Genomic DNA, 288,358 nt, shown 5'->3' with positions numbered 1-288,358 from the left:
CAATAAAAGGTGTCATTTGTACCTGTTACCCCCAACCCCCTCCATTACATGTAAAAGGGCCAGCTGCGGCATGCGGGCCAACTGCCACCCCAGGACCTCTGAGAGACATGCAAAGACACCCCCCCAAAAGCGCTCCAGTGCTGTACATTGCCAAATCGTGTGTAAGAAAGTGCTATCCGCCTGGTCGCAGCGCAAACATATCGGTGATGAAATCATTCCCGCTTGCCATAGGCGCATCCTGGTGAAATACATACGATGAAGGTATTTAAATTGGACCAGCCGAAGTCGCATGGCAATGGCTGCCCCACGTGGGGATACCAGCGCCTCTACCCAGTCCTCCTCCTCTAGCACACCCACATCAGCCTTCCAGTCCCTCCTCAACTTCTGAAGTGTGGGGGAGCAGTGCCTCACTAAGGTTTGGTAAATGTGTGAGATCTTCCTATCTCCCAGCTCTCCCATGAAGAGTTTGGCATCTACAGGGCTGAAGTCGGGGATGTCTTCCACGCCACGCAAACTCGGGGTCAGCGCGTGTCTCAACTGTAAATATTGATGGAACTGCGTCAATTGCAATTGATATTCCTTCTGTAAGGTCTGGAAAGACTTCATAGTGTTTTCCGTCACCACATCACCCAGCGTGGAGATGCCAATGGCGTCCCACCCCTTGAGTCCTGACAGGGCAGCCAACTGGGGCAGCCGCCCGTTGTTCCACAGGGGGGTTTCTCGTGACAAGACCCCCCACCAACCCATGCGCCGCAGTGCCTGTTTCCAGATCATGAACACCACCTTCGTAGCCGGCGGCAGTGCGCCACGCAGCCTGGCCGAGTAAAGTATAGTGTGTAGCGTGTGGTGTCCCATCAGACAGATCTCCAGCCCATATGCTGGATCCCCCCTGTTCCCATACCACCAGTCATTGAGGACTAGCAGGTGCGAGGCCTGGTAGTATGAAAGAAGGTTGGGCGAAGCCAGTCCCCCAATGTATGTAGAGAGGAAGCATGTACGCACCGCCACCCGCACCCTCCCCCCCTCCCACAGGAACTGCCCCAGCACCGAGTTGACCATGCGAAACCAGCGAGCTGGAATTGGGAATGGATGGTTCTGTAACTGGTAGAGGGAAGCGCCACCATTTTAAAAATTGCCGATCTACCGAACAACGTCAGAGGCATGCGAGACCAGGACCTGATGTCTGCCAGTGTCCTATCCCACACAGGTACCACATTACGCTCCCAGGCCACAGCTGGGACATGTAATGATGTATAAATGACATCATAATGTGAGATGTAAAAGAATGTCAAGGATAAAGAATGTTGAAGGGACTTTCATGGGATATACCAGGAGAGATATGGAAGCTGATTTACAAGTTCCATTAAAGATATATTCATTAACTATATTTATTGTGTCTTATGGATTTCTTTACATTGGCGAGGAGGATGGGATAATTCTTTACAGGACATCTGACAATACCACCCCCAAGTACTTCAATCCTCCTGCAGCTAACTGTACCGTGGACGCCCAGGACCTCACCTTCATCTGTCCGTCTAGAACCCATAGTGTGGATTTGTGAGGGTTCATGTATAGGCCCGAAGTCTCCCCAAAAATCTGCATGATCTCCAGCAGCCGCGGACCTGTCTTGTCTAGGGCCGTTAGAAAGAAAAGAACATCATCCGCGTATAATGCTATTCTGTCGGACAGACCCGTGTCCCACTCAAACCCTTGGACTTGCGCATCTATGCGTACCCAGGCCGCCAACGGCTCCATGGCTAGAGCAAACAGGTAGGGCAACAGAGGGCACCCCTGTTGCGTACACTGCCGAATCTCAAAAACAGAGGAGACCGCCCCGAGACCCGGACCGCTGCCATGAGGCCAGTGTATAGCAATTTTATGTACGACAGGAAGCGCGGACCCAGGTTAAGCCTTGGCAACAGGGCGAATAAGTAGATCCAGCTCAGGGAGTCGAACGCCCTATCCATATCTGCCAGAAGCAACGCTGCCGGCTCCCCCATCTGTCGGATCGCCGCAGCCGCCACCTGCGCCCTTCTAATGTTGTGCCGTATAGCCCTCTGGGGCATAAAGCCCGCCTGGTCCAGATGTATCAGGGATGTTATATGTGGCAGTAGTCGATTAGCCAACGCCTTCGCCAAGACCTTGGCCTCGACGTTTAGAAGAGAGATGGGGCGGTAGGACGCATGACTCTCTGGAGGACGTCCAGGTTTCTGAAAGATCACTACTTCTGCGTGCCTCAAATCCGGAGGGAGCAACCCCTTCTCCCGTGCCTCCTCCAACACTGCTCTGTAGTGCCTGGCCAGCTGCAAATTATATCAGCAAAAAAATTCACTGGGGAACCCATTTGGGCCGGGAGCCTTCCCGACTCTCAACTCCCCCAGAGCCACACCCAGTTCCACCTCTGAGAGGAGAACGTCCAGCTGATCCCGTTGGTCATCCGACAGTCCCCTAGGCGGCAGGTCCTTAATAAATTTGTCTATCATATCAGCCTTCAGGCACTCTCGAGGGGCATACAGGTCGGAAAAGTACTCAGCAAAGCTCTCCGCAATAGCCAATGGGTCTGCAATCCGGCCTCCTGGCGGGTCCAGTAGAGCAGGCAAGGTCTGCGCATGCATGGTTCCCTGGCACAGTCGATGCAGCATTTTTCCCGACTTGCCCCCCATTGGCACACTCTGCTGTGTGTGGTGAGCCAGGCCTGACGTGCCTCTTCCATCAACACTCTTGTCGGGCCAGCAGCAACTGCCTCACTCCCAGTGCACTGCCCGACTCTCGGGTCTGTCGCTAAAGCTGCTCTATGTGGGCCTCGGCTCGGATCAGAGCCTCCCGCCGCTGCCTGCGGGCGGCTGCACACCATGAGATGTCTACTCCCTGTAGCGTGGGCTTCAGCGCCTCCCAGAGGGTGGCCGCACTAGACACTGTGCCCTCATTTTCAGTCAGGTATTGGGCAATGGATTCCCCCATGTGAGTCGTATATTCCGCATTTTGTAAATTCCACACAGCCAAACGCCAGTGGAAAGGTTGCCTATTTTTCCCAATGTCCAACTCCATGTAAATTGGGGAGTTGTCAGAGAGGCCTCGGGGCAATATCTCAGCCGCCAGCACTCTACCCACCCCGACTCTGGGTACAAACAGGTACTCCAGCCGGGAAAATGTCTTATGCACAGCCGAGAGATATGTGTATTCCCTGGCCATCCCGTGCGCCCGTCGCCACACATCCACCCAATCCATTCCTGTCACCAATGCATGTAGCTTCGTGGGTAAGCCTCCCCTGTCGCTCGCAGCAGAACCCGACCTATCTAGTGCTAGTTGCATAACGTCATTCCAGTCCCCACCCAGTACTGACATATCATCTGGCATCTCTGTCCCAAAGCAACCTCAATTTTTCTATTAGGGTCCACTGCAGCGGCGGCGGTGCTTACACACTGCTTAATATGATGGGAAAATCTCCAATCCTGCCCCAAATGATCACATACCGGCCCTGTAGGTCATACCACTGCTCAAAATGTGTGTACTGAACCCTCCTGTGTATCAAGATAGCCACTCCCATGGACCCCCTAGTAAAGTCTGAATGAAAGATCTGTTGGAAGCCAAGGCGCGCAAGCACGGGATGGGCGTAAAATCAGTTCCGCTCGCGGAATTTGCGGATTTTCGGCAAATTCGCAATCCGCAAACTCTCGCGAATTTGCCGAAAATTCGCAAATTCGCGCGAAGCGTATTTTTTTGCTTGGTCGCGCTTGACAAATACAATATTATACAGTTTTGCGGCGCACGGCGTTCACTTACCATCATTCAGCGTTTGAAGAGTTGCTTTTCTCCATGTTTGCGTGTGCTGCGCCATTTTGGATCTTGCTGCGGGATCCCGCTGCAGTTTGTTGACCGCGATTACTTCACGGCTTGCCACCTTGCACAGCGAGAGTTTGTCAACGCGAGTACGTCATAAAGGCCCGTGATCACGCATCGCGGGAGTAAACACTCGCGAACACGAAGATGCGGCGGGCAGCGACAATCTCGCAATTGCGAGATTGCAAAATTTGCAATTTTGCACAAGAAATCCACCAGCGGGCAGCATAAACCTTGAAAATGATGATTTTTATCAGAATAACTCCTCAGGTTGACATTTGCCTGCACTTTGTTTTGAAAGGAGTCCATTTTGGGGGGGTGGGAGGAAGGAAGTGCCCCACAGTCTCCAACTTCCTGTTCCTGTCCAGCAGGCTCCTCCCAGTGCTTTGTTCTAGTCCTGGTCACTTTTATTTGGATCTTGACCTGGAAGGATTACTTTTTGTGGATGCTGCTGGATATTTGGATTTGAGGCCTTTTTGACTTTCTTTGGATTACTTTTGGATTTGAAATTTCACAAGTAAGCTGATGTTGTTTGTTTGGGGCATTACAGTTGCTGCAACTACAGTTTTGGAACTTTTTCAGAACATTAAATAAAATATATTGTGGGTAGCCACAGTATCCAGTAGGACCAGGTTTAGTTATGGGTGCATGATGCAACTGTTTTGTTGAATTTCAACATCATTTAGGGCATGGATGGCATTGGATTGTGGTGATTTTTGTGTGTTTTTCGACTTTGTGGGGTGGTGTTGGGGCCTTTTGCCCAGGGGTACTCAGTGGTGCATGGACTGAGTCTTTCTGTGGGGTCTCTTTAATGTAAACATCATGGAGGACATGGATGGCATTGGATTGTGGTGATTTTTGTGTGTTTTTTGACTTTGTGGGGTGGTGTTGGGGCCTGTCCATGTGGGTGGGGGCCATTTTGAGGCCTGGTCCAGGCAGGGCCTGGCCATGTGGTTGGGGGCTAGGGGCCATTTTTAAGCCAGGCAGTGTGCTTTGTTGTGCCATAGGCCTGTACCCAGTCTGCCATGGTTTCATCCATTATGCCATGGGGTACTCAGTGGTGCATGGACCGAGTCTTTCTGTGGGGTGTCTTGAATTTCAACATGATTGAGGGCATGGATGGCATTGGATTGTGGTGATTTTTGTGTGTTTTTCGATTTTTTGGCTGCTGTTGGGCCTTTTGCCCAGGGGTACTCAGTGGTGCATGGACTGAGTCTGTCTGTGGGGTCTCTTTAATGTAAACATCATGTAGGGCATGGATGACTTTGGATTGTGGTGATTTTTGTGTGTTTTTTCGATTTTATGTGGTGTTGATGGGGCATGGCCATGTGGGTGGGGGCCATTTTGAGGACTGGTAGAGGCAGGGCCTGGCCATGTGGTGGGGGTCAAGGGGCCATTTTGAAGCCAGGCAGTGTGCTTTGTTGTGCCATAGGCCTGCACCAAGTCTGCCATGCTTTCATCCATTATGCCCAGGGGTACTCTGTCAGTGGTGCATTTTATTGGTCTTTCCATTTTGGGGGGTGGGTATAATAAAAAATGCTTACTTGCAAACTATTAATTGAAGCGCTACATATGCAACATTTATTTAACTGATGTTCCTCTGGCTTCGTTTGCTTTTAGGTGCAGAAAGACGAATCATCAGCCTCATCGTTCCTCATCAGTGCCAGGAAGAAGTCCTGCTGCGGTGTGTGCAGCACAACGTCACGTGTGGCCACAGACAACTCTGCAACTTGTGCAACTGCAGCCTGCTGTTCGGACATCTGAAGAAGATGGCCCCAAAAAAAGTTGCCCATAGCTCCTCTAGCAAGAAAGTTGCCTGTAAGGAGCAGAAGAAGCAAGTGGTGCCACTTACCAAGGAGACTGGTGTGACGACCGCCACATTTTTTTGGGAAAAAAAAGTACGCCTGCAGCAGCAGCGGGGTCTGCTGGGGACCAAGCTGGGAGCAGCACCTCCGCTCCATTGGGCTCAGTGCCACCACCCCCACGCCAACTTAGGTCCAAGCCCTTGAGTGCTGCAGAGGCAGCCAGTATAGTTGTTCAATCACCATCGACCAGTGATGTTGGCTCATCGCAAGAAAGTAGCAGCATCCCTCAATCAACACAGGTTGTAACTCATCTGACGAGTGTTCAACAACCACAGCAGCAACAACAACCACATGTGCAAGTACATGTGCAAGTACAAGCCCAAGTACTTGTGGAAGGAGAGGCGGTGCAAGGAGAGGCGCAAGCAGAGGTGCATGGATCGGCACAAGTGCCCACAATAGTTGTTCCTCCCGAAGTAGGGGCACATCAGGAAATCGACAATCAAGCCGAGGTATCATATGAGGAAGCCACTCCTCCTGATGATTTATTGTCTTCCAGATCCCTTGCAAGGAAAAGATCAAGGATGGTGTCTACATCTTCTTCAAGCCCCCTTCCTTCTGATGATATGGATGAAGATAGGGAACCAACTGGCCTGTCTGGGAGTGAGGCACACCATGATCTGACAAAGGTAGCTAAGCATAAAAGGAAGGTCCCCGAAAGTCTCAGAGTTATAGAGTGTGATGATGACGCTGAACAAGAAGTGGCGTATACTCCTGCTGAATGTGCTGATGAAGACTCTCACGACGACGACGCAGTCATCATAGATGTCACTCCAGCCTCAGCGGGCATGCAGCAAACAGACATTTTTACCCTATCCCGAAATGCTGCTGAGCGTGATGCTGGCGACGTGTCAATGGGACCACCACCAATGCAGTTAACTAGTACACCACCACCTACAGCTTCCATATTTTCTCGCCAGAAGGGACCTCCATCCACCTCGACCTCCATTTCCTCAATTAGTGGTGCTGTAAGTGCACAACGTACTAAATTTCGGCAACACACATCCTCCACTTCATCTGGCATTAGCAGCATTCCCAGTATCGCCTTCTCCGCCCCCCACAGACATTTGAAGTCCGCAGTTTGGGACTTCTTTAGTGTTAGCCCAACAAGGGAAAACATAGCCATTTGTACCATTTGTAAGGTTCGAGTTAGTCGTGGTAAGCTTGGTACCAACTATGGTACCGGAGGCCAGAGAGGTCATCTTGAGAGACAGCACACTGTCAAATGGCATGCGCACCTAAGGGAGATCAAGGCAGCCCGAATTGCAAGTCAACAAATTGTAACCGTTGATGTTTCATCTGCTGATGACGAGGAGGAAGAGGTGTCAAACATTTCTTCAAATACACCCAGTACCCTGTCAGCAGCACACCCCCTGGAAGATATATGAGCCAAACTAAGAGTGTGGGAGCGAGTGAGACACCAATGCGAAAAAGTTCATTATCACTGAGCGTAACTGGGTCGAAGAAGTCATCATCATCCCGTAAAATGGTCCAGCCCACCATTAGAAGCATGTTGTTTTCAGATGCGCCATTTGAATGCAACCACCCAACGGCGCGTCTGTATAACACTAAGCTGGCTAAAATGCTAGCGCTGGACCTTCTCCCTTTTTCTTTTGTGGAAGGGGTGGGTTTTCTTGAAATGGTGGCAACGCTCTGCCCTAAATGGAAGGTTCCTAGCCTGTTCTATTTTGCCAGAGTTGCGGTTCCAGCACTACATGAAGATGTGCTGGAGGTGATTGGGGCAGCTTTGCAGAAGAGTGCTGTTCACACTGTACATCTGACAACAGACATGTGGACCAGTTGCGCAGCCACTGATTACATGTGCATCACTGCACACTGGGTCTCTTTTTCAGGGATTAAATCAAAGCTAAATGCAGGTGTTGACATGGACAAAGTTTATAAAGCTGCTCGGAAACATGCAACAATAGCCATGTTTGCCATGGAGAAAACTCATACAGGAGAAAACATTTTGCATGAGTTTAACACAAAGGTCTTTAAATGGCTGTCCCCAAGAAAACGCATGATTGGTTATGTTTCCACGGATAATGGCGCCAATGTAGTTAAGGCCATGGATAAGGGTAACTATTTCAGAGTGCAGTGTTTGGCGCACTGTATAAACCTGGTTGTTAAAAAATTCTTGAGTGAAGAAAGTCCAGTCTCCGAGTTACTGACCACCTGCCGAAGAATGTGCACACATTTCAACCATTCTTTTAAGGCCCGGAAGCAGCTGAGGTGCCTGCAATATGAACGTAAAGTGCCAGTGAAAGCACTCATCCAGGAGGTGGCAACACGTTGGAACTCAACCTTCTACATGCTTGAGCGTCTGTATGAGCAGTATGCGGTAGTCGATCAGTATTTCTTTAAACTGGGTACACCTATGATAGACATGAGGATACAGGTGGAGCAATGGGAGCTAGTTAAAAGCCTGACAGACATGCTTCGTCCTTTTGAGGTCTTCACGCGTGCAGTCAGCAGGGAGGACTGTAATTTGGGAAAAGCTATTCCATTGTTGCGCATGATAGAGCACCAACTGAAGGCGGTGTCTTCTAGGTTTGAAAAAGATGGAAAGGAAGAAGCATTGGAGTTGGCGGAGAAGTTATTACAGCGCCTACTTCGCGATGAACGTCTTGAAAAGATCCAGACAGAACAGCATTACATTTCTGCTACTATTCTGGATCCACGGTACAAAACGGCAGTGGCAGGCAGAGTATTCTTTCCTTTTGATGACGAAGATGTTACAAAGTACAAACATTGTCTAGCTGTGTCAGCCACTTGGTTTGAAAGAGAACGGCAGGAAATTGAAGGAAAAGGCAGTACATCAGCAGGCCATCCGCAGTCAAATAAATCCACTTCTGCATCTGTGGCTGTGGCAGAAGTGAGTGATTTTCCCTCTCAGCCGTTAACGACACCAGCAACCGTATCATCTGCACCAGAGGCAACAGTAATATTGTGTGAAGAAGAGGATTGGCTAACTGAGCTTGGGTTTGCTTCTCAAATGGTCCCAGAAAAAGTAAGCAAAGTGGAGGAACCCTGGAGAACCTTGAGTCGATGGTGCAGGCCTATCTGAATGACTCAACAGAGGTCCATCTTTCTCATGACCCATTGGTGTATTGGCATGGGAAAACAGATGTGTGGCCAGAGATCACCAACTTGGCTATAAATTACTTGTCTTGCCCCCTCGCAAGCATGTCTTCTGAACGTGTTTTCAGTGCTGCTGGTGGCATTGTAACTTCCAAAAGGACCCGCCTCCCGCCCAAAAATGTGGAGAGGTTAACAATGATCAAGATGAATCAGGACTTCATACCACCAGATTACAAAATACAAGAATGCACGCAGGAAGAAGACGAGGAGGACACCAACTTAGATGAGGGAAGTTCTTCCCTGTTAACTGACCTACTCCCGTCTGAATTAGCAGAGTTTGAGGACGAGCTCTTCTTCCCTGACACCGAGCCCTGAAAATGAGTCAATGAATCACTAACTTTCTTTTTCGTCCTTATTCACTTTTATTCCTGTTTGTCTGTCTTTCTTTGTTTTGCAAAATCTATATAAAAAAACTTTAATCACCTAATCACAAAAACAAGCCCATCAGCAGAACTGTCTTCACTTATTTGCTTATTGATTTGAAGGTGCCGCAGTCTGCATTCCTCAGGTTCACAAGTTCACAAGAACATGCTCCTCTATCCTCCTCCTCCAGACTCCTATTTCCCTCAAAGCAGATGGCTGGATTACGCCCAATGAAGAAAGACTCTGCACTTGTGGGGGTGTTCTACTTCTTTGCGGTTGAGTTGACGGGTCTGGGGCATTGCTGTGAAGGTCTAATACCGGCTAAAAGTGGTTTGGAGAAAATCGGAGCAGAAAAAGTTTTTGCGCTTTTGATCACTTGCCTGTCTTTGGGGTGCTGTTTGGGGGGCTTTTAGGTTGTTGGGGGTGGGTTTTGGGGTCTGTGAGCACTGCTGGCACATTCTAATGTTGATTGCATTTGCTTTACATGAAATCCATGGTGGAAAAGGGGAGTTAGGGCCTGGCTGCAGAGCTCATTTGGACTGCATTCCAGGTAGGCCCACAGTTTCCTAAGTGTGGCTTTTCCCGGTTTTGCTTTTTGGCTTTTTGGGGGGGGTGAAACTTGTTTTTGCCCGGGTTTTCGGGTCTGGGGGCCTTGCTTGGAAGGTGTAATACCAGCTAAAAGTGGTTTGGAGAAAATCGGAGCAGAAAAAGTGTTTGCGCTTTTGATCACTTGCCTGTCTTTGGGGTGCTAATTGGGGGGCTTTTAGGTTGTTGGGGGTGGGTTTTGGGGTCTGTGAGCACTGCTGGCACATTCTAATGTTGATTGCATTTGTCTTACAGGAAATCCACTGTGAAAAAGGGGAGTTAGGGCCTAGCTGCAGATCGCATTTGGCCTGAATTCCAGGTAGGTCCAAAGTTTTCTAAGTGTGGCTTTTCCCGGGTTTTGCCCTTTGGCTTGTTGGGGGTGTTAAACTTGTTTTCGCCCGGGTTGACAGTTCTGGAGCTATTGCTGGGAAGGTCTAATACCCAAAAGAAAGTGTTTTGGAGACAATCCCTGGGGAACAAGTTTTTGCATTTTCTGAGATTTCGCTGACTCTACCGTTTTCGGGGGGCTGTTTGTGGGGGTTCCTGGTGTTTGTGGGGGGGGGGTTGCGAGTCTTGGAGCAATGCTGGGTATGGATACTTTTGCTTGCTTGCAAGTGGTTTGAATACAATCCATGGTGGGTAAGGGGGGATTTGGGCCTACTTTACTTTCAAAGTACGTTTGGTCACCATTTTCTACTAGGCCTCTGACAGGTAGCAGTATCGCACGTTTTTGAGATCTGATTGGGGGTCTTCTACATTTTTGCGACTGGGTTTAGTAAGGGTCTGGAAGCACTGCTGGGAAGGTCTAATTTTGTTCTAAAACACAGTTTACAGTACACCTAGCTTGAGGGGAAAGATCCGCTAAATTAATTCGCCCATACTTATTTATCCTTCAAAAGGAGACTCAGACAGAGTACGCACTTTCAAAAATATTGTACTGTCTATTAGGAAACTCAAAGTGTGACATTTTGCACTACACAGCATACATACCTTATATTTATTTGTCACTTGTGTTCTAATATCACTTCCTGTTTTTCCATTAATAATTACAGGCTGGGTTTCAGCCTGTGCAATGGGAAAAAAAGGATGAAGTCAGGCTTCACATTAGCGAGCCGCAATTCAGCATCCGCCAGGCAGGCAGTGGACAGGGTGTCTTCTGGTCACCAACATTGATGGACGGAGCGTCAGATGGAATGGAGGAGTCCCGCTATTAAGAGGAATGGTTGGATGCATGCAACTTACCAAATTCAACAGGACAACTACAACAACATACAGATACAGTATCCGTTGTTTTCTAATTATCTTTTAAGTAATGTTATTGCTGTGAACTTCTATGAGTGTGACTCTGCATTTCTTTGATCTCTGCTTCTAAATTCATCCCTACAGTCATTCTATAGGTTTTACTTCTGCTATTTTTTAAACCTAATTTAATGTAAGAAGTGTTTCTCTGAGTCCAGAGATAGGCAAGTGAAAACGCATAATTATTACTGCAGCCCTGTACTGTCGCATTCTTTCATTCACGGTTGTCGAAAGTACTACTTACTTTTCAGTAACCATGCATGCAGTAGTGCATGCACTTCCTTTATGTCACTTAAAAGATTTATGGATAGCGTTGTACCCAAAGATTTGTTTATCTTCAATTATTGTTTGTCCATGCTGTGCTTTTTTTTTCTTCTCTCAACAAAACTTTCCAAAAAAAACCCATTCCCATCCATTTTCCAAACCCTAACCCTCTTCCCCCGGGCTGTGTGGTTTTGATTGATGTGTGACTAAATGACAGCAATAATTCCACACACTTGCTGGGGAGGATAAGGTCATAGCAACAGGCTGGTGAAGGAATCCGAGATTATATTCTTACTCAGCTTGACACTGAGTCACTATTGGCAAATGAAAGCAGATTTTCATGTGCGCCATCAACTTGATTAGTCATCAAGAACATCCTCCTCCTAGACGTGGCAAATGATTACGCTGCTGTGTCCTTCACCTTCAGTACTATTTCTTGTAGTAGTAGCCAATGTCAAAGAAATTCAACGCAAGTACCAGTTATACTTTCAATACTTTGCCATTTGTTAGGCTACATTGTGGCACTGTTCTAGTGTACTGTCACCTGCTATATTCTCTATCGTACTGTTCTAATGCTACGGTAAGGACAAACAAGGTTTAATTTTCTTTTTTTTCAGATGCTGCAACTGCCACTGTGTAACACCACAAGTACCACCGCAATGATGACATTTCATCCACCCAGGATTGCCAACCTTAATCGCCATTTCTCGTGCAGCCAGCCCTGTGCCTAGCCCTATTTCCAAATAAAAATTACAGGTAAGATAAGCGTTTGGGGGGAGGTAGTATAATGGAGTATTAGGAGAGACGAGAGACTGACGGTCCTAGGACTATTGAATTCACTTACTCTGTGACAGGCACTTAGTTTTGAAAACATTTGGGCAATTACTAGTACTTACACAACTTGAATCAAGATGCCACTTAAGTTTCAGGAAAACAAACTTACTGTTAAACCCCCACCCATCAGCCTCAATAGCAGTAAAAACACGTATGCTAAGATAATGTTTAAAGTATATTTATATATCCCTAACATAAATAATCTCCCGCAAGACCCAACCCACCCCGCCCCAAACCCCAACGAATGTCCGTGAAAACTAAGTCCAAAAAAGTAGAAAACCCAACTCCTAATTCCCACCCCTCAGAAGTCTTTAAAAAAGGGGCAAGGGACAGTCTCCTCCTACTGCTGGCTTCTGTTGACTTTTCGGGCCATGTCGGCATGCTCCTTGCGGAGGGTCTCGAGCAGGGTTTTGGTGTTGAGGAGCTCCTGCTCGAGGTAGGACACCCTAAGTGAAAGGTGGTGCACGTGTGCCTTGCACCTGCTGTGGGGGGCAGCTGATTTCTTTGCTGCTTGATGGTGGCGGGTGGCTGCGGTACCCCGGCTCCGTACAGCTGAAGACCTGCTGCGCTGACTGGCTGACCCAGGGAGCGCGGAGGAGGATGCAGGTGTCGCCGTGGATGTTGTCGACGTACTCTGCGTGTCCCCCTCCTCCTGGGCCACCAGCCGCCGATATTCAGTGACAGTGGCCTCCAGCCTCCGTTGCTGTGCCCTTTTAGCCAGCTCCTTCCGTGTTGGTTTGGAAGAAGCATCTATATGAAGAAAGATAGACATAGTCTGTAACCAATGCTCTTTAAGATTAACACAAAATGATTCAGCAGAAAGTTGTGTCACAGTAGAACTAGCAACTTGCAAGCGCAGTACATAACTATTGTGGCCAGTATCTATCTAACCTCCCACTTCTTCATCCTAGCTCTAACATTAGTGGGAGTTTAAGGAATCAATTCTACGAGCACTATGGACTCACTCCATTAGAGTCGACTATGACAGTACACCAGTCTTATTCTTCTTCTTCTCTCTTATTTAGCAAAATTGGTACGTTAACTTCTGCAAGCCGGCATAATGCCAGCGCAGTCAACTTGCACCCGAGAAAAACAGACGCCCGCCATTGGAAGAGGTGTGGCGCCGCGGCCAGGGCGACTGACGCTGGAATCTGGGGATCACGGTTCGATCCCCGGCACCGGCGGGAGATTAGCCCAGCACCATGTGACTCTGGGCAATAGCTTGCTTAATCTTCCCGACGGCCCCCAGCGCCTAGAGACCCTTACGGGTGATTGTGCGCTTTACAAATGTGGATTATTTTATTGTGAGTGAGACTGACTTGCGTTACTGTACCAGTCCAGTACATGCAAGTGGTGATGCTCTTACTTTTCTATTACGGGTGGCACTGAGAATACTCTGTTACAAGGGCTAGTGCTTAATTAATTTAACTTTCACCCTACAGTGCCAATGAATACTAGAAAAGGAAAATGAAGAAGATAAATAATCTGATTATCTATCACTGCACATGGTATGTATTTGCTTACATATGGGATGACTTTAGGTGCTTTGCTTTTTATTGAGTCAACAGTGATACATCCACATATGAATGACCGAGTTCTTCTAAACTTATTAACAGAGGTAGTGAGTGGCCATCGTAATAGCCGGATATATGCTGTGCTTGCAATACAAACTACTGCTACTATTCATGGTAGTATTCGGACAAAATTACAACTTCTTTCCCTTGCCTTTCCTACACTGGGACGGACGTGCGGGTGCGGTGTTACATGCTCTTCAAAGTAACACTTAGTTCATCCAGTGACCGTCTACTCTCTCTAGATACACATATGCTATCTAAGAGTCAGATAGTACCATGATCCAAGCATCCATCCATTCAAACTATATGTCAATCATTCTTCTTCATGTCTCTCATCTGGACAAACCTTACGTTTTCTCACAGGAAAACAACCTTTTCATTTTATTTGGGAAACCGCAAGCCATACATCCGTGCTTGACTTGCATTTGAATTTCAACCAAAGCATATATTGCGCACACATACAGTTTCTGTTTCACCCACCCAGGCTGTTCTCCTTCCACCCATCCTTGCTCCATCTTCACCCAGCCATGCATCATATTCCTTCCCAGCCACCTCGGGCACCAATCAAACACGTATCATTCTTCTTTGTCAGTCATCATTACTTTTAACTTGCTCGTCCTTCCACACTTACTTACACCCTTCTTTCGCTTTTCGTTCATCCCATCCATCAAGTTCATCTCAGATCTGATTTGGATTCTCGAAAAAAAAATCACCGATGAGTTGAAGTAAATTTAGAGGAGGCTACTACCTGGTTGATAAAAACTTTGTTCTTAATTTGAAAGTCTGCTTAACAGTATAGTAACTTAACTGTAGAACATATATACTACACTCGTGCAGAGAGCACACTATGCAGTCTGCAATCTCAATAAGTAAGGAATATAAGAGCTTACCACTGCCACCCACTACCGTGGCAACCCGCACAGCAGTTTCGTCCGGCACTTGCACCGCCTCCTCCCCAGAAGTGTCCTCCTCCACCTCCACGCTGGGTCCAGCACCAGATGTTCCACCTACAAAGTACATTTAAGAATGTTAGATGTCATAGACATACACCACTCACTAGTATTTTGTCTAGGAATGAAGAAATGTGAATACAGATACCAATCTAATAATTTGTGACTGTCTACTCTAAAGTAAAAATGTCCCTTTTTCCAAAGAAGGGTGTTGTCTTGCTGCACTTTTTGGCACAACTGATGAATGCTTGCTTTTTAACACGCACCATTTTTCTCATAACAGACAGAAGCGTCACTTCTAAGAACAAATCATCATCACTAGGACAGAATGACCAACGATTCAGCACCAAAAATAAATTAAAGTTCAAACCAGGTGAGGGCTCGGCTCGCCCACAATAAATGTGTGAAATAAATCACTAAGCACTTTTCCATTTGTAATCAACCGTTTATGTTTTATGACAAGCTTGATTTTAATAAATATTTTTTACTTTTAATAAAGCTTTAAAACTTAAATAGACTCTGTGGTTTTTGGTCAAGAGTGAATGAGCAAAAGGTTTTGCAATTTGCAAGCATGAGTCCGTGCCTCTGACACTTCTGGACTCTGACTCCGTACTCTTGTCCTGCGTTGGATAATCATCATTGGGGATCAATCATCGATGAATTCGGGAGCTAAATGACTCTGCCACACTATCTAGTCAGTAAGGAGATTGGGGGTTCTTCAAAGTCTGATATCACTGAGGTATGTGGAAAGTCTACCTGCGCCTATTATAATTGATAAACAATGCACTATTTAGTGTCCATAGTTCTGTTTGTGCAGATTTGTCCTGCAACAGTAGTAGTATGGATTGTCCTCCTATCCAAACCAAAAGTAAAGTAGTATCTTATTCTTTCTTGGTGGTCATTCACCTTTTTATTGTTGGTAATTGTCAAAGCATAAACATTTAGAAGACTTGAAAAGACATTATGGACAATCCCAGAGGACTGCACTCAGTGCATAGAGCTATTGCTGACTAGAATGGGAGTTTCGTTTAACACCTTTTGCCAAATGTGCAATCTTAGTTAGCTACACAGACAGACTAATTAGAATAATCTAGTAATACCACAGGGAGTCATAGTAGAGGCAGGATAAGAATTTAGATGCAGTCTACAAGAAGAACAAAGGCGATTTAGAAAAAATCGAATGAGGAACGCTAGGAAAAATAGGTACTCTATATTAAAATTAAAACTTACCGGGGCCAGCAAAGGAGCCCTCCTCTGACCGATCCTGGCCTTGAACAGCAGCAGCAGCCGATAACCCCTCCTCCTCTGTCCTCTTGCCCCTGAGGGGAGCTGATGTACAACATGAAAGAAAGAAAAACCCGAAAACATGGATGATTGATGTCAACCAAATGAAACATTTCAAAAGAAAAATAACAAAATATTTTGGCGAAATAGCAAATAGACAACTATTCCACGGGATATATTGACCTATCTCATGTGGTCTACTACGATATTAGTATTGCTTGATTTGCGGACCGTCGACTTGGAAAGTTATGTAACTCACTAAACAAACTACTAAAAAGGTTCACCTAGGACTGGCAGGCAGCAGTCCGCAGCACGCGAAGTGACAGACAAACTCCATTGTGATTGCAGATCAGCGACAACACTAAAAAGTTTCCTACTACATTAACCAGTCATTAAAATACTCAAACTATCAATCCACCACCACTATTTCTTCTTATTGCCAGGTGTACAAAGGAAGGACTGGACTTGAGTCTGTAGGGGCAGATATACAAGCCCCTTGCGGCTCTTTTGCTCCATTGTTGCATGACTTTTGTGACGCAGCTGCAGAACAAAAGAGGCGCCATGGTGCGGCGTATATTAACAACGTCACGCATATGGGAGATGCATCACGTTGTAAAGCCCTGCGCCATCAGGGGGCGTTCCGGCGCAAGGGAGCGTTCCTGCGCAGGAACGCATCCTAAAAGTGGCTGAGGGAAATCTACAAGATTTCAATCAGTCACTTTTAGGACAATGATGCTTCACTCAAACCCTGCGCCTGCTTGAAGCAGACGTACGGCTTGACGCAGAATTGGGGAGATAGGGCACCCCAGAGCATTGCTGGAGCTGCGTCATCGTTGCGACGCAACTCCAGCAATGCGCCACCTTTACGGCACAGATGCGTAACGCTTCGGTGACGTTTTGGGCCCATTGTGATTAAAAATCTGACCCTTAGTGTCTAGCATTACGCAGTTCTTTAAACTACACACATACATAATTTCTCAGGCCAATGAAATTAACACAAAATCGAAAACAAATATGCATAGTAGCAACGCTACTGAGAAGGAGAGCAGTGCACCTGAAATGCACAGAAGATTTTGAAATATAATTTACCTACAATGTAATCGGCAGCATTATTGCTCTTGGTAAAAAACTAAAATTTGCAATATAATAACACACAGAGCAGGAGAAAACAAAGTAGTGATGAAATAGCTACTACTACTCACCAAGCCCGGGGATCTCGATGCCGAGCAGGTCAAGCAAGTCGCGTTCCCGGTCCAGGAGATCCGTCCAACGGTGGGTGGCCTGGTTTTAGGTGCGCCGGACCGGAGAGTGTTGATACATGGCCCGGCACACCTTCTCCCACCGCTTCCGGTGCTCCCGGAGCCCGTAGCCGCTAGCCATCTTGCCGCCTGCCATGATGGTCCTGGGGAGGCGGGGCTGGACATAAAACAATAGTGCGGCCACCTCCTCCGCGCTAAAGATCTCCCGTGGCATCACTAGCTCCCCCCTTAAACGCCCGCACGGGAGCCGGGCACGGGGTGCGGGACCCTTCCCCTTCTCGGGCTGCTTCCCGGCTCCCTTTACCATGGTCTGGGCAGAAAGGAAGGTAAATAATAAATAAGAAATAGAATAGGGAAGAAGAAAAGAAAAGAGTTTAAAAAAGTAGTTTAAAATTAACCAAAAGTAGCAGAAAACACAAAAATATAGAGCTAGAAAAATAGAGGGATAGATAATAAGTAAAACAGATCAAAAAAAACTTCAAACAAGCAAAGGATGGCAGAGATTGACAGAGGATACAAAAAGCATTCCCAGAACCATAGCAATGAATGAAAAACAAGATGGCCGCGCCCGTTCACGACCGCGTGGGTAAGTTCGCGCGAGATTTCCCTCGCGATCACACGCGAACTTGTACTAGCGAGCCGCACACTTTGCGAGATTACACATAGCGCCCGGAAGCGGAAATACGTCACGCAAACAAGATGGCCGCCCCCATGTACGACCGCTAGGGTAACCTCGCAACGTTGCGCTACAAGCGGCTTGCGAAAACGCAAAAAATCACGCAAACTAACAAGCCGCAAAAAAAACCAAATCGTATATTCGCACGAATTCGCGGCATTCCGAATTCGATCTTGCGCTAATTCGCGCCCCGCGAATCGTGCGAAATTGCAGAAAAACGATTTTTGTAAAACTGAAAGCACTTAGCAGGTGCAAAAGTTCAAGCTCATCATTAATGAGGAAGCACTTGCAGCTAAGGAAGCAGGTGCCAGCTCAAATTCAGTGACACATTCATCAGCCCCAAATTAATTCATGTCAGTTGAGGCAGGGCAGGTGTGCTTTTCCCCCCATAATCTACAGTGATGAACCAGAGGGTGGCAGTGGAGAAACAGAGGGTGGCAGTGGTGAAACAGAGGGTGCTGTGATGAACCAGACGTAGAAACAACATGGTCGTGACCGTTGCTACCCGACAAGTAAGTTCATGTTTGCGAACTGGTAAAAAACCTTTGCGAAATGGCAGAAACACTTGCAAACACAAAAAAAAATCCGCAAAATTCGCGAACCCGTAAATACGCAATTTTGCGGATTGCGAATTTGCAAAATTTGCCCATACTTGTACCCATTAGATGTGTTTCCTGCAATAGAAGGATATCCGCTTTGCATGCTGGAGTACTGCCCCCCGCTTGATCTTATCCAACATTCCTCGAACATTCCAGCTCACTATACGAAGACTGCTTTGCCGACCATGCCCCTCAACATTCATACTAGCCATTCGAGAGACTGTTGTCATGTAGTGCGGATGCTAAGTCTCGATGGTGTGAGTGCGAGCCCCATCGTGCCTGTGGTAAACAAATGACCTGGTGACCAAAACAACCCTTACCCAACCAACCCCCACCCCATACCTCAACCCCAACTCTGAAGTACCTATCGCGGAGGAGCTAGACTCAGGACCCCAACTGGAGGACCAGGCCCGCCCCAACTAATGAATCCCCAATTCACAGCCCAAGAACATGTAGTAGAGCTTCCGCCAATCCACCACCAGTGGAAGCACAAGCCCAGTTTATGGCAATCCAGCGAGTATCTCAAATGTTCCTTCATTCAGCTTCTGCTGCCTCCATCTTTCTGCAGGATCCGCTCTTCTGGGACCAGCCTCTCTCGGGAAGCCGCCTCCCCGATCTCGAGCACCTCCTCTTGGACCGCGACCGCCGCTCTCCACTTCCTTGCTGCCGACCGGGATCCCCCCGGGGCCTATTCCCCACCAGGGAGTCAGGATCTCTGCCTGCTAGAGATCGGGCCGTATCTGAACCGCCTCATCTGTCCATCGAAAGACCTCCTCCGGGCTATCAAAGAAATGGGTGCGTGACTGAAAGACCACCCGAAGACGCGGTGGAAACATAAGGGCATATGGAAGTTTAAGCTCCGGTAACCTCGCCTTCGTGGCCAGGAACGACTGGCGCTGCTGTCGGACCTGTCGTGTATAATCAGGAAAGATCAGGATACGGGCAATGTTGTACAGTAGTGGGTCTTTTGCCCGGGCCTGTTTCAGGATCATGTCCCTATCCATATAGATAAGTAATTTGGCAATAACTGGCCGCGGCCGGGCCCCCATCGGCGTTTTTTGCATGAGCGCTCGATGGGCTCGTTCTATCACGAATCATCCTGACAGCGACTCCGACGGCAGCCATCCCTTCAGCCACATCGTGAGGAAACGCTCCATATTGCCCTCCTCACAGCCCTCCAGAAATCCAACAAAGCGTAGGTTGTTGCGGCAAGCCCGGCCCTCCGCATCCTCTGCCCGAAGTACCAAGCCCTTCTGGACCGTTTCCATTGCCGCCACCTTCCTCTTGAGTTCCGTGCTGTCGTCTTCAACACCCGAAATGCGTGTCTCAGCCTCTGAGATGCAGGACACCGCATTCCGTAGGTCTTGGCGCAATAGCATGACGTATGCCCCAACTGCGCCAATCTTAGCGTCCATCATATCCCTGGCCTGGGTAATGGCGGCCATGAGGGCCGCGTTGTCCGGCATCGTGCCCAGCTGGTCCCCGGTCACTCCCAACCCTCCACTCAGACCAGTGAACTTGTCTATGGGTCCTTGTTTAGTCGTGCCATGACCACCCTTCTCCCTCATCATATCTCCTGGCCTGGCTGCGCAGTCCTCCAGGCAACCCGCACCAGAGGGTCAGCTCGGCACTCCCCCCGACCCACAGGCCCAGCCAGCCACCCGTCCCGCAGTATCGTCCGATCACAAGGAGGGGCCCAGTTGCGTGCCACAAGTTCCACAGGTTAGGGCGCCCGCTGTTGTAACCCCAGGGCCCGGACCTCACCGCTCGGCGGCCCTCACCTCCGTTCCAGCTACACCACCTACCGCCCCTCTCGCCAGCCGCCCGGACCTGCTCACTTCATCCGCCCCCACCGGGCTCCAGGCGCCGTCTTTCCGCATCGCGGCCAACGAGTCCGCCGGACTCCCGTCTTCTTCGTGGCCAGCCGCCGCCCGACTCTAGTCACTCCTCCTAGCAGCCAGCACACCCCGGGGGGCCACTCTAGCCCGCACACCTCCCGCAGGCCACCAACTCGGCCTGGCAGCCGCCGCAGGTCAGGCCAGTCGCGGTCTCTCTACCATGTTCTTCCCCGCCGCCTCGCTGCCTCAGGCCTCCGCCGGATCCCTGCTCCATGACAGTCCCGACTGACAAGAGGGAGACCACCAGTTAGGGGGGCAGCCACCGCTCTCAGCTCAGCAGGTCAGTTACTCGTGGGGCACTAGAGTGCCAGGATAAATGCAGGATATTGTGTGGGCTGGACGGAGCCAGCTCAGAGCACGTCCGCCATGTTCGGCTTCTAAGCCACGCCTCCCATGTATTCCGTATTTGTTTCATCTTTTGTTTGAGAGTGACTTGTCTGGACTTTCCTATGACGTGAACCATATATTGAAAACAGGTGTACATCTGCAAAATGGTTCGGCAAAGGAATTTATGGATAAAGTACAGCAGAAAGATAATGTTTTGGAATCTCAGCTAATTAATCTCATGGCATGTCAGCGTGGTACTAATGAGTATTGGTACCGTCGTCATGGAGAACTTAAATGGTTCCTTACTCTAAGCTGTGCTGAATATTTTTGGGATAATTTACTTCAATTTCTTCATGAGGCAAATCCAAGTATACTACATATTGAATACAAGACACCTGGAGAATTGTGCTCTTTGGATACAGTTAATGTATGCAGGTATTTCAATCATAGATTTAAAGCTATGATGTCTTTTATCACCAATAAAAAAATCCTCCTCTTGGAGAGGTTCTGGATTTCTTTTGGAGAAAGGAGTATCAAGCGAGAGGTGCTCCTCACATACATATGCTAATATGGATCAAAGATGCTCCCAAATTTGGAACAGACTCAGATGATACTGTGTTGTCTTTTATTGAAGAATATGCTACATGTGATATACCCAAAAGTACAGAAGATAACGACTTAAGACAACAAGTCTTACGATTCCAAAACCATAGTTGTGGGAAATACTGTCGTCGAAAGTACAAATCTAAGGACAAATTCTATACCAAATGTCGTTTTGTATTTTCACGTCCTGTAATATCGAAAGGAAGAGTGAACAGTTTTATGTCATCTTTGCGACATACTATTACAAGAAAGTCTCCTATAAATACCTACAACTTAACAAGAAATGAAGACTCAAAATACATAAATGACTACAACCCAGTCATTTTGTCAATGTGGAATGCTAATACGTTGCGGACAATTCCATTGCTGTTGCTCAATATGTAACATCCTACATAACAAAATCAGAAAAGACCAAATTGAAAGAAATGTGGGAAGAGATTTCCCACGAGAAGAGTCTAAGTATGAAATTATACTAACATTTTGAAGATGTTATCTCATCGAGAAATTGGAGCATATGAATGCTCGGATCGCTTATCATCTGCAAGTCTATACTCCAAATCTAGGAGAATCATTTGGGCGAGTCTAGGTCTTGCTGCAAGACGAAATTGAGTACTTAAATCTGTAAAAGAAATTGAATATTTAGCTGAAAAAGAACCAGAAAGTACAGATATTGTGTAAACTAATATGTTGGATACATATTATCCAAATAGAAGTCATCATCTTGAGAACATTAGTCTTTATGAAGTGCTGCAAAACTATATTTTTAAAAGAAATATTACAGAAAACATCAATAATGGTATATATGCCGTGATTGGTTCTGAAGGATGTTTGGTAAAACAAAGAAAAGGACATTTGATTAATCATAAACTGAGTTGTGAAACTCCTGACAAAAGGGAATTTTACTATTTAACTTTTCAAGCTGTGGCATTCAGAAGTGGAATTACTTGGAGATGTTGAGAGCTATGAAGTTCCTTCAACGCAAGTAAAGATACTGTAGAATGTCTTGTTTTTGCTAATTATGTGAAAATGTTGAACAACGAAATTGAGCAAGAAGCTACAATTGCAGCTGAGATTGCTAGAGACAGTTCTCAAGACAGTCAAACATCTGCTCCGTTGAGTCAGGATCCACTAGGAGGACCAATTGTTCAAAATGAAGGAGCAACTGCTATGGAAGAAGTGGAAACAGCAATGTATCAAGCTCAAGAAGATGTAACAAACTTAGGAAACTTGGAAGAACAACTAAATGTTGAGCAAAAACAAATATATTTGCAAGTGAGAGAACAAGTTGACCATGGATTACTTCATGAAAAGAAAGAGTGCTCTTGCTCATCATTTCAACCTATCTGAATGTACGTCAGTGGACAAGCTGGAACAGGAAAATGTTTTTTAATTAAAGTAATTATAACTTATCTAGAGAAAAGAACTGAGTCGCATTTGTCTCGTATTGTCACTGCTCCAACTGGGATGGCAGCACACAATATTAAAGGAATTACATTACATTGTTTATTAATGCTACCAGTAGAGCATGAAAACAAATTGGAATACCACAAGCTATCTGGAGAAGCTTGTTTTGAAGTTTCAAGAGTCTTGAAGAAAGTGAAACTTCTCATTATTGATGGGGTAAGCATGGTATCAAACTTAATGCTTGTCTTTGTGCATTTAAGAATGCAGCAAATTCTTAAAACAGAGTATGACGTATTATTTGGAGGAAAGCACGTCATAGTTTTTGGAGATCTACTACAACTTACTCCTGTAAAAGGACAATCAGTGTTTAAAACACTGGCGCATGAAGATACCAGAAAGTGTTTGGGGAGCATTGGAAATGTTAACATTTGGTCATTTTTTGAATGTAAGGAACTTATTACAAATATGCGACAGGCAAATGATGCTGATTATGGAAGTATTCGTCAAGATATAAGAATTGGAAAAGTGACTGAACATGGCAAAGAAGCTTTACAGAGACGATTACTTTCCAATTTGTTTGCAAATTAAAATGTTGTTCCTGAGAAAATATATATGAGAATTGCAGAAAACAAATCTGTAATCTGCTTAATGCCAACTCTGCGTGAATGTTCTATATTCAATGAAGAAATTTTAAAGTTGGAAAATGAAGCAATTATTAAATTGGAAGCTGTTGATAAAATAGAACATGAACAAATCACTATTATTTTGAGCGAAAAGTTTAAGAGGAAATTGGATTCTTTAGAGAAATTGATAAGTAAAACTGCTGGTTTAGAAAATAATTTATATGCATGTGTAAACTGCAGGGTAATTTTACGACGTCATTTGAATGTGGAAGAAGGTTTAGTAAATGGAGCAGTGGGTAAACTTGTTGATTTCGTTAATTATGTAAATAGGGATGGTATTGAATTGTTAAAAATCAAATTTGATGAAATTGAAGAAGTACTACAGTTTAGTCGTTGTTCAGCTCGGTTTTTGCTTGTAAAAGATTTGTATGTTCGCCCATCATATTCCTGGGACGATAGGAGGTCAAAGCGAGGCTCGCTCTCCTCTTCCACTCTCATCTGTCACCAAGAAAATGCTCATTTTGGACCTCTCAAAGTGAGTTTGGGGACGTTTCATGTGGACACCCTTAAGGGGTTTCTCAGGGTCTGGAGATCTACCAGGTAAGTGGACGTCCCGTTTGCTCTTTCACCATGTAAGAGCGTGTCTAGCAATATTGGAGAGCTGCAGGCTCTACAGGGTCAATGACCCACACATGCTGGCCAGGTTAAGACTCCACCAGAGTGACTGTCTGGCCATACTTGAGCTTAATATCTTCTTGGCTAGCCACAAGGTCACTTTTTTCCCTTTTCCAGAATGGGTGCACCTGGTTGCAGAGGGCCAGCATGTAGCTGACCACATTCTGGGGAGGTTTCCTGGGAGATTTCTCCCATGCCTCCCTCACAATGCTCAGAGGTCCTCTAACAGGGTTGCCATAGAGGAGTTCAAAGGGGATATACCCTACTCCTTTCTGTGGAACATACCGTAGGCAAAAAAAAAGGTGTGGTATCGTTTTCTTTGGGTATCTTGTGATGAAGTATGCTCATGAGATGCCATCACAAGATTGAAATGTGGAATTTGGAATGTGGTAAAGGGAATGTTCTGAGAGCTTGGATGGCAGTCGGGATGAGAACGCAGAGTGGGCTGGGGTGTTAATAAGTTGCTCTTCTTAACTCGAAACTCAATGCCTGTTATGTTTTAATACCCAACGTTACACTTGTGATTACAGATGGTGAACAGTAATTAAAAAGGAGAAGCACACATCCCCTCAACAGATTATAAAACTTCTTACCATATTACTGATGAATCTGGTGATGCCCTAAATTAATAAGAGGTGTGGAGTTCTTGGGACATAGTGCACGGGAGCCCCAGGGCAAGGAGGAGATGTGTGGTCGGGTCATGATTGACTGTGTTGCGTGAAAACGCAACTCCGTTTCAAATTTTAGACGTTTTGTGAAGAGCGCACCTCATCTAATTAGAGCAGAGTGAGAGTGTGTGTGACCTGTGCCCAGCCTTCTTTGAAGACTCAAAGTAACAAGCCCAACTGCCCTTGGAAACTAGCCGTAAAAGTTATTGGGGGCCAGTACGAAATCAAGCAAGTCGAACTTGAGAATTTGTGGGAAGGAAGAATTCCAACCTCCTATAAAAATTAAATAAATGTAGTTGGAGGCCATTTTCAATTAGAATCCCAGTATTTGAATACCTTGACATTAAGGAGGTGACATGTACTTTATGTTTTGAGTTTGGGAATCTAGTACATCTGTACTAGAGATAAAAAAAGATGACAGGCACACCTTGTTTTTCATATTCCTGATGTCAGCCTGTCAATTTGTCTTTCAGGATAGGCACACCGTGCATTGTGAATACCTGCCTGCCCTTGGTCAAATCGGTGACAGGAACATGTCATTTTTTTTTAAAGAATATACAACTGCAAATAAGCCTGCAGTATCAGTGATAGGCATACCTCGCTCGAAGAAGTTTGCCTGTCATTTATGGAATTTATTGAACTGTGATGGGCACAGCTTAGTCTATGCAAAAATATTTTCTCAGTGATAGGTGCACCTCAGTTGTGAAAATTGCCTGTCATGTGCTAAGTTTCATTAAACGGTGATGGGCACATCTTGATTTATGGATACACATTGTTGGTGTAATTTTGGTAAGACTGAAAACATACTGATGGGAGCATCAAAACAAGTAAGGAATTCAGTGAGGAAACACATTTGTTTGTGTCTCATTTTTTTCTCCACACATCATTAATAATTTATATTGCTACGTTGATTATTTGGCTAATATTGTAATGGTAATTGTTTCCTCAATAGCTTATAGGGGTTAAATATTTTGAATATTATTGTTTTAGTAGGTCAAGATCTAGAACGTTACACCTCCACAGTTATTTTTGAATAGTCCAGGAGAACCTGCAGTGAAATAGAGCAAGTGGAAAAAACATTTAGGATCTTATGCAAGTGGGTGTGGCACTAATTTAAGTACAGAACACAGTCAGTCAAAATATTTTTTTTTCGGCCAGCATAGGCCATAAAAGTAGATAAAACACACAATAAATAGATACTAAAGCAGATCGATACAGAATATTAAAAAAGACTGAGCAATAACTCATAAAGCTACGTCAAACAATCAGAAGGTGGGTTAATCAGAAAGCACAAACACTAAATTGTAGGCAGGTCTGTAGGGTGCAAAAATAGTACAGCACATATACATATATAAGGACCACTAATGTCATACAGTAAAACTTTCTAAAACATCTTGGTGCTCAAAGCCCATGAATATCATCAAAGGGCAGAAACGAAAAGTAGCACACTTATGCTTTGGTCAGTTTTGTCCTTTTTCTCAAAGCACCTGTTAAAAAAACTGGCAATTCCCAAGCAATTCAGAGGCGAAGACAGTATTTGCAATTATATCAGGGCTGGCTTCACTTGTGCAAAATTACAGTGGCTTAACAGTGGAAGAATATATTTTTTCGCAGGTTACTGTAAAAGTGACAAAAAAAGATAAAATGTACAAGATCTTGTTCTGAGAAATGATCACAAGAACAAGGTTTTAAAGTACCTGGCTTAGAGAAACCCCCAGGGACAGATAAACACCAGTGAATAAAATTAAACCTAAATCTGGTAAAAAGAAAGCGATGATGTGTATTCAGCCGCGGACCGTGGAGGGAGTTACGGTGGGTCAGGGAGGCGGGGAGGGGGAGGGGCAGGGTGGAGGGACTTAAAAACTGGCATATGGATAATTGCAGGTAAGTACACAATTTAAATATTAAAATGAATTTCGTAGAGCGCACTGCATTGCAAAATGCGATGCTGTGCGCGCTACGAATTTTTTTTTATTAATTAAATTGTGTACTTACCTGCAATTATCCATATGCCAGTTTTTAAGTCCCTCCACCCTGCCCCTCCCCTCCCAGCCTCCCTGCCCCACCGTAACACTCTCCACGGGCCGCGACTGTGTGTATTATTCATAAACATCCAATAAAGCTGTCATAATGTCCCTGGACTCAATATTAAATATTACCTTTTTGTGGTTTTAGTGAGTTCCCTGTTTTCCCTTTCTGCCATCCTCCTGGCCAAGAATAGTGATTTTAGCTCACTGGGGTGCATCAGCCTGTAATGTGTAAACAGCTCAGAACGTCCTAGGATCTTTAACTGTTCTAAGACGTAACCCAACTATGGAATATCAAGGGCCCCATCAAGCTTCATACAGTCCACTAGGACAAATTGATTCAAAGTAGGAGTGGAGTTGGACCACATTTTCTATTATTGCTTTACTGGCGCCATAGCAGTAGGATCAGAAATGTAACCCTGCCCAAGTTCCTCATGAACCATAAACGACAAGGGGGTACAGCTAGGAGTCTGTGGAGGAATTTGTTCTCAAAGTCTTGAAGTTCACTAACATCTTTACAGCTCCAGACATCACTGCCATATGTGACCATGGGTATACATTTATCATTATAAACCTTCATTAGAGCGGGTAATGGTTTGACACCCAATCTCCTAGGAAAATTCACAGTGGCTCCTGCTATACTGGCCCAGACATTTTTTTGAGTGTTCTCTAAGCCACCCAAGACCCCCTTTCATCAAACAGAATGCCTAAATAAGGGAATGTGGAGCCTTTGGTCAGTTCTCCCCCTACAAAAAGCGCACATTTGGAGAGCTTTGTATTGCCTGTCGGAATTATATGTGACATTGATAAATTATTAGGAAGTTCAAGTGAAACCATAACATCTGTGGATGTATTCAACAGACTTTGTCCCCCACAGCTGTTCTGTCAAGTAATACTGTGTAGTCTGCGTATAGCAGAGCTGGGATAGGTTTAGGACCTGATCTGCAGATATCTTTACACGCAATCATTAGTTATTCTTGCATTGCTTTTAAGGTGAGGGGAAGGAAGTGTTGCAGAACCTATTGGAGTTTAGCCATGAAGAGGAGCATAATCTGAACGAGTATGAGATTTGAATACTGAAACTTGACAGACATTATCTTCCAAGCACAAGCACCATAAAAGAGAGCTATCATTTCAGTTTGAGAGCACAGGGAGAAGAGAAAACAGTGATGCAATGCGTCACCAGTCTGAGATACCCTTTGTCTTCATGCAAATTTGGAGAAACAATAGAAGAAAGAATAAGGGACCGATTTTTGTTAACGTGTAGTAATGACATGTAGCTCAAAGATGAACCACCTCTTGATGAAGTAATTCATTTTGCAAAAAGAGCAGAACACTTGGTGAAATATGTGAAAGAGTTGAGAGCGGTAAAGAAAATAGAACAAAAGATAAAATAAGATAAGGAATTATGTGAGTGTAATGTAATAGAGAAAGGTAGAAAGCAAAGAGAAGGCAGGAACATTTTTGGGAGAGCGCTTCAGATGTGACAGGACTGGTCACAAGGCAAATCCCAGCTCCTGTCTAATGTTTACAAAGAGCAAAGAGAGGCACACAACAAATAGCTTATAATATGCGCAATTGACGAATCTATCAGGGTCTTCAATGTGTTGAATTCTTCTTTATTGATAACACAAATTCTCAGATACACACAGCCTCAGCCAATGCGTTTCACCCAAACGGGCTTCCTCAGGGCTGTGAAAGTAACAATAGATAGATACATTTATAATATACACAACATTTAAGACACATAAACGAATGACATAGTAAAGACAACAATAAAAAGATACAAAAACATCCTGTACATGTTGTCTTATACACCTCATAAGAGTTACAAATAAGCCATGATATTGACAAGATTAAATCTGGCATTCACTCGTGTATATTATTGCAATTGCCATGAAGACACCTACACTTAGAACCACTCCATGCAATGGACAACCAAGAAGAGAGGAAAGAAAGATGACATTATGTGAGAGAAAAAAGAAAAGTAATTAAAACAAAATTTAAAAAGTGCTCAAAAACAAATCTAGTGATATAGTTGGACAACAATAAAAAATACAAAATTAAAAGAAAAGAAACTTGTGCTGGGAAGTAAAGCCAAAAACAGTCAGGACCGACCTAGACTGATTGTATACAACAAGTCTAAGAAGAAACCACCCATGTGTTCTTCCGTGTGTGTTATAAAAAGGTTTACAAATAAACCTTTACCTAAATATCAAACACCTTGCTTCTCAATCGAAAGTTTGGCATCCAATCTCAAATCTCCAATAGCACTTTACTGTTGCTACGGCAGGAACCAAAGCTACAATCAAAAAGAAACCTTTACACCGAAGGAGCAGTCACAAAAGAAACCTTATATCTAGAGAGCAGCTATCTTGAAAGGAAAAGAAATATGATCCATGATTTATACCCACGGGATAGCGTACCTCATTAAATTATTTTGTCAATGATCCGCGATTTGTTAGAAGTACCACTGCGTCACACGACCAAAGGGGCTTTCACCAATATGCACTGCAAAAAGGATTAAAACACATGCATCGCATCAGAAAACGCATGTAGAATGCTTGTCTCGCTTCTAACATATTAAATTGCTCAAGTCAGGCATCCCACAGTGAAGCGTTCCTAAAATTTGGATTCAGACTTAAAAACAGTGCACCCATGGCACGAATACTAAGTTTTACTTGGCTACCACATTCATCTTCATCTGCGTTATAATGCGCCCACATACTGTATCTAACAGAAACCGAAGCGTTATTCACCGGAAAAGCACCAACAGTAATTAGAATTCATATCTAAACTGTGTCACACCCCAGAACCTTATATACGGTGTTCTGGCATTCTGAGCAAAATATCATTTGCCCTTGACCCAAACAGGGTTGTAAGAATATAATATTCGCTTTGAGTTTTTTTCAAAAAGAACATATAATATGCACTATTTATTCAGTGTCCGTTGTTCCGTTGCCGACCGGCCCAACACCGCAGGAGTGAAGAACGTCCCAATCCTCTACCCTCACCGTGACCCCCAACACCCGCAATCAAAACGGATGGTGGAGAACACGACACCGGGAGAAGGTGGGTAACAAAACAAGGGAACCCAAGGTGTTGGGGAACACAACTCGTCTCCTCTGGCTTCTTGGCAGCTGACAGCTTGACACAGACGAGACCGCTAAAATGAAAGAAGGAGACAAGATTAAACACACCCCTACTACTATTACCAGTGCCAAGTACACACACGAACCACCGACCTCCGCGCTTACCCCAGATAACAAACGGGAGTGGCTTGATACGAAACAGGAATTCTTCCACTGCAATCGTATTGGTTGTTTCTTGCGTAACCCCAGACCAACCACGCCCCCTCGGGAAACACCGAGAATGACAAAGGGGGTGGAATTCACAATTCTTAGGACAAAAAAGGACAGGGGAAAAATGGTATCAAAGGGAATACGAAAGACACCCAAAAAAAACCTGGAATCTAAAAAGAACACGAAGGTAGCACAAAAACGGCCGTTATTCAGCTCCTTCGTGAAACCACCCAAACACAGCGTATAACAAGATGGTTTGGATACAAAAAAGGGATAATAACGGGACGTTAAAACTCAAAGGAAACGCAGCCGCGAATCCCAGAACGTCACCGAAGATCAAAAACATGTCCCCAATAAAGGGTTCTGAAATGCCCAAGGGAATAGGAAAACAAGAGAGCAGGGGAAAAAGGGGATCAAAACCCAGCACTAGAAAAGACCGCTGGAACGGAGCTCAAAGGAAGGGAAACAAGGTAGAACCACAGGAACAGGAAACACACGGCAGGGGACCAATAAAGAAACCAAGCACCTGTTTCCTGTTGGCAGCCCCCTTTTAAAGCGAGCTCTAGGGAGCGTTCATAAATTCTCATATGCACTTGGCACTTTTAAGAAAAAACGCTAACGGGGAACTAGACAGAAGGAACCAGGCCCCCTTGAACCCCAACATCCATACCCCACAGTTACGTTATTCTTGTCCCACGGAAGCACGCATATAGAGTCATGCGACTTAGCATTGTGGCATTTGTCTGAGCATTATCATCACATCATAAAAACTGTCTACAACAAGAATGGACAATCCATATAATATACTCCAAAATAACCGTAGCCACCCAGCCGCGTTATTCACGTTCTTAACGCTGTATATTGTGTGAACGTTATTCTGTATAAAACCCAAATTTAAATTTTCTAACGAAAACCCACTCATTCTCCTTACCCAAGATTTAGGCCATCTTCGCCTCACAGATGAGAACACGGTCCGATTGTCATGTAAGTTGGGCCCTTCACAACCCACATATCCACGCAAATGTATTTAACACTAAAGATTCCATTATATATAGACACATTATATCTGTCATGACATATTCAGGAATACCTGCAGTTGGAAAACCTTTAAATCCAATACTCCTAAAGTGATTTACTTTTGACTCGGTTTTCTACTATAGAGGAATTCTTGCAGTTGGAAAACCTTTAAAAACAATGCTCCTAATGTGATTTTCTTTTAAATCGGTTTCTGCTATAGAATAATGACATAGCATTGTTAATTAAAATGCATCTTAATAACACACTTCAAATTCTTCACGTGTATGGAAAGAAATGACATGTATATTATGCTACAAACCTATCTATTTAGGAGGTCATTCACCTCCCAGTGAATGAATCTGTTTTCACATTGATAATTCATAAACAGGTATGGTACATTTGATACCATGCCATTTTACATTTACCGCATCTCAATATACTGAAAGGAAGTCAATATCAGTCAGTATATGAATTTAGTTATTTTTTCAATAAAACTTCTCTTTACTGAGTCTGGAGTTAAGTCTGAAACGTTTTGCGGACTAAGTAACATTTTGGAGGAAGAAGAAACTGGACAAATATTTTTAATATATTATCCTGACCACAGCAAAAGTGTATCTTTTCAACATTTACATATCCGTTGTTTTTTGACAAAGAAAACGCACAATAGGTTTTGCAACCATGTCCCTTGAAATAACCATATCCTGACTATCCCTCATGGAAACTACAGTTTGAGGGAAATTTTTTTACCCTGTGCACGAACCGGTAGATATCTTGTTTTTCCACTTATTTTTCAACACACATCATGAAATCTGGGATGAACAGAAATGCAATGTGTTTGCATAACTACAAATAGATGTCATAGTTTTCCAGACTTTGCCCCATTGCTACTCATTTTGGAGCACAGCATAGACCCTAACTGTACTGTCACAACACCGTTAACCATTACAGCAAAAAATGTAATTCATTATCACAGTTAAGGCCAGTAGATACCGCTCGCAATTTACAAATCCAATGCACCTTCTCCTGTCTCACACCCAGCTCCCTATCCCCCGCTCTTCTGTCTTGCGACACATAGTCAATGGCATGGAACTTGAAATTAGCCTTTTGGATGTTGGAACTGCAGGAATGAGAACAGATTGCATTAGATTGGTCATTGTTCACACAGGCACGTCAATGCTCCTGAAAGCAAACACGTAGTTCTTACAGTACTTCCTACGTATATTTTTGAACAGTTGCAAATGATGACATAAATGACAATAGGTAGAATGACAATTTATGACATGTTTGATATCATGAACAATTCTGTTGTTATAGGAGAATCTGTCTGTTTTATTTAAACCAAGGTGACAGATATTACAATTGCCGTAAGTAAAGAAACCTTTAGGACGGTTGACCCACGTGCCTTGACCATGTGGTCTAACTGCAGTGTAGCTGGGACACAAAACCTCCCTCAGTGTCTTCGACCTCTTGTATGTAATGGAGGGTTTGTCCTGTACCAGCGAACCTACTCCTGGCATGCCTTTTAAGTTCTTCCAATGTCGATGTAAGATTTTATAGAGATCCTGGTTTAGACCTGAGTGGGTAGTAATAAATGTCAATCGTTCTTTCTGGGTCTTTTTCTTGATAGTTCTCAGTGTGCCCTCTCTTTTGACTTTTTGAATACGTTTAAAAGCCTAATTCAGGTCATAAGGTTTGTACCCACGCTTTTTCAAACGTCGTAGGGACCCCACAGCCTGCTCTTCAAATAACACATTGTCACTGCAGTTCCTGCATATTCTGATAAGTTCACTGTATGGTATGGTGCTTTTAGTGCTTTGAGAATGGGCACTATCATAGTGCAGTGCTGTTAGTCACAGTGTCTTTTCTGAAGATCGTGCTGTGCAATTTATGGTCTACAGTTGACAGTTCTAGATCCAAAAGTTTAATTTTGGTCCTAGACATATTTATTGTTAGTCTCACATTGTTGTCATTGAGTTACTGAAAATAATCAAAAAGATCTTTTTCAGTTCCAGTCCAAATTAGAATCACATCATCGATGTAACGTCCCCAAAAATTGACATAGTTTGTCCACTTTGCTGCACTATGGGATCAAGCATGGAATTTTTTGAACCATCCTATGAATAAATTGCCATAGGATGGTGCTAATTTTGATCCCATCGCCGTACCCTGTTGTTGCTGGTACCAATCTTGATTGAACAGAAAGAAATTATTGGACAGAATTAGGTTAATCATCTCAAGAATCATTGCATTATGTTCAAGAATTGAGGCATTTCTGGAGAATAAAAAAATATCTATGGCTCTTATTACATATTCTTTCCTAATGCACATATATAGGGACTCTACATCCATAGTTACCAAACACATAGAATCGTCCCACTGTAGGTCCTCACATTTATTCAAAATGTCCTTAGTATCTTTAATATAGGACGGCAAATTGACCACCAACGGTTTAAAAGATGTGTCAACAAATTCGGACAAGTGCTCATCAAAAAGCCATTGGCCGAAATTATCGGGCGTCAAGGTGGAAACGTGGCTTTCTTGTGGATTTTGGGTAAAAGGTACAAACAGGGAAACCTGGGATGTAAAACCTTCAGAAACTGATAATCTGTTTCTGTCAGTAACCCAATTTCCTTGAAATTGGATAGACGCTCATTAAGTAAGGACATTGCATCCGGACAAGGATTTACCATTAGTTTTTTATTACATTCTTTGTTATGAAGTTGTCTATGTGCCTCATTTTCGTAATCAATATGATTCATGAGCACAACATTTCCACCCTTGTCAGACTCTCGGATGACAAGGAAAGGGTCATCTCTTTGTAAGATTCTCTACATTGTAAACATTTTTTTTTACAGATAGTTTATCTCACTCGTGTTGGAGGCCCAAGTACCCGCGACAGACAAGGGCCCACAACGTATTATGGCGACATCAAAATTGCCTTTCCTAAAACGTCCTGGTTTTGAAAGGGGGGTCACCTGGGCTTTTGGCCCCGTGCTCGGCTGCCATCTATAGAAACCTACCAAACCGACACATTTCTGAAAACTAGACACCAGGGGGATTCCAGGGAGGTATGGCTTGCGTTGATTCCCCAACGTTTCCTTACCCAGAATCCCCTACAAACCTCAAATTTAGCTGAAAGAATCACTTTTTTCACACATTTTTGTGTGGGAAAGTTGTGGCATCACCAGGCTGACAAAAATGTCCTACCACCGAGCGTTCCCCCGGGTCTCCTGATCAAATGGTGCCTCACTTGCCTGGGAGGCTGAAGTATCCGTGACAGGCAAGGGCCCACATCATAGTGAGGCGACATCAAAATTGCCTATCTCAAAATGACCTGGTTTTCAAAGGGGGGGTCCCCTGTGTTTCTGGCCCAATGCTCGGCGGCCAGCTAGGGAAACCTACCAAACCCACATATTTCTGAAAACTAGATACCAAGGGAGGTATGGCTTGCATCGATCCCTCAACTTTTCCTTACCCAGAATCCCCTGCAAACCTCAAATTCAACAGAAAAAAAATCACTTTTTTCACACATTTTTGTGTGGAAAAGTTGTATCATCACCGGGCTAACACAAATGTCCTACCACCCAGTATTCCCCCGGGTGTCCCGATAAAAACGGCGCCTCACCCGGCTGGAACAGCCATCTGTTCCTCAAGCACACACACATACTGGTTGGATTTGGCACGAGGGCGAGTGATGGTTCAGTATAGACAATTTTATTAACAAGAGATTTCACAAAAATGATATGCCCTGTTAATAATTAAACAGACAAAAATTAAACCAGCGACTTGCAGCTCGTGAGCTGTAATGCGACTGCAAGGCACCAACCGCTTTACAGGCTATTCACACATGGTTCATACGTGATACACACAAGACCATTCACACCACCAGGCACAAAACCAACACATTACAACACTCACAAAAAGGGACAAGGTACACCCTGCTTGAGAAAGACAGAAAAAACAAATATTTCTGCACAACCACCTATTCTTCAAGCACACAGACATACTTGTTGGATTTGTCACGAGGGTTTGTGATGGTTCAGTATATACAGTTGTATTAACCAGAGATTTCACAAAAATGAAATGCACTGTTAATAATTGAAAGGACGAGAAACGGAACCATTGACTCACAGCTCTCGAGCTGTAAATCCACGACAAGGCACCAACCGCTTTACAGGCCATTCACACACCTTTCATACGCGTGACACATACAAAACCATTCACACCGCCAGCCGTGGGCTCAGCACATTACAACACTCACACCAGAAGAGAGCGCCATTCAAAGGCCCATCACTTTCACACGCCCACATTCCTGACGCAGCAACCACATCAGCTCAAGGATTGTGTGGGGTGGTGTATGGCTATCAATGTGTGTAGTGACCAGGAGCAAGTCACTACTCACACACCGCCAGCCGAGCGCAAGTCCACGCACACTGCCAGCCAAGCACGAGTCCAAGCACACCACTAGCCAAGCGCCAGTCCACGCACGAAGCCAGCCAAGCGCCATTCCACGCACACCACTAGCCAAGCACCAGTCCACGCACACCGCCAGCCAAGCATCAGTCCACGCACACCGCCAGACAAGCGCCAGCCATTGCACACCACCAGCCAAGCGCCAGTCCACGCACACCACCAGCCAAGCGCCAGTCCACGCACAACGCCAACCAAGCGCCAGTCCACGCGCAACGCCAGCCAAGCGCCAGTCCACGCACATCGCCAGCCAAGCACCAGCCTACACACACCGCCATCACATTTAGGATTTTTTTATACAAAAAAGAAAACACAAACAAATTGCAAATAGATACAAATCTACTAACACAAAATCTGAAACTAAATACATTGCATTAATGCCAACCTTGAAACATAACAAAAATGTTTAAACAATACAGACCAGGCAATTCACTTTACCACTCATGGATGCTCCCAATAATTCTTTTGCGTGTGGTACGTTCTAAAACATGCAGGCACACACAGCTCAGGGTCAAAAGGTCACTCGGGGCAGTACATACAAGTCTCCATCTGCGTACCTCCTAGCCAACAGATTCTACATCTACTAGTGGGAAAGTCTTTTGAGGGTGTGGGAGGAATGTGATCAGGAAAGTGGTAATCTTTCATTCGAGCCACATCCTCCACCACTCCAACTCTAGGAACACTTGTCTGTTCCACAACAACAAGGCTGCCAATCACAGACTGATGAAACTGAATAAAAGTCAACTTGACGCAGGAGAGCACTCCTTGAACACAACAAAAGCATTGAAAGTTGCTAAATTGAAGAGATGGATGGGCAATTTCTTATATCAAACGTAAGCCTCACGAATAGCAGTGTAAGGTTCCAACCTCTGATCTACTCCTTCAACATAACCCATGTGCTTATTGTAGTTTAAAATGCACACAGGTTTGCACACTTCAGCAATCTGACCCCAAAGAAGCACAGGTGAAGTACTCTCATCATGGATGGTAGTCAGCATGTTCACATCCCTCCTGTTCAAAAATTTCACAGCTAGTAGTTCATCACTACACAAGGAACTGCACTGTCCCCTCTGAAGTTTTTTGCAAACAAGCTCTTTTGGATAACCTTTACTGTTAGAGCGGATTGTGCCACAATCAAAAGCACAGCATTGTAGAAGTTATCAAGGTACAAATGATGACCTCTGCTAAACAGTCCTCTAGCAAGATCCCACACAATTTTCTCTGAAACTGCAAAAGAGGATGGATAAACAGGGGGGTCACTAGTGGAATCCCTACCGGTCTACACACAGAAATTAAAAACATATCCTGTCCTACTCTCAGACAACATATTCAGCTGAATTCCATAGCGTGCCCTCTTGCTAGGAATGTACTGCTTAAACACCAAATGGCCCTTGAACAGGACTAAGACTCATCAATATATATTTATTTCCCTGGAGTATAGATCTTTGAAAATCGATCTACAAAGTGATCAAGAACAGGCCGATTCTTAAAAATACGGTCACAGTCTGGGTGATCTCGTGGCAACGCCAAAGCATTATCAACAAAATGCAGCATCCGAAGCAAAAGTAAATACCGATCACAAGTCATAACTGCAGGAAATATGGCCATTGCCATGAAGGGACTGGTAGACCAATATGAAGCCATGGACGGCTTCATTATCAAACCCATCAATAAAGTCAAACCCAAAAACTTCTTCATCTCTTCTAGATTTGTGGGAGTCCACCGGGTAGCTCTAGAGTGGGGCCTAAGTCTGGCACTGTTGTCCCTCAAAAACTGTTCAGCATACAGATTAGTTTGCTCAACAATCTCACCCAAAAATACATCATCCATAAACAACTGAAAAAACTGTATAGGCAAAATATCTTCACAATCCACTCTACACCCTGCATCACCACTAAAGGCAGGAAACACCAGCTGCACCATGTTTGGATCAACCCAGGGTCCTGCACTTCCAGTAGGAAGCTTAGCAGCCTCAGGCTAAAATCCAGATGCCTCTTGCACCATCCGGAAACAGCATTATCCGCCTCTAAAACAGACACTTCATCCGCACTGAGAGTAGCTTCATCTGCACTGAGAGTACCTTCATCATCCGATAATTCCATGTGGTGAAAAAACTCACTGCCTGAATCTTCCCCTCCCTCCTCTCCCTCAGATGCACTGTCAGCCTCATAATCATGGTCAGAGGAAGATTCAAGAAGCATACCAACCATCTGCTGAGCAGTCATTCTACGGCTAGCCATCAAGCTTACTAATAAAGGTAACTTGTCAAACAAGTCAACAACAAGAAACCCTTTGTAAAAAAAGAAATAAACAAAATGTAGCTTTATCACAAAGACCTATACACTCCACACAATAGCACACACTTGACAGAAGCAGTTAGACTCACCACCACCTACTCTGCACTGACACTAAAAAAGAAAAAGAAAAAAAATACTCATAAGACAATGCAAAACACATCGCAAAGAATTTCATGCTCTGAACACTAAAAATATGCTGCCATTATGACACCACTTACAACAAAATTCATTCATGCATGACAATAATACTCATTTGGAGTAAACACAATAAAAATTTTCTTCTTACCAAATAAATGCCATTACGCAAAACTGTAGAACAACCACTGCCAAAACCGTAAACAGGAATCAAAAGCTTTACACTAGAATATACAGGAGAAAATAAACCATTACAATCACATATTCAAATAATGCACCAGTCCACATACAATCCACCAGCTAAGCTAAGGGGTAGGTGGGCCTAAGAGTATAACTAACATATTCACCCCTGTAAAAGGGGAGCAACCCCTGCCCTTGAGGCCATTCCACAATTCAAAAATTTAAAACCCCTGTTGTCTAGTGGCGTCTGCCCCCCTTGGGGCAGATGGGCCTAAAAAACATACTGCTGATCTGCCACCCAAAGAGGACAGAAATGGCCACAATCATCCTCCCAGGAAGGAAAGGGACCACTACCCAAAGAGTCACTTTCCTCACAAAAATTCCTGGTGGCCTAGTGGGCCCTAGATAAAAAAAACAGGTGAGATCTGCCCCCAGCCATGGGGGCAGACAGCCAAAAAAATAGCTCCCGAAGGGGTGTGACCCTTGCCCAAGGGGCCACTCCCCACAAATTATTCACTGGTGGTCCAATGGGCCACATTAAAAAAAAATGGCAAAATCTGCCCCACAGAGGGGCAGACAAAGCCAAAAAACATTGCACCCTTAAGGGGAGTGACCCTTGCCAAGGGGCCACTCCCCCCAAACAAATCCCTGGTGGTCTAGTGGGCCAAATATGGGGAGAGACAGCCCCAAGGGAGAGCGACCCTTGCCCAAAGGGTCACTCCCCCCAAAAAAAACCCTGGTGGCCTAGTAGGCACAAGATTAAATAAAAGGGCAAGATCTGCCCCCCCATGGGGGCAGACAGCCATAGACATACCCCCAAAGGGAATGACCCTTGCCCAAGGGGCCACTCCCCACACAAAACGGACTCTTGGTCCAATGTGCCATTTAAAAAAATAAATGCTAAAATCTGCCCCCCAGGGGGGCAGACAAAGTTATTTAATGCTCCCTGCATGCAGTATTGCCCTTTAAATTAAAAAATATAATAAAATCCCTGGCGCTAGTGGGCATTCCTGCTGCACGATCGTGCAGCAGGAATGCACAAAAGAGGAATTGGGGGAAAGGAAAACCCATTCCTTTCCCCCGATGCCTCTTTTGGGTAAATCCCCCCCTGCCCAGCCACAAAACTTACCTGGTTGTTCCCCGACACACTGGAAGCAAATGGCTTCCTGCACACCCGGGAACAAAGGGAAACCTCCAATGACGTCAGCGCGCCTCGCGTGCTGGTGCCACTGATAACACGGAAGAGGGGTGCGGGGGGAGGCAGGGGAAGGGCTTCCCCTGCCTTCCCTGGTACAAACCCGATGATCAGCGTCCCATGGGGGGAGCACCAGTGCTTCCCCATTGGGTGGGCGGCCTGGAGCCGTCATGAGCACACGCCCGCTGTGCATCATACCGGCTCCAGGACGTCATGAGCACAGAAGGGGTTAAAGAAAAATGCAGTACTTGTAATTGCAAGGATAAGACGCATACCTTTGAGCATTCAAGATTGTGTTGACAAAGAATTTAATAAATTGGTGAAGATGTGGGTAGTTGAAACAGTTGAAGCCACAGAATGTTTTCAGCCCATTGTCGTTGTGTAGACATCCAGTGGGGCTAGAAAAATATGTGTCAGCTTATAAACGTTGAATTGTGAGGTGGTTGTGGACAAGTTTCTCTTAATAGGGGCTACTTATTTTACAACACTTGATCTGACCTCTGCGTACCATCAGAAAGATCTAGGTAGTGTTTAGCAAGAGTTGACAGCCATTATAACACCATTTGGTGCCTTTATGTTTAAGAGAATGCCTTTTTTGGCTTTTTTCTGAAGTATCTGTATTTCAAAGAGTGATAGTAAAAGTGTTGCAGGGTGTAGGCCCTGGTGTGCTGTTACCAGGATGATTTGTTAATAGTTGGAGTAAACAGAGAGGAGTATGATGTGAGTGCTCATATGGTGTTAGGCAGATGCATGGAAGCAGGACCTACCTTAAAAAAAGGTCAATGCAAATTTGACATCACAGAGGTGGATTATCTTAGACACTACATATCTAACAGAGGAGTATCACCAAAAAAGGAGTTAGTAGACACTATTAGTTATCTTATTCGATCAATTAGTGATCATTCACATAAAACATACACAACATACTTCCATAAAAATATATTATACACTGATATAAAATAGTCATCCTAAATACATAATACTTATAAAAATAAACATAGTATTAAAACTTCATACTCATCAATACAAAATATCTATAAAAACAACCTCATTTAGCCCTGGGGCAAATTGGCTTTGACCTAATTCATCAACTTGTATTGAACTCAATTTATAGTATCTATAACATTTCAAAAGAACACTCATGTTGTTACCATACTACACAATAGTGGATAGGATTTTGTTCCTAATAGGCCAGCCATAAAGCAAGTATTGTGTTGATGTAAAAACTAGCCATTTAGTGATTTCAGATCTGAACACTCGCAGAGCTCTGCTGGTCGTTTGAATGATAAGGGTCCCCATGCCAGGTTTATCCACCTTTTTCTAATCTGCGCATTAAGAGGGCAAAAGAACATAAAATTATCAGCAGATTCAGAAATAAGGCTACACACAGGACACAATTGGGTTACGGTAGCATGCTTCCATTTCTTTTTGCTAAGGGTCAAAGGCAAAGTCCCAAACCTAAATTGCAAATAAAGTGTGCATGCATTAGGAGGTTCGATCTCATCCATAAAGATCTAAAACTGGAAAGAAGTTTTGCAATCTAAAAATCTATCAGTTAATGTGCCAGGTACTACTGAATTAAAACAAGAAACCAGAATATAATTCCAGAATCTTGCTTTTAAGAGAGGTATTACTACTTTCTACATGGATTTGGAATCCTCCCACATGTCCCCAAACCCCAGTCTGACCTGCTACTGCCTGACCTACCTGAACCACACAACTCATCCTACTGCTTTATCAAGGATTTATACTTCACCTTCTGCTTTCTTTGACTGGAATCTGAGTTTTGCTGGTCCATAATCTTACCCAGAACACCAAGTCCTTCAATGCAGCAATGTCATCGATGCTTTTTAGCCACAAATCTAGGCGAACCGGCACCTGTGACGTATTTATTGGAAGATTTAAAAATTATCTTATAAACTTGTTTCTACTAGCTCTAGGCTCTTCATCTGCTCCATGCCCCACAGCTCAGCGCCATAGAGGGCAGCACATAACCCTCTAGCCAGATGGATTTCAACTGCAGGAAAAATGGGCGGAAAGTGGATTGGTTATGGTTTTTGACAACTACAGCATCTACATGCTGAAGTGCAAGATTGCTCTTTTGTATCCGGCAGACCATGTCAGATTGCTAGTCAATCTAACCCCCATATAATCAAATACCCTAACCTGCTAGATGATATTTGAGCCCAGCCTCCACTTCCCATTAAACGATCTGTGGGGATTAAAAGCCATGAATTTTGTATTTGAGCAATTAATCTCGAGGTCAAAATCACAAGCTATTGCAAACCTATTTCAGATATTCTGCATGCCAGTTGGAGTTTTTTAAATCAACAGCGTATCATCCCCAAAATGCAGAGAGGGAATTCATCTACCCGCCAATTTGGGGGGAACACCTCCACAATCAAACAATAAATTGATTAGCCCATTCATATATAAAGTAAACAGGGTTAGACCCAAAATGCAACATTGGCAGACTCCTTTTGAAACACTTAGTTTTCTAGTTAGGTCACCACCTTTGCTCAATCGGACTTGTGCAAAGTTAACTTAATGCAACCAAACTATGAGTTGTAATAAACCACTGGGCATCCCAAGATCCCTCAGGGCAACCCATAAATTATTTTGGTTGATGGTGTCAAAGGCAGCTTTATGATCCACAAACACAACATAGAGGTGTCCATTCCTAATAATAAGTTCCTTCCATGTAAGCAATAGGAATTGGCACACCTGATCCAGAGTGCTTGTGTATGCACTGAAACCTGCTTGCAGGTGTGCAGTATATTATTTTTCTCAATCCAGTTCTGAAGATGAGTCAAGATTAATTTACAGAAGACTTTCTGAGCAATATCTATAAGGCTAACTGGCCTGTAATTTAAGAGGTCTCCTTTAGATTGGGATAACTTCAGCGCCCTTCCATGTACCTGGGCCGTCCTCCCCATGAGTAATAGCATTAAAGACTAAATGGAATATAAAACCCCATATATTAGGCACAGGTTCATATAAATCATCAGGTATCTGGTCCAACCCTGGCGCTTTACCTTTTTCTAGGCTGCCAATTGTGGTCACAGTCTCTTTCTAATTGACTCATTTCCTTACCTCTGTCACAATTGGATATTGTAGCCCACCCTTAGTAGTATCATTGTCCATCTCACTCCCTCCCCTGAGTATACTTCCCAAAGATGTTCTTCCCAGACATGTGGTTGGATACAAACAATCCTCTTCTTTAACTGTGTATGCTACTCCTTTAGTGAGTAGATATCAGAATAACTGCAAATCTTTCGTTCTAGACGCCTCTATGAGGGTATGCCATTTCTCTTCCTTCCAAATTTTCTTGGCCTTTTGTATTTCATTGTAAAGTCTTCTTCTGTCTGCTATGGTCATAGATACTATTTTCAATCTGAAGGCACTGTGTTGTCAGGAGGAGTTTCCTTTTTGGGAGTGTTGGAATACTACAGCAAAGTTTATCAAGGGATATGCTGAAAAATCTGTGTCGTTAAGGAAACTGCTGGTTAAAAATTTGGAATTTTTGTAATCTGAAGCATGTTCAGAAGAGTTTTTTATCTCATAAGAAGTAGTTGAAAAATGCACCTGATCTGAAGACTTTAATTCCATGGAATGAAACGGTTGCTATTGCAATTGCAAGTTCCAAGGGCTTGGGAGCTATCTTGGTACAGAACATGGTAGGAAAGTAGAATGTAGTTACTTGTGCTTCTTGCATTCTAAGAGGTGGTGAGATCAACTATTCCATTATTGAGAGGGAAGCACTGCTAATTTAATGGGCCTTAAAATAATTCAGAAATTCAGTGTGGGGTATGCCATTTAAAGTACAGATAGATCATAAACCCCTGAAAGAAGTGTTTATGAAGAACGGTTTATAACAAATCTCAAGGATCAGCAGATGAGTGGTTTCAATATAGGACTATGGTTTCACTGTGGAGCATGTTCCAGATATAAAAAAACAGCCCACTGATTGTTTGTCATGGTTAATGGAATCATTTGATGGGGATTCTGGGTGTGAAAATGAACAGGAGAGTGATCTTAAAGAAGATGTGAGTGTATGAGAAAGTACCAATAGCAAAATAATGGAATTAGAATGGGAGGCAGTGCTGTTGAATGATGAAACTTTACAAAAGCTTTTGAGGGAGTGTGCAAGTTGAAAAGTAGCTGGAATACCCTGGAGAAGGGGTTAGGTTGATGAGACATGAACCGGGAGTAGACAATGACATTTACTAAGTGAATCAGGTGTAATCAATCTCGGAACGAGATTGATTCCACCTGATTCACTTCGTAATAGAGTGATCTCCCTGCCCCATGAAGGACACTTGGGTCTAATTAAAAACTTATTTGGTGTGGAATGCAATCTCAGTGATAAGATTCTTAAAACTGATAACATACCAATGGTCATTCTAGAACTGCCAGAACATGGTTTGGACGAAACATCCATCAACATAGTGCATTCCCTAAGAGGGGAACAACGCACACCATATTTCATTGTTTTACTTGATGTGCATTCCAGGTAGGTGGAGGTAAAGTGTGTGAATGACATCACTTCGTCAAGTATTTTTAAATTCCTGAATGAGGTATTTAAAAGTGAAATTTTCTACAATTCAATTCTTTCCGACAATGGTCCTCAGTTTTGCTCTTGTGAACTTTTGTATTGGATATTGGGGTGATGCCTAAAAAAAGCTCAGTTTATCATCCTGAAGCCAATGGTACCATAGAGGGAGAATAAACAAAACTCTGAAGGAGAGTGTTCAATTGGCAAAAGCAAATGAGTTAGATTGGAGAGACACATTGCAGGACTTATTTACAACATATACAGAATGACTTCTCACTCGGTAAGGTAAGGTAAAGTTTATTGGTTAGTTAATTAAAACCTTAATAATTTTACTATTTGTGAGAACAGTAATTACAAAACAGATCTTTAAAATCATTCATCAGGTCAGCGTATCAGCAATAAGATATAATACAAATTTAAAGTCTGCCGTTAACATTAAGAACTCTTTAAAAACCAGTGAAAAAGGTGCTAGAACATATGCACTCCTGTTTTGTACTAGATGGACTGACATAAACAGGTCCCAGAATGCTTGTTTCCGGTCCAGGGAAGACTTGGATTGGCAGTTCGGGCTGGACTGTTCCCCTGAGGCACAGGGTCAAGACTTATTTGCATATAGCTGTGTCTGAACTGTGGGGGCGAATTGAGCTAAACATCGATGATGGATTCCACCCAGATCTGTGACTGGGGGTGAGTGTCTGAAAAGTTTCAGCGCTCCATCCATCATCTCCTTGTGTTTGCTTTAAACCAGAAAAGAACAGGTGCCAAAGTAGCTTCATTTCCGGCAAATAGTTTGTTGTAATTAAAGTTTGAAGGCTCTATGTCCGGGCTGGTCATGACCACTTGCTGCCTGCTTTAAGTTCCGACCTCAAGCTTTCTGAGAGTGGACCCTCTTATTTCAGCATTGACTTTACTGCCTGGTCGTGGATGTGGAGAAACATAATCTGTTTGCAATTTATCTGAGGGTCGGTTGGATCTACCTCTTTGATAATAGCTATCCAACAAGTTTGTGTTCTTCTGTCTCGAAATGCTTTTCTTAATAAAGTGACTTGTGCTGAATGTAGTTTCTTGCAGATGCATATCAGGTGGATAAGATCTTCTTTTGGGCATCCACACAGGTGACACATTTTTGATTCAATGTTTTTACACCAAGGGGCGTCTGCCAGTGAGGGATATTTTCCAAGGCGCAATGCCATTAGCTGTTTTTTTAAATGGACTGAAAATGTTAAGTCTAAGTAAGATGCCGGTTTGAGGACTTTGTTGTTGTTAAGTACTGCCCAAGAGTGGGATCTCTGGCTAAAAGCACCTTTGTCTAGTACAAAAGATTGAAATTTTGTGGCTTTGTTAATTGTTGACTTAAACATTGAAAAGGACAGGTTCCTATTTCAGAGATCTAAAGTGCAAATTCAATTTAGTGTGTTGTGCAAATAGCGTGTGCATGGTGATTTAGACTCTTTCTCTAATTCTAGCCACAAAGGCTCGTTTAGTCTTGCGTCCACCCAATTTTGTTTTATGCAATTCCAAACTTTTATTGATGAATATAATCTGAAAAATGCCTCATTCAGTAAGCCAAATTCCAGACACAGTGGTGCTGGAGACATCATTTGCATTTCGGCCACTGACCCTACCATACATGATCTGGTTAATGCATTAACCGCTATGTAGGATTACAGGTTCTGAGGCAGGAAAACCTGATGCTTAAGAGCAAATTGCAGAAACACAGGGGATCACTGGGGGCATCCGTCTGGGGCAATTCCTAAAACCCAGAACCCTGTTTTACAATCAGCTACCTTTCAATATGACAGAACTCAATCGACTGGTAGTAACACACTGATGAATCTCACTGTGGTGACCCCAAACGCTGTTACCTTGGCTTCCCCTAGAAAGATTCAATGCAGAAAACAACAAATATACTATTTTTATGAATCCATGCATCTACAGTTTTTGAGAAGGCCGCTGCTTTCCTAGATGATACTACTAAAGTGGCTTTTGCCATTTGTTATTTGGTTGATCTCACAGCTAACTGGTACATACCCTTGGTGGAAAATGATGGCCTGCTTCTATATAGCTTTCCTGCCTTCAAAGAAAAAATGAGGCAGATCTTTAGTAAACATACTGTTATGCAGGCAAACAACACTGAACTCTTAAACCTCAGGCAAGGGAAATATGATCTATTAATGTGTATAAACAATTTCAATAGATTAGTGGTCAAAACTGTTTAGACCCATAGAAGAAACTTCCTTGTTTTATTGGGGCTTAGCAATGAACTGTAGGACATTCTATCCCAAATAGTAGATCCCCCAGAAGATTGAGTAGACTTCATTGATTCGGTGGTTAAAATGGATTATCCTCTGAATGAATCCCGGGGAGAAAAAGTTAGATCTGATGCCCTCTGGATTTATGTATTCAAAGGGGATAAGAAAGAGGAAACTAAGACAACTAACACCCCAGAACCCATGCAGATTGTGAGAATCAGAGGGCCACTGACTAAGGAAGAAAAAGATAAGTGGCATACCTTGAATCTTTGTCTGTATTGTGGTACAGGGGAAATTATGCTTGGGAATGCCCCTCCAAATCAAAGATATCTAACTCTAGCACATCTGTTGCCCTCATCAACTTTGAGGGTTATTCTTTGGAGAATGGAAATGGTTGATGAGTGCACAGGAGTAGCGCAGTGAGTATGAGAAATGGAAATCCTTATATTTCTACTTCTACCAAAGCACCGGCCCCTCAATATTTTACTATAACAGCAATCATGGTCATATCAAGCACCAATCAGAAGGTACATCCGGTTTTGCTGGATTCGGGGGCAACAGGTAACTTTTTGGACACTAAACTGGCTAAGGCCCTAGGTATCCCTTGTCTCAGGTAAAAGTAACCCGAACCAGTCAGAGTGGTGGATGGATCAGAGCTGTCCTCTGGGCTGATCACATTGTACACTTAACCTCTGCCACTGATTTGTGATAATGGCCATTCTGGGGAAATCACTTTTCATCTTATCGATGCCCCAGCCTTTGTGTTATTTTGTGGTTGCCAATGTTGCAATTACACAATCGAGGATTGATTGGGTATGGCATAAAATCACTCTGGACTCTAAAGACTGCTTACAGCATTACTATTGAGAAGCTGTGAAGTGAGCTTCTTGTTTCATATGTTCTTCTTGTGTTATGTTAGAAAATCTAAAAATCCAGCCACTGAGTTGCCACCACACTGCAGTTTTGACTGTAGAATCGACCTATTACCAGGGGGAACCCTTCTGTGTAGAAGGATTTATGCACTTTCTGAACCTGAAACACTGCACCTGAGAGAATACCTGGATGGAATGTTAGCTTGTAGATTTATCAGACATTCCACCTCTCCTCTTTTCTTTGTGCCAAAAAGGAGGGGATCACCGCTTGCGCATTGATTATAGGGCTCTAAACAAAGTAACAATAAAAAACAAATACACCTTACCACTTATACCTGTACTACTGGATCAAAATAAGGGATGCCACTGTCTTTACTAAACTGGACTTTGCAGACCATGCCAGCTCATTCGTTTCCATGGGGAGATGAGTGGAAGATGGCATTCCACACCAAGTTTAGGTTTTCTGAATATTGTGTGATGCCATTCGTTCTGTATAATACCCCTGCAGCATTTCAGTTTTTCATTACCAAGGTTCTTTTTGATTTTCTGGGCCTTTTTGTAATCCTCTATATAGACAATATTCTGGTATTCTCTAGGAATCCTCACAAAAATGAAGTACATTTTAAAGAGTTGTTGCATAGGTTGCGACAAAATAGTTTATTAGAGAAACTTGGGAAATGCATTTTTCACGTCCCACAGGTAGCCTCTCTGGGTTTCAATATAGCCTCTACAGGTATTTGACTGGATGTAAAGAAGACTGAGGCAAGATTGGCATGGCCTATTCATTCTTGTGTAAAGGAAGTGCAATCGCTATTGGGGTTTGCCAATTTTTACAGGCGCTTCATCACACATATTATGAACATCATAACACCTATCACAAAATTGCTTAAGAAAAGAGCTCCCTTTGTTTGGTCTCTTGAGGCTAAGGATACATTTGACCTGTTAAAAACCTGATTCACTACTGTCCCTGTTCTGATTCACCCTGATCCGGCATCACTGTATTTTGTCGAAGCTGATGCCTCTCAATATGCTGTGAGGGGGTGTTTATCGCAAAAAGATGCCCCTACAGATCAGATGCATCTTTTTGCTATTTTTCCAAGAAACTCTTGCTGGTGGAACAAATTATACTAGCTATTGGCAATTAAGAAGGCATTTCAGAAGTGGAGACACTATCTTTGGGGAGCTAGCCATTCCTATACTCCAACCATAAGAACTTGGAGTTATTTTGGTCTGCATAAGTTCTTGCACTGCAGCAGATGTGTTGGGTATAATTTTTTTATAAATTTGATGTTGTCATCACCTACAAACCTGCGGGGTACAAGCTAAAGCAGATGCTCTTTCTTGAATGTGCCTTCCCCTACCACACAAGAGGATTACCCAAGAATGCATATCCATGATACCTCAGGATAAAGTGCTCGGTTACTATTCATCTGAGGTATTCCTTGTTGAGGTCAGGAAAAAATTGGAAAAGACAGATCTAGACATTTGGTTGTCCAATTCCTTTTGTTCAGTGGAAGAATGTTTGTTTTATCATCAGGAGAAGCTGTCATCTCTTCTGAGATTAGGTATCAGGTATTGCAATAGGTTAATTCCTCCTCTTTGGTTAGTCACCCTGGTATTATACAGACCAGAGACTTATGCAGTATATGGTTTTGGTGGGAAATGCTGACTCTTGATGTGCACAATTATGTTGAATCTTGACCGATTTGCACTGTACATAAAGCTCCTCATACCCCATCTGCAGGTTTTTTACAACCCCCTATCCATGGTACGCCGTTAGCATGGGTTATGTTACAGATCTTCCCAAAGACAGTGGTCAAACTGCCAACTTTGCAGTAGTTGATTTATTCTTGAAATTGCCTCATTATGTTCCTCTTCCTAAAGTCCTGATCGCAAAAGAACGAGTGGTTACATTTATTCAACATGTCATTCGACCTCCTGGTATTCCCTTAGTCCTCATCTCACATGATTCAATTTCCACACCCTTCCATCCTCCATTTTCACAACATTTTCAAATACGTTGAAGACCATGCATTTTTAAGGTCCCACTGGTGCTTTTATTTTAACACAATTTCCTACTTTAACCACTACATTTGTTTACTCCCTTGCGATCATCTTACTGCAGTTTTCTCTTATTTTGTTTGTCAGTTTCTCTATGTCATGGTCCCACTCACTTATAAGCCTGGATTTGCCGAAATGCTGTGAAAATGGAGGATGGAAAGGTGAGAAATTTGAATTGTGTTGTGATTAAACTTAAGACAGTCAGGGTAGGAGAGGATCCTGTTTCAAACAAAATAGATTTGAATATACAAACAAGAAGATTTATAACAAGAAGGTGTCATGAGTATTTAATAATTTATATTGATGATTCACTTTAGTTAAGTAGCTGTTTATTAATGAATCACTTTACTTCTGTAGATGCGTTTATGGTTTGGTCTGTAGTATATGTAGACACTTAGGCATAAGTCTTCAAGTTGTTAACCAAGATTACTATGCAATGTTATTACTTCCTTTTTTTAGGCATGTTATTCTATCAATGTTGTGAATAGAGGGAGATGTGTGGTATCGTCTTCTTTGGGCGTCTTGTGATGAAGTGTGCTCATAAGATGGCATCACAAGGTTGGAATACTCATACTCATACTGATACTCACACAGACATTCAGTCTCCAGTACAGCCACTTACAGACACTCACTTACCTATGAAGATATGTAAACAGCTAATCACTCACCATACAGCCACTCACACACCCACTCCCTCACCCATATAGCCACTATCACAGCCATTCAGTCACACATGCAGCCATGTCACCACCTACTCACATACCTATGCAGCCCCTTACACGGCCACTCACTCACCCATACAACCACACCCACACCCACTTACTCTCCAAGAGTCACTCACACAGCCACTCATTGACCCATACAGAGATTCACATACCTACTAACACATTCATACACCCTCTCAAACACCCATAAAGCCATTCAGACATCCATTCACACACTGATGCAGTCACACAGCCACTCAGATGAGACATGTTAGAAATAGTATGAATAATTACTAGTACCAAAAGAATAGTACTTTAAGTTATGTTGTAGCTTAGTATATATCTTTAAGTCTCAGAAATATTTTCAAAACTCTTACACTCATGGGATGATGTAATTTGAGATGTCATCAGTGATGTCACTGTCCATGTCACGAGTGATGTAATATGTGAGGTTATAAGGAATGCATTACAGGAGTCAGCATGGGCGGATTTTGCGGATCCACGATTCGCGGATTTAGCGGATCCACGGATCGTGGATCCGCAAAATCCGCCTATTTAGCGGATTCAGCGGATTTGCGGATTGGGGGCGGGGCTCCCTCGAGTGTGTGGGCGGGGCCAAACGGACGGGGCTTCCACGCGAGCGCACATGCCTCTTGTGTGTCCGGGGATATTTGGGAAGAAGGCACATCTGCCCAGCCTCCCAACGCTCACGATTTTTTTTGGGCTGGTGAATGAGTCACTACATTTGCGCTTCAACTAGTTCCAGCGACCAAGTGTGTGTTACTATGCAATCGCGCCGAAGTGCGCAGGGGTCCCTTTAGTGAAATGTCCATCATAGTGGGTAAATGGCGGGAAGACGGTGCACACCTCGAGTGTGTGGGCGGGGCCAAACGGACGGGGCGTCCATGCGGGCATGCCTCTTGTGTGTATAAAAGGGCAGAGACCGATCAGCAGATTAGTTTTTGGGCTGATCAATGAGTCACTGAATTAAAGCTTCAACTAGGGCACATGCTTTATTGATATCTGCAAGTGTTTCCTGTTGAGGTTTATTTTTTTGTGCCAGGACCGTCGTGCCCGAATGAACCCTGCCCTTCATATTTACTCAAGAAGACACCACCGGTGAAATAATTTACGATGGCGCCGGCAAGCTGCCAGCGCCATCCTGCAATAGTTACTTAATTAGCTTCAACAGGAAGCTCTAACTGTTAAAATAAAGCAGGCGCTCGAGCCCCTGCTGTATCTTATCTATTAGAGCTTCCTGTCGAAGCTAATTAAGTAACCATTTGAGGATGGCGCTGGCAGCTTGCCGGCGCCATCGTAAATTATGCAGGCTTGAACTTTTGACCGCAAAATCCGCTCCGATCGCGGATTGCGGATTCTCGGTAAATCCGCGAGAGTTCGCGGATCGCGGATTTACCGAAAATCCGCAAAATCCGCGATCGGAGCGGATTTTGCGCTCATGCTTAGTTATAGTTAGCTCAGGTAACTATAACTGCTGAATTTCACTGGTTTTGAACGAGTGAAATATTAGCCTAAATATAATGGCCCTATAACGTTTTGAATAAATTTCTAAGGATTTGTTTATTCTATTCTCTAACTATAACATCCCTGTAACCTTTGTTTTTTTCAGTTTTTTTTAACATTTTTTAAAATTGTTATTTCCTAACTATTATGTCCCTGTAACCTTTGGTTTGTTCCCCGGTGAATTTCTACAATTTTTTTAATATGTATTCCTATCTGCAATCTGTCACCTTTGCGAGTGGGTGTATGAGTGGCCATATAACTCAGTGAGTGGTTGTGTGAGAGGCTCAGTGAGTGGGTCTGTAAGTGTCGGTTCAGAGAAGTGTCTTTTTCTGATTTTGTGTAAACCTGTTCCGTATTTTTAGATATATTACCCGAAATGTGCTCAAATATGATTGGCTGCTAACACTTCGGAACCAGGAAGTGTTGGCAGCCATCTTGGGACTTGGCTTCAGATGACCCCACAAAGCCAAAAAAGCATTTTTTGTTTAATTTTTGGTGGGATCCATGATGGATCTGCTTCTTCCTCCCAAAATAATTCAGCAATAGGCCCCTGGCTGGGTCAGGTCCATGAGGTATTTTGAAAATAAAGGAGGGGACATACAGGCCTTCCTTCCTGGGATGTATTCATGACCTGGAGACCACCACCACCCTGGGACTTATGCATTGTTATTGGGGGCCTCTCGGACCCCCTGGGCCCCATTGACCACCACCTCACAGGGCCATCATCAATTTGTAATGGGGGCCTCGGTGCCTACCTGGGTCCGGGACAACCACCTGCCTGGGTCCAACTTATTTTCTGAAAAATAGGAGGTGGGCCACTTGGCTCCCCTTTCTGGGCCTGCCACCTCCCCAGGGTAGGCTCTACAAACAATAAAGGAGGGGGTGTTCTGCCTCCCCTACTGGAGCCATAGATGGCCCTTGGAAATTGCCACCCCCCAGGGCCATTTCCTGCTATATCCCTGGGATCCCACCCCGGGATATAGCTGCTTGCTGTGGTTTGGTGTTCAAGTTCAAGTTCAAGTTCCAAAATTTGTATAGCGCACTACTCACCCAGAGGGTCTCAAGGCGCTTGGGGGAGGGGGGTGTATTTATTTATCGAATATCCAAGTTTTTAGTAGCTTCCTGAAGGAGAGGTGGTTCTGTGTAAGGCGGAGGTGGGTGGGGAGAGAATTCAAGGTTTTGGCCGCTAAGTATGAGAAGGATCTTCCCCCCATGGTGGATCTGTGGATGCGCGGAATTGCGGCGAGGGCTTGAATGGACGATCGTAGTTGTCGGGAGGGGGTGTAGAAGGATAGACGCGTGTTGAGGCATTCGGGTCCTAGGTCGTAGAGGGCTTTGTGTGCGTGGGTGAGGAGACGGAACGTTATTCTCCTGTTGATAGGGAGCCAATGGAGGTCTTTCAGGTGGCCGGAGATGTGAGCTTGTCGGGGGATGTCCAAAATGAGTCTGGCTGAGGCGTTTTGGATGCGTTGGAGTTTTTGGTTGTGGTTCCGGCGTAGAGGGTGTTTCCGTAATCCAGTCGGCTTGTTACCAGTGCATGGGTGACCATCTTTCTTGTTTCGGTGGGGATCCAACGGAAGATTTTTTTGAGCATTCGTAGGATGTTGAAGCAAGATGAAGAGACGGCGTTTACTTGTCTAGCCATCGAGAGGGAGGAGTCCAGGATGAAGCCCAGGTTACGTGCATGGTCCGTAGGTATGGGTACGGTTCCAAGGGCCCGGGGGCCACCATGAGTCGTCCCAAGCAGAGGGGGATGGCCCTAGGATGAGGACTTCTGTTTTGTCCGAGTTTAGTTTTAAACGGCTGTTCTTCATCCATTCGGCTACTTCTTTCATTCCTTCGTGTAAGTTGGTTTTGGCGGTGTTTGGGTCTTTGGTGAGGGAGAGGATCAGCTGGGTGTCATCTGCGTATGAGATGATGTTGAGGTTGTGTTGGCGTGCGATGGAGGCGAGGGGACTCATGTACACTTTGAAGAGGGTGGGACTGAGTGATGATCCTTGTGGTACGCCGCAGATGACTTCGGTGGCCTCTGATTTGAAAGGGGGGAGGCGGACTCTCTGTGTTCTTCCGGTGAGGAACGAGATGATCCAGTCCAATGCTTTTCCTTGTATTCCGACGTAACTGAGGCATTGTATGAGGCTGCTATGACAGACTGTGTCGAAGGCTGCGGAGAGGTCAAGTAAGATGAGAGCGACTGTTTCTCCACTGTCCAGTAGTGTTCGGATGTCATCTGTTGCAGCGATGAGGGCGGTTTCGGTGCTGTGTTTGGCTCGGAAGCCGGACTGTGAGGGGTCAAGGGATTTGTTGGATTCGAGGAAGGCGGCGAGCTGATTGTTGACGGCTTTCTCGATGACTTTGGCAGGGAATGGGAGGAGCGAGATGGGGCGGTAGTTCTTAAGTTCGGTTGGGTCTGCCGTGGGTTTCTTCAGAAGGGTGCTGAGTTCGGCATGTTTCCAGTTTTCCGGAAAGGTAGCGGAGTTGAGGGAACAGTTAATGACATCGCGGAGATGGGGTGCGATGATAGAGTCTGCTTTGTTGAAGATGTGGTGGGGACAAGGGTCGGTTGGTGATCCTGAGTGGATGGAGTTCATCAGGCGGATGTGTCTTCGGTGGTGATTGGGTTCCAGGCGCAAAGGTTGTTAGAGTGCAGTTTTGGTTCGGAGGTGGGTGTAGTGGGCTGTTGGTTCGGAGGTGGGTGTAGTGGGCTGTTCTTCGGACTGGTTTACAAAGCTGTTATGTATTTCGGCGATTTTGTTGTGGAAGAACAAGGCTAGAGAGTCGCAGAGGTCTTGGGAGGGAGTGATGTCGTTAGTGCCGGCGGAAGGGTTAGTGAATTCTTTGACTATGTTGAATAGTTCCTTGCTGTTTTGGGTATTGTTGTCAAGTCGATCCTTGAATGCTGATTTCTTGGTGGATCGGATCAGTTGATGGTGTTTGCGGGTGGCGTTCTTGAAGGTGGCTAGGTTGTCAGTGGTTGGGTTTTTTCTCCAGGTTTTCTCGAGAGTACGACAGAGCTTCTTGGATTTTTTTAGGTCATCGTTGACCCAGGGGGCTTTTTTGCTGCCTTGCTTGATTAGATGGTTTTTCAAGGGTGCTAGTTCGTCGGCGCTGTGGGTGATCCATTGTGTGAGGTTGGTGGCTGCTTGGTTAGGGTCCGATGAATTGGCAGGGGGGTTTTGGTGAAGCGATGTGAAGAGCTGGTCGGTGGTGATTTTGTTCCAGTTTCTTCGGGAAATGGGCTGAGGGGGGCTGTGGGTCGTGGACTTTTTGTAGTTGAAGTGAACGCAGCTGTGGTCCGTCCAATGGAGGGCTGTGGTGTGATCGAAGGAGATGTGCTTGTTGGAGGTGAGATAGGGTCAAGAGTGTGTCCGGCAAAGTGGGTGGGGGTGTCAACGAGTTGTTTGAGTCCGAGGTTGGCCAGGTTGTCCAGGAGGGTGGTGGTGTTGCTGTCATTTTTCTTTTCCAGGTGAAAGTTGAAGTCTCCCAGTAGAATGTAGTTCTCGGATGGGAGGGCATGTGGGCTGATGAAGTCAGCGATGTCTTCGCTGAATTGTGTGCGGGGTCCTGGGGGTCTGTAGATGAGGGTGCCTCTGAGTGTGGTTTTGGGGTCGGTGTGGATCTGGAAGTGAAGGTGTTCGGCGGTAGCGAGGTTATCGTCGGAACTGGTCGTGATGCGGATGGTGTTCTTATGGACAATGGCGATGCCACCTCCTGTTTGGTTGGTGCGGTCTTTTCGGATGATCTTGTAGCCGTCCGGGATGGCTATGGCGATGTCGGGGGCTGATGAGGCGTTCATCCATGTTTCTGTAAGGAAGGCGACGTCCGGTGATGTAGTGTCGAGTAGGTTCCAGAGTTCGATGGAGTGTCTGTGGACTGAGCCGGTGTTGAGCAGGAAGCACTTTAGTTGGTTAGTGTCGGAGCTCTGTTTGGAGTTTGTGGATTCGGTGTGGGTCCTGATGCAGTCGAACTTGCAGGTGTGGCAGGTGAAGGGTCCATGTGTGTGTCCTGGGGCGGCTTGGTAGCAGTTTGGTGGGCAGCCGGGGTTAAGGGCTTAGAGGGTTACAGCGTCGTAGGTAATGCGGGTGGGATGGGCTTTGCGGGGAGCAGGGGGCATGGCGCTGGGCGCGGTCCAGGCGCGGACGGGCGTAGACGGGCTTACCTTTGGCGCACCTTTGTCGCGCATGAGGCGCTTCCGCTGCTCGCGGAGGCATCTGTCATATGTGGATAGTGGAAGGGGAGGGGCGAGGGAGGAGCAGCTGGGAGGCGGGAGCGGGATGGAGATCCGGGCAGGGAGTCACAACAACAACAACAACAAAATGGCTGCAAGCCAAAAGCGAAACAGGATTGGGGCACAATCAGCGTAAACGCGATGCAAATGGCAGTGGCACCGGCACAATCAGGCACAAATCAATTCCACAGGCAGCGCAGCACAATTGAAAATATAGTCAAAGCGCACTTTGGCAATCCAGCGCTACGACACAAAAATGATGATCAAATCAATAAACAATCAGGCAATCTAGCGCTACGATACCGTTGCGATAATCAATCAGGCAATAGCAGATGTGGGAGCGAGGTGAGGCAGCAGATAGCAGTGTGTCGGTATAGCGCTACGATACCAGGTGGCAGGCAGAGCGGGGAGCAGCGTGAGGAGCGACCGCTTCTGTTGGGGACAGGACGGTCACCCGGTGGGGGCTTTTCTGCTCCCACCAAGTCGCTTGCTGAAAGAAGAGCAAAGTTTTTTTCAGACACAGGGAGCTTCATGTTTAGCAGATCCCTATGTTTGAAAGCAATGCCAGCTCCTGCAGGAGGCGGGGAGCAGGCAGGGACTGCGGGGCATTCATGCTCAAACCCATAGTCCAAGTGCTGGCACCCAGAACATATAGGAGGCCCTGGGGTATGGGGACAAATTCAGCCTGGAGAGGGGTCCGCGCAGCACCTCTTCCATCTTTAAAAGTAGACTCTGAGGGCAGGGGTGCCAGGGGCTGTGATTGGTCAGTGGAGGAGGCCGTGCAGCCCCGTCCCATAGTACCACTTAAAAAAAGGGTGGGCCCTGGGGATAGAGTCCTGGGGGCAAATCAGACCTAATAAAACAATTGTATTTTTTAAAGGGCAGCTCGGAAGATGTAAATGTAAATGTAAATGTACAGGAATTTATATAGCGCAAATCACCGAGCGGTTTCTAAGCGCTTGCTTAGGGAACCCGTCCTGGTATTCCCCTGAGAGATAACCCCGGCAGGGTATCCGCAAGGTGAAAGCCAGGCATCCCGCCGCGAGGGGCCGTTGTGGAGATTAAGCAAGCTATTGCCCAGAGTCGCAGAGTTTGAACCCATGAATCAAGTAGGCACCGGAGAGAGAATTGTCGAGTCCATGGACATTTTAGGACTCAAGACCCCGCCGAGCCGGGAATTGAACCCTAGTCCCGGGCTGACCTCTGCTTCCAGGTCTGCCTCCTCTAACCAGTGAGCCACACTTCTCCACCATGTGTCGCCAGGGACCCCGCACCCCACTACTCTGCATGCTACTCTTGGGAACCAACCACTCCTCCTGTTACCTCCAGTAAGTCCCATACAGAGGCCATCGGAGGCCCGCACCTTTCTCCACCACTCTGCAAGCACACCTCCTTGCGCCCTACTGGTTGGGTGACAAAGACCCCTTGGATGCTCAGGGTTCTTGGGTTCTAGGAACCCCTCCTATTACCTCCAGTAAGTCCTACACAGCGGGATTGCTGAGAGGTCATCGGAAGCCCTGCCCCTTTCCCTACCACTCTGAAAACGCGCCTCCTGGTGCACTACTGGTTGGGGGTGAAGTCCCCTTGGATGCCCAGGGTTTTTGGGGGCCAAGAACCCCTCCTGTTACCTCCAGTATGTCCTACTAAGTAGGAGTGCTGTGAGTTGGTTGGAGGCCCTACCCCTTTCTCTTCCACTCTGCGAAGGTGAGTACCAGTTAAAAAGCCATTGAAATTCACTTAAAAAAATATTACAGGGCCGTTATAGTTAGGAAATAGAATTTAAAAAATCTTATGTTTACTTTAAAAACAAAGGTTACAGGGACATTATAGTTAGGCTCAGATTTGACTCATACAAAACCAGGGAAATTCAGCAGTTATGGTTACCTGACCTAGCTATAACCTACGCCCCACAATGCACTGCTTATGACCTCACATTTCACATCACTCATGACATGGTCAGTGGCTTAACTGATGGTATCATGGATAACATCTCAAATGCCATCACTGATAACATCACTGATGAAACATCCACAGAACCACTCACATACCCACTCACACCCCCATACAGTCTCTCATACACCCACTCACACTTCCACACAACTACTCACATAGCCCTTCAGAGACCCATACAACTACTCACACAATCACTTACTTATCCATAGAGCCACTCGCTCATCCACTCACGCACTCATACAGCCACTCATGCCACTGCTCACCCACCCATACAGCTACTCCCATAACCACTCACTCACCCATATAGCCACTGACCCATACAGTTTCTCAAATGCCCATGTATTCACTCATACGACTATTCACATACCCTCTCACATACCCACTCACTCACCCATACAGCCTCTCAACATAGACACTCACTCACCTTACAGTTTCTCTAATGCCCACATATTCACTCATACAACCACTCACATACCCAATAACACACCCGCACAACCACTTACATACTCATTCACACTTCCATAAAACCACTCACACACCTGCTCACTCACCCATATAGCCACTCACACAGACACTCTCTCTCATACAGCCACTCACATACCAACTCACTTAACCAAGCACTGGCTCAAAGCCACTTACTCAGCCATGCAGCCACTTACATACCCATTCATTCCCTCAAACAGTCACTCACACAGCCACTCTGTCCCCTGTAGAGACACTGACACACCCACTCACCCATGCATACAGCCACTCACACAGTCACTCACTCCCCCATACAGTCACACTCATAGTTACCGCCCCATAGAACAAACCACACATCCACTCACACCCAAAACAATCACTCATATACCCACACAACTACTCACAGACCCACTCACACATCCATACAGCCACTCACACACAGATACACACAGTCACACAGCCATTCACATAATACAGGTAATCAGTAGTATCACTCCTTAGTAGTACACAAAGTATAGTAATTTAACTTTCTAGTAGCATGGTATATAACTTTAAGTCTCAGAAACATTTACAAGATAGTAACACTGACTGGATCATGTCATCAGTGATGTTATCAGTGATGTCATCAATAATGTCCATTACCATGTCATGAGTGATGTCATATGTGAAGTCATAACAGTATATTGTGGGGTGTAAGTTATAGCTAGCTCAGGTAAATATAACTGCTGAATTTATCTCATTTTGTATGAGTCAAATCTGAGCCTAACTATAACGTCCCTGTAACCTTTGCTTTTTTTCAGTGAATATATATATATATATATATATATATATTACCTACTGGCGATAGCCAGTAGGTATATATAGTTAGGATTTTTTTCCTATGGGATTTTTGAAAATTCTATGTCTAATAACTTTGGCGTTTGAGGACAGAATTGGCTGAAAGTTTCAGGAAAATGGAACATTTTGTTTCTAAGCAGCCCCTGAAAATTTGGGGGGGTTTCGTCAAGGGGGGGCCGAGAAAAAAGGGGGGTCCCAAAACGTGTGTTTCCCATGCAATTTCCATAGGGCGGTTGGCCTCACTTTTAGCCTGAACGGCTGAATGGATTTACACCAAACTTGGCAAAATTGTAGGGACTGGTAGCCCGATGTGCCTTTGCTATGTCTCAAGATATAGGCTCCAGTGGTTTTTACGAAAATTAACTTTGAAAAATATATATTGGGCTACATTGGGCTATATATATGTTGGAGCCCAAATGTAGCCCAATGTAGCCCAATGTAGCCCAATGTAGCCCAATGTAGCCCAAAGATGGCCACCAGAGACAAAAAAAACAAATGTAGCCCAAATATCAGCCAGATGTAGCCCAACTATAGCCCAATGACAGAATGTCCCAGAGTGTTCTAAAGAACAACTAGAGTGCTAACAGTCCTACTTATTACAAAGGTATGGCACACCTGAAGCCATCTTGATTGGAATAAAGTGGTAACTCTTAAAACATTTAATTTAAAAAGGAACCACATGAGGGGGTTCATTTTGCCATAGAAAGTATGATTAGCGAATATATGACGAAATCCCGCATGTACTATTAGGCCGCAAATTAAAATAACGAAAACTTTTAGAACGAATATGCCTTTAGCATACACTAAACAACTAAACTACCCTAAACCCTAAAACACTACCCCCAGCATGACCCTACACTACACAAACAGTACAACACTACCCTAAACCCTAAAACACTACCCCCAGCATGACCCTACACTACACAAACACTACAACACTACCCTAAACCCTAAAACACTACCCCCAGCATGACCCTACACTACGCAAACACTACAACACTACCCAAAACCCTAAAACACTACACCCCAGCATGACCCTACACTACGCAAACACTACAACACTACCCTAAACCCTAAAACACTACCCCCAGCATGACCCTACACTACGCAAACACTACAACACAACCCTAAACCCTAAAACACTACCCCCAGCATGACCCTACACTACGCAAACACTACAACACTACCCTAAACCCTAAAACACTACCCCCAGCATGACCCTACACTACGCAAACACTACAACACTACCGTAAACCCTAAAACACTACCCCCAGCATGACCCTACACTACGCAAACACTACAACACTACCCAAAACCCTAAAACACTACACCCCAGCATGACCCTACACTACGCAAACACTACAACACTACCCTAAACCCTAAAACACTACCCCCAGCATGACCCTACACTACGCAAACACTACAACACTACCCAAAACCCTAAAACACTACACCCCAGCATGACCCTACACTACGCAAACACTACAACACTACCCTAAACCCTAAAACACTACCCCCAGCATGACCCTACACTACGCAAACACTACAACACTACCCTAAACCCTAAAACACTACCCCCAGCATGACCCTACACTACGCAAACACTACAACACTACCCAAAACCCTAAAACACTACCCCCAGCATGACCCTACACTACGCAAACACTACAACACTACCCTAAACCCTAAAACACTACCCCCAGCATGACCCTACACTACGCAAACACTACAACACTACCCAAAACCCTAAAACACTACCCCCCAGCATGACCCTACACTACGCAAACACTACAACACTACCCAAAACCCTAAAACACTACCCCCAGCATGACCCTACACTACGCAAACACTACAACACTACCCAAAACCCTAAAACACTACCCCCAGCATGACCCTACACTACGCAAACACTACAACACTACCCAAAACCCTAAAACACTACCCCCAGCATGACCCTACACTACGCAAACACTACAACACTACCCAAAACCCTAAAACACTACACCCCAGCATGACCCTACACTACGCAAACACTACAACACTACCCAAAACCCTAAAACACTACCCCCAGCATGACCCTACACTACGCAAACACTACAACACTACCCAAAACCCTAAAACACTACCCCCAGCATGACCCTACACTACGCAAACACTACAACACTACCCTAAACCCTAAAACACTACACCCCAGCATGACCCTACACTACGCAAACACTACAACACTACCCAAAACCCTAAAACACTACCCCCAGCATGACCCTACACTACGCAAACACTACAACACTATCCTAAACCCTAAAACACTACGCCCAGCATGACCCTACACTACGCAAACACTACAACACTACCCTAAACCCTAAAACACTAGCCCCAGCATGACCCTACACTACGCAAACACTACAACACAACCCTAAACCCTAAAACACTACCCCCAGCATGACCCTACACTACGCAAACACTACAACACTACCCTAAACCCTAAAACACTACCCCCAGCATGACCCTACACTACGCAAACACTACAACACAACCCTAAACCCTAAAACACTACCCCCAGCATGACCCTACACTAAACAACCACCACAACTCTACACTACACTAACACAACACTACACTACACAACACTACACTACACTACACAATCACTAACCCACGAAAAAATTAACACAAACCCACTTACCTCTCTCGTCATCGTGGTTTTCACAACGCAAATGCATTTACCATACATGCCTTTAAAACGTAATTCTTTGTAAAGGCATGCGCGATAAATGCACATGCGTTTTGAAAAAATGCGGGATAATGGTATGCGAGGTCAATGACCTTGCGGGATAATGGTATGCGGACTGAAAGTCTGCGGGATAAAAAATGCGGGAAAATGGCTGCAAACCATGATTAGCAGCAGACTTCCCTGGTGAGCACTAGCTTTACTACAGTGATCTAATGAGCAACTAGAGTGCTAACATTCAGAATGTATGGCAAATGTGTGACACATCTGAATGCCTTCTTGGTAGAACCAAAGTAAACAAGCATTGAAAATGCAATAGATCTCGCCCTCGTTTAAGTTAAAGCCATTCTGTTTGTAATGAGGTGGCTTTTTAGCTTTGCTTTTATTAGTGTTTTTAAAACTTTCATGTAAATAACATGCATATGTATGCATATATGTATATGTATGCATGCATTTATATTTATATAGATATGCAGATTATATATGTTTATATATGTATATTACCTACTGGCGATAGCCAGTGGGTATATATAGTTAGGATTTTTTCTCTATGGGATTTCTGAAAATTCTATGTCTAATAACTTTGGCGTTTGTGGACGGAATTGGCTGAAATTTTCTGGAAAATTGCACATTTTGTTTCTGAGCAGCCCCTGAAAATTTGGGGGGGGGTTTCATCAAGGGGGGCCGAGAAAAAAGGGGGGTCCCAAAACGCGTTTTTCCCATTCATTTTTCCATAGGGCGGTTGGACTCACTTTTAGCTCGAACGGCTGAATAGATTTACATGAAACTTGGCAAAATTGTAGATATGGTTTGCCCGACGTGCCTTTGCTATGTCTCAATATATGTGCTCCAGTGGATTTTGAGAAATTAACGTTTAAAAAAATATATATATCTGTGACAGCGCTCCGGTTAGCGCCCCGGTTCGCGTACCTGACGCGTAACGGAACTTCGCGAAGCGAAGCTGATTGGCTCTCCGGTGTCTGTCAACATTCTAAACAGTCCGGAGCGGCCGCCATCTTGTCTCTCGGTACGATCGAGAGACAAGATGTGGTGAAAAACGAAGGTAGACCACTCCTGACCCCCTAGGATTGATGAGGGGGATATTAAAGTGCCCCGCGGGGCAAAAAATAAAAAAAATTTGCGATTTTACGCCGTAGAGGCGCGTCCCGGTACGCGAACCGGGCAGCTCACCGGGCCGCTCACCGGGCAGCTAACCGGGCAGCTAACCGGCAGCGTAGCTGTCAACATTGTAAACAGTCCGGAGCGGCCGCCATCTTGTCTCTCGGTAGGTTCGAGAGACAAGATGTGGTGAAAAAAGAAGGGGGAAATGAAGGAAAGGGGGCAAGGTAAACCCCTCCTGACCCCCTAGGATTGATAAAGGGGATATTAAAGTCCCCCGCGATTTTTCGCGGTAGAGGCGCTTCCCGGTACGCGAACCGGGCAGCTAACCGGCAGCGTAACGGGAGTCCGTCATCTTGTGTTTTTGGAGCGTCCGGTTCGCATACCGGGTAGCGTCCCGGTAAGCGTAACAAGGGGAAAACCAAGAGAAACAGTAAAAAAAAAATTAAGGGAATAGATTTCCAGCAAACTTGGCAAAATTGTAGGGACGGTTTGTTTGATGTGCCTTTGCAAGGCCTCAAGATATGTGCACGTGTGGATTTTGTCTAATTAAGGTTAAAAAATATATATATATCTGTAAGCGTGCTCCGGCACGCTTACGTTACGGGTTTTGTTTGCGCTGCAGAGCCGATACGTCACGGTTATGCGACGCGCCATGAGGCGTCTCACGTGGCTACGTGATACGTCACGTAATAAAGAATATATTTTACAGCTATACATATTAGCTTTTAAAAAAACAATGAAATTCACTGAAAAAACCATAGGTTATAGACCATATATAGTTAGGAATTTGCATTTACAAAACCTTGAAAATTCGCTGAAAAAACCATAGGTTAGAGACCATATATAGTTAGCTGGACATTTTATTGACATAAAACCAATGAAATTCCATATATAGTTAGTTGCACTAACTATATATCGCGCACCCGCAATCCACTGCTGATGATGTCACATATTACATCATTCATGACATGGTCAGTGACATCACTGATGACATCACTGATGACATCTCAAATGACATCACTGATGACATCACTGATGACATCTCAAATGACATCACTGATGACATCATGACACACCAATACCAGTTACTACATACGCACTCACTGATTCCTACGTCTACACACACATTCACTCATTCACCCATACAATCACTCATACATACAGTCACTCATTATTACAACACTATCATATGCACTTATACACCTATGCAGACACTCACACACTGCCACTCATCCATGGAGTTACTCACACACCTAGTCAGTCCTGTAAAGAATCAATCACACTTCCATTTCCTCATCTATACAGTTAAACACAGAACACCATACTTCAGTGACATCACTGATGACATCACTGATGACATCTCAAATGACATCACTGATGACATCATGACACACCAATACCAGTTACTACATACGCACTCACTGATTCCTACGTCTACACACACATTCACTCATTCACCCATACAATCACTCATACATACAGTCACTCATTATTACAACACTATCATATGCACTCATACACCTAGTCAGTCCTGTGAAGAATCAATCACACTTCGATTTCCTCATCTATACAGTTAAACACAGAACACCATACTTTTCACACATATACTAACACATACTTACTCTCTTATACAATCACTGATACAAGTACACATTGATATGCACAGAGTCACACACCTCCCAGCCAGCCACACACACACTCAGTCTTCCATACATCCACTCATTCTTCAATATGTAAAACATATTTAAACTTTACAAAAACACACAGACACTAGATGATGTCATCAGTGATGTCATTTGAGATGTCATCAGTGATGTCATCAGTGATGTCATTTGAGATGTCATGAGTGATGTCATTAGTGATGTCACTGACCATGTCATGAATGATGTAATATGTGACATCATCAGCAGTGGATTGCGGGTGCGCGATATATAGTTAGTGCAACTAACTATATATGGAATTTCATTGGTTTTATGTCAATAAAATGTCCAGCTAACTATATATGGTCTCTAACCTATGGTTTTTTCAATTAATTTTCAAGGTTTTGTAAATGCAAATTCCTAACTATATATGGTCTATAACCTATGGTTTTTTCAGTGAATATATATATATATATATATATATACATATATATATACATATATATATATATACACACACATATGTACATATATGTGTGTGTGTGTTTTTATTGAGTCTAGACACAAAAATGCAGATTCAAAGGATTAGCTACAGTTGCATGTTTAATTGAGCATTGCCAAAATATGTATCATTTAAATCCCGTCCATACATATTTTTATCTTACTGATAAATAAACATTCTAAGAAATGAATTATGTCCCATAAAGTTATGCCAGGAAACGCACAAATAAATAAATAAATGCAATTCACTGTGCTTCTTCGAAAAGAGAAAAATGCTCTGAAGTCCCTTTTCAGTCTGTAAACTGTACATGACACCCATTAATATTTAAAAAAGAGTCATTTTGACCCGAAGTTTGCAATGGAAATCCACAGAGGTTGCTCATTTGGATTAAGCGTGGCTGAGGTGATCCCTGACAGCAAAGTGTATTGAGAGTTTCTGGGGATTAAAGAATGTCAAAGGTCCTTGAGATTTGGTCACATAAAGAAGTCTGAAAAGCGACCTTTCTTCTCTGTGAAAAGCTGATCAAATATTTCTCTCAGGGAAAGGACTTGTCTCTGGGTGAAGACAGACCTCAGCGACTTCATTACACTAAAACCTGAAGCAATTTAACAATCTGCTTGAAGCAATTTACCCATATGCTTTAATTTAACTTGCTTTTAAGTGGAGCCCGAGGGAAATCGTGCTGCTAGACTTTTTCATCAGGCACTGAAGGTACTAATGGGCTGCTGTGAAATTTGTCTTGGTGAAAGAGTTTTATACTTAATGATCAGTGCACACTTATTGATAGCTCTGAACACCCCTCTGTGCTCACTTTTAAAATAACAGAAGTAGAATACATTTGGGTGGATGAGCAATTTTCCATTAAGATTCTTATTGTAAAGTAGTTCACTGAATTATGTTAATGTCTAGGTTCGTGTCTCAGCGTGAGCTCAACATCCTGTGACCCTGGGTAAATCAATTCATCTTCCAGTGCCTAAAATATTAAATGTGACCCTGTGTAATGCTGGGATTACTTACAGGTAATCTTCTTTACTGCGAGTCGTAGTCTTTGTCACAGTCCTTACAAATGAAGCTGCTGCTTCCACCGTAGACCATCCCAAGAAAAAAAAAAACATTTCCATCTCTTTATTTATTTGTTTCCAGGGTCAAACCACACCTTCTCCGTTTTCATGGATATAAATAGGACCTACCCCAACAACATCTTGTTATCCCACACAAACTTAGATCTAGACGGTTCAGTTTACCTATTTTAAGGGGCAAAGCCTTTTTACAGGCTAGTCCTGCTTTGATATATTTACAGATGCTGACTAATGTCTGGGACATTTCAATATAGCTAGTTTTCTGACTGCAGCGGTCAGAATAAAGAAAAAGAGAAGGATTGCTATGAACTAGAATATTTTTAATTATTTATAGTGAATTTTAATCAATTACAATATGAATTGTCCCTTTGTAAATTGATGATCTAGATGCATTTTTATGTACCTTGCTGGTGTTTGTGCTATTGTAGTATTTAATGTGTTTTCATGTAGTTTGCTTTTATGCTTTTAATTAACCGAATAAAGTGAATTTGAATGACTGACTGTATAAGTGTAAGACCAATTAGGGAGGGAGGGACGGATGGAACATAGAACTGTGATGAGGAAGACTACCACTCAGAGTGATAAAGATTACTGGTAAATCAGACCCCCCAGGATATAGCGGCATGGATTGGCAAATTTAGCGGCACAAAAATGAAAATTTAGCGGCACAAAAATGGAAATTTAGCGGCATTTAGCGGCATTTTATTTTGTGGTTTTTGCAACACCAAACACAGATATCTTACTGTTTGAGTTATTTGACAACATGGAGCTATGTACGTTGTCAGTCTGTGCTCCTCTTACACCTACCTCCTCCCCAAGAAGCCTTAAACTGCTGTACCTGAGCTGCCACTGAGACCCAGATGTTTAAGGGTACTTGGCCCAGTTGCTCAAACCCCATAACAGGCTGGGCCCAGCGACATTGGGAGTTAAAGCCCTCAGCCACTATGGTTGTTCCAAATAAATCTTTCTTGCCCTGTAAAAACACCATGCACAAACTTCTAAGGGGAAACTCCTGTAACAGGCAGGTGTCACTCACACCTGGTTATAAACGTGGCACCCTCAGTACCCTCTTCACAACACCTCTGGAACTGATGAAGGCAAAAGAAGGACCGCGCCTGCTGGTAAACCTATCTTGGGAAATCCCATGGGCTGGGACTGACCCCCACTTGTACCTAAGACAGAAGTTATTTTCTATAAATAACTACTAGTATTTCATTTCACCACAAATAGCCACACTTATGTAATACGCAAAGTGTGTAAGCCAGCTCCTCTTTGCCAAGTATGCCAATGTCAAAGAACGTATGCATAACTAATTAGAGATTGCATTTTCCACTCTTCGGAGCGGTTTATAATCACTTTTAGAACTGTTCCCCCATTACTGGACCGTAGGAAGAAATCACGCGCTGTCAGTGCTCTGACAAAGGCATTGCCGGAGAAACAAAATAAATCATAGAAGCCAGCTGTTGCCACAGTGCTGAAAGAAACAATTCAATTCACTCATTGCGCTTTCCCAAGCAGACACCGCTCCCTCGCGAGCCAGACGTGGCTGGCTGATGCTGTAAACAGTTTACTTAAGTCCCGGTCAAACCCCAGCGCACCGAGCCTTACAGCCTGGCCGGGGGCCGGTCGGCCACATCTCCACTGCCCCCCTCCCACCCGGGCAGCGCTCTTCCCTATGTGTGCGGCGGGCCCCCACCAGCGTGGAGGACGGACTTACCTGTGTTCTGAGGAAGAGTCTTCGTGTGGGCCGCTGCCGCTTCGTGCTCTCTCCCCCTCTTACTGCTGTGGTGCTGGTCTCGCTCGGCCGCCGTCCTCGACCTCCTGGCTCCTTCTCTTCTCTCGCCTGGGTCAATCCTGGGGGGAATGGGAAAATGGGTGCCTCGCGCTCCTTCTTTTAAGGCGGAAACGGGCGGAAAGACGCAATCGGGCGGAAACGGCAAATTTCGCGGGCTTTTTTGCAAATATCGCGGCATTTCCCGAGATCGGCCGATTTCGCGATTTTTTTGCAAATCACGAAATCGCGATAAGCTGGAGGGTCTGGTAAATAATCTGAGCAATACCTCATCATCTGTCTCCCTCATCCCAGTCCTCGCTAATGAGATGTACCTAAGTTATCTTCACTTCAAAAGTTTAACAATACCAGAGGAAGACTCCGAAACATAATTTTGCAACACCCAATGATTGAAATGTATTACCAGTTAACCAAACACTGAAGATAGAACCAATTGCTGTGGACTTAGTACTACCTAATTGAAGTTGATAATGAGAAACAAAAGGGTGTGGGAAACCCCAAGTGGCAATATTACATGTGTTTTTAAGAGACACTCCTTTGTTTGCTGCTCAGGAAGATGACATTTCTCTTGTAGAGTGTCCCTTAATCGTATTCTGAAAATGGTAATGATTCAAATCATCAAAACTGCCTGCGTAACCCACCTGCTTAGAGTAGATGAATTCTGCCTCAAACTTTAGATAGGTGTGCCATAGGTTATAAATAAAAATTGTGCTTTCTGATAGTCTGAAGAATAACCTTTGTACATGAACAATGGCCTATGAACATCTAGAGATGAAGCAAAATCTCCTCCTCTGAAGAAGGAGTAGGAAAAAAACAGGCAAAGCAATCTCTTCATCTAAGCGAAGTTCACAAACTTTTGTCCTCTCCGTGCGAAGTTCCCAAAAACTCTGCAAAGTGATGCAGAGTGGAGTTTTTTTTTCTCAAGAGGCTCGCCAGCAGTAAGCTGGTCAGGGCTTGCAAGGAAAAATGACGCGGTAGACCTCCTCCTGGTGAGATTTCTCATCGCGGGCAGTCGTGACAAGTCACGACCGCTTGTGTTGAGAAATTTGCCATTGGCGTTCAGGAAGTTGCCTCATGAGTAGAATGTATCCTCGAGTGGCAGAAAGCAGCGCTGCCCTCTGGTGCGATGCATAGTTCCGTTCACACTGATTTAATAGTGTGGGACAAAATCCTGATACAAAAAATCAGTGAGGGCAACACGACTTAACAGACTCCACAGCTGGTGGAACTCCTCAGAGTGTAGCAGAGATTTTCTGGCACTTCACTGAGTTCCAAAAATAAAACTCAGCAAACTGTGCCCAGGCTTACTTGAAAGGTCTGCATTAAACTTAAGCATTCAATGTCTTGAATTACAGAATGAGTCTGTAATCTCCAGATGGCTTCTTGACAATGATAATAATTGAATAATACCCCTTCTTCCTCTCTTCCTATGCAGAAGGGATTGTTGCACTTGTGTCCACCTAATCCTGAATATCCTGAAGGAATGCAGTCTTCTCCTGTGGATTGCCCAGTACTGGAGTTTCTATAAATATAATTCTTCTGAAAAATCCTGAAATTCTGTTTCGTAACCTCACATTATAATTGTATATTCACCAAGATAGTTCTTCACAATGAGGTGCAACAAGAGGAGGCTAGAACCACACAGTAACACACATCACAAAATCATTTTTTTATATGGATTTCATCCTTTATTCCTGTCTTGTACATACAGACAGGAACACAGATACAGCTAAGGACACAACCAACCCGTTTGTCCTAATACATAAGGATTTCCTCAGGGCTGCCATAAAAACATAAATTTACACTTTAGACACACATTTAACATATGACAAATTGAAAATACAAGCTACAAATATACAGATAACAAAATCATAAGCATACACATTTAACAACTCTACCTTTTAAAAATACATCTAAATTCCATGTTTATCCATGTATCAAAGTCACCATTGCCATTGTGGAATATAACTCCACTTGAGAAAAAAAGTGATACTGTGGTTTACATTTCATTCAAAAAGCTCTATTATATGTTCCTGTTACCTTCATGGTACGAGTTTCCGATTGAGTACATTAGTATCCATCGTAGGTCCTCCTCTTTAGTAAAAGCCATTCCATATTAAACAAAATTATTATAATTAATATTAAAACCGTACCAAGTTTAATATGCAAACTCGTTACATTGTTATCATTCATGTTTCTCCAAAATGATCACCTAAATAACAAAGGCCTTTAAAAAAAATGATATATCCCAATACTCTTATAATCAAGGAGATTCTATCAAAAAAAGTGAAAAAGTGAAATATTTTTAATTTTTAGGATACTATTTCTCTAGTGAACGTGCCAATACTCACCCTAATTAGATCAGGAGAGTTTTACAGCTTACCAGAATATCTTGGTCTTTATGACCCATCAGTGTTGAGACTCCATTGTGCTTCCCACAAAGTCCCCAAAGTCAAAAGGGGGCGTTTCTTGTAAAAAATGGAAGAACCATATATTTTAGTATGGGATTATCATTGCCTCAATAGTGTCCATTCTAAACCTAACCTACCTAAATCGATTCTGCAGAATGGTATTCCGTTCTCGCCTAGTGTTGCATAAGGCTACTTGCATTACAGAGATCTACCCACCCTGTAACACATACTCCAGAGTGCATGTAAGAGTCTCTCCCCAAGTCCTTCTTATTTCAAACCATAAACTTCATTACTCCTTTCTATTTTTTCTGTGGTTCAGCAAACGAGTCGGATTTCCCTGTAGGGCATGAATAGAGAACAGCCTACCCTCTAATTTCAAACTCTGCTCATTAGGATCTTCATCAACAAATGTATTAATGTTGACCCAAATAGCCATCTATTTGCCAAATAAGACCCACATGGAAGAGCATTCACAAATAGTTTTACATATTTATTCCCCGAGCTCAAACAACAAGTTCCAATACTGCATAATATCGAGACAAATGTGACCTGAACGTTCCACATCTCATTAAGTACTGAACGTCCTGATGGCACTGTGTTATTAAAACATATTGTCACTGATGCACCTATGTCAGTAGTCCAAGAGATGCACTGGTAAACAATGTGATTGACCACACACAAAAAAGACGGCTAACGGTGACAATGGAGCTCCGCCATCAGTTTTCTGTCCCCTGCTCATTTCCTAACTAAGTCCTCCAGGTGAGGCCCAAACAACTTAGCTTCTGTGAAAGGTAAATGGCTTAGAAGTGCCCTATGGGTGCATCAGCCCCTCAGGAATGCATCCAGATGCATCGTCTTGCAGATATAGCTGAGACTGAAGTCAAAACGCAGGTACTAAGAAGATCAAAGGAAATGTCTTAGAGAAGTCCAACATGTTGTTCCATAGATAACAGGCTCTCATTGCAATCAGAATTCTCCTGAACCTCCACTGCCAGGGCCGGAATGTCTTTTAATAAAGACTGGACCTAGGCATAGGCTGCATCTTTGAGAGAAAAGTTGGATGCTGCATTGAATCTTTTAATTGCTGGGTCTACTTTTTGTAAACAACATTAGAGGAGGATTCTTCTTCTGAAATTATGGATAGCTGATAAACCAAACCTGCCAGGAGACAGTCCACTTTAACTGAGAATGGATATCTGTTCTAAAAATAATCTAGAAAGTACCACTTGGACAAGAATCTAGGAAAAATAGACTTTTCAATGTCCTTCCACTCCTTATTAAGTACCTTCATAATAGCAGGATGGATAGGTAAAGGCTCAGGTTCTCTACATTGATATTGGGAAATAAAATCTTTTTCCTCTGCTAAAGAAGTTTCCGGGAACCCCACATTTTGTTGGATGTGAGCTAACAGATCCATTCAGAACCCTGAATGTAACATTGTCTCTCCTCTGTATCATCCTGCCCTTGGTTCCTCCCCTGGGTCTGACAGCTTGGGCTGTTGAGCATGAACATCTTGTCCATTTAAGGCAGCAGCCACTTCCTTATTTATCATGTGTTGTAGCTTAAGTGGAGAAGAACAGGGATGAATGCTAGCATCTTCTTGCTCTACAAGCTCCATCTTTTTTAGTATGTTTTCGTTCCGAGAACGCTTTCCGCCCTTGTTCCTTCATGGATGCAGGAACAGAGAATGGTTACTGAAGGAATAGCCCACCACTGCCCAATTTATTATGTGTTGGAGCTCAAGTGAAGAAGGACAGGGACAATTGCTAGCATCTTTCTGCTCTACAAGCTCCACCTTCTTCAGTATGTTTTCATTTAGAGAGTGCTATCTGCCCTTGTTCCTCCATGGTTACTGGAACAGAAAATGGTCACTAAAGGAATAGCACACCATTAAATAGTGTCAAAACTCGCCAGAGGCAAATCTTACCAGATTTGGATCTTTTAAACGGTATACACCCGTTACGACGCAACTTTTACTCCGCACTACCATTACAACGCGGGCATTACAACGCATGACATTACAACGCATTGCGCTGGGGGGCGCTCTAGGATAAGAGGTAAGTTTAATTTACTATCCAACACCTTCCCTAGGGTCCACGGGGACTGGAGTTAGAATAGTAAATTATACTTACCACTATCCAGCACCCCAAAGCGCTATGCGTTGTAACGGTATTCGTTGTAAATACCGCGTTGTAATGGTATGCGGAGTAAAAGTATGCGTTGTAACGTCATACATCCCTTTTAAACACTCCGCCCCACTCTTTCATTTTTTTCTTTTTTTTTGCTGAGAGACAAGCTTGACCTTCTCCCTGAATACGGAGGTTTGTCTTTAAAGAAAGTTCAATAAACCAGTGGAAGCACTCACTAGACCATATTGCATCTTGATCAGGCTTAAAGCATCACCAAAACAGAAAAAAGATACATGAAATGTAACATTGGAATATATCAATGACACATTCCTGGATCAATCCCTTAGGGTTAATGAGTCCAGTAGATACCTGTTTCATACAAAGGTTCCGAGTTTGTACTGAGTGCTGCATACAGGACCCAACACCCTACTACCTAATGATTGTCACACGGGTCGTAGCCCAACTGGGTTAAAACCAAATTGCAACAGTAGGACAGCAAAGGAGCACGCCAATGCAGTTACAGTACAGATTAACACTCCCTTGCAAGAATAAAAGTCCAATAGAGTATGAGTCGTCTTTATGGGTTTATTTCAGAATTCTTCAGTGATCCATAAGTATAAAGAGCAAAAAGGTTGTACATTTCCAGTTTCTAATGAAATTCTATGTAATGTCCACGTGTTTCATCTAGAGCAGACTTTTTCAAGGTGTCTAATCCTCCATAAGTAGTATCTAGAATAAAAAGTGTGTGGACAGTCGATGACAAGAACCCAGTCACAAGCAGGAAAAAAAACATTGAACCTGTGTATTTCAATAATATGTATATTTTTTCACAGGGGTACGAGGCGTGAGGTAGAATGCTGATCTCCAATGTCTTGGCAGTCTTGACATTTGAGATCAGCTTGAGATCAGATGTGAACCTCACACCTTGTAAAGGCTCATTTGTCAGTTTACTGTTTTGCACACTTTACTGACCATGCTAGGGCGAACTTGCACCCCTGTGAAAAATATAAATACAAACAGGATGTCCCAGCTAATTATCAGATAATCTGCTGGAAGGAAGCTGCAGACTCTAAGGATGCCAAAGTCTTGTGGAAAGCAGTATTCTCATGTACCGAGTCAGGGGTACACTATCTGAGCTTAGTCATCTTTGAATGAGATAGGAGAGTGTGTATTATGCAGTTTGCCTCACCAAGCAGAATAGGGGGTGAGACTGGTGTACCAAATAGGGCATTTTCTTCTGCTGGACTCAGTCATTTACATTAAAAGAGGTCCTTGCAGCAGTGACAGTACAGACTTTCAGGAACGTACCAGGTTCTCTACAGATGAAGTTAACTTCTTCCATACTGGGACGCTGCCCCGTGCAGAAATCAAACTGCAGGGTTAGCACTGAGGGTAGCCTTGTTTCCTAGCAGCCAATCAGGCACTGTGTTCTGCAAGCATGGATTGTGTGCAGTATGGAAGGCCAGGCAATTTATCTGACAGTTTCAGTACTGTCCAAGTTGAACCCGTCCCCCAAAACTCAAGAAACCCCAAAATTCAGATTTCCAAAAATGTACTTCTGGTGATTCTGCTTTGGGATCGATCTTGTATTAAAAAGGTATTTATAAATCAGAAATACTCTAAGTTTTAAATGAACAACAAATCATCAAAGACAAGGACAGCACCCCCAGTAAGAAAGAGTAGTCATCTCTGAAATAAATTGGGCATAGTTTTTAGTAGAACAGGAAAGTCCTCTGGCTCACCCCAAAGCCAAGGCGTTCTTATACACAATTCTTGCACATTAAATAAGAGAAAGCACAGTTTCATTGTGACATAGGAAGTAGCAAATATTGGACAAATGAGAAGAAACCTTGTCACTCAAATGCTTACAATACTAACCCACTTTTAAGAAAAGTCTAGCAGCTTCTGTGCATGTCGCCAGTGGCAGTGCCTCCATACGAGCGGAGGAGCATCCCCCCCACACACTGCTGCTCAAAAGCATGAAAAATAAAATGGTAATGAACATGTTTTTATTACCATTTTACTTTTCCAGCTTTCTGTGGAATGGAGTGAGGGGCGGGACCTGTGCATGATTGTTGCCACTTGATTGACAGCAATGAGGAGTGGCCCATTCAGTGTGAATTGCACATGTAGGTTTGGCTGGCTAACATGCTACATTCCTGCCTGGTTCCTGCTCTGACCTGTATTGGACTGTAATTATCTTTCTACATTTATTGTGTGTCCGGTTCTTGCTTCTTCTGCCTTTTTGACCCATTTGTCTCCCTCCGGTCTCCCGGGCCCTTCCCTTTCCTTGTGCCCGCTCTCCCGCCCATTTTTCCTCCTCCCAGCTGAGCATCCCTCCCCTCCCCTACAAAAGTAGACTGCGGAGGAGGAGCGCTCGTGAGACCTGACCTCGGTCACAGTCCCGCTCTCCCCCGACAGCTCCTGCGAGCCGCTGCTGCCACAAGTCCCCTGCCTCATGGGTTCAAGGCTGCTGTAAGCGACTGCCATATTTATGCCAGGTTCCTGCTCTGACCTGTATTGGACTGTAATTATCTTTCTACATTTATCTTTATACATTTATAGCGACCCCTGACCCCTGACCCTGCTTGCAGGACAGGTCGCTCTCCTGCTGCCGCACAGCTCCACCAGTGCGTCTCTGAATCTCCCCTCGCTGCCACTGTTCCTGCGAGTTCGATCCTAACTGCTGTGCCCCTCTGGTTTGAGCCGCGCTATCTCTCTGCTTTGTTATTTGTGTATTTTGTGTTCCTCATTCTACCCTGATTACATTTCATCTGTGCTGCCTTTTTTTTGTATTTGCCAACCCTGGGTCCTGCCCTTCTCCCCCCCCCCCGTTTTTCTTCTGTATCCTGCTCCCGCCGCTGCTCCCCTGCGGCCACGCCCCCTTGCCACCCCGCTCCTGCCTCCCAGCTGCTCCTCCCTCCCTCCCCGCCTTAAATGGTGGCCGCGCCACTGGCACACCAGAGGCGCACCACAGGCAAGCCTGTCTGCGCCCGCCCGCACCTGGACCGCACCCATCACCAGAACCCCTGGCCCACGCACCCATCTCGATGCCAGGTTCCGATACGATGCCAACACCCTCCGTGCTCTCAACACCAGCAGAGACCACCGCTGCTTCCAGGCCACCCTGAAACGCACCCATGGACCCTTCTCCTGCCACACCTGCAATTTCACCTGCAACGGAACCTCCAAACCCCCAAAGACCGGACCCAACCACCTTCGCTGCATACTCCTCAACACCCGCTCCGCACGCAAACATGCCATAGAGCTCTGGGACCTACTCGACACCTTCACTCCAGACTTTGCCTTCCTGACCGCGACCTGGTGGAACGACTCCTCAGCACCCGACATCACCATAGCCATCCCGGACGGCTACAAGATCACCCGCAGGGATTGCGCAAACAGAATCGGAGGAGGAATAGTCATTGTCCACAAGTCCACCCTGAAGGTCACCACCCACGCAGATGACACGCTTAATTTAACACCGCCGAACACCTGCACTTCCGGATCCACACCGACCCCACCACCATCCTCAGAGGAACACTCATCTATGGACCACCAGGACCCCGAGCACAATTCAGCGACTCCGTCGCCGACCTTGCCAGCACCCACGCACTCGCCTCCACATACTACAACAACGATGCATACTCCGCCACCCTGATTGACAACTTCGCCAACCTCGGCCTCAGACAACTCGTCACCGCACCCACCCATGCCGCTGGCCACACACTGGACCCCATCTTCTCCACAGGCATCCATGTTGCCTTCCACCACACCACCGAACTCCATTGGACCGACCACCTCTACATCTATTTCACCTTCAACAAACCAACCACGCACCACCGCACCCAACAGCTGCCTCGCCGCTGCTGGAGCAAAGTCACTGAAGACCAGCTGATCACCACCCTTTCCCAGAACCCACCCACCGACCCCACCAACCCAGACGACGTAGCCCACAACCTCGGACAGTGGATCAACGACTGCGCTAACACCCTCGCCCCACTCAAGATACCGTCCAACAACCACGCCAGCAAGAGAGCCACCTGGTTCACCGACGAGCTGAAGACTTCCAAACGCGCCTTCCAGAAACTGGAGAAGATATGGCTCCACGAACGCACTTCGGACAACCACGCAGCCCACATGGACGCTACTCACAGACATCACCACCTCATCAGAATAGCGAAGAGATACTCCTTCAAAGACCGCCTGGATAACAACTCACACGACAGCAAAGAGCTCTTCAGCATCGTAAAAGAACTCTCCGAACCCAGCGCGAACGCCAATGACATACCGCCCTCACAAAAACTGTGCGACTCACTAGCCATCTTCTTCCACCGCAACATCGCTGACATCCATAACAGCTTCAACAACATGACCGCCCCGACTACGCGAGACCCCACCCCCCCCTGTAAACACCACCAGCGCCAACCGCCTGACCTCCTGGTCCAACGTCAACGACAACTAGACACGCAAGGTCATGAACTCCATCCACTCATGATCACCGTTAGACCTGTGTCCACACCATGTATTCAACAAAGCAGACTGTAGTAGGCTGGTCCCATATGTTGAGCTAACATAAGTAGACGCTGTAGACCAAACCAGGTACATGTAGATGATGTTTATTAGTTCTTCAGATGTAGATATGAATAGCCCCACCAGGAGCAGCCTCCTAGCTGCTCAACCCATCCTTAACTCACAACTCTCATGCATCCAACATTCCACTCACACTAAGATTCTAACCAGAACACTCACACTGGCTGAGCAGCTAGATGAAGAGGAGTACAAGAACATATATGCAACCTGAGGATACTACATTAACGCTGCCATCGCACCCCAACTACGGAAGGTCATCAACATCTCCTTCAAAACAGCGACATTCCCGGAAAGCTGGAAACACGCCGAAATCAACGCCATCTTCAAGAAGCCCAGGGCAGACCCTAAGGACCTCAAGAACTTCCGGCCCATCTCCCTGCTCCCGTTCCCGGTGAAGGTCATCGAGAAAATCATCAACATACAACTGGCCCACCACCTGGAAGACAACAACATCTTGAACCCGTCCCAGTCCGGGTTCAGACGAAACCACAGCACCGAGACAGCCCTCATCGCCGCCACAGATGACATCAGGCGCCAACTAGACAATGGTGAAACATCAGCCCTCATCCTCCTGGACCTGTCAGCCGCCTTCGACACAGTCTGCCATCGCACTCTAAAGACACGCCTCCTAGAATCCAGAATCCAGGAGAAGGCCCTTGACTGGACCACAGCCTTTGACACAGTCTGCCATCGCACTCTTTATGACACGCCTCCTAGAAGCCGGAATCCAGGAGAAGGCCCTTGACTGGACCACATTCTTCCTCCCTGGCAGAACCCAGAGCGTCCGCCTCCCGCCCGCCCTTCCAATCCAAGACCACCGACATCATCTGCGGCGTCCCCCAGGGCTCATCCCTCAGCCCGACGCTGTTCAACATCTACATAGCCCCCCTTGCACAAGTGGCCCACCAACATGACCTCAACATCATCTCCTACGTTGACGACACCCAGCTCATCCTCTCCCTCACCAAGGACCCGCACACCACCAAAACCAACCTCCACGAGGGAATGAAGGCTGTCGCCGACTGGATGCAGAACAGCCGCCTGAAGCTGAACTCGGACAAGATGGAGGTACTCATCCTCGGACCCACCCCCTCAGCCTGGGATGACTCCTGGTGGCCGACCACACTGGGAACAGCACCAACACCCACCAACCATGCACGCACCTAGTGTGTCCTCCCTCTCCATGTCTAAACAGGTCAACGCCGTCTCCTCCTCCTGCTACAATACCCTCCGCATGCTCTACAGGATCTACAAGTGGATCCCGACTGAAACCAGAAGAACGGTGACACAGGCCCACGTCAGCAGCAGACTGGAGTACGGCAACGCACTCTATGCAGGAATCCCAGCCAAACATCTACGACGACTACAACGCATCCAAAACGCCTCCGCCCGACTGATCGTCAACGTCCCTCGCCGCAGCGACATCACACCCCACCTGAGAGACCTGCACTGGCTCCCTGTCGAGAAAAGGATCACCTTCAAGCTCCTCACCCACGCAAACAAAGCACTCCACAACTCCGGACCAGCCTACCTGAACAGCAGACTCAACTTCTACACCCCGACCCGCCAGCTCCGCTCGGCCAGCCTCGCCCTCGCCGATGTCTCCGCATCCAACGAACAACCTCCGGTGGAAGATCCTTCTCCTACCTCGCCGCCAAGACCTGGAACACCCTCCCTACCCACCTACGTTAGACCCAGGACCTGCTCGCCTTCAGAAGACTCCTCAAGACCTGGCTCTTCGTGCAGTAGCGGCACCCCCTCCCCTCAGCGCCTTGAGACCCTCACGGGTAAATAGCAAGCTTTACAAATGTTCTGATTGATTGTGTGTGTTTGTGAGCTTGTCTGTGTGCTACACAGTTCAAATGTCACCAACCGCCGCTGGCTGTCACTACCCTAAGTCAAGCACAATATTATGAAAGGTTGCAAGCAATAGGCCGTGAAAAACATGAGCTGTCCTAGGCCAGAAACGGAATTACAGATAGAGAACCCTGAAAATAAGTAACATTAATACCACAAGGATGTTCAGTGTCAAAAAATGCTCCTAAGAAAAATATTCTATGACATTCGTATTTTCGCTCTTGAAAAAAGATGCACAGGGGTAAGAGATGAGAGGGGGACTGAGCAGGAGTGAATGAGCACTATCAAAATAGCTTCCATGTTTACTAATATGGCGTCTCGTGAAAATGTGGCAGAACTAGATTACACTTATAATTCTGGATATCATATTAAACTTGTTTCAACTGGGATATTATTATTTCGACAATTGCGTCTCCGATCCATCATAAAAACCATTAGTATTCAATATAAATTGTCACCCAAATTAAAAATAAAACAAATTGCCAAAAGGGGGGTGAGGCAACTACTCTCACTAAAGTTTTTATTAGCTGAAATGGACTGGGCATTCACAAATGGGTTGTATTACTACATATTAATCCAATTAAGCAGAATAATGATACCTGTCTAATTAATCAGCATATTTACACCTGTATAAAGGAGATGTTTTATTTTAAAGGGGTGCCCTAGGCACAGCCTGGAGTCTGAGGCTCTCATATATCTTGGCAAAGCAAGGCCACCTTCTACCCAGAAGCCCTTAAGCAATCCAATGTCACGAGAGGTCACGCGGTCCTCGGATTACCTAGTTCAATGGTTTAACACAATTTAGCTGATCTCACACCTGACCCGGGCAAGCTAATAGCTAATGGTGCTAAAAGTAAAAAAAAGTAAATAAATGTATTAACTAAATAATTGTAGAATATAATAGGATTTTATTGCTATATGCACGTGGGAAAATTAAGCTGTAATAACTATGCACTATTCAAGTGGTTGATAACAATTTGGGCTTTAAAGGTTACAGTATGTATTTCTTAAGGATGTCCAGTAATAAACTGGACAACGGCTTCCATGGAAAATGGCTTTTTTGATTCGCTGATTACCGTTGGTGCTCTGTGAATAGTTTCTTGCCAACAATGCCCTTTACCCTCCCCAATGCCCCCCATAATTTAGGGAAGAAATGCCGAGTGAGACGTAAATAGATGGCTCTTGAAAGAACAATTATTTTAGATTTTTTTATATTTATATTTCTTGTTTATTTAGTTTTTTGGTTTTTCTGTAACCAAAATACAGGATCAAATGGCTACTTATTAAACGAGAAATAAATCGTTAAAAAATGTGCATGCTTGTGCTCCAAAACACAAAGAAGGCTGAAACTTTTCGATATGCTTTTCTATTAACTGCGACACATTGGCCTATTTTTGCTCATCGCTGAAAACAAGTTTAAGCAATTTGTCATGCACAGCTGAAAAAGAGGGAAACTAAAAGCTATAAATAACAAACTGCTGCTTTCAGGAATCATTCCACTCCAGTTGTTCCTGAATTACTTCTTGAGAAGTACTGGGTTTCTAACTTTCAACAGTTACATCGCCTTGGCTGACACCTTTGCTTTTCTGCTGTGCGACAGCTCTCTCAAATATTCAGTGTTGTGCTTTGCCTTTGGGGACCTTTGCATGGCTGATGTCCAAAACGAATGACGATTGGTCACCCATAAGTTTACCATTTTTTTTTGTGTGGAAAATATGAGTAAAAACCCCAATAGAGAATTCATGGTGATTTTTTCAGTCTCCTATGATGTTATATTGATGACTACTTCATCATGGTCATCTTGTTCTTCCTCAAATCTTGCTGTCCATGATGGGTCTCCTCTATTTTCTTCATTAAGGCTTCTGTCTGATTACCAATGGCAGCCATTGAGTTCACTTGCTGAAGTACAAGAAAAGGATTTCTGTTTTAATACGCTTTGGGCACAAAATTAAAAACATACACAAAGACAGGGTATTTTAAAAATGGCAGCGGACCATTCTTTGAAGTCGGAGACCGGTGTTGTGTAATATCAGGTATGCCCTTGGGATCGTGTATCCCCTCCACTTCGGCCGTCTTCGGAAAATGAACTCAGCCCGGGCAGGATCAGACAGAAGCAGTCGATCTCTGCTCGGGCTGAGTGCAGGGATACACGATATAATGGGACACCAGACCGAGCACACGCTATAAATTACTTGACGTTTCGTTTTCTAATGCTGGCGCCACAGCTGCACAAGAGACAGGAAGCAAATAAAAGTAGTTCAAAGAATGAGAGCTTAAATAAATGAAAACTAAATGCAGAGACGGTTGTTATTATATCACAAATCGCAACTGGCACAAAGAAGGAGAGGTGAAATAAATACACGCACGGAGTAGGAGTGAAAGAATTTTCTTTTTTATGTGTTAGGCAAATTCCATCTAGTTCAAAGAAGGAAAGGTGAAATCAGTGACAATTATATTTATGCACGACGCATGCCGCGGAGAAGAGTTGGCCTAACGGCTAGGGCGCTCGATCTCGGACCTGGGGATCTGGGTTCGAGTCTCGATAACGACGCCTATATGTGTGTCTACTTAAAATGAAATGCATTCAGGTACTGGAAGTGAAAGAATTGCATTTTTTTTATTATTCAGGCAAATCGCAAGTAGTACACAGAAGGAAACGTGAAATAAATGAAAATGAAACATATACACGAAGTCGGAGTGAAAGAATGGAATTTTTATTTTCAAAGAGATGGAATGACGTAAATTAAAACATGGGGAGAGAGAAGGACAGAGAAGGGAATATAGCTTGCAAGGTTTTATATTGCTATGTGTGACATTCATATAATTTCAGTGTAATTATGAGTGATATTTCAACAACAATGAGTTACACTTTTTGGAACGCAAAGTCAAGTAATTAAGATGATGGAAGCATATAAATATAAAAAATGACACCCATTTAACGAAAGAGAAACGTAAATTAAAACATGGGGAGAGAGAAGGACAGAGATGGGAATATAGCTTGCAAGGTTTTATATTGCTATGTGTGACATTCATATAATTTCAGTGTAATTATGAGTGATATTTCAACAACAATGAGTTACACTTTTTGGAACGCAAAGTCAAGTAATAAAGATGATGGAAGCATATAAATATCAAAAATGACACCCATTTCACGAAAGAGAAACTCTAAGAAGATCCTAAAATTACTGCAAGTCACCACCAGTTATGGAAGAGCATTAACCTAGAACTCGCAAACCGCCCCAGAAAGACCAGGGCAATGGTAAGGCTCATGACAGTGAGGCACAGCCTTTACAGCCAGCCAGAAAGCTGTTGATTTCAAAGACAGTAATCAATCCGAATAAAAATGATAACTGAGGAGTTTAGCTGAGTGGTGTCAGCCCCAGTTGGCACACCACTACCTGCCCCACCCGCAGCACCAGATCACACCAGCAGGCTACAGCTGTCACGGACCTACTAAAAACAACAGGCTCTGAAGTGACAAAGCTGCTGGCCATGCTGAAAGTTGGACCAGCATCATTACCACTGCCCCTGATTACAATAGTATCAAGTTGTCGATGCTAGGGGCGGAATCACTTCACTAGGCATGCGCCAACAGACTGAGGCCCTAGGGAGGTGGCATCTATACTGGTGACTGCTTCTTAGGACTCACCTTCCAGCTTGCTTATGTGTAGGCCGCACTCCCCTGCGGCAGCCTAGTATGCACGGGGTGTACCCAGGCAGTCCTTTGTGGAAGGGAAGTATGGAAGCAGGGATGCTGGGTGGAGGGGGGTGAGTGTATGGGTTTCTCTGGTGTTTTTGGAGGGCGTGGGGTAAAGATTCCAGTTGCAGGCAAGTGTCTCACATAGGGTCCCTTACGTTCTGTGGCGCTGCAGATCACTGCCGTTTATATGCTGTGAAGCGCCGGTGGGGCATCAAGCCATTTGCGGGGTTAGGTGCTAAGTGCAGACCCTTTCATCCCTGTGGCTCCCATTACCTGCTGAGTGCGTGAGTACTTGCGCTCCTTGCCTGCACTGTGAGAATTCAAGACCAAACAGACCGGGGAAGCTAGTACTGGCCCACATGGAGCAAGATTAAGTATCAAGGTGGGGGCACGGGTTCCATTACCTGCTGCTGGTGTAGGTTCACCCTTTCCCTCCTGGGTGCTGCTGTCTGCAGAGTTGGCTGCAGCCGTGCTCCTCCAGGTGTTGAGTTGACGACTCCTTGCCTGCTGCGCCACAGCATGCATTCTGAGGTGAGGCTGCCTGGCTGCAGCTAAGTGCTGCCTGTAAGAGACCACCAATCCCGTGGCTGTCTAGACTGGGACGGGACCAGCCATGTGTCACAAGCCTGCCACATTAGTCAGTGACTGCCTCATATCCCCCTCGCACCAAGCTGGTCCGCCAATGTATAAAGAGAGCATGTCTCTTGATAGAAGCTATTGGCCATAATTTTAACACGGACTGTGAGGTGCCATCACGTGATGAGTCTCACAGTGAGTCACACAGTTAACCTGAATGGATTACCGGAGTCGAGGGGAAGTGTATAAACTTTATTACATTGTAGCCTCTGCTCTCGCCTGCCTAAGCAAGCCTAGTCACGAGCTGAGCCAGCCGCCCAAAGCCGACACGAGCAGCGCGGACCACGAGCTGCAACCTGGATTTCAGTTTCTAAAAGAGAACTAATAGCACTCTGGCTTAATCCTGATGCGCTACAAATGCATGACTTTCAATTTCAGTGCGGTGATGCGGAGAACCACACTGAAATGTGTTAGTCCAACATCTGATGCATGGTACTTGGCAGAGCAGAGGGAAACAATGGCAGAGATTAAAAAACCGAAAAGGGAAGGTGTTGCTAAGATGGCAGAGTGAGTGGACGTGTCCGCCCCCGCCGGTCCCACAGCATTGAATATTGAACACCTGGACACGGACTTACCAGTGGAGGTTCAGGGACCTGCCCAGAGGACGAGGCGGAGAGCACAGGGTCGCATTCCCCACCCGCGACAAGCCTTCCCGAGAGTTCCCTGAGCTGCCCACAGCTCCGGCGAAGAGTCGGCCATACTGCTGCGCCTGCTAGGGCGCATCGGAGCTGGAAAACGGCGGTACGGCCCTGACGGCGGACGGCACAAGATTCACCCTGCCCCTTGTACTGCTGGGGGACCTGTGAGCCGGACCTAGCGGGGCACCAGGGCTTAGTGCAGCGCTGCGAAGGCGCCCGATCCTGACTCCAGAAGAGGCGGCGCTGTTCTACGTGATACCGCCAGCTGGCTGAGATTGCCGCCCGGGCCTGCGGCGGTGGCTGGCGCCATCAGGGACTTCGTGAAGCCAGCAAGTGTCCCGTTGAGGGCCCGCTCTGTTTTCCTGTGCCCGCGGGGAGCCCCGCCTCTTTGTCCCCCTGCTGGCAGTTGGCTTGCAGCCTACGTGAGGCCTACCTGTGGTCTGCTGCGTGACAAAGTGCTCCTGCGTTCTGAGGAGGCCTCTACCCTTGGCAGTGACAGGCCTACCATGCACATCACAGGGGGTGTCCGTGGTTTTTGCGGTGAGGGTCGCCGGCTGGGCCCCCGAGTGTTTGACTGACCCCCTGCTGATTTCTTGGGGACTGGCCTGTGGAGGGCCCGTGTGGAACAGTAGAGGGACATTATTCCACAGCATCGCAGCACAACAGAATTTCAGCCTGGGCCGCCCGGTTGATAATCCTCTTTCTCAAGCGTTTCACTAGGGGTTGGAGAGGAGCTGGCTGGCTGATATCATCGCAGGAGGTGTGAGCAATCAATGGCGGCTGTGGTGACAGGGGGATGGCTGGGCCTTCTTGCTGCTACTACTGGCATCAGGCGCTGTTGCCTATATTGCCCGCTGGTTGCGGTTCCAGCAATGGCTGCCGCTAAAGGTAGAAAGAACAGGTCGGTGCGGGATCTCCTACTGAAAGCTGCGGGAGACGCATCGGGCTCTGGCTCAGCATCGACAGAGGGCAGTCCAGACAGCGCCGTCACCCGGGAGTTTCTGGAGTCTCTCTTTGCCTCTCAGAGGGAGGACATCCTCGCCGTCAAGACAGATTTGCAGGCGGCTCTCCGGGAGGTCAGGCGCGATGTGGGTGCGGTTGGGAGAGCACGTTGCTGCCTTGGAAGACTCCACGGCGGCGAGGGATGAGGAGATCACAATGCTTCAACAAGAAGTCCTGAGACTGCGGGAACAACATCTAGACCTCCAAACGCACACAGAGGATTTGGAAAACAGATCTCGGAGGAACAATGTTCGCATCCAGGCGGTCCCTACGGGGGCGGAGGACGGGGACCTCGTGGGTTATGTGCAGGATCTCTTCTGCAAGATTTTGGGCTCTTCATCGGATTCCACCATTAAGATAGATCGATGCCATCGGGTTGGCCCCCCCGCCAGTCCAATCGTCCCCCTGCGGACATCCTGATATGCGTCCATAACTATATAGTGAAGGAGGAGATTCTCAGAGCGGCACATTCCATACAACCTCTCCATTTCAGGGATCATACTCCACAGCTCTTCCAGGACTTAACTGCTAGCACACTCCAGAAAAGAAAAGATTTTCACCCAATAACAATTCATCTCCGCTCACAGAACATTTCTTGTGCCTGGGGCCATCCTTTTTGCCTCATTTTCCATCTAGACGGGAAGCTCATACAGGTCTCTTCCATTTCTGAAGCTTGCAGAGTGTTGAAGTTGTCTACCGACGAGTTGCCCTCTCCTCCAGATGCTGCAGTTCAGGGTTCACAGAGATCTCGAAAGCACAGTCCTCAGAACGCATGGACCACTGACCGCCTTTGCCCTGACCCAGACACCATCTTTCAGGAACGTTCTGCTGTTCTTCAATCTCTGATGGGCACCTGGGGGGATTTGTTGGATGACAATGACTGAGGGTGATGTGTCTGGGGTTTCTACCACTTTTGTGGGCCTGGTGGGGGCGGACGGGAGGTTTTGTTCACCTGGTGCAGATGACCCTTACTTCCTTGGCAGTCTCCTCTGAATATTGCCCAACCTTCACGTTGGACCATGTGCTGTTTTGGTGGTCTGCAGTTTGTTCTTTTTGTTGTTCTGGGGGTGGGTGGGTCCTTCCTATGGTGAGCTTTTTAGTCATGTATGCTGAGATAAGTTTTACCTGCCTACACATATACCCTTTGTCCTTGTAGTACTCCACTCCTTACTGGGTCTCTGGGACCTTCACTATAGCGTCTAACGGTCCTTTCCCTACTGATGACAGTTCAGATTGTTAGTTATAATGTCAAGGGCTTTAATAATCCCACTCAAAGGAATGCTGTGCTATCTTTACTTGAGATCATGCGGGGAGATGTGTGCCTACTCTAAGAAACGCACCTCCTCCACAGTGACACACCTCGCATGCAACACAGGGCGTTCCCGGTACTATTGTGGTCCTCGGGGAAACGGAAAACAGGAGAGGTGGCCATCTTGCTTTCCACGCATTTTAGAGGCTGGGTTGTGGGTACAGTCGCAGAAATTCTGGAGCAATTACTCGCAGAACGACTCTGTATAGGGTCCACCACTATCACAATAACCTCCCTCTATTCTCCCAATGTTCACCTAGAGGAATTCCTGCTTAATGCTTTGGCCGAAGTATTGCACACACCTGACTCTCTGGTGGTGAGAGGAGAGGACCTGAATTTGGTTATGGATGCACAGGTAGATCGCTCTTGCTCACGCACAAGTGGCGCAGGCGCTCTTTCGGGGGTGGGGAGGGCTTGGCTGGATGATTGCGGGCTTAGAGATGCTTTGCAGTGTTTGCACCCTGATGAAAGGGACTATACTTTCGACTCCGCGGCTCATAAGACATATGCCCGATTGGATCATTTCCGTGTCACTCGTGCTGCATGGAACTGCATTCAGGCCTCCTATATAGAAGCCTGATCTCTGTCGGACCACCCTCATATCATCCTCACACTAAGCCTTCCGCACACACAATCGCCCTCCCCTCATTGGCGGCTACGGGACTCTCTCCTGAGGTCCCTGTCAGTGGTGGAGAGCCTCCGTAGTACCCTGACAGATTACCTGAAGCTCAATGACAATGGCTCCACTCCCCAAGCTTCTGTTTGAGAGGTGTTTAAGCTAGTTGCGTGGGGGTCTCTTATCTCTAGGGCGGCCTACGATAATAAAATCAGGCGTGAGAAGCGTCAAGAACTTGAAGGCCGGGTGAGCGAACACGAAGTCATTCACTAGCACACGGGTGCCCCTTGTATCTGGCGCCTGTTGGAGAAGGGGCGGCGACAGCTGAAGCGCTTGGATCTGGATAGAGCCGAATATGCAGTACTACGACTGAAGCATAAGTATTATGTTTGTTCTAATAGGGTCGGCCGCATGCTGGCACACTGTCTTCATTGCCAACACCAGACCCAGGCAGTGAAAGTGATCCGAGAAGCCCAGGGGTCAGAGGCGACAGATGATCTTGCTATAGCCACAGCCTTCTGGGCATTTTATGCGGGGCTATATTCTGCCAAGACCTCAGGCCTTCTAGATCCTCTAGAGTACGTATGAGGTGCAGCAGTAACCCCCCTCCCAGGGCAGGAAGCGGAAGGACTGGAGACCCCCATTCGAATCGAAGAGGTCATATACGCCATATCTCGGTTGAAACCTCTGAAAGCACCTGGCCCGGATGGTTTTAGTGCCCTGTTTTATAAAACATTTTGTACGGAACACGCACCAGTGCTCACCCGACTGTTCAACTCATTCTTGGACACAGGCACTCTTACGCCCTCTAAGCTGCAGGACACGATTTCTGTCATTCCCAAATCAGGGACAGACCCAGTGCTTTGCAGTTCCTACCGCCCCATCTCCCTGCTAAATTTGGACTCTAAACTGTTCTCAAGCATCTTAGCCCATAGGCTCAACCCTCTTATGGGCAGCTTAATAGACCCGGATCAGTCGGGTTTCATCCTGGGGAGACAGTGCAGGGATAACACGCAGAGGATCTGCCACTTAATTGATAAGCCTTCGACTGAGTGCATTGGCCGTACCTATTTGCCACGTTAGAGTGCTTTGGCACAGGACCGAAATTTCGTAAGTGGGTGGCTAGTATCTATAATGCCCATTCAGCCCAAGTCTGGGTCAAAGGCGTACTTTCCAAAAGCATTAGGGTGGAGAGAGGCACCAGACAGGGCTGTCCGCTCTCCCCATTGCTTTATGTTTTATATATGGAGCCCTTTGCCCAGCGGCTTCGGGACCATCCACAGGCACAGGGGATTCCATTCGGTGTGGATCGTCACCTTATCAGCCTCTACGATGATGATGTTATCTTTTCACTGGCACACCCACAAACCTCTATGCCGACCGTAGTGACAGCTCTGCAGGCCTTCAGCCAGGTCTCTGGTTTTAAAATAAATTTACAAAAATTGCAGATACTGAATCTCACTGTGGGGCCCTCTACAGTGGCGGATCTGAAGGTCCACTTTGATTTTGACTGGGTGACGGGGGTCATTACCTACCTCGGACTGACTCTGCACACTAGCTTGGTTAGGACAGCGGAAGCAAATTACGCCTTCTTACTCTCTCGCATTAGGAAAGACCTCGCCCACAGGAAACGGCTACCCCTGTCTTGGCTCGGCAGACTGGCTACGATAAAAATGAATGTTCTACCCCGGGCTCTCTATTTATTGCAGACCCTTCCCCTGCTGCCCTTGTTGACTGCGCTCACACGAATCCAGACAGAGATTGAGCACTTTATCTGTGGTCCTATGTCACCCAGGCTGCAGAAAACCTTACTATGACGTCCTAAGAAGGAAGGGGGGTTGGCCTTTCCTAATCTCATTCATTATTACCAAGCCTCGATTTTGTGTTACCTGGTGGAGTGGAACCGTCCCATGACGGAGAAACACTGGGTATTTATGGATCAGTCAGTAGCTGGTAGGCATATTTGGAGGGAGTGTTGGTTACCTAGGTCAGTGCAGGCATGGGGTCTTTACTCCTCACCAGTTACTCGCCCTACCATGTTAGCATGGGACAAGGTGCCTCGACGAGCCAATCTCACCACTTTCCCCTCCCCCATGTCTCCCATCTTTTTGAATACTGATTTCCCTCCTGGCATGGACAGAGGTGCAGGCTCTCGCTGGGTGGAGGGAGGTTGTAAGTGAGTGTGGCAGTTGTTTGATTTGGATGGCCATATCCCTTTTAAGGTACTCTGTGAGGACTATAACTTAACAGACTCAGACGATTTCCTCCATGCCCAAATGTGCCACTGGACATCGGGCCCCCTGGTGCAGCCCTTGGTCAGTAGGCCGATGCTTCTAGGATGTTCACAGGCTTATTTCAGAGTTCTATGCCTTTCTCTCGCCTTAGTCGAAGGGGACCCGTTCTGTGGGACAGAAGCGGTGGGAGATAGAGATTGGCCGTACCTTCACAGACAAGGAGTGGGAGAACATCTTCTACAGATCACATCATTTTGCACACTCAATGGGGCACACAGAGACTGCATATAAAATAGTTTCCTATTGGTATTATACCCCGGCTTGACTGGCTAAGTGGAACTCCCAGAATGATGGCCTCTGCTGGCGTGGCTGTGGAAGTCCCAGGACCCTCCTTCACCTGCTATGGAATTGCCCCAAACTAACACGATATTGGGACACAATCCTCGATGAGATTGATAGAGCCTTTGACACTACTATTCCGAGGTTTTCCGCTTACACTATACTAGGACTTCCCAAGGCCTTGACCTTCCCCTTGCATTCACTTATAGGCAAGCAGATTACCCTGGCCTTGAATGCTGCACACCGGGTTATCCTGGCGGCCCGGAAGACTGACAGGATCCCAGACCGTTCCCAGTGGCTGCTCCAGTTATGGTCCCTACTAGGTACGGAGCGTTTATCCATGGCTTTACTAGGATAGAATACTCTAAGATTTGGGCTCCTTTCATAGCGATTTTGTCTTTTGAATTAATTTCGGAAACTAACTTGTCCTGCCTATTTACGTCTCCTGAAATTTATTCCCGAGGGGACCGCTGCGGAGCAGGGCGACCGCCCCTAACATATCCGCCCTTTTCTCAAGGGGACTGTTCTTCTTCTTAAAGGCACGCATGTGTAGGTTTTAGGTAGCGGGTGGCTAACCAGGGGGGAGGAAGAGTGGGGTGGGGGACTAGGTTTAGATGTTTCAAATTTTGATGTTTTCTTTTTCTCCTTTTTCCTTTTTCCCTTTTGTTGTTCTTATCCCTTAAAGGTAGGCATACTTGCTCTGCATGCGCAACGGAGTGTTAGATTGGTGCTTTTACTTAAGCAGGTGTGGTGCCCTGGGCTGGGCATTGTTTTTATCTTTACACTGTTAAGCTTGCAAATTCTTTCAGGTTGTCTTACGCGGCCGGCCCAAGTTGGGTCGTAGGTGACATGCTGTGTTACATAAATGCATAATTGTTGGTTGGACCATGTACTATGCCCTCTACTACATGTTTGTTAATTTGCCGGCCCACAGGGTTGTAGGCGCTAACGCACTGTATTCTGTTTGCCGTGTGTACTGCCAATAAAAACGATTTCATTAAAAAAAAAAACTAAAAGGGTAAAACACATCAATATGGAAAGAATATTAAAGTGTGAGGGTGTTGGACTTGGCCCTGCTTGCAGGGTCATCCAGGAACTTTTTGCCTTCCTCCTAGTTTTTTAACCTAATATAGAATTGGTGGTTCGAAATGAGACACAATAAATATGTATGTTTTGTGGTTGCACTAGAAATAATACATGCTGCGCAATGGTGTCCAGAGGTTTAACTTCACCATGGAAGAAAATGTCACTTTTAAAATGGACGCCATTGTTGTGTGCTTTGTGCCGCCTGCCTGAGGAGGACTGGCGGTCTAGTGTTCGGAGTGACAGGGTGACCTAAACCTCCCCCACAGTGACAGTTGGGACTGGAACTGCCAGGAGCCTTCTAGAAGGTTCTAGCCCTGTCTGGTAGGTGGGGTGAGGGGGGTATATATAGGGGGGCTGTGCCTCCATGTGCTCAGACTGAGCATGGACTTGATCGAGAGGGGACACTCTGCCAGGAGGTACCGCCGCAAGGGCCTGTTTGCTGGCCCCTGAGCCCATATGTACCCTTCTGCTGTCCACAGGGCCAGTGAGAGCCTTTTCTGGAGTGAAGACTGCTATGTGAGGAGGAGTGCCTCTTTATGGGAGATGACTGCTTCTAGGAGCTGCTGTCCTGTACTGATGAGTGCCCACTGACTGCTGATCTGGCCCAGCATTGCCTGCCTCTGCTCCAGCCCTAGCATCTTGTGAGTGCTGCAACTGTGCCTTGGAGGTGAGGAGCGTGGGCACTACTTTACTTTATGGGACCTAGCACCGGGGGAGCGCCACAGCTTTACCCCAGCATGGATTGTGCTCTGCCTGCTGCCTAGTGCCTGGGAAGCGCTTTGTCTTCGCTGCCCAGGAGGTGCGGAGCGCCTGCCACCTGCAGCGCTGTGCTGCCAGAGCGCTATGTGATCCTGGGAGGACACTAGCGCCGCCAGATCGCTATATTTCATTATCCTAAGGAAGAAGGTGCGGGGGACCTGTAGCGTGTGCTGCCAGGGAAAGCTGCTTGTTTAAGAAATACAGCGGGAGCCTACCCCGCTGCTGTGTGACCCCCAAGGGGACCCCCGGCGTGGGGATCCCCCCTGTGCAGGAGAAATGCGGGTGCCTACCCCGCGTTTGTGCCGTATTATAAGTGCTGCCTGGTGGAGCTGCATGTCTAAAAGCACAACGGGAGCCTACCCAAAAAACATACAACTGACACTGTAAGTACAACAACAGTGACAGCCCTGGCATTCGAACAGGCAGTACTGAAGGAAATTCAAACAATCGACTCTCAGAACATCAAAGGCTAACAGAACTTGAAGAAAGGTGAGATGAAGGCACTCATGGACCTGAAAGAGAATACTACACTTGTCATTAAACCAGCTGACAAAGGTGGCACAATCATTATCATGGATAAAACATGGATCACGAAGAATGCATCAGATTGCTATCAGATGAAAACAGCTATGAAATCCACCGGATTTACCCTACTCCAAGACTTGTGAACAAAATCAGAACCTTGGTGGATGAGGGCCTGATGAATGATTGGATAACCAAACATGAGGCTGGGTTTCTGGTGGGTGATTATCCCTGCACCCTCAGATTCTATACCGTCCCCAATATCCACAAAAATCAGGATGCCCCCACCAGGGAGACCTATAGTGTTGGGAATATGTTCAGTTCTTGAACCTCTTTCACAATTCTGCGATTGGTGTTTGAGACCTATCGTACAGTCGTCTACATCTTGCCTAAGACACTAAAGATGTCCGGTGCCTACTTAGAGACCTCGAGATCACCCCAGCTGAAGATCTTTTCATTACCATGGACATCGAGGCATTATACACCAGCATACCTCACAGACACACATTGAGCGTGGTAGAACACATTCTCCTGGAAAGAGACTGGGAGTTCATGACGCTCAGACATTTCATCATGGAGTGGGCAGAATTGGCTCTCATGGAAAACTTCTTCGAATATGAAGACACAATATACCATCAGATCAGAGGCACTTCCATGGGAAGCTCTTTTGCTCAGAGTATGGCGTGCCTCTATGAACACCAATTCAAAGTGAACCACATCTTTCATCAAGGCAACTCGTTTGCAGCACAATTGAAAGTATGGAGATGATATATTGTCATTTGGCACGGCAACCAAGATGAAGCTGAGGACTTTATTAGATGGATCAATACTAGAGATGAACATCTGAAATTCACACATGCAGTCAGCATGGAGAGAGCTGTTTTTTTGGACCTAGCTATAAGCATGACAGTGGAATGGCTCCAGACTAAAGTTCACAACAAGAGCACACACAAAAACAGCGTACTACTTTTTGAGAGCTTCCACCCCAGATCACTGGGGCAAAATTTGCCAGTAGGTCAATTACTCAGGATCCGGAGGAATTGCTCTCGTATGGAAACCTATGAGGAACAGGCTGAGACTGACCCTGGATTAGCTTTCTTTGGTACCCACTGTTTCCATTGGAGAATGTTTGAAGGGGAGGGAGGACTACAAAGCACTTTAAGGTAAATTACACAATGCTTCTTACATTTTCCAGGAACTCCGCACTATAGCTTAGAGAAATATGGCATCATGTGCTTTAATAGTTACAGCTCTGAAATGACGTACAGGATCACTTCTCTACATGCCTCTCACAAGCAAGCGAGGCACAGAGGGCACTCAGTCTAAATCTCTCAAGTAACATTTCTATTTGTCTTTTGTGCTTCCAGTCACTGGTCTTCCAGGTGTAAACATAAGACCACATTGGCACGTGACTTCCAATCACCGTCTGTGAAAAAGGTAGGAAACCTAAACTGCAATAATGCTCGCTTGAGCAGAATCATGCCAAATACACAAAGAAACGTGTAGCGGTCAAGATAGCTGTCTGTTTGAAACATGCAGTTTAAAGTTCAAATGCATCCAGGCTTAAAGTTGAAGCTTGATGTACCACACAGATGAATAGATAAAACACTGCATGCCGCGCTGATCAAGAGGGAAAGAGCAAATGAGATGCTCGTTGCGATGGACAACCAGGAGGAAACGTGATAGCCAATCCGAAGGAACAATTAGTGAAATCGCCAGGGCTTGAACCAAATACCCAAAGAAGGGACAATTACAAGCAATGCATTAATAAAAAGGCAGCATTTTTGATAGGAACAAAAAGGAACGAATGGCAATCGATGGCCTTGGTTAAAGCCCATATTGTAGATACATCATGCTTCGCAGGGCAGCACATGCATGCTGACTCTAGGCTTTACCTAAAAAGGAGATATGACACAGCCGTAACCCTTTTTTTTAATTGCTGGCGGGGTAGGAGGGAAAATTGGGGATACAAGGAGGGAGGGATGAATGGGTGTCGGGGGCAACATGGACAGTGGAGGGGTTTGGGAATTAAAGCACTTTTTTATTTTTTCAGTCTGGAGGTACAGCTCTGCCAAGTATCATGCATCAGTGGTTAGACCAATGCAGTTTAGCATGGAAGTCCTCATCACCACACTAAAATGCTTAATCATGCATTTATAGCACCTCCTAACACAGCGGCATTGCTAGGCATAAGAAACTGCGAATAGGAGCAGACCATTGCAAAAGTGCAAGCAGCCGGCTTCCTGCTGGCAGTGCTGTGCAAACTGTGCTGCCAGTGAGCCTGCATTATACAGTGCCGCCTTCAAGGTTGAGTTTCTTCACTAACAATAATGAACACAAATTGTCATCACTAGGAATAATGCAGTCTCAGGTTCAGACTGCAGTACACAGTGAATCAGAGCCTCTGGTACTCAGCCACGTGACATGCCATGGCTAAGTCTGTTAAACTGACTGACAATTACCAGTGGCGGCTCCTCATTTATTTATTTATTTATTTAATGACATTTATAAAGCGCATACAATTACCCGTGGGCGTCTCGGCGCTGTCAGCAAAAATGTCTCTCCCTGAACAGGTGATCCGGAGCTTGATTTACTGGTTAAATAACCATGTCTTCAGTTTTTTCCTAAACTGAAGGAGTGAGGGGCTTGTTTTTAAGTAGTACTCATGGGAGTGCTTTGCAGCGATGCAATGCAGCGCTCGCAATGAAAATCGTTTTATTAATTTATTTATTAACAGAACTCCGTTCAGCCTTAAGCTGGAGTTTACTACCCCACCCTTCCCCTCCCACACCTCGCCCACCACCCTGCAGCACTTCCATGAGGAGCCGCCACTGATAATTACATTCTCCCTGGAGAGTAGTAATAACACTGAGACTAATCAGCTGTGCACTGCCCCTTGCTCAGACTGAGGCTGAGAGTGATGATGCATCCAGAGGGTGGCAACTTGCCCTGTTGTATTTTGAAAACTGATGCTTCCTGCACGCCACCGTCAGTGACAGTTAATTCAATTCCACAAAGTGAGTGATTGGATGATTGGCCAGTGACTCGGCAAATGATGGGCAAAAGTATGTTTTTACGTTGCTACATGTTGTGTGCTCCTCTGCAGGCATAGAGTGAGTGGGGCTGTTGGCACCTCTCAGACCACGCATCTCTACAGACCCCCAGCCTCATTAACAGTGCTTTGTTTGTACTACCTTGTGTGCTAGTGTGTCAGCACACTGAAGACTGGCACCAAAATGTATTTTTCAAAATCCTCCTGCCACTCCCCAGGAAGGCATTGCTGCGAGTGGACGGGGCCCATGAGGCCCACCTAGTGACACGATAAACAACAAATCGCTCATGTCACACATGCTGCTCTCAATAGGCATCCGTGTTTGGGAAGGCACAGGATGGCAATCTGTTTGTGTCCAATCATGGCAGAGACATGTGCCACGCTGTAATGATTCAAAAAGCTGGGGCGGCTGTCAAGTGTGGCAGACTGTCGATGCTCAGGGAGTTTTTCCCCATCTACACCGATGAGAGAGAGCACAAGGACTCCACTTACTCTTACTCCACATCGTCACAATCAGCACTGAGCAGCAGAACACGACAACACACTAGGTAGCAGCATCTCTGTACTAGTTGAGTATCAAAAAGCAGACAGTGTGAGTCCAAACACAGGAGCAGCTATAACATGAGAGTCAGCATTTCTCCGTAGGATGTATATTACCCCCTCAAGACTCCACAGGATACACCCTGCCAGATCACACCATTGTACCACATGTAGCGCTCCAAATGCAGACTTCGCTCATCTCGCTTGGACCTGTCCGAACATACATTCATACTGGGTAGCTATACACAAGATGCTGAGCGACATGATTAAGGTTCCAATGACCCCCCTAGCCTGAGATCGCCCTGCTGGTTTCTGTTAACCAGTTCCCACAGGAAACTCGTAGGTTTGTGGCCAGTAGCTTACTCCTGGCCAAGAGGAAAGTAGCCATACATTGGGGGGATAAAACAGCACCCTCTGTGAAAGCATGGCTGAGGAGCATGGCATCCTGCACCACAAACAGTGACATATACGCAACAACACTCCTCCCCACCTCCAGGCCCAAGGATATTTGGGGCCCTTTCAGGGATTATCTACTGGACCAGCAGCGAGACACCCTACGCAGCAGGAACAGGGCATAGACCCTACTGGAGTGGGCTGAATTGTCTCAAGATATGTGTCGTTACACGCTTCTAGGAGCTGTACTTTCTCCTTGTCACTACAGTTGTTGCGCGCCCACTGCATGCTGGGGTAAGCCACCGGGATGGTTCGGTGTTGGAGACTGTTGGGGTCAGAGTGAGGTTGGACTCTCGGGGATCCGCTTTAAGTCATGTATGATTATAATGCGTCACGGACTGAGCCACCTGTGATGTATGTTTTTGCTCCCTGTGCATGTTAAATAACTGACTTTGTCCCAGTGTACTGTTCTTCTTATACCTAAATGTAAAATAAAGTGTTAAAAAACAAAACCTGACAGTCAGCACGCAGAAGGCCAGCAGTGGGAGTTGGTAAGTTTCAGGCAGGGCAACCATTAAGAGAAACACAAAGTGATCTGTCTGTCACTGTGCCGTTTGGGGTGATCATGTTTGTATGTCATATTGTGGTTCTCTAAAACAATGAGAAAAGGAGATTTAAAATCTAGTTTCTAAGTTGTGATAAAACATGTGTTTATATAGCTAAATTACATTATGGCCCAACAATTGTGCACTTTTCAGAGACGGCAATGCCATTATTTGTCCATAGTGTGGCAAGGGTAAGAGCTGCCCTGGTAAGTAGTGGCTAGTCCAGGAGTTTCTCACATTTTTATAGTGGAGGACGGTTGTGATAGTAACCTTCCATTTGTGGTACTTAGCAGCTGTTTCAAGATTGTTTTAGAGCTTTTCATTACTCAAAAGACTGTCATTTCACTTTCCTTGCACTTCAGTGCTTGGTTTTAGTCAAGAGAAAGTGTCACTCGAAGTGTCACATATTTGGTCATTGAATGTCATTCATACGTACGTTTAAACATTGAAATGTCACACATAAGCAGCACATAAGCAGCTATGGAGGCAACTTGGGTGTGTGGATGAGTAAGGGGGGCAACACAGACAATGGATGATAGAAGGGAGGGGCTCAGAGCAGGCAAATTGACAACGCATGGTGGGAGAGTGGGTAGAAGCAAACACTGACAGCATCAGGGACAACAACAAGTGGGAGGGTGGGTGGGTGGTATAAGGTACAGATCAATATGGGCAACAACAGAGAAGGGTGAGTGGGGAAAGCAACAACACAAGAAAAACAGAAGGAGTGAGGGTGGGTGGGATTGCAAGCAACAACACAAGGAACAATAGAAGAAGGTAGTGTAGGTAGAGGCAAGCGACAACAAAGGCAACAACTGAAGGAGGGAAGGTGTTGAAAGCAACTACACAGGCAACAATGGACGAAAGGAGAATTGGTGGGGAAAGCAACAATAACTGTTGCAACAACGGAAGACAGGAATGAGGATGGAGGTGGATGTTGCAAGCTGCAACAAGGACAACAATGGAAGGAGGGAGGGTGCAGGGCACGCAACAACAAGTGCAACAATGGAAGTAGGGTGGGCCGGTAGAAGCAATCAATAATGCGGATAACAATGGAAGGAGGGAGGGTGGGAGCAAGCAAGCAACAGCACTGGCAACAATGGAAGGAAGGAAGGAAGGAAGGAGAGTGGGTAGACGAAGCTACAACATGGGCAACAACGGCAGATGGGAAGGTGGGTGTAACAGGCAAAAACACAGGCAAAAACAAAAGGAAGTTGGATAGGTAGGGCAAGCAACAACATGGACAACACTGGAAGGAGGGAGTGTGGGTACGCAACATGGATGAGTGAGGAACCCTAAGCGGGAGAAGTACATGAGGGAGCCAGCTGACCAAGACGCACTCTAGTATAGGGCTTAAACACATAGAAAAAGTAAGGATAAAAATCATGATCAGTGGAAGGATAAAAGTAGTGTGTCCATGACCGAGTGGAAGGACAAACACGCAAAAACAAAGGAAGCCTACTGAATCTTGCCAATAAAAAGCAAACAAAAGAGAGTCACAATAAAGCCAACGAATGGTAAGCAATGAGTGGGCTCTAAGCCCACTCTTGGAAAACAAAAGATCTCAAATTCACAGCGCTTGCTCTGCCTAGGCGAGAGCTCCGAAGCAAATGTATACAATTCTGTATGTTTTCTTTTGACATATAAACCGGAAACAGCATGTATGTGAATGAATCATTTAAAAGTGTTTATTTTTTTAATACTTAATAAAGGAAATGGAGGCATGATTTTTACTGATGTGGATTTACTATTTAACACAAATTTGTTTCCACCTACTAGCTCTTGGCTGTTCCAAAATAGCAAATGTTAGCAAATTATATTTTTTTCTAGTGTAACCCGATTATCAAGTATCTGTATGTCATGTAAGATTGCAGTCTTCACTTTTTAATTACACCATGTTGCATTCTGGGACTGGAAATGGTTCTCTTTTAGGTTTGACAGTACAGGTGAAAAATGATAGCAAGTAAACTGATAATGTGGCTAAATGAAAAGGACATTGAATATGCTTTGTGGGCATCAACAGTGCATTAGTCAACAACTTGAAGAGAATCAGTACTTTCCAGGCCCCTGCAGTGCAAACCTCAGTCAAACAAAAAATAGCTACAGGTACAATAGTACACCTGTGCACTGTTACAAGCACAGGTGTACTAGATGACTTCCTAAGGAGCCAAGAGAAGTGCATACGAATTTGAGGGAAACATTTCAAAATAAAAACAAAATCAATGAGAAAAAAATCATTAGTTTAGATCTCTTGTTGGTTTTTGATGTTGAATGCATTGTCTATTCGGTTTGCTTTTGGTGCCGTGTTATTTAATGGAGGCAAGCCTGGTTGCCACTGGTTATAGCACACACTTGCCTTGCACTATAGCATTGAGTATTTGACATTTTGCAAAAATTCAAAATTAGTAGATAACACAACGTGGCCATATAAGGTAAGTTAGCAGTGTGCCAAAAAATGGCCCATACTGGCTGTATTTAGTAGCACCTACCTACCCAGTGTTAACACTTACTGGCATAGAATATGACAAGCTATTCACTTGTTGGCTAATTTAGCAGAGTATTTATCTGTCACGTCACACCCTTCGTAGTAACTTCCACTCTGCTTTATAAGAATACCAAATATTATGGATTACACATTGCTATAGTATCTTTTATCTCCTATTATTCAATGGTTACCTTTTAGCCATTGACCATTTGAAATTAGTTTTTTTTATTTTATTTGGCATGGTCTATCAGCAGGTCTATCTACATTTGGTATTTTTAATGAACCCTCCATTCAGTTCTTGTGGAGGATACCTGTACGCTGCTGTAATATTTTGTTTAAAAAGTAAACGCTTATGCTTCCCCATACAAGTCCATACATACTGTTCTTAATATCTTCACAAATTTTGGGAAATACTTGGGGTATGCCATTAACTGGGGTAAGTCTGTGCTGTTCGTGTTCTATGGGCAGTAGATGGTTTCATATACCTGGGAATCTTTGTTACATCAGATCCGGCCCTCTTTTACAGCCATAATTTGGCAACCCCACTGGCCAGACTGCGAGCAGACGTTAAACATTGGAGGTCTCTGCCCCTGTCTTTGGTGGGCCTTGCTGCCCTTTTTAAAATGTTGGCACTCCCGTGATTTTTATATATCCTCCAAAACTGCCCACACCGAATTCCAGATGCATACTTTGTAGCGGTTGAGGGGGAGGTACATACACTGTTATGGGATGGTAAGGCCCCTAGAATAGTACTTCAAAAACTAACAAAAGGATGGTACGACGGGGGGATAGCGTTGCCTGATCTCAGGCTATACTACTACGCCCTGGACAGATACCAGATGGATTGCTCTGGCTATCTGGGCGCCCTGTATTCCCGCACCAAGAGACAGAGATTTGTTGGTCCAATACAACACACAGTACAAATTTGGCATTTGGCAAACTCACAACTGGGATGGGCTGGCGTTCTCACCAAGGCAACACCTTTGTGGTACACTCAGAAACTAGGCATGCTATTCTATCAACCAGGGTTTGATATGTGGGATATGATCGGCATCTCAGCAGTGAAGGACTTGGTTAAGAAGGGGGCAATACTCTAATTTGAAGACCTCCGAAAGAGTTACCAGATGGCTCCGGGGGAGGTATTTAGGTACCTACAAATAAGGCATGCCTTACAGGCGGCCTTCCCAAACTGCAAGGACATACCAAACTCGTGCCCACTAGAAGATCGCTCACTTGATGGCCCTCTGCAGTCTAAAGCAATATCCTTGACGTACAAAAAATGTAGTAATAATTTACCGGATAGATTTAGCGATCTCAAAGAGCAGTGGGAGAGAGACCTGGGGCTGATCGAAGAAGAAGATTGGCGGGAGGCTCTTATGTCACCTAGGGAGGCAGCCATCACGCTCAGATTAAGACTGATACAACTCAGGATCCTCCATAGGTCATATATGATGGGAAAAACTCTAGCAAAAATAGGGGCAAGGCAGGATGATTTATGCTTGAAGGGCTGCAAGCAGCCGGCTACCTTCTATCACATGATATGGGAGTGCCCCCTGATACGCAGTCTCTGGGATAGAGCCACAAACCATATGCAGTCGGCATTGGTAAAGACGATGGACCTGATGTCCCGCCTGGGCCTGCTAAACATATGGGCGGACTCGGACCTGACTGAAATTGAACAACAACTGGTGACGCTGGGTACACGTTGGTTAAAAGAGAACTGGCAAAGGGATGGGGTGGCGCGGCACCGCCTGCTGTATCGGTATGGCTGAAAGAATTGGGTAGGTGTATGATTGCGAAGAAGGACGTGTTTGTACCCAGAGGGTGCCCGAAGAAATGGGATAAAAATGTTTGAAATGGAACATTTACAGGGGAGAGATCTGTGTATCACCCATGGTGGACCTGGAAATGCGTAGAAATGTGGACAGAGGCGTAACTATTTGAAATATCTCTTTTTTCAACCTCTGTAACTTGCATGCTGATGTATGTAATTTGCTAATCACATGTGTCACTGTTGTATAATTGTAGGTCGCCAACCTTTATCAATAAAAACAACAACAAAAAAAGTAAACGCTTATCTTGATAAGCTTTGAAACAGTTTTATGTTGACTACTGTATTTTTCTGCCAAGTCACACACTTTTTTGTGTTTTCCAACATCTTCTTCTACAGGGACACCAAATATTATGGCTCATTTATTTCTTTTGCTTCTATCCCCTACATTTCAAGGCTTACCTTTTAGTTATTAATGAAGTGAAATGGATTTTTATTTAATAGGAGATTACAGTATCTTTTAGCACTTTTGATACCATTCCAGAAGCTTTTAACTTCTGGTTTCATTAGGGATTACAAAATATAATGGCTCATATGGCCTATAATATTTGGTATCCCCTGTTTCTTGGGTTAAACCGTACTAGGATTTGACATGGTCTTGTCTTGAAGTGCTTTTCTGACACATCACACCCTTGTTTATAATTTGCACTGTCTCTTTCAACAGGGATACTGAACATTATGAAACATGCACTTGTAATTGCATAATAAAAGCTTCCACTTTCTGTTCCTTTGGGGGATATCAAATATAATGGGTAATAAGGGCTGTAATCTTTGCTATTCCATATGCTATTAGAGTTAAAGCTTACTAGGACAACATTTGACATGTCCTAAAGTTGGCAGGGTGAACAGAGTGTTTTCAGCCATATCGTAGCATTTTTTGTGTATTTCAGAGTCTCTTTCTATATGGACACCGAATATCACAGCTCATGTTTTGCTATAATATGTGGTATCTCCTACTTTCCAAGGTTTACCTTTCAGCAATTAACAAGTTGTAATGGCCTCTTATTTGATTGAATATTACAGTGAATGTTAGTACTTTTGAATGCATTTCACACGTTTTCACATCAAATTCATTTTGGGGATACCAAATATAAACACCCGTACAGACAATAATATTTAGTATCCCGTATGTTTTGGGGGATAAAAAATTCTGGGCTTCATTTGGACATGGTCTTATGTTGGCTTGGTGAACACAGTGTTTCTCTGCAAAACTTGCACACTTCCTTCAGTTTTCTAACATTTCTTAGTAAGGAGACACCAAATATTATGGCTCATTCATTGCAAAAATGCGTAGCGGGCATTTATTGCTTGGTCGCAGTTCTCAACGTCAAGTTGGTGACCGCGAGCGAGCAAAATCATCATTCTGGCCAAACTTTTTCCTTGTTCGCGATCAGCAACATCAAGTTGCCGATCGCAAGCATGGAAAATAAACCTCCCGGTGAGATTCTCAATGTGGGGAGGTCAGGTTTCTCATTACGAGTGGTCGCGTATGCTCGCGACCGCTCGCGATGAGAAACTACAAGTCCGTGTTGAGAAAACTGCAGCTCGAGTACAAATCTACTCGAGCGGCAGAAAACGACCGCTTGCACTGTGCGAAATGCCGTTGGCAATGATTGTACAGTGTGGACAAGCATCCGGCACTGTGTAATCAGTACGAACAGCATTTTGCACAGTGCACTAAGCAGTTCACGTAGCTTGCGTAGTGCAAAGTGCACTTCGCTTAGCTACACGTAGGTCTACTACGCGAACTACGCCCAGGGTTACACTTGAAGTTGACTTTTATATGATAGCAGACTGTGGTATCTTTTCACTTTTTTACATCATTCCACAAGATTTTACATCCCGTTCCCTTTGGAGATACCATTTATAATGGCCTACACCAGCTATAATATCTAGTATCCCCTGTGTTTCTTGGGTTAGAACTTGCCAGGTATTTCTTGCACAGTATTTCTATGCCAAATAGTACCCTTCCTTTTGCTTTCCAAAATTGTTTACAATGGGGATACCAAACATTATGGCTCACACATTTCTGCAATACCTCGTATCCCCTACCTTTCATGTGTTACCCATTAACCATTGGAGACTTGAAGATGCCTTTTATTTGAAAGCAAACTACAGCATTTTTTCAGATTTTAAAATCTATCCTCAAGATTTTACGTCTGGTTCGCTTAGGGGATACCAAATATAATGGCTTATACCGGCTATTATATCTGGTATCGCCTGTGTTTCTGGCGTTAGAACTTACCAGTTTTCAATTTGACATGGTCTTATGTTAAATGGATGAGCCCAATATTTTTAACGCAAAGAGCACCCTTCCTTTTGCTTTCCAACATTGTTACAAAGGGGATGCCAACTATTATGACTCACGCATTGCTGTAATATTTTGTATCCCCTACGTTTCATTGGTTACCCTTTAATAATTGACCACTTAAAGTTGTCTTTTCCTTGATAAGAGACTACAGTATCTTTTCACATTTTGTATGTTATTCCACAAGATTGTGCGTCAGGTTCTCTATGGGGATACCATATATAATGGCCTATACTGGCTATAATATTTCCCCAGTGTTTCTGGTGTTAGAACTTACCAGTATTCAATTTGACATGGTCTTATGTGCTATGGGGGAGCACATTATTTCTAAGCCAAATAGCACCATTCCTTTTGCTTTCCAACATCTTTTAAAAATGGGGATACCAAATATTATGGCTCAGGCATTGCTGTAATATCTTGTATCTCCTGCGTTTCATTTGTTACCCATTAGCCATTGACCACTTGAAGTTGCCTTTTATATGATAGTAGACTATACTATCTTTTCACATTTTTGTACATCATTCCACAAGATTTTACATCCGGTTCCCTTTGGGGATGCCATATGTAATGGCCTATACTAGCTATAATATCTAGTATCCCCAATGTTTCTTGGGTTAGAACTTGCCAGGATTCTATTTGGCATGGTCTTATGTTAGATGGGTGAGCACAGTATTTCTATGCCAAATAGTACCCTTCCTTTTATTTGATAAGAGACTGCAGTATCTTTTCACATTTTGTACATTATTCCGCAAGATTGTACGTTAGGTTGTCAATGAGGACACCATACATAATGGCCTATACTGGCTATAATATTTGGTATCCCCTGTGTTTCTGGGGTTAGAAATTACCAGTATTCAATTTGACATTGTCTTATGTGCTACAGGTGAGCACAGTATTTCTATGCCAAATAGCACCATTCCTTTTGCTTTCCAACATCGTGTACAGTGGGGATACCAAATATTATGACTTAGGCATTGCTGTAGTAACTTGTATCCCCTAAGTTTCAATGGTTACCCTTTAGCCATTGACAATTTAAAGTTGTCTTTTCTTTGATAAGAGACTACAGTATCTTTTCACATTTTGTACACCATTCCACAAGAGTTTACATCTGGTTCCATTTGGGGATACCATATATAATAGGCTATACCAGCTATAATATCTAGTATCCCCTATGTTTCTTGGGTTAGAACTTTCCAGGATTCGATATGGCATGGTCTTATGTTAAATGGGTGAGCACAGTATTTCTATGACAAATACCACCCTTCCTTTTGCTTTCCAACATCTTTTACAATGGGGATACCATATATAATGGCCTATACCGGCTATAATATTTGGTATCCCCTGTGTGTCTAGGGTTGGAACATACCAGTATTCAATTTGACATTGTCTTATGTGCTATGGGTGAGCACAGTATTTGTATGCCAAATAGCACCATTCCTTTTGCTTTCTGACATCTTTTACAATGGGGATATCAAATATTATGGCTCACGCATTGCTGTAATTTCTTGTATCCCCTGCATTTCATTTGTTACCCATTAGCCATTGACCACTTGAAGTTGCCATTTACATGATAGCAGACTACAGTATATTTTCAAACTTTTTACATAATTCCACAATAGTGTACGTCTGGTTCTCTTAGGGGATACCATATATAATGGCCTATAGCTGCTATAATATTTGGTATCTCATGTGTTTCTTGTGTTAGAACTTACCAGGATTAGGTTTGGTATGGTCTTATGTTAGACGGGTGAGCCCAGTATATGTATGCCAAATAGCACCCTTCCTTTTGCTTTCCAATGTCGTTTTCAATGGGGATACCAAATATGGCTCACACATTGCTGTAATATCTAGTATCCCTACGTTTAATGGGTTACCCTTTAGCCATTGACCACTTGAAGTTGCCTTTTATTTGATAGCTGACTACAGTATCTGTAGCAGACGATAGTATAATTTCAAATTTTTTACAACGTTCTACAAGATTTTACGACCGGTTACCTTAGGGGATACCAAATATATTGGCTTATACCGGTTATTATATCTGGTATCCCCTGTGTTTCTGGGGTCAGAGATTAGCAGTATTCAAATTGACATGATCTTACGTTGGATGGCTGAGCCCAGTATTTCTATGGGAAATAGCACCCTTCCTTTTGCTTTCCAATGTCCTTTTCAAAGGGGATACCAAATATTATGGCTCACGCATTGCTGCAATATGTTGTGTCTCCTACGTTTCATGGGTTACCTTTTAGCCATTGACCACTTGAACGTTTCTTTTCGTTGATAGCTGATTATAGTATCTTTTCACATTTTTAACATCATTCCACAAGATTTTACATCCTGTTCCCTTTGTGGATACCATATATAACGGCCTATACCAGCTGTAATATCTGGTATCCCCTGTGTTTCTTGGGTTAGAACTTGCCAGGTTTCGATTTAGCATGGTCTTATGTTAGATGGGTGAGCACAGTATTTCTATGCCAAACAGTACCCTTCCTTTTGGTTTCCAACTTTGTTTACAATGGTGATACCAAATATTATGGCTTACGCATTGCTACAATACCTCGTATCCCCTACTTTCATGCGTTACCCATTAACCAATGGAGACTTGAAGTTGCATTTTATTTGAAAGCAGACTACAGCATCTTTTCAGATTTTTTAAATCTTTCTGCAAGATTTTACGTCCAGTTCGCTTAGGGGATACCAAATATAATGGCCTATACCGGCTATTATATCTGGTATCCCTGGTATTTCTGGGGTTAGAACTTACCAGTATTCAATTTGACATGGTCCTATGTTGGATGGAGGAGCCCAGCATTTCTATGGCAAAGGGCACCATTCCTTTTGCTCTCCAACATTGTTTACAAACGGGATACCAAATATTATGGCTCACGCATTGCTGTAATATCCTGTATCCCCTATGTTTGATTGGTTCCCTTTAGCCATTGACCACTTAAAGTTGTCTTTTCTTTGATAAGAGACTAAAGTATCTTTTCACATTTTTTACATTAATCCACAAGATTGCACGTCAGGTTCTCTATGGGGATACCATATATAATGGCCTTTAATGGCTTTAATATTTGGTATCCCTTGTGTTTCTGGGGTTAGAACTTGCCAGTATTCAATTTGACATGGTCTTATGTGCTATGGGTGAGCACAGTATTTCTAGTGGAGAAGTGTGGCTCAAGGGTTAGAGCGGCAGACCCTGATGCAGAATTCTGGCCTGGGACCAGGGTTCAATTCCCGCCTCAGCGGGTCTTGGGCTCAATTTACTTGGACCTGATAATTCTCGCCTCGGTGCCTATTCTAATCATGAGTCCCACTCTGCAACTCTGGGCAATAGCTTGCTTAATCTCCACAATGGCCCCAACAACGCTAGGATGCCTGGCTTCACCTTGGGGGTGCCCAGGAGTGGACACTTCACAGGGAAAGGCCAGGAAGGGTTCCTCAGCGGTATTTGTACAAGCGCCGAGAGACCTCCGGGTAGTCGTGCGCCATACAAGTACATTTACATTTATGCCAAATAGCACCATTCCTTTTGCTTTCCAACATATTTTACAATGGGGACACCAAATATAATGGCTCAGACATTGCTGTAATATCTTGCAACCCCTGCTTTTCTTTTGTTAGCCATTAGCCATTGACCACTTGAAATTGCCTTTTATATGATAGCAGACGATAGTATAATTTCACATTTTTTACATCTTTCTAAAAGATTTTACAACCGGTTACCTTAGGGGATACCAAATATATTGGCTTATACCGGTTCTTATATCTGGTATCCCCTGTGTTTCTGGGGTTAGAGATTAGCAGTATTCAAATTGACATGATCTTATGTTGGATGGCTGAGCCCAGTATTTCTATGGGAAATAGCACCTTTCCTTTTGCTTTCCAATGTCCTTTTCAATGAGGATACCAAATATTATGGCTCACGCATTGCTGCAATATGTTGTGTCTCCTACGTTTCATGGGTTACCTTTTAGCCATTGACCACTTGAACTTTTCTTTTCTTTGATAGCTGATTATAGTATCTTTTCACATTTTTAACATCATTCCACAAGATTTTACATCCTGTTCCCCTTGGGGATACCATATATAATGGCCTATACCAGCTATAATATCTGGTATCCCCTGTGTTTTTTGGGTTAGAACTTGCCAGGATTCGATTTAGCATGGTCTTATGTTAGATGGGTGAGCATAGTATTTCTATGCCAAACCGTACCCTTCCTTTTGGTTTCCAACATTGTTTACAAATGGGACCTAGTTCGCTCAGGGGATACCAAATATAATGGCATATACCGGCTATTATATCTGGTATCCCTAGTGTTTCTGGGGTTAGAACTTACCAGTATTCAATTTGACATGGTCTTATGTTGGATGGATGAGCCCAGTATTTCTATGGCAAAGGGCACCATTCCTTTTGCTCTCCGACATTGTTTACAAAGGGGATACCAAATATGATGGCTCACTCATTGCTGTAATATCTCGTATCCCCTACGTTTCATTGGTTCCATTTAGCCATTGACCATTTAAAGTTGTCTTTTCTTTGATAAGAGACTATGGTATCTTTTCAAATTTTTTACATTATTCCACAAGATTGTACGTCAGATTCTCTATGGGGATACCATATATAATGGCCTTTACCGTCTATAATATTTGGTATCCCTTATGTTTCTGGGGTTAGAACTTGCCAGTATTCAATTTGACATGGTCTTATGTGCTATGGGTGAGCACAGTATTTCTATGCAAAATATCACCATTCCTCTTGCTTTCCAACATCTTTTACAATAGGGATACCAAATATTATGGCTCAGGCATTGCTGTACTATCTTGCATCCCCTGCGTTTCTTTTGTTAGCCATTAGCCATTGACCACTTGAAATTGCCTTTGATATGAAAGCAGACTACAGCATCTTTTAACATTTTTTTACATCTTTCCACAAGATTTTACATCTGGTTCCCTTTGGGAATACCATATATAATGGCTTATTCCAGGTATATTATCTCGTATCCACTATGTTTCTTGGGTTAGAACTTGCCAGGATTCGATTTGGCATGATCTTATGTTAGATGGTTGAGCACAGTATTTCTTTGCCAAATAGTACCCTTCCTTTTGCTTTCCAACATCATTTACAATGAGTATACGAAATATTATGGCTCACGCATTGCCGCAATATCTTGTATCCCCAACCTTTCAAGGATTACCCATTAACCGTTAGAAACTTGAAGTTGCCTTTTATTTGAAAGCAGACTACAGCATCTTTTCAGATTTTTGACATCTTTCCACAAGATTTTACATCCGGTTCCCTTAGGGAATACCAAATATAATGGACTTTACCGGCTACAATATTTGGTATCTCCAGTGTTTCTCAGGTTAGAAGTTACCAGGATTCATTTTGACATCACCTTATGTTGCATGAGGGAGCTCAATATTTCTATACCAAATATCACTCTTTCGTTTGCTTTCCAACATCATTTACTATGGGGATACCAAATATTATGGTTCACGTATAGCTGTAATATCTCGTATCCCCTACGTCTCATGAGCTACCCTTTAGACATTCACCATTTCATTTGTTAGCAGACTACATTAGCTATTCAAATTTTTTACATTATTCCACAAGACTTTATAACCGGTACACTTAGGGGATACCAAATACAATGGCCATTTCCGCCTATAATATTTGGTATCCCCTGTGTTTCTCGGGTTAGAATGTACCAGGATACAATTTTACATGGTCTTATTTTGGACAGGTTAGGACAATATTTCTATGCCAAATAGTACCCTTCCTTTTGTTTTCCAACATTGGTTACTATGGGGATCCCCAATATTATGACTCACATATTGCTGTAATATCTCGTATCCCCTACGTTTCATGGGCTACCCTTTAGACATTAACCAGTTGAAGTAGCATTATATTTGTTAGCAGACTACATTAGCTTTTCACATTTTGTACATCATTCCACAAGATATTGCATCCGGTACCCTTAGGGGGATACCAAATATAAAAGCCAATACAGCCTACAATATTTGGTATTCCCAGTGTTTCTCGGGTTAGAAGTTACCAGGATTCAATTTTACATCGCCTTATTTTGGATGGGAGAGCACAGTATTTCTATACCAAATATCACCATTTCTTTTGCTTTCCAACCTCAATTACTGTGGGGATACCACATATTATGGTTCACATATTGCTGTAGTATCTTGTATCCCTTATGCTTCATGGGTTACACTTTAGCCATTGACTTGTTGAAATTGCCTTTTATTTATTAGCAGACTACATTAGCTTTTCACATTTTTTACATTATTCCACAATACTTTATAACCGGTTCACTTAGGGGATACCAAATACAATGGCCTTCTTGCCTATAATATGTAGTATCCCCTGTGTTTCTCGGGTTAGAATGTACCAGGATACAATTTGACATGGTCTTATGTTGGATGGGTGAGCACAATATTTCTATGCCAAATAGCACACTTCCTTTTGCTTTCCAACATTGGTTACTATGGGGGATACCCAATATTATGGCAAATGTATTGCTGTAATATCTCATATCCCCTACATTTCATGGGCTACCATTAAGCCATTGACCAGTTGAGGTTGCCATTTATTTGATAACAGACTTTGACCATTTTATACATCATTCCACAACATTTTACATCTGGTTCCTTTGGGGATACCATACATTATTGGCTATACCTGCTATAATATTTGGTTTTCCCTGTGTTTCCCGAGTTAGAACTTATCAGGATTCAATTTGACATGGTCTTACGTTGGATTGGTGAGCACAGTATTTCTATGCCTAATAGCACCCTTCCTTTAACTTTCCAACATCGGGTACTATAGGGATACCAAATATTATGGCTCACGTATTGCAGTAATATCTCGTATCCCCTACGTTTCATGGCCTACCCTTCAGCCTTTGACCAGTTGAAGTATCCATTTATTTGACAGTAGACTACAGCAGCTATTACCATTTTATACATCATTCCACAACAATTTACATTAGGATTCCTTAGAAGATTCCACATGTAATGGACTATACCGGCTATAATATTTGGTATCCCCTGTGTTTCTTGTGTTAGAACTTACCAGGATTCATTTTGACATGGCCTTATGTTGGGTGGGTAAGCAAAGTATTTCTGTGCCAAATAGCATCCTTCCTTCTAGTGCAAACATTGGTTACTATGGGGATACCAAATATTATGGCTCACAGATTGCTGTACTATCTCGTATCCCCTACATTTCATGGGCTACCATTCAGTCACTGACCAGTTGAGGCTGACATTTATGTGATAGCAGAATACAGTCGCTTTTAACATTTTATACATCATTCCACAAGATTTTACAACCAGTTACTTCAGGGGATACCCTATATAATGGGCTATACCAGCTATAATACTTTGTATCCAATGTGTTTCTCGGGTTAGAACTTACCAGGATTCAATTTGACATGGTCTTATGTTGGGTGGATGAGCACAGTATTTCTATGCCAAATAGCACCCATCTTTTTGCTTTCCAACATCAGTTACTATGGGGATACCAAATATTATGGCTCATGCATTGCTGTAATATCTCGTATCCCCTGCATTTCATGGGCTTCCGTTCAGCCATCGGCGGCTGACATTTATTTGATAGCAGACCACAGTAGCTCTTACCATTTTATACATCATTCCACAAGATTTTACATCCGGTTCTTTAAGAGGATACCATACATTATTGGCTATACTACCAGCTATAATATTTGGTATCCCTTGTGTTTCCCGAGTTAGAACTTACCAGGATTCAATTTGACATAGTCTTATGTTGACTTGGTGAGCACAGTATTTCTATGCCTAATAGCACCCTTCCTTTAACTTTCCAACATTGGTTACTATGGGGATACCAACTATTATGGCTCACATATTCCTGTAATACCTTGTATCCCCTTCAGTTCTTGGGCTACGGTCCAGCCATTGACCAGTTGAGGTTGACATTTATTTGGGTGCACAGTCTAAATATCGAATTTTTTATATCGACCTACAGAAATATCAAGTTTTTAATATCGAAGGTACAGAATATCGACCCTAAGGTAATAATATCGATATCAAATATATCGATGTTACTAATGTCGATGTTACTAATATCGATTTTTGTACTTATGTATTTTATTATGTATTTAATATGTATGTGTTATATGTTTTTTGTTAAGTATTTTACTTGTTTTAAATTATATGTGTACTATTTTTATATATTAATAATGTTATTTTAAAGCAAATTTTATGTTTTAGTACCGGAGTGGGTAGTGGGTTTATAGGGGAATAGGGTGGGAAGTAATTTATTAATAAAAAATGAATTATTAATTTTTAGGAGTTATTAATTAATTTTAATAAATTTATGGATGTAAGTTCTGTAGCGGGTAGTGGGTTTATAGGGGAATTGGGTGGGAAGTATTTTAATTGTAATTAAGTAATGATTTATTTTTATTTTTTGGTATTCATAATTAAATTATTTTCAATTAATTAATAATTGGCATTTACATTTTTTAATTGTTAATTAACTTTTATAATTGGTAATTAATGTTTGTAACTGGTAATTAATGTTGTTATTTGGTAATTAATGTTTGTAATTGGTAATTAATGTTTGTAATAGGTAATTCATTTTTTAATTGGTAATTAGTTTTTTAATTTATAATTATTGTTTTTATTTGGAAATTATTTTTTATTAATTGGTAATTAATGTGTTATACCAAGTATATTTTGGTATAAAAATAATTTTATTGTTTACTTTTTTTAAATTGCTAATCCATTTTTATTCATTAAAATGTTTTTTAAGAAAAATCTTTTTTTTTTAAATATTACTTTTTTGGTAACTAATATTTATTAATTAATATTTATTGGTATTTATTGTTAATTTATTGTTAATTAATTATTCAATTGTAATTATGTTTTTATAATTAATAATGGGTATTTGTAAATTATGTTGAGTTGTTTAAAAATGTAATTATTATTTATTTTAAATACAAAAATTATTTATAAGTATGTTATATTTAATTTCTATGCTATCCAATGCTTTCCCTACTGTTGCTCTCACTGGAGTGGGAATAGTAATTTTACCCCTACGCTATCCAACGCTTTCCCTACTGTTTCACTCAGTGGAGTGGGAATAGTAATTTTTACCTACCCGCTATCCAATGCTTTCCCTACTGTTGCACTCACTGGAGTGGGAATAGTAATTTTTACCCCTACGCTATCCAACGCTTTCCCTACTGTTTCACTCTCTGGAGTTGGAATAGTGATTTTTACCCACCCGCTATCCAACGCTTTCCCTACTGTTGCACTCACTGGAGTGGGAATAGTAATTTTTACCCATTCGTTATCCAACGCTTTCCCTACTGTTGCACTCCCTGGAGTGGGAAAATTAATTTTTACCCACCCGCTATCCAACGCTTTCCCTACTGTTGCACTCTCTGGAGTGGAAATAGTAATTTTTACCTCTACGCTATTCAACGCTTTCTCTACTGTTGCACTGTCTGGACTGGGAATAGTAATTTATACTCCTACGCTATCCAACGTTTTCCCTACTGTTTCACTCTCTGGAGTTGGAATAGTAATCTTTACCCACCCGCTATCCAACGCTTTCCCTACTGTTGCACTCACTGGAGTTGGAATAGTAATCTTTACCCACCCGCTATCCAACGCTTTCCCTACTGTTGCACTCACTGGAGTGGGAATAGTAATTTTTACCCCTACGCTATCCAATGCTTTCTCTACTGTTGCACTCACTGGAGTGGGAATAGTAATTTTTACCCACCCGCTATCCAACGCTTTCCCTATTGTTGCACTCTCTGGAGTGGGAATAGTATTTTTTTACCCTTACGCTATCCAACGCTTTCTCTACTGTTGCACTCTCTGAAGTCGGAATAGTAATTTTTACCCCTACGCTATCCAACGTTTTTCCTACTGTTGCACTCTCTGGAGTGGGAATACTAATTTTTACCCTTACGCTATTTAACGCTTTCCCTACTTTTGAATTTTCTGGAGTGGGAATAGTAATTTTATGTTCTACGCCATCCAATGTTTTCATTACTGTAGTTTTGTTTGGACTTTAAATAGTAGTTTTATTTATTTATGTATTTAATTTTTTTTGTACTTATTTAGATAATATTGTATTTAATTAACTTTAAAAATATTGAAAGTATATTTAATTTTTAAAATGTATTGAATATAATTATGTATTGTTATTTATGTTTTATTTGATGTGTGTAGATGTATCTGTAATTTATAGTATTTTTTTAAAAATGTATAAGTAATTAAAATAATTATTAAAAATTATTAAGTAAGTATACATTATATATTGTATGCATATGTTTTATTATTAAATATGTATTATGTAATAATTGTAAACATTATTAAATATATTTAAATATTTTATTTTATTTTTAAGTACTATTTACTTTATTTTACTTTTTTATGGAAAAAAAATATATTTTTAATTACGATATTTTTAACATCGATATTTTTATTTCGATATTTTTGTACTTACAATGTTGTAGATAGGATGTCGATATCCTTGCCTTCAATATTCCAGCGTCGATATTTCTGTAGGTCGATATTCTGTCCGTCGATATTCTTTCAGTGATCCATTTATTTAATAGCAGACTACATTAGCTTTTAACATTTTATACATCAATCCACAAGATTTTACAACCTGTTCATTTAGGGGATACCAATTATAATGGGCTATATCAGCTACAATATTTGGTATCCCCTGTGTTTCTCGGGTTAGAACTTACCAGGATTCAATTAGACATGGTCTTATGTTGGGTGGGTGAGAACAGTATTTCTATGGCAAATACCACCCTTCCTTTTGCTTTCCAACATTGGTTACAATGGGGATACCAAATATGGCTCACGCACTGCTGTAATATATCGTATCCACTACATTTTATGGGCTTCCGTTCAGCCATTGACCAGTTGAAGCTAAAAGTTATTTGATACAGACTAAAGTAGCTTTTACCATTTTATACATCATTTCACAAGATTTTACAACTGGTTCTTTTAGAGGATACCATACATTATTGGCGACACCAGCTATAATATTTGGTATCCCCTATGTTTCTCAGGTGAGAACTTATCAAGATTCAATTTAACAAGGTCTTATGTTGGATTGGTGAGCACAGTATTTATATGCCTAATAGCACCCTTTCTTTAACTTTCCAACATCGGTTACTATAGGGATACCAAATATTATGGCTCACACATTGCTGTAATAGCTCGTATCCCCTACGTTTCATGGGCTAACCTTGAGACGTTCAACAGTTGAAGTTGCCTTTTATTTGTTAGCACACTACAGCATCTATTTACATATTATACATCATTCCACAACATTCCACATCCGGTTCCTTTAAGGGATACCATAGATAATGGGCTATATCATCTATATTATTTGGTATCCCCTGTGTTTCTCGGGTTAGAACTTACCAAGATTCAGTTTGGCATGGTCTTATGTTGGTTGGATAAGCACAGTATTTCTATGCCAAATAGCACCCTTCCTTTTGCTTTCCAACATTGTGGACTATGGGGATACCAAATATTATGGCTCACGCATTGCTGTAATATCTCGTATCCCCTGCATTTCATGGGCTTCCATTCAGCCATTGGCCAGTTGAGGCTGACATTTATTTGATAGCAGACTACAGTAGCTCTTACCATTTTATACATCATTCCACAAGATTTTACATCCGGTTCTTTAAGAGGATACCATACATTATTGGCTATACCAGCTATAATAGTTGGCATCCAATGTGTTTCTCGGGTTAGAACTCACCAGGATTCAGCTTGACATGGTCTTATGCTGGATGAATGAGCAGAGTATTTCTATGCCAAATAGTACCCTTCCTTTTGCTTTCCACCATCAGTTACTATGGGGATACCAAATATTATGACACACGCATTGCTGTAATATATCGTATCCCCTTCATATCTTGGACTACCGTTCGGCCATTGACCAGTTCAGGTTGAAATTTATTTGATAGCAGACTACAGTCGCTTTTAACATTTTATACATCATTCCACAAGACTTTACAACCGGTTCCTTTAGAGGATACCATACTTTATTGGCTATACCAGCTATAATATTTGGTATCCCCTGTGTTTCCCGAGTTAGAACTTATCAAGATTCAATTTGACATGGTCTTATGTTGGATTTGTGAGCACAGTATTTCTATGCCTAATAGCACCCTTCTTTTAACTTTCCAACATCGGTTACTATGGGGATACCAAATATTATGGCTCACACATTTCTGTAATACCTCGTATCCCCCCACGTTTCATGGACTACCCTTGAGACATTCATCAGTTGAAGTTGGCTTTTATTTGTTAGCACACTACAGTATCTTTTCACAACCTTTACATCATTCTACAACATTCCTAATCTGGTTCCTTTATGGGATACCATATATATTGGGCTATATCATCTATAATATTTGCTATCCCCTGTGTTTCTCGAGTTAGAACTTACCAGGAATCAGTTTGACATGGTCTTGTGTTAGGTGGGTGTGCACAGTATTTCTATGCCAAATAGCACCCTTTCTTTTGCTTTCCAACATTGGTTACTATGGGGATACCAAATATTATGGCTCACGCATTGCTGTAATATCTCGTATCCCCTACATTTCATGGGCTACCATTAAGCCATTGACCAGTTGAGGTTGCCATTTATTTGATAACAGACTTTGACCATTTTATACATCATTCCACAACATTTTACATCTGGTTCCTTTACGGGATGCCATACATTATTGGCTATACCTGCTATATTATTTAGTATCCCCTGAGTTTCCCGAGTCAGAACTTATCAGGATTCAATTTGACATGGTCTTATGTTGGATTGGTGAGCACAGTGTTTCTATGCCTCATAGCACCCTTCCTTTAACTTTCCAACATCGGTTACTGTGGGGATACCAAATATTATGGCTCACACATTGCTGTAATACTTCGTATTCATGGGCTACCCTTGAGATATTCAGCAGTTGACGTTGCCTTATATTTGTTTGCAGACTACAGTATCTTTTCACATCTTATACATCATTCCACCACATTTTACACCTGGGGGCATATTATCAAGACAGGCGATAAAATTATCACTGCTTTAGCGGCAGGAAACTGCTGCTAAAGTGGCGATAATGGCCTTGAAAATATGCCCTTGTGAATTCCCATAGCAGCCCAGGTTCTGGTGTTAACCTGGGCTGTTATGGAATTCACAAGGACATATTATCAAGGCCATTAGCGCCGCTTTAGCGGCAGGAAACGGCGATGATTTTATCGCCTTTCTTGATAATATACCCCTGGTTCCTTTATGAGATACCAAAATATAATGGGCTATACTAACTATAATATTTGGTATCCCCTGTGTCTCTCTAGTTTGAACTCACTAGGATTCAATTTGACATGGGCTTATTTTGGATGGGTGAGCACAATATTTCCATGCCAAATAGCACCCTTTATTTTGCTTACCAACATTCTTTATAATGTGGATACCAGATATTTTTGCTCACACATTGATGTAATATCTCATATCCCCTAAGTTTCATGGGTTACCCTTTAGCCACTGACCCCTTTAAGTTGCCTTTTATTTGATAGCAGACTACAACAGCTTTTTACATTGTTTACATGATTCCACTAGATTTGACATCTGGTTCCCTTAGGGGATACCAAATATAATGGGCTTTACCGTCTATAATATTTGGTATCCCTTTGTGTTTCTGGGGTTAGAATTTACCAGTTTTCAATTTGACATGGTCTTATGTTGGATGGATGAGCACAGTATTTCTATGGCAAATAGCACCCTTTCATTTGCTTTCCAACACCGTTTACAATGGGGATACCAAAAAAATGGATCACGCATTGTTGTGATATCTCGTATACCCTACGTTTCATGGGTTACCCTTTAGCCATTGACCACTTCAAATTGTCTTTCATTTGATAGCAGACTGCAGTATCTTTTCACATTTTTTACATCATTCCACAAGGTTTTATGTCGGGTTCCTTTAGGGAATAGGGAATACCAAATATATATCCGCTAGCCTATGCCGGCTATAATATTTGGTATCCAAGTGTTTCTTGGATTAGATCTTACTAGGATTCAATGTGATATGGTCTTGTGTTGGCTGCGTGAGCACAGTATTGCTCTGCCAAATGGCACCCATCCGTGAGTCTTCCAACACCGTTTACAACTTTTCAAGGGTTACCTTTTAGCCATTGATCAACTAGAAATGCCTTTTGGTTTGATACCAGATTGCAGTTTCTTTTCACATTTTTGATGTCATCACGCAAACTTTCACATCCGGTTTCTTTGGGGAATACCAGATTTAATGGCCCATACGGACTATAATATTTTGTATCAATATTTTGTGTCAAGGTTTATAAATTACCAGGATTCAATTGGACATTGTCTTATGTTGGCTTAGTGAGCATAGTACTTGTCTGCCAACTGGCACCCTTTCTTGAGTTTTCTAACATCTCCTACCATAGGGATACCAAATATTACAGCTTTTGCATTGGTTGTAATATCTCAAAACCCCTTCTTTTCATGGGTTACCCTTTAGCAATTGACCACCTAAAGATGCCACCAACTTTTTTTTACATTCAGTTCCTATGAGGGGGCCTGGCAGACACCACGTGCTGCCCCAGCATTACACTGAGCTTACCCGCGGCCCAAACCTGGTAGCGAATCAGGGGCGGTGGCACACTGTCTAGAACCTACTTGTGCATCCACTTGGGGTTGATACCAATGTGGGTATGATGGTGAAGCCAAAATCTGCTAAGAACCCCACCTCAGTCATTGGGGATACAGGGGGCACTCCACCCCTCCTGATAATGGGGCCGGAACTCTGGGCCACTCTCTACAGTCACTCTTTACAGTTTTAAAAGATATTGCAGGCAATTCTGGACACACAAGCCACGCTGCAGTTAAAGATCAAGGCAGTCGCCTTGGATGTGAACCTGCTCTGTACGGACCACAGGAAACTGGTGGAATATGTGTATGATGATGAATCCACATTAACTATGATTTTACCCACATTGCAAGAACTACAAACCCAGCTGAAGGACATGAGGGTGGAGGTGACCTCTTCACATCAGAGGATGCAGATTGGGGCTCGTGGAATAATACTGTCCACTTCTTGGGATTTCTGGCATGCTGGGGGGTGGGTCTGAGTACAGAACTCTTCCTCAATCAGTGGCCAATGACCACAGTGCTGACAGGCAATGTACCCAAATTCTTCTCTGTGGAGAAAGCACATTATCTACCTGGAAGGGCACTGCCAACAGGGGCCCATACGAGTCAAGTAATTGCAAAACATCTTAATGATAGAGAGAGTGACTTTATTCTGAAGTTGTTTTGGATGAAAGGTCGCTGGCACTTTGAGGGCAGAATTTACTGTGGACATGCAGCATCTTCGCAAGTCGCACACTGTGGTCAAGCACCTCCTTCAGGAGCTATGTCTTAACTATGCTCTTCTCTATCTTGCTAAACTTAAGGTGATGGATGATGAGTGAGCCCATTCTTTCTTGACTCCTGGAGACGCATGAGCCTGGTTACATGCCAAGGGAATAGCGAAGCCCACATCAAAGAACTGGAACACTGGTAAATAGATGACATTGCAACTGAGGCGCAGGAGGAGCGGGGGACCCAGAGCCGCCTCTTCATGGCACAGGCGGCCAGGGTGCAAGCACGGGCAAGTGGTGCAGAAATATGGTCAGAACTCTTTTGAGGAGTTACGGTCAGACCGTGCCTCTCACAGTAGGATACTAATGGCTCCATGGTGTTATGAACCCCAATGTACCCCAATATAGGCCTAGATAGTTACACAACCTTTTACCTACATCTGTCCTACCATTGTTCTACATAACAGGTCTGGCACTGACCATTTACCTGGACTCATGTGGTTTTCTCCGACAACTAGCCTCATGTATTATGCAGGAAGATTCTCAGCATCACAGCAGGATTATCATCCTCTTCATAATACCTCTGTATAAGGGCCCTCTCTGTCATCATCTTCGCCCAACAGGCCCATGGTATACTTCTAGGAAGAACCCCTGAGGGTACCTTTCAGGTATATAAGTGCTACATCTTCACTGGGTAAACCAGAGAGACCGACTTCCATTCTGAAATGCTAAAGCAAGACGCTGAGGTCCCTGCAAGCAGGACACTGCAGCACGCAGTTGTCTCACAGATCTCTTGCAGGATGGCCATCTCAAGACCAAGACGGGGTCCTTCGTGCTCCCACATCAGGTAATGGTGTTGGCTCTATCCAAATGGGGATTCTTGGCTATTAACCAACATACATGCTAGGTACACTTAGGTACATCTAGTTAGGGTTTGCTTCTTAGGAGTATGCCTTTTTACTGTTATGTATCTATATGCCTGCATATTGTCATTGTTTAAGCACTATGGTAGAATTATACCTTTTCTTTACTCTACTGGTGCTCATAATCGTATATATTTGTTTTGGTCTCATGGTTGTTGCAGCAGACATATTTTATACTAGAATGATGTTGGTTCAATAAATACTTATTGAAAACGTCCCCACCGTTTATTCTGTGTATCTCTCTGAGGCAAAGTAAGCACAAGTGACTGAGCGAAAAGTACTGTACAGTTTTTATGATCACTGAGGGGTCAGGGTTGTCATGTTGAATAGTTGCCAGAAACTATTCGCTCCTTGGTAAGAGGGGCTCGTAGTGGCCCTGTGAGCTAGGTGGTCCACAAACTAACATAACCTTTGGGGTGCCTGGAATCAGTCTGGACACCAATCCCTTAGTTTATGTTATCTAAACATGCAGCTCCTATATAGATTTGTAGGAACTACACAACAATGGCCTCTGCTTGGGAGTAGTCCCAGGGGCAGGTGTTGTCGCCATGACTGGCAGATAATTTGCTATGAAGGGTGGGGGTTTGGTCTTTGCTGTGTGAGAAGTGGTGTGGACTGCTCACCAGTACCTACTGGAGACACCTTAGAACCTCACGAGAGAGGATTGGATGCCCAGATCATTGGAGACGACCCTTGTGTCCGTGAGCCCTGATCTCTCTAAACAGGACATGTATTTTATTACATATTTCTCTTTGGTTGTTGTTCATTTGTTGGATGGTTAATGCTAGTCACTCAGCGGAGTCTTTGTCGGAGGGGTTACACATCTTGTGTTTTCTTTTGATGCACAGATTACGTATTCTACATATAATTCTGTGGCATGCCCTGTACTGCACTGTTCTCTTTATCGTTGATCAAACGTTTGCGGGGGCCTTCACACTGGAGTTTTGGGGAAATGGGAATTGTGGAATATGATGCATCACTCCTTACCACCATACTTAATGGGCACACCTACAGGCCACACTACCCCACACTATAACTTGCTGACCTGAAATATGAAGGGCATGGTCACTACCACAAGAAGTACTGGGTCAATACATTCAGTTGATACTAAATTATATGAGGCGGCCTCCCCATCTCATCTATTGTCTGAATGAGATTGAGGATGTTACCGCTATCTGTTCGCAGGGCTGGTTTGTTTAAAAGTAGTCATTAATGTTTCAACATCTTCCCTGTCCTGAACCGTCAGTTTCTCATAGAGATCTGCATCCCTGGGTGCGGAGTGTGGCCTGAGTCTTGTATTGAAGACTGAGTAGGCTGCCAGTCTGCTAGGCCGTAGGAGCTTTTTGTTTTGACCCTCTCTCTTCCTTGCTTTCTGCTGTTTTGGTGGTTCATCCTTGTTTTATTGGGTCCTGTCTAAATCTGGTGAGCCTGCTGTTAGAATCGGAGGTCTCTGGTTGGCACAGGTATGCACTTGTGACAAACAGGGACCCTCTCCTCTAGTCAGGGCAAGGGACTTACTCCTAAAAATAACCCCTGCTCACCCTCTAGGTAGTGTGGCGCGAGCAGACAAGGCTAAACTTCAGGGCGTTAGTAGTTAAGCATTTATGACCACATACAGTAATATAGCAATACACCACAAATGGACACCAGTCGAGTGTTTGTAAAAATAAGTAGACTTTATATAAATATATCTCTATGCAGGCTTAATACAAGACCGTTATAACGTTTTCAAGATGAGCCACAAGATTGTTTCAGGCAAGCGTTCTTAAAGATAGTTGCGTAGTTCTTTGGGTTGTGCACGCGGCGCACTCTTGGTCTGACTCCTTGCACTGGGCTCACAAAGTCAAATGCTACTGTTTGGTCGTTGCGGACCTTGGGGTCCGGAGTGTGCGCACAGGGGGCACGAACTGGGGCACAGTACCTTTTGAGGAGCGGAGTCCGGTTTGCAGGCGGTGTTCACCCGGGTAGGCACCTCTAGTGGCTGTCGGCTCCTCCTGAGGGCGGAGCCGGCTCGGGCTGCGTCTTGGTATGCGGCGGATAGTGTGCGGACCTCTGGGAGCGGGGCAAGCGATGCGGGATGTGGCCGGTGTTCACGGCGTACGATCCGTACCTTCGCTGCGGGTGCTGTGGTGAGATGCGGGCAGGCACTGCATGAGGCCACCAGTACACAACGTACGGTAGGCTCGGGGTGTGCGGCGCGGCCCTCAGAAATCCGGAGTGCAGAGCGGGGCTGCCAGGTATGCTTTGTACGGGCCGTCCGGAGCTTCAGGTAGCATGTCTGGTGCGATTCCAGCGGGAGGGGCGAGATGAGCTCAGTGCGATGCGACCAGAGAGGGCGAGGTGTGCAAGTGCGGGCGGCCCAGCGGGACATACGGTGAGCGACTCGAACTCGAGCGGGGCTCACACACGGCGGGGGTGGCCAGGCACAAAAGCGTCTCAGCCCAAGGAAGGGACGGGGTGCACTGGGGATCACGACTCCGGCGGGGAAAAGCAAAAGGTCCACAGCAGACAGCAAAGGCAGGAGGAGAGCCCAATGGTCCTGGGGCTCAGTTCAGGGGGCAAGCTGCTTCCAAGCCCTTGGAGATAGTTTAAAAAAATGCACAAGTAGATTTCAAGGTGTCTTTCTCAGTCCTTCTCCTCTCCTTCTTGCAGCAAGGCACCCACCACAGGCCAATCTCTCAGGTCAGAGACAGTAGTCCTCCATGCAGCTTTCCCAGGTCCTTCTCTTCAGGCAGAGGTTTTCTTGGCGTAAACAGGATCTAATTTCTTAGGAGCAGGGCTCCTCTTTTTATACACCATTTCTTTTGTTCTTGCAGGCCAGAGGGGCCTTTGCCTAATCCAGTCCAGTTCCTGAGCACTTTGTTTTGGGCGGCTCTGGCTTTTCTTTCAGTGAGCAGGGCAGGAACATCAGATGCTCCGCAGGAGCCAGCATTGTGGTGACAAGTACAGTCCAGGAGTACTTTGTTGACAGTCTTCCCCTCTCTCTTCACAAGGTGCGGGGCAGAGACATCAGACACTCCCCAGGGGGCGGAGCCAGTATTCAGGTGGTAGAGCACAGCCCTATTCAGAGTCAAGGGGCACTCCCCCCACCCATCCTGGTGTAATCCCTCTATTCACCACCTGTCATCCCCAGCCCTGTCACTCACAGAAACCAGACAGCAAATACACATCCTTGCAGAGGCGGGCTGAAATGGTTAGGCAAGCAAATACTAACTTTCTAAAAGTAGTATTTGCAAACACAGGATATTAAAATAAACTTTACTAAAAGAAGTATTTTATTATTCTGAGTTCAGGCATACTAAACTTGACTTTCTACCGTGCTCTCTGAGTCCGCTGGGATTATAGTGTGTAATAATTCCAGCAGCCCATTCTGGCCTATGAGAACAGGTAGTCTTACAATAGTAAAAAACTAAAATGGCTGTAATTCACTATTAGGACATGCCACACACATCAGGGCTTGTCCTACCTTATGCTTACAATGCACCCTGCCCTTAGGCCTACCATAGGGGTGACTAATATGAAGTTAAGGGAAGGTTTAGGGACTGGCAAGTGGGTGCACTTGCCCAGTCAGCATGACAGTACCAGACTGCACGCAGGTTCTGCAATGGCAGACCTTAGACACATTTTATAAGGCTGCTTCTGTGGGTGGCACAACCAGTGCTGCAGGCCCACTAGCAGTATTTGCATTCACAAGCCCTGGCACTCCTGGGGCTCTTTACTGGGGTCTGACAGTAAACTAAATAAGCCAATCATAGAAACCAATCACATATACACTTTTCATAGGGAGAGCATATGCACTTTAGCACTGGTCGGCAGTGGTAAAGTGCCCAGAGTCATTAAACATATAATAATAATAATAACTCACATTTGTAAAGCGCACAATCACCCTGAAGGGTCTCTAGGCGCTGGGGGCCGTCGGGAAGATTAAGCAAGCTATTGCCCAGAGTCACATGGTGCTGGGCTAACCTGCCGCCGGTGCCGGGGATCAAACTCTGATCCCCAGATTCCAGAGTCAGTCGTCCTAGCCGCAGTGCCACACCTCTTCCAGAGGTCAGAGAGAATATTGGAGGAAGACAAAAAGTTCAGGGATGACCCTGCAGAAAGGGCCAAGTCCAACACCTGCCATTGGTGAATGTGCCACCCCAGTGTTGGATCCAGCAGTCCCAAAGCCTTCATTGTTGCAGCCAGAAAGGTAGCCACACTTCAGCCCTTCTGACTCTACTGGAAGTGGTGCCTCTGAGGGGCCTGCCTTAGTGTTCAGGGGTCCTATGCTCGTTTGGGGCCTGTTTATATTCACGTGTTTGAGGTCAAACAGTAGATTCGACATTGTCACCGGAAGTGTTGAGAGCTTGTCTAAGACAGGGCAGCACCCGCACCTCTGCCCTATTCCCTGCGTGTCAGCTTGTGCTCTCTTTTACAATTTTTGGTTCGCAATTTTCTCATCAATGCCTCACACATAAATTGCTAGAGTGTTCAGGAGGCTAATTTGTATGTCCATTTTGTTTGCTTGAAAACGGAGTACTTCTTGTGAGCCGAGCAGAATCCTTAACATGGTTGACCATAAGGCCCCTTGTGAGTTCTTGCTTCCTTTTGGGTTTGGGCTGGAGTTTGTTTGTCCTCATTGTCAGTACCAACTTAATTGTTGACTGTTTCCTGAGGGCTCAGCACAGTCGGTGGGGGGATAGTCGCAGCCACAGCATGACCAGGTGGAGTTGAACAGTTGTTATGGGATCCCATTCTCAGTCCTGAGCGTTTGACATTTCCTTTCTTCCTCTATGGCCTTACCTTACCTTAGCTCACACATCACCAGCCACGCCAGAGCTCAACAATCTCTGCCAGCCTAGTTTCCTTCTTCCTTGGAGCTTCTCTAGACCTTGACTTGCACCGCTCTCCATGTGGGATTTGCCACCTTCTCCACTTGCAGCCCTGTTGTCTTGCAGGCTCAGTATCTCCAATGGGTACTATGCTGACCTTCAAGGCAGACACAGGCCTGCGAGCTATGCGGGAGGTCCTGGTAGTTCTGGCACTAAGCTCCCCTTCTTGGGAACTGGCTGCAGCAAAGTATGTGTCTCTGTCTGACATTGCGCCTCCGTGCTGCAAGGAGCGACAAGCACCCCACCAGCTGGCATGGTGGTTAATGTTCAGTGGTAACGCAGGGGGACAAAAGCACCAGAATGGTAAGTGCTGTTGGAGTGAAGCAGTGTTATTTGGCAGGTATACTGATCACTGGCATTAGCAACCATCAAATACTGTGGAAATACTGTGGAAACTCATGTGCTCCCCCAGTGATGTGGAAGTCAAGAGCTGCGAGGGACTTGTGCCAGCGGGCCGCAGTCTGGGGGCCATAGCTCCAGAGGCCTTTGTGGACTGGGAGCCCCGGGTTGACCACCTGTGAGCCGCATATGTCTCTTGTGCTGCCGTTTGCTTCTCGTGGCACCGTTCTCCTTAACCTCACCTCAGCTGCTATGAACAACGTAAGCTTCACACTCAAACTGCGCCCCCCAAGGTCCTGCCTCTGCTTCCTGCATCCTGTGTTAGACTCTGCACTGCTAAGCATGCGCTCTTGATTCTGTTGTGTAATGTCAGTGGTGCAATATGACTGATTCTGGGGCGACGGAGAGCGAGGCCTCCTCTTGCTCATGGCTGCCGCCCAGCGCTGGTGCTCGAATCTAAGACAACGCTGTGAGTACCTCAGAAGGAAAGCAGACGGCCTACTCACCGGGTCCCAGGTCTAGCGGCAGCCAAAGTGCTGACCTCAGGAACGGCTATGCGGGGTGCAGGAATACCCGGTTGCCTGACCTTAAGATGTTGGCCCCGGGGACAGCAACGAAGAGCCACAGACGACACACTTCATTTTTTCTACATGGCCGAAATGGATTCGAGACTGCTGGGCCTGATTATATAGTGCAGCACAGGACAACGAATTGAGAGGCGATGAGAAGCGTCCCTACCTATTGCGAGGACCAAGCAAGGTATTTTGTGTCAAAGCTGCTTGGGAGAATGGTAGCCATGATCATGCTCCACTGTTAGATTGCTACTATATGGATCTGGAGACACTGCTATACTGCAACTTAGAGTTAGAGTTGGTCCATTGTGACTTCAGCACTAAGGCAGACAGTACCAAAATGGCCGACGAACTGAAGCTGGACCATTAGCATTTTTATATCCCGCTGTTACCCTGCCTTCCACCTACTTTTAACCAACGTTGCCTCAAGACTTGTCCTCATTCTTATTGAGGCTAATTTATCCTTAAGAGTAGAGTAGGAGGGATTTAGGAGGTGCCCCAGGACATAAACCAAACTTTGACCTAACCGTAAACCTATCCCCCGTCAGCACTTTGACCTTGTTGATCTTTCCGCCGACAGCTGAGACCTAGCCTTCTTGCTGAGGCCCGGTGGAGCTCCTACATAGCTAAAGAGGTGATGGGTTGTGGACTTCCCCTTCAGCCGTCAGCTACCCAGCTGGTCCTTGGTCAAACCTTCCTTCATCTCTCTGTCGTACCTCCCGCCTTCCCCTTCTCCCTACCACCCATTCATCCTGTCTTCTATGATTTTTAAATATTGTTCTGTGGGCTGTTGACTTCCCCCTCAGCCTTCACCTACCCAGTCGGACCTTGGGCAGATTTTTCCCTCCGTCTCTCTGTCGTATCTCCCCCCAACCCCGTTACCCACCCCCTTACCCTCTAGGCTCCTTTGACATCTTCCTCAAATATATTTATATGTTTCCTCTAACTGATGTTATTTTGGAACAATGTGGAATTCATGCAAAGCTTTCTGATACCTTCGGGTCTAATCTGTTTTTATACCTGAACGCTGAGACCTGAGCAACATGGCTGATGCCCGTTGGAGATGCTAGACAGCTAAAAAGGAGATTGGCCCTGGTATCCCCCTCGACCGTCACCTACCCAGCCGGACTTTGGACACAGTTCCTCCTCATCTCCCAGCTTTTTGCTCCTTCCTCCTTTCCCTCCCTCCCACGAACTCTCACAACATTGATTTTATACTGTACTTTGCTATGCTCTTGTAACTGATGCAACTTGTAACGTAACTCTGTCTTTAATTTACTGTACATTGAAAGTCTTGAGTCTAACTCTTGAGTCTAACGTAGTTCTCTTTTCGCCCGTCTGCCTTTACTCCCTCCTCCCTCAGGTTCCCTCCCGCCACCTATCCTTTTACTCATACTCCTGTCCCCCTTTCCCTTTCTGCCTCTTTATGATTTGTCATTCACTTTTAATTTACGTGTAAAATGTTTAAAATTAATATTCTTGTAACTCGCTGTTGTTCCTTATGTAAAGCGCTCTGATACCTATGGGTCTAGCCAGCGTTATATAAAACTCAATAAATACAAAAAACCAAGGGGGGGGGGGGGGGGGCGCTAGAGGGCGCACAGCGGAATGGCTGCTTCCTAAGGCAGCTCCGCCGGGCAGGTTTATGATTGGCGAGAATCAACGGCTACAGTGTACTTGCGAGATCACGGAACGCATGTAAAGTGATCGGAAATTGGCGTGAGCAGTTTAGGCATGGTTGCGGACATGTTTGGGCCCTTTTGCGAACAATAATTGGGTTTGTCTGAAACGGAGCGAAACAACCCCAGAGCAACCTAAGATGGCGGCGCCCTGCGGCTGATACGATCGGACACCGGAGAACCCTCTCGACTGCTTCCAATCTACAAAGATGCGGTAGGAGGACACAAGGGTGCCACTGGCGACGAATGGAGACTGATATGAACACAGGGGCTGTAAATAAGGGCTGATAAATGCTTATAAACAAGTGCCGCGGGCGCTCGTGAAAAACCGGAGCTTTGGCTGGGACTGAATTAAAATGGCGACACTTCGGGAATCGCTAACATGGGCACACAACCTTGCCTATACCCGGACACTGAATATAACACTCTAAAGCCGGGTGTCTGGAACTATGACTGGTCTAAAGGCGTTTGGTACACCGACGTATAACGGCGACCCCAGTGTTTGCATTTGACGAGAACGTTTAAATGGCACCGTTCGGAGACCTAAAATGGCGGCGCCCCGAGCTCTGCTTCAAAATGTGCGGGATATCTAGAGGCGGGTGTCCTTGACCTACGTATCAACGGTAAACAATGATGTTGAGTGCTGGTGATCACAGGAAGACCTATTCACCGTAGCACACAGTGATGCATGCTGAGGTCCATTGAAGGCGAGCAGCTGGCTTACTTTCACGCGCGGGGTGCAACGTGTAGAGCAGACTGATATTTGCAGTGCGGAGCGACATGGACACTGACGATACAAAGGAGTCCCATGGCACTACTTTACACGGGGCGTGGGATACTGCAGGTTGCGGCTGGGAGCTGTGAATGCGGGATCTAACCACATACCACGAGGCAAGAGGGGCTACCCCACCGGCACGCAAAGGACTGGCGGCCACCGCTTCTGCCCGCACACGAGCTTCTGAGCCTACAACTGCGATGGGCAAACCGGATAAGGTACAGACCAAAATTACCTTTGAAGGTCCAAAAAAAGCTGCGAAAGGAGCCACAGTTCAATCAGAAGCTGACATGGGAGACGATGCTACGTCGCCCACCGGGCTGGAGCAAGTTCTCAAGGATATACAAAAAAGTCTAAGGATGTGCATGGCAAATTGGACACTATCACATTAAGGGTGGATAACATGGCAGCGAAGCTGGATAAGCACGGCGAACGCCTGGTGGAGGCAGAGGCGCGCCTGTCATCGGTGGAAGATGAATCACATACCACCACTAAGCGATGTTCTGATATGGAGAAACTGCTCGAGGTCATTACATCTAAGTCTGAGGATATGGAAGCACGATACAGAAGAAAAAACGTTCGCATAGCAGGAGTAGCAGAGACCACCAACACTGGTAAAATGGAGACCTACATAGAAGATCTAATCAAGAACATATTCGGACCGGAGCACTTTTCCTCGGTATTTATCGTCGAGCGTGCACACCGCTCACTCGCCCCCAGACCAAAACTAGGGGCGCCACCGCGTCCTATTGTCGCCAGACTGTTAAATTACCGTGACAGGGATCTTATTCTGAAGATGGCGAGAGAAAAGACAACTATCGAATATCAGGGCAACAAATTAGAATTCTACCCAGACTTCACAATGAACGTGCAACTGGCCCGTAAAGAATTTGCACCCATGAAACTGCGTGAGTTGGGACTGGAGTATGAAATGTTGTACCCTGCTCGATTGAAGATCTCGAAGGACGGCAAGGCGACCATCTGCCATACACTGAAGCAAGCGCAAGAGTTCATTAAACGTCTCAACCAGCAACGACGGGACCAGAGACGTGCTGAACAACACCAAGACTCGGACTGAAATATATCTGACTGGACTCCAGAAATATACAGCAACATCGAGAGGTGATGGTGCAATTGCGACCTGCATGGGTAATGACACTACACACAATGTACTGAGCTGTGTTGCCTGAGAATCTAGCGGAAACGCTAGAGGGTGTGCTTCACCTACTGAAAAGGTAACTGGGTTGAGCTGTGTGAACGGTAATGTGGCATGGGACACATCTGAAAGTCGCAAATATAGAGGGACTATGTGCAATGCGGCCCCAAGTGTGGACAACCGTCCCTGAACTCATGCTCAACCATGGAAGCGATGAGATAATTGGTGGCATGGTGAGAGGTTGCATAGCAGACAAAAATACCTAGACTACACTACTCTCCCTGCTGATATGGACCTATTTTGGGTTGTACCAGAGATTGGGCACGTTGCTATAGATCAGTAGTGAGAAGTGCGTAAGGTAATATTGGTAACCGGACACTGTGTAACCCATGACCAGACTGCTGTAATAGCCATGTTTATGGATTTTATTAGCCAAAATGCAGGTACAACAGGATGTAATTGATAACCTGGCCACATCCACCCATGTTGGATGCTGATGTGTGACCTAGATAGACCCCCCAACAGGGTGTTCCCCTACCAAAGTTACGACTTATTTTTTTTGTTTAGGTTATGTCTTTGGCATGATTGGGTTGCCAAAGTGGGAGGGGGTGGATGGGAAGTTATGAGGGAATTGCTAATAATACACTGCATTGGAGAAGCACTGCCGAACTCCATAGGTGTTATCGCGAATTCACTGCAATCTCGTCATTCTCTGAGCTAACAAGGGGTCCTAAAGGGTGCACTAAGGGGCAAGGACATATCAAGTTATGCACGAAATGACCAGCAGGACACAATCAGATAAACTAACATTTATGACATGGAATGTACGGGGCCTTAAGAACCCGAAGAAAATCCGTCCAGTACTAGCCTATTTCACTAGACTGCATGTGGTTAGAGCATTCGTACAAGAAACACATATAGATCCTCACACATCGAATCGTATAAGCCTACGATGGGCGGAATCTGTCCATGGCGCTGCTTACTCCTCATACTCAGGTGGGGTACTCATACTAATTCGAAAAGGGCTGCAATTTACAGTAGATCAGGTTAAAACAGATAAAGCGGGGCGGTATGTGATGGTTGCGGGATCCTTGAGGGGGCAGAGACTTAATCTACTTAACATTTATGCCCCAAACACAGATGACCCTGAATTCTTTCATTCTCTCTGGCAAATCATAGCTGAATTCCCAGACGTACCGCTGATATGGGGCAGTGACTTTAATGTTGCACTTAACGAGCAGGTTGATAGATCCACAACCTCAACAGAACCACACAAACGTGCACTGACACAACTACGCAACATCATGCAAGAAAACTGCCTACATGACCTCTGGAGACTGAGACACCCCACACATACTGCCGCGGCATATGGTAGTTGGTCTAGAATAGATTATTGGTTGGACTCTGTGGAGGTGTCATTATGGGTAGAAGAGGTGTCACATCAGCCTCGTACCCTCTCTGACCATAACCCGGTGCTGCTCAAGATCAAGCTCCCACATTATGTACCCCCTCCATTTAGTTGGAGATTCAACAGTAGAGCGTTACTATATCCGTTGTACTCAGAAACTCTGAGGAAAGCTATAGTAGAATTCTTCGAAATAAATGCACCTACCACAGACGACCCTGGACTCCTCTGGGATGCGTTTAAAGCTACTATTAGGGGAGTCTGTATAAGCACTCAAGTGGGTATTCTACGAGACTTGCGTCAGCAACTAGAGTGCCGTGAGGGTAAAATTCGTGAGCTTGAAAAGGAATTCACCCAAACGCAAAACCCCACGCTTTTAGGGAAAATTAGAGCTGAAATATCGGAATATCAAAAAAGTGCGGATGGCGAACTGAAATATGTCTCTAAGCGCCAGATAGCGAGGAGCTATGGTGAGGGAGGTAGGCCAGGGGCACTATTAGCGGCCAAAATATGTTCCAAGAGACCACCACTGGTGATTCAAGTGGTGTGTGATGATGAGGGTGCCCCGCAAAGTACTCCGCAGGGTATCTTAAAGGCATTTTGCAAACCTATGGGGCTTTGTGTGCGAAAGAGACCACAGCCACAGCTACCGAGATAGATCAATATTGTGACGATGTAGCGCTTGCCTGGCTCTCAGACGCACAGAGAGCTTTTCTCTCATTACCCGTTACGGTTGAGGAGGTAACTGAGGTTATGAGGGCACTCCCTAATGGTAAGGCCCCCGGACCGGACGGGTACACTGGGGAATTTTATAAAAACGTATGCAGATTTGCTTGCCCCCCACATAGTAGCTATGCTTGGAGATGCGCATGAAAAAAGGATGTTGCCACAAACATTGCGAGAAGCGATGATTCTGGCCCTTCTAAAGCCGGATAAGGATCTGGAAAACTGTGAATCTTATAGGCCCTTGTCATTGATGAATGTGGATACCAAAATACTATCATCACTCTTGGCTAACAGGCTTAAATATCTAATGACAAAGTTGGTTCTACCTGATCAATCGGGTTTCATACCCACACACTCTACATCCCATAACGCCAGAACTTTGTTTGCTTTGGCACATTACCTGACGCCCCAGACCAAAGCAGCTGCAGTAGTGTTGGATGCTGCTAAAGCTTTTGACACCGTAGCTTGGACATATCTGCACACAATACTGCGAAGAATGGGGTTCCCGACGCTGTTCCTGCAATGGATCAAGTTACTGTACACGGCTTCTACAGCGCATATACGGGTTAGTGGTTACATATCAGAGATAATCCCCATTGCTCATGGCACGCGACAAGGGTGCCCATTGTCCCCCTTGCTCTTTGCCAATGCTCTAGAGCCTCTGGCCTGTAAACTAAGACAGGGACACCATTACTCGGCGTTACAATTTCCACAACGGCCCCTTCACATATCGTTATATGCTGATGATATGTTGTTATATGTCCGAGACCCAGAAGTAAATTTAAATCCCCTGCTGAGGGAATATGTTAAATTTGGGAGGCAGTCGTGGCTAAGGATTAATTGGAATAAATCAGCGACACTACCTTTAACAGACAGTACACATAGCTTCCCCACCGACTTCCCACTAGAGTGGCAGACGGACCCTGAACGCTACTTAGGGGTCTGGTTTCATAGAGACCCTGAAGTGGTCATTCGTACAAACTACGGCAGAGTGGTCTCGGCGCTGGAGGACAAGATAGAACGATGGATCCAGCTTCCCTTGTCACTCGCCGACAGGCTGGCTATTGTTAAAATGGTAGTCCTGCCCAAACTGCTATATCTCTTCAACAACATTCCTATTACGCCACCAGCAGCAGTATTTCGCAGACTAAACACAATGACATTAAAACTCATTTGGGCGGGCAAATCGGCTCGGATCGACCTACAATCACTAACACTACCGTATTCGAAGGGTGGGTTTAAGGCACCTGACTTATATCTGTATTATCTATGTGCTCAAGCCCAATATGCGCATTATTGGTACCATAAGGTCCCATATCTTCCACATGTGGCAATAGAAGAGGGTGACGCGTTACCAGTCCCACTGGATGCAATTATAACTCACAAAAGGGCTCCACTGCACAAACAAGATATAAACACAATCGATACTATGAATTAAGCATGGAGGCGGATAGGCCAAAAAACTAATAAACTGCCACTTTACTCTCCAGAACTGCCACTTCACTTCCATCTAGACATCTCCGTAACACAAGAGAAGGTGGGAATGGAACTACTTCAACGTGTGGGCATTGCCAAATTGGGTGATTTAGTTCAAGAAGGGGTGTTCAAGACACTAGAAGATTTCAATTATGTGCAAAATCAAACACCACTGTTTAAATTTACATATTTCAGATTGCAGAGGGCAATAAAGTCACTATATCCGACATACCCTGCTGAACCTCAGGTGCTACTTACCTTGCAGTTGCTCCTCACATCGCCTGCATCCAAACCACTTGGTTTCTAGATTATATACAACACTACAGGCTGAGATAGGGACAACGACAGATAAAGCATTGCAGAAGTGGAACAAATGTCTAACTGACCCACTAACAAAGGAGGAATGGTCTACAGCCGGCACAATAACGGGTTTACTGACACCAAATTGTAACTTGAGACTGATTCACGTAAAATATTTACATCAAACCTATCATACTCCAGCTCGATTGCACAGATTCGGGCTTCGTCAGGACTCTCGGTGCCAACGATGTGGGTCTGAGGCAGCAGATTTTATCCATCTTGCATGGTATTGTAAAGGGGTAGCAGACTTCTGGGCGAAGGTGGTGTGTATGTTGGGAGACATGGTGGACTCTCCCATAGATTGCGCAATACTGGCATGTTTATTGGGAATATTGCCGGGAGTTCATGCGCTGAAATGTAAGTTTTGTGTAATAGCTCTGCTCATGGCTAAACGCAGGGTCTCGATTGGGTGGAGCAGTAAACAGAGTCCTGAGGTAAAATGTTGGATCCACGACCTGATATATTGCAAAGATACCCTGCTGACACACGAAGAAGAACAGCCTATACGATCACGCTCAAGAAACTATTGGAGTTTCTTAATCGAATACCTAAATGACCCTGATGTACAACTGTAATGTACCCTGATTGTAGTAATGCATATATTTTTTGGTTTACAAATGTATATAATATGTTGGTCTAGGAGTGCTGTAATGCAGTGACTTTATGAGATGGTACACCACTCTGACGTGGCGCAATTTGTTATGTATCACTTTTTGAAATGCCAATAAAAAAAATACAAAAAAAACAAAATAAATTGCTTTGATGTTATTTTTAAACATAGCTGACAAGTGTCTCAAGGTCATGTATAAAAACGCCAGGCCAATTCTGTCATTTTAGTCAGCAGCACTTTGAATGCTATTATTATGAGACCTTAATGAAAATGTAAAAAGGAAAACTACATGGCCCGATGGTCTGAAAAGCCAAGAATGGCTGATAGTATCATATGTCATAGTGCTGCTTGGCAGGCTTGTGAAATGCAAAAAGGAAAATTACATCCTGACTGACTTTTTCTTGCAGGGCATCAACAGCCAAGTAGATGAGAGGACAGAGTTAGCCTTTCAAAGGCAAATATAAGCTACTAACTGCAAATGGGTTAACATTAACACTCATTGGAAATGAACATGCTAACAAAGGATGCTATTTAACAGAACAGTGCAGCAGTAGAAGTAGCTGGACACATTTGGAAAGAAAAAACAATATGCTGGACCGTTCTTCCGGAGGTTAATTTCACGTGATTTAGATGGGGCATCTGCATCTCCACATTGATTGATGTAATCTGCCTTGAACAGGAGCGCCACTTGCTGCACGTGTGGCATGACTATGTTTGCGCTGATGACACACCAGTGTTATACCCTCAGCAGGGGTCACAGGTCACCATGGACGAGTGTGAGGCTGGTGGTCATTGGGACGCCTCTGTTCTTCCTGTCCGAGCACTGTCATTGTGCATAAGGCTCAGCCCATGCAGCCTACAAGTTCAGTAGTAAAATCAGCACCAATTTAAAATAATGATTTTAGTTTTGTACTGCTCTGCTGTGCTGTCAATCATTAGGTGCCTGTGTGCCAGCTTGCTTCCTATGCATTCAACACCAACAGACCAGTCATCGCATTCACCAGGTGCTGCACAGACATGCACTTGGGCTCAGCCTTGATTTGCTGAGTGAATGTTATGATCGATGGTGACACTCGTTAGGGACGATGAAAAGTGTCAACGACGGTAAGTCACTTGTGCCTTCTGGGAAGGCTGAGGCAGCACACATTGGTGTCACATGTTATAGTGCTTGAGGACTGTCAGCAGGAATACCTGTACTTTCCTTGTTCCTGCACTGGCCCAGCCTATGTAAGTGACACCAGCAGTCATCACATGACCACCATGAATGGATGACTGTTGGTAGCACAGTTCCAGCTCTATAAACCAGTCTGACAGCAAGGAATTGTGCATGGAAAAAAGCAGGTTCCACACTCGTTGGCCAATCAAGCAAAGTACTGAATTACTGAGTCTGAGCCCCACTGCAAGTAAGACAAATAAGACATATATCATTTTATTTAGGTATGCAAACGAAACTAAAGGGCAGATGTGTTTATGCATTTAATAGTTTTACAAAGCTCTTAGGTGTTGCCCTATGACTACTTTAGAACACTATGAAAGTAAAGAACGTGAAAGGAATAGAATTATATGGTGATGAAAAGGAATTGGACCACCTGGTTATGGTACCCATTAGGAGACCCGTAAATGGTCATCCTAGAAAAAGGTCTTGACGGACATTTTTGTCTGGTTTTTAGCAGGTGCTAAGGTGGTTTCTGAACTGAAGGCACTTTAGCAGGTTTCTCATAAAAAGGGTCCAGGTTGTTCCTAAAGTGAGCCCTCACGCACATCTAGCACCTTCCTCATTTGTCAGTGATCTGGGCTTTTGATCTGTGCAGCACTGTCCGATCATGAGGTTTTCATAGGTTGCTAAGGTGAGGCCAGATGCTTGATGGTATGATAAAGAGTGATTACTTTCATGTGAGTGCGGATGAGTGACTGCATGGATGAAAGCATAGAGGTACTTTCTTTAGTAAGCCAGACTAATTGACTTGCACAATGCCTTCTCATAGTGCAGACACCACGATACAAGGTTTAGTAGTTCCAACTTGATTCTAATTCAATATTTGTTTATTATACACAAGTTTCTTTTGCAGGTGCATTAGCCGACCATATCGGATTGCAACAGGTAGCACTTCCTTTGAATATCTAGTTTCACATAATGCATCCAACTCCTTGGCTTTGCACATGCCCAAGGAGGTCCAGGTTCACACCAGCTCCCACCATTCTGAAATATGAGAAAGCTTTGTGCTGCATGCAAGGGTTTTCTCATTAATTCCTCCCGCATATTGTAAATAGCTGGGCTTTGCTGCCATGTGGCCCTCTTCTATGGCCCACATGTGGAGGGGCACTTAAAGTGTAAGTGAAAAAGTTTGGGATGAATTTACCCTGGGATATTTTGGCGCTTTGCCTGTTTTTTTAAAACAGGATTTATTGAGGTTTTATGCATTAAGACCATACAGCATTTTCAGATTGTCCCCGAATGCATGCTGCTCGCTTTATGTCCTATGTGTCAATGCAGATAGAATAGAATAGTGCATCACCCTTCTGCAAGTCAGTTGCACTCCCGGTAATCTCAGTGTTCAGTGCCCAGCCGTTTTGGTGACAGGTGTCATATCGTCGCCACCTAGCAGCACATTTCCTCAGGGCACCAGCCGTTTAATCCTCAAGCATGATAGACATAGACTCCTTGCCCTTCAATAGATCAAGTAACCGAACATCCACCTCTCTCTCCCCCCCCCTCAACATACTCACACCCGAACGACCATCATTGATCAGTCGGAACCAACATCTTTCAGGAGGAATTTTAGGAAAGTATTTTAAGGTGGGAATCAAAAATTACACATAAAAAATCTAAATAAATTGCTCCAGTACAACATATAAAGCCCTTATTTACAACTTCCAATATATGTCAACAGATGTAAGTAACCCGTCACAGTATTACATTGTTCATAAGCGTCTGAGTCAGTGGTCACACAATGTAATGATCAGGCATTATACTGTTCTTAAACTTAGTAATCATTGTTGTAATCCCCCCAATACATAGACATAGTACATATTCAGCAGACTTAAAATCTCATATTCATACTATAGTCATTCATTCATTCAATCCCCCAGGAATTAGCGTAATTCGAGGTCAGAGTTCATGCCGTGTTCTACTGCCTGAAGCTTCAAAATCCAGAGAGCCTCTCTCCATCTGAGTTGTAACTCATGATTGCCACCTCTCCGGTCTGGATTCACCTGTTCTATGCCACAGAATTCAATTGTTTTGTTTCCCGTTTGTGATCGGCAATCATTGACATGTGATGCAGTTGTATACCGTGTATCCTTCTATTTAATTGCCCTCAAATGTTCATATATTCGTTCTTTCAGTGACCTGATCGTGCTGCCTATATAAAAGCTTCCACATATGCATTTTATCATGCAGCACCCACATTTATGAAATCCCACACATCTCTGTTCCAACCAGTTTGGTTGTCTCATGCTTTGTTTTGGGTAACTCGGACTGATCAATGTTTTAATGTTTTTGCCTCGTCTGTATATAATTAGGGGCTGTTTAGCAATATACTTATTCAGTGTTTTGTCACTGGTAAGTATATTCCAATGGGTTTGCATACTCTTCCTAAGTGTGATAGCTGCTTCATTGTAATTAGTTACAAGTCTCACATGGGACTGAGCCTTAGGATCACGTGCTTTATCTTTAAGGGTATCACTTCTTGCCATACTCTCTACCTTGCGTTCTGCTTTTCTGATTATCTCAGATTTATAACCTCTGGTTATAAATTTCTGCCTCATGTTGTCTTTGCAGACAATGAAATCCTCATCTTTGCTGCAATTTCTCCTTGCCAAAGTCAATTCACCATAAGGTATGGAGTTGATCTGGTGCCTAGGGTGCGAGCTGGAAGCATGCAGTAACGCGTTGCATGAGGTTGGTTTGCGGTACAGGTTACTCTGTATCCTTTTGTCCCCAATAAAGAGGTTCAGGTCCAAAAATTCTATGTGTGTGGTACTCCAATTGTGTGTGAAATGTATACCAATATCATTATTATTCAATCGTTCACAAAATTGGGTAAGGTCTGCCATACTTCCAGACCAAATCAGTATACAGTCATCTATATAACAACCCCAAAATATAATGGATTCATTCCAAGGTGTACCCCTAGGGCCCCAGATCCACTCCTCCTCAAACCATCCCATAAAGAGATTGGCATACGAAGGAGAGAATCTGGAGCCCATGGCCACTCCCTGTTTCTGCCTGTACCACTTTGCATCAAAGAGAAACACATTCTTTTCTAGAATAAGTTCAATCATTCTGATTATCATTTCAGCATGCGCCCAGTGACTCTCCGGTCTTTTACTCAGGAATTTCGTCACAGCTTTGATACCCAGCTCAGTCCTAATGTTGGTGTAAAGGGAGGTCACATCCAAAGTGGCCAATATCATGCCCTCCTCCCATGACACATCAGATAAGATACTCAAAATATGTTTCGTGTCTCTGATGTATGCCGGTAAATTTTGAACCATCGGTTGTAGGATTGTGTCCACATATTGTGACAATTTCTCTGTTGGCCCCCCAATGCTTGAGATTATAGGTCTACCTGGTGGTGTCTCTAGGTTCTTATGAATTTTGGGTAAGGTGTATATGCAAGGGAATCTTGGTTTATCAATTTTGAGATAGAAGTATTCATTTTGGTTTATTAGGCCACTATTCAACCATTCTCTCAGGTGCGTGTTGTTTAGAGTGGTGAGTGGTTCCATTGGGTTGTCTGATAACTTATCATAGTTTGTCGTATCCTCAAGTTGTGATAGTATTTCCATATTATAGTCCTTATTGTTCATGTCTACAATATTCCCCCCTTTGTCCGCCTCCCTTATGATAATATTGTCAAGTGTACTTAAATCTTTCAAGGCCCTTCGTTCATTCCTAGATGGATTATCCAAAAGTCTCTGGTGATGTTTGTTCTCATGTCTAAGGTGTTAATACATATCCTCGGTCACCAATTTATGGAATACATCTACATTATTGCCACTTGATAATATTGGAGTCCATCTAGATTTGTTCCTCAAACTACTGGAAATACTAGTGTCTATAGCTATATCATGTTCCCACAATAATTCATTAATAGACATATGGTCACAATCATCATCTGCAATAGATAACAATAGTTCTGCATCTCTAATGTCTTGAATAGTTATAACATAATGAGACATTTCACTGATGGTAGTGGTCATGCTTTTATTCGGTTTGGGGTTGCTTTCAAAAAACTTCTTTAGTTTTAAATTCCTCGTAAATTTGAACAAATCAACCATAGTATTGTACATATCCCCTTCTCCCTGGGACAAAAACCCATTCCTTTTTCTAGTACCAAGATCATGTCCGTGGTCAAAATCTGGTCACTCAAATTGATAACCTCTACTCCCTTGATCTGATTTAGTTCTGACTCGGTTTCTTCCAGGATCTTAACCTCATCCCTTGTTTGTCCTGGTCCTTTACCCTTTCCTCTATTTCCTCTCCTTGTTTTTTTACAGTATTTATTTTTGGTCTTGGCTGCACCCTGTTCCCCCGTTTTATCCTTTTCACCTCTCTTCAAAAAACAATATCATGGTTACTGCCACTAGAGGCTCCTTCCATCTCACTCTCATTTGGTATGGTTTCCACAGATGTCGAGATAGAGCTCACAGATGACATATTCGTGGCCGCTAGTTTATCATTCTTGTTGTCCCTCTCTACCAAATGGTCATATTTTTTCGCAAATGTGAAGATACGGCCATGTGAATAATCAATCTCATCTCTTTTGAGCTTGCGGGCTTTCTTTTGCTTAATATCTTCCTGGTGTTTATTGAGAACTTCCTTGAGTATCTCGTAGTTCTTATCATTTGCCTCCTTAAGGTCTAGCTCCTTAATCTCCAGCTCTATCTGTGCTATATCAGTCTGTAATTTCTTGACTTTTCTATTAGAAGTGACATTAAGTTGTTTGAGTTAGAGGTCAATTCCTTTTCCCATGATAATAGTAGATAGTAGGTAGTATTTGAGAGCGAATCCCCCTATATATTTTCTTTAGCCTTATATATTGTTCCAAAGTAGCTCCATCCCACCATTTAGAGTTTTCAGCCATTCTTAATTTTTTCAATCTCTGGAATTTCTCCCGCAATCCCTCTTTTTTCTTATTAATGTTACCACTAGCTAAGGAGGTTGTCACTGTCTCCCCTCTCGCTAGACTCTCAAAGAGCTCTGCTGCTTCCTTCCCTTGGTCCATCGTTAGGTATTAGTAGGAAGTTTATATGACCGTTCTAGCTGCCACCCAGGTGCGACTAAATTGAAGTGAAAAGGTTTGGGATGAATTTACCCTGGGATATATTGGCGCTTTGCCTGTTACGGTCAGTATTATGATTGCAAAATATTCCTAGTTAGTGGGTGCTTAGGAGTGAGGCAGTCATCCAATACCCCCTTAAAGTGTGACAGGAGCAGGGCTTTCCCAGAGAAACTTAAGACAGAGAGTGAAAATCGGAAAAAACGAGTTTATCTTTGCAAGAGACGAGAAAGGCCCTTATTGCAAGTTCATGGCTAAATGCCAATACATTCACAAGAAACTCTGTGAGCACAACACCTAGAGCCACTAAAATACTTGATAAAAACAGGAAGCTATCTTTTCCAACTCTTTTCATACTAATCATCTAAATCATTTCCATATGATACATTTAATATGCATCTCATTTGGTTTTGTGTGGAACAGCTCATTTTCAGGAGAACAGGAACCTGCATGTCTCCATCCATTTCAAAACTTTAAATGAGACTCATACTGTTTAGATTGTTGTATTTGCTCTTATTTACCAGAACATGACAGTTCAGGGTGCAATTTAGTATCTTATATCTGAACTTTGAAAGATACATGGCAGCAATTAAGTCTGTACATGAGGCATACATGCAACCAGACACGTACTCACATTGCATGCCCACACAAATGAAAACGTGAGCACAGCAAACTGCCGTGGAAGATAAGGGCACACACACATAAACTCGAACAAACAAAACAAAAGCATACAGGTGCCCAAACACATGCACATCCACATAATGCATTCCCTCACAAATGCAACCACAAACAGGCACACATGCAAACACACAGAAATGTGCCATGAAAAACAAAGGTACACGCACTGAAGCTTACAGAAACAAGCAAAGGCAGGTATTTGCAGCCCTGCCAGGTGCCACGCAGTACGCGTGATCCTAAGGCATTTGAAGGCAAGTGCTGACATCACCGCATTAAAAATAATCATAACGCATTATAGCGCTTCCTCAGTGTCCAGCAGGAGCACTGCAATATATTAATTCACAGTGTCTGTCTGAGCAAAGTTGGCAGCCCTTGTTTGCGGTGCTCACAGCTTGGGAAAAGACTCAACTGCGCTCCGCTCTGGATACATTTTACTTGGTCCCAACATTCTGATTCACGTGACCCAACTTCATGAGATTGACTGTAAGGTTCTGTCCAATGATTGTGCAGCCGAAAGGCGGGCTGCAGAGGGCAAGATGGCAGAACTGGCCTGAGGAGTTCGAGGTGCTCACTGTTATTTGCTCAGCCCTCTTTCCTTCAGGTTGGATGACTGTTCTGACTGCGAGCAGTGACGCAGCACCAGCCGAGCCCGCACAACAAATAACTGTGCAGCAGGGACTGTGGTTCAGTGTGGCCCTTGAGGTAATCAGTGTCAGGGAGAGTTCTGTTTACATTTCACGTTTAACTAAATATTGTATTACCTTGAATGCGGACAGCAGCTTTCACAATTCCACACATGACCTGGGCTCCAGTCTGGCACTTAAATCGACATTACCTTTACACAAAATATTTATTACCGCCCATTCCCCAAAGCTTTAATAAATGACACTAAATTATAGAAAAGAGTACTGACAAAATCAGTCGAGGGGAGGTGAGGCGCGAGAGTGTAAATATGGGAAGGAGGCAAGTGATCTTTAGTTCCTACACTGTTTATTATTTTATTTACCCCAACAAACACGACTGAAGGAACTATGAATTATGTCACTATTACACGTAAGGTTGGCATTTAACCAACGGGAAGGTTCTTGTTTAGGTTATCGAGGGCTGTATTGTGATAACTTTACACCAGTGCAAAAACAACACAGTGTAGGAGAGTAGGATCTGCTTACTATGGTTAGCCCCACTTTTTACTGTTGTTTCACTGTTTTTTTTACTTCAGTCTGGCTGGGGCCCTGCTAACCAGGACCCAGCCTAGCTGCTTCCTCTCTAAAATGATTACATGTACATTAGGTACACTCTAGATTGGTTACATTGTTACCCTTGTAAGTCCCCAGTATATGGTACCTTGGATACCAAGGGCATAGGTACCCCAGATGTCACCAGGGGCTGATGCATTTGTTAAGCCACCCCTAGGAAGCCTTCCAAAATGGCACCACAGGTCTGCTACTACAGCCTGGGTAAGGTGGTGCATGCACCCCTTACTAAGATATAGGTTACCTATATCTACCTTTAATCACTGACACATATAAACCTATAAGTCACTCCTATCGCAGGCCTTATCATTCCTGAAGGCAGGGTGCTTGGTTTTGTGTGAGAGGGTGCCCATGCATGAGCAGGACCCATCTGCAGCTTTCGGCATCTATTCTCTGAGGCTGTTCTGTGATGCAGCCAGACCATATACTCTTAGTGCATTATAACCTCGCGGTTAATGCTAACTTTGGAATGGCTGCATGGAAACATGTTGTGTTTGGTGTCAAACACTTTGGAATCCTACCCCCGCCAGTCCTGACGGCGGGGGTAGAATTCCACCCTTCTAGAGGGAGAAGACATGTACACACTTACCTAACCGTTAATAGTTTAACAGATCCCCAGCATCACAAGATGTCTGACCGCCTGCTGCTGGACGAATGTCTGGCAGGGGAGGCCTGGACAATAGATTTCCTGTCACAGGGAGGTGTAACAACCTCCCAGACAGGCTTTAGTGTATTGGGGCTGGGTAGGTGCCTTCATAGAATGCTTTTCTGACATTGCTGGGGGCACACTTGGTGTCCTTGTGCATACCCCAGTTCAAACCAGTTGCAGGGGCACTCAGCCCCTGCTCTGGCATGAAACTGGATAAAGGGAGAGGGGTGTAACCACCCCCCTCCCTGGAACCTCCCATAGGTGGATACCTAGAGTATGCCCAACCCCCCTAACTTAGCTTAAATATGGGATCCCAGTCCTTACGACTTCAGATTACACCTGGACGAAACTCTGCAACATATATCCTGGAACTTCGACATTCTACATTGACTAGAAGACAGAAGAATCTCCCTTGGGGTCAAGGAGCAACTCCCCTGTTCAAACAGGCACCAAAGAAGCATCTTGCCTGTCTGCATTTCCAAGGCTCCCACTGGATCCGATGGATTTGGGACTCAGGACACGGATTTCCAGACTTCTCCAGGCCAACATAAGATCCCAGCAAAGCTGAGACCCGCTGCCCTCACGAGTGACGTGGGACTGGAACTCTTGGACACGTCATATTTGCAAGTGCATCGACTTCCCGAGCTTCCAGAATCTGCGCATTGGGCTGCTTGTAGTCCATGCCCCGAGCACCTTTTGCACCAAAGATTGTGGGCCTACACTCCACGAGTGTTCCGTGAGCCTGCTTCTAGCATTTCCGCTCGAGGGCCCCTCGCAGTCCCTGGTCTGTCGACTGGTGGGTCCCCACGAATTTAACTCTCCTGTTTTTTTGGCTTCCCTGGTTGCACCAGACGTGCCCTGACTCCCCGACATCGGTGGGCATCTGTTCATCGCCTTCCTGGTCACTGGCTAGTGACCCAAATGATGTCCCCTCTGCTTTCAGGTTCTTCAGATCTCCGATCCACCCTTGGATCCACCCGGACACTTTCCACTTGGTCGCCTGCAGCATTCTTCAGCAGCTTGCCATTGAAATCGACGATGAAACACGACACGAAAAGTCACCTATGCACCCGGCTTCCCTGGGTGAGGTAACTTGAGTACTCCGGTGCTCCCGTGGGTGTTGACTCTAGAACCTCCTAGTTCTAAAGGGGTTTTCTCCAAGTCCTCTTCTAAGTGTCCTTAATCTGTAATTTTCCAATCGCGACTTTCCGTCCTAGACTTTATTGATGATTCGTGGCTGTGTTTAAACACTGCGCACGTACCCCGTGGGTCCCCTGTGTCACTACCCTGGGTGGTTCATGGTGGCCCCAGCGGTTCTAAAGGCGCTAGACCTTGTATCTATGTCAGTCGTGGTTCTTATACCACCGTCTAAATATATGGTTTGGTATGCCCCTAGGTCTCAACGTATATTGTGCTAATTTACTGTGTACAAAATAAGTTTACTGAATGTACTTTTACCTCTACCCTCATAAAGTGACTAGGGTGATGTGTTTAGAATAAATACATATATTTTATATATATACCTGGTGTGGTCCTCCTTTCATTTGGTCATTCATGAGATTATAGACTGGTAAAACAAGCTGCTTTACATTACTTCAAGACTTAGCCTGAAGGCTGCTCTCCACAGCTACCGTTAGGATAGATTTCTATATAGGTTGTCTTTAAACCTACCATCAATAAGGGTTATTTGGACTGGTGCAAGGTGCCCACTAGAATAGTGGACAGCATATGCAAATGAGGGACCCCCAAACACACCCAGGCATGCTGTAACAAGGAGCTTCAACAGCAAACTTACTGTGCTATAGAAAGCGTGCCTGTGTCTGACTGTGTCAGGAACTTAAATAGATGGTGAACTGGAGCGCAGCGAAGCCTGATGAAACAATAATCAACAGCACTTCCAAGTTGTCTATTGCAGCTTATCGTCGTTGTTTTATTCAAGGTGCGCTTCCCTTGTGATTACTGCATGCAGGGTAGTTGGCCTCCTAGGAGGCGGGCACAAGGTTTTATATTCTTAGCTTGCCCGTTTCTGGCAGACTTCCGTTAGACAAGTCGACTATGAGGTAGGAGGCGGGTTTTAGGTTTCATTTTGGAGTCAACACGTGTATTGCGTCCCACCCACACTCTCAACATTCACCTATCCAGACCTTCTCATGTTGGCTCAAGGGGGTACACTTAACTGCCCCTCGCAGGTTTATGAACATTATGATTCATCTGCTCATTTGTTGGAGGCTCTGGGGGCGCACTACAAGTCATGCCGAAAGTCATGCTGGGGTCTAGTTCCTGAAATTTGTGCATTCGAGCATGTAAGAAAAAAATTTAGCGTATTCAACCATCATTCATTCGTATTCTGTCCCGCCTGGATATGACCCTGAGCATTTGAAATCGCAGTACATATATTACGAAACATCAGAGGCCTCCTGGAAAAATCGAGTTGTAATCTGTGCACAAGCAGGAGTCATCTTCATACAACAGCAAATGGTGAATAATTATGCATGGGGCATTGTTTCATTTTTCTTTTTTGTTGTGTTTTCAAAGAAAGGGTGCATTTAAACATTTGTGTCTGACACACTAACAAAGTCTTTTCATCGTTTATATTTTGAATTGAGATTGTGAGGGTTCTGCACCATCAGGTTTAATGTCATCATTTATTGATAATTTAGGCAGCAATCACTGTATTTTGGGCTTTCTACAATTCTGATTATCACTTTTCCTTTGCATTGTGCTTGGTCTAATTTTCATGTAGTAAACATGGTGAATGGGCATAGTATAACTGAAGAGAGTCACATATTTCTTAAAATCCTTGGCTCAGCCTGCAGTCACATGTTTCTGGATTAACTCCACCGCATGTTTAAAATTATTGTTTCCACCCTTGTTGTTTATGGCGAGTTTGCTGACTATCACTTTGCTTGGAGGATAACTTTGTTTGTATTAGGGATGGTATAACGGTTGGCTAAATTGCAGACATTGTCCTGAATATGCTTATTTCCACACTGGCTCTTCTCTCTACACATATCGTAAATCGAGCATTTGCTTATGTTTGGCTTACTTTCAGTTTTTATGAATGCTTTTAGTCAGGCCACCACTCAGCAAGGGCGCATTGATTGGCAGATTAGCTTGACGTCACTTTTTGCAACCCCCACCTCCGTTAGTGCAGTTTACTTCAATTACTTCTTCGAGTTTGTTGGTGCTCAAATGGGTGTAATTTCAGATATTTATATGTTTCCCTGTATGTTTAATTGTTTGAATTTTGCTTGCGAAAAAGTGTCACACATATTCGTTGAAATGTCACTCATAATTTCACTGAAATTATTAAAATGTCACACATTTATCGTACTTCCTAAAATAACTCTTTATCTGGGATCGTAATACCTTAGCCAGCAGTTGGACTTTGCCTAGAAAAGAATTGTATTATGAGCTAATTTCAGCACCGTGAATTATTTTCTCTTCTGTCTCCAAGACGTAAGGGATTTATGGCTGTGTAAGAATCACCCGTCTGCAATGCGTGCATTTCTATCAGAAGCTCTGCTCGGCGCGCTGCTGGTTCTGCCTGCTTTATCCGAATTTCTTCTCTCTTGGGGTGGGCGGGGCTACTGGGGGCTCGTCCGAGCTCTCCAATCGGCAGGACGTCCGGAATCTGCCGAAGCGAAGGGGATACACGATCCCGAGGGGATACCTGATATTACACAACACCGGAAACAGGGAGTGTTATTGATGAGACGTGGGTCAGACGGATATATTGTCTGACATAAATATTGTGCCCTAAATATCATTTAGAACAATGTTGACCCATTGGGTGTATATTTTCGATTATTAACGCCAAAAGGGCAATGTTTTTATAGACAATGGGCCCGATTCACAGAACTAACAAGACAAAATCCTAAACTTACTACCATTTTGGTATTCACAGAAGGCACGTACTCCTTTTGGTATTCACATAAGGCACTAACAGCCTGATTCATCAAGGGGCCGTTTTGCGAGCCCCTAATAGCGAATCATAGCGATTCGCTATTGAGGACTCGCAAAACGGTATTCATGTAGGAATTGCTAAATAAATAGCGATTCCTACACATTCCTTATTTGCGAGTAGCAAATTGCTACTCGCAAATAAGGAATAACTCCCCATTCATTCCTATGGGCCAAAAGGCCCATAGGAATGAATGGGGAGTATCCCTTATTTGCGAGTAGCAATTTGCTACTCGCAAATAAGATAGCGATTTTAAGGGTGCCAGGGGTGTCCAAAGGACACCCTGTAGCACCCCTTAAATACACATTTGAACAGGTGTTGCGCACACACATGTCCAAAGGACATGTGTGTGTGTAACATGCAAAAGAAAAAAATGCACTTAAGTGCTTTTTACACTATTTTCGCAATTTACCACCAAGTCAGACTTGGTGGTAAATTGCGACCAAATATTGCAATTTCGCAATTTCTAATTGGTTGATGAATTGCATTTAAGGAATCTCTATTAGAGATTCCTTAAATCCAATTCCTCGCAAATATGCGAATTCTTAAATAGCGATTTTTGCATTTGGGATGATGAATCCCAAATGCAAAAATTGCACTCGCAAAAGGCAAGATTCTGAGAATCTTGCCCTTTGCGAGTGCAATTTAGCTTGATGAATCAGGCTGTAACACATTTTGGTATTCACAGAAGGCACTTACTCATCAATGAGTAAGTGCCTTCTGTGAATACCAAAAAGAGTAAGAATACTAAAATGAGTAAATGGTAGTAAGTTTAGGATTTTGTCTTAAGTTAGTTCTGTGAACCGGGCCCAATGTTTAGGACAAAATATTATTTTTCAGACAATATTATGACAACAGTATTCTGGCATGACATCTGTCAGAGATGCCTATTTTGGGCCTGTTCCGAGTACATGGTACGCCGAATTTTCTTTACACCATTTTAGTGGAAATGCACACTGTAAACACCAAGCAGTGGTGTAACAAAGACCCCCACAGCCCCATCAGTGCGCAGAGGGGCCTGAGCTCCAAGGGGCCTCCCCAGCACAGTACCCTGGCCCAAAAGCTCCTGAGTGAGTCCGAAGGGGGGCCCATCTATGTACTTAGCAGGGGGGCCCCCTCAAGTTTCGTTACGCCACTGACACCAAGCTGAGCCTTAGTATCTCCTAATGTACATTCAAGGTCTTTTTATTATTTAAACGTCAGCAATGACGTTATGGTACATGCAGCAAAGCTTGGGAAAGGAACATCTAGCACGCCTGAGAGCAGTATTCAACATGCTTCTTGACAGTAGGCTGACGCCACACAAAGAAAAATCTGAATTCCTAAAGCATGACATTTGTTTTTTCAGATACCGATTCCCTTCACAGGGAGTGACACTTGACCAGGAAAAAGTCAGAGACATAGGGTCCACCCCCCAGCCCTAACATCCGTGATTGGAGTCCAGAGTTTCTTGGGAATAGTCACATAATGTGGGTGCTTCATTCAGAACTTGACCATCCTGTCAAAATCAGTAAGGAACTGCACAAAATCCTCTGTACCATGATTCTGGGGGGCCCGAACAAGATCAAGCATTTAGAGACACAAAGAAAGCATTAGCAGAGGAAACCATGCTAAAGTACTTTGAACCAAGGAGAGACTCCAAGCTGTCTGTGGACACCAAGCCAACAGGGCTAGGAACAGTCCTTTCGCATAAGCATGCCCCCGGGAAAACGATCTCTGGTGGCATATGCAAACTGAGAACTCTCCTCAATGGAACAGAGGTACTCGCAAATTGAGAAGGTGGCAATCCGATTTCGGAACCTATGTTTCTGACCTCATCGGATACATTTCCAACCAACCGATTACGATGCAGGGAAACCATTCGGGGTGTCTGAATGCCGATCGGAACTGAATCGGACAGCCTGAGTCGTTCAGAGCTGAATCGTACAGCTCTATGGACATGGTTTCTGACCAAGCGATTACGATGACCGATTCTGACAGCCGTTCCAAATCGGTTTGCCTGACATGAAACAACTGTCGGCATCTGACTTTGGGGGCCCATGGCAGGCCCTCCTTCACTTGTAGGCCTCTGGTTGACGTCTATGGGGGTTTCCAAAGGAACCTTCTTTCCGAACAATGACTATGAGGTGCCCACCACAGGGTGCAAGGATTTCTGCAATCACCCCTTTTTTTCAATGGGAGTCTGTGTTCTCGTTCGGAACACAGGCTCCCATTGAAATCAATGGGAGTCTGACCGAACGATGTTGGGAAGCAAAATATTGGTGACTCATGGTCTGATCTATGTAATACACACTGAGAATAAACTCCATTCAATGGGTAAGAGTGGTCAGAACACTGGAAACTTGTTGCACTAAACACCGCTGGATCACACCATGAAAGCCTCGAGCAAACAGGTACGCAGAACGTTTCTTGAGGACTTTGGCAAAAGTGATCTGCCTATACTAATCATCAGAGACAAGTGTGGAAGGGGCCATCTACTCCTTCCTGTGAGATTCCTGAGTGACTCCCTATTTAACCACTGCAGTGGGTCCCAGCCGGCTCAGCTTAGGCCATGTTGTAATCGACATCATCCCACACCACTCAAGGTGGAACAGCCAATATGTTTTTACCCTATAGGTCTCATCAGAATGCATCAGCCAATTAGTACTGGCATGCAAAGCACCATCTTCTAGACATTGTCGATACTACCCAGGTGCAAAATTCAGACTGCCTTTTGAGACAGGTCCATGGACCATCACCTGAGTCAAAGCCACTATGGTAACTGCCACAAGAGGATTAGAGGTGGTTACCAGGAATGTGTATTTCTTCAAATGGTTCAGGAACCCAGTTGCTAACAAATCTCTCTCAGCAGAAGCGCCCAGTCTGGCACACAGGGAAATAATGATGAAGGTTTCCACACTGAAATAGTGAAGATCATGGAGAGATTCTTTCACACGAAGACCAGGGCCCAGACTTGTGCCCTGGGAAAGATTGAGTCTGAGCCATATCAAGGCGACAGAGAAAACACCACACACCATCCTCATCCCAGCGAGACTGATAGGCAAGATACCTGCTAGGATCAAACCCAACACCATCACAGCGGTTCAACAAGTTTGTGCTAGACTAGAGGCACATCTGTCCAGTTCAGATGACAAAGAAGGACACTCTATCAGTGTTTTGTGTGTTCCCATGCTTTTTCTTTTTCTGTTTTCTCTGTATTGCTTTTCTGCGTTTTGATTCCTCTTAGTTTGGGAGGAATGTAATGTTGCGAAATGATCATGCCACAACAAGGTAGATCAAAGGGGAGTTCAGACACCTCCACCTGTGTGGGGCAGCCAGAAGGGATGGCCCTGCACCACATGGGAAATAGCTTACTGGCTGTGAGGCCTGTGAGCACAATCTGGTATGCGTGTGTCAGTGTGCATTTCTTTAGCCTGAGCCACAGCAGCTCTGCAGACATCACAACAGTCCAAATGCATTTAAAGCTGGGGGGTGATAAATACATCACAATCATGATTAAAAGCAAAACAAATGCCGTGAGGTAGGGTTGCTATCTACAGACAACTGCTATACTAGAAACACCTAGAGATGATGTGGAATCCCTTCTGTAAAGGCAAGGGAAGGAATGTGGCCAAATGTTCTCTGAACATAGAAATGTACTGCATTTGCTTTGTCAAACAAATACATATGAGTAAACAGCACGATAATATGCATTCCCAGCTAACAGCTGCTCACATAAAGCAATGCAAGATTTATTGTTATGCTGCCCTTGAGTACTCCCAATTAATTTTTATAAACCAACAGTTGTTCAGTATAAAGGCCATTTTTCTTTCATTTATAAAAAACATTAAGGCACAAATTAAAAGTCTTTTAGAGCCACATTCACATGTGGAAAAATAGACCCCTTTCTATTTGCCTTCTTTCCATTCTTTCTAAGTATAATGGGCTTTGTACCAATATATTGTGTATTTGTTATACATAGCGTCCCTAGGTAGCCTCTTATTTTTTAACACCAGATTCTAAACATGATAATTCATTGCTATGGCATAGCAACAGTTGCTTCACATTGTGGTTATGTCATAAATGCCTTCCAGGGTAGACTGCCGCAGCTGTCTGAAAGCCTGTCAGGGCAGCCCTTTTTAGATAGAATGCAAGGAAGGCGGTGGGGGTGTCTAAGGATGGCAAGCACCACATTTTTTCCACGTTTAGGTCAGGGAGGAAAAGCTCAGTGTTGGTCCATGCAGGTAAACACGGTGGGGCAGTGGCGCAGGTTCAAAGTGACAGAATAGGGAAAATAGAATTAATAAATAAACCCCTTACCTCAGGCTTGCTGCATCACAGAATGCAAGTCAAGTGGTTTTATTTATTTATTTATTTTATTTTCCCTATTCCATCGTTTAGCACTTCCACCCCCTCACCCCTGCCCTGCCCCACTGCCCTTACCTGCACGAGCGACGACTAGAAAAGCCATGCTATATATGGCTCTCTCATTACTCCTCTTCCCCTAATAGCAATTAAAAGCAGGGGTTGATGACTTTGGGACCCATTTATAAAATAATAGATGGGTAAAAAATGAATTACTGGCTTGTTTTTCACCTTGGGGATGTGAGGGACGTCATAAGCAGATCGAGCTTTGCTGTCATTGTCTTTTTGATGTCAATCAGAACCTCTCTGCAAAAAGCATCCCCATAATTCAATGTTACACATCTAAAGTTTCATATGTTAGGTATGGCTCACAATAGGAGGGGAAACAGCCTTTGCAATGATGCCTTTATCACACAAAGCCTTTAGCAGTCATCTTTTGCCACGCATGCCTTTAAAACCCAGATGCCTTTACCATGCACATCTTTTTTACCACCCATGGGAAGTATTGGTAAGGTAAATGTGTGTGCATATATATATCATAATAATTTATGCGTCACTCTATGCCTGAAAGGGTTTTGTTTTGATATATATATATATATATTCCCAAGAAAAGCCTCCGCGCTTTAAAGATGCACTCCACAGGGGCTATGACGGCCCAATTAATCACAATCCCTGACGCGTTTCAGTGCCTACGGCACCTTAATCATAGGGCAGGCAGGAAGGAAAACCAGAAATGAACCATCCCATATTTTACCATCACGCATGTGCTTTCCAGTAAGCAGCATGCTGGGAGTGATAGTTCCGATTTTTCCCCTCTGGTAGGGTCCGTTTTCCGCCGAAAATTTCATTGCCAATGTTCATTTAATTGTTTTTGTAGCCCTCTAGTGGGCCTCGGGTCCGTACCACCAATCCTTAATTTTCAAAATCCCCTGCGCTGGAACAATCTGTGATGATTCACAGCTACACAGACCTTCCTCCGGTGTTCTCGGCGGTGCAAACTTCCACGGCCGGAGCCGCCGTGTGTTAACATTCCCAAGAAAAGCCTCCGCGCTTTAAAGATGCACTCCACAGGGGCTGGGTTCACAGAACTTTTTGATGCAAGAAACGGTTATGACGGCCAGATTAAGCAGCATGCTGGGAGTGATAGTTCCGATTTTTCCCCTCTGGTGTGGTCCGTTTTCCGCCGAAAATGTCATTGCCAATGTTCATTTAATTCATCATCACAGCTTGTTTCTTGCATTAAAAAGTTCTGTGATCCAGAGGATTTTGAGTAATTTAGGTTCAAAAAAATATATATATTTATAGCCGCGCCCCGGTACGCGCACCGGGGAGCGCTCCCGGCGCGCACCGCGAGTTCGCGCGCGGAAAGCTGATTGGCTCTCAGATGTCTGTCAACATTCGAAACAGTCCGGAGCGGCCGCCATCTTGTGTCTCGGTAGGATCGAGACACAAGAGGTGGCAAAAACAAAGGGGGAAATAACCAAAAGGGGGTTTGATGTGGGGGCCATAAAAGGGTCCCGCGGGTCAAATTTTTTTTTGATTTTCGCGGGGGGAGCGCCCGGTACGCGCACCGGGGAGCGTACCAGGGAGCGTACTTTGGTGAAAAATAGTGAAAATATTAGTGTAAAATAATCATTTTGAGTGATCAGAGGTAGGGTAGCTCTGAAAAGAGCTTTTGGGTTCTGTGGCTGATTTAGGTACCTACAAGTACGTCCCACACACACCGACACGCACACAACCCCACACCCACACTCTCCCCACACACACCTCACACACCCACACCTCCACCCACACCCAAACACCCCACACCCCCACACCGACACCTTACACATCCACACCCACATCCACACACCCCACACTCACACACACACCTCCCCCCACACACACACACACCTCACAGACACACCCTACACATCCCACACACACACCTCCCACCCCCCACACACACACACATCTCACAGACACACCCACACATACCACACATACACACACATCCTATACACATACCCCCCACACCCACACACCCCCCACACACACCTCACACACCCACACCTCCACCTCCACCCAAACACCCCACACACCCACACCCACACACACCTTACACCCCCACACCCCCACCCACACCCACACACCCCACACACCTACACACACCTACACACCTCACCCCCCCACACACACACACACACACCTCACAGACACACCCCACACATCCCCCACACACACACCCCCCACACATGGGGAAAAGTCAGTGAAACAGTAAAATAATAATTTAAAGTGCTTAGAGGTAGGGTAGCTCTGAATAGAGTTGTTGTGTTGTGTGGGTGATTTAAGTACCAACATGTAGGTATCAATGCAGAGTCTTAAATTCAATGTACACCTTTTTTTCTGTAGATATCTTGCATGTTGTTACAGAAGTTATTGTGGTATATGGAATCCATACCATAGTCTGTCAGGAAAGCAGAAACAGATCTTTTAAGTACTCCTTGAGAAGACCTAGGGGATCATGGGTAGTCTACCCTGCTCCCTTATGATGTTTTAAAATTGCACAGTATACTGTAAGTTTCACTTTATACTATAATATAAACATAATCATTTTGGTAGTACTTCATGAATTAGATATAAAAATGAATAATGTCTCAAACAATTTTTAATTATTAAATAAAAATGTATTGGTTAGAATTTTCATAGTTCAATAAAACTTCCAGCATTAGATCATCTGGAATCTCCTCAAAAATGCATGTTTCAATATCTTGTAAACATTAAATAAATTGTTGATCCAAAGACTGATCCATAAAATCTTCTTCAACAAAATCTTAATTAAGAATCTCCTCATATGTAATCTCGAAAGAAACATTGATGTTTTCTTGCTCGCCTTCCATTTTTTTGCTGTAAATTGCATAAAAAATAACTATATCAGTAGAGTTAGGGCACTGTTGGGTTTAAGTTCAGACAGGTAGTTCTGTTTTTTTAACAGTGAAGTTAACTTTGGGCAGTGTATGGTATCAGGCAGGAAGTAGAAATATAAAAAAGTGCCTGTGAAGAAGCGTAAGTAAATTCATAATTATAGCAGAGAAGCCTAAGTCAATCCATAAATATAACAGAGGAGCCTATCTCTATCTATAACTATAGCAGAGGGACAGTAAATAACTATCAGAAAACGTTTTTACAAATTAACTTAAAGTGCCCCTTACAAATTAACAACTTACTTTACAGAGAGGTGAAGAAGAAAAAATGCGAAAATCATTTCAAGATGTACCTCAGGTAGTTGTAGTCAAAATGGCCGTGTTTCCCTCTCGTTTTTCATTTATATTCATGTACATAACCAATCAAATGTCAGGAAAAAAAAGTAGAAAATGAAAGTAACATTTTAATTGGTTGTAAATTCTAACACTTCATATGTGTTTTTGTCATGTAATTTACCTCAGGATATTTAGACAGGGCTACAGCCCAAATGGCTCAATGGAATTCCACCAAATTTGGGAAAATGGTAGGGACTCATATGTAGTAGGGCCTATTCTATATTTGGTGAAAGTCTCTCCAGTGTTTTTTATGTAAATTGACTTTAAAAAATTTTTTGGAGCGCTTACCGGTGCGCGCCCCGGTACGCGTACCGGCAGCGCTACGGGAGTACTCCATCTTGTGTTTCGGAAGAATTGAGACACAAGATGGAGGACAAACAACATTGGGAATGGGTAAAAGGGGGCACGGTACACACTCCCTGACCCCCTAGGTTTTCTGAGGGGGGCTTAGGAGGCCCATATAGGCCCAAAAAAACCATTTTTTTAAAAAAAATTCGCGGGGGAGTGCCCGGTACGCGCACCGGGGAGCGTACCGGGGAACGTACATTGGTGAAAAACAGTGAAAAAAGTGAGAGAAAAATAATCATTTTGAGTGATCAGAGGTAGGGTAGCTCTGAAAAGAGCTTTTGGGTTCTGTGGCTGATTTAGGTACCTACAAGTAGGTTCCAATGTACAGTCTTATATTCAGGAGGAATATTCTATTCCCCTCATCTGAGAAGTGCACACCATCTCCTCTGTAGATATCTTGCATGTTGTAACACAAGTTATTGTTGTATATTGAACCCATTCCATAGGCTCTCATGAAAGCAGAAACAGATTTATTCACATGTTTCCTTGCTTTCTCAAATTGTGGACAAAATTGGTTGGACCACTTCCATTTCTGTCTTTGGCATATATTGGAATATACCAAGGCAGTTTGAGGAAAAAGTGCCATCAATTGCTTAAATGTGTCCTTTAAAAGCATTTCCAGACCTACCCCAGTCAAAGTGCCTAAGTCATTTCCACCACAGTGCAGAATTATGAGGTTAGGGTGTGGCAGATGCAAAAAGGTTTTCACCAATGGTATCAATTGATGACATCTCAATCCTCTTTGGCCAATCCATTTTATGTCTACATTTGATAAGTCAAGGTTGTGAAAATTTCTGGTAGCTGCATACCTTTGAGCCCAGTCGATATAGCTATGTCCAATAATCCAGACAGAATACATGGTGAGAGGAGGTTCTGGTGCAGTCAGATGAAGTGTAGGAATAAAATGGCAGTTGGAACAGTAGGAGTTTGCAAAAAAAAACTGTGGAGTTTCAGTGCTCTTGAATCATAAGCAATGATTGGTGGATTCAGAAAGTTGAAAACTGAAAGTTAGGGTGCATGGTTCTGTTCTGTGAAAGAAGTAATTTGAATGGTTAAGAAAAAGTCATTTAAAGAAACATTGCACCTCATAAGCTAGGGTATTGAGATGTCAAACATCCTTGCTGATTTCATTTGCAACATTGTAGAATACACTTTTAACCCTGAGAGCTCAGTGAGGAGGGAGTTGCTATGGTAACAGGTAGAAAGGGCTGAGGGGGGGAAGGGTGTTGGTTTGAAAATAGAGAGGGAAGAGTTTTAATTGGTTAACAAAAAGGGATATGTGTGTAGAATTAGAGGTTTTCTGTGCCATTAATGGTTGCAGTGCCTGGAGAACATACCTTTTGCTCTGCTAAAGAAATATTGGTGTGTGTATCTGACACTGTTCTCAATCTCCCAAAGCATTTGTAAAGGTGAGTTATGATTCATTCAATATAGAAAGAGAGTTCAGATTAAGAAGCACATTGAGTTTCTTTGCTGTTGGTTTGTGTGATGCTTTTTGAAAATGCATGGTTTCAATATTTGCAAGATAGACGATTTGTATTTTGTGAAATAGTGAGGTTTCAGTAGTGAAGTTGAATGGTTGTACATAGGACCTGCGCTCTGTATCTAAAATGTTAATTGAAAAACGATTTTAGTGGAAATCAATGAGTTTCAGTAGTGAAAATGAATGCTTGTAAATAGGATCTGTGCTCTGTTCCTAAAATGTTAATTGAAAAACGATTTTAGGGCAAATCAATGGGTTTCAGTAGTGAAAATGAATGCTTGTACATAGGACTTGTGTTCTGTTCCTAAAATGGTAATTGAAAAACGATTTTAGTGCAAATCAATGGGTTTCAGTAGTGAAAATGAATGCTTGTACATAGGATCTGTGCTCTGTTCCTAAAATGTTAATTGAAAAATGATTTTAGTGCAAATCAATGGGTTTCAGTAGTGAAAATGAATGCTTGTACATAGGACCTGTGCTCTGTTCCTAAAATGTTAATTGAAAAACGATGTTAGTGCAAATCAATGGCTTTTACATTTTTAAGAAGGAATAAATAGTGTGTGCATAATTACATAAAAATGTTTGAATCTTTTACAAACATGTCACCTGTGTTACCTCAGATTGGGAAGTAGACTGAGTTTCTTTGCTGTTGGTTTGTGTCATTTTTTGGGTAATGCTTGGTAGGAATGTTTGCAAGAGAGAGGAAATGTATTTTGTAAAATAGTGAGTTTTCAGTACTGAAATGGAATGCTTGTACATAGGATCTGCACTCTGTTTGTAAAATGTTATTCAAAAAACGATTTTGGGGCAAAGCAATTGGTTTTAGATTTTTGAGAAGGAATAAATAGTGTGTGCATGATTACATAAACATATTTGAACCTTTCTCAATCATGTCACCTGTGTTACCTCAGATTAGGAAGCAGACTGAGTTTCTTTGCTGTTGGTTTGTTTCATTTTTTGGGTAATGCTTGGTAGGAATGTTTGCAAGAGATAGGAAATGTATTTTGTAAAATAGAGACTTTTCAGTACTGAAATGGAATGCTTGTACATAGGACCTGCACTGTGTTTCTAAAATGTTATTGAAAAATCGATTTTGGGGCAAATCAATGGCTTTTACATTTTTGAGAAGGAATAAATAGTGTGTGCATGATTACATAAAACAATTTGAACCTTTCACAATCATGTCACCTGTGTTACCTCAGATTAGGAAACACACTGAGGGCCTTATTTATGAAAACAGCGATGCGTCATTTTTCACTGCGCACTCCTTGTGACACCAATTATGCGTTATATTTAATGTATGACGCATCATGTTGCAAGGACTTACAGATAAGTCAGTATTTCTGATGTATCTGTAAGCGCAAAAGTGACGAATTGCTGGAGTGTGTCACAAAAGTGACCCAACTCCAGCAATGCAAGCTTTCACATGGGGAAAGCCCCATGTGAAAGCGTTTGCCTCAGTCTTATGCCTGCTGTGAGGCAGGCCCAAGATTTTGACGTAATAGTGTCCTAAAAGTGACGCAGTGAAATCTCATAGATTTCACTGTGTCACTATTACGAAGCTTTTTGCGGGGGAATGCCCCCTCTGTGTGCATTACACCTGACAGAGGTATAATGTGACGCAGAGGTTTAAAAAGTGACGCATCTACCTACATGCGTCCCTTTTTAAATATGGCGTAACAAGGCACATGTTTTATGCCGCTTATGCGTCACAAAAAGTGACGCATCAGCAGTGCAAAACTGATGCAGGGCCTCATAAATGAGGCTCATCTTTTTTTGCACACTACTCCAGTTTAGTCCTGTCCACTGCACTCTTGGACACAGGCGTCAATTTGACCCTTTCACAATGATGTTACCTGTGTTAACTCAGTGTAGGAAGGGCATTGAGTTTGTTTGCATAGATGAATTGTATTTTGTAAAATAGTGAGGTTTCAGTAGTGACATGGAAGGCTTGTACATAGGACCTGTGCTGTGTTTCTTAAATGTGAAGTCAAAAACGATTTTGGGGAAAATGAATGTCTTTTACATTTTTGAGATGGAATAAATAGTGTTTTCATGCTGAAAGAAATAAATTTGACCTTTTCAGAATGATGTTACCTGTGTTAACTCAGTGTAGGAAGCACATTGAGTTTCTTTGCATAGAGGAATTGTATTTTGTAAAATTGTGAAGTTTTAGTAGTGACATGGAATGCTTGTACATAGGACCTGTGCTGTGTTTCAACCTTTCACAATAATGTCACCTGTGTTACCTCAGATTAGGAAGTAGATTGTGCAGATGAGGTGAGGCATGTCCAGAGGGACAGAGGAGGTGAGGTCTGTGTTCAAGACTGTAGTGGGAGAGAGGCCTTTCCTAGGGAGCATAGGTGGTGAGGCCTGTGTCTAAGAGTGCAGTGGACTAGACTTCATAAAGCCTATCCCCTACTGCACTCTTAGACACAGGTCTCACCTTCTGTGTACCTGTGGACAGACCTGTCTTCCACTACTCTCTTCAATACAGGTCTCACCTCTTCTGCACCCCTGGAGAATCCTCACCTGATCTGTAACCCTGAATAGACCGTTTGCTTTTTGTCATTGCTTTGTTGTTTGGTAATAGTGGTCTATAATGTGCTATTTTTTTCTTTAACACAGTTTGAAATCAAGATTTCAAGAGTAAGGAAAGATGCCCTCAAGGCAAAGGAGAAGAAAAGATGATAAGCGCAAAAAAAAAAACAGCAACGGAATTACAGCACTCTTCCACAACAAATACTTCAAAAAACAGGAAAAAAGCTCCTGGTAAGAGAACTAAGTCTTTCTTACGGAACATATGTAGATCAAAAAAAAATGTTGGACAACATGTAGAAAAAGAGAATGAGAGAGTAAATTTGAAAAGGATGGAGAGGCCCTCAAAAAATCTTACTACTGGAGCAGGAGAGAATAATATGTATAGGAATAGAAGGCAGAATTAGTTTAGAGACATTCGTAAATGAATGTTTCGCAATAGGGTGGTTTTAAATTTGTTAAAAAACATTAGGAAAGGTAAACAGAGAGCTGCTTTTTATAAGAAAAAGAAAAGTGTAGAGAAGATTGTTGATCAGGCTTTTGAAGTTAAGAAAAAAAAAATTATTTTAATAATCAATAGAATTAGGACACTTAACAAGACAATTGATGTTTTCAAATCAAACAGTAGATGGAAAAGAGTAATTAATCGGACTAATTTTTGTAAAGTTTTTTCAGGAGAATGGATGCACAGTTCAAGTTGTGAGCCATTTTTAATGAGGAGAGTTACTTCCAGGAGAATGATTTAGTGCATGCAGTTGACACCAGTGGTCGAGCATATGAGGTGAAAGACGGTTGTCCGATTGAAAAAGAGAAACTTGTGCCTAGAGAACCAGATGAGGTGTTAACTGATGAAGTTTTAGGGAGACGTAGTAAGGGTCCAGTGTACACTTGGAAGTGTAGTCGTATTTGTAGTGTGCGACAGGAATCAATTGATTTGTTTTGTAATTTCTTACGTACATATAGTAAGAAAAGTCTAAAGCAGAAAATGAAGTTGTTGCAAGACTTAGATCCTTGCAGAGTGAGAGAAAACACAGGTTTGCAAGGGCATTCACTGGCTTGTCTTTCTAGAAAAGTCTGTCAGAGTGTTTTTCATCATTTTAGGATGTTAGCAGTGCATCATACCAAAATGAGGAAATTAGTGAGAATGTTGTATTATGCAAAAAGTCCAGCACTTAAGCTTAAACAATTAAACAGTGCTCTTTTGCATGGGACTGAATTAGTTGTGAAAAAGATTTGTGAAGAAATTGAGATTTGTTGTTTTGGTGAAAAAGAGGACAGTGTGGAAATTGACACAGAAATTCAAGGGAATGTGGAAGACAATGTACAGATTTCAAGTACAGAAAAGTTTGACCAGGAAATTACCAGGTTTAAGGTGAAATCAAGTGAAAGGCTGAATTTCACTTGTGTGTGTTGTCGACGAAGTCATTATAAGCATCAAATTAGATTAGTTGATTTATACGTAAAAAGTGAAAAGATAAATAATTATGAGTGGAAGGATTTTGCAACTTATTTGTGGGTGGAGAATTGTTTTGATTTGAGTTCTGATCAGCGTATTTGTAAATATTGTTATGATAAATTAAATCAAAACAGAATGCCTGCTAGAGCTGTTCATAATAATCTGGAGTTGGTAGACATTCCCCGTGAATTGATGGATTTAAATACATATGAGTCTATTTTGATTCAATGTGTCCATCCTTTTCAGGCTATTGTTCGCATGGAGCCTAAGTTAGGGAAATTGCCTCCTACAGATTTGCAGAGAGGATTAAAGGGAAGAGTTGTTTATTTGCCTCTAGATTTCAAAACAAATATTGATACAATTGGTATAGAAAAAGTAGAAGAGGAACCTTTAGTTATTCTAGTTAATGGGGTTCCGACAAAGAGTAAGAAAATCTGGCAAGATTTAGTGGATGTTAGGAAAGTCAAAAAGGCAACGTTGTATTTAGTGAAAAACAATGAGTATTACAAACATGCATGTGTTGCAGCAGAGGAAACAGCTGCAGATGAAGACAGTGATTGTTCAGCCGGCAAATTGAAAAAGTTGATGTGTCTAGAAGTGAAGAAATATATGAACATTATACGGTTCATCCTTTGCAAGTAATGGGGAATGCAATTGAATTGTTTCAAATGAAAGCAGCAAAAGGAAGTCCCATTAGTGTATGGGAAGAAAGTTTGGAAGCTCATTGTTTTCCACAGCTATTTGCAACAGGTCGAGGTGGACGATATGACAATCGACCACTTCAAATTCCTGCATCTGAATATCGAACTGTAAGATTATATGCTGAAGATCCAAGGTTTCGTCAATGCATTCCCTATTTGTTTTATCTACTGTATGAAAGTGACTTGTCTGGGCTTTCTTATGCAGTAAACCATATACTGAAAAGTGGAGCACATCTGCAAAATGTTTTGGCGAGGGACTTTATGGAGAAAGTGAATCTGCAAGATAATATTTTGGAATCTCATCTAATCAATCTCATGGCATGTCAGCGTGGTACAAACGAGTATTGGTACCGTCGTCATGGGGAATTGAAATGTATGCTAAGAAACTTAGGAACTCCTACATGGTTCCTCACTCTTAGCTGTGCCGAGTATGCATGGGACGACTTACTTCAATTTCTACGAGCGGCAAATGCAAATATACAAAATATAGAATTCAAAACACCTGGAGAACTGTGTTCTTTGGATCCAGTGAATGTATGCAGATATTTTAATCATAGATTTCAAGCTATGATGTCTTTTATTACCAACAAAAAAAATCCTCCCCTTGGAGAGGTTTTGGATTTCTTCTGGAGAAAGGAGTATCAAGCGAGAGGTGCTCCTCACATACATATGTTGTTGTGGATTAAAGATGCACCCAAATTTGGAACAAATTCGGATAAGACAGTGATGAGGTTCATTGAAGAGTATTCAACATGTGCTGTTCCGAAAACTACTGAAAAAAACAGTTTAAGGGAACAAGTTTTACGCTTTCAATCCCATCATTGTGGAAAGTACTGTTGTCGAAAATTCAGAAACTAGGACAAGTTCTACACAAAATGTCGTTTCGGCTTTCCACGACCAGTGATTTCTAAAGGAAGAGTAAATAATTTGATGTCTTTTCTGCGACATACTGTGACGAGGAAATCACCAAAAAATACATACAATTTAAAAAGAAACGAAGAGTCCAAGTACATCAACAACTACAACCCAGTGATTTTGTCCATGTGGAATTCTAACATGGATATTCAGTTCGTTGCTGACAACTCTATTGCTGTGGCACGTTTTACATCACAAAAAAAGAAAAGACAGAACCGAAGGAAATGTGGGAGGACATTTCACATGAAAAGAGTCTAAGCAAGAAATCATACAGTTACAGTCTGAAGATGTTGTCGCATCGAGAAATTGGAGCATATGAATGTTCTGATCGATTGTCATCAGCAAGTCTCTATGCCAAATCTAGAACCATCATTTGGGTGAGTCTAGGTCTTGCTGCAACACGAAACCAAGTTTTGAAATCTGTACAAGAAATAGAGTATTTGGCGGAGAAAGAACCAGAAAGTACAGATATTTTGAAGACAAACATGTTGGATACATACTATCCAAATAGAAGTCCTTACCTTGAGAACGCTTGTCTCTATGAAGTTCTGCAAAACTATATTTATAAGAGAACCATCAGAGAAGATATCAACAATGGAATATATGCTATAATTGGGTGTGAAGGATGTCTAGTGAAGCAGAGAAAAGGCCATTTGATTAATCATCGAAAAATGAGTTGCGAAAATCCAGAGAAATGGGAATTTTACTATTTAGCTCTTTTGCAACTCTTTAAGCCATGGCGTACAGAAGAGGAACTACTTAGAGATTTTCTCTGTTACGAAGATTCTTTTAATGCAACCAAGGATACCATAGAATGTCCTGTTTTTCCAAATTATCTGCAAATGTTGAACAAAGAAATAGAGCAAGAAGCCACAATTGCTGTAGAGATTGCTAGAGACAGTTCTCAAGACAGTCAGAGTTCTACTTCATTGAGTCAGGATCCACAAGGAGGACCAATTATCCAAAATGAAGCTGCCACTGCCATGGATGAGGTGGAAAGAGCTATGGAACAAGCTCAAGATGATGTAGTTAACTTAGAAGATTTGGTGAAACAACTAAATCTTGAGCAGAAGCAAATATATGACGAAGTCACAGAACAGATTGAACATGGATTCACTCATGAGAAAAAAGAGTGCTCATGTACATCATTTAAACCTGTCCAACTGTACGTGAGTGGAGAAGCGGGAACTGGAAAAAGTTTTCTGATTAAAGCAATTGCAACTCATCTGCGGAAAAGGACTGAATCACAGCTATCTTGTGTTGTTACCGCTCCAACTGGGCTGGCAGCATATAATATTAAAGGGATTACTATACATCGTTTACTGATGCTGCCAGTGGAGCATGATAACAAATTGCAATACCACAAGCTATCTGGAGATGCGTGTTCCGAAGTTTCGAGAGTCCTGAAGAAAATGAAACTTCTTATCATTGATGAAGTAAGCATGGTGTCAAATGTAATGCTTGCTTTTGTGCATTTGAGAATGCAAGAAATTCTTAGAACAGACTATGATGTCTTATTTGGAGGAAAACATATTATTGTTTTTGGAGATCTACTGCAGTTAACTCCAGTGAAAGGACAACCTGTGTTCAAAATGCTCACGCATGAAGATACCAGGAAGTGCCTAGGAAGCATTGGAAACGTTAATATATGGTTAAACTTCGAATATGCAGAACTGCTTCAAAATATGCGGCAGGTAAAGGATGAAGATTATAAAAATATTCTACAAGATGTAAGGATCGGAAAAGTAAGTCAGCATGGGAAAGAAGCTTTACATGGACGATTAATTTCAAATTTGTTCCCAAATGAAAACATTCTTCCAGAGAATATTTTTAAGAAAATTAACGAGAAGAAATCTGGCATATGTTTGATGCCAACTCTATAAGAATGTTCCATGTTCAACAACAAAATGTTAAAGTTAGAAAATGAAGAGATAGTCAAACTGGAAGCTATAGATATAATAGAGCATATGGGAGCAACAATTATTTTGTCTGAAAATTTGAAATCAAAATTGGATTCATTAGAGAAGACTATATCCAAAACTGCTGGTTTTGAAAAGACTCTGAATGTGTGTTTAAATTGTCGTATCATTTTGAGAAGGAATTTAAATGTTGAAAGAGGTCTGGTAAATGGAGCAATGGGTCATGTTGTTGGTTTTGTGAATTACAAAAATAGAGATGGAATTGAAATTTTAAAAATTAAATTTGATGGCATTGACGAAATAGAACAAATTTGTCGTTGTTCAGCTAGATTTTTGCTTGTGAAAGACTTATATGTTCGCAGAAAAGAGTTTCCTGTTTGATTGGCATATGCAGTGACAATCCATAAATCTCAAGGTTTAAGTGTAGATAGCGCTTTGGTGAACATTGGAAGTGCTGTGTTTAAAGAGGGTATGGCATATGTGGCATTATCACGAGTCAGAACTTTATCAGGATTGTACTTGATTGAGTGTGATGAAACAAAGATTTGTGCAGATCTAGATTGTGTTAAAGAATAGAATAGGTTAAGAAGAGAGTATGCTCCACATTTGCCTCAATATCCTCTGTTTGAAAAACGTGTGGTAGGCCGAAAAACAAGAAATGAGAATAATTGCAGTGCGGTAGTAGCAAAAAGACAAAAAGTAGATGAAACTGTAATTGTAAGCAGAAAAAAAAGGATTCTGTTGAAGATGTTGTTGGATTTCAGTTTGAAAACAGTTCTGGTGTCAACTGCTATGCTAATGTAGTGGTTAATGTTGTTTTTTTTCTTCAAACTTTACAAGAACAGATTGCTGAAAATCGGGATGAAACACTCTGCTGTTTATTGAATTCTGTGTTTGAGAAATGTAGCTGTGATAGAGCAAAAATAGAAAGTGTTTCAGAAATTCGAAAAGTTCTGGTCAAAATCAATTTTCACAGAATATTCAGCAGGATTGTCAGGAATTTTTAATGTATATGTTTGATGTATTGGAAGATGAAGGTGTAGATATAAAAAATTCTTATCAATGGCAGCATGACTGCGACAACTGTAGTTTATCAAGTAGTACTAGAATAGACCCTGAAAGATTTATATATTTGAGTTTACCAGACTGCAAATCAGTGCCTTTTAATAATCTAGTTAAAGCAGCGGATCACAATATGGTGTGTACCCAATGTAAGTCTGCAATGCTGTCCACATTATTTATACAAAATTATGGTCAATATGTCATTTTAATGTTCCAACGATGTAGACCTGATGGAAGTAAATTGTCAACTTCTATTAAAAATTTCGTGGCTTCTCAGTTATCAATATCAGGAAGAACCTTTGCAACTGTAGCTATTATTTATCATGACGGTCCTTCTACAACATCAGGGCATTACACATGCTATTAAAAAAGTTGTAAAGGTTGGACCCACTGTAATGACACTCATTTGACTTTCAAACAACGTTTGCCTTTTGACTTAAAAAATTCATACCTGGTGTTTTTGGAACCAAAATTTAAGTAAAGGTAATTGGCCTATGAAGACGGGAGCAGCTAATAAAGGTTAGTTTGCTGTTTAAAATTATATTCTGAGTAAAAGTGATCAAGATAATATAAAAAATTGACTTGTCATATAGGTACTGTAAGTGGATCTCATAGTAAGTGATATCAGTAACATACAAAATGATGAACATGAGTAAGTCAGAGATTAAATTACGTATACTTAAATATTGTGAAAATGTTGTTTGAGCCTTTCTTTAAGAACGTCGGAAAAACGGTAATTTTAGAGCTTGTTTTAATTAATTTGAAAATATACTAATACATCTGACACTATTTGGCCTTAAGGAATGGTGAAGGAATGAGCAAACAGTTATGACTGAACAGAAGGAGTATATGAAAATAATGAAAATATTTCAGATGTTCTTCGAGGTTTTCTTCTAGAAAGTCGATGAAATGGAATGTTTAGAGAACAGCAGAGTACTTTCCAACGAGAAAAGGACCTTCATGATATACTATTTGGCCTAAAGGAAAAGTAAGTGAATCAAAGAGTAGTGTACATTTGTCATTTGTCAGTATCTAAGTTTTGTTTTTAAACACAATCTTTTAGATTGTGGTTTTTTTTCCCTCTGTCATATGACGAGTATTTTGAATTCACTGTTTTAAGTGAAATTCAATATATTCTGAGAACAGCAAAAATAAACTATGTAACATGTTGTACAAGTTATTTTATAGTTTCTATTCTGTAATTTAAATTGTATTCCCATTGTCTCACACTCACTTTCCTTTTTCCTCTCTCTTTCAGCTCTCTTTACTCACTCACACTGCCTTTCTCTCACTCTGTTTCACACCCATTCGTTTACTCCACTTCTTTCACAACCCCTCCTTCTCATTTCAACTGTCTGCATCCCCTCTCTCCCTTGCATAACTTTTCAGCTTTCAGTCTCTCTGCTTTACTTCCCTTTTCCATATTTTCCTCCTTTGCTCTTTTAGTAATTCCTCTTTACTCACTCAGCAGTATTATCGCACTCTATCACTATAAATCACCCCCTCTCCCTCGCTTATCTTTGTTTGCTCCTTTCTTTTGACCTCTTCTCTCTATTTTTCGTTCACTACCTCTATGTCCTCAGTGCCTCACTCTGCTTGTGTTATGTTCGTTAGTGTTTATCTACCTTCTATCATTTCTTTTACAACAACTTCACTGCTCCTCTCTCATCGTTCTTCATCCCATTTCGTTTACTCTGGTTCCATTACTATCCCTCATTTCCTTTCTTTCAATGTCCTTCTCTTTACTTTCATCACCAATTTATTTTCTCTCAGTACCCCTGTTTTAGTCGTCTTCTCCTCTCTTTCCTTTTTTTGTTCCCTTACTCATTTCCTTTGCTCAATCATTGTACTCCACCTCACTCAGTTTTTCTCTTAGTGTGTCTATCTACTAACTTCCTCACTCCATTTCCCTCAATCGTTGTATATTATCCTCTCTCCCTTCATCCTTTCACTCTATGACTGTTCTTCACTTACTCTTAGTTATCTTCTATTCCTCATTCTTCTAAATGCATCCTTAATTAGATTCTTTTCCGTCTCAGTCATTATCTTTTTACTTACTACTGTTTCCTGATTTAGTTTTGCTAACTCACATTGTTTTAGTATCTTTCTTACCTTCAGTTCATTTCTCTGTTCTTCTCTTCCTCTCTGTCAGTGAATATATATGCCTTACTCTTAGTAATTTGCTCTCCTTCTATTTCTTTTTCTCTCTGTTTGTCCTTCTACCTTACTTTATTTCCCTTTCTGTGTCCTTCACTCTTACTTTATTTCTAAATAGAGTGTTATGATTTTTAACCTCTTCATTTGTATCTTTTAATTTAATATACATATTTTACTAATTATAACTTATTTTTTCTTCTCTCTTTCACAGATACAAAGTGTAGTAAAAAAATGTAATTACAGTTACATTTATTATATGGTAAGTGTGACTAAAAGAATTTAGTTTGTCATCACCCTTTGCTTTAACCTCACTAATATTTTCTCAAACAACTTCACTCCTGTTTCTTTACTCTGCTTCCCTTACTTATTCTTATTCTCCATGTTTACTCCCCTTTCCCTATTTGCCCTCTCATATTCAACTTCTTTCAGTCCCCATTCTTTACTTCACTTACCCTCTGTTCCCTTCCTTTGCTTCTTCAGTCATTCTCTTTTTGTTAATTATTTACTTCACTCCTACACACACACCTCATCCCCCTCCCAACACATACACACACCTCTGACATACACCCCACACACACACCACACACACACCTCATACACACACCCCCACACACACACTCCTCACAAACACACACACACACATTCCATACACACACATATATCCCACACACATACCCCCCACACCCACACACCCCTCACACATATCTCACACACCCTCACCTCTACCCACACCGAAACACCCCACACACCAACACCCACAGCCACACCTTACACACCCACACCCCGACCTACACCCACTGACTCCTTATAAGTCACACACACTGCATTACTTACCTTTCTTTGCTGTTTCACTCAGACCCATTCAGCCACTGTTTCCTTTACTCTCTCTGTCCTTTCTCTTTGTCACTCCCCATCTCTTATCCCAATTCAATTTTTCACCCTCTTTCACCCCTCTTTACTTACACTCACTGCTCTTTTCTCACCCTCCCTCACCGTTGTTCATTTATCCCGGTTCCGTCACTACCCTTCATTCCCCATTTTTTACTGTCCTTTCTTTTTCTTTCAACACCCACTCACATTCTCCCACTATCTCTACTTTAGTCTTCTTCCTCTCTCTTCCCTTCTTTTGCTCCCTTATTCATTTTACTTTCCTCACTTTCACCCTGTTACACCTTCTCTGTTTTTTACTATGTAATAAACAATCCCTCTGTGTTTCTCCCTCTAGCTCTCTTTCTCTTAACATTACTCTCTTTGTGTTCTTCCCTCATGCTAACTCCATTAATTTTTTTTTATTTTTTTTTGGGTGCGCGCCCCGGTGCGCGTACCCTGAGGAAAAAAAATTGACAGAGATTCTTTAAAAATATAGGTTTATTTTTATAAATTAAAGGTAGTTCTAAAAAGAACAGTTTTTTTTCTTCTTTTTGTTGTTTTATATATTTTTTATGTTTTTTTGAACATTTTGTACTTTTTTTGGCTTTTCTGAACAGTTTTATATTTTTTTTGTATTTTTTATGGGGAGAAACAAAAAAAAGGGAATTGAAAATGGCTCAACTGGAGCAAAAAACAACAAAACGGAAAAAATAGGGTTTTTTGGGGCAATTGTGGTTGTCACCAGCAAGGACGATGAGCTTTATGCTCTTTTCACCATAGGACATGAGTTTACCACAATGAATACATGTAATTCGGAAATCCTCAAATCGTGGTTGAATGCAAGGCATCGTCTCCGTTGTCTCTGGTCCCGATGGAGTGGGTTGCTTTCTTTTGGAGGTGGTCCTTGAAGATTGGGGGAAGTTACTGGCCAGTTCCCTGAACTCTGCAGCAGAATAGTTGTTTGGATGCTTGCTGGTCATGTGTCTAATCATGATATTATTAACAAAAGAATATTTCTTGTTAGGGTTCCCCCTTGAAAGTTCCATGCCACAGATTAGGCAAGTCACCTTGGCCGCATTGACTTTTTTCTTGCCCTCTGGGATAGAAAAAAACTCCCATACAATGTGTGGCCTTGGCTGGTATGGGGTATTGTCTTCATGCAGCCATCTTCTCCCCTCCTCCTCTTCCTCTTCCTCCTCCTCCTCTTCTTGACCACCAATGTAATGTTGTGGGGGTCCTGTTGGTGGTGGTGGTGGTGGTGCAGATGCTCCAGCTGCTGCTGCTACTGTAGCCATTTTAAAATACAAAATATTTCTCTTAGTTGTTCAAACAGGTCTTCCTCAGTCAAAGGACAAAGTCAGAATAAGGAAAAAAGGTGGGGTCTTTCATCATTTGGAAAACAGAACTGTTCTGGACCAATGAAAAGTGTTATTTTCAAGTCACATGATCCGGGCTTTCATCATTTGGAAACCAAAACTGATCTGCACCAATGAAAAGTGTTATTTTCAGATCACATGACCCGACGCGCTTACGCTACGTGCCCCGGGGCGCGCCCGTAGTCGCGCTCCGGGGCACGCCCGGGGGTGCGTAGCGTAAGCGCATCAGGACATTGCGCGATCATATGCGCTTGCGTGCTTTCGGGTGCGCTTACGCAGTGCGTCATATGACGCATCACGCGGTTACGCAAAACGTCACGATGTTGTTTTCGTTCGCGAGAATAGCGCTAACGGGACGCTCACCGGTACGCGCCCCGGGGCACGCCGTAACATTTCGCTTACCCGTGCGTTCACCGGTACGCGCCCCGGGAGCACTCCGGGCAACATTTTTTTAAAAAAAGGAAAAAATTATATAATTATATAATATAAAATTCGTTATAAATTTTTTTACTTTTTATACCTATAGAGATTTGCTATTAAAAAAACATTGAAATTCACTGAAAAAACCATAGGTTTCCCACCAGTTATAGTTAGGAATTAGCATTTAAAAAACCTATTAAATTCACTGAAAAAACCATAGGTTTCACACCAGTTATAGTTAGCTGGAAGTTTTACTCGCATAAAACCATTGAAATTCCCACGTTATAGTTAGTTGGACTCACTATAACTTGCGCGTGCAATGCACTGCTGATGACGTCACATATTACATCACTCATGACATGGTCAGTGACATCACTCATGACATCACTGATGACACCATCCTTGTGACAGAGTTACAGACCTCCTTTCACTGTAATGTAACCCTTGAAACACATATTCAAAAATAGACACAAAATTTTTTTTAAAAATGGAGATACCCATACCAGTTACAACAACCAATTCAATAATTCCACCATCTATATACACATCCACTCATTCACCAACAGTTCTATATAGTCACTCATACATATACTCACTCATGATATGTAGTGATACACCTATACATCCTGTTACACACCGACAGTCATCTAAAAAATACTGTGACACATACTCACACATGCAAATAAACTATTAAACATCCATTTATTTGCATATACAGCTATACACACACTAGGGGGCATATTTACAAGCCCCTATCGCCACTGGAACATCACTTTTTACAACATTGCTGTGGCAATAGAGGCTTCACCTTATTTACAAGGTAGCATTAAGCCACTTAACATGGCTTAATGATGCCTTGTAAATAAGGCCACCTTTCACGCTATGCTTAGTGTGAAAGAGGAAGGCAGTGGGTGTTGCTGTGGGCGTTCCACCACAACACCCATTAAGTCTGACGCTGCCCCCTATTTACAAGGGAGTCTTACCCAGGCGGAATGAGGAGAAATATTTAATTTCTCCAGGTTTTTGTAGTTTTAATGTGCTCTGCATTGTGCAGCACACATGAAAACAGCAAAATGCCACGGATTGTTTATGTACAAGAAGTCCCCCTTTCATGTAACGTCGCAATTGAGAACTCACACCTACAGAATAAGACCGCAATTTTAAGAAGTAGAACCTGTCCCAAGGGATGGATAAAAACAACAAATTTAATTAGAGGGGCCAGAGAAGGAGGAGCCTACCCCCAGGCTAATATTGAATAAAGTAATTATAATGAGTTCAGAAAGTCAATTATAATTTTTTGCCACGTAGACAGGGTCGCGACCCTTTCGCGCTGCTCAGTGCGGTTTCCCATGTAACATTGCGATGGAGTCGCAGAGCTACCCAAAATAAATAAATAAAAAATATTAAAATATTAATTCACTCAATCATGTATTGATTCACACACTTATACAAGCAGTCACATGTACTCACAGACCAATTCATGCACTCATGCACCCAATCACAGACCCCGCAGACACTGATGCACCTACGTTCAGACACTGATGCACCCACTTACAGACCCACTCAGACTCTGACATGTCCACACACTGACTCACACAGACACTGATGCACCCACTCACCAAGCCACCAAGACACTTAGACACCCACTGACAGACCCACTCAAACACTGTTGCACACACTCACAGATGCACCATTTCATATACCCACTCAGTTACTGATACAGCCAGTACAAGACTTCCTGCACCTTGCACTCCTTCTTTCTCCTTCAAGCAGCATAGTTCTGCTCATGCACGTCAAGTTTTGGGAATAGTTTCTAAGTGCTTGTACATTGAGGATGTACCATATGAGTAGTTCCTCTCTGACCCCGAGACATAACTTTTTGGCAAATGGTGCTAGTTTCAGCACTCTGGCCATCATCTTCTTGTGTTTGCTTTGTTCACCCTAAGTTGGCAGAGTATGCCCTGATGTGTTTCCCTTGCTCACTTTGCCACTGGATTCAAGCTAGCCTGGCTGATGAGGGGTGTTACACCGAAACCGGTCCCAGGATGGTTGTTTTCATTCCAGGAAAGACCTGGCTTGGCTGGACTGTTCCCATGAGGAACAGGGTCAAGACTGATTTGCATATGGCTGGGTCAGAATTGGGGTGGCGAAGTGAGCTAAAGAACGATGATGGATTCAACTCAGATCTGTGACTGGGGGTGAGTGTCTGAAAAGTTTGAGTGCTCCGTCCATCATCTCTTTGTGTTTGCTTTGCTCACCCCAAAAAGGAGCATTACAGTCTCCCTCGAGCATTGCAGATTAAAGGATTTGCCTGAAATCCAGTAGACACCAAGAATACATTTCCAAAAAATGGATAGGGAATCCCGCCATCCACATGGCCAAACACCCACCCAAAAAAGGGCATTGAAGTTTTTTTCTGCCTCAATGAGGGGCAGATTGGGGGTTTCCCCCCGTCTATCTTGGGAGGGGCACAGAAAGACCACTATAGCCTATGTGAAATAAGCTAACAATTATGAAATGAAATGACTGTACTTGTAAAGCGCACTGCTGCCCCAGCAAAGGGGCGTCCTGGCGCTGTACTCATACCGCTGTGGAACCCTTCCTGGCTTTTCCCTGTGAAAAGTCCACTCCTGGGCACCCCCCGGGTGAAGCCAGGCATCCCAGCGCTATTGGGGCCGTTGAGGAGATTAAGCAAGCTATTGCCCAGAGTTGCAGAGTGGGACCCATGATTAGAATAGGCACCGAGGCGAGAATTATCAGGTCCGAGGAAATTGAGTCCAAGACCCGCTGAGGCGGGAATTGAACCCTGGTCCCGGGCCAGACCTCTGCATCAGGGTCTGCCGCTCTAACCATTGAGCCACACTTCTCCACCTTGTGAGGGCAGCTTCTCATGCACAGAGCCATTATAGCGGGAATTACAGTCTTTCTGCCCTACCAGTTTGGGAAGAAGGCCTACTAGAAAACAAGAACAATCAAAGAAAACAACTGAGTGATGTTGAGGCGTCCCACCATATATTGGGCCATGTTGCCACCCCGAAACGAAGTTACAGTCTTTCTGTCTACCTAGAGGTAAGATTGAGGTGTTTGCCTCTAACTTGCACCCTAAAGGGGTGAATTGCCTGGTAGACACCAGGTATACCAGGTATATATTTATGAAAAAAGAAAACAAAGGTTTGGGGTGGCCCACCCATGCCTAGGGCCGTGCAGCCACACATGGGGGGCAGATGGTGATATTTTCTCGCAATCTGCCCCCTCCCTCCAGGAGGGGCAGAAAGGCCACTATACTCTTGGGAAATTCGTTTTAAAAAAACTAAGTATTAGGGGTGACTCACCAAGGCATATCGGCTTTCCCCCACCACAAAAGGAAGCATTGCAGTCTTTCTTCACCTGCAAAGCAGATTGGGGGCTTTGTCTCCTATTTATCCCCCAGGAAAGGTAGCCAGCCCACCAGATGTCTGGAATTATACTTAGTGTCAAATTAATAAAGGGGTTGGGGCAGACTACCCTGCTGTAGGGCCATGACCCCACCCCAAAGGGAGCCATATAGTCTTTTGGCGCGCATGGCAGATAGAATGGGGACTTGCCCTCAATCTACCTGTGAGGGTAAAAAGCACACCAGATGGCAAGGTTTGTGTTTATTAATAAATAAAGAAATGGGTTTAGAGAGAACACCGTGGTATAGGGCCATTCCCTCACCCCAAAAAGAGGTAATAGAGAGTTTCTACTAGGGGTGGGCGGAATTTGCATAATCGCGTTACGCAAATCTCTGCAAAACGGTAAAAATCTCTGCGAACAAGCAGAAATTCTGCGAACGCGCATAATTGCTTGTTCGCGATGCTTTTTTGCTGTTCGCAATCGCTGTTTGCATGCCCGGGGGGAATATCTTGTGAACACGCATTTGAGAACGCAAACAAGCACCCAAATTCCGCAAATTCCACGAGCGGAACGGAATTTACCGCCCAGGCCTAGTTTCTACCACACTGAGAACACAGATTGGATATTTTGTCCTCGAGTCGTGGGCGGTGGTCTGCGAGAGTGGGCTCGCCCCCAATTTGCCCTCGGAACAGAAAGCTCAACAGAGACTGAGGATTTGGAATCAAAAGTAACAAAAGAGTTGGGGCCGCCTACCCTGGCATGGAAATCACATTTTCACACCAGAATGGGCAAGACAGCCCGAGGAAGATAGGAGGTTTGTCCTGATTGGGGAGATTGCTCCTAATGTGCCTCCCGGTGTGTGCATAAAGCCATCGAGACACCAGGGATTTTACATTTGGGCAAAATAGAGGAGTGTAGGCATCTCACCATCGCATTAGGCCCTAAAGGTGCAAATACGTTTTTCTGCCCCCAGGGTCAAAAAGAGAGTTTGTCACAATTTGCTCCAGGGGTCCAACAGCCCATAAGACACCAGGAATTTCAAAATGGTGCTAAAACACCAGTCATTTCAAAATGGTGCTAAAACAAAACAAAAGGATATGGGTGCCCAGCCCTGGCACTGGGGCAATCTCCCACTCTAAAAGGGGCAAAAGAGTATTTTTGTCCCCCTGGGACAGTTAGTAAGTTTGTCACATTTGAGGGGGTTGCACCTAACCTACCCCCAGGGGGGTAGAAAGCCCACTAGACATTAGGGATTTTGCATTTGGATAAAGTATAGTTGTGTGGGTGTCACACTCTGGCGTTGGGCATGCACCCACCCCAGACGGAGCAACCCAGTCTTTTTGCTCCCCTGGGAGACAGAGAAGGGGTGTGCACCAATTTGCCCCGCAGGGACAGAAAATCCACTGTATGCCTGGAATATTTTTTTTTATAAAATAAAGGATTGAGGTTTGGCACATTATGGCATCAGACCCCATCTCCTCCAGTAATACCACAGCATTCTGTCTGCTCCTCTGAGGAATAAATCATCCCTATCCTAATGGCAAGTGAGAGGTAATGACAGTTCTTTTGGGCATTTTTTTTACAAATGGGCCAGCAGAGTGGGGCTAATTCCAAACATTGCCCCACTTGCCATGCTGAAGGGCTGCACTATTCTGTGTCAGCCGCTACCCAGGGAAACCTACTAAACCCAGACATTTCTGGAAACCAGATACCTGGGGGCTCCAGGATAGTGTGCCTCTTGTGAATCCCATAAGGGTGGCTTGCCCACAATGCTCTGGAAACCTCAAACCTTGCTTAAGATTACAAATTCGCATTACATTTCAGTGACCTAAACATTCTGAATCTGTAGGGATTGACAAACTACCTACCACCCAGCATTTCTCCACCACACAAATGACCCCTTGCTGAAATCGGAAGTGCATCTACTTTAAAACATTTTTTAGCTATCCGGTATCACCCCTGGGTTTCACAACTTTTTGCATTACAAACTGCAATTAGACTCCAACCATAATAATTAGGAAAAATGTACTATCTCTTAGGAAAATGCAAAAACAGTAATCATTTTTCGTATACAACTCTGCTTATTACGGAAAGCTGGGACAATAGTGATCCTAGCATCGCAAATCTATTGTTGATGCTATTTTTAGAAAATAAAGAACACACACTTTCTTGCACAGCACTATTTTCTAGCTATATTTTGGCTACTTTCCCAGTTTAATTCATGGGAATCTACAATCCTTGAATACCTTTGTAATCCTTATGGTGTTGGATGCATATTTGGCAATGATAGCTTTTGTGAAAAAACCTATGAAGGTTTAATCAATCAATCAATCAATCATTCATAAAGCGCACGACATACCCGCAAGGGTCTCAAGGCTTTGGGTGGGGGGGGGGTGCTACTGATCGAACAGCCAGGTCTTGAATATCCTCCTGAAGGTCAGCAGGTCTTGGGTCTGTCGTAGGCTCAGTGGGAGGGTGTTCCATGTCTTGGCGGCGAGGTGGGAGAAGGTGGTTATTCTTCGAATGCGAGGGAGCGTAGCTGGTCGTTGGGGATGTAGAAGGAGAGCCGTCTATTGAGATAGGCTGGGCCGGTCTTGTGGAGTGCCTTGTGTGCATGGGTGAGGAGTTTGAAGGACTGGGAAGGGTCCAGGATTCTGTTTTCTTCGAGGCATCGGGTTAGCTGTCTGTTGATGGTTTTCTCGATGACCTTGGCCGGGAAGGGGAGCAGAGAGATGTGTCGGAAGTTCTTGAGGTCTCTTGGGTCGGCCTTAGGTTGTTTGAGTAGGGCGTTGATCTCAGCGTGTTTCCAGATCTCTGGGAAGGTTGCGGTCTCAAGGGAGAGATTGATGACGTTGCACAGGTGGGGTGCGATTGAGCTGCTTGCTCTGTTGAAGACGTGGTGCGGGAATGGGTCTGACGGAGAGCCGGAGTGGAATGTGCGCATGGTCTTGATGGTGTCATCGATGCTCACGCTGGCCCAGGCTAGCAGGGGGTCGTGGTCGATTGTGTGCTGTCTGTTGGGGCTGTCTGGGTGCTGAAGCTGTCATGGATGTCTGCTATCTTGCTATGGAAGAAGGTGGCGAGGGAGTCGCACAGGGCTTGCGATGGCAGGATGTCTTTGGTGTTGGAGCTGAGGTTGGAGAGTTCCTTCACGATGTTGAAGAGCTCCTTGCTATTGTGTGTGTTGTTGTCAAGGCGGTCTTTGAAGGAGGTCCTCTTGGCCGCCCTGATGAGGTGGTGGTGGTTGCGGATGCCATCCTTGTGTGCTGCGTCGCTGTCTGGAGTTTATTCACTGTGCCATTTCTTCTCTAGTTTCCGGCAGGCTTGCTTGGAGCTAGGAGTTCTGGGGTGAACCAGCTGACCCTCTTGATGGTGTCTGTGGAGGGTTTCTTCAGCGGGGCGAGGGTGTTGGCGCAGTCCTCGATCCAGCGTCTGAGGCTGTGGGCAGCATCGTTGGTGTTGGAGGGTTTGGTGGGTGGGCTGAGAGCGAGGTTTGCATGTAGTTGGCCTTCAGTGATTTTGCTCCAGCAGAGGTGAGGGATCTGTTGGGTGCAGTGGTGTGTGGTGGGTTTCTGGAAGGCAAAGTGGATGCAGCTGTGGTCGGTCCAGAGGAGTTCGGTGGTGTGGCTGACGGAGACGTGCAGGTTTGAAGGAGGAGACGGGGTCGAGCGTGTGGCCGGCGGAGTGGGTGGGCATTGTGACTTCACATGCACAAACATACAAAAAGGACTTTAGGGCTAGGGAAACTTGGGGAGTGGGGGGTAACAGTCAAGAAGCTAACTTCTAAAAAGGTTTTGACTCTGCTACAAGTCAGCCGACTCTTGAGAAACTCCTACCCTCATTGCTAAATGTGTGAAGTCTGCAGATTCAAACTCAAGTCTGTGCACCTGCAATATTTGAAAGAAGTTCAAGTTCACTGGGAATTCACCCTTTAAACGGCAATGTGATCCCAAACTTCTCCTAAAAATCTATTCAATCAGGACATAATGCATTGTTCTAGTTTTTTAATGTACCGGTCAGAAAACATTTGGGATGTTGCAGGACACACAGGGGTTACTAGACACCAACCTTGGAAGTTAGAGTCATTTACAACTGATGTCCTGGGGCCAATCCTACTTTGGCACTGAAAACTGGGCCAAGTGCACCCCTTCTGCAGTTGAATATCATAGTAGTGAGCAGTACAAAGCATTTCAAGGAGGTAGTTTGAGGGGTAGAGACAGAACATTGGGGCTACACCATTCAGCCCAGATGTGGAGGCAGTACACTTCACTGCCTAGGGAGGCTATTATAAAAAATACATTTTGTGCCACATCAAATCCAAGGGAAATACGCAAGGGGCTGTCCTATAGAACATACAGACGTTTAAATATCATGGTGTCCTACTGTCAGACACCTTACATACAAAACAAACTTGATATAAGTAAGGATCATGCTCATTTGTTGGAGCCGTAAAACGAGTTGTCCCTCATGATTCATACTTGGTATCTGCCACAAGTGCTCACTGCACATATCCCAAGTACATAGATGATAGTCTTGTGTTACCAAAGGGGAACAATTTTAGCACTCACCACAAAGCTTTCAAACCAGGCTCCAGGTCTCAGGGTACATTCAGGCCCAGGAGTCAGAGTGCACAGAGGATTATGTGGATCCGGGGTCTAAAAGAGAGTCAGAATACCAGATTCACTTGTAAACAGGTCACATAGTATAGGGGTGTATATCCAGCATTTATGCAAGTTAAATCACCGTCCCAGTCACTTATTAAATTCAGAATTTGCACACTATGGGATTTATCTACAATAAAGTAATGCAGCGCGGTGCCGCAAACCATTCGGCTGCGCCGCGCTATGCTACTTTGGAAGCAAAGGGATACGTCATATCTACAACGATATGACAGGCCCCTTTGTTCTCCCCTGTGCTGGTGCACAATTGGCTGCCATGCACTGATGCAGGCACCCTTGCACCATGGTGCAAGGGTGCCTACATTGCGGTGATGATTGTTTTTGTGCAGGAAGGTACGCCTTCCTGCACAAAAACAATCACAAGAGGTGATTTCCTCTTTCTATGCATGCTGCTGCAGCATTCTTAAAAAGAGTAAAATGAAGAGAAATGAAAACTATTCTCCTCATTGAACCTCTGCACACTTCCCCTAGGGGTGTAGCATTCTGAGGCATTTCCAGATGTACACATTCTTGTAAATCTGGAAATGTGGCTAAGCCATGGGTGTTACATGGGAATACCCACAGCAACACCCGTGGCATGCCGCATTCACACATAGTCCTGCAGCCAAACCCTGTGTGCCAACTCGCTCACAGGCTCCGAATCTCCAGCTGATGCTCATGGCTTACTATGTGATGTAACATTATAAAGGAGGTCATTTTAAGTAAAGGAGTCCTACTGTTTTTTTCAAAGGGTGAGACCACCAAAATATAAATATTTTAAGTATATATCATGCCACGGATACAACAGACTAAAGGATAAGATCGGATTGGCTGCCACATATTGAACAAAGTTGTTTTAACAGTGTCTCAGTCACTTGAGTGATTCCAGCCACTATATCTTTAGGCATGAGATTATATGGTGGTGTTCTTGGAAATTCCAGGTTTTGCTTTACTGTTATCCAGATTGATTGTACACCTTTAATTAGTCCACTATCTTTCTCTAAAAAAAAACATGTTGAGTAAATCCTCCACCATTCTTACAGGGTTACTCTCCAACAGATGTTTCCTCCAGTTTTCATTCAACAGCTTCATCATGTGTTAGAAACTCAACACCACCCGGTGTGCAGTAAACTGCAATTTAACATGTACGAAAGATCCCTTCCTAACAGAATTACAGGACATGAGTCACATACAACAAAATGGTGATCTTCTTCAAATGATTCTATTTTTACAGGAACTTTCTTTGAAACAGAGATAGCTATTTACATATTTGTAAAACCTACAGCATGCATCTTCTTTCCTGAGAGGAGCAGAGCGAACAAAGCGGGAAATATACCGACATCCAGGGCTGGGCGGAAAACAGTCTTAAAAAAGAAAAAGAGCCACCATGGAGCAGCAGATGTGGCCTGGGATTACTCTTCTGCAAACCACTCTGCTACCGATACGCATCCACCCCATTCAGCAGTATTAGATCATTCAGACCAACCAGGGGCCACATTAACCTCTGTCATGGACACTGTTCTCCAGGCCATTGCCTCGCATCGTGAAGAAACATCTAAGGATGGCTGCAAGGCTCAGGCTGCTCTTCATAAGGTGCAAGGTGTTGTTCGTAAATTGACAAGAACTGTCAGCACCTTTAATGAGCGAATGACCGAGGTAGAAGCACGTATTGTGTATAATGAAGCTGAGGCTGCTGCGACTCATGAACAAGTCGACTCTCACGAGGCGGAACTGGCTGATGTAAGGTGGAAGCTGGAAGATTGTGAAAATCGTTCACGCTGAAATAATTTGCGCGTCCTAGGTATCCCAGAAAAAATCGAGGGAGATGATGCCCGCACATACATAATACAACTCCTTCGCGATACCTTGCCTGAATTAGCCAGTTGGAACTGGGATATGGAAGTGCAGCGAGCGCATAGAGTTCCAATGACCCTGAAACCTTCAGCAAAGCCGGGAGGTTATCCCTGGGCAATTCTGGTATATTTTGGGAACTTTCTCTTAAGACAAGCCATCTCAGAAAAAGCCAGACCAGAAGCACGACGTAGTAAAGATTTAATCTCCTACTTTGTGCGACCGGTCTTTTGTCATATAACTGTAGAGAGGAGATGGCGTTTGGGACAAATGATCAAACCATTTTTGGAAAAGAAGGCGCAGGCATTTCTCAACAACCCTGCCAGACTGAAAATAATATTTGGAGGCCAAACGAGATTCTTCACATCGGAGATTAAGGCAAAGGAGTACCTCAATATTTTGAAATAAGTGTAGAACTGTTAGAATAGATATTCGAGATGATATGATGGAATGATCAAGTTGCTTCTTTTTGTACTTTTTTCTCTGCTTTTCTTCCTTCCTCTTATTCACTTCTTCCTCTTGCATTCTCTCCGTAAGGTTTTATTTTTTCTTTAAATTGTAAGTACAGTATTGAGCACTGGTTAGGTAGCACTGTTCCATCACTAGAGACTCTAATAGAGTCTAATTGCCTTTATGTGGGTGTGAGGGGGAGGGTTGGGGGGGGGTCGGGTGTTTGAAGGCGGGGCCACAGGGGGGGCAGAAACATAAAATGAGCAAACTCAGATGTACAACACATACACCAAGATCAGCAACAGTAGAGATACAGGATAATTTGAACCTACTTGGAAATTTGAATGTGAGACTTCAGTTTAACATGGGAAAAAAGAACTATAATATTACTGACAGGTCACTTACCAAACATTTACAATGGGGAAGTTAAAACTATGCTCATGGAATGTTGCAGGCCTTAATGATAGGGGTAAAAGGGCTCAACTCTATGAATTAATTCGGCAGGAACTTTATGATGTGCTCTGCTTGCAGGAGACCCACATCTCGGTGGTCGAGAAGGAACTTCTAAAAAATCCCTGGATATAATTTGCTAGCCCTAACAACGCAAACATCTAAGACACGAGGGGTGGCGGTTCTAGCGAAAACGTTTCTTGGCCAACCCAAGCGCAGGTAAGCCGATCCACTGGGTAGGTGGGTCATAGTTAAACTTGATATGGGCATTACCATCTGCTCACTGTATGGTTCAAATCAAGATGACCCCCAGATATTCCAAGACCTTGAACTGGAGTTGGCATCTTGGGCAGGCACATTAGTTATTTGTGGTGACTTTAATATAGCTTTGGGCCCTAGGCAGGACAACCAAAAACAACAGACCTATACTGGGCGTAAGCCTAAAGTTTTCAGGGCTATAAAGCACTTTATGGATAGCCATAACTTAATAGATATATGGAATCTAAAAAAGGGAAATGACCCGGGGTATACTTATTTCTCTTTTCCCCACAACAAATATGTGCGGATTGATTATATAATGACATCAAAAGAGAATGCTCCATATGTTGAGATAGCTAAATCCCCGAAAACTATTTCAGAGGCCTTATTCTCAGTGGTCATTCAACAGAAAGTTACTGGTGAACAGAGAATATATAACATTTATAACCCTCTGGACACAAGAATTCTTTGATTATAACCGATATGGCGCCCCGAGACTGGTGGTCTGGGATTGCTTTAAGGCGGCACTAAGGGGGGAGACCATCGCCTTTGTGGCCAAACGCAAGAAAGATCGGGATAGACTAAGTCACCAACTCAATTTTGAGCTTGCAAATTTAGAAGAACAACATGCCACCCAGATACATCGAGGGGAGGATGGAGACAGTAGCCTGCATAAAATATTAGTTCTCAAGACAGAGCTTAATTCTGGTCTCACCCAAAGAGCAGCCGAAACTTTCCAGACAAATCAAAAGAATATCTATGAAAATGGGGAGAGGGTCGGAAAGCAACTTGCCCTGCGTACACGCCAGAAACAGTCCCATAACATGATACAATCTATTGATTATGAAGGACAGAATTTCACGACACCTGTAGGTATTTCAGAAACTTTTCGGCGTTACTATCAAAGAGTCTATCAAAACGAGGACCAAGTTGGGGCAAGTGATATAAAAGATTTTTTAATGGGCTGGGCAGCTGAAACAGACCTAGTACGGACCATCGATGAAATCACTAGGGAGGATCTAGAAAAAGAAATCTCAACCACGAGCTTGGATTAGCACTTTTAGAACTGGCTAATGGGAAATCTGCAGGCCCAGATAAAATCCCCATGGATCTTTATAAAATTCTGGGTAAGCAAATTATACCATATTTATTAGACCTGTTCCTTGGGGTACAGTGGGTGGCGTTCCACCAGAATCATGGAAACAGACAAATATAGCAATCTTTCCGAAAAAGGGGAAACCTCCTGAAATGCCGTCTTCATATCGGCCTATTTCACTGATAAACTCCGATTCAAAACTCTATGCCAAGATTCTCGCAAATCGGCTTAATAGGGTAGTCGAACATCTGGTCTCCCCGTGGCAACATGGGTTTATCCCCGGAAAAGATACCACTGACCACACCCGTAGAGCCATCTCTCTTTTTGATATCATGGGTGTGACGGGGGGCCAGATGTCGATGATCCTGCTTGACGCCGAGAAGACTTTTGATCGAGTCTCTTGGCAGTTCTTATGGGGAATTCTTGAATTAAATAACTTGGGAATGGGTTTTGCCAAATTTATCAAGGCACTTTATGTTGATCCTAAGGCTAAACTCACTGTGAGGGCGTTGAATCGGAGTTTATCAACATTCAAAGGGGTACGAGACAAGGTTGTCCGTGTTCACCAATCTTATTTGCTATTTATATTAATCCGCTAATCATAAAATTACTTACATCTAATCTAATAGAACCTGTAACAGTTGGTATATTCCAAACTAAAATACTAGCCTACGCCGATGATGTGGCGGTATTAACACCAAACCCTGCTGAGGCAATCCAGGAGATCGAACAGATCACCCAGACCTTTGGTTTTCACTCAGGGTATTCCCTCAACAGGGACAAGACAATGGTCTTAGGTACAGAAAATATGCTGTATGAAGGCCCATGTAGGGTGACCCACGCCACATATCTCGGAGTCTGTATATCCCCTAAGGTAAAAGAAATTAACCAACTTAATTATGATCCCCTGATTAAAAATATTAAAAAGGACCTCTTAAGGGTAAATAATCTCCATTTATCAAACCTTGGTAGGAGGAATTATCTTAAGATGAATGTCTTTCCGAAAGTATTATATTTATTTCGAGCAATCCCACTGGTTGCTGAGGATAATACTATTAAAAATATTAATTCCTGTATGTCCAAATTTGTTTGGAGCTATGGGAAAATAAGAAGGGCGATGTCATACCTTTCACTACCACAGCACAGGGGAGGGTTAGCTATGCCTAATATGATGCTCTACCTCTGGGCAACCCTTCTTCAACAAATGGCGCCATTATTTAACACTAACCCATTAACTGAAACTGCGCAAGAGCGAAGTATACCATCAATATTTGAACTCGCACTAGGCGATAAAGCCCGAGGGCTATTTCTAAAGCAAGTAGAACCTTCTTATTTTAGGAAAATTAAATTTAAGATCATTGGTGATGCATGGTCCGTTTGGAAACGCTCATCCAAACATTTAGCAATACCCAGATATACTAAGTATACCCCGCTTTGGCATAGTTCGATCTTGACAGTTCTATTTAATGCCAGAATTTCTATGAAATGGGAGAACAAAGGGATTGTAACGGTTGCCGACTTTTTTGGTCAGGAAATTAGAATGGGATTCCGGGATCTACAAACAAAATTCTCAATCCCCTGCACTGATTTTTTTAAATATATACAAGTTTATACTACTATTCATCAACTTTCACCAGGGATTGTATTAGAAACTATCCCCTTCTTTGAACTTATAGCTAAGCGGGCTACCAGGATAGGGACCATATATGACCTATTGATGAAAAATCTGTCTGATGATATGGAGAGGGTTGAGAAAGATTGGGCAATTAAATTAGATAATCCCAATGTCGATATCGACAAGTCATTGCTATTATCATCAAAATTGTTCTTAGCATCTAATTTAAGGGCCCAACATTACAGAACAATATATAATTTGTATTATACACCTACAAAGCTATTTATATGGGGCAAAAGGATAAACGATCTTTGTCCAAGATGTGGCCTGGGTCCAGCGAACCTTATACATATGTTTTCAGACTGCCCTAAACTAGATCTATGTAAAAGAATGATCCTTGACTACTTTGAAGAGCTCTTTGGGCATAAATTTACAACCTCGCCAACACTGTATTTACTAGGCCATGATAACATCCTGGGCCACAATCATGAAGAAGAAATATCCTTATTCCTGGGTATGGCGGTGTTTCGGATCACACTGGCGGCCCGTTGGAAAGATGCTGACCCTCCCACTTTCCAAATGTGGTGAACCCGGTTCCTAGGGATTTATAGACAAGAGATAGCTATTTATGAAGCTAGGGGAAGGAAATCTAGAATACGGGGGGCCAGATATGGGCTCCAATTACAGCCTGGTACAATGATATAAGGAATGCTTAAATTCCAATAGGATTGTTATTATGAATTGTATATCTCATGGCGATCGAACTCCTAAACTAAGGTTACTATTATTTATATTTTGCTGTAATATCTGACCTTGAAAAATGCATCTTATTTGTACCATCTGCTCTTTCTTTTCTCATGTTGTACGTTCTGAATTTTGCTCAATAAAAAAAAAAAAAAGGAATACCCACAGCAACACCCATGGCATGCCCCATTCACACATAGTCCTGCAGCCAAACCCTGTGTGCCAACTCGCTCACAGGCTCCGAATCCCCAGCTGATGCTCATGGCTTACTATGTGATGTAACATTATAAAGGAGGTCATTTTAAGTAAAGCAGACCTACTGTTTTTTTCAAAGGGTGAGACCACCAAAATATAAATATTTTAAGTATATATCATGCCACGGATACAACAGACCAAAGGATAAGATCGGATTGGCTGCCGCACATCGAACAAATTTGTTTTAAAAGTGTCGCAATCACTGGTGTGATTCCAGCCACTATTTCTTTAGGCATGAGATTATATGGTGGTGTTCTTGGAAACTCTACGTTTTGCTTTACTGTTATCCAGATTGATTGTACACCTTTAAGTAGTCCACTATCTTTCTCTAAAAAAACCATGTTAAGTAAATCCTCCACCATTCTTACAGGGTTACTCTCCAACAGATGTTTCCTCCAGTTTTCATTCAACAGCTTCATCATGTGTTAGAAACTCAACACCACCCGGTGTGCAGTAAACTGCAATTTAACATGTACGAAAGATCCCTTCCTAACAGAATTACAGGACATGAGTCACATACAACAAAATGGTGATCTTCTTCAAATGATTCTATTTTTACAGGAACTTTCTTTGAAACAGAGTTAGCTATTTACATATTTGTAAAACCTACAGCATGCATCTTCTTTCCTGAGAGGAGCAGAGCGAACAAAGCGGGAAATATACCGACATCCAGGGCTGGGCGGAAAACAGTCTTAAAAAAGAAAAAGAGCCACCATGGAGCAGCAGATGTGGCCTGGGATTACTCTTCTGCAAACCACTCTGCTACCGATACGCATCCACCCCATTCAGCAGTATTAGATCATTCAGACCAACCAGGGGCCACATTAACCTCTGTCATGGACACTGTTCTCCAGGCCATTGCCTCGCATCGTGAAGAAACATCTAAGGATGGCTGCAAGGCTCAGGCTGCTCTTCATAAGGTGCAAGGTGTTGTTCGTAAATTGACAAGAACTGTCAGCACCTTTAATGAGCGAATGACCGAGGTAGAAGCACGTATTGTGTATAATGAAGCTGAGGCTGCTGCGACTCATGAACGAGTCGACTCTCACGAGGCGGAACTGGCTGATGTAAGGTGGAAGCTGGAAGATTGTGAAAATCGTTCACGCCGAAATAATTTGCGCGTCCTAGGTATCCCAGAAAAAATCGAGGGAGATGATGCCCGCACATACATAATACAACTCCTTCGCGATACCTTGCCTGAATTAGCAAGTTGGAACTGGGATATGGAAGTGCAGCGAGCGCATAGAGTTCCAATGACCCTGAAACCTTCAGCAAAGCCGGGAGGTTATCCCTGGGCAATTCTGGTATATTTTGGGAACTTTCTCTTAAGACAAGCCATCTCAGAAAAAGCCAGACCTGAAGCACGACGTAGTAAAGATTTAATCTCCTACTTTGTGCGACCGGTCTTTTGTCATATAACTGTAGAGAGGAGATGGCGTTTGGGACAAATGATCAAACCATTTTTGGAAAAGAAGGCGCAGGCATTTCTCAACAACCCTGCCAGACTGAAAATAATATTTGGAGGCCAAACGAGATTCTTCACATCGGAGATTAAGGCAAAGGAGTACCTCGATATTTTGAAATAAGTGTAGAACTGTTAGAATAGATATTCGAGATGATATGATGGAATGATCAAGTTGCTTCTTTTTGTACTTTTTTCTCTGCTTTTCTTCCTTCCTCTTATTCACTTCTTCCTCTTGCATTCTCTCCGCAAGGTTTTATTTTTTCTTTAAATTGTAAGTACAGTATTGAGCACTGGTTAGGTAGCACTGTTCTATCACTAGAGACTCTAATAGAGTCTAATTGCCTTTATGTGGGTGTGAGGGGGAGGGTTGGGGGGGTCGGGTGTTTGAAGGCGGGGCCACAGGGGGGGCAGAAACATACAATGAGCAAACTCAGATGTACAACACATACACCAAGATCAGCAACAGTAGAGATACAGGATAATTTGAACCTACTTGGAAATTTGAATGTGAGACTTCAGTTTAACATGGGAAAAAAGAACTATAATATTACTGACAGGTCACTTACCAAAAATTTACAATGGGGAAGTTAAAACTATGCTCATGGAATGTTGCAGGCCTTAATGATATGGGTATAAGGGCTCAACTCTATGAATTAATTCGGCAGGAACTTTATGATGTGCTCTGCTTGCAGGAGACCCACATCTCGGTGGTCGAGAAGAAACTTCTAAAAAATCCCTGGATATAATTTGCTAGCCCTAACAACGCAAACATCTAAGACACGAGGGGTGGCGGTTCTAGCGAAAACGTTTCTTGGCCAACCCAAGCGCAGGTAAGCCGATCCACTGGGTAGGTGGGTCATAGTTAAACTTGATATGGGCATTACTATCTGCTCACTGTATGGTTCAAATCAAGATGACCCCCAGATATTCCAAGACCTTGAACTGGAGTTGGCATCTTGGGCAGGCACATTAGTTATTTGTGGTGACTTTAATATAGCTTTGGGCCCTATGCAGGACAACCAAAAACAACAGACCTATACTGGGCGTAAGCCTAAAGTTTTCAGGGCTATAAAGCACTTTATGGATAGCCATAACTTAATAGATATATGGAATCTAAAAAAGGGAAATGACCCGGGGTATACTTATTTCTCTTTTCCCCACAACAAATATGTGCGGATTGATTATATAATGACATCAAAAGAGAATGCTCCATATGTTGAGATAGCTAAATCCCCGAAAACTATTTCAGAGGCCTTATTCTCAGTGGTCATTCAACAGAAAGTTACTGGTGAACAGAGAATATATAACATTTATAACCCTCTGGACACAAGAATTCTTTGATTATAACCGATATGGCGCCCCGAGACTGGTGGTCTGGGATTGCTTTAAGGCGGCACTAAGGGGGGAGACCATCGCCTTTGTGGCCAAACGCAAGAAAGATCGGGATAGACTAAGTCACCAACTCAATTTTGAGCTTGCAAATTTAGAAGAACAACATGCCACCCAGATACATCGAGGGGAGGATGGAGACAGTAGTCTGCATAAAATATTAGTTCTCAAGACAGAGCTTAATTCTGGTCTCACCCAAAGAGCAGCCGAAACTTTCCAGACAAATCAAAAGAATATCTATGAAAATGGGGAGAGGGTCGGAAAGCAACTTGCCCTGCGTACACGCCAGAAACAGTCCCATAACATGATACAATCTATTGATTATGAAGGACAGAATTTCACGACACCTGTAGGTATTTCAGAAACTTTTCGGCGTTACTACCAAAGAGTCTATCAAAACGAGGACCAAGTTGGGGCAAGTGATATAAAAGATTTTTTAATGGGCTGGGCAGCTGAAACAGACCTAGTACGGACCATCGATAAAATCACTAGGGAGGATCTAGAAAAAGAAATCTCAACCACGAGCTTGAATTAGCACTTTTAGAACTGGCTAATGGGAAAGCTGCAGGCCCAGATAAAATCCCCATGGATCTTTATAAAATTCTGGGTAAGCAAATTATACCATATTTATTAGACCTGTTCCTTGGGGTACAGTGGGTGGCGTCCCACCAGAATCATGGAAACAGACAAATATAGCAATCTTTCCGAAAAAGGGGAAACCTCCTGAAATGCCGTCTTCATATCGGCCTATTTCACTGATAAACTCCGATTCAAAACTCTATGCCAAGATTCTCGCAAATCGGCTTAATAGGGTAGTCGAACATCTGGTCTCCCCGTGGCAACATGGGTTTATCCCCGGAAAAGATACCACTGACCACACCCGTAGAGCCATCTCTCTTTTTGATATCATGGGTGTGACGGGGGGCCAGATGTCGATGATCCTGCTTGACGCCGAGAAGACTTTTGATCGAGTCTCTTGGCAGTTCTTATGGGGAATTCTTGAATTAAATAACTTGGGAATGGGTTTTGCCAAATCCATCAAGGCACTTTATGTTGATCCTAAGGCTAAACTCACTGTGAGGGGCGTTGAATCGGAGTTTATCAACATTCAAAGGGGTACGAGACAAGGTTGTCCGTGTTCGCCAATCTTATTTGCTATTTATATTAATCCGCTAATCATAAAATTACTTACATCTAATCTAATAGAATCTGTAACAGTTGGTATATTCCAAACTAAAATACTAGCCTACGCCGATGATGTGGCGGTATTAACACCAAACCCTGCTGAGGCAATCCAGGAGATCGAACAGATCACCCAGACCTTTGGTTTTCACTCAGGGTATTCCCTCAACAGGGACAAGACAATGGTCTTAGGTACAGAAAATATGCTGTATGAAGGCCCATGTAGGGTGACCCACGCCACATATCTCGGAGTCCGTATATCCCCTAAGGTAAAAGAAATTAACCAACTTAATTATGATCCCCTGATTAAAAAAATTAAAAAGGACCTCTTAAGGGTAAATAATCTCCATTTATCAAACCTTGGTAGGAGGAATTATCTTAAGATGAATGTCTTTCCGAAAGTATTATATTTATTTCGAGCAATCCCACTGGTTGCTGAGGATAATACTATTAAAAATATTAATTCCTGTATGTCCAAATTTGTTTGGAGCTATGGGAAAATAAGAAGGGCGATGTCATACCTTTCACTACCACAGCACAGGGGAGGGTAAGCTATGCCTAATATGATGCTCTACCTCTGGGCAACTCTTCTTCAACAAATGGCGCCATTATTTAACACTAACCCATTAACTGAAACTGCGCAAGAGCGAAGTATACCATCAATATTTGAACTCGCACTAGGCGATAAAGCCCGAGGGCTGTTTCTAAAGCAAGTAGAACCTTCTTATTTTAGGAAAATTAAATTTAAGATCATTGGTGATGCATGGTCCGTTTGGAAACGCTCATCCAAACATTTAGCAATACCCAGATATACTAAGTATACCCCGCTTTGGCATAGTTCGATCTTGCCAGTTCTATTTAATGCCAGAATTTCTATGAAATGGGAGAACAAAGGGATTGTAACGGTTGCCGACTTTTTTGGTCAGGAAATTAGAATGGGATTCCGGGATCTACAAACAAAATTCTCAATCCCCTGCACTGATTTTTTTAAATATATACAAGTTTATACTACTATTCATCAACTTTCACCAGGGATTGTATTAGAAACTATCCCCTTCTTTGAACTTATAGCTAAGCGGGCTACCAGGATAGGGACCATATATGACCTATTGATGAAAAATCTGTCTGATGATATGGAGAGGGTTGAGAAAGATTGGGCAATTAAATTAGATAATCCCAATGTCGATATCGACAAGTCATTGCTATTATCATCAAAATTGTTCTTAGCATCTAATTTAAGGGCCCAACATTACAGAACAATATATAATTTGTATTATACACCTACAAAGCTATTTATATGGGGCAAAAGGATAAACGATCTTTGTCCAAGATGTGGCCTGGGTCCAGCGAACCTTATACATATGTTTTCAGACTGCCCTAAACTAGATCTATGTAAAAGAATGATCCTTGACTACTTTGAAGAGCTCTTTGGGCATAAATTGAGAACCTCGCCAACACTGTATTTACTAGGCCATGATAACATCCTGGGCCACAATCATGAAGAAGAAATATCCTTATTCCTGGGTATGGCGGTGTTTCGGATCATACTGGCGGCCCGTTGGAAAGATGCTGACCCTCCCACTTTCCAAATGTGGTGAACCCGGTTCCTAGGGATTTATAGACAAGAGATAGCTATTTATGAAGCTAGGGGAAGGAAATCTAGAATACGGGGGGCCAGATATGGGCTCCAATTACAGCCTGGTACAATGATATAAGGAATGCTTGAATTCCAATAGGATTGTTATTATGAATTGTATATCTCATGGCGATCGAACTCCTAAACTAAGGTTACTATTATTTATATTTTGCTGTAATATCTGACCTTGAAAAATGCATCTTATTTGTACCATCTGCTCTTTCTTTTCTCATGTTGTACGTTCTGAATTTTGCTCAATAAAAAAAAAAAAAAAGGAATACCCACAGCAACACCCATGGCATGCCCCATTCACACATAGTCCTGCAGCCAACCCCTGTGTGCCAACTCGCTCACAGGCTCCGAATCCCCAGCTGATGCTCATGGCTTACTATGTGATGTAACATTATAAAGGAGGTCATTTTAAGTAAAGCAGACCTACTGTTTTTTTCAAAGGGTGAGACCACCAAAATATAAATATTTTAAGTATATATCATGCCACGGATACAACAGACCAAAGGATAAGAACGGATTGGCTGCCGCACATCGAACAAATTTGTTTTAAAAGTGTCGCAATCACTGGTGTGATTCCAGCCACTATTTCTTTAGGCATGAGATTATATGGTGGTGTTCTTGGAAACTCTACGTTTTGCTTTACTGTTATCCAGATTGATTGTACACCATTAAGTAGTCCACTATCTTTCTCTAAAAAAAACATGTTAAGTAAATCCTCCACCATTCTTACAGGGTTACTCTCCAACAGATGTTTCCTCCAGTTTTCATTCAACAGCTTCATCATGTGTTAGAAACTCAACACCACCCGGTGTGCAGTAAATTACAATTTAACTTGTACGAAAGATCCCTTCCTAACAGAATTACAGGACATGAGTCACATACAACAAAATGGTGATCTTCTTCAAATGATTCTATTTTTACAGGAACTTTCTTTGCAACAGAGTTAGCTATTTACATATTTGTAAAACCTACAGCATGGATCTTCTTTCCTGAGAGGAGCAGTCTTGGCCTTCTGATATTCTAACCGTGCAATGGGTAGTATCTGTGTAGATGAGAAATGACACTTGATTTCCTCTTCTTCTACAATTGGTTCACTCTGCTCTATCTCCAAAACTACGCCAAGTACACAATCTTCCTCCCGCCTCAGGCACCATCATTGTGAATTGTCGGAATAAAAGCTCTCATTCTCAATCACGGGAACTGTTAAGAGGGGTTCTGATTTTGTAATGAATTAGAATTTGCTCGTGGTACTTGCTTCAGATTAAATCTGGGTATACACTTGAGGCCATTGAAGCTTTTGGACCTGCGTCAAAGGGGTTTGCAACTGGTTTGATATCTGCAATCTGTGAACTGGGAACTGTACTGGAACATTTTGAATCTGCATCTGATTCACACCTTGCATTTGCCTATCACTACTTATTCAATTAGGATTCTGTCTACATTCCCTCGTCTAACGCATGAGCTTGTTATGATAATGACAAGGACTCAACTTTTTCATCGTTGCAACATCTATCCCTAAATTTGTATTAGTTGGGACCCCCTGACCTTTTCCTTGTGAAATGCCAACTCCATTGTGTTGGCATCTGTCCTCCATTGTTGTGCCATCTGTCCTCCATTCTAAAAACCAGCTCCTTGCATTCCACCAACATTCCCTACATATGACTGATTTTGAAACCCCATTTTGAGCCACCTTTGTTTGCATCAAAATTAATTTTTCTTTGTACATCTCTTCTGCTTCATATTTTGTTCATCACTACAGTATTGTACATACCTCAGAATCTCATCTAAGGGTTTTCTCCACCAACAAATCACACTCTGTTGTATGTGCATGCTAACTTCTGGTCGCAACTCAAGAACAAACTGTGACATAAAACTTCTCATACATGCATTTTCAGGATGTCTGCTGTACTTCTTGAACACCTCACTGTAAGCATGAACTTTACATTCTGGAATAGTTCTATTGATCTTTAACCAATCAATGTCCCTCACTGGAACTTTTCCCTTCAAAAAGGTAATCTCCTTATCAAACTTTGTCAACTCTGTAGGTAAGGTTGCACGAGTACATACATCTCTTCGGGGTTCTGCATTTGGCCATTGCACTACTATTTTATATTCTGCCCATAAATTGCTTGGTACCACAATATCGAAAAAAGTGTTCAAACTGTTCACAAAAAAATCAAAATTTTCACAAACCTATCAACTTGTGTATACCACTGGTCAGGATTCTCACAATGTTGGGATCACCTCTGCTCAATGGTACATGAACATACCGTCCACCTGTTACCTCTCTTATTGGGAAAATTAGACCCTCATCTTCATCTGGGGTACTGGTGGGTGCTTACCCTTAACCTTTGTAGTATCTGATTGTTTCTTTTTATTCCCCTGTGTTATTGCCCACTCTTTCTCCAATCTGTCAAAATCACACCATTTCTAAATAAACTTCACCAATTCAGCAATGCGCTGCATCATTTTTGAGGATTGCATGGTCATGAGTACTTCATCATCTAACTGTGCCCTAAAACTCTTCTGTAACCTGCTAATTCTGTCAATGTATTGTGTGTGGCAGCTGCAGGTTTTGTGATTTCCTTACTCAAGTATATCAGCTCACTGTCCTGACATTGATTAAAATGTGAAATATCTAAACATCCCGAAACAAAATCTCTTCCAATTCCACCTTCAATTTTGGTACATTTAGCGGGTCTCACCCTTACCTGACCAATAGATGGTCAATCTATAACTCCTCAGGTTTTCTTCAAACCATGGGGGAAGAATTTCATCATCAAATGGTCAACTCTGCCTGTGCAATTGGGTTGTTAAAACAATCCTTCTCCCTTCACTCACTGATTGAGCATTCTGGGGTAGGTTCTAGGCAGCGATCTGTGAGTTTCAGAGCATCAGGATAATCCCTGTTGCTGCTACTCATCCTACAGCTCCTAGAACAACAAGATACAAAACAATATTGATTGGTGCAGTCGCAACAGGAATTGTTAACATCTGGGATGATACGACTTGTTATGCTGGGGCAGGAACAAACACTATTGAAGCTGTAATGCCTGGAGCAATTACAGTAGTGGCTGATTCGCAGTGCAGCTGTAACCAAGAAATTTGGAGGTGGCCCCCCCAATCTGAATTATATCTGGGTCAAGAGAGGCTGTAGCCACTGTACCACTGGTGGTTGTAAGACTTTCTGAACCTAATGTTGGAGGTACCATATTTTGGAAACCTTAATGCTGCTTCTTTTTCAGTGATCTTGTGCCTTTGATGACGCCCTACATTGGTTGCCATATTATTACCTAGTGTACCGTTTGGTGGGGCTTCTTCAGCCTCATGAACAGAGACTTGCACATCATCTCTCATTAAATCTTTAATGACCTTAAAGCATTTCATGATTTTGGGAATTCAATAATAAATGAACAAATATCGATTCAGTTAGATTTAATGTGTTTGTTCAATTTACAGTCCCATACAAATCAATATTAGCTTCCAAACCCCAAATCAGTGTTGCTTTTCATGAGCCTATCACAGCACAGTACCTGATGATTCACCACCCAATCCCAGCACAGCACTTTGCATCAATTGACCAATCCCAGCATGGCACACTCTGACATAATCCTCACGCCCTTCAGTAGTTCACACTCCTTTACACTTTTCTCGTGCTCGAAATTCAACAACTTTAAGGAAGCACAAAAAACAAAAAACCCTTGTCTGCTCTAACAGAGAATTCAAAGTAGTTCATTCATACAAGAAACAAAACTGGAACACACCTCCCAACTTTCTCATAGGTGCACACTGATGAGTTCTCAACAGCGAAAAATCACCCTGATAAAGTTTCCCTTTTAGTCTATAGTTTCCGCTAACACTGATCATACTGCTAGTATGATCACAACAATTTATTATAGTCTCTATCTCAATTGTGAGGCTAATGGTACCTCACAAACCCATACAACAAAGCCTCAGCAGACAAGTATTGTCACCATATTTCCAATTTAACTACCTTATCTTCTCCTATCCAGGGATCTTGCTCCACTACGAGGCTGACAACAACTTCAACTGCTCAACATCAAACGTATGAGCACAAATCAACCATAAACTTTATCAAAAAACAAGACGCATAATTTCGGCACAACAGTGTAAGCTCAACAAAACAATTTTTCTGCACAACACTAATAATCCTCACACCTTCACTGATGCAACCAGCTTCAGAACTGCAAATTCTTTCAGTCTTCAAATTTGGGTTTTGGACGTCCTAGAGGTCGCAACATCATCTTTGGGTGGCGGAGCACCACACAAAGCAGAGAGGCGTTCCACAGCACAGGACCCTTGACCCACCACTTCTTGTTTCCTGCATGGGAGGGAGAGAGGCCACCCCTCCCAGCACCCTCTGCCTATCCCGGAGGCTGCAACGTCGTCTTTGGGTGCCAGAATATCACAAAAAGCCAAGAGGTGTCCTACAGCATGGGACACTCAAATCACCGCTTCTTGCTTCTTGGCTGGGAGAGAGAGATACCACACCTCCCAGCACCCTCTGCCTGACTAGTAGGCCACAAAGTCATCTTTGTGTGCTGGACCACCACAAAAAGCTGAGAGGCATCTCGCAGTGTGTGATGTGTGGAGGCGCGCCCAGGTATGTCCCGGGCAAAGACTGGGCCAAGAGCGAGCCCGTCTTTGCCCGTCATCATCTGAAGGAGGCTCGGCTGTGCCCCCCTTCATTTACTGATAAGTTAGCAGGGCATCCCCGGTGGGTAAGTCCCAACTCAACAGTTCACTACTTTACACCTTGTTTACAAAATTGCTGGATGTTTTAGTCATACAATGAAGCTTGACTTTTGGCGGTTAAAGTATTAAAATGGAGACGCGTAAGTTATCAGGCTCAAAAGATACTGCCATTACATTTACAAATAGTACTACTTTGTACTCTTTTTTGGCCCGAGCAGTAGCAGTCATCAGCACTGAGATTGACTTGGCTGAACGCAGGTTATCGCTAGATGTAGGGGGGTCTATCATTATGCTAGTGACTGCCTCAATGCATGATTTACAGACTGCCCCTCAAGTCCAGCTAGGTGTGGAGAATAATCAAAGCCTCTCCAATGTCTCTCTAGTGGAATGTCCCCGCGACAGAGCTGTATTGGAAATTCCAAACAATAGCATTTGTTCACCCTTACCCAAAAGGAAATGCCAACCAAAATGCACTGAAACAGCAAAAGGTCCCTCATTTTTAACAATGAATCAGGATAGCTCTGCTAACACGGAGACAGCGAATGCTGCAAATATGGATTGGACCACGGTGTTTGGCAAAATCAAAGACATCATTTTGCATTGTATTGCCCCCGATCAAAAGATTGGCTGCAATGGAGTCTGTCATTACAGAGGTGATGAAAGTGATTAAGCCTATGAAAAATCTATTAACTCCTTTCATTCCTTGGGACTTTAGTTTCCCAGTATGAATGCGCCAATAGGTAGTGAGGTTCTTTCTCAGCGTCCAGTCCCCGTAGGCCTGGATATTTGAGCTACTAAGCCAACCCTACTGCTTTCCCAACTGTTGGTACCTCCGGTACTGCCTGCTCCAAGGACTATAATGGGAGGGCAAAGGAATTCTGGCAGTCAAACAGATTGAATGGAGACAGGGGCAGTGGCAGGAGGAGGGTGCAAAGAAAAGTAGGATCTCCTTGACTAAATTTTCTTCCCGATTGCTGCCCCTTTGAAGCAATTTTGACAGGGGTACTGTGTACTAGTGTATATACTACAGAATCTACTGCCCAACTAAAAAAGAAAGTATGCCATTGGGGTAAGGCAGGGCAGTGTACTGGCACCAATTTTATTTTTGTTATTCATAAATAGCTTTAACAACTGTCTGACTGCCAATGAGGTTGACTTCCCAATGATAAAGCCAGTCAGAGTGCCCTCCCTGCTTTATGCCGATGACACAGTGTTGATGGCCAGAACGGGCTAAAGGTATTGTATGATCTCTTTGTCAATTTTGTGGATAACTTGGATCTAGACACAAACATCTTTAAGACTCAATATATTGTTTGTGGGAGGAAGGCTGCAAAAACTAGACCTATAGATCTAAAGGGGCAAGCAATCACAAGTCTGCATTTCTTTATTTGGGAGTGTCATCTGAGTACCAGAACAATTGGCTTACCTGTATGTCTAACCGATGTTCCTAATTTCGTCAGCTTGTAGTGCTCTATTTAGATTTTCGTCTTCAATAGGCAACAAACCCATTTTATTCTTACTGCAAATCTATAGAATACAATGTCTCCCAGTATTGACATTCAGTGCGGCAATTTGGTAGTACCGTTACTGCAAGGTGATACAGCAGGAAGAGGATCGAGTTTGTAGAAACCTATTGGGCCTGGGTATAAATAGTGCATCCCTTTTTAGTCATGAAGAACTGGGATTAGATTAAATGAAGCATCAAGTTACATTGGCTCCATTCTTACTTTGGATTTCAGTATGGTGTGAAAAGGTACTGAATTTTAACAATAGTGTGATTGAGGATTGTCTCAGGTGTATATATGGCCACAAGATAAGTGGTTAAATTATAGCAAAAATGTTGCTCACTATATAGACTGTAAGGAACTTATTTATAGGCCACAGCTTCTTAAAAAAGGAGATCTGAACCTCCTTATGGAACGATTTTTAAACCAACTGAAGGATGAGAGTGAAGCCAGGGCACTGGAGAAATACCCTAACAAATCCCTTTTGCTCCTGAAAACTGTAACAGGCATTGGACTGTACCTTTCCGCTGTTAGGCAGCCTTGGGACAGATCGTTGCTTACAAACTTGAATTTATGCATAGAAAGTATTTAATACCACTTTTAAAATTCAAGGGCTGTGTCCAATTTCGGCCTGCGTTTTTACATTTACAGGTATTACCTGATCAAGTGGTGATGCTGGTGGTTACTTCCTATTTAAAAGGAGCTCCATAATGGAATAAAATTATGAGTGCCTCATTTAAATTGATTTGATAGATAGGTGGGCCTGCTTTTCTCAAATGTTCAACTAATGTTTATAGAATGTGTGATCTGAGCATAGTACAGTGGCCTGTATATTTTAATGTTTCAAATGTATTTATGTGGTTCCTATGTTTTTATCTTTTATGATTATGAAGCATAATTGAATAAAGATTTATTACTACTACTACCCATTAAATAACCCCTACCACTGACCATATGGACCTTCGTTCATTGACAAGCGGAAACTAAATGTAGCAATCTTATACACCAAACATCAAGAACAGTGAAGTCCATTTGGGGCTCCATAATAATCAAATAAGAGAGCTGATGTGAGTTAAAGGGATTTATTATCAATTATAAGAAAATTAGTTGTATTCAGTAAATATTAGTCTTAAGTAATCATTATTACAAGTTAAATAATCCATTAGTCAATATTTTAAAACAAGGTAAAATACCAAATTAGTAAAGATGGCAAATAAAACAGAGATGAAACAGCAAGCTTGTTCCATAAAGGAATATCCCCAATCAAAATGAAGTATAAAGATGGGAAATGACTAATAAAATCAAGGAAAAGAAGGTGTCAGTTAAGAAACTCAATAAAGAGTTCTGACAAGAGAATAAAATGTATTAGCATAAATCTTTAGCACTTGATGAATAAAGAAATTCTGAAGCTGGAAAATATTCTCAGCTATAAATCATCAGATGTCTTCTAAAAGGATAAGAGCTCAAATGGGGGAATCTCTCCTCAAGAGAGATAACCTTATGAATCTCAGAAATAAAGTGCAGAGTGCTAGGGAGGGAGAGCTCAATCTCTAACTAACTCTAGGAACACATGCTAATAATAAATATACTAAAATCCAAGTTGAAGCACGTTAGAAACTGGACTTCTGGTTGGCTGGGGCATGCGCCTAAGCCAGGCAGAAATCACCTCTAGTCAGGCCAAGGGAGTCACATGCCAAAGATAGCCCCTGCCTACCCCCTTGGTAACTTGGCACGAGCAGTCAGGCTTATCCCAGAGGAAATGTGTAAAGCGTTTGCGCAAAATACACACAGCAGCAACACACTAGGCACACCACAAGAGAAACACCACACAAAGGTATATAAAAATTAGCCTTTGGATTATCCAAAACACATTAGAATCATAATCACACATATACACTGTGCCAAATGGCACAGGGGAATATTCACAGGGGATTATATACATGACAGGGCCAATCAGGCTACTGTCAGAACCATCACAAGCACAAGTAGTAGAAATAAAACACAGCCCATTACTACTGGTACAATAATGACCTCAACATTATATCTAGCAACATAAACGCATTATGTCTGCATCACAGTAGGCATACAGCACATTAGGCCAACCTCATAAGTACCCTCTGTAGGCATCACATTAGCATAAACACATTATGCATAAATACCATGGGCATAAATCACATGTGGCAACCATCATACTAGGCATAAACACATTATACAGTTTTGTAGAGCCTGGCGCTCTACCAATATCACCAAACTGACCCCACGACCACTGCCCTTCCGCTGGGGCTCAAATGCCCTCTGTCCCAAAATGACAGGGCATAAATTTAGGGCCTCTCAGGTAGCCCTCAGGCTGCCTATGCAGCGAAAACACTGCACAGTGTGCTGGGGCGTGGGTGCAACTCACCCCTTCCTCATAATGAAGCAAGAGATGCACCCTCGGTGCAGCTGACCACGCTCTCACAGTCCAGAAGGGGGAAATTGGTCTTGGCACCAATATGCCCCTGGAGCCAAACTGGGACTCTTCAAACCATATAGCCCACCATTGCAGCTGCCATCCCCAAAGGGCGGGTCAGCTGTGAAGAATTAGGCCTGGTACTACGGTGCCTCAGGGAGCGCTAACCTGGCTCCGCTCTGGCTCACTCACCGGGGCTTCTCCTGGTGCCTTAGCTGCACCTGTAATGATTCTGGGTGCGGGGAAACCTCACAAGGTCTCTCCCACCTGGGCAAACTCCTTGTGGGTCATGGAGAACCCTGTCGAACGGCGCATGGAGTCCTCGCGGCTTCGGATTAACCCCTCCTCTGAAGCCTCACTCACCGTGCCCTCGCCAGGCTCCAGCTCCTCGGGTCAGACCCCTGCTCCCGGGGCTGGACAAGACTCGCGGGCTCCCACTGGCACATGGGAGCCCCGCCTACCAGCAGGCTTCTTTAATGCCTGACTTCCGGTTTTCCGGTCTCGGCAGCTCCTTCTCTGCAGCTCCGTTCCTCTGGCAGAAGTGTGTGGTAGGCTCCTGCCATTACAGGAACACAAATGCGGGGTGGGCTTCCGCTAAACCACACATGCGGGGTGAGCTCCCACTTCCTTGGCAAAATGCGGGGCAGGCCTGCTTTGTAATGCTCACAAATGCAGGATGGGCTCCCGCTGACAAGAGCACAAACGTGGGGGGCTCCTGCTCTCAAGGCATCCAATGCGGGGGAATCCCCATGTTGGAATTTCCTCCAAATAGGGCGCAGCTCAGCGCTGCGAAGCCCCAGCACTATCCCCATCCTGGGACAGAAGATATAGCCCACAAGGTGTTCAAGCCCCAAAGTCTCAGGGGCACAAGGCTGGGCCCAGGCAGGCCAGCTCATAGGGCCCTTCAGCAGGGTGGCAGTCCCTCATGGGAGTTCCTCATGGGGCCCAGCAGCAGCAAGTCCCCAAGTAGCACAAAGAAGCACACCCTGCATGGGGTCACAGCCCCAATATTTATAGTACATTTCTTCTTTGCTCTGCTCTGGCACAGGGCTTGGGGGAACCAATCTCAACTGGTTCTGGGGGATGTTGTAGCACTCTGTGTACAGTGCTCACACCCTCCTTTGTCAGATGTGGACTTGGTCCACAGACTACCACAGGGGGGAGGAGCCAGCATTCGCTCAGGCAGGCACAGATCTATTCAGGGTGAGGGGACTACTCTTCCCACTACTCCAAATGCAGATCCCCTATTCAGCCTAGCGCTGACTTACCTTGCCCTCCCTGGAACCACACACACCTCACCAGCCCCTGTCACTCCAGAGCCAGACATGCAACACAAATCAGGCAGGCAGACACATAGCACACAGAAATGCCAACTTCTAAAAGTGGCATTTCTAAAATAGTGCTAATAAATCTGGGCACACAATTGCACAGCATTTATTATTACTATTACAACCATACCAAACTTGACAATGCTGCTCCTTTCATATCAGGAATTACCATGGAAACACTTATCAGGGAATCCCCAATGCATTCCTATGAGAGGGCAGCCTTACAGCAGTGAGACAACAAAAATGGCTGTTTGTCACTACCGGGAACGGTTACACACTTAAGGTACATGTCCTACCGTTTACCTACAATGCACTCTGCCATAGGGCTAGCTGGGGCCTACTTTAGGGGTGACTAATATGCAGTAGAAGGGGGGGTCACAGACATGGCACACACTTTAGGTGCCACATCACAGCAGCAGTAACACTGCACGCACAGGCCCTGCAATGGCAGAGGCCTGAGACAGGTTTGAAAGGCTACCTTGGTGGGTGGCGCAATCAGCGCTGTAAGCCCACCAGAAGCATTTAATTTATCAGACCCGGGTATCTGAGATACCACTTTACAAAGGACTGACAGGTAAATTAAATATGCCTAACAGGTGTAGACCAATCTTTACTATGTTTACCACTGAGAGCACACACACTTTACACTGGACAGCAGTGCTAAAGTACCCAGAGTCCTAGAACCACCAACACTATGTCAGAAAAAAGGCTAGGAGGAAGGCAAAAAGTCCAGAGATGACGCTGCAAAAAGGGCCAAGTCCAACAAAGCAATTGACACGTTCCCCATTAGCAGCATCCAATAGAATTTCTGAAAATCCCTGGGAGCAGGTACACTCCCCAGTTTCTCACATCTTCACAACAGAATACAGAATCAAGGGGCACATGCATCATTGTAGGTTTTGCGATTCCTAAATTGTGAAAATTAAGGAATCGCAATTTAGGAATTGCAAAATCCTATGCATCAAGAATTTTCTAAAGTTTTAGCGATTCCTTAATTTTCTGTATTTGCGATTCCTTAATTGCGAATCGCAATTAAGGAATCGCATTACATTGATTCCTATGGGCCTAGAGGCCCATAGGAATCAATGGCAAGGCATTCTCATTTTGCGAATTCGCAATTAAGGAATCGCAAAAGGAGAATGCAATTTCAAGGGTGCAGGGGGGGTCCAAAGGATCCCCCCTGCACCCCTGAAATGTCACGTAAGTACATTTTACGGGCATGTGTGTGTGTAAAATAGAAGTTTCAAAAATGCACTTTTGTGCATTTTTAAAACTATTCGCAAATTACCATGAAGGTTGACTTCATGGTAATTTTCCCCTTCCTAATTGCGAATTCGCAATTTAAAAAAAATCATGCATAGCATTTAAGAAATCGCAAAATTTGCGATTTCTTAAATGCTATAGCAATTTAAGAAATCGCTAAAAATTGCAATGTCTTAAATTGCGAAAAATGAAAAAAAAATGATGCATCCCAAAAATGGTTTTTGCATTCGCAAACGGACGATTTTTGCGATTCGCACCGTTTGCGAATGCAAAAAGCAATGATGCATGTGCCCCCAAGTCCTTGAAAAGATACTTCATCCACATCTTACGGTTCAGACAGTTCTTCCCATGAGACATTTTTCCTGCCATCTCCTCTACTGCTGGTGAAAGCCTTACTACCAGTTGTCTAATATCTAAAAAATGCCTATTTACTAACTAACAGAAGGCTTCTGGAAAGTTACAGCATCTGCAGTGGGAGAGAAACACATCTTGCGTAAACAACAGTTCAATAATAATAATAATAATAATACTGGATTTTGTATAGCGCAACAGCTACCTCGCTAGGAGGTGTCCCGGCGCTAGTAGAACACAGATGACCCGGGGCTAATGATGGAAGAAACTAACGGGGTTGGATAAAGAGCCAAGTTTTCAGCAGTGTCTTAAAACAGGGTTCAGAGGGAGCCTGTTGAATTTCTTGTGGCAGGGTATTCCACAGAGCGGAGACGTTAGCCGAGAAGGTCCGACCGCTTAGTCGAGCCTTTTTCGTGCGTGGGACTGCCAATTGAACACGGCAATTGGACCGCAATGCACGGGTTTGGGAGTATCTGGGGAGGCGGATTTTCAGGTATTCTGGACAGGAGCCATGCAGGGATCTAAACGCCAATGTCAGTGCTTTAAACTTTATTCTGCTGGTAACTGGCAGCCAGTGCAGGGATCGAAGATGCGGAGAGATTGACTGCTTGAGTGGAATAAGCAGTAACAGTCTCGCAGCCGCATTTTGAACTACCTGAAGCTTTTGTGTCAGGTATTTTGGAAGGCCTAGGTAGAGTCCGTTGGCATAATCCAGCCTTGAAGTAACAGTAGCATGGATAACCGTTTTTCGGCAGCTCTCTGGGAGGAGTCTGAGGATTTTTCGGAGATTTCTCGTTTACTCATGCAACAGCCGGCAACTTGTTGGATATGGGATGTAAAGGACATGCTATCATCTCATCTTACTCCAAGATTTTTTGCCGTGTGACTAGGTAGGGGGGCAGGGCCCATCTCCATCGGCCACCAAAGTTCTGACGCGGGAAGGGGACCATTGCCAAAAAAGATAACTTCGGTCTTATTGGCATTGAGTCTTAATTTATTTGCATTCATCCAATGTGCTACATCTTGGAGACAGCCTTTGAAGTTAGAAAAGGACTCTTGCGTGATCTCGGAATACGGAAATACCAACTGGGTATCGTCGGCATACGAAATTGCCTTGACACCCCAGTTTGCAATTAGCGTAAAGAGAGGAGCAAGGTAGATGTTGAACAGAAGGGGGCATAGGGCCGACCCTTGCGGCACTCCACAGTCAAGGGTCTTGGGTGCCGAAGAGATCGTCCCAAGTGCCACCTTCTGAGTTCTCTGGGATAGATAAGAGTGTTCAACTTGGAAAACAGTTCTTTCAATGTTAATATTAAATCAGTGTTAAATTGACATCAGTAGTTAGGCTAACTTAACTTAGTACATTATGTTACTTCACTTGGATGCTTGAAATACCTTAGTAAGACTACCCACTTTCAAATCCGCCTTTATTATATTCACATTATTTTGCATAGTCTTTTGCACCTTTCAGTTAAATGTGATGGTATGTATAAAATGAGTGAAATCGCCCCAGCACTAGTTTACTGATTATTTTATCAAACTCTCTGTTCTTAAGATGGAGGCTTATATGAGGGATAGCATGCATCTCATTTTATGCACTGAGGAATTTTGGTTTGATTGGCATTTTCAAATTCTGGTAACATTAGACATACAATCATTTTATACACACATATCCCAGGACACTGTTTCCAGGTTCTCAGACAGGCGCAGGATTAGCATCACTGTCCTGTCCTGGTACCAACACCGCCTGCCTTACTGAGATTGACAATATAAAGAATTATTCAAATCTCTGAATGATTTCATTTTCAGAAACAAACGGTGTGGCTATAGTAGCGCACTTCAACCTACATCAGTCAATTGGCAATGTTACACATTTCTAACTTTGTGACAACATGTTAGAGAAATACTTTTGGCCCTAATGAAAGTGCTAAACTATGTAGGCTAAACATATGCAGAAAACTAGTTAGCTACTCGAAGATGAACCATCCATTTGCTAGATAAGTCTACATGATGACCTTGGATATACATTTTTATTAATACAGCTGAGAAAGGCGCAGCATACATAGAGAGAATACATTCGGTATGTCCTCTAATCTGCATAATTTGTTATTACACATTCCAGCCCTTTACCTCTTTTTGGCTTTTTGCTTACTTTTGGCAGTAATGGAAATGATGAAAAAGGGAACCCTCAGATCGCTGGAATAATACTTTTGCACTCGGCATACATATACCTTTGCTATCAAAATATTTGCAGGAGTTAGTTAATGTCATCTAACTGATTTCCACATTTTCTTCATGGATTATCTAGAGTCAAACTCCTCTAATGTTAACCCTCCTAAATGATAGGATTTGTGGGAGAAATAATTTGGGGTGTCAATATATATCACCCATACAAGGAGATATGAGGGGTCGATTTTTTGTTAACCTCAATATCCTCTAGATATCCATTCATCTTGTCTGTGTGGAGCTCTTCTATCATGACTTCTACAAGGGTCATAAATTAAGTGGCAAACGTCAACTGCATTAATATATTACTACAAAAATACAAATGATATTAACATTCTTTATTTTTAGTCTGTATGATGGCATGTTCTAAAACAGAGCTTGCCTTAGAAAGGGCAGGGTTAGGAATGTGAATTTAATCAGAGTGTAAATCAGAGTTCTGTACACTATCAAAAATGTAGACATTTGATTGGTTCCTTGCCAGTCAATATTGACGTCAGAGATTCATAGCTAGCACCTGAAACATTAATTTCAACCTACCTGTCACTACACCTTCTTCCCATAATATCTGTAAAGATCATAAAGATCTAATGAAGAAGTGTAATGTTCACCTAGGTCAAAGAATGTTCCTGCACTGGGATACCTGGTCACACTGAGCCTTTAGAACATATGTAGAAGTGGACTCAGCATTATTATTTTGTGCAGGAAGGGACACCTTCCTGCACAAAAACAATCCTGAGAGGCTTTTTCCTCTTTCTATATGTGCTGCGGAATGCAGAACATATATACAAAGAGGAACAGATGAGGAGAATTAACAATATTTCTCCTTCTTATGCGTCACCTGGAGAGGTGTATCTTTTTGGTGCAATCCCAGGTTTATATGGTCTTGTAAATCTGGGAACACATCAAAAACATGGGAACACCCAATAAATGCCCATGGAATGAGTACACAGGGCAGAGTAATGCAACTCAACGATTTGTGCTGTGTTGCATTACTCTAAATTTTTGGAGCCAGTCAAAGCCATGCAAAGTGGCTTTGCGTGGCTTAAAAAATCTGGCTAAAGGTTTGCATTGCTCTTTCACCAAGTTGCGTGTACCAAGTGTGATGCAAACTGGGTCATAAATATGCCCCTTGGTCTCCAATTTGAGGGTCTGTGGTATGAAGACCCATGGACACCAGAAGTAAAAGGCACCCATTGATACAATGGGGTCTAGAAACTTATGATTGCCTTGGCACCCATCCAAACTGTATTTATCACAGTTATGGAGTACAAAACAGGCATTGAAAATTTAAGATGCACTTGAGGTACTCTAAACTGGAACTTAGCAGAATAACTTCTGACGCCTGGCAGAATTTACAAGCATTTGTTTCATGGGTCAATAAAGATTTAGGGCCTGATTTACTAACCTTTCATGCTGCTCAATGCAGCAAGAGAACTTGCTGTTTCGGGTTGCCTTAAAGGGGTAGAGCAGAAATGTGCCTTAGCTACTAAAATACGATGCACTTCCACTCTCTCGTTGCATTGGTGTACTTGTAGCAGCCCGACGGCAATGCAGCACACTTGCACCATGACACAAGGGTGCCTGCTTTGTGGTCAGAATAGTTTTTGTGCAGTCAGATATGCCTTCCTGCAGAATAACAATTCTTTAAGACGTATTCCTCTTTGCATGAGTGCTGCAGAATGTAGCACACATGCAAAGAAATAGTAACAAGGAGAAATAAAGATATATCTCCTTGTTACACCATCCTCATGTAGGATCACCATTTTGTCGCAAACTCAGCTGTACAGTCTTTAGTTACTCTCAGTTTGTGTCAAAATCCATGGATGGATTCACAGGAACTTGGATGCTTCACAGAGGTGTAACGTACACCCCTGTACGCCCTTTTGGTGTGGGGGGGGGGCCAAACCATTCACCTCAAAGGTGGCCTCTTGGGCTTACCAGCTGCAAACAAATAAAACACTCAGAAGCAGCAAGGCAGTTAGGCAATGGGTAATGGGGGCCCCTCAACTTACCTTAGAGGGGGCACCCTGAGGTTGTATTCTGCAGGCTCGATTAAATTAGGTTATATTTGCATATCTGAAGCAGGATCCTTTATAATGATATGTTTTCTTAACATTTTCTGCAATTAGTATATCTTAAAAAAATTGGAAAAGATGAATCCCCACAAGGCACGTATGCACCCATAGTTACCACAAGGATGGTAACACGTGTATATGTACGTGTTTGTTTGTAGTTTTAGATACTTGTTAGTGGAATTAGGTTGTGCATAATCCCAGAAAACCACCACAATTAACATCAAATTAACCAGCTTGTTTTGGAGCATGGGTCTTGCCTTATTATTGAAACTTGTGTGACTCAAAGACATTTGTTGGTAGAGCAACTTTTAGGCAACTTCGTTTATTTTTCTTTTGTATGTCAGACAGGAACCACTTTGTCCAATAGTGGCGATGACGTCTGTAAAAGGAATGATCAAGGCTTAGGCAATCAATGATATAGATTCCTTTCTGGGCTCAGAAGTCTGGATAAGCAGATCAAACTAGGCAGATTTTAGGCGTCCAATACCCGTGTGCTGCTGTCAGTACGGGCATTAAGTGTCAGTAGAGGTTTCCTGTGCAGGAGAAGTGATGTCTGCATCTTTTGTAAATCCTAAAACCTATTATCCAGCAGTCGATGGCAATTACAAGTGAAAGATAGAGACGAGAACACCATTCACACGAAATGCCGTGCTCATCATGCAATGGTAGGAGCAATTTATTTCTTGAAGCTATTTCGTCCATCAGTAGTCCTAATGATGGCATCTTTATTGTGGCGGGAACTTCAAGGTCAGAAAATGGAATAACTAAGCTCTGCCTGATGCTGCTCATTTTTTGCCGGATTCTATTGTTATTATATCCTAAGAACGCAGTTTCACTACACTGATCTTATTTTCAGTTAGCAGGCACTCGGAAGGTGTATTAAAATCATGACACAGAGGGGCATATTTACAAACCCCTAACTCCATCGAAGAGTCATTTTTTCTGAAGTTCGAGTAGCATTACGTCATTGTCCATATTTACAAGTTGGCGCTAAGCCACATAACGCAGCATAACGGCACCTTGTAAATAAGCCCCTTTCCGCCGCAGTCTACTGTGGGGCAGGCAATAGGTGTTGCAGTGGGCGTTCCCCGGCAACACAGATTGCTTTGTTATGCTGCCCCAGATTTACAAGGTTGGGGCAGCACCAAAAACTATGGTCAAGTAACACCAGGTCTTTCTGCAGCACATTTAGAAATAACAAATTGCCCTTATTGATTGTTTATGTGCACGAAGGTGTCCCTTTATGAACATAAACAATCACCCCATGCAGCACAGGCACCCTTGCAACATGGGGCCAGGGTGCCTGCACTGGCGCTAGGCAGATATTTTAGCGCCAGTGCTAGGGGAAATGCAGAGGGGTGTCATATTTTAGTAAATATGCTGCTACCCTGTTTTTTTAAAACGTAGGATCGCGTTGGCATGACACCGAGCTCCGACATTTCTTATAAATAACCCCCAGAGCTTCTGAAGTAGCGTCTATGAGTGGAACATAAAATTCGGACCCCTACTAAGACCCTTGTTTGCACAGGAGTCAGTAGGCAATGTCAAAAAAGTTTAAGATTTGTGCTATTTCACAACCAAGCTAGTAACTTAAGGCAGTGCTTGGTGTAAACACCTCTCAACACCATATAATGAAACCATGTTTCTGGAAGTGGTAACACGTGACAAGAGTGTGCATGTTTGTTGTGTGGAATTATGTTTGTGGTGTTTTGCTATTGTAAATGTATGCATGGTTTTACACTGAATCTACCACCCCTTCATGTCAGCGATGTTGTTTTAAACTGCATTTATAATATACTCGTGTGTTACACCAGGATGTGCAGGCCTTCTTGCCTGTTGGAGCTGAAGCCTAGTTTTCTCCTCAGCAAGATATATTTTCCCTCAGCAGAGAAGCCTCTGCCGTCTATTATTTATTCAAGGATCTTACAAAAATATTCTCATGAGAACCAGGGGCACCTGTCTTCGCTCCTGTTATCCTATTATCTGTAATTTTGCCATTAACCTCCTTCTGACTTCTCCTGTGCCAGTGTGTGGAAAATAAATGAAAAGTATTGTGATGTCTAAGCATGTTAGCATAATGTGCGGGATAACCTTGTTTGTAAGGGTGAAGGTAAGGGTGAAAGTTTGTTTTAGTTGTACTAAATTCTTTGATTTGTTTTAATAAACGTTACAGACTTTAAGTAGGCTGCGAGAATGGTTATCTAACAGTTCTAATGCTTTGGACCAGGAAACTTGCCCACTCTCGGACTGAACTAAAAAGGGGGCTGGACTAAACATATACCCTGACATCGCATGCGTTTACATCACATTCTATTACAACGCGGTTGTTACAACGACTGCGTTGTTACATCGCAGTACCATTACAACACAAGATGGCGTGCTGGATTTAGGAATATTATAATTTACAATTCCAACTCCAGTGTGTGCAAAAGTAGGGAAGGTGTTGGAATAGTAAATTATACTATTCCTTAGTTTAGAGTGCCATCTAGAGCAAGTCGTTGTAACAACTTGCGATGTAATGGTACTGCGATGTAACAATGGGGTCGATGTAAAGAACGCATTGTAAAGGTAAAGCAGTGTAATGACTGCGTTGTTGAGGGTGTTTCCCGGCACTAGGTTCCACCAGATGGCCCCAGTCACCAAAGATAAGGGGGCTATTCTTCAAGGGAACTGGGGTGGAGCGAGGCCTAGCACTCGATGGTGCAAGCAGTGTTCGTTAAAAGAACTGTAATACAAAGTTCGAACATAAATATTGTTCTGCTGGCGTGCTTTCTGTATGTGATGTCTTTGAAGGAACACATGATGCTGTCTGTGTAGGTGAGACCAGTAGACTGGGTGAGTAAGTAGCCAACGTGAGGAGTCCCTGAAGGAGGAATGTGTTTGCCTTCCAGTATACAGAGTGAATGTGCAGAAAGAGAAAGATAGAGGGGCATATTCCCAACAAATAGCGATATTTATCGCTAAATAGGGTTAGCGGCAATATTTTTATCGCCACACATCACCGGTTTTTATCTCTGAGATAACTTGCTAATAGCAAGGTTTATGTCAAAAGCGATAAAAATCAGGCGAAATGCGTGAATATCGCTGAGAATACAGCGATATTCACGCATTAGCGACGAAATGCTCTTAGCCATGTTATCCACCTCCCATTGGATAACATGGCTAAGAACTGGTCTGAGCAGGCATTCGTTTTTGGCGATAGCAGGAATATTTCCATTGCTACGCCTGCCTTGTTAATAGGCGATAGCGACGTTATCGACTGCTTGCAGTCGCTAACAGGTTGGGTATGCCTACTTTGCATGTCATTAGCGATAAATATCGCTGACATGCAAAGCGGGTTCCAAACCACTCGCCTAAAAGCTGTCGCTAACGATAGCGACAATATCGACTGCTTGCAGTCGCTAACAGGTTGGGTATGCCTACTTTGCATGTCATTAGCGATAAATATCGCTGACATGCAAAGCGGGTTCCAAACCACTCGCTATCGCCTAAAAGCTGTCGCTAACATCAGTTAGCGACAGCTTGCTAATAGAGCGATAGAATTATCGCCGCTTAGCGGCCGAAAACGGCTGCTAAACTGGCGATAATTGCCTAACGCCAATCTTGGTAATATGCCCCAGAGTTATAGGACCCTAAGCACAGATCCTATGGGGAAGAATGTGAGTGAGAAATAGGCTTGTTGATCCAGCTGCATGGGCACCTTCGTTAATTCATCCTAATGTAAACCTCAAGAAAAGTCGACAGCAAGGGAGTCAGTGAGTGAGAGCTGTCTCTCTCCATGAGATCAGAAATGAGAAACTATCTGAGGGAACTCCCCCTTCTAGGCTCTGGACAACACTCTCTCACTCCATGGGAGACTCCTCACCACACTATGTTCCACCAGTACAGCATCTTCCTTAGGTTTCAAAGGTGGCCAAGGGGAATCTTTGCTTGGGGTTGAAGATCTGCAGCTCAATCATATATTCAATGTGGAGATCATTCATTGCTGTCTTTTTACTTAACCCATCTTCAAACAGTCAACTTATGGTAATATGGTAATCAGTCTCTTCCTTGGCACGCATGTGGCAAAACACGTTAGAATTTGCCTGGTTTGCCCTGAGCATCGGAGCAAGCAGCTTTCTTTGGAATGGAATGCAAATAGAATGAAAAAAGATTTACAAAAGTCGAATTCATCTTCATGTACGCTTGTTGCCATTCTATAAAGGATTGTGGGGCATATTACCAAGCAATAGCGATAATTATCGCTATTGGTTGGTTAAAGACAAGAATTTAACTCTGAGCTGCGGCGATTTTTATCGCAGATAAACCTTGATATTACCAAGGTTTATCGCAGATGCGATAAAAAACGGCCGCAATGCATGAATATCGCTGAAAAGTCAGCGATATTCATGCATTACCGAGCTAATGCTCTTAGCCATGTTATCCACCTCCCATTGGATAACATGGCTAAGAACTGCTCAGGGCAGGTGTTAGCTTTTGGAGATATTCACGCTTAGCGCGAATATCTCCAAAAGTTGGTAATAGGAGATAGCAATGTTAGCGACTGTTTCCAGTCGCTAACATCTTGGCACGCCCACTTTGCATGTCATTAGTGATAAATATCACTGACATGCAAAGTGGGGCCCAAGATGGTCGCTATCTCCTACTAGCTGTCGCTAACTGGTGTTAGCGACAGCTAGGTAATAGGGAGATAATTTTATCTCCGCTTTCTTGGCTTTTAAAGCCAAACAAGCGGAGATAAACCCCCTTGATAATATGCCCCTGTGTTTTCTTAACCAAACGGTTCCTAGGCCTATAGAAAATATAGGTGCAGCAATCATATATATATACTGAGACACTTTTTTGTCCTATCTCGAGGGTTATTGTGATAGATCATTTTCCATTTCACTTGCACTGATGAAAGGAGTGACATATCAATACCCCAAAATGCTTCTGATACGAGCTTGGCCACAAGAGGAAGGCTGTACGTCTTGCAAAGGTCCTGGTAAATAAGACACGCTCGTGACAAGCATAGTAATTCATAATTTTAGTAAGTCTTTGTGGCAAGGACCTCACCACTTTAGAATTAACATGAGCCCGATATGTGGTAAACAGTAAAGATGGTTGGGTGCTCCCACCTGGGGTTTGTCTTCAAGGGTGAGCAACGTAGTTTCCCTGCAGCAAAGGACAGCTCCGGACAAAATGCACTTCTTTTCTGCAGTAGAAATACTGTCCTTTTCATTTCTTGTTCTGTCTCCCTCTGTCAATAGTTCGCTTGTCGATCTGCATAACTTCCTCAACAGATTTCTCTTGCAGTACTTCAATAGCAGAAAATACTTTTATTTGATTTTTTAAATCACTAAAGGGTGGAACAAGCCACCATGAAATGATCCCAGCCTTAGTAGGGTCAGGTTCCACTTTTTTTGGTATGAAAAGTGTTCTGACAAGTACTTTTGGGGAATCAGCGTTTTATAGGAATGCATCACGGCCCATGCATGGGGTTTCTGGGCCAGTGTGGCTTTGTTATTAACAGTGAGTGATGCTTGATGGCTTTATTCGCTGTGTTTTTAAACCCAGAGTAGGTTGTTATTGTGAGCCAAGCCGCATCTAACTGTAATGCGGAAAGTAATTCCTTTAACCCCTTCGGTGCTCAGGACGGCCGGGAGCCGTCGTGAGACAAGTGGGCGTGTGCTCACGACGGCTCCCAGTCGTCCTGGCACCCCCCTCCACCCGTGGGACGCCCTTTAACATGCCCCCACCCGGGAAGGCAGGGGAAGCCCTTCCCCTGCCTCCCATTGCCCCCGCCTCCACGTCATCAAATGATGTCAGTGAGTGAGGCGCGCTGGCGTCATTGCAGGATACCGGATGCACTGGAACCCATTTGATTTCAGTGCATCGAGGGAAGAGGAGGTAAGTTTCTCCTCTTGGAGGGTAGGGTCTACATTTTAAAAGGCATCAGAGGAAGGAAGGGTTTTCCTTTCTGCTGATGTCATTTAAAAAAGCAATCCTGCTGCATTATCGCGCCTTGGGGTTGCAATATGTGCAGTTTGTTCTGCCCCCCTTGGGGGGGGGGGGGCAGATCGGACTTTAAAATTATATATATGTGCCCACTGGGCCACAAATGATGTTTTCTTTTTTTAAATACCCATTTTGTGTCGGGGAGCGGCCCCTTGTGCAACGGTCACTCCCCTTGGGGGTGAAATGTGTGCACTTTGTTCTGCCCCCCATAAATATGTATATATATATATATATATATATATATATATATATATATATATATATATATATATATATATATATATATATATATATATATATATATATATATATATTCACTGAAAAAACCATAGGTTATAGACCATATATAGTTAGGAATTAGCATTTACAAAACCTTGAAAATTCACTGAAAAAACCATAGGTTATAGACCATATATAGTTAGGAATTAGCATTTACAAAACCTTATTTTACTCACACAAAACCATTGAAATTCCATATATAGTTAGTTGCACTAACTATATATCGCGCACCCGCAATCCACTGCTGATGATGTCACATATTACATCATTCATGACATGGTCAGTGACATCACTGATGACATCACTGATGACATCTCAAATGACATCACTGATGACATCACTGACGACATCTCAAATGACATCACTGATAACATCTCAAATGACATCACTGATGACATCACTGATGACATCTCAAATGACATCACTGATGACATCACTGATGACATCATCCAGTGACTGTGTGTTTCTGTAAAGTTAAAATGTGTCTTACATATTGAAGAATGAGTGGAAGTATAAGTGTCTGGACAAAGGATTTAGTAGGTGCATGACTGAATGTATGAGTGAGTGATTAAATGTGTCTCACTGAGTGCATGGGTTAGTAACTAAACTATCTTAATTTGAGCATCATTATGTCTGTTGTTCTGTAAACTGCTGCACGTGTTGATCAGTAGCTATATGATTAACTATATGGGTTACTGATTGATTGTCCAAGTATTTGTATGGGAGACTGAGTGTGTGTGTGGCTGGCTGGCTGGGAGGTGTGTGACTCTGTGCAGATCAATGTGTACTTGTATCAATGATTCTATAAGAAGGTAAGTATGTGTTAGTATATGTTTGAAAATGTAAGGTGCTCTATGTTTAACTGTATAGACAAGAAAATGGAAGTGTCATTGATTCTTTAACAGGACTGACTACGTGTGTGAGTAACTCCATGGATGAGTGGCAGACTGTGAGTGTCTGTATAGGTGTATGAGTGCATATGATAGTGTTGTAAAGATGAGTGATTGTATGTATGAATGATTGTATGGGTGAATGAGTGAATGTGTGTGTAGACATAGGAATCAGTGAGTGCGTATGTAGTAACTAGTATTGGTGTGTCAATGGTTTCAAAAATTATACTCTGTATTTAACACTGGGTGAAACAGAGGTTATATTTAAATGTGAGGAAATGCATTGTATTGTCACATGAATGATATCATCAGTGATGTGGTCATTGATGTCAAATCACATGTCATCAGTGATGTCATCAGTGATGTCATTTGAGATGTCATCAGTGATGTAATCAGTGATGTCACTGACCATGTCATGAATGATGTAATATGTGACATCATCAGCAGTGGATTGCGGGTGCGCGATATATAGTTAGTGCAACTAACTATATATGGAATTTCAATGGTTTTGTGTGAGTAAAATAAGGTTTTGTAAATGCTAATTCCTAACTATATATGGTCTATAACCTATGGTTTTTTCAGTGAATTTTCAAGGTTTTATAAATGCTAATTCCTAACTATATATGGTCTATAACCTATGGTTTTTTCAGTGAATTTCATTGGTTTTTTAACAGCTAATATCTGTAGCTGTAAAATGTATTCTTCTTTAAATCCAAAAATATATTTTATATGTTTATGAATAATTTTTTTTTAAAATATTTTTTTTTCTTCGTTCCCGCTTCGCGAATCGGGAAGCTTCCCGTTAGCTGACCTTGATGCCGCGAAATAGACCGCGAGCCGGTAAACGTTTCTTTACCGCAACTGCCGCGTTACAAAACAACATCGTGACGCCTCCCGTCCGCATGACGTTTCACGTTGTCGCGTGATACGTCATATGACGTGCTACGTTAGCGAACTGGTACGCGAAGCGAGTCGCAAAGCGCAGGTTTCTGGAAGCAAACCGGGAGGCCCTGCAAAGCGCTTAACGTAAACACAGCAGGTCATGTGACTTGGTAATAACACTTTTCATTGGTTCATTTCACTTTTGGTTTCCTAATGATGTAAGACTAGGTCATATAATCTAAAATGAACACTTTTCATTGGTTGAGAACTCTTGTTTTTCCCAAATGATGAAAATCCCTCCTTCTTTCCTCACTCTGACTTTCATCATTGTGAGAGAAAGACCCTTTCTGATCACTGAGCAATGGCTTCTTTAGTAGCTTCAGCTGGTGCTTCCCCACCACCTCCACCACATCCAAGGAAGAGTGGACCACCTGCTCAAGTTATAATTCAACAAGAAGAGGAAGAAGAGGAACAGGACGACGAGCACGAAGAGAGGCAGTTTTTGCCTGAGGAGCCCAGGACGTCTCACCGGAAAGAAAACTTCATTTGGCAATTTTTTAAAACTCCCAAAGGTCAGAAAAAAGTAAATGCAAGATACGTAACTTGCCTTATATGTCAAGATAGACTGTCCAGAGGAACCGAGAAAAAATACAGTTTCGGAAACTACACAATGCATCGCCATATGACTAGGTGGCATCCTAACAACTACAGTGCTGCACAGTTTCGGAACGACCTAGATAATCTCCCTATTATGGCCAGAAGATCTGTTGTACCGGAAGTAACGGGACCAGAGGGCAGGGAGATGGTGCCAAATATACAAATGAGATTTGGTGAAGTAAAACACATCTGCGTATTTTGCGATGGATTCATTTGCTACGGAGAAAGAAGCATCACTCTGATCAACAGAGCTATTGACTATCATATGCAAGTTTGTACGAAACGCCCAAAATAATAAATACTTTTTTTTTGTTTTGTTGCTCCTGTTGAGCCCTTTACAATGAATCGTTTTCATTGCCCCCTCCAAGAAAAACCCAAAAAAATATAAAACTGTTCAGAAAAATTCAAAAAAAGTAAAAAAATGTTCCGAAAAATAATAAAAAAAATATAAAACAACAAAAACAATAAAAAAAAAGTTCTTTTCAGAACTACCTCCCCGTTATTAAAAAATTGGTACAATATTTGGAACTGTGCTAACCTCTATTTCTCTTAGTTCGCTTCCCAGTTCGCTCGCCGGTACGCGAACCGGAAGCGAACCAAAAACAGTAAGTATAAGGGAAGGAAACAGACACTTATGTTAAAAGAAAGACAGCTATAGGGGAGTAAACTAGAGATACTATTACCCGTAATCCACTGCTGATGATGTCACATATTACATAATTCATGACATGCTCAGTGACATCATCAGCAGAGGATTGCGGGTTTTTTGGCAACGTGCCTTATCCACGGTTTAATAACGCTGCCTTTTGCTTTATATAAGTTTTCAAATTGTATGAAATATATACCAATAGGTCGTTATGAACCTTTAGGTAGTGCTTTTCTTCATGAGGTCTGGTCGCTTCCATACACATACAGATGTTTCAAAGATGATCAAGAAGTTTATCTGAATGGAGAGGAATGCACTGAGACGCCAGATCATTCACTAATGTGTAGGCACATACAGTTACACGGTTCATGCAACAAACACCGACCAAATATGGCTTGCGTGTTGCAAGGCACGCCAGTTCCTGCTATCATCCCCACGTTCAAGTTGTTGGAAAATGGTAGTTATTTGATGCTCAATAATGAAGATTGTTCTGGGTTAATTAAAAGTATTCCTTTTATCGTAACAGTAAGTGAACGGGTTATTTGCTGCAGAAATGTTCTATTTCCTCCCACACATGAACATAGGGAGTTTTCAATCTCGCCACAAATACCAACCTTGGGAGCAGATTTCAACGGCATGGCAAGAATAAGAGCTCTTTTGTCTCAGAGAGAGGTGGCCTTGAGTTCGGCCCGTGAAACTTTCGTGCTTCACATAGCGAACACCCGTACAGAGGTGCAGACCCTTTTCAATTCAGATTTGCCTTTCCATTTCAGCAAGATGGTTCGGACTATCTTTAACGCATCCTCCACAAAGGCCCTGGCGCACTTTTTTAAAGTTGTTACCAGTGGTCTCGTGACTTCATTTGAGAAAATCTTTGGAGTCATCCCTGCTTTCTTTCATTCTATTTTTTCCACTCTGCTTCGTGGATTGCCATTTTTACTTGCATTACCAGCGGACGCTCTTGTGCTTTTTTACATTTTTAAATATGGATGTCCCTCCTATGCAACCTCCCGCCCTGCAGCTGCTGACACTGTTCCGCAATCGCATGCTAGAATATTATGGCACAATGCCGTTGGCGATATTAAGCACGGCATATGGATTATCTTTTCGATTCTCCTACTTCACCTGTGTCCAGCCTGTATTTCACTGCCTGACCTGTGATTTCGATTGGGCCATTGATTTGTATTTCTGCGGACCGGTTTCTCCTGACGTCGACTTTAATCAGCTGATGACTCCTATCATTACTCACGAGTTGGTTTGTCCTGGCGAAAGGATTATGGCTGTGGCATTGATGCATGGACTAATTGGTCCCTGGAATTTACTGGCGGCAACACAGTCTTTCTTGGAACAGAGCTTTCTTGAAAACCCACCGAGCTGTCCTCTGATGGTGATAGAGGATCCGGTGCTGGGAGAGCACGTATGTTCTTTTCCGCTTTTAAATTGGATGGCTGAACTGTTTTCGGATGAAGACGGTGACTTCCTATTGGAGGCTGTTGCAGCTTATTTTGCATACACAGTTATGTCATAGACCTTTTTCATGTTTGATATGCTGAGTACTAGCATTTCATTGACAATTCATTTACTTATTTGTCAAGTTTTTATTATTTACCTTGCCTATTGGCTTAAGACTCGATAAAGTACTTGGCTGTTTTATTTTTCTTTAGCATTCAATTTTCCTAGTTTTTAATGCTTTACCTTGCGGACCGTCCACATATAAACTTGCAATCTGCTCTCATGAGATGGCACTTCTATTATCTTATTCAGTTCGTTTCCGGATCATGGGGAGGTGTCATCTAGGTCCTGGATATCTTTACACCGTGTTAAGTTAGCATGGGCTCATTACCGGTTTAAACGCCATTTTTCCTTTTTTGCAACTTCTGCACACGACACTTAGTTGTTGCTTTAGCTTTCAACCTAGTAGTTCATCGTGGTTTACATGAGAATAATATGTTATTGCTCTACTATCTGCTTTGCTTGTTAAACTATATCTGTACAGCGAGTGCTAAAGTTTCAAGAACAACACGATACAGAATTGTTATGAGGTCTGATCTCCACGACTTCATACTCATAACATAAGTGCAACTTCTGCCAATTCTGGGCATGAGGCGGGTTTTATATTGCTTTGCCGAACACACATACACAACACTTGATGCGGTTCACATGAAGAGAGAGCTGGTGTATGCTGATGTGATTCCTTCAAATCTAAGACACTAAAGTATGGGCACGCCCTAAACCAACACAAAGAGACCTTCTTAGCAAATAATATAATATGTGTATTAGGGAGGGTGAGATATAAGCAGCCGCGGGCCGTGGAGGGAGTTACGGTGAGGCAGGGAGGCGGGGAGGGGGAGAAGCAGGGTGGAGCCCTCTCCACCCTGCCCCTCCCCCTCCCCGCCTCCCTGCCCCACCGTAACTCCCTCCACGGCCCGCGGCTGCTTATAAGTGTTGCTAACTCTTATTCATTTACAGCATGTTAACATACTGTCACCATTCGCTTTTTATGTACTAGTAACTATGCTGGTAATTTTGCTACTGATAATATGTGTACTTGTATTATCTAAGATACTACGCCTGAGAAGACGGCATTAGTAAATAAACATTTCAAATACACATGTGTTCTTCTTAACTCCATGTTCTGGTTTCTAAGAAATATATAACGACCGACTGTTCATGAGTTCCACGTATCCTGAGGTACTATAAGTTCATATTCTGGATTGTCTAAACATTGAGAGTTTGTTATATCCAATGTGACACTGTACCTAGCTTGCTAAGGGGTTTTTGATTACTGAGGTGAGTTTTGGGACACCCTAATTCGCCGAGGTCCCAATCCTCTGTCCACAGTTCTGTGTGAGAACAGAAACCCTGCGACAGGGGCACCCCCGACCCTTGCTGGAGCTTCATCACACTTGCGATACAACTCCAGCAATGCGCCACCTTTACGGCACAGATACATCACGCATCTGTGCTGTTTTTGCCCCATGATGCGCCGCATTGTAAATGCAGCACACCATAGGTGACGGAACAGTGGCACAGAATGACTAACACATCCCTGGTGATGCGCCAGTCATCATAAATCTATCCCTATGCTTCTTATCTTGTTAGAGATGAACCGCCATATGTATCATCAAAGTTTTTTGCATTTCCTAAATAGCGAACTTTAAGGAATAAATAGCGATTCTTTACCATTCCTAGTTTGCGATGAGCTATTTGCTAATTACAAATTACCCATTCATTTCCTTCATTTCCATAGGGCGGTTGGACTCACTTTTAGCTCGAACGGCTGAATGGATTTCCACGAAACTTGGCAAAATTGTAGGGACTGGTAGCCCGATGTGCCTTTGCTATGTCTCAAGATATATGCTCCAGTGGTTTTTACGAAAATTAACTTTGAAAAATATATATTGGGCTACATTGTCCTATATATATGTTGGAGCCCAAATGTAGCCCAATGTAGCCCAATGAAGCCCAATGAAGCCCAATGTAGCCCAATGTAGCCCAAAGATGGCCGCCAGAGACGAAAAAAAACAAATGTAGCCCAAATATCAGCCAGATGTAGCCCAACTATAGCCCAGTGACAGAATGACCAATCAGCTTCGCAAACCTCCGTTACGCGAAGCGGAGCGCTGTTACAGATATATATCTTTTTTTGAACGTTAATTTCTCAAAATCCACTGGAGCACATATATTGAGACCTAGCAAAGGCACATCGGGCTACCAGTCCCTAATATTTTACCAAGTTTCGTGCAAATCCATTCAGCCGTTCGATTATTATTATTATTATTTTTTTTTGCCCCGCGGGGCCCTTTTAAAACCTCCACATCAAACCTAGGGGGTCAGCAAGGATCTACTATTCCCCCTTATGGTCATTTGCCCCTTCGCTTTCGCCTCCTCTTGTCTCTCGATCCTACCGAGAGACAAGATGGCGGCCGCTACGGACTGTTTGGAATGTTGACAGACGCCGGAGAACCAATCAGCTTCGCTTCACAAAGCTCCGTTGCGCGAAAAGTACGCGTCCTGGAGCGCTGCCCGGTCCGCTGTTACAGATATATATCTTTTTTTAAACGTTAATTTCTCAAAATCCACTGTAGCACATATATTGAGACCTATGGGCACGCCCTAAACCAACACAAAGAGACCTTCTTAGCAAATAATATAATATGTGTATTAGGGAGGGTGAGATATAAGCAGCCGCGGGCCGTGGAGGGAGTTACGGTGAGGCAGGGAGGCGGGGAGGGGGAGAAGCAGGGTGGAGCCCTCTCCACCCTGCCCCTCCCCCTCCCCGCCTCCCTGCCCCACCGTAACTCCCTCCACGGCCCGCGGCTGCTTATAAGTGTTGCTAACTCTTATTCATTTACAGCATGTTAACATACTGTCACCATTCGCTTTTTATGTACTAGTAACTATGCTGGTAATTTTGCTACTGATAATATGTGTACTTGTATTATCTAAGATACTACGCCTGAGAAGATGGCATTAGTAAATAAACATTTCAAATACACATGTGTTCTTCTTAACTCCATGTTCTGGTTTCTAAGAAATATATAACGACCGACTGTTCATGAGTTCCACGTATCCTGAGGTACTATAAGTTCATATTCTGGATTGTCTAAACATTGAGAGTTTGTTATATCCAATGTGACACTGTACCTAGCTTGCTAAGGGGTTTTTGATTACTAAGGTGAGTTTTGGGACACCCTAATTCGCCGAGGTTCCAATCCTCTGTCCACAGTTCTGTGTGAGAACAGAAACCCTGCGACAGGGGCACCCCCGACCCTTGCTGGAGCTTCATCACACTTGCGATACAACTCCAGCAATGCGCCACCTTTACGGCACAGATACATCACGCATCTGTGCTGTTTTTGCCCCATGATGCGCCGCATTGTAAATGCAGCACACCATAGGTGACGGAACAGCGGCACAGAATGACTAACACATCCCTGGTGATGCGCCAGTCATCATAAATCTATCCCTATGCTTCTTATCTTGTTAGAGATGAACCGCCATATGTATCATCAAAGTTTTTTGCATTTCCTAAATAGCGAACTTTAAGGAATAAATAGCGATTCTTTACCATTCCTAGTTTGCGATGAGCTATTTGCTAATTACAAATTACCCATTCATTTCCTTCATTTCCATAGGGCGGTTGGACTCACTTTTAGCTCGAACGGCTGAATGGATTTCCACGAAACTTGGCAAAATTGTAGGGACTGGTAGCCCGATGTGCCTTTGCTATGTCTCAAGATATATGCTCCAGTGGTTTTTACGAAAATTAACTTTGAAAAATATATATTGGGCTACATTGGCCTATATATATGTTGGAGCCCAAATGTAGCCCAATGTAGCCCAATGAAGCCCAATGAAGCCCAATGTAGCCCAATGTAGCCCAAAGATGGCCGCCAGAGACGAAAAAAAAACAAATGTAGCCCAAATATCAGCCAGATGTAGCCCAACTATAGCCCAGTGACAGAATGACCAATCAGCTTCGCAAACCTCCGTTACGCGAAGCGGAGCGCTGTTACAGATATATATCTTTTTTTGAACGTTAATTTCTCAAAATCCACTGGAGCACATATATTGAGACCTAGCAAAGGCACATCGGGCTACCAGTCCCTAATATTTTACCAAGTTTCGTTCAAATCCATTCAGCCGTTCGATTATTATTATTATTTTTTTTTTTTGCCCCGCGGAGCCCTTTTAAAACCTCCACATCAAACCTAGGGGGTCAGCGAGGATCTACTATTCCCCCTTATGGTCATTTGCCCCTTCGCTTTCGCCTCCTCTTGTCTCTCGATCCTACCGAGAGACAAGATGGCGGCCGCTACGGACTGTTTGGAATGTTGACAGACTCCGGAGAACCAATCAGTTTCGCTTCACAAAGCTCCGTTGCGTGAAAAGTACGCGTCCTGGAGCGCTGCCCGGTCCGCTGTTACAGATATATATCTTTTTTTAAACGTTAATTTCTCAAAATCCACTGTAGCACATATATTGAGACCTACAAAAGGCACATCGGGCTACCAGTCCCTACAATTTTGCCAAGTTTCGTGCAAATCCATTCAGCCGTTCGGGCTAAAAGTGAGGCCAACCGCCCTATGGAAAACTCAATGTTAAAAACACGTTTTGGGACCCCCCTTTTTTCTCGGCCCCCCCTTGACGAACCCCCCCCCAAATTTTCAAGGGCTGCTCAGAAACAAAATGTGCCATTTTCCTGAAAATTTCAGCCAATTCCGTCCACAAACGCCAAAGTTATTAGACATAGAATTTTCAAAAATCCCATAGAGAAAAAATCCTAACTATATATACCTACTGGCGACCGCCAGTAGGTAATATATATATATATATATATATATATATATATATATATATATATATATATTCACTGAAAAACCCATAGGTTTCACACACGTTATAGTAAGGAATTAGCATTTAAAAAACCTTAGAAATTCACAAAAAAAATATAGGTTTCACACATGTTATAGTTAGCTGGACATTTCACTCATACAAAACCTTTGAAATTCCCCTGTTATAGTTAGTTCAGCTAACTATAACTCGCGCACCCGCAATGCACTGTTGATGATGTCATATATTACATCACTCATGACATGGTCAGTGACATCACTCATGACATCACTGATGACATCTCAAATGACAGCACTGATGACATCATCCAGTGAATGTGTGTTTTTCCGAAAATTAAATATGTTTTATATATCTATATCTTAAGTTTGTTTGAAGAATAAATGGGTATATATGTGTATAAATTGATCATGTTTTGTAAAATTGATTGTTTAGCTGACTGATTAAGTGTATCTTAGTGAATACATGGGTTAGCGAGTATTTTTAAGAATCAAACGTTTTTATTGAGCAGTATACCCACACATAACACAGCTCGGCTGCCTACATACACCGGCCGGCAGAGCACGATCCAGCAATATTAAACACAGCCTTTGGGTCTACACCCCGGGGGACGACCCGGCGAGGACATATGCAATGCCAGGAGGAACAGCCGTCACTTTCAGCTTTACTGCATATACGAAAAATAATGCAAACAGCAAAACAAAATAGAAGCCCCTCCCCACCACCCCACTCCCGCCACCCCCCCACCACCCCACCCCCCCCGCCACCCTCCTCTGCATCAGCCTCGACAACTCCCCTTATGCACACTAAGTCCCACCCGCCTCCCAGCACATTCAGACCCTCCGAACCTAATTGACTACACCCCGAGGGACCACCGGAATAAGTTGCAGGATCTGCAGGTTTTTGAGACATGTAACCTTGCGCAGGTCACGAGATAGAAAATGGATAAATGGTTCCCACAGCTCTGCATACACCTCTCCCTTGCCTTCCACACACAAAGAGAGTCTCTCCATCGCCAACAAATGCCACAGCCGCCTAATCCAGTCCCTCGGGTCAGGGGAATCAGTGGAGTGCCATTGTGTAAGGATAACTAAGTGCGCCGCTAGCAGGGCCAGAGCTATCTGTTTACCCCTCATAGAACGCAAAGGGAATGCTTTTAGATGCGGGAACCGTAGCAGCACATGCTCAGGAGCCCTGGGAAATGTGATGTGAAAGGACTCATCGATATCATCCAGGATCACCTTCCAGTAATGCTCTAGCTTCGGGCAATGCCAGCGCAGGTGCATCAAGGAGCCCGGAGCACCACAGGCCGCCAGCATAGACCTGAGCATTTTGGATCCCAAGTCTTAATCCGCTCGGGGGGTATGGTACCAGTATGACACCGCCTTGTAGGCCGATTCAGCGCCTGCCACGTTGGACGCGGTATGCTGCGCGCGATAGAACACCTTTCCTCACTCCTTATGCGACAGCGGGCAGCCCAGGTCCATCTCCCAGCGAAACGTGTTGCCTGGGGCGCCAAATCTTGATTACATACTCTGTCCTCCGCCATTTTAGTAGTTTTCCTCTGTCATTTTTATTATACCTGCCACTTTTATATTTATTTTACCTCCCACCTACCTTCTCTGTGAGTATAAGAAACACAGGAGTAAAACCCATAAACCGCGTTGGGATGGGTGTGGAGTATAAAGAACAACAATTCCCAACAGGTATCAGTTAAAGGCAGTTAAATGATGTATGCAGTTAGCATTATATGAACAAGAAACAAGGAGGCTCATATGGTTTAAAAGCTTGTTATTAACCAATTCAAAGGAGGGTGTTTCACATGGAAATACAGTTAAACAGCACTGTACAGGGAGAATCATGTGACAACCCGAAGGCACTTGGTGAGTGGTGATATTTACAAAAACGTTAGTTGCGCCATAAAATTGTGCTGTGGTGTCAGGCAGTGCTCAGGCAGTGCGGGCGGCTAGCGCTAGCCGCCCGCACTGCCTGAGCCCTCATCGCCATCGGCCGCCTTGATTAACTAAGGCGCTGCCACGCTGTAACTGCCCTTGGCCACGCCATACAACTGCAGACGCCGCATCCGCTGCTTCCGCCAGGGAATCCAGAGACCACGCTATCATCTTTGCGTGCACAACACTGCTGGTAATTCGACAACCCTGTCCTGATGACGATCCCGACTCAAGGGGATCGAAACGCCGTCGACACCACAGCACAATTTTATAGCGCAACTAACGTTTTTGGCTCCTGTCAAATTGTTTGTTCCATGATTTAAGTGATTATAACTTAATCCTGCAAAGCCATCACTGTATAATTTCATTGTCACTTTGCGCCGCTCACGCTGTCCACGTTCAGCACTTGCATCTTCACCTTTCACTAATTGTAAATATCACCACTCACCAAGTGCCTTCAGGTTGTCACATGATTCTCCCTGTACAGTGCTGTTTAACTGTATTTCCATGTGAAACACCCTCCTTTGAATTGGTTAATAACAAGCTTTTAAACCATATGAGCCTCCTTGTTTCTTGTTCATATAATGCTAACTGCATATATCATTGAACTGCCTTTAACTGATACCTGTTGGGAATTGTCGTTCTTTATACCTTCTCTGTGAGTCATGAGATTTCCTGCCACAGGCACCACGTTGTTTTTCCTATGCCTCTGATCTTATCAGACTTGTTCACATGCATACCTAAAAACTAATTTGAAGCACGTAAGCCACAGCCATTACAACCCGTGTCCATCACCACAAAGCCATTACCACGCTTATGCCTTTATCATGCGTCGTAAATGCATACTCGTCGTAAAAGCAATGGTGGTAAAGGCATGCGTGGTAAAGGCATGCGTGGTAAAGCCATATGCGTACTAATGGCTTTGTGGTGACAGTCAAATGTGGTTATGACCGCGTTGTGATGGCTGTTTCCCCCCCAGGACACTGCAGGAACCGGGTCTGGACACCTCCTGCATCATGTAGTCCCGATCTGCCACAAAGAAGTCTCACATATGGTGTTGAGTCTTGATATCTCTATGGCTAACGACATACTCGTGCTCCCATCATCATCATCGCAGGTTGTTCAACCGCTCAGTGCTTCGGGTACCATTAACTCAGTGACCAAAGAGGCCACGCATGTCATAATGAGCCTCCTTCTTCGGTAGTTTGGGCCTACAAGAGGCGTTTGAACCACCAGGACAGGCCATAACAGCGCTTGCAATGGGAGCAACTCTAAAATGGCGTACACTTGTGTTGTGACGTATGCGCTGGATGGGTGTGGTGTGGGTGTATACCAGCCATGAGCGAGTGTGTGTGCCATTCTGTCAACTAGACCTAGAATTAAGAAATCACTACAATGGAATCTGGGCCATGTAGTGTTGTTGTGTTTTCCTGGTAGCATAAGCGGAGTGGGCTGTACTAACGTATTCAGTCTCGATTAATTTACCACCTCCCTCCGGGGATTTTAAATGTTGGGAGGGGGACCGCGCGTCTCCAGGACACTGCAGGAGCTGGTCCTGGGGCATGGCAGTCTCCAGGGCCTTCGAGGGCTCTGGGCATAGGGCCACGCAGTCTGCCTCACACAATACATTAAAAAAGAAGAGAAAGTGATAAGAGATGATTTCTGACATGTTTAGGCTATAGAGCCTGGATAATCATTGAATGGGGTCTTGCAGTGAAGTGCGTACCTATTCTGGAAGAAGTCTTTTGGGGTCTTCAAAGATATCTGTTTTGCTCGTATGTTAAAAACAGAAACTTTCAACACCTCTTTTTGATTGGTTGTGAAGCATTGTAAGAAGTATTAGCGAGCAATCCCTTTCCTTGCGCAGAATTTGAAAAAAATGTCATTGGCTGTTGTGTACTTACGTCTATCTTCCTGATGCTAATTTTGTTTGGCTTTCTTTATTGTATGTGACGTTACGATACACTCACCATGTATGTAGCCCATTTTGTGACGCACTTTATTTTACTATGCGTTTCAAAAACTATTTGTGGTAGAGTGTTTTTAACTTAAACTGTGTACTCTACTTACGAGTTTGTTGACTATAAAGGTATTTAAAAATATTATTATATTTTCTATTCTATCATAAATGTGCTGACTTTTCTCCTTTAGCGTGGAGTACTATGTTCTTTTATAAAATGTATAATTCTTCAAACCATCCTTGAAAGAAAAATGCTCATGTTTTCAAAATATTTTTATTGAGTCTGTTATATTCATCAGATGGGTGAAATGCAAAAATTATTTTACATTCATTGGTATCAAGCGTTGGACCACATTTATTTTATTTTATCATAAGCACTCATTCCTTATGTTTTGCCCCATCATCTTTTTATAAATGTTAGGGCTGTTTTTACTTTCAGATAATGTAGAATAGAAGTGCTACGACAAACACTCCCTCAATACTTCATCTTTCTTTTTTATGTACATTTCATGTCATTATTACATTTAACAATCACAACATTTTAAGCCACAATTACATTAATATATTATATTAATTTTTTTTTAAAAAAATGCTTGTGAAGATAATCCTCCTATTCTTCACGAGGGAAAAATGGAAAAAGCACTACTTAATATAAATACTTTTAGTCCAATTCAACTCTAGAAGATAAAGAGTTTGAATACTAAAAAAAATCTTGATTGAATGTCATCCAACTCCAGTTGAAGGATCATGAAGTTATATAAAAATTAAAATATACATTAACAATATGATCCCTCTGTGGAAATGAAAGATAAATTAAAAGATTATGACATCGCTCCTAATCAATACTGTGCACGTACTAATTAGTTAAATAACCTATATTTCCAGTCAGATAATTTACCTCTCTTCGATATTGTTTCCTTCCTCCGTTAAAATTCATCAAACTCCTCTGGAAAGTACATACTGTTTTATGTATTTTTAAAAATACACATTAACAATATGTACTCTGTGAGGAAATAAAAGATAATGTGAAGATGTTTCCGCAGTTCCGAATAATTTCTTTGCTCGTAATTTCTTCGACCGTATTGATTCTCTGAAATGAAACTAATCATCCCACGGGTGTAGTTTATATACTTTTTGGATACATAACAGTCTATGGGAGCAATGTATTGCTCCTCCCACTATTAAGACATGTTTTTCAGTTGACAGGCTTTCTCATTTCCACTGTTTTAGCATGTCACGTGTTTATATAAATGTGCCTCTTTCCATACTATTTAACTTTCATAGCATTTCTAAAATGCTTTATTTAAACTCGTTTTTATTATTAAAGCATTTCTATAGGTTACTTTTTTTTAATAGAAGTATTAACATTAATTCCCCTTTTTTCGACTTATTATTCTAGTAACTTCCCTTTTTTTAAACTTTTTTTTATTTCTCTTTATTACCATGTAATAATGTAATAATTCACTCAGTAAGCATGTACTCATGCAGTGAGGCAGGCTTTAGGAAATGCAGTGATTCAAAGTGCTGTGTATTATGCATGTAGTGGTGTAATAACCTTTACATTTATGCAAGAGGACTACAATTCCTCACTCACTATATATACCAGGGGTCTCCAACTAGTAGCTCGGTAGCTACTGGTAGCTCACCAGCACCCTGAAAGTAGCTCTCAGAAGTGAAGCCAAACCAAACCAATCTCAGAGATTCTGTGTATATTAAAGAATTTAGGGCCATATTATCAAGAAAGGGCGATACATTATCGCCACTTTTATCGGCAGGAAACGTCCGCTAAAGCGGCGATAACGGGCTTGATAATATCCCTTGTGAATTCTCATAGAAGCCAGGTTAACACAAGAACTTGGGCTTCAATGGGAATTCACAAGGGCATATTATCAAGCCCATTATCGCCGCTTTAGCTGCAGTTTCCTGCCGATAAAAGCAACGATAGTGTATGATAATATGGCCCTTAGTACTGCTCATTTCACTACCTTTAAGAGTTACAGACAGCCAAAGCAATGACAGGGCCTGATCATAATACTCAAACACAAACTGTGGTGGCGTATGAATTAATCAATTAAGGATGTATAGAGCTCACTATTCAACTGTGAGGGTTTCCAGGCGCTGGGGGAGTATGTGGGGGGATTTGTGCAGCTTCGGTCATTCGAAAAGGCAGGTGTTATGGCTCTTCCTGAATGCTTTCAGTGTGGGGGTTCATCTGATACTGAGGGGGAGTTCTTTCCAGGTCTTGGACATCATGTACGAGAACGGTGTGCATCTTGTCTGGTTATGTGAATACAGAGGATTTCGGAGAAGGCCTGGTCAGAGGAGTGGGCCCCCCTCTGGGTCCCCCATTAAGGGTGGGGGTAGTTCACGAAGTAGCGCTACGCGAAGCTACGCAAAGTGCACTTCGCACTACGCAAACTTCACGTAGCACTACGCGAGCTGCGTAGTAGCATGTTCGCACTGTGCAAGATGCGTTTTCAATGATTGCACAGTGCGGACAAGCATCCGGCACTGTGCAAGCACTGGAAACGGCATCTTGCACAGTGCGAGCTGTAGTTTTCTGCTGCTCGAGTAGATTATTACTCGAGCGGCAGCTTTCTTAACGCGAACAGGTAGTTTCTCATTGAGAGCAGTCGCGAGCATGCGCAACCACTCACAATGAGAAACCTGACCTCCTCGCGTTGAGAATCTCGCCGGGATGTCATTTTGATTGCTCGCGGTCGCGAACATGACGTTCAGGACCGCGAACAAGCAAAAAATGACCGCTGCACTATGCTAGGCTGCACTACGCATGTTCGCACTGTGCTACGTGCAGCTCGCGTAGTGCGAAGTTGCGAAAAGTTCGCAAACTCCGCGAGCGTAGCGTAGTGCTTCGCCCAGGGTTACCCATTATAAATAAAAACATTCCCCCCAGGATTTGGCCCCCCCGGGGACTAATTAACAATAAAGCGGGCTTCGTTTTTTTTTTCTTTTTCACGGCGTACACGTACCCTATGAGTATACAGCGACTTTTAAAAAAAAATGTTTTTTGACTTGGGGGTCCTTGTGGGACCCCCTGAGAAGGCCTAGGGGCTCAGGGTGTTTCTACTCTGCCCCCTTTGCGTGTTATTCGCGTTTCTTTCTCTGCTTTCTTGTGCCTCGGTTCTACCGAGGCACAAGATTGCTGCCAACACTTCCTGGTTTGGAGTGTTGACAGTCAGCTGACAGCCAATTAGCATGCAGCTTGTGCTCGTAATGTTATGCATACTAACCTCGGTCAGTACGCATACGGTATTCCATCTATAGATATATCTATGATTTTACTTTTGATTTTCTCAGGAACTACTGAACAAATTTACACCATTTAACAAAAGGCGTAAACTGCAAACCGAACTCTACCTTTTTGCCAAATTTGGTGAAATTCTGTTCAGCAGTTCGGGCTGTAGCCTTACTTAACCCCTTCCATGCTGATGACGGCCCCCAGCCGTCATGCACTACAGTGCTCGTGTGCTCATGACGGCTAGGGGCCGTCATGACCGCACCCGCGCTGAAATCTTCAGCACAGGAGCAGAATCGGCCCAGCATGGAAGGGGTTAAAGGTCCCTATGGAAAATTGCATGGGGAAAACACGTTTTGGGACCCCCCTTTTTTCTTGGCCCCCGCTTCAGGAATCACTCGAAACTTTCAGGGAAGGAGCGGAGCGTCCCATCTTCTTTGAGATTTTTGCGAAGATTCGTCAACCGACTCCAAACTTATTTCAAATAGAATGTTGCGTATTTCCTATGGAAACTAGGTCGACCGCCAGTAGGTAATATATATGTGTGTCCACATTGCTACCAATGAGGTTTTTTTTCCAATCTCCATTTTGTTTCGTGGATTGGTCCCTTGGGCAAGGGTCGCTCCCCTTGGAGGAGAAATGTGTTTAGTTGGTTCTGCCCCCTCCTTCGGGGTTTGGGCAGATGCCTTAATTTAAAAAAAATGAATAATTAGTACGTGCCCACTAAGCCACCAGGGATTTATTTTTCTTAATGCCCTTTGTGTGTCAGGGAGAGGCCCCTTTGGCAAGGGTCACTCCCTTTGGGGGAGCAATATGTTTTTGGGGAGTGGCCCCTTTGGCAAGGGTCGCTCCCTAAGGGGGAGAAATATACTTTTGAGGAGTTGCTCCATCGACAAGGGTAGCTCCCCTTTGAGAAGCAATTATTATGGCTTTTTCTGATCCCCTGTATGGACAGATCAACCCAATTAAACACTTACTTTTTCTTTATGCCCACTAGGCCATCAGGGTTTGTTTTAGTGTTGTTGGGAGTGGCCCCTTGGCAAGGGTTGCTCCCCTTTATGGGGGGGAATATTGCTGCTGTTTCTGCATCCTTTGGAGGCAGATTCGCCATATATTTTTCAGGCCCATCTGTCCCCTGGGGGACAGCAGCCACTAGACACCAGGGCTTTTTAAATATTGATGTTGGGGAGAGGCCCCTTGGGCAGGGGTCTCTCCCCTTTATGATGGCATATGTTTTGGCTGTTTCTGCTCTCGGTGGGGCAGATCCGTCTTATGCTTTTAGGCCCACCTACCAACTTTGCTTGGCTGGTGGATAGTGTATAGACTAGTGCATTATTTCCATATGTGATTGTATTGTGTTTTTTCTCCTTTTTATTCTAGTGCCATGCTTTTGATTCTTCTTTTTGGTTTCAGCAGCGGTTGATCTGCAGTTTTGTGTAGTTGCATTTTTTTGGTAAGAATTTTTTTTTTGTTGTGTTTATTCCAATTGAGTATTATGTCATGCATGAATTAATTTTCTGTAAGTGGTTTCATAATAGCAGCTTATTTTGTTAGTGACTTGTAGATGAAATTCTTTGCGATGTGTTTTGCGTTATTTTACATGTAATTTTCTTGTTTTTTCTTTTTTAGAGGGATACTGTTGGTCCTTACTGTGTCTGTGCAGAGTAGGTGGTGGTGAGTCTAGTTGCTTCTGGCAAGTGAGTGGTATAGTGTTGGAGTATATAGGTCTTTGTGATAAAGCTATAATTTGTTTATTTCTTTTTTTACAAAGGGTTTGTTGTTGTTGACTTGTTTGACAAGTTACCTTTAATAGTAATCATTATGACTAGATGTAGAATTACTGCTCAGCAGGTGGTTGGTATTCTTTTTGAATCTTCCTCTGAGCAGGGTTATGAGACTGACAGTGCGTCTTAGCGAGAGAAGGGAGGGGAAGATTTAGGCAGTGAGTTTTCTCTCCACATGGAAACCTTAGATGATGAAGATACACTCAGTGTGGATGAAGGGCCTGTTTTAGAGGGGGACACTTATGTGCAGGTGGTGCAGCAAGAGACATCGGTATTGCAGCCTAAGGCTTCCTACTGGAAGTGCTGAACTCTGGGTTGATCCAAACATTGTGCAGCAGGTGTTGCCTGCTTTTAGTGTGGATGCAGGGTGTAGAGTGGATTGTGATTTTATTTTTCCTATATACTCTTTTCAGTTGTTTATGGATGATATGTTTTTTGGCTGAGATTGTTGAGCAAACTAATTTGTATGCTGAACAATTTTTGAGGAACATCAGTGCCACACTTAAGACCCACTCTAGAGCTACTGGGTGGACTCGCACAGATCTGGAAGAGATGAAGACGTTTTTTAATGGGCTTGATAAGGAAGCCGTCCATGGCTTCATATTGGTCTACCAGTCCCTTGATGGCAACGGCCATATTTCCTGCGATTATGACCCGTGATCGGTATTTACTTTTGCTTCGGATGCTGCATTTTGGACTCCCCCGGTTGTCTAGTTTTCAGAAATGTTTGGGTTTGGTTCTTTCCCAAGATGGCTGCCGAGCCCGGGCCGAAATCTCAGGTGCCCCCCACCCAAATTCCAGGTAGTTTTGTTACAGGTAATTTTGAAGTCTCCATAGTACGAACTGGGCCATTTCCTGTTGCAGCCACTATGCCTACCCACACAAGTGAGGAACCATTTTTATCGGGAGACCTGGGGAAACTCTGGGTGGGAGGACATTTGTGGATCCACGCAGATTCCAGAACTTTCCCACACATAAATTTGATAACAAAGTGATTTATTTCAGCAAAATGTGTGGTTTGCAGGGTATTCTGGGTAGGAGAATGTTGGGGGACCCATGCAAGCCATACCTCGCTGGACTCCCCCAAGTGTCTAGTTTCCAGGAATTTGTGAGTTTGGTAGGTTTACCTAGATGGCCGCCGAGCCCTGGGCCAAAAACTCATGGCACCGCTCTTGCAAAACCAGGTTGATTTGTGATAGGTAATTTTGATGTGGCCTCAATAGGTTTTGGGCCCTTGCCTGTCGCGGATCCTTGACCCACCAATGCAAGTGAGGCACCATTTTCCCCGGAAGACTGTGGGGAAAACGGGTGGGTGGAAATTTGTGGATCCCCGTAGATTCCAGAACTTTTCACCACAGAAATGTGAGGAAAATTAGTTTTTTTGGACAATTTTTTAGGTATGCAAGGGATTCTGGGTAACAGAACCTGAAAAGAGGCAGTCAATCAATCAATCAATCATAACATTTGTATAGCGCACTACTCACCCGGAAGGGTCTCAAGGCGCTTGGGGGAAGGGGTGTGCTATTGCTCGAACAGCCAGGTCTTGAGTTGTCTCCTGAAGGCGAGATGGTCCTGGGTCAGCCGAAGGTGGATGGGGAGGGAGTTCCATGTCTTGGCCGCCAGGTAGGAGAAGGATCTGCCTCCGGCGGTGGCTCTTCGGATGTGTGGTACGGCGGAGAGGGCGAGGCTTGTAGAACGTAGCTGGCGGGTGGGCGTGTAGAAGGTCAGGCAGTCGTTGAGGTACTTGGGGCCCAGGTCGTGGAGAGATTTGTGTGCGTGGGTGAGGAGCCTGAACGCGATCCTCTTGCTGACGGGGAGCCAGTGCAGGTCCCTCAGGTGGCCGGAGATGTGGCTGCGTCGGGGGATGTCGAGGATGAGTCGGGCTGAGGCGTTCTGGATGCGTTGGAGTCTTTTCTGTAGCTTGGCTGTGGTTCCGGCGTAGAGGGTGTTTCCGTAGTCCAGTCGGCTGGTGACGAGTGCCTAGGTGACCGTCTTCCTGGTTTCAGTCGGGATCCATCAGAAGATCTTGCGGAGCATGCGTAGGGTGTTGAAGCATGATGAGGAGACGGCGTTGACTTGTCTGGTCATCGAGAGGGAGGAGTCCAGGATGAAGCCCAGGTTGCGTGCGTGGTCTGTTGGCTTGGGAGTGGTGCCCAGGGCGGGGGCCACCAGGAGTCGTCCCAGGGGGAGGGCGATGGTCCAAGGATGAGGACTTCCGTCTTGTCTGAGTTCAGTTTCAGGCGGCTGTTCTTCATCCACTCGGCGACGTCTTTCATCCCTTCGTGTAGGCTGATTCTGGCGGTGTCCGGGTCTCTGGTGAGGGAGAGGATCAGCTGGGTGTCGTCGGCGTAGGAGATGATGTTGAGGTTGTGTTGGCGTGCGATGGCTGCAAGAGGTCTCATGTAGACGTTGAAGAGGGTGGGGCTGAGTGATGATCCTTGCGGTACGCCGCAGATGACTTCGGTGGCCTCGGATCGAAACGGGGGGAGGCGGACTCTCTGTGTTCTTCCGGCGAGGAACGAGATGATCCACTCCAGTGCCTTCTCTTGGATACCGATGTTGCTGAGGCGTTGAACTAGGGTGCGGTGGCAGACAGTGTCGAACACTGCGGAGAGGTCCAGGAGGATGAGGGCCGCTGTTTCTTCGTTGTCGAGAAGGGCTCGGATGTCGTCGGTGGCTGCGATGAGGGCGGTCTCGGTGCTGTGGTTGGCTCTGAAGCCGGACTGCGAGGGGTCGAGGGATCCGTTTGTCGCGAGGAAGGGGGCAAGCTGTCTGTTGACGGTCTTCTCGATGACTTTGGCAGGAAAAGGGAGGAGCGAGATGGGGCGGAAGTTCTTCAGGTCGGTGGGGTCCGCTGTTGGTTTCTTCAGTAGGGCGCTGAGCTCGGCATGCTTCCAGCTCTCCGGGAAGGTGGTGGTGTTGAAGGAGGTGTTGATGATGTTCCGGAGTTGGGGTGCGATGGTGGAGTCTGCTTTGTTGAAGACGTGGTGGGGGCAGGGGTCTGTTGGAGATCCGGAGTGGACGGTGTTCATCGTGTGGGCTGTGTCTTCGGTGGTCACCGTGGTTCAGGTGCGGAGGGTGGCGGTGAGGGGCGTTGGTTCGAGGTTGGGTGCGTGGATGGTGCGTCGAAGCTGTTGTGGATGTCGGCGATCTTGCGGTGGAAGAACGAGGCGAGAGAGTCGCAGAGATCTTGTGAAGGAGTAATGTCGTTGTTGCCGGTGCTGGGGTTGGAGAACTCCTTGACGATGCTGAAGAGTTCCTTGCTGTCGTGGGCGTTGTTGTCCAGTCGTTCCTTCAGTGATTTCTTCTTGGTGGTGCGGATAAGCTGGTGGTGATTGCGGGTGGCATTCTTGAGGATAGTCAAGTTGTCTGTGGTCCGGTCGAGGAGCCAGGCTTTCTCGAGGGTGCGGCAGTTCTTCTTGGAGTCCTTGAGTTCGTCGGTGAACCAGGAGGCTTTCTTGCTTCTGGGTCTGATGGGAGGGTTCTTCAGTGGCGCGAGGTCGTCGCCGCAGGCGGTCAGCCACTGCGTGAAGTTGCGGGCTGCTTCGTTGGAGTCCGTTGTGCTGGCGGGTGGGTTCTGGCTGAGGGAGGTGGTGAGCTACTCGGCGGTGATCTTGCTCCAGCTCCTGTGAGGAACCTGTTGCGGGTGGTGGTGGGTCGTGCTTCTTCTGAAGCTGAAGTGGACACAGCTGTGGTCAGTCCAGTGAAGTCCGGTGGAGTGGCTGAAGGTGACATGCTCGCTGGATGAGAAGACGGGATCAAGCGTGTGGCCGGCGTAGTGGGTGGGGGTGTTGACCAGTTGCTTGAGTCTGAGGTTGGCGAGGTTGTCCAGCAGGGCGACGGTGTTGCGGTCCTTGTTGTTCTCCAGGTGGAAGTTGAGGTCCCCTAGGATGATGTAGTCAGTGGAGGGGAGGGCGTGTGGGCTGATGAAGTCCGTGATGTCTTCGCTGAATTGTGTGCGTGGTCCCGGGGGTCTGTAGACAAGGGTGCCTCTGAGGGTCGTCTTTGGGTCGGTGTGTTTCTGGAAGTGGAGGTGTTCGGCGGCGGAGAAGGTGTCGTTGGAGTCGGTCGTGATGCGGATGGTGTTCTTGTGTACGATGGCGATGCCTCCTCCAGTCTGGTTGACGCGGTCCCTCCAGGTGATCTTGTATCAGTCTGGCATGGCGATGGCGTTGTCGGGTGCAGAGGAGGAGTTCATCCAGGTTTCTGTGAGGAAGGCGACGTCGGGTGAAGTTGTGTTGAGCAGGTTCCAAAGTTCGATGGCGTGTCTGTGGATGGAGCGGGTGTTGAGCAGGATGCACTTGAGGTGGGTCTTGCTGGTGCTTGGCTTGGCGGGTGCAGTGCAGGTTCGGAGGCAGGTGAACTTGCAGGCTTTGCACGTGAAGGGTCCGAGGATGCGTTTCGGGGTGGCCCGGCAGCAGGCGGGGTTCCGGCCGGCATTGAGTGCGTTGAGGGCGGCGGCGTTGTAGGTCTGTCGGGTGGTCTCGTAGCGGCGGGGGCCAGGGGTCCAGGCGCTGGGCGCGGTCCAGGCGCGGACGGGCGCAGACGGGCTTGCCTTTGGCGCTCCTTCGGCGCACAATCGGCGCGCCCGCTGCGCATGACCGCTGCGCGTCCGTGCGGTCGCCATTTAAGGCTAAGTGGGAGGGAGGAGCAGCTGGGAGGCAGGAGCGGGGAGCACACGGAAAAAAAGGGGGCGTGGCCGTGAGAACGTCGGCGCGAAGCGGGGAGCGGGGCGGGCAGGCAGAGCGGGAAAAACACAAAATCCAACAACTTTAAACAAATTGAAGCACCAAGTGCAACAACTTTAAACAAATATTAGCACAAAATACAACAGCTTTAAACAGATTTACGGCGAAACAGCTGGGGAACAGTACAGTGAGGCAGGCAACTAGGGAGACAGGCAGACGGCAGAACGAGGCTGCGAGCAGCAGCGAGGGGCACACGAGGGGCGCACACACAGCTGGTGGCCGTGCGGCGCGGGGTGTCCTGAGAACAGGTCACACTCACCTGCGCCGCGCGGTCGCCATTTAAGGACAAGTGGGAGGGAGGAGCAGTTGGGAGGCGGGAGCGGGGAGGACACGGAAAAAAAGGGGGCGTGGCCGCAAGTCACCCCACCATGGATTCATCCTTGGGGTCTAGTTTTTAAAAATGCATGTGTTTGCTAGGTTTCCCTAGGTGTCAGTAGAGCTAGGGTTAAAAAACTGAAGCTAGGCACGTTGCCAAAAAAGGGTCATTTTTCACTGTGAAATTGGGATCTATGTCGTTACCAGGCATACTTTTACAACGCATACCTTTACCACGCAACTTTTACATCGCAAGTCGTTACAACGACTTGCGTTGGGGGGCGCTGGATAGCAAATAGTTTAATTTACTATTCCAACTCCAGTCCCAGTCGATAGTAGGGAAGGTTTTGGATAGTAAATTAAACTATTACCTATCCTAAGCGCCCCCAGCGCAAGTCGTTGTAACGATTTGCATTGTAAAAGTTGCGTGGTAAAGGTAGTGCGTGGCAAAAGCTGCGTTGTAAACTTTGTTTACGGTGAAATTGTGGTGTGTCCACGTTGTGTTTCCTGACGCGGGCACGAGGCCAACCCACAAAAGTGAGGTACTATTTTTCTCCGAAGACTTTGTGGAACGCGGGTGGGTGGAAGTTTGTGGATCTATGCAGTTTCCACAACTTTCCACCACAGAAATGTGAGGAAAATGTGGGGTTTTTTGACAAGTTTTTTAGATTTGCAAGGGATTCTGGGTAACAGAACCTGGTAAGAGCCAATCAAGTCACTCCATCCTGGATTTCCCTGGGTGTCTAGTATTTAAAAATGTATGGGTTTGCCAGGTTTCCCTGGGTGCCGGCAGAACTAGCGTTCAAAAACTACAGCAAGGCACTTTGCAAAAAAAGGGACATTTTTCACTGTGAAATTGTGGTGTCCACGTTGCGTTTTGCACCGTTTCCTGTCGCAGGCACTATGCCTACCCACACAAGTGAGGTACCATTTGTATTGGGAGACTTAGGGTAATTCAGATTTGTAAAGCAGCTGCTATTACCTATTGACTTTCGATGCATTTCTCCCTTCCAAATGAAAGACAATGTGTAAAAAAGAAGTCATTTTGAAAAATGACCGATAATTCTGATGCTAGTATGAGTATTTCCCATTTTGAAAATGTGCAGATATCCACTGTTTCTATACTCTATATTTTGTTCCCATTTCAGAAATACTTAGGTGTCTTTCATACCGATTTTTCCATGTATACATTTTCCCAGAATATTTGCTATCTACCCACGTACATAATAAAAAACGGAGCAAGTTGCTGCTCAGTTTTTGGCACTGGGTTCGTCGGGTTCTTGGTAAGCCTACAAGTTCTATATATCCCCACAAACAGTAAGGTCCTGCAGATGTAGCTAAATATTGATTTCAAAGAGTTGTCATAATTTGAAGAAGTTACAGGTGAAAAACGTTGACACAAAAGGCTGTTTTTTTCAACTAATTTTCAATTTTTCCTATATTTCACTGCTAGTTTCTATAAAGAAACCTTGAAGAATCTACACAAATGACCCCCTGATGAATTAAGAATGTTATCTACTTTTCTAAAATGTGTAGCTTTCCAGGATCCATCATTGCTTTCATATCCATTTCTACCATTAACTGGAAGGAGGTTGAAAGCACAAAAAATAGCAAAAACTAGGCTATATTCCAGAAAAATGGCCAAACTGTGTAAACATTTTTGGTTTTCTGACAAAAGTCTGTCATTCCCTAAAATATGGGTGAATGGTGATTTCAGCCCCACAAAACCTTTTCTTATACCATTTGCAGGGAAAACCCCAGACATTTGCAGCTCTTTTTTCCCATTTTTCCTCCAAAAACCAAAATGTAGCTGTATTTTGGCTAATTTCTGGGTCCCCTCTAGGGAAATCCACAAACCCTGGGTACCTTCAGAGTTTCCATGATGTTGGAAGAAAAGTATACAAATTTGGTGTGGATACCTTATGTGGTCAAAAAGTTACAGGGGCCTAAGCGCGAACCATCCAAAATAGCTAAAAAAAGGCTTAGCACAGGGGGGAAAAGGCCTAGCAGCGAAGGGGTTAAAACTGGGAACATTGATATACTTAGCCTGGATTGTTTTTAGATCTCCTGCCAGCAATAGTGGGCTACTGTGTTATCTTCTATTGCCCTCATCCTCCAATAGTATTTAACCAAGGCTCCTTGTCTTGCAGGTATCTGGTTTTTTAGACCATATTCTAATGTTATCTGTGTTTGTGAAATGTGACATGGAAATGAGAACAATTTCTTGAAGAGACCGGATTGTGCTGTGTTTAAAACTTTCGAGTACTTTGCATCCATAATTTCCCATCTATACGATATGGTTGGCAAAAGATTTGCTGCTGCAACCTTAAGCAAATGGCTTGTTGAACAGATGCTAAGTTTTTTCTACAGGGTTTTGAATGCAAATAGTAGTTGTTTGGCTTTTATTGGCCCTTGGTCCAGGTATTGCTTAAAATTGAGGTGTCGGTCTAGATAGAACCCTAGATATTTATATCTATCCACCTGAGACAAAGGTTTATCGTTTACCATCCAGATGAAGGTAAGGCATTTTTTGTGGCAATTGGAAAAGCACACCACCTTCGATTTTTGATGGTTGATTGCTAATTGAGCAGAGGTTGTGTATGCTCCTAGTTGGGAGTTCAGCTGCTGCAAACCTAGTGGAGTTCGCGATAGGAGGACGATGTTGTCAGCGTATTGAAGATTTACTATTGATGATTGATGTCTTGTGTTGAGCTAAGATTTTTCTCTAAGTCGACTGTGTAGATAAGTTAAATAGAGGAGAATAGAAATAGTCAAATAAACAGGGGGCCAACACGCAGCCCTGTTTTAGGTTGTTACTTGTTGGAATTTTATTTGTTAGACTTCGCCCGTCTCCTTTTTTTATTTCAACCCATGTTTGTGAACAAAGGTTGATGATTGCCTCTAGTAGTTTGTTTGGGGCTCCCCATGTTTTCATTTTTGCCCTTAGCCTGGCTCTCAGGACTTTGTCGAAGGCTGCTTTCAGATCTATGAAGCACACATGCAGGATGTTCGATTTTGCAATGGCTTGGTTGGCTAGAAGGGTGACTGCAGATATGTTCGTTAGGATGCCCATCCCTGCCCGAAATCATGTTTGTGTGTTTAGGATGAGATCTGTGTGGCTGACCCAATCCTCCAGGTCTACCAACAATTTTGATGCGTAGATTGTTGCCTCTACATCAACGACTGCTATCAGTCTATGATTGGATGGGTCGGAGCATGCCCCTGATTTGTGTATGGGTTGTAGAATGCTTTCTCGCCAGGAGTCTGGGATTGTGCTGGACTCAAAGATGTATGTGAACAGAGGCGTGAGATGGCCAGACCAGAAGGATGTGTCTTGTCTGAATAAAGTGTTTGGCAGGCCATTTCGCCCTGGTGCTCCGTCTGGTCTCCAATTTTTTATGATTTTCAGTACCTGCTCTTGTGTGATCTGTGGGAGGTATTCGGATGGTTCTGACCTAGATGCCTCCCAAGCTTCTATTTGAAAATTGTTATCTTTTTGATTGTTTCAATGTTGTAGTGAATTCTTAAATTGATGTGTGCCTATTTTGGTCTCAGATTTCTCAGTGGTAATTAGTTTTCCAGCCGTGTGTGCTGTTGTCACCCTGGCGTCCGTCCCGGTTGTTCAGTACTTCAGTAGCTGGTGCTGGACATACTCGAATCCCCATCTCTGCTCTCTCTGATTATGTTGCTGTTGGGTTTCTTTATGTAGGCAGGGTGTGATCAATTAGGGCTTCGCATGTAGTAGTCTGGTTCACTACCAATGATAAGGCATTTTTGATCTCTTTGTGTGTCTCTTATAAAAGGCGGCTGACGTGGATTCATCAGTTCACATTACCTTAGCATAAGTTGTTGAAAATGTCTGATGTAGGTTACCAATTCTCAGTTTCCTTGCCAAAGCATGAGTATCCCATATGGGTGAACTGTTACATTCATTTTTTGTAAGAATCCTTTCCCAAATGCTCCAGGACTTGCTCCAGATATGTTATGTTAAGGCTAGTGGCATTATTTAATGGAGTGGCCCAAGTTCATTCTTCTCTGGGCAAATGAGAAAGTATGAACACCACTTTAGAGATATGGGTAGTACATTCTCGTAGTCTGAGCATTAAATGTAATCTACATTGTGCCATGAAAATCTGATAGCCCTGGGGATCGCCATTGAATATTTGCGGCCGAGCCAACATATTTCCAGACATTGCTGGGCTAATCAGAAAATTATAGTCACCTGTGGAATTGAAAAGTGATAAAGACCTACTTGGGTCCAAATTGGAACTTGGGCTATTAGTTGGGGGCATTTCCTTCATGAGTTGTAGTTCAATTATCTTACTTCTGAAAAAGGCTCTTTCTTGTGAAGAGATATCCAAATCTTTTTGAACATTAGAAATGGCTAGTGCAAGTGTCTCAAAGGATTAGAATCAGAATCTACTTTTTAGGCCCGTAACCTGTGAGGTTTTAGATTTAAAGCATACGTTTGGCAGATTCTGGTGCTAATTTACTAGATTCCACCTTAGGGACTGATGCAGTTTTGAGTAACAGAAGCTCAAAGCCCACGCTTTTGGTTGCAGGAAAATAGGTGTAAGGGTAAAGAAACACTAGAGGCATACTTCACAGGTATTGGTAATTCTTCAGACATTAACCTTCTAGCACACGTCCTCACAGAGAAAACTAAACAAGAGACATAGAGATAGCTAATGCATGGCATTGCCATCACCACCTACAGTCCCACTCCAGTCCAGGACTTACAGGTTCTCAGTGCAGGGTTGCCGGTAATACGACAACAGTACCAGTTAATCCTCTGGCTCTCTGTTGAGCATGAGGGCTGGGAAGAGGATTAATTGAGGTGCAACAGCTATGAAACCAAGAGGAAAAAAAGTGAGAATCCAACAGACTGGTAAATTCAGAGAACAAAAAGATCAGCTTGACATTGGATGCTGAAGGGAATAAACCAACAAAGGGAAATTACTGCAGAGGTGTGCAAATAAGAAAGGGAAGAGTGAAAACAACAAAGGTGCAGCCATGAGAAAAAGGTGGGCAAGACTACAATTTAGAGAGCCATACAACTAAGCAGTTGCAAGGCAACTGATCACTATTACTGACAGGTCTTAAACTCTCCTGAGAGCTCCTGCCTTTCTTCGGGTCTCCATTTTGAATTCTGTCTTAGTGATCTTGACCTGAATGGGCCACCTCATAGCATGGTCTTTCAAATCTTCAAATTCTTCAATTCCACTCCTTCCTTGCTCTTTCCTTCCCATGCCTGATTCCCAATCTTGTTGATTGTGTACCTACTATTACTCATGATCTTGACAATATGGGCCTGATTCACATAAGTAATCTGAGACAAAATGCTAACATTTTGTGAATACCGAAAGTCGTAAATTTAGGATTTTGTCTCAGATTACTTTTGTGAATCGGGCCCTTGGTGTAAAATTCACGTTGCTGACAAAGGGATTAAAACCACACCCTCTGCTCACCTTCCTCCTTGGGGCCCCTGCGCCTACCTACAGATGGATTTTAACCCTATGCCCAGATACAGCCCATACTCATATATGCATTGATTGTTTGTATGTTCTCCAGTTGGGTGGAGGCTTATACCTGCATCCAATACGATAACATTACAGTTACCCAAAAGCTGTTGCCCCTTTTCAGTACTTTTTCTGAGTAGTTCCTCTGTAACTGGCAAGTGACCAGTTAATTTCCTGTGCAGTTCAGGCATCCGCAAAGCCTTAGGAGTATGCCAACACTTTCACTGGGCATACCATTTGAATATGCAAGCAAAGAGTGATGCAACAAAACTACCTTCAAAAACAGATTAGCAACAATATGTGTAAAGACTCAACTCAAGTGGAGTGATGCCATACCAATGGCTGCTTTTGATGAAAGGATGAATGCAAAGGACTCGAAAGTTTTAAACACAGCACAACCCAGTCTCTTCAAGAAATTGTTCTCAATTCCACGTCACATTTCACAAGCACAGACTCCTTCCCAGAAAACAAGATTGAGCTCCTGTAAAATAATAATCAATGTCCTCCAACCCTCCTGTCCAACTATAAGCTCCAAACTTATAGTTAAATGATGATGTGGTCTTGTAGCACTGCAGGCAATTGATTCTCTGTCTCTCCCATTTCTGGTCTCAGGGTCTAGCTGCCCTCCTCGAGTGGACATCGATCTGTGCCACATCTTGAAGCCTTATAACGGGGTGTACATGAAGATACACCAACAGAAGAGTTTGATGTAACCACAATGGTAGGGTCATTACCAAGTCCTGCTGGTCACTAACACTGCTGTCAAGTTCATGGACTTTCCCCGGATCCAATCACATCACTTCAAGTATGCATCTGCCCCATCAGACACTACTCTTGCTGCTTCAGCAATTACTCCTATTCCCTGTCCTTAGTCTGGATGCAGTACTTCAAGAGCATCATCTTCATCACTTCTAGCTGCTATTAGGGGACTTCCACAGAATGCCTCTCTTCCTTTTTGCAATTACCACCTCTCTCTGAGGTAAACAAGTGACTTCCCAATCTTGAATCCCACTATGGGTCTGGCCAATTCTCGTTGCTTCTGCTCTTGTTCTCGATTCCTTGTGGGTTACCTCATAGAGACTGAGCGCGATGCTGGTGTAAAGCCAAAATGCACTGTGCCTTTACTTGAAAGGAACTGTTGATCTGTGTACCATAACAACTCCAACTTGATGTTGGTAGAAAATGTTCCTAGACAGTAGATCTTTCTTTTTGCTGGACACACTTAAACTCCAACATCTGGGGCCTTTGATCGGAGGTGCCTCTCAGCGAAAATTAAATATGACTTGTTCTGTACTAAAAAAGGGTATCATCCGTAGATGAGGGCATGGCCAAGATGGCGACCACACAGGATGCATTTCAAGTCTGCTCCATGCAAGGCCCACTACTTTTCATGAAAACAGGTGATACCGGTTAGCTGCTGGTGCCATCCCATGTTGCTTGTCACACGGTGACTCCATGTGGAGCTAGATCAGGCGCAATTCCAGCTAAACAAGCAAGGGGAACCACAGATAGCGGCTGCAACCGCTCTGGAAAGCCACCAGCAGCAGAAGGTGGCGAAGCGGAGGCGGATTGATCCTGAGGGCAAAGAGATGATGAGAAACCCTCCGAGAAAGCAGCGGAAGGAGATCCTTATTTGACAACTGTGCCATTCGAGAAGAAGAAGAGCCCCTGACAGTGACCAAGGGTGACATAACTACCAACCGTCAAGGGAGGGAAAGAATCCTCCTCCCGTCTTCCTTATAATCACTATGCACTTAATCCACAGAAAAAAGTGTAGTTTGCTGCCTTACTGGCAATAGTAAATCAATAGGTCCTTTGTATCGACCATGTTGGTACGCATCCTGCGCCCTCTTCAAAAATCCTAAGGTTGTGGGTAAACGTGCATGAATTCCAGCAGCATTCATGCCACTCGCACAGTGGTTCCTGCGGCATGCTCTGTGCCCACATTCGGTCACGTGACCCTTGATTGAAGTGCTTATTGGGAAGATTAGATCTTGCAGACAACTCGAATATTTCTGTTTTCTTGCCGCTACTGTCCTGATGAGGCCAAAATGAATATGGCCGAAATGGGTCGACCACATGAAACAGAAGAGTCCGCCAGATGCTGATTAATGTGATAAAATTGGGTACATGTTCTAGATAATAGAGTGAGGGTTGAAGAATCCCCTCAAATGTGCACAGGACTACCTCTTTCTTTTTCTTTTTCTAGTGATGGATGGAATTACGTTGTTGGCACATGTGCACTCAAAAAATAACAGGCAGGAAAGATTGTTTTCTGGATATATTCAATTATATGTACTCATGTGTTTGGTATACTTGTTATCTTTGTTTGTGAAAAATTTGATAAAAATAAATATTTTTACAACTACTTCTGGAGTAAGTATTGGTGTTGCCTATCAATGAAAAAATTATAGCGATTTATCACTCATAGATAGGGATTAATTCAGTTCTCCCTTGGATAAACGTTTTGGCAGATTAGTTCCTCTGCATCGTTGTCTCTTTTCCAGAGTTTCTCGTAGCCCAGATGCAGGAGGATTATTAGGGCTAACCCCATTTTGGAACTCAGGCTTTCTGCTAAAGGCAAAAGGCCCTCCAGACAATGCCACACACCAAAACAAAGACCCCAGCCATGGGCATGAAACAATTAAGCAAAACAGCTAACAAATTGACACTTGGGAGATGAACGGCATTAAGGGCTGGTGAAGAAGACTATCGTGAGAAGGCAATGCCCCATGCCCCGGAAAGCCAAAATTAACCGCTCCTTCTCCTGGCATGTGCAATCAGCTGCGGACCGTACCTGGTGAGACCATGACAAACTGGGGGGAAGACATACATGGATGCAACTTCCACCTAGAGGAACAGTGCCTATCTCTCGGAGCTAACTGCCCACATCTAGTGTCTAATCTATGCACACCGACTGAAGAATCTCTGTACAATCTCTGATGGAACATGGTGATTAGGCACTGAGACTGAGGCAAGGCCGAAATTGCACAGTGGTGCCAGCCTGAGAAACCCGTGGTTGTTGGGGGGGTGCACTTTTCCATTGAGACTCTGATACAGGCCTACGCACCTGGGATATCACACCACTGATAGGGAAGGCACGACTCAAATCGGCAGGGGTCCCGCCTGATGCCAGTGCCTCCCGTGAGACAGAAACGGACAAGGATGACATGGCCGCAGATGGGGACTCTATAAGCCTCCAACTAGACAAAATCCTAGTAGCCATTGAGGCTACGAAAAACACTCTTTAACAAGATGTAGGCACAGTATTGGTGGGCTTGGGCCTCCTTCGTGCAGAGCACCACAAGTTGGCAGATAGAGTCAAGGAGGTAGAGACTTCCATGGGTGATCTTAGAGCCGAATGCTCAACCCTCACTAGCCAAGTAACTGCACTACAAAACAGATTACTGGTCCTTGACTGAAGAGCAGAGGATGCTGAAGGCCGCAATAGACAGAATATTATCAGGGTGGAGGGCCTCCTGAAGAAAAATGAAAAATGCGACATGATGAGCTATATATGGTTGCGCACAGAGGTGGCAAGTGGACTGCTAACCCCATTCTTCACTCTGAAGAGAGCTCACCGGCAACCGCCGAGGCCCCTGGACTAAGCACCAAGACCGGTCGTAGCTCCGTTACTGCACTACCGAGACCGGGAGATCATTTTGCGGTAGGCGCTCACAGATGGCCCCTACGTAATAAAAAATGTAAAGGTCTCCATATTTAAGGACCTCACTGTAGTGGTGCAGGCTAGAAGGGCTTCCTTCCTGGAGGTTAAGAGAGCGCTCCGGGACAATGGCATCTAATATTCTCTACTGTTCCTGTCCAAACTGCAAATTGTCCTAGATGGTACTGCCAACTTTTGTGAAGACCCAGAATCTGCCTGGGACTTGAAGAACCGGATTAACCCACTTACAGGGTCTCGGCGGCGGGGGAACCGCCCAAATCTTCCATACCCTTCATACGTAGTAAAAGGAGACACAGGAGCCTTCGTCTGCAGGAGGAACCCAGATTTATTTCAAAAGCCTGGGCTATGGAACAGAGTCCCAAGCTAGTCAGAGACAAAACCCAGGAGGCTGCTACTTTACTCTGTAGCTTACAAGCCTTTTATACATTTCTCATACCATTCTTTTGGCTGTCAGTCCATTGTCCAATCAGGGCAGTGTTTGTAGTTGATAGCTTGATCAAGGCGATGCTTGTAGTTGGTGACCTGGTCAAGGCTTGGTACACAGAGCATTGTCCACTCTATGCTTGTAGTTGGTGACCTGGTCAAGGGCTTGGTACACAGAGCATTGTCCACTCTGCTTTGATCAGGGCTCTTTCTTTCAGGTCATTGTTCAATTGCTTGATCAAAGCCTGGTCTTTCAAGTCATTTGTTTATTTACCCTGATTAGAGTCCAGCAGTCAGACTATTGTCTAGATAACCTGATCACTGTGGCAATGATGTTTTATCAGGCTGGGAGCAGGAGAGGAAAAATGAATCATTCACTCGGGGTGAGGGCCATGTGGCTTTCTGATGAACTGAAGAGAACAGGGGGTTGGGCGGGTGACAGTTCCTGGGCAGAAATGCAGGCCTGCAAAAATGGATTTTTGTCGTGCTGATAGAATTTTCCTCGTACATCAGGAAAAACGACCAGGTGGGTTCTTTGAAAGTGTTTGCCATGAGATGGCAGTGCAAAAACCAATGGAGTCCTGTTAAAAATGATTGTTGATCGAACAATTATTTTCCTCAGCCCTCCTTTTGCCATAGAGTGGCAAATACTTTAGGAAATGTCAATGTTCATAAGGCCATCTGTTTCTTGTTGGATCATTACCATGATATTGGTGTTGTGAATGTTTGATGGCGGAGGCTTGATGGTCTGCACACAGATTGTACAGAGTACTGGCAGGCACTGAAACACAAACAGCAGGAGACCAGGACAGCTACTCCTAATGCAAGGAAGATAAGGACCTTCCAACCCCACTGCGTTCTGCAGGAGTCGGGGTAGGAGTCGGTGATGTAACAGGATGGAAGATCAGTAAGAGCCAACCAAGGATAGTTAGGAGGAGGGAGACAAACTGCGTCACCATGGTGACCATGAAGCATCTGCTATGTTGGAGACTGGCATCTTGTTTCAGGATACGGGTGTTTGGGAAGGCGGCCATTGTGCTAAGCCAGGGACCCCTGGTGGCTGTCTGTGATTGGTGGTTGTTTCACTGGATGCAGGGGCTGAGGGCCCTTGTGGTTTACCTCAGTCTTACAAACAGCACTACTCTCAGCCTAAGAGGATCACAGCCCTACAGCCTATTGGCACTTGGCGAAGTCAAGGGCAAGCCTTCCCTCTGGAGCGTAAGTTGTATCTGTCGGAAGCAGGGACAGTATGGTCAGGAAACAATTGTTCTTGATGCTGAGCAGTGTTAAGGGAGGGTTCCACCCTTCCTTTTAGTATCTTGTCACTCTCCACTTCAGCAGATGTAGAATGCAGTCTGGCATCGCTGAATGAGACAAACCTCGGGACTGTTTCTGTAAAGAGTACAAAAGGTCTTACTTAGACTGTACAGACAATCAGTTTTTATACCCAATGCTGTACAGACATATTAGTAGTATGGGACTGAATATCAATCATACTCTTTACTGTGTTTTCAACCATGCCCTCGTCTGCCACCCACCTAGCAGGACCTCCTACATACATTCCTTCCCTTTTTCTAAGAGCTGTTTGTCTGGCCGTCTGGTCAGCCAGGGCATTGCCTTTCCCAACATCATCTATAGTTTCCAGGGCTGCAGAAAGCACCATGGTTGTGCAGTAGACCCCTCCATACTCAAACGAGTAAGCGGATACCATTCCTCTGATGATCACAGGGCAAGTGACAGTCACCACATGTTCAGCCAACTCGGGTACTAAGAGGCACAGCACACACAGCTGTAGATTGTCCAGATGTTTGAAGGCAATTGTTTCACAATGCTGTATTTGTAAAAATGTGCTGATTATGCGTAACATACCAGAATTATCTCTGCTCAGCGGAAAGGAGGTGGTTAGATGGGTGGGCAAGTTCAGGGGTGGGGTTAGGAGGAAAGAATGGAACACAAACTCATGAGGCATAAGGAGATCATGTTCATGAAGTGCTTTTAAAGACTGGCTTTGAAGGTCATTAGTACAATTCCGGGTCGCTCTGTGTACTTTCAGAGTCAATAGACTACAATTTAGGTTGAGCATGTGCAACCAATTTTGTTAGAAATGTGTCTCCTCATTCCAAATTCAAGGGCATTGTCCCAGGCATTTTAGAGGGCTTAAGGCGGCAGGTATCCCACCTCACTGGGCTCCCTTCACGGAAGCAAAACAAAACCCACTTGTATCCATGGGGGGACGGGGGAACAAGCGCAAATCTACCCAAAACCCATACACACCTAGGTTTCATGAGTATGGGAATATAAAGCAGACAGAACAGTGTCTGCTGTGGCAAGGAGAGGCAATCCTATTGCCATTAGACGTTAGCCTCAAAGTCACAATAAATATCTACAGCCAGGAAGGGATTACCTTGGTGTATCCATGCCAACATTGGATGGCTTAAGACCATGTCCTAGCCAGGGATGTAACAAAGGCCTGTACAGACCTTGTGTTGCACGGAGAGAAGGAGGGGGCATAGAGGTTAGCAGGTATGATAACCTTGTATCGTCCAACTCAACTAAACCCCTTTCAAGGGCAACAGTGACACAGGATGGCAAAAAGAACATGAACCTTGAAGGTAACTTTACTTTAGGTGCGAAGCCTAGGGAGTCGTGAAAGAATGTGATGGGGACACATGAAAGGAGGCCTCTTGCCCAGTGTTGCGGTTGAGGAGCTCGAGATGTCCCTCACACTTTCGTTTTAAGTGCCGGAAGTGTGCAACAGCAAACCGGACTCAGTTTCGCTGTTCTATAGAACGCAAAGGATGGACAGACAGAACCCGGCATTTATTTAGTCGTCCCATTCATGTACACAAGTGAACTACAGTACTGGTCTGCTCAAAAGAAAGCAGCCCCCCTCCCCCCGTGCCACCCAACATAGGCATTTGACTTCACTTCACCCTGAACAAAAAGTCACGCTGACCTCATTTCCACGCGCACTGTTTTAAGGTTGCGACCTCTTGAACAGTCCCTCATTGCGAACAGACTAGAAGTGACTTTCGTAAAGGAAGGCGGAAAAAGAGCCTGTGAGAGTTTGGTATTCCAGGAGGAGGCAAGTCCATGTTGGTGCATTAGATGCCCGCTGGGCAAGCTTTAGACTGGTGGGCTTCCAACCTGTGTCATAACTCCTCGTGTGTAGTGAGAGGGACAGGTTCGGAGTCTAAGAAGCAATGCAGTTCATTCCATTCTGCAAGAGTCACGCGCGCACCTAGAGGTGTACATGTTCCTCAACCAAAATGCACCTATCAATTCTATCATCCTAATAAGGATGAGAGTTTGAACCAGCTCACTGGGATTCGCCTCAGGACAACAAACTCAAACTATACCAACACTTCCGGACGATTAAAGCCACACATTCTCCAGATAAAGGCTAAACAATTAATATCGAGTTTATGCAATCGCTACTCTGCTTTTTTTTTTTTTTAAAGACAGAAAATGGTGTGAACCCCCCAGCTAGGGTGCTAGTCATTTGCATTCGAAGCAGCAGAAAGTCTCGGGTTTAATGCAGCCCATGGCTACATGTCATTTAATAAGGCCCTAAAGCGGTCCTCCCACCCCACAGTATACAAATGATTACATACATAAATACAATGGCGTGGATTGCTCGCATACTGGCATTTACAAGGATTCCTTTCAGAGCGGCTGGGAGAGCAACTTGGGGCCTCATTTATGAGGCCGTGCGTCACTTTTACGCCACCGGTGCATCACTTTTTGTGACGCACCAGCAGCGTAAAAAATGTGCCTTGTTGCACCATATTTACAAAGTGATGCATCTAGGTAGATGCGTCACTTTGTAAACCCCTGCGCTACATTATACCTACGCGAGGTATGATGTATGCATGGGGGGTGTTCTGACGCAAGAAAGGGTCATAGAAGTGACGCAGTGAAATCTATAATATTTCACTGCGCCTCTTCTAGGACACAAATGCGTGAATTTCGCACGCCTGCCTTACAGCAGGCGTAAGACTGACGCAGGCCCTTTCACATGGGGCTTGCCCCATGTGAAAGGACACATTGCTGGAGTTGCGTCACTTTTGTGACACACTCCAGCAATGCATCACTTTTGCGCCATACAGATACGTCAGAAATACTGACGTATCTGTAACTCCTTGCGCCATGATGCGTCATACTGTAAATATGACGCATCATTGGTGTCGCAAGGAGGGCGCAGTGAAAAGTGACGCATCGCTTTATTCACACAGCGATGCGTCACTTTTCATAAATGAGGCCCTTGTTGGTTTCTAAGGAAACGGCCCCCGGAGAACAATCGCCCTCGGGAGCAACAATGATTCTGTGCCATGTTTATTGGGCGTCTCGGTATTAACCATTACCCAGCTTTATGACAGGCGACAGCTTACACGCAAAGGCTATTTTAAAGTTTGAAACTAAAGGTCCCCTTGTTAAAGAGGGAATCTGTCCAGCCAACATTTATTAAATCCGACAAACTCCTCTGTGTGACCTCTAGGGCGGCCTAAAACTGAACGCGAGGAAGTGTAGGGCCCTTCGATGTCTCACAATGATGACCCAACATGCCGGCAACCCGGACTGTACAGAAAGGAAGGACTTTCTGCAGTTGCACAAACCTGTCGGGCACTAAGAATAAAAGCAAAGGTTTGGGACATTTTAATATCACACTAAATCAACGGGTGGCTGGAGCCTCACCTCGGAGGGATACTGGGTGCACAAGATAAACAGCAGAATAAAATGGGGGCTTTGGAGGCAGGTTGCAGTTTCTCCAAGCACGCTCAGGGGATGCAATAACATATAAAGGAAAAGTAGCTTATCCAACATTAGATTTTAGGGCCAGTGCTTAATTAACAGAAATTTGGGGTGAGCAGTTTAGGCTCCATAAAGTGTTTACTGTCACATCAGCAAACAACAAAATACCAGTTTTAGTGTGCCTAGTAGTCTGGATGCACTAAAGCATATAAAAAGTGATGGGTGGAATGCTTGAATTAATCTCAGCCACCAGTAGTTGCTCAGGCCGCATCCCAGCCCAATGTTATTTTGCATAAGTAATTCATCTTTTGCCTTTTGGTATACTGTAGTAGTCTGGATGGCCAGTCTCTACATAGTCCCCGCTTTGACCTTGTATTATTGGCACTTGCCTCTGTAGGCCATTTTCTCAAAGGTACGAAAAAGCTGACTGCAGAGCGCAGGGAGGCCAGTCGGAGGGGGGGGGGGGGTTCAACAATTTATATAAATCCTGCTTAACTGTAGACCACGGGGAAGTAGGAAAAGGGCGGGTAGGGGTAAGGCCGCAGGGGTTGGGCGGATGGAGACTTGTTGTCACTCCCACAGTGAGGACAGAGTTAACGGGCGTGGTTGGTGCCATGGGAAAGGTCGGGATGTGGTAAATAAATAAATAATTACCGGTAATATTTTTCTATGCATTAAATGAAAAGGATAGCTCAATAAATAAGAGGCAAAATCCGGGGTGTCTGAGTCATAGGGGCTTTAATCAGATGGCTCGAGCCAATGGACCATCGGGTTCCATCACCCGCAAAGGTTCAGGAAGGGACAGACACAGGACAAAGGGGAATGGCAGCTGCAGCAACAGGAACGGGACAGCCAGCATCTCATTAACATCATACAGTATATATAGTAAAACAGTACAATTGCATTGAATACAGTAGGCGTAACAAGTGACAAACGGAAGATAAGAACATAGGGGCGTAAAAAGAAGGCGTGCACAGGGCGTGCACGGAGACATGTGATGTGAACGTCACAGAAGTGTCATAAATGGGTGGATACATGGAGGGAGCTACCTGGGCAGCTGGAACCTTTAACCTACTGGTGCGCGCAAACGAGCCATGACGTGTAACTGGGGAGAGCTGGGGGCTCTGACTTCTAGCACTAGAAGAGGAGACTAAAGTCTGGGATGTCAGAACGACCTGTACCTATAGCATATCTGATATCTTGTGTTTGGAGTACATGTTGCTTGAATCTAAAAGTCATCAGGGCAAAGGCTACTTGTCACTAAGGCTGATGCATGCATATATTTCCTAATGTATTGCGTGTGCTATGAATCTTCTATGGACATTAATTCAGTAATTCTCTTGCATGGAGACAGAAAGACTAGACTATAGATGAAGATGTTTATGCAGTTCGTTAGCTAGGAATGTGAAGCCGGGGAGCTGAACTGATAACTGTAAGCATAACATATTCTTGGCAGACAGGCAGGCAGGCCAGGCCGGTCACCGCGCTGCTTGGCAGAAGGTAAGTGAAGGGTCAGGGATGCGGGAGGGGCTACATCGCTCCTCGGAGTGGTTCAGGAGACTTGAGGCTTGAATCTGGTGTCCGGGCCCTATGAGGCCTAGAAACGGGGACAACTTGATGATTTAACGTGCACAATGTAAAGACGTTGACAACATAGGCCTAATACTTGTTGCTTTCACGGGGGACTGGATAACTGACATACTAACGTTGGACACAACTATAATTGCGTCTGTATTCGGGCAAGGGGGTAAATATGCATATCGATCATGCACATATAACATATAATGGGGAACACGTAGGGACACACGACAGGGCAAAATTCAATTTTCCTCATTCCCTCCTTGTTCCCTACGTTTCCTTCAGGAAACATCAATATTCATGATACCATCTATCTGTTCATACAGCATCATTTGCTCGTCTCTTATCTTCTGGGAATAGGACTTTGGACTTGGAATACAAGAGGTAGCGCACAAGCCGCAAATCGCAGGGCCACATTGTAAACAGAGACAACAACTGAATATGATCATTACTACTATTCCTAGGAATGACAGTACTTTCCATCCCCAGGCGGATATTATATTCCAGAGCCAACCGGACCATGTCCAGGTGCCTGGATTCTGGTGTAACTGATGGGCTATTTTATGAAGCCTAGTTATAGCTGAATATACAGACGGTGCGTTATTAGGAATGAAAATGCAACAACTAGATCCGATGACTCTACAAGCTCCGCCCCTATCGGCCAGTATGACGTCAAGAACAAGGCGGTTCTGAAGAACGACAAATCTCATAGCAGATTGCTCTTCTGTTAAGTTACCTAGGGCGGAAGTAGTCTCATTCACTACTGCTTCAAGGGTTCTGGTTAACCTACGTATTAACTTACTATTCTGGATAGGTCCTATGAAGAAAAAGAAACCTTTATTGAAATCTGTATACTGTTCTAATGCAGTTTCAGTCTGATCGACAATTGGGGACTCGATCTCCCTTCTATGTCTGATGTGTACTAGATGTGTATTTCTGTGATAATCGGATGGGGCTAGGAAAACTGGTGGCAGTAGGAAGGCAATGTAACATGTTCCATCCCAATCTAGGGGCAGACGTACATATGCGGTCTGACCACATACAAAATATGAATGACGTGAGGCTTTAAAAGAAGATTTCCCACTGTCACCATACTCGACCACAGTATTACAATCACTGTGTCCTAGATGTACTGAACCATTCTTTCTAACACATAATTCGCCTTTCACTGGTAGAACTGTAATAGCAGGCAAGTCTGGAGTAGTCTCGGACTGAACATTTAAAACCATGAAATTCGAGGAGAAATTACCTAGATCATATACTTCATTTTCTAGATCTAACCCTGTCCTATGGGAAAGACCTTCCTTGTCTGGAAAACATGTTCTATTCAAAAGGGACTTATCGTCCAAGGATGATGTTACCGTAAACCATGCTCCACATGAACCATTGTGTGAAAACGGATAGGGAAAGAGTGGCAGAACTCCCTTCGGTGTCTGAAAAGGGGGGAGTCGACCACACACCCAACAATTAGTGGCATTGCTGGTCTGGTGTGAATAGTGTAACATACGTATAAAAGTATTGTTGCGCATGGCAAGTCGGTAGGATAACTCGTGAGGAGGTAGTTCACTAAAAGTGTGCTCTACTGTATCATTAGAGGAAAGATGTACATGCGAATCAAGAGGAGGAAAAAATACATGTAAAACATAACTTATGCATGTGATCGTAAGACTCAGAAAGAACATAAACAATAAAGTAATCACGCATCTGCTGCGCAGATTCTTAAAATAACGTATTTTCTTGGAGTTTCGTCTAACTCTCTCACTATGGGGGTCTATCTCATACATGTCAGGAACCTGTCTAACCGCTTCACCCGAGAGGGACTTAAACAATTAAACTGTCTGACTTGCTAGACCGTAATTTGATTTTATACTCCTGCTGCGGAGTTTTCTCTAACAGGGGAAGTTTAGAGTCAGTATCGGGGCAGTCCTTGAAAAAAGTCTTTGGACGGAGTCCATGAAAACGCTTGATGTGGCTGGAGTGAAGCCAGCCCTTCCGGCCCTCCAGTTTCACAGCAGTCCTTGTGGTCATCAGAACAAGTTTCGGTTCTTTCCAGCGGGGCTCCAGCGGACTTGAACGATCGAAATTCCTAACAAGGACGAGGTCGCCTGGAATGACCTCGTGCGGTTTCACTTGGGTGTTGTCTGGAAAGGCAGCCGCGACCTGTGAACGACAAGAGAGTAGTGCAGACATCAAGGAAGCTAGGTAATCTGTCAGCATATTACTGTCAACATCGGTAATTTTACGTGGCAAAGGTGTACCCCACATATTCGGGGGACGGCCAAACACAACTTCATACGGTGACAGACCCGATCGGGAGTGAGCGACCATTCTCATGTAAAAAAGGGCGACTGGCAGGGCTACCATCCAATCTACACCTTTCTCGGCACATACTTTTGCAATGCGGATTTTCAGAGTTTGATTGTGTCTCTCGATGAGGCCAGCTGCCTCGGGGTGTCGTACGCAGTGGAACTTCCACTGGTACCCTAACAAAAGAGATACTTGTTTCATGAGTTCGGATGAGAATGGCTGGCCGTTGTCTGAATACACGACCCTGGGCAAACCATAGCGTGGAAAAAACTCACGAACCAACTGCCTGGCAGTGGTCGCGGCAGTGTAATCTGGGACTGGATATGCTTCTGTCCATCTGGACAAAGCGCATACAAATACGAGGACATACTTGAAACCTCGACAGCGATCCATCTGGATATAATCCATCTGGAGGACTTCAACAGGGTGGTCAGGAGGATGGAATCCACGTCGTTCCACGTGAACACCTTTACCTGGATTGAACTGACAACAGATCATGCAGGTACATATTTTCTGCTTTGCTGCTGCTCGTAAATGCTTGTTAAACCAGAGGTTCTGGATACTGTCTAACATAGCTTTTTCTCCTAAATGTGCTGGACTATGTGCTGTATTAATAATGACTTGAACCATAGAGTCGGGGAGAAACCATGTGGCTTTTCCCTTCGTCAACCATCCCTGATCTGTCTGGACCCCTCCTTGTTCAGACCATTTCTTGATTTCGTCTGGGGTAGCATGTGTCTGTATATCTAGTACGTCTTGTGTAGGGTCCTTAACTGTCATACAAGTCGTCTGATCTGGAACATCTGTCTTTGTCGTGTTAACTGGAATGTTTGGAGTCTGAGCTGTAAGCTTGGCTGTTTGATCTGCTAGATCGTTACCTTGGGAAATGGTGTCAGTGGCTTTCGTATGTGCTTTGCACTTCATAATAGCAATGGCTGTCGGTAAATGTATTGCTTCTAACAGAGCTTGAATGAGGGGGCCATGCTGTATCTTGGCTCCATGAGAGGTCAGGAAACCTCTTTCTTGCCAGAGGACTCCAAAGTCGTGAACGACTCCGAATGCATAACGTGAATCTGTGTATATGTTTACTTTCAGGTTCTTGGCTTGTATGCAGGCTTGGGTCAGAGCGATGAGCTCTGCTGCTTGAGCGGACAGGGTATCAATACGATGTGTTTCTATAACTTCAGTTTCAGTAGTCACTGCATACGCTGCTACTAACTCTCCTGTATTTGTTCTCATACATGAACCATCCACGTAAAGTGTCAGGTCTGGATCAGGTAATGCAATGTCCGTCAAGTCTTGTCTTGGCTTTGTCATGGTGTTAATAACTTCCACACAGTCATGTGTGGCAGGATTTGATGTAATCGAGGGTAACAGTGTAGCAGGATTTAAAATGTTGCAGCGTCTGATTTCTATGTGTGGCTGAAACAGAGTCAGTTCATATCCTGTTAAACGTGCAATTGTCAAGTGCTGAGTCTGTGTTCGGTGTAAAAGAACTTCCACGGAGTGTGGAACTTGTACTGTCAGGGAGTGTCCTAACACTATGGAATCACTTTGTCTGATAGCTAGAGCTGTGGCTGCAACTGACTTGAGGCACGCAGGCAGAGCCTGGGCTACTGGATCTAATGTGCTAGAAAAATAAGCACAAGGCTTGTGTTGTCCTGCTTGATCTTGCGTGAGAACAGATAACGCTGTACCATCACGTTCAGTAACAAAAAGTGTAAAAGGCTTACTGTAGTTCGGTGTCGCTAGCACAGGTGCATTACATAAAGCTTTCTTTAACTCATTAAAAACAAGTGTATGTTCCTGGGTCCAAGGGAGGACAGTCGATGTGGCTGCCTCCTGTGTTGTTAATTGTATCAGTGGTTTGGCTAGATATGCGTACTGAGGGATCCATTGTCTGCAGTAAGAAGTGAGGCCGATAAAGGCTCGTACCTCCTTCTGTGTCTGGGGCTGTGGAAGATGTGCTATTAACTGGATACGGTCAGGTGTCAACTGTCTACCCCACTTGGACAGCAAGTGTCCAAGGTATACCACTTGCTGGACACAGAATTGCAGTTTCGAAGGGGACACCTTGTGTCCCATCTCTGCCAGAAAATACAAGACTGTCAGTGACGCACGTTCGCAATCACGTTCTGTACGGGCTGTGATCAACAGATCATCGACATACTGGAGCAGGGCAGTGTCAGTTGGCATGTGAATACTGTCTAGTTGTCTTTTAAGTGCTTGACTGTAAATACTAGGACTTTCTGTGAAACCTTGAGGTGCACGTGTGAATTTATAGCTTCTTCCATTTAAACAGAATCCGAAAAGAAACTGGCTATCTGGATGAATGGGGACACTAAAGAATGCGTTCTTGAGATCAACAACAGTGAAGAACGTAGCTTCAGAATCAATGGCAGTCAATAGGGATGAGATATCTGGAACCACTGGATACTGGGGTATGATACATTTATTGAGTTCTCGGAGGTCAATCACTAATCGATAAACTGGAGGTGCATTTGGATCAGTACGTTTAAGAATCGGAATGATAGGAGAATTACATACATTGGAGTCAGTTTCTACAACTACTCCTTGAGCAATGAGCTCGTCAATAATTTTCGATAAGGCTGCTACAGCCTCAGGTGGCAACTTGTACTGTCGGATTCGTGGTAGTACAACACCTTGTTTCAGAGTGACACGATAGGGTGTAATGTGCATACAACCTACATCAGTTGGACCTTGCGCCCATAAATGCTGTGGTACATTCAGTAATCTTGGATCAAAATCACGTAACACATAATGACCTTTAAAATCACGTAAAAACAATCTCACTCCTTCCGGAGAACAACAGATTACTGCACCCAATTCTTTCAATGTTTAAATACCAAGTAAGTTTTCTGGACATGATTTCGTAAGTAACAAATCTGTAGTACGGGACAATGGACCAACTTCTAAGGAAACTGGTTTCGATATCTCGTTAACAATAGGCTTTCCTGAAAATCCCAGGGAAACATTTCTTGAGCCTGAGAGTGGAGCCCCTGGAACCTCGTCATGACTGATGGTAGTCCTACTTGCCCCTGTATCAATCAGAAATTTTCTGTCTTTCCCTAATACTTGACTGTGTACATAGGGACCCTCTTGATCTACAGGAACCTCGATGAGAGGCAAGCCAACCTCCCTCTCTAGGCTGTTTCATGAATACTGCTGATACTCTGGATAATCTGACTGTGCGTACTGGTACATCTGCTGTGTAACGTGTTGTGTGGCAGCTATAGGCTGCGGTACTGTTACTGTCTGTTGTGCGTTCTGCGGCGGTTGCGAATTCTGCGGAACATGTTCCTGTCTAGGAGGACGCGGTCTCTCTTTCGTCTTACCAGTAGCTATGTTGTGTCTCAGAACTGCACATTCGTTTATATAGTGACCTGGCTGTTTACAATAATTGCATGTCCCTTTAACGGGAGCTGCAGAATGACTAGTCTGATTCGTACCCCTCTTCTGACTATCTGCTGGAACAGACTGTGCAACTAGAACTTTCATTTTCGTGTCTTTCATACGTCTTCTTTCGTGTTCTTGCTCCTCCCTGATTCGGTTCTGGTGATACTGTAACATCTGTAGCATTTGGGACGGGGTATTAGCTTGCCAGGTACTCTCGACTTTTAATACTCGATTTTTAACTTGTGATAAAGAATTCTCAACTAGTTTGGTAACAAAAAGGTGGGGATACGACTCACTACTTGTTTTCAAACCGCTATTAATAATGAAACATTTCTCAAATCTGGAATAAAAATCACTAGTGTCTTCGTCTTGTTTCTGTTTACAGGCTGAGATGGCATCCCAGTCTTCCTTTTTCGTGGCTAGTAATCTTGGCAAGACTTGTATTAATAATTCGGGCAATTCTTTAGCTTTATCCCCAAGACCAGTACCTGGGACTCGTGTATTATCTTCGTTCTCTAACGCGGTCCAATCAATCTTTTTCTCTCCCACCTCCCATTCTTTTTCTTTAAGTTTTTCATATATGCCCGCAGGCAACAGGACCTTTAACATTTTGATGATATCAGGATACGTGTATTCTCCCATACGGAGCATGTCTTTTAATTCACGGTGGAACCCTGCAGGATCTTTATCGTGACAGGGCACTAACTTTTTCATTTCTAGTAGTTCTATTTTCGTTATAGGGGTGTAAACAAATACTCGTTCGAGAGCACCCCCCGTTCCCTTAACAGGATGCACTTCTCGCAACGGATTCTGTCTGTCTATGTAGAATGGGGGTGAAACAGGAACAAAATGTGGAGTCAGGAACGTTCTGTATTTGTGGCGTTGTTCTAAAATGACGCTAATCAAATTGGTACCTAGACCTTTCCATCTGTTTAGGAGTAACTCGTTCAATACATTATATAAAGGACCTGGATCAGAATGCTGATCCTCATACAGTGTAATGAGGTGTTGGGTCATGTACATACCCACCAGTCGCTGCTCGGCTGGTGGAAGCTTCAGAAACATTTGAGCCACTACTTCGTCTGAATACGTGGTAGAATCACTAGTCCATCGAACTGCTGATCGGGCTAGTTCTTGTTCACGCATGGTACTAAGCTCACTGTAACCTATTCGTAGTTTCAGAACTTTATCAGTAGCCTGGAATAATTGTTCAAGAGAACACTGTTCTGGTACGGGAGGAGGAAAAGCTTTCTTGTAGTCTAGGCGTGTATGTCTATCAGAAGGTCTCGTCCTACCTACATACGCTATTCTAGTGGGATTCTCGTTGTCTGTCTCTTCGTCTGAAGAGTCATTCTCTTTCTCTGCTATTATCCTTGCTTTCTCCCTCTCGTGTATGCCTATAATTTCTTTACGAATCTTTCTGTACATGGTTTCTATACTATTTTGTGTCTTGTGTTTTCCGTCTGCTATATTGTCACTCCACCTTGTCAGGACTTTAATCACTTCTTTGTCTTTATCAGGATGATCCTGTTCTCTTAATAAACAATTTATTAGAAATTGCAAAATCATGCCTTGAGTCTCGACTTTCCTGTGTGCCATGGCTTCGTGAATACTTTCTGGTTTCTCCCCTGTTCGGATGAAATGATATATTCTGTCTAAATGTTCTTTCATATCTGATATGGTAATCAAAAAGTTTGCAACTCGTCGTAAACGTACGGAATATAATATCATGTGATCTTCACCTGGCACTGGATCATATCTACAATCTGTAAGGTACTTTTTGAGGGCTTCGTACGTGGCCACTTTTGGCGTACGCTGTAATGCTGCGTCTCTCAGCGTCAGGCGCTTTGTTTGAGGCGGGGTGATAGGAATACCTCCCCCTGCTCCCCCTGAACTAGAATCGTCAATTAATACTGAATGTGCGGCTGCTGGTAACGTGACTGGTAAAGTAGGTGTACGTAATGTGGGTTGGTCCTGGGGTACTGGCACATTAACAGGATTCCCGGGACCAACGGCTGGAGGCACAGTAATTACGTTATTAACAGGGTGTTGAAGTTGAACAGGCGGAGTAGGATTCGTATTAGCATATTCTGGGACAGTGTCGTCTAAATAGGAAGAAAGGAAAATTTCAGCTGCAGTTGGTTTATGACGCAGCTTAGTCGGGACCAATGGTGGCGGTAGATTACAGAGTGTTTCCGGGGTCGCTTTAGGCAGACCCTCGGCGAGAAGGGGATACATACCTTTAATAAGGGCATTTCTTTGTCTGTCTGACTGTTCTGCTCTAACTCGTTCACCTTCTTCTAGTAATTCCCTTTCTTGGGCTTTTTCTGAGGATTCTCTACTTAATTCTGCTTTTTTGAATTCTTTCTCTGTTCTTTTATGCGATTCTTTACGCCACAATTCTATGGCATCTTTCTGGGATTGTCTGGCTTTCTTTTTCCATAATGCTTCCTCTACTCTCATGATGCACTTGGCATCCCAAGTTCCTGAAACAGGCCATCTATATTTCTCTTCGAGATCCTTGGTGTAGTCCACCCATAAATCTAGATACAATATGGCATCTAAGCCATGCTTATGATACATGAATTGTCCAGGACTGTCCCTAGGAGGGACAGAACTGATTCTTCGAGTAACCCTTTTCTGGTTTTTATCTGACGTAACTTAGAAAACAGCGGCATATTTGAACTTGGACACAATACACAATGAACACAGTAATAAATAGCAAACAATCACTCATACCACGACATCAAAAACACATTAATAACAGTTCGAACAGGTGCTACCTAATACATTGAAAACACAATACTTCGAAAACATAATACTGGAACTTCTCGAGAAACTATACCAGAGAACAGACTTACTAGAATTACTGGATGCACTGCTAAAACAGTACAGAACATACCGGTCTCCTAAAGAGACACGTCATACCGTATCCACCTAGGTGAACACGTCGGACCGGATCTGTGTACCCAAACCCGTCGGACCGGGCACAAATTAATGAACCCGTCTAGATACGTTCCCAGCAACGGTACTCACCGGGAAGCAAAACTGAAGGCCTCGGACTGGACTGGACTGCTACGACGTCTGGTTACTGCTACGCACTACGCATGCGCCTCGGGCTTCGGAAACAGGTGGGCCTCCGGATACCTCGGACCTTGCTCTCTCCGCTCCGTCTCGTCTGGATGCCGGACCGCAGTCTCCGTCTCCTCCGTGGGCCTGAGGGAGACTTGAAGCAGAAATATCTGCACGTGCACAGTAGGGGTCCGTCACGGCTGTAGAAGGGTCAGGGGGCCTGCGTTACATCGCCGGCGCGTGGGGAAGGGGCTCGTCCCTATTCGGGCGCCATTATGTGGTATATAAATAAATAATTACCGGTACTATTTTTCTATGCATTAAATGAAAAGGATAGCTCAATAAATAAGAGGCAAAATCCGGGGTGTCTGAGTCATAGGGGCTTTAATCAGATGGCTCGAGCCAATGGACCATCGGGTTCCATCACCCGCAAAGGTTCAGGAAGGGACAGACACAGGACAAAGGGGAATGGCAGCTGCAGCAACAGGAACGGGACAGCCAGCATCTCATTAACATCATACAGTATATATAGTAAAACAGTACAATTGCATTGAATACAGTAGGCGTAAGAAGTGACAAACGGAAGATAAGAACATAGGGGCGTAAAAAGAAGGCGTGCACAGGGCGTGCACGGAGACATGTGATGTGAACGTCACAGAAGTGTCATAAATGGGTGGATACATGGAGGGAGCTACCTGGGCAGCTGGAACCTTTAACCTACTGGTGCGCGCAAACGAGCCATGACGTGTAACTGGGGAGAGCTGGGGGCTCTGACTTCTAGCACTAGAAGAGGAGACTAAAGTCTGGGATGTCAGAACGACCTGTACCTATAGCATATCTGATATCTTGTGTTTGGAGTACATGTTGCTTGAATCTAAAAGTCATCAGGGCAAAGGCTACTTGTCACTAAGGCTGGTGCATGCATATATTTCCTAATGTATTGCGTGTGCTATGAATCTTCTATGGACATTAATTCATTAATTCTCTTGCATGAAGACAGAAAGACTAGACTATAGATGAAGATGTTTATGCAGTTCGTTAGCTAGGAATGTGAAGCCGGGGAGCTGAACTGATAACTGTAAGCATAACATATTCTTGGCAGACAGGCAGGCAGGCCAGGCCGGTCACCGCGCTGCTTGGCAGAAGGTAAGTGAAGGGTCAGGGATGCGGGAGGGGCTACATCGCTCCTCGGAGTGGTTCAGGAGACTTGAGGCTTGAATCTGGTGTCCGGGCCCTATGAGGCCTAGAAACGGGGACAACTTGATGATTTAACGTGCACAATGTAAAGACGTTGACAACATAGGCCTAATACTTGTTGCTTTCACGGGGGACTGGATAACTGACATACTAACGTTGGACACAACTATAATTGCGTCTGTATTCGGGCAAGGGGGTAAATATGCATATCGATCATGCACATATAACATATAATGGGGAACACGTAGGGACAAACGACAGGGCAAAATTAAATTTTCCTCAGGGAGGGCTAGTGTGACAGGGGGAACAGTAGGAGGGGCAGTGGGGGCAGGAGCGGGTGGTGGTAGAGGGGCATGCGGGGTGTGAGGTGTCAGGGCAGGGTACATTGGGGCATATGCAGGAGGACTTTCTAGAATGGTTTCAAGCAAGGAATCACTTTCTTCTCCTCCCTCTATATGGAACGTTCCTTTTTCTTCACGGGCTGGATAACATTTTTGTACTCGGGCCTAATGCTCCCTATCAGCTATTTCTACCGATTTTGTTATTCGATTTTGTAAATTTTCTCTGGCGTGGTCGGCCATTGACATACGTTCTTGTTTTCTTTCTTGCGCCTTCTGTTTTCTAGCTCTCTGTTCTATCTCTTTCCTCCAAAATCGGACAGATTCAAACATGGGCGGGCGTGTTTTTCTTTTAATTAATTGTTCCTCTAAGTTGGCGAGGACTTGGGAGTCAAAGGAGCCATAAAATGGCCACTGTAACTCCGCGTTACTTTTCTTGGTGTGTTTCACCCAAAACGAGGAAAACATTATGGCAGAAGTGCCATATTTAATATACATGGTGTGGCCAGGAGTTCCTTCTGGAGGAAGCGAGGAGGCCTCCTCCAGCTGGGAGTCCTGCGTACACATACAACAACATAACCTCTTGAATTTACTACTGACCGGCATGCTTTTAAACAGATAACAGACACCAGCGGGTTTCTAAAACTCACCTTGCTTGCTTGTCTTTTGCAAATGACAATAATTCATACAGATTTCATACAGAACAGACACCAGCGGGTTTTAAAATTCACCTCGCTTGCTCGGCTTTGGCAAAAGTCAATAATAATTTGGCTTTTGCGAAAGTCAATAACAGAATCATACAGACTTGGTGGATGATCAGTCCACCCTTACCTTACTCTTCTGCAGACGTAGGGCTGTGTCCTGCTCCAGAAATTATTTGCTAGGGGACTCCAGCGAGAAGGCGGTCAAGTGGCCCAGACCGGGTGGGGAGGAACAACGGGTGAGTCGTTCGGTCTACCGGAATAGAACAAGAATACTTGGGTAGGGCGCCTCCGTCGGAGTCTCTCTGTGCACCTCCTCACGTCCACCGGGCCTGACCTCCGTACTCGTGGAGTCCCTATTCGAGCCGCCATTTGAAGAACCGGATTAACCTACTTACAGGGTCTCGGCGGCAGGGGAACCATCCAAATCTTCCACACCCTTCTTACGTAGTAAAAGGAGACACAGGAGCCTTCGTCTGCAGGAGGAACCCAGATTTATTTCAATAGCCCAGGCTATGGAACAGAGTCCCAAGCTAGTCAGAGACAAAACCCAGGAGGCTGCTACTTTACTCTGTAGCTTAGAAGCCTTTTATACATTTATCATACCATTCTTTTGGCTGTCAGTCCATTGTCCAATCAGGGCAGTGTTTGTAGTTGATAGCTTGATCAAGGCGATGCTTGTAGTTGGTGACCTGGTCAAGGCTTGGTACACGGAGCATTGTCCACTTAATGCTTGTAGTTGGTGACCTGGTCAAGGGCTTGGTACACAGAGCATTGTCCACTCTGCTTTGATCAGGGCTCTTTCTTTCAGGTCATTGTTCAATTGCCTAATCAAAGCCTGGTCTTTCAAGTCATTTGTTTATTTACCCTGATTAGAGTCCAGCAGTCAGACTATTGTCTAGATAACCTGATCACTGTGTCAAGGATGTTTAATCAGGCTGGGAGCAGGAGAGGAAAAATTAATCATTCACTCGGGGTGAGGGCCATGTGGCTTTCTGGTGAACTGAAGAGAGCAGGGGGTTGGGCGGGTGACAGATCCTGGGCAGAAATGCAGGCCTGCAAAAATGGATTTTTGTCGTGCTGATAGAATTTTCCTCGTACATCAGGAACAACGACCAGGTGGGTTCTGTGAAAGTGTTTGCCACGAGATGGCAATGCAAAAACCAATGGAGTCCTGTTAAAAATGATTGTTGATCGAAAAATTATTTTCCTCAGACTGGTTAGAGCTACAAATGGTTCTGTTGGGTAGATACCAGAAAGAACCATTTGTAGCTCTTTACATACATACCCAGGTTCTAAGGGACACAGGGTTACCCCATTGTTTTTGTAAATGTGACTGGTTAGAGGCCTACAGGATGGGGAAATCTCTCCCCCCACACATGAATGACCATTGTCATTCATGGGTCATTGGTATCTATTCCACAGAGAGAGGTTTAATTGCACGGGATTCATTGTCCACAATGTCAAACATCACTAAACCACCCCCCTTATCCGCAGATTTTATTGTAATGGTTGAATCCTACTCCAGTGAATTGATGGCTTCCCTCTGTTCTGTTCAGATTGCTGGATTGAAAACAGGGTTCTTGAAGGATCTTCTGTACTTCAATCTCCACTACCTTTTACAAAATAGCTATATATTTTCTCACCTAAGCTCTAGTGGATTTAGATGTTGATTTGGGCTTCAATCCTGAATTGTTAATGGCAGACCTATCCTGATGGCCCTCAAAAAAATCTATTCCGCCTGATTTGTTTGTAGGAGGCTATTACATCTTTCTCTAAATCAAATGTATTTCTACCTGTGGTGGGGCAAAACTAAAACCATTTTCTACGATTTCCTGTTCTACTTTAGTAAGTATCCTACTTGAAAGATTGATGATTGGAGCTTTGTTTAATTCCAATACGTTTGGCACCTTGTCCTTATGTACTCTTTTGGTGGATAGTGTCTCAGGAATTGGCCCCTGCCTTGCTTGGGGTTGTTTCTCTAGCCGTGCCTCTGTTTCTGTTCCAAATAACTCCATAGTAATTTTTAGAAGTATGTCCTCCATTCTCATTTCAGGCTGCACCCTTATCCTCACTACTAGAACCCGATGATTCGGAAAATGTAACACGTTTTCCTCTTTAGTAATCATCCACTAAGCAATTTTGATAATACAAATGAGGAATGTGATTGTACAAAGTGTGAGGAAGTTGATATTGAGCTCAAAATTAGTAGATTAAATGTCACAAATCTGCTTTATATTTGCACCTCAAGGTGCAAAAGAGAGGGGATTGCAAAGCAATGCATAGTATTATACCTATCAGACTACTGCTTTTATATGAGTCCTTTAGTTTTAAGCCACATTTATAATGTATTTTAGAAATGGGGTTTCTAGCTGGCAGAAGTTTGCACCCTGTCCAAATAGGGACCCAACCCTGGTCAGGGTAAGTTAGATACACACTTAAAATTAACCTGTCCTCACCCTCTGGTAGCTTGGCACAGAGCAAGGAGGCCTACCTTAAGAAGCAATGTTTGAAGTATTTCTGCTACACACACACACATACACACCCACCCATACACGTGTTACCATCCATGTGGGGACTATGTGTGAATACCTGCCTTGTGGGGACTTACCTTTCCCAATGTTTTTGAAACACACTAATAACAGAAAAATGTTAAGAAATTATTCATTATACATGATCCTGCTTCAAATGTGCAAATATATTGTAATTTAATTGTGCGCACAGCACCATCCTTGTGGGGACGTGAACACGTGCTACCATCCTTGTGGGGACCTCGTCCGTAACACTATTTGTGATTGAATACAGTTGATGGCACACGGCTAAATGTTTATTTTATCAACAATATACACAAACAACATTATAATCTGTTCATATATGAATTGTTGCATATATACTAGGGGTATACAGTAAAGACAGATTATGTTAATGTCCCAGAAAATATCATATCACGCTTAAAGAAAGACACTTAAAGCTGTATTTCACCTATTTATTAGTGCTTAAAATCTTAGGAGATAAGGGAACTAACCCATAAAGAAATTAACATATGGAACTAAGGAATATGGTCACGTGGAACCCAGAGCTTGATTAGCTGCTTACATTTTTGCCAAAATAGATATTCAAGTCCCCACAGAGATAGTGGTTGAAGATCATTGTGTTTAAGTCTCCATAGAAATAGTGTGTACATTCAAAGCTTAAACCCCATTATAAAGAGTCTGAAGCTAAGGATGTTCAAGTCCACACAGAGGTTGGGTGTAATTATAGGAATGCTCAAGTCCCCACCGAGATGGTATGTGATTATAGCGATGTTTGAGTCCCCACAGAGATAGTGTGTTATTATAGAGATGTCAAGTCCCCACAGAGATGGTGTAAGACCTAAACAACAGCGAGGGGTGCAGACGGAGGTACAGTGTATGTGCTTGCATGAATCTGGCTAAAAGGCAGGGATGACGGGGAAGGGGCAAACTGGAGGGGGAACAGATGTGAGTTTTATAATTAACCTTCCTCAGGACAACCCCAACCAAGATAATACACTGTAACAATCACATGCGCAGATTTTGGCACCAGATGTAGCTTTAGAATTAAAAGAAGAAGAGGCTATAGAAGGCTCTACAAAAACAAAACAGGCCATTAAACAGACTACAAAAAATCGCAGTCATGATATAAGCTACACCTTACTGAACAGAAGCCTAGCCACAACCCTTAGAAAGTATAGGTCATACTGAAGCTGGAGGCATTCTGGAAACCACTACAGACACTAATAAAACAAAACGCTACTAACAGAAAATAAAAGACCTACAAAACAAAGAGAGGATCCCCTGTGCTGGTTTCAGCTAGAGCCATTAAGGCAGCTAAAAGTGAACAATCTAAGATGGGAGCCAACCTAAAAATAACACCCTCTCTCCATATCTTCTTCAAAGTGCAAGAAAAGCTGGTAAAGGAGGACAACCACTAAACGAAGAAATATTGAACGCTACTAGTTGTAAGATGCAAGATATAACATCTCCTTTCAAAACTGGAATTGCAGAGTCCCCAAATCACTTTCAAATGCTGATGGCAAAGGGTAATGAAGATGAATGTCTCTTAGACGGAGAAGATGGCCCACAATTGGATAAAAACCCAATACATGATATGGCTTCTAACTATCAAGAGGATGATTCGGGCTCACTTCCACAAGGGGAGATAGGCAGATTGACAGCTTCATTGCTGTTGAAAGAAATGAAACTGGGCTTTGGTAAGTCTGAAAGAAACCAGGAAAAAACATAAGCGCCCTGTGAAGCATTGGAGTCAAAAGTTAATGCTCTGTTTGACGGCTATCAGAAATGGAAACTGCTGTGGGAAAAAGGGAAGAAGTGAAAATATGCCAGGTTGATATCAGCAAACTAAGAGCCACTGAGAAGGAACTGAGGGATAAGGTTGCAATTTTAGAGAATAATTCACGAAAAAACAACTTACGTAGTTTAAACCTTCTGGAAGGCTCAGAGGGTCAGAATATTAAAAAATTCTTGATATCCTTTTTGAAGGAATGTTTCCCGGAATTGGAAGCGAAAGTACTGGATGAAGATATTCAAAGAGTGCACAGAGACCCTTTCAGAAGAAGAATACAAAGAAAAAAAACTGAAAATACTCGTAAATTTTAGAACCTATTCTCTCAAAGAAAACAAATTAACTAGGGCACTAAAAGAAGGCACCATTGCCACGAAAGGTTACAATTTATAAATCCGATATATCGAAAACTGCACTAGATCGACAATGGGCACTTCGGTCCTATATGCAAGAACTGAGAGCATTAGGAGCCACTGTTTAAATGAAATTCCCGGCATTACTAAGAATCATGTTGGATAACAAATCATACAAAAATAAAGAACCAAAAGAAGTTGAGACATTACTTGAGCAAATCAAAGCAAAAAAAACAAGGGCCAGCTAAGTTAAACAAATTACTTCATGAAGATGGAGCACAAATAAGGCAATAATATTTGCTTAAAGATATAATGGAGGGTTCTTCAGGGGAAGGTGATGGGTGTCAGTTTAGGTTATTTTATCTTTGTGAGCACACGCTTATGGCTTATTGGGTGGGAAGCATCAGGGGAAAAACTCAAAATATAAGTGTCTGAAATGTAAGATACAGGGAAGACAATGTCCTGGAAGAGGTACCATCTTTTTAATATGATCAAACCCTGGGGAGAGAGTGAGAAAGAAAGCGAGCAGTAAGCATAGATGGTAACATTAGAGGCTAAATTTAAAATTATAACATGAAATGTAAATGGTCTAAAGGTGAGGAGAAGACAACAGAAAATATTTAAATATTTGAAATTATACAAGTGTGATCTTATAACATTGCAAGAAACCCACCTGTTAAAATCAGAGTGGCTTGAAATTATAAAACATGAAAAATGGGTGGCAAAATCTATATGCACAAATCAGTCCTGCTGTATTAAAGGTGTTGCAATAATTGTTAAAAAAATACCCTCAAAGATAAACATTCTTGAAGAATTTGCAGATCCAAAAGGCAGATGGGCAGCGGCTAAGATTAACTCAGAGGGAAAACCTCTCTTTGTAGCTGGATATTATGGTCCAAACACGGACAACCCAGCCCCCTTACAACCTTTGTACGCCCAGTTAATTATTTTTTCTATTCCAACAATTATAGGGGGAGATGTTAATCTACTATTAGATCCAATAAAACATAGACACCCGCCAGGGAGAGCTTCGAACCTCCCTAAAATGAGGGAGTGTATTATTAGGTTTAAAGAAGACTTGGGATTAGTGGATATGTGGAAGAGTAAAGGGGACCAAAAAATTAGATTTACATCCTAAAATCAAAAGTATGAGCACTCTTCAAGAATATATTATTTCATGATAGATAAATCATTAGCAAACATGTCATAAAAGTAAATCACGTACCAGCTCATCTATCTGACCACTCCTTAGTTCAAATCAAATGAATCCAAAGCTAGACACAGGGCGAGGTTAGGTGGACCGTAGACTGCATACTCTTACTACATTGAGCAAATGATAGAGGAGCTGAAGCTTGTAACAGAGGAATGTTTCCAAATTAACGCTAACTGTGAAATTTCATTGCAAGGAGTGTGGGACACATATAAAGTCGTAGTTAGAGGAGTCCTGATTGGATTAGCTGCAGAAAGAAATAAGGAAAATAGACACATTATAACCCAATTAGAATCAGATAAACTAGATCAACACAGGAGTTATGAACCAGCAACCTCTGAAATAGAACAAGAAAGAGTAAAAGATGAAATTCTTAAGAAGGAAATGGAATTGTCTAGTTATTTGGAAGGAAGGATAATGAAAAGATGGGAGGCTAGTCGATTGTCAAATTCTGAATATGGCGAAAATAGCGGGAAACTCTTAGCACGGAAAACTAAAACCGACAACAGCAGGAATAAAATAATAGCAATACATAGCTACTTGGTAGATGCGAAGGTAGAGAGCAGGATAGAAATAGAAGAAGCTTTTGAAGATTTTTTTCAAGCACTGTATATCAATGACCATACACCCTCAGTTAACAAGATAGATTTATATTTGAGGCAATCAAAGGTACCAAACGTGGGAGAGGGGCTTAGTGAAGTATTGAATGCGGAAATTACCTGCAAAGAAATATTTGATGTTTTAAAAAAATCCAAAAAAGGGAAAGCTGCAGGCTCAGACGCCATTCCAATGGAATTATATGTAGCTTTAAGAGAAACATTAATTCCAAGATTAACTGACCTTTTTAATAATATTTGCCTGAATGATCTTGAGCTTCATAAATCTTGGAATGATGCCACCATTAGCCTAATCTTAAAATCATCAAAAGATCCCTTCAGATGTGAGTTATACAGGCTCATATCACTCCTAAACTGTGATTATAATTTTCTTTTGCAAATACTAGCTCTACGGATTGGAATTATTACTGGTAAACTCATACATACTGATCAAAAAGGAATCATAAGAGGGAGACAATTACATGATCTTACTCATCAATTAATCTGTGCTATTGATATAGCCACTGAAGGGAAGTTACCACTAGCAGTTTTAACCTTCGATGCTGCTAAAGCATTTGATCGTGTAAATTGAGTATACTTGCAGGAAGCTATCAAAAACTACGGTTTAGGAGGGACTTTTTATAGAGTAATAAGAAACATATATACAGAGCCAGCTGCAAAAGTACTTATAAATGGCAGCCTATCAAAACCAATCCAGATTGGAAGAGGGACAAGAAAGCGTTGCCCCTTATCTCCTCACCTTTTCAATCGGTACATAGAAACACTGGCCAATATGATAAGGAGATCTGAGGGAATAACCCCATTTCAATTTAATGGTTGGTCAAATAAAGTGACATTGTATGCTGATGACTTAATAGTTTACACAAGTGATCTTAATAAGACCCTCCCCTTTATTACGAAGTTGTTAGCTGACTTTGGAGAAATTTCGGGCTATCAAGTAAACATTCAGTAAACAGAAATAATGCACTGGAATGTAGAAACACCAATAGCAGAATCAAAAAATAGTATTAAGTATTTGGGAATAGAGTATTAATTAAGTCTTAGAAATAAACATCAAGGTAAGCCCACTATCCGTTATTTTTGGTATTTTGAACAGCAACATTTCTACTACTGTATTAAGTAAAAGACAAAAATGTTTATTGTTTACTTTAATTATGCTAGCAAGGCGAGAGATATGTATGAATTGGATTCTCAGCACACCCCACAGGGTGATATAGTGGATAGGCTCAGTAAGAAAAGTTAGGTTTCTAGACACCCTGGATGTTCTCTAAAAAATGTTGTTTGAAATATGTCGTCCCTATAGAAAAACTTGATGTTCTCTAAACAAATGTTGTTTTAAATATGTCGTCCCTACAGAAAATCTTCTCTCCCCTGTGGCCCTCCCTCCCACCACCTCACCTCTGCCCTGATGAAGGTGTAGCCCGTGCCGGGCTATATACCGAAACGCGCGTCGGCGTCTGTTCCATTCTAGGAACCTACTAAACCATCTGGGACTCCATGTCATCTGTCCCCAATCCATCCTATGCATCTGTGGCTATCGTGTGAAGTGTTGCATGATGTGTGAATGATTGTGTCTGTGTGTTGGTGGCATGTTTCGTGGGAGTATGGGCTATGAATAGGAATTAATCCCTTTTTTTATAATATTTTATCATTGTATATGTATAATTGTGTTTTTTGAACATGTTTGTTGATACTACTAAAATATAAAATGAAAATACAAAAAATGAATTCCTAATAAATAGGTTTGATAATACATATGTGTTTATTCATTCGAGAGATATCCACCCAGGGTTTAGAGTGTAACATAAAGTGTTTTGGACCTCTTGTAGGCCTTCTTTCTAAAATTACAGGGCAGGTGCCCTTCCTTGTTTGATTCCAGGTTTCTAGATAAGCAAAGAGGGAACAGAATCAAAACCAGGTTTTGGGACCTATGTAATAAAAATATGAGATAGGGTAGGGAGGAATGTTCAATGATTACACACAATGCGATCTTGCAGATTCGAATGATCGGCATGGGGGTTCTGTGACCGACATTCAAATGAATCTAAAGGTTTTAGAACATCCCAATCTTTGGCACGACATCAAAGGGCAGTCTCCAGCCAAGTCGATCAGAATCATGTCAAGGGACCTTGTCTAACATAACCATAGAAATTGCATAAATGAGGACAAACAAAAGACCTAAACAAAAAAAGTTCAATCAGTAGAAGCTGAAATATGAATTTTTCAAGAAGAAATGCAAAAAACAGTGCTTTGAATTCAATAGTGCTAAAAGGTTATTGAGGGGTCGTGAAGGACTGGGGTACATCCAAAGTTCAGGCCGATGTAGGGCTATGGAGGGTAGGCCAGCTACGAGACTCACTCAGTTCCTGCTGAAACAGTACTCTGGTTGGACGACACAGATATGTCAACAAATGCAGCAACGTTTCCATCCAAAAGCAGGACATGCTTTTAAAATTCCTGTGCCAAGCAATAATTTTACACTGTCTAAAGTGGTAAAATGGTGCTGCTCCAGGGCTTCTCCTATTTAAGGCATCAGCCAAAACTGTGGTAGAGACCATGGGCTGTATCTCATAAAGTGAGTTTTGGGAGTTTGGGAGTGCTAAGGTAAGACATAGGGTCATCCTCAGTTTGTGGTGTGTGTTGTCTTACGTAGTTTAAAAGCTGGAGCAGGACCAATTTTTACCACCTCAATAGTGGTAAATGGTTGCTTACAATAGGAACTTTTAAGCCATGTGTTGCTTTTGTACAGAAATTTGGCAGCATTTGCTGATGCATCTAAAGTAAACAACAGAACATAACGCTGTAGGATACACAAAGTAACATATTGGAACCCAATTGAAAAATAACAGAATACATCATAATAAAACAATCAAATGAGAAAACAACACAACATCTGCACTGCAAACAACACATCAAGATCACATTGCAATAATGCATCACAAATACAAAGAAGCACAAAAGCAACATAACACATCACTACCACAACAAAATGCCAAACTATATGCACAAAGGTGTTTGTTACAGATTCTCACCTCTAGAATACTGTTTTATAATATGGTGGCAAAAGTTGTTTGCAGCAAGCAGTGCCTTAACTTACCCCGAAGGGCACAAAATAGTGCCAGTCAAAAATATTTTCTGATTGGCTTTCATACCTTAAATTAGCGCTCACTTTCAGTGCTCAATTTACGTGATATGGATCGATACATCATAATCCTGTATTGCAGAAAATAAATGTTGGGTCAGATTTATTAATGTTTTGTACCGGGTTTGTGTCACAAAAGTTAAACAAACAGCAAAACATGCTTATTTGCAATTACTTTCATTGGGAGGATGACATTCTAAGGATCATACATGTCAGTTCCCATGCAACTACCCATGGTATTTGACAAGAAGGCCTATCTACTAACAATAGTAGACATGCTTTTGTGCCAAAACATGATGGCTCTTTGAGATTGGAGTTGACTTGGAGAAATGCTTTTATTTCACTAAACTTTGCATGTTTGCTGCACTGTACAACACCGAACCAAAGTCTGAAAAGGTTTAAAGTTTGCCTAGACATAGTATTTTGTACGGGAATGGGAACCTTCCAGTACAAAGCCTATGCTAGGCATGCTGCAGTGTGTGTGTAGCAATATGCAGCCTAATTCTGCACCAGTGCTGTAGTGTCTTGTAATAAAAGAATTTGCCTGCGACCAATGTGTTGGAGGGATGAGTTGAAGGCAGGCTTAGAATGTTGAGTTCTGACTTACATGCAATGGACTAAAGATCATGAAAAATTACTCTCTGTGTGTGGTATAATTATTGTAAAGGGCCTAGGCTGGCAACATGCTACAAGTTGCAATGAGGTAGGGATCCGAAGCCGATACACTTAAAGCTCTCTTCCAGAGAGTTTGCTGTGGTACAGCAAACTGCTCATGCATGCCATATGTGCTGCAATGTAAGTGTAGAATCGATGCTGGCACTGGAGGAATCTCAGAGCATTGCCAGCCTGTATAAAATGCTTGAAGATGAAGTAACCAACATTGAAAGTGTGCATGTCAGTGGCCAGGCACTGACTGAAACGGCCGCAAATAAAAGATACTGCACTAATAAGCCAATTAATTCTTCTAGATCTGTCGGCAGCGTCCGACACTGTCAGCCATGAACTGCTCCTAGGAAGACTAGATAACATCGGGGTCAAAGGTGAGGCTTTCAATTGGCTGAAGTCCTTTCTTCTGGGAAGAACTCAGAGGATACAGTTGGGGGACTCGACATCAGATGTGGGGACTCTAAAATGTGGGGTGCCCCAAGGCTCCGCACTGTCCCCACTATTGTTCAATCTGTATCTTCAACCCCTGATTGCATCTCTGGCTAGCATGGGCTGTAGAGTTTTTAACTACGCTGACGATACTCAGCTTTTACTGAGCATCGATAACACCGAGGCGACGCAGCAGCAAGCGCAGAAGATATTGAGGTTCACGGTTGGCTGGATGACGAGAAATCTGTTAAAGATCAATCCAGACAAGACCGAGGTTCTGGTAATTTCATCAGCCACCTCACCCTGGAATGATCTTTACTGGCCTCAGGAGCTAGGTCCAACTCCGACTCCAAAGGCAAATGTAAAGAGTCTGGGTATCAAATTGGACTGTGACCTGTCAATGGGCAGTCAAATTTCTGCCGTTGTCGGGAGCTGCACAAATATCATTAGACAGCTACGTAAGTTAGCGCCTATCCTTTCTCAGTCTATGCTGCGAACAGTTGTGGCAGCAACAATTATGTCAAGAATGGACTATGGAAATGTCCTTTATTTGGGCCTCCCAAAAACGATCATGAATCGATTGCAAGTCGTCATGAATGATGCAGCGCGACTGATTTTTAGACTCCCCAGAAGGACTAGAGCATCTCCATTGTTACGGAACTTACATTGGCTCCCTATAAAGGAGAGGGTAGAGTTTAAGAGCATGTGCACGACTCATAAGGCTATTTATGGCAATGTCCCAGCATATATTAGAGATCGGCTGGAAGTATATTGTCCAAAAAGAAATCTTAGATCCTCTGAATCTCAGCTGTTGACCTGCCCGCGGTTCAGGCTTGTAACCAAGGGAGGGAGAACGTTCTCTGTGATGGCTCCTCAATTATGGAACAAGTTGCCTGAGGAACTACGCAGAGAGGGGAATCTCCTGCGATTCAGAAAATGTCTAAAGACATTATTGTTTGGGAGGGCCTTAGGTACAATGTAATCTGGCTGCTGTACTATCTTCTTGTGGGACTTATAGTTATTGTATGAATCCATCGATTTCCGAGCGCCTAGAGACCTGCAGGTGATTTGCGCGATATAAATCTAAATTAACAATAACAATAACAATTAATAGCATATGCTATACGGAGTAAGAACATGAAAGGCTGATGCAACGTGGCTACAAAAGCAGCACGCATCAATTCTTCAGTAAAAATCAAATTGATATGTATGTGCTACGAAGCAGAGATTGACCAGGTATTTTTGAAGAAAGATTTAAGCACAAAGCAGTTCCAATATTGTAACGTTATCTGCTTTCATGGACTAGTGCAATACAAAGTTTATCTACTTACCAAAAATTCACTAAATGGTCATACAACAACATACTGCGGAGTGACCCTAAAAGGAGAATCGGGTTGAACTGTAGAGCTGGTCAATACCTTTTTAGTTTGCCCAGTTTTCTACCACAGCTTTCTCCTTGCTCGCTCTAGTCCACCTCAGGCTCCCTCTCGATTGAGTGGAGTGTGCGAGCAAGCCAATTGTTACCCTCCCCAACTTCCGCTTTCGGAACTGCTGGGTTGATGGGCTAGTTGTTTTTAGCCATAACTATTTAAGGACTATGACCCAGTGGATGCGCAGCGGATATTAAGGCTAGTGGCGCTTTACTTGCCTTCATCTTATTTCAACTTTACTTTATTTTAATTCGTATCATGTTAAGGTTTTAGCGTGTGTGCCATTGTGTGGTGTACTTTATGTGGGTGTTAAGCTGCAGTTGAGTGCTCAGCTCCCTTTTTAAAAAAATACATTTTAAACTCAATACCTTTTTAGTTTGCCCAGTTTTCTACCACAGCTTTCTCCTCGCTCGCTTTCCGGTCCACCGCAGGCTCCCTCCCGATTCAGTGGAGACAGCAAGCAAGCCAATTGTTACCCTCCCCAAAACTTCTGGTTTTGGAACTGCTGGGTTGATGGGCTAGTTGTTTTTAGCCATAACTATTTAAGGACTATGACTCTGCAGACATGCAGTGGTCGCGCTGCTGGTGCGCTCAAGGCAAGCCCGTCTGCACCCATCCTTGCTGATCTGCTGACAGGAGCCAGAAACCCTGCCCCTTGTACCGTCGACCCTCTACTTAGATAAACTTTGAACTTAAACCCATCAGCCAGCTGACAAACACTATGGATGGCTCAAATAGATGTCACACAAACTTTCTTTCTTTCAACCCTGAAGGACTGTTCTCATGCAAATATTGTCATATTCAAAGTCTTAAAGAAAGAAAATGTGGGGAGTTCAACAAGCTCTTCAAGATCCCCCCGACAACTCTAAGCCCGTAGCAATCTCTCCATTGACTCCCACTAGTCAGGCCTCACATAGCTCCACATACAGTTGAAGAGCCTTTCTAATAAATGTAAGATCTTTGCCTCAACACGCTACTGAAATTTGGGATTTGATGAATCCTGACTCCCCACATTTAGGTTTCCTAACGGAAACATACCTTAAACCCTTCTCCACACTGGCTATCACTCGAGCTCTCCCGGAAAAGTATTGAATTCTAAATCTAAACAGGGATAGCAAAGTGGGTGGAGGTATTGCTGTTGATTACAATGCATCATTGAAAATCATTATTACGGATACAGTATTGGATGTTTCTATAGAGGTCTGTATTTTTAAGATTGAATTTACACTCCAGGACTGCTGAAAAAGTTCCTTGGTATAACGTCCTCCGGGTCTCTTAAGGATTTTTCTTCGAAATTGATGGAAAGTATTGTTCCCCATGTAAATGTAAATTGATACTTTTTTTTCAACTCTTCTAAACAATTAATTTCATTAGGGGGCTTCAACATCCATAGTGAAAGCAGTGTGAATATGGACTCTGCCCACTTTCTTGAAACTATGGCTTCTCTAGGTTTTGAAAAGATTAATTCACGGCCTACACATTCTGCAAGTCATACTTTAGATCTTAATCTCACTAACTCGCCCATATAAACTTCAACCCACCCCAACCCTGTGGTTTTGTTGGACCACTCCCTGATTAACATTCAGATTAATGGCACCCAACTGACAGGCACCCCTACCCCTTCCATCTGTAATTTTAAGAGAAAATGGCATAAGATTACAGAGGATGCTTTTGCAAAGGAGTTCATACAGCCCACTTTTTATAATCCTGGTGATAATAATACCAGGCTAAATGAACTCCATGAAGCTATAAAATCAGTTACTGATATTCTGGCTCCACATAAGAAACAGCATTTTAACCCCCAAACCAAGCACGCAGCTTGGTTCACTCCTGAACTTCGTAGAGAGTAATCAGATTGTAAAAAATGGGAGAAGACGTGGCGAAAAAATTAAACTTGGACAGAGAAAGAAGCATATAAAAAGCTACAGCTCTTTATCATAAAAACATCAAGATAGCTCGGAAAGCCCTATCTCCTTTCAATTAAGCCTAGCTGGTAACTCTACTAAGGAACTCTAAACAATTCTTAAATCGTTTACGACCCCTATTGCTTGCACTAACCGATTCCTCTCTCTCAAGATTTATGAGATAACATCTCCAACTTTTTTGAAGAAAAAGTAATAAAATATATGATAGATTTTCTAGTGACTCTGACACATCGGATACTTCTACCTCACTCTCTTCAGCTTGTAGAGAAAAAGAGGCTGTCTTAGCAAGCTCTCTGTCTTTGCAGGTTTCTAAAGAAGAAGAAATGCTAAGAACAGCTAAATCGGGTTCTCCTATCGATATAATGCCAGCTAGCATGTTAGCCTTATTAGCCAAGCATCTTGCTCCTTCCATCTGCACTATACTAAACTTGTCTTTGAGTGATGGGAAAATACCCTAGGTATGGAAAGCAGCTCAAGTGCTTCCGATTTGTAAAAAGGCCAATGTACCCCCAGCAGAACTATCAAACTATTGTCCCATCTCACTTCTTTCTCTCATGAGCAAACTTCTTGAAGGACATATTAATAGGAAGCTTATGGAGTACATAGAATCCCAAAGTAGGCTCGACTCCTCGCAGTCTGGTTTTAGCCCAAAATCCTCTACCGAATCTACTCTCATATGTGTCACAGACTTTATCAGACTTTCTTTGGATAATACCAAGGTGGTCTTGTTAGTGCTGCTTGACTTCTCCGCAGCTTTTGATACAGTATCCCACCCTAAGCAACTTCAAAGACTCTAGGAAACTCGAATTAAGGAGCCTGCCCTTCAATGGTTCTCAAGCTTTTTAAAGCTGCGTACACAGACAGTTAAGTTTGGGTCCCTTCCACTTTTGTCTTTGACCTCTCATGAAGGAAGTGCCACAGGGTTCATATCTCAGCCCCACACTATTCAATGTGTATGAGGCCCCTCTTTCAAAATCATTAGAGCCCATGGGTTTACTCCCTTCTCGTATGCGGAAGATACACAACTTTTCCTCTCATTCAATAACAGATTGGCTGTAACAAAAACACTTTTTGCTGAAGGTATACAAGCAATATCTGGATGGATCACGAAAAACGTTCTCCATCTTAATGCTGATAGAACTGGAATATTAATGTTCAGAAATTCACAAACACGGTGGTCCCCTGATTGGTGGCCGTCAGAGTTAGGCCCTGCCCCTATCTCTACAACGATGGCAAAGAATGTGGTAGTTCATTTGGACCTCTCTATCTATGAGAGATCAAGTAGCAACTACTTCAGGCACCTGCATCTATAAACAGAGGCTTTTACAGAGAGTGTTCCATCTCCTCCCTCTATCGGTACGTAAGACCCTGATTCAAGCCTTGGTAATCAGTCGTCTTGACTACTGTAATGCCCTTCTAGCAGCAGCAAATGAAGCTGTGCTGAACAGTTTGCAAGTGGTTCAGAACATGGCAGCAGGTCTGGCCCTCATTATGCCCCCTAGAACATCTTCTCTCCCGTTGTTGAGACGTCTACACTGGCTCCCGGTTCATAAAAGAATTACATTTAAAGTCTGCTGTTTGGTTCATAAAGCACTTAATGACAGAGGCCCTATCTATCTTGTGGAAAAACATATTTATTACCTATCTAGCAGATCACTGCGCTCTGGGGATAATGTCCTTCTTGCTATCCCTTGGTTCAATAAACTCCACTCCGGTGGCTGATCTTTCTCCTACCTTGCCCCATGACTTTGGAACTCGCTCCCTGTCCACCTACGTAAGTGCTTGAATTTCCTTAAGTTCAGGAAACTCTTTAAAACTGAACTCTATAACAACTGATCCCCTTTCCTAGCATATATATCTCCGTCCACAGTGCGAAGATACCCTTTCAGGGGTAAGTCCATTGCTTTAAAAGCTCATTAATTCATTGATTGAAAAAGCCACACCACCACCAAAGCCTCTGCATGTGGTTCCAGAACAACTGTTTAGACTGCCACAAGATAATGAGCTCCAATGGAGAGCCAGGGCAAGATACAAGCTACACAAGTTATTAAGGCTGACCCCAAAGCCAGCATGTCACAAGACGCTTGAGAAGCTCTGCCCAATCAAGTTCCACAAGAAGTGCCTGACAGACCACTACTGTCCACCAATATATATATATGGCTGCTACCTTCTTAAAACCGCCAAATACATTTGATACTGCCAAAAAATACAATATTGGCAATAGATGGATAGCATGGCTAGACACTTTTGAAGACTTATTAGATGTGATGCGATAGATGAAAATGATGATAAAAAGATTATAAAGTATCTGAGGAACATAGCAGGTGAAAAAAGAGAGAACAAAGTCGAAAAGTACTATGTCGGAAAGTTAGCTCCTGCTGGACTCTAAATCTCCTCTGACCCTACTTTTGTGATTTGAAATAGTGAAAGGAGCCATGAAAAATATACCGCAAGGACGTGAAGTGACGTTCAAACAAATCAAAACAGCCTTGAATATCACACTTAATCCAGTGTCAAATGTAGATTATAAAACATACATATTCATTTGAGAGCACCAGAGACCAGACAAGACCATCAATGAGTTTGTTAAGACACTGGATGTTCTGGTGAACCACTGTAAATTCAATTAATCTAATGATAACGAAGCTACCAGCCTCTGAGTAATTGGTAGAAGTCTGTCAGGTTCCTTTCGACGAAGAATGCTCAAGGCCACTTGCACTGATGAGCATACTGATTGTAAAGCAACTGACATGGAGTTTGGAGGTGCCCAAAGTGAGTCAATCATGAGCATGAAAAGTAAGCTAAGGTACATGAAGATAAAGGTCCCACCGTTGGTCAAACATACCTCAGCTGTGGTAAAGCAAACCATTTTGTGATGACTTATAGGGTGAAGAGAAAAGTAAGTGCTTCACAGTGGGAATACAAATGGCCAACCGAACACTGCCTCAGTGACGTTCAATGCACTCCCCAACGCCAAGTGGTCACACCAACTGAGGTAAATTGACTCCAAATGAAGTCAATTGGCTAAATCATTGACAAAGATTTCCTCAGTCTCAGTTTCCAGTGGAAGGTACAGTGATAATTGTGCGATATAGATGTTTACCTCAGAAATCCATGCATATGTGGGACTGGTCAAATGAGAGAAAAAATTGAAAGTGAAGAAAAATTGAAATGAAGAAGCACCAAGAATATTCAAACATTATCCAAAGATAACTCTAAAAATAAATGGGTGTTCAATACCATTCATAATTGACAGTGGTGAGGTGATAAATATCATGCCTGAGTTGAAGTATCAAAAACTGTCTCTGTTACCACAACTTACGTCAGAAAATAGTGTATACAATTGGGCTGCTTCAATGCCCTTAAAGAGTCAAGGATTCTGTGTAGCCCTGATGAAGTACAAGAAAAATGTGATACGAGCACCAATTCATGTACTTGAAGGAACAGCTTCAAGTGCTTGATCGCTGAGTTTTAATACATCTGCTTTTATAAGACTAATCTCAGTGAACTACAATATGAATGCTCATCATGAAACTGTAAGTCAATTTCCTTCATTATTTCATGGGCTAGGAAACCTCTACACAATAAAAGTAAAGATACACATAAATGAGGGTATTTGTCCTGCTGATCAATGACACGGAAGAATTGCATTTCACTTGCAAGACTCTGTTGGTAAGGAATTTAATTAGTTAATTACTTAGACATGACATCATTAAACGTTCCACTGGTCTATCACCATTGTAGTAGTGTCCAAAATAGACAGTGTAGAAGCTGTGCCCAAATGTTTTGACATGTATCAGACCAACAAGGAAATTGAGAGAGAGAGACATCCTGGTCCGCACATTGCTGATATAACTCAACTAAATGATGAAAAGTTCTTCTCTTGACTCGACCTAAGTAAAGGATCTTACCAATTGGAGCTAGAAGAAAATACTGATACATTACAAGCTTTTCTACACATAGTGAGCTGTTTCTCTATCAGCGATTGGGTTTTGGTGTATCCTCTGCTCCAGAACTTTTCCAAGACGTCTCACAGCCTGCAGTAAATGCATTCAACTATAGAGGTGACATATTCATTTCCGGAGCAACACAGAAAGAACATGACAAAGCACTCATGCAAGTCGGTTGTTTGCTGACCAATGCAAGCTTAACCTTAACTGCCGACTAGTGTGAGTTCCACAAGAAAAGCTTGATATTCTTTGCCCATGTCGTTTCTGATGGGGCATGAAACCTGATCTAGCAAAAGTGCAAGCATTGTCTACTGCTAATCCCCCATAAGATATTTCTATGTATGATCCTTTCTTGAACTGGCCAGTGAAATGGCCTATGTTGATCCCAAACTACATACTGAGGTTCTAGTTGACGCTAGCCCTGTCAAATTGGACGCAATCCTTGTAGAGTACATCGGACAGTCAACTGCCCTGAGACATATCGTGGAATACACCAGTAAGAGCCTATCACATACAGAACATGCCTACTCGCAGACTGAGAAAGAAAGTTTGGCACTGTTCTGGGCTTGCGAATATTTCCATGTTTCTTGTATGGAAAGCCTTGCACTGTAGTGACTGATCATCAAGCACTGTTGACAGTAATTGACAATCCCAAAATCAAAATGCCTCCTTGAATTGAATGTTGGGGTTTGAGGTTACATGAATACAACTATACAATTATTCATCATACAAGGAAAGATCAGGATATGGGTGATTATTTTTCATTACAGTGCCCTGGTACTGCAGCTAAGGCATCATAGGCCTACATCAATTTTATTGTGAAATTTAGCACACCAGCTGTCATGTTTTTAGAGCAAAGTGTCACTGCCAGGAGCCAAGGTAGTGACATGTTAACATTAAAATGCATTAATTCTCATCATTCATGGAAGACATTCAGTTCATAATCTTTATTTCAATCACCAAGATCATAAAAGAAATTCACGGAAATACATAAAACAGTTTGTTAAAAAGGAGATAAGCACCTACTTTGACCATAAAACCGACCATATATACATAAATACACAATCTGTGATTGACTGCTTCAAATTCATATAATTTGAATAAAAATGTGATTATATAAAAAAAGAAAAAACATAAAACCGTGCTTTACTCCATAAAAAAGGTTTTTTAAATTAGAGACATATGTGATTAATAAAATATAATAATGTCCAAAAAATTGACTAATGAAGGATTATAATTTGACCAATAAGACTAAAGTGGACTGCGTGGTATAATTCTTTCTAGTCAAAGTCTACCAAGTAGCAAGAATACACATACTGTGTTATATGACTGCATACATCCATTGCTGCCACATGCAATTATACAAGAACTAGAAAGGTGTTAATCATTACTAGCCATATAGTAATAATAGCCCAACAGATTGAGCACCGACTTAGTCACTTTGATAGCTATTGGTTTCTGTGGCCACAGGCATGATTTGCATTTAAGCATGCATTAACCACATCCAACTCAAATATTTTGCAGTTGATATTACGCACAGCTCACTTGTATTTGTGAGCAATATTCTTAAAGCAGTGGTACTGTTCCTGGTGCCCATATTTTCACATAATGGTTTAACCATTTCTTCCGGGGGCTTTGTAAGCGGGACAGACAAATAAAATGTGTGAGTAGGTCTCCACCTGTTCTACGAATAGATGGCATCTGCTGTCATTTGTATTGTACCATTTTAGGGTAAAAGTTGTTAATGGTAGCGTACCCAACCGAAATTGAAAATATAGACTTCTGTCTATAGGCTTTGAAATATAATCCCATTATGGTTCATATAAGGGTCAAGACTTAAATTCTAGGAATCTACCTGTCAATGATGAGTGCTCAATGGTTAGTGCACTATTAGTTACAGTCATGGACTAATAAAGCACTTTAATTTCCCTTTTAGAGGGGAACCGTTGACCCAAAGGATCATCCCATAGATGTCTCAAGCCTATATTTACCAGTGTGCTTTTAATCTTTAGTAACCAACTGATCTTACATGTGGTATCAGCTTCCCAAACATCCTTAAGTGCTGCAGCATAATGTGATAGCTCAGGAGTGATCCACAGTGTACGCCAGTATGCTATCAGGCGAAACCTTGCTATCTCATCCAATCAAATACATCCTAAATCATGGTATAACGGCTCTAAAGGAGTATTTTGTGGGAGACCGGTGATGCCTCTCAGAAATTAGTTTTGAGCTAAAACTAATGGTGTCAAATTTTCAAAGCCCCATAGTTCTGACCCATAGTTCAAGTTCAAGTTCAGTAATTTGTATAGCGCACTACTCACCCAGAGGGTCTCAAGGCGCTTGAGGGAGGGTCGGTGCATTACTTATCGAATAGCCAGGTTTTTAGCTGCTTTCTGAAGGAGAGGTGGTTCTGTGTAAGGCGGAGGTGAGTGGGGAGAGAATTCCAGGTTTTGGCCGCTAAGTAGGAGAAAGATCTTCCTCCCATGGTGGATCTATTGATGCGCGGGATTGCGGCAAGGGCTTGATTGGATGAACGTAGTTGGCGGGAGGGTGTGTAGAAGGACAGTCGTTTGTTGAGGCATTCGGGTCCTAGGTCGTAGAGGGCCCTGTGTGCGTGGGTGAGGAGACGGAACGTTATTCTCTTGTTGACGGGAAGCCAGTGGAGATCTTTCAGGTGACCGGAAATGTGAGCTTGATGGGGGATGTCCAGTATGAGTCTGGCTGAGGCGTTTTGGAAGCGTTGGAGTTTTTCTGTAGTTTGGCTGTGGTTCCAGCGTAAAGAATGTTTCCATAGTCTAGTCAGCTAGTGACTAGTGCGTGGGTGACTGTCTTTCTTGTTTCGGTGGGGATCCAGCGGAAGATTTTTTTGAGCATGCGTAGGATGTTGAAGCATGATGATGAGACGGCGTTGACTTGTCTGGTCATTGAGAGGGAGGAGTCTAGGATGAAGCCCAGGTTACGTGCGTGATCTGTAGGTATGGGTGCTGTGCCCAGAGCTGTTGGCCACCATGAGTTGTCCCATGCAGAGGGTGATGGTCCTAAGATGAGGACTTCCGTTTTGTCTGAGTTTAGTTTTAGGCGGCTGTTCTTCATCCATTCGGCTACTTCTTTTATTCCTTCGTGTAGATTGGTTTTGGCGGTGTTAGGGTCTTTGGTGAGGGAGAGGATTAGCTGGGTGTCGTCAGCGTAGGAGATGATGTTGAGGTTGTGTTGTCGCGCGATGGATGCGAGGGGACTCATGTATACGTTGAAGAGGGTGGGACTGAGTGATGATCCTTGTGGTACGCCGCAAATGACTTCGGTGGCTTCTGATTTGAATGGGGGGAGGCGGACTCTCTGGGTTCTTCCGGCGAGGAACGAGATGATCCAGTCCAATGCTTTTCCTTGTATTCCGATGTTGCTGAGGCGTTGTATGAGGGTGTTATGACAGACTGTGTCGAAGGCGGCAGAGAGGTCAAGTAGGATGAGGGCAGCTGTTTCTCCGTTGTCCAGTAGCGTTCGGATGTCGTCAGTAGCAGCGATGAGGGCAGTTTCAGGGCTGTGTTTGGCTCGGAAGCCGGACTGTGAGGGGTCAAGTGAATTGTTGGTTTCAAAGAAGGCAGCGAGCTGACTATTGACGGCTTTCTCGATGACTTTGGCCGGGAAGGGGAGGAGTGAGATGGGGCGGTAGTTCTTAAGTTCAGAGGGGTCCGCTGTGGGTTTCTTCAAAAGGGCGCTGAGTTCGGCATGTTTCCAACTTTCTGGGAAGGTAGCGGAGTTGAAGGAGCAGTTGATGACATGGCGGAGATGGGGTGCGATGATGGAGTCTGCTTTGTTGAAGATGTGGTGGGAGCATGGGTCAGTTGGTGAACTTGAGTGGATGGAGTTCATCAGACGGATGGTGTCTTCAGTAGTGATTGGGTTCCAGGCGCAAAGGTTGTGAGAGTGCTGTATTGGTTCGGAGGTGGGTGGAGTGGGTTGTTCTTCGGGCAGGTTTTCAAAGCTGTTATGAATGTCGGCGATTTTGTTGTGGAAGAAGGAGGATAGAGAGTCGCAGAGGTCTTGGGAGGAGGTGATGTCGTTGGTGCCGGCGATGGGGTTGGTAAATTCTTTGACGATATTGAATAATTCCTTGTTGTTGTGGGCGTTGTTGTCGAGGCTATCCTTGAATGCTGATTTCTTGGTGGATCGGATCAATTGGTGGTGTTTGCGGGTGGCGTCCCTGAAGGTGGTCAGGTTGTTAGTGGTTGGGTTTTTTCTCCAGGATTTCTCGAGGATACAAACATAACTTCTTGGATTTCTTAAGGTCATTGTTGAACCAGGGTGCCTTTTTGCTACCTTGTTTGATCTGGTGGTTTTTCAAGGGTGCTAATTCGTCCGCGCTGTGGGTGATCCATTGTGTGAGTTTGGTGGCAGCTTGGTTTGGGTCCGATGATATGGTGGGGGGGTTTTGGTTAAGCGATGTGAAGAGTTAGTCGGTGGTGATTTTGTTCCAATTTCTGCAGGGAATTGGTTGTGGGTGGTTGTGGGTCGTGGTCTTTTTGTAGCTGAAGTGAACGCAGCTGTGGTCCGTCCAATGGAGAGCTGTGGTTTGATCGAAGGAGATGTGTTTGCTGGAGGTGAAGATAGGGTCGAGCGTGTGTCCGGCAAGGTGGGTGGGGGTGTCAACAAGTTGTTTGAGTCCGAGATTGGCCAGGTTGTCCAGAAGAGTGGTGGTGTTGCTGTTGTTGTTCTTTTCCAGGTGGAAGTTGAGGTCTCCCAGTAGGATGTAGTTCTCGGATGTGAGGGCATGTGGGCTGATGAAGTCAATGATGTCTTCGTTGAATTGTGTGCGGGTTCCTGGTGGTCTATATATAAGGGTGCCTCTAAGTGTGGTCCTGTGGTCGATGTGGATCTGGAAGTGAAGGTGTTCGGCAGATGCGAGGTTATCGTCGGAGCTGGTCGTGATTCGGATGGTGTTCTTATGGACGATGGCGATGCCTCCTCCTGTTTGGTTGGTGCGGTCTTTTCGGATGATCTTGTAAGCTTCCAGGATAGCTATGGCGATGTCGGGCGCTGATGAGGCGTTCATCCAAGTTTCTGTAAGGAAGGCGACGTCCGGCGATGTAGTGTCGAGTAGGTCCCAGAGTTCAGTGGCGTGTTTGTGGACCGAGCGGGTGTTCAGCAGGATGCACTTCAGGTGGTTAGAGACAGATCTGTGTTTGGGGGAGGAGGATTTGGTGTGGGTCCTGATGCAGGCGAACTTGCAGGAGTGGCAGGCGAATGGTCCGTGGGTGTGTCCTGGGGTAGCTACGCAGCATTGAGGGGTGCGTCCGGGATTAAGGGTAAGGAGAGTAGCGGCGTCATACGTTAAGCGAGTGGAGTGGGTAATGCGAGGACCAGGGTGTCTGGCGCTGGGCGCGGTCCAGGCACGGACGGGCATAGACGGGCTTACCTTTGGCGCGCCTTCGGGGCGCATGGGGCGCGCACGCTGCGCGTGAACGCTGCGCGTAAAAGCATCTGACATAAGTGTGTAGTGGAAGGGGAGGGGCGAGGGAGGAGCAGCTGGGAGGCGTGGGCGGGGTGGAGAGGACGGGCTCCGAGACACAACAACAACAAAATGGCAGCGGAATCGAAACCGGAACCGGTTGGGGCAGCGAACAGTTACAACGTTGTGGGCAGAGTCACTATCACGAATAGGCATAATTAAATATAATTTTAATCTAGCTGGGAATGCGAGCGCTACGCGAGGCGAAGCGTGTAATATATGCAAAGGCAAGAATACTCAATGAGGCAATGCAGCCAATGCAGGCGCCAGGCAACAGAATTAAACAATTAATGCCAGGCAGCAGAAATAAACAAATAATGCAGAGCGAGCAGCACAGCGATATCGATATAGGCAACAGAAATAAACAATAAATGCAGAGCGAGCAGCACAGCGATATCGATATAGGCAACAGAAATAAACAATTAATTCCGAGCGAGCAGCACAACGATACCAATGCAGGCAATGGAGCAGACGTAATGTGTTGAGCAATGCGAGCAGCACAGAGATAGCAGCGAGGGCCAGGGGCCGTGGGGAGCGACCGCTTCTGACGGAGTCAGGACCCATAAAGTATTGAGGGTATGACTTTGGTGTTATAGATCTTCAGGGCTGGGCTTATAAGCTTAGTTAGTGATGTTTTCTGCTCTCTCGCCAATACTCCTGCCAGTTGGCAATGGTTTAATAGTATCTATCTGAGGTTTCCAGTTTTAGTTTTTTTGTGAGGGTGATCCCTAAATAATTAAAAACATCAGTCTGTTTGAGGTACTCATTGTTTAAAAAACCCTACCCTTGTTTGCCCAATACTTGTGAAGGACCATGAATTTAGTTCGCGTTTATCACAAGAGCACATGCCTTGCAGAAATATACAAAGCGTATGAGTGCTCGCTGTAAACCACTCTGTGTTTTCGAGTTGACAAGCGTGTCATCTGAGAACATAAGTATAGGTATTTTGGTACCTGCAAATGTTGGTGCATTTGTTGGGTAGGTGGAAAAAAAATTAACAACCCCGTTCAGAAATAACGAAAATAATGTTGGGGCAATAACACACCCTTGGCGAACCCCTTTAGATACGGGGAATTGGTTTGTGTTATTACCCTGTGTGCCCCAACGCACCTGTGCAAAGTTCCCCTTGTGTAGTCTCACGGCTATAGATAATAAATCTAGTGGCATCCCTAGGTACTTTAGGACTGACCAAAGATTTTTCAGGAGACCAGATCGAATGGGGACTTAAAGTCCACAAAAGCGGCATAAATTGTGCCTCCTGCAATCACTACAGTTTTGTAGTGATTAATTGATTAATGGATTAATATAAAACGGAATACCTGAACGATGGTGCTAACATGGGAACGAAAGCTTGCCTGTAAAAGACGGTACAAAAGGGGGTGGTAATGGATGGAGCATCTGAACCAATCAAACACTCACACCCAGTCAGAAGATCTGGGTTTAATCCATCACCGTTCTTTAGCCCACTCTGCCACCCCAGTTCAGACATGGCTATATGCAAATCAGTCTGACCCTGTGCCTCATGGGAACAGTCCAGCCCGAACTGCCAAGCCATGCCTTCCCTGGACCGGAAAGGCATGGCACCCCTTTTCTGAACTGGGGTGGCAGAGTGGGCTAAAGAACGGTGATGGATCAAACCCAGATCTTTTGACTGGGTGTGAGTGTTTGATTGGTTCAGATGCTCCGTCCATCACCACCCCCTTTTGTACCTGCCTGTAAAAGACGTCACATTCACACTATGGACTTTGGTTACAAACAGAAGATGACAATGTATGCTGACTGATGATGTAATGCAAGGGACATCACTTTTATAGGAGGATATCAACTGCTTGTTAGAAAATAAAGAAAAAGGAAATTGGATGATCCTTTTGAGTTTGAACCCTTTATCATCACCTACACCAAAGGACGCATGGTGACTACCGAGCGTCCTGGGAACTCACTTACGTTGGATTCCTCTCATTTTCGACATGTGGCCCATCACCCACCAAAAACGATGTGAATGTAGAGACTGGGTTTACACAGACTGTTGATGACTGTGTCTGCAGATAATTCCACCTCACCTGTGCAGATCACTGACAATTCGACTGCCAGTTCCCGGTTTCCAGTGACCTGATCAGGGCATGTGATCCAGGCGAGACAAACCAAATTGAAGATTTGTAATTGCTTGTGTTTCTATGTATTTATTCATGTATTTATTTGTGTATTTATTTATTTATCTATTTTTTAAAACTGTTCCTTTTAATTTAACGAAGTGGAATGTGTGGCGTCTTGGAATAAAATAACACTGGAACTCTTTTGATTCCCACTGTACACTGTAGGCCTGTGACATAAGCGTTGCAGAGGTGAGCTGAAGACAGGCACAGAATGTTGAGTTCTGACTTACACACAGCGGAATAAAGATGTGTAAAAGGATTCTCTATGTGTGGCATACTTATTGGCGATTGCCTAGGCTGGCAGGATGCACAAGAGCTGGGGAGACAGCAGGACAGTCTCATACCATATTAGATATGGAGCAGACCTCCTCTCCCCCTCTCACACAATGCAACACAGCAACTTTGGTTACTACCCTGTTTTGCGTGACACATTTGTAAATCTGCTCCCCAGTGTTCCTCTGAGGGAGCAGCAGTCTTACTTGTTCATAAGTAATGAGCCATTTAGTTTAGTTAGGTGTGGTTAGAGAGAATCAAACTTTCAAATAACTAATATTAGACTAGATATTTGCAGAGTTTTCTAGAAAGAGTAGGCAAACGAATAATGGATTGGAATGCCAACTCAAGTGACTACCTGTGGTGAGGCTTATTGCAAGGATTCCTCCTAGTCTGCAGCCGCGGTCGGTAATGGGAGTACCTGCAGGGCGGTGAGGTGGGGAGGGGGAGGGGCAGAGTGACGAGTAGCAAACTATGGATTACAGAGTTTTACAGGTAAGTAAACATATAAACAAATAAAACAAATTTCGTTGCGGGCACTGCATCGCATTTGGGGATGGAGTGCACGCAATAAAACTTACCTAT

This window comes from Lissotriton helveticus, chromosome 6 (genome assembly GCF_964261635.1).
Source record: "Lissotriton helveticus chromosome 6, aLisHel1.1, whole genome shotgun sequence".
Classification (NCBI taxonomy): Eukaryota; Metazoa; Chordata; class Amphibia; order Caudata; family Salamandridae; genus Lissotriton; species Lissotriton helveticus.
This window is presented reverse-complemented; position numbering follows the sequence as displayed.